General features: G+C 38.7%; 14 protein-coding genes and 1 long non-coding RNA gene across 29 annotated transcripts; 5 read left to right on the top strand and 10 right to left on the bottom strand.

The window, feature by feature from the left end:
* Positions 1–16,502: 16,502 nt before the first annotated feature.
* LOC143892102 (uncharacterized) lies at positions 16,503–19,689 on the bottom strand. Its single transcript, XM_077396568.1, has 2 exons — positions 16,636–19,689; positions 16,503–16,511 (listed from the first exon to the last, which is right to left on the bottom strand). The coding sequence occupies exons 1-2, from the start codon at positions 19,687–19,689 to the stop codon at positions 16,503–16,505; spliced, it is 3,063 nt and encodes a 1,020-aa protein (XP_077252683.1).
* Positions 19,690–45,776: 26,087 nt separating this feature from the next.
* LOC143892621 (putative E3 ubiquitin-protein ligase RING1a) lies at positions 45,777–65,389 on the top strand. The gene is made up of 11 exons (XM_077397357.1): positions 45,777–45,953; positions 46,048–46,087; positions 61,574–61,632; positions 62,728–62,809; positions 62,938–63,058; positions 63,166–63,207; positions 63,720–63,982; positions 64,278–64,524; positions 64,613–64,720; positions 64,808–65,044; positions 65,120–65,389. Exons 1-11 carry the CDS (start codon positions 45,860–45,862, stop codon positions 65,150–65,152), a joined length of 1,326 nt encoding a protein of 441 aa, XP_077253472.1. The 5' UTR covers positions 45,777–45,859; the 3' UTR covers positions 65,153–65,389.
* Positions 65,390–72,746: 7,357 nt separating this feature from the next.
* LOC143892619 (protein RICE SALT SENSITIVE 3-like) lies at positions 72,747–76,369 on the top strand. 3 transcript variants are annotated; one of them, XM_077397355.1, is made up of 8 exons: positions 72,747–72,762; positions 73,944–74,226; positions 74,345–74,395; positions 74,507–74,623; positions 74,764–74,869; positions 75,043–75,084; positions 75,184–75,240; positions 75,381–76,369. In XM_077397355.1, the coding sequence occupies exons 2-8, from the start codon at positions 74,096–74,098 to the stop codon at positions 76,137–76,139; spliced, it is 1,263 nt and encodes a 420-aa protein (XP_077253470.1). In that variant the 5' UTR covers positions 72,747–72,762; positions 73,944–74,095; the 3' UTR covers positions 76,140–76,369. The 3 variants fall into 3 exon arrangements, with proteins under 3 accessions (XP_077253470.1, XP_077253469.1, XP_077253471.1); XM_077397354.1 differs by lacking the exon at positions 72,747–72,762 and having other exon boundaries at positions 73,716–74,226; XM_077397356.1 differs by lacking the exon at positions 72,747–72,762 and having other exon boundaries at positions 73,845–74,170.
* A 2,172-nt stretch (positions 76,370–78,541) lies between these two features.
* On the bottom strand, positions 78,542–101,856 carry LOC143892618 (protein FRIGIDA-ESSENTIAL 1-like). Of its 3 annotated transcripts, none has more exons than XR_013255559.1 (6): positions 101,490–101,856; positions 95,597–96,173; positions 95,230–95,456; positions 93,627–95,140; positions 93,394–93,529; positions 78,542–78,741 (listed from the first exon to the last, which is right to left on the bottom strand). XR_013255559.1 is itself a non-coding variant. In XM_077397353.1 (5 exons), exons 1-5 carry the CDS (start codon positions 101,704–101,706, stop codon positions 93,500–93,502), a joined length of 2,565 nt encoding a protein of 854 aa, XP_077253468.1. In that variant the 5' UTR covers positions 101,707–101,856; the 3' UTR covers positions 93,091–93,499. The 3 variants fall into 3 exon arrangements, 1 of the variants encoding a protein (XP_077253468.1); XR_013255558.1 differs by lacking the exon at positions 78,542–78,741 and adding an exon at positions 93,091–93,304; XM_077397353.1 differs by lacking the exon at positions 78,542–78,741 and having other exon boundaries at positions 93,091–93,529.
* A 1,526-nt stretch (positions 101,857–103,382) lies between these two features.
* Positions 103,383–117,235, top strand: LOC143892617 (receptor-like protein 4). 2 transcript variants are annotated; one of them, XM_077397351.1, is made up of 10 exons: positions 103,386–103,586; positions 104,136–105,191; positions 106,779–106,926; positions 109,783–109,854; positions 110,164–110,235; positions 115,926–115,997; positions 116,088–116,165; positions 116,285–116,466; positions 116,768–116,926; positions 116,967–117,235. In XM_077397351.1, the coding sequence occupies exons 1-9, from the start codon at positions 103,511–103,513 to the stop codon at positions 116,887–116,889; spliced, it is 1,878 nt and encodes a 625-aa protein (XP_077253466.1). In that variant the 5' UTR covers positions 103,386–103,510; the 3' UTR covers positions 116,890–116,926; positions 116,967–117,235. The 2 variants fall into 2 exon arrangements, with proteins under 2 accessions (XP_077253467.1, XP_077253466.1); XM_077397352.1 differs by lacking the exon at positions 109,783–109,854 and having other exon boundaries at positions 103,383–103,586.
* Positions 117,236–119,056: 1,821 nt separating this feature from the next.
* Positions 119,057–122,661, top strand: LOC143846204 (large ribosomal subunit protein eL43z-like). Of its 2 annotated transcripts, XM_077354626.1 has the most exons (5): positions 119,057–119,216; positions 121,329–121,368; positions 121,502–121,590; positions 122,246–122,328; positions 122,429–122,661. In XM_077354626.1, the coding sequence occupies exons 1-5, from the start codon at positions 119,214–119,216 to the stop codon at positions 122,490–122,492; spliced, it is 279 nt and encodes a 92-aa protein (XP_077210741.1). In that variant the 5' UTR covers positions 119,057–119,213; the 3' UTR covers positions 122,493–122,661. The 2 variants fall into 2 exon arrangements, with proteins under 2 accessions (XP_077210741.1, XP_077210740.1); XM_077354625.1 differs by lacking the exon at positions 119,057–119,216 and having other exon boundaries at positions 121,323–121,368.
* Positions 122,662–125,897: 3,236 nt separating this feature from the next.
* LOC143892616 (uncharacterized) lies at positions 125,898–130,437 on the bottom strand. The gene is made up of 5 exons (XM_077397350.1): positions 129,529–130,437; positions 129,331–129,388; positions 129,161–129,244; positions 128,917–129,052; positions 125,898–126,840 (listed from the first exon to the last, which is right to left on the bottom strand). The coding sequence occupies exons 1-5, from the start codon at positions 130,154–130,156 to the stop codon at positions 126,529–126,531; spliced, it is 1,218 nt and encodes a 405-aa protein (XP_077253465.1). The 5' UTR covers positions 130,157–130,437; the 3' UTR covers positions 125,898–126,528.
* A 4,680-nt stretch (positions 130,438–135,117) lies between these two features.
* LOC143892613 (uncharacterized) lies at positions 135,118–143,764 on the bottom strand. 2 transcript variants are annotated; one of them, XM_077397344.1, is made up of 7 exons: positions 142,244–143,764; positions 141,243–141,361; positions 139,249–139,821; positions 138,228–138,501; positions 137,477–137,630; positions 136,077–136,179; positions 135,118–135,476 (listed from the first exon to the last, which is right to left on the bottom strand). In XM_077397344.1, the coding sequence occupies exons 1-7, from the start codon at positions 143,276–143,278 to the stop codon at positions 135,359–135,361; spliced, it is 2,376 nt and encodes a 791-aa protein (XP_077253459.1). In that variant the 5' UTR covers positions 143,279–143,764; the 3' UTR covers positions 135,118–135,358. The 2 variants fall into 2 exon arrangements, with proteins under 2 accessions (XP_077253459.1, XP_077253460.1); XM_077397345.1 differs by having other exon boundaries at positions 136,077–136,176; positions 142,244–143,763.
* Positions 143,765–145,298: 1,534 nt separating this feature from the next.
* Positions 145,299–164,969, bottom strand: LOC143892612 (25.3 kDa vesicle transport protein SEC22-1-like). Its single transcript, XM_077397343.1, has 6 exons — positions 164,847–164,969; positions 160,196–160,444; positions 158,515–158,675; positions 158,255–158,401; positions 153,224–153,300; positions 145,299–145,794 (listed from the first exon to the last, which is right to left on the bottom strand). Exons 2-6 carry the CDS (start codon positions 160,381–160,383, stop codon positions 145,711–145,713), a joined length of 657 nt encoding a protein of 218 aa, XP_077253458.1. The 5' UTR covers positions 160,384–160,444; positions 164,847–164,969; the 3' UTR covers positions 145,299–145,710.
* Positions 164,970–169,272: 4,303 nt separating this feature from the next.
* Positions 169,273–173,632, bottom strand: LOC143846202 (uncharacterized). Of its 3 annotated transcripts, none has more exons than XR_013234696.1 (4): positions 173,514–173,632; positions 170,813–171,051; positions 169,728–169,854; positions 169,273–169,652 (listed from the first exon to the last, which is right to left on the bottom strand). It is a non-coding gene; the product is annotated as an uncharacterized LOC143846202 (long non-coding RNA). The 3 variants fall into 3 exon arrangements; XR_013234697.1 differs by lacking the exon at positions 173,514–173,632 and adding an exon at positions 173,353–173,480; XR_013234695.1 differs by lacking the exon at positions 173,514–173,632 and adding an exon at positions 173,325–173,471.
* A 1,778-nt stretch (positions 173,633–175,410) lies between these two features.
* Positions 175,411–187,344, top strand: LOC143892611 (alpha-amylase-like). 3 transcript variants are annotated; one of them, XM_077397342.1, is made up of 5 exons: positions 175,411–175,735; positions 183,487–183,619; positions 185,425–185,817; positions 186,239–186,633; positions 186,920–187,344. In XM_077397342.1, the coding sequence occupies exons 1-5, from the start codon at positions 175,640–175,642 to the stop codon at positions 187,175–187,177; spliced, it is 1,275 nt and encodes a 424-aa protein (XP_077253457.1). In that variant the 5' UTR covers positions 175,411–175,639; the 3' UTR covers positions 187,178–187,344. The 3 variants fall into 3 exon arrangements, with proteins under 3 accessions (XP_077253457.1, XP_077253455.1, XP_077253456.1); XM_077397341.1 differs by lacking the exon at positions 175,411–175,735 and adding an exon at positions 183,051–183,212; XM_077397340.1 differs by lacking the exons at positions 183,487–183,619; positions 185,425–185,817; positions 186,239–186,633; positions 186,920–187,344 and adding exons at positions 177,117–177,252; positions 178,736–179,544; positions 181,104–181,641 and having other exon boundaries at positions 175,424–175,735.
* A 7,117-nt stretch (positions 187,345–194,461) lies between these two features.
* On the bottom strand, positions 194,462–203,036 carry RGLG4 (Ca(2)-dependent phospholipid-binding protein (Copine) family). 4 transcript variants are annotated; one of them, XM_077397348.1, is made up of 12 exons: positions 202,926–203,036; positions 202,679–202,803; positions 199,188–199,272; positions 198,931–199,067; positions 198,638–198,751; positions 197,144–197,241; positions 196,980–197,059; positions 195,411–195,516; positions 195,214–195,341; positions 194,980–195,106; positions 194,842–194,898; positions 194,462–194,757 (listed from the first exon to the last, which is right to left on the bottom strand). In XM_077397348.1, the coding sequence occupies exons 3-12, from the start codon at positions 199,193–199,195 to the stop codon at positions 194,671–194,673; spliced, it is 942 nt and encodes a 313-aa protein (XP_077253463.1). In that variant the 5' UTR covers positions 199,196–199,272; positions 202,679–202,803; positions 202,926–203,036; the 3' UTR covers positions 194,462–194,670. The 4 variants fall into 4 exon arrangements, with proteins under 4 accessions (XP_077253463.1, XP_077253462.1, XP_077253461.1 ...); XM_077397347.1 differs by lacking the exon at positions 202,926–203,036 and having other exon boundaries at positions 195,214–195,290; positions 198,931–199,071; positions 202,679–202,905; XM_077397346.1 differs by lacking the exon at positions 202,926–203,036 and having other exon boundaries at positions 198,931–199,071; positions 202,679–202,903.
* Positions 203,037–205,194: 2,158 nt separating this feature from the next.
* Positions 205,195–208,747, bottom strand: FKBP13 (FK506-binding protein 13). The gene is made up of 5 exons (XM_077397338.1): positions 208,306–208,747; positions 208,117–208,209; positions 206,143–206,203; positions 205,991–206,059; positions 205,195–205,613 (listed from the first exon to the last, which is right to left on the bottom strand). Exons 1-5 carry the CDS (start codon positions 208,696–208,698, stop codon positions 205,555–205,557), a joined length of 675 nt encoding a protein of 224 aa, XP_077253453.1. The 5' UTR covers positions 208,699–208,747; the 3' UTR covers positions 205,195–205,554.
* A 695-nt stretch (positions 208,748–209,442) lies between these two features.
* On the bottom strand, positions 209,443–214,422 carry LOC143892610 (uncharacterized). The gene is made up of 2 exons (XM_077397339.1): positions 214,121–214,422; positions 209,443–209,760 (listed from the first exon to the last, which is right to left on the bottom strand). Exons 1-2 carry the CDS (start codon positions 214,329–214,331, stop codon positions 209,615–209,617), a joined length of 357 nt encoding a protein of 118 aa, XP_077253454.1. The 5' UTR covers positions 214,332–214,422; the 3' UTR covers positions 209,443–209,614.
* A 1,341-nt stretch (positions 214,423–215,763) lies between these two features.
* On the bottom strand, positions 215,764–228,418 carry LOC143892608 (coproporphyrinogen-III oxidase 1, chloroplastic-like). The gene is made up of 8 exons (XM_077397336.1): positions 227,691–228,418; positions 220,291–220,366; positions 219,173–219,267; positions 218,603–218,686; positions 217,217–217,304; positions 216,309–216,433; positions 216,120–216,218; positions 215,764–216,042 (listed from the first exon to the last, which is right to left on the bottom strand). The coding sequence occupies exons 1-8, from the start codon at positions 228,237–228,239 to the stop codon at positions 215,974–215,976; spliced, it is 1,185 nt and encodes a 394-aa protein (XP_077253451.1). The 5' UTR covers positions 228,240–228,418; the 3' UTR covers positions 215,764–215,973.
* Positions 228,419–229,370: the final 952 nt, after the last annotated feature.

Here is a 229,370-nt window from a genome sequence, read left to right as displayed (position 1 = left end):
CTTTGAGTCGGCATTTGTGAAGACTGAAGAGAGGGTGAGAAGTGACTAAAAAAGGGTGATAATAAATTCTCACCCCTGTAGGATAATTCGCACCCCTTTAAACGTGATTTGACGTCAAAAAAGCATTACATGCAGTGTGCCACACAATTCACGTTATAAGGGGTGCAACTCATCCAACGGGGGGTGAGAATTTATCATCTCCCCTAAAAATTAAGGAAAAATAAATCATATTTTGACCGAAGTTTTTTCTTCTTGTTTATAGCCCTTTACTTACCCTCTCCTTACTCAGCCCCTCTTAGGTCGACTCTCCTTCTCCCGCAAGGCTCCTGACTCAGCCCCTCTCAGGTCTCTCCCTCTCCTGTCCTCTCCTTACTGTTTGGGATGTAGACTGCAGTGGATGGCTTATTTCTTGTACACAACAATTAATTCACTTGAAAATCTTATTTTTTCTCCACCATGACCCATCTTTAATACCTATCTTTTGTGGTGGGAATTTCAGTCCCACGTGGGAGAGTAGAAAAAGTGGAGAGGGGTTAATAAACTCCCTTCCACTTCTTTTTTTGCTTTGTAGCACTACTGGGTTTTGGAAATGATGGACTCACGGGACAATGCGTTACACGCACACACGCATGGCGTGGGTTGCAGGGCGCTAGTGATGCTTCTTGGCGCACTTTGCATTATCACCAGAATACCACGATTTGAACAACGCACACGCGTGTGGCGTGGATTGTAGGGCACTAGTGACGCTTTTGGTGCACTTTGCATGACGCATCGTCACCGGAATCCTATGATTTGACCAAAGAAATGAAAATACATAAGTTTATTGCTATTCTTAGATTTCCAAACAACTTCTACAAGATTAATTTCAAAGTCTCCTGAAGTTTTTTTCTACTTCCATTTTTATCAGATTTCTCTCTCGTTACTGTTATTTTACAGAAAGAGTAACTAGATATTTCTCAAAGGCTTGATTGACACACCCCGATCCTTAATTAACAATGCCCCCCCCCCCCCCCCCCCCCCACACACACACACACACACACACTCCTCCAACACACACACATACCACCACCACCACACATACACACACAAAAGCTTCCATAGGACCATACGACATAAACAAAGCTTCTCGTATGGAAAAACAGATCCCAATTGAGAAGTTGCGACATGAGGTTTATCACGTAAGCTATTGCTGCCATACACTCTGCCCCATGGCATGCATCATTTCCATTCTTCCATTTAGATAGCCTATTTTACTCGGGTTCCCCAGAGGCCAGAGCTAGTTTTTTCTAATTCTATGCTTTCTTGATCCTATTTGAATTCCTCTGACGTATAATTTCTTTTATTTTTATACAACAACCTATCATGCATCCAACCAATGCCAATGCTAGACATTAGAGAATAAAACTCAAGCTTCTCGAGGATATCTAACGGCTCTTTCGAGAGGTATCTATAGTCACACTTACTCCAAAACGTCAGCAATAAAAATCAGCATATAACACATGTCGTTTACTGATGGACATTTGTTTGGTCTCTTTATGGCCCAAAAATCATGCCATGCAATCTTAACGACATTTAACAATGCATTTTTTTTTTTTATAGTTGAACATGGACAATGTGAAACTGCATATAATCAAAGGTACTAACATTTAATGTGAAACTGCATATAATCAAAGGTACTCACATTAATGACAAAAGTAGAAATTAATGGACATTTGATCAGCCCTATTTTTTGTTATGGTAGAAAATCATTTTAAGAAAATGATAAAAATACCCCTCTATTTCAAAGGTTAATTTTCAAGATAATAGAAAATCCACCACCATGCCCAGGCAACACCAACGTCGACTGTAGTTGGTGCTACTTTTTTTGAAAACGAACCCCCAAAGATAGTATGCTTGAGGAAGATCGAGCTAGAGAATTAGGAAGTTGAGTCTGGATTCTTTCCAAAAATAATTCGATGAGTTTGAAATATGTTTCTTCACCATCGGTTTGCTCAAAGAGTACTAATAATTTTGGATCATTTGAGTATTTTGTCTCCCCTATCTTGCGTTATCTCTCGGATAGGGAAGTTAATTGGTTTTCATTCTTAAATGTATCATCTTTCTTTTCCTTTAATAAACCAAGAGGGGTCCCCTCCAAACCCTAGCTTACCTACCAGAAGGAAAATGTTTGCCTTTTTTGCCGTTGGTCTTTAGAAAAAAAGTAATTATATCATTTTCCTTTTTTTTAAACGGGAAAATCTAGTTGCAGACAGAAGTTCTGAAGCCGTATCATAAAAGCACGGCCGCGCATGCGAATATTATGAATGCGCATGCGAATATTATGCATGCGCATGCATATATTGTAACGCATGTCGCTACGCGAGAACTTCGAGGTTGCGGACCCCCATGTTGCATCCCTTCTAATAAACATGCAATTGAAATTTTCTTAATAAGAAAAAAGGGATTTGCTAGGGTCCATCGCAAAAGGCATTTACAGCTGGTCTGTCGCATGTCAGACCAGCCACCTCGTGACTGGAGACAACAGCTCTTGTCTCCATTCATTTCACAGCTGGTCTGACATGCGACAGACCAACCATTGAATGCCTTTTGCGATGGACGCTAGCAATTCCCAAGAAATGGAATGAAAACAAAATTAAAACACAAACTCAATTAAGAAAATTCTAAAAAAATTTCATTCCGACTAGGGAGTCAAAATACTCCCTCCTGAAGGACGGAAACAAATTCTGGCATTTCCCCCCTTTAAGTCCGCTTCGATGTCAATTCCACCCGCCTTATGCCATTCATTTTTTTGAACCAATAGTCGGAATTTGACGGTTTCAGAATAGGATGCTGATTCCAGCTATCCAAACGCACCCTAAAGAGCAAGGTATATTATACAAATATAGTAGCCAAGTAGGATAAACAGACCTAAGAACAACATATCCAAGGATTTCAACAGTAGAACCTAATAGAAGAATGATTTGGATCATCAAACCATTTTATTCAATGGGTCAAAGCTTTCTTCTTCAACCTTGAGCATAGCGATGCCCTTATGAGGCTGATGAGATACCTTTCGTGTACTCAAGAGTATGTTCAAAACTATGGTGGCCATCCACTTATCGTGGAAGAATATTCTGATGAATCATGGGGATCAGAATCAGGGGACAACAAATCTACTGTTGTTGTATGGAAGTTGAATTGGAACTTTATGCTCTAGCTTCAGTTGCCAATGAAAGCAGATGAGATAACGATTTTGATTATGGTTATGGACATTCCACTGACCCAGTTAAGGATTAATTCCTTAATTGTGTTTTGTGATAATCAAGCTACAATTACGATTGTGAAGAATTCACTCTTTAATGGTAAGAGGAGATATCTTAGGCTAAAAATACCATGCTGAATTATCTCCAGAACACAAGATTATCACTTTGATTAATACGAAATCAAAGGATAATATGGTCGATACTCTCATATAGGGGCTGACCAAAGATCGAATATTCAAAACTGTGGGGGAGATGTGGTTAAAGTCTATATAGACAGGACTTAACCTATATCCATGTTATTTTGAATCTTCGAATCTCCCTTTTGGCCAAGATAAGCACTTTATATGTTTCGACGATGTTTACAGTTGTTGTGTCATTCTACATTTGATGACATGTCATTTTTGGGAAAGGTTGTACATTCCAAACTTGATAATACAGCTTAACTCAAATATGGATAAGATGACTGTAACATTCCAAAAAGAAACATGAAATGGTTCTTTGCAAAAGAAACTATTTGGTCTTGTTCTTTAATGAAACTTGACAATTAGGAATGGTTATTTGCAAAAGAAGTTGTTTAGGTCTTGTTCTTTATTGAAACTTGACAATGATGCTTATGGTGAGAGTGATACAGATACTTTTTCAGCCATTTTGAATTGTACTAAGTTCTTCTTCAGGTGGAACTAGATACTTTCGTGAATTATGGAATTGTACTAAGTTCTTCTTCAGGTAGAACTAGATACTTTAGTGTTTTACACAAATGATTGGATTCATTTTTATGAAATCCATATTTGGTAATTCACAGGGATTGGCGAAAAGGAGGAGCTTGTCTTGATCTGGACTTTGATGAAGATGACTTACTTGATGAGTAAATCTTCTAAAGTCATAAAGACTATGCTTACATTTCAGTATGCATAGAGTTCACTTTTTTGTGGAACTTTATTTTGGATCTCGATGAGAATCATATCTCATGAATGAATTCATCTAAGATCAGTGGGGTTCACTTATATGTGAAACTATCTTTTGGTTGAATTTAGCTTGTTGTATATCTAAAACTCTTGGTTTGTCATAAAATGATTTATGTTTTCATTTGGATTACAGGTCTTTTATGATATAGACCATATGGTGATGTGGATGATTCAATATTTTGTTTTGAACATTACACTATCTATCTATTGGATTGTGCTATATGTAGAATATAGGAGGAGATTGTTGGGTGTATAATATAACCCATGTATGTTCTAATATAAGCCCAATAAGATAACGGACCGGTGTAGTGGGCCTATTTGGGCTAGAGCCCACTAACCTATTAAAACCTTAGTGTATCTAATATATATAGGAGCTGGAGGCAACAAAATTGGTATTCCAAATTAGATACCTTGGGTGTAATGCTTCAAGCAATCTCTTGCTTAACCTAATTACTCTAACATCTTTATGGCCCAAAAATCATGCCATGCAATCTTAACGACATTTAACAATGCACATTTTTTTTATAGTTGAACATGGACAATGTGAAACTGCGTATAATCAAAGGTACTCACATTAATGACAAAAGTAGAAATTAATGGACATTTGATCAGCCCTATTTTTTGTTATGGTAGAAAATCATTTTAAGAAAATGATAAAAATACCCCTCTATTTCAAAGGTTAATTTTCAAGAGAATAGAAAATCCACCACCATGCCCAGGCAACACCAACATCGACTGTAGTTGATGCTACTTTTTTTGAAAACGAACCCCCAAAGACAGTATGCTTGAGGAAGATCGAGCTAGAGAATTAGGAAGTTGAGTCTGGATTCTTTCCAAAAACAATTAGATGAGTTTGAAATCTGTTTCTTCACCATCGGTTTGCTCATAGAGTACTGATAATTTTGGATCATTTGAGTATTTTGTCTCCCCTATCTTGCGTTATCTCTCAGATAGGGATGTGTGGACCCCGATCCGAGAGAGTCGGCGGTGGAGGACGTGCCCCTACGCGAAGTCTCAGGATCATCCACGTGAATGGAGAGCTCTACCAAGGAACTCTCGAAAGAAATGCCTCTCACAGCATGAGTGGCGATATGAAAGGTGAGATACCTCTCGATTCGGGGACTAGCCCAGATTCGAAGCGTACCTTAAACAAAGAAGAGTCGCCATCCAAGGAAAAGGCAAATGGGCCCTGGATCCCATACTATGCTCTGTTGCAACGGATAACCAGAGATATAAAATAAGGTTCGTGCCTGGTTACGAATTCGGAAGGTCTAAAGAGCACCTCATCCGCCCAAGTGCAAACACCTGGTCTCTTATGCCATTTACTTGATAATTTTGAAGAGCTTTGGGCGAAAATCATATGGAATGGGAATGAATATCTCCGAGAAGACGTCTATCTAATCATGCATGTCTCGGAGATGAAATCAAAGGCACACAAGATAAAATAAAAAGAAACATGTGTCACCTAAGCATAGCTAGGTTATAAGTGACATGCCTAATGGGTGTCTAAGTTCTGATGAACAAACACATGCACGACACACCAAAAAGTATAAGGTCTGCGCAATAAAGTAAGAAAACACTGCAAAACATAGAAAAATGACTCGATACTATACAACCCTAAGACTCTAATCTATACCTAGGCCCGAGTCTTTAGATGATCTGATGTTCATCCAAAGAAGCCTACGTATCCCCGCCTCCACGAGAATCAAGGCAACGTAGTTCTTCGCACCTATTCTAAGCTATGATGCCTAAGACATCTAGACTTCTATCCTAGACTCGATCTAAAAGACCGGACTAGTTCTTAAAGCTTCTTATGTGATTGTTTAAATTCCAATGGATTGTAGATTTTAGGACACCCTATATGCCTTAACTAAATGCAGGTTAGCCCTAAGCTAATGCAGGTGGTTCCTATAATCTATGTGTAGCTAGGCTGTACGCCCTAAGGGAAACAATGGGATCACTAACGTATCCAAGACTTAATCATCAGTCGGCGATACGAATCGCCAACTGACTAGACGGAGGCGCTCCTATAACTCTAGGACAAACTCCTAACTCTAACACAAACACAAACAAACCACACAACACATCAAAGACAAACTCAAAACTCTAAAACTCTTCATCTGGGACAAACTCTTAACTCTAGAGGAAGATCTTGTTGAAAACAAAGTTTTGAAGATTTTTGGTATTTTTTCTTAAAATGAGTAAATGATTTATTTACAAAGGTTTGGCTGGACCTGAGATAAGAATCTCAAGCTGCACTACGTACCTCGTGGAAGAGGATCAAGCCAACGTAGTTCGAAAACGATTTTCCTAACTACTTCTAAATGACTCAAGATTTTTGAGATTTTTAGCTTTTCAGATGTTTTTGATATTTTGGTTGTTTTATAGTATTTTTTTGAGTTTTTGATGCAAGAGGACTGAATCCTATCATCATAAGGGGAGGACAGACTCCTGAAATCCCGCAAAGGTTGGACAGCATCCTATGCTTTGCGGGAGAAAGAACAGAAACACGACTCTGCAAGGGTTGGACAGCATCCTATACCTTACAAGAGCGGATAGAAAAACACAAGATTTGATGAGAGGTTGGATAAAATCCTAACCCCTATGATGATAGGACTGAAACCTGAAAGAAAGATAGACTCTCTAGCTAAGGACAGACTCCTAGGCAAAGGACTGACTCTGAAAAAAAAGATTCTAAGAAGGAGGTGCTAATGAGACAAAGCCTGTCTCCTAAAAGAAAATGAGATAAAGAAGGGTGCTAGTGAGACTATCAAGCCTAGATAAAGCTCACAAGTAATGAGGAAAGACCTTGTGCATATTTAGCAAAGGTAAAACATCCAGCCGGGCCGGACAGCTACCTAGCCCTAGGGTGCAACAAATGTGCAACCAGATACCCATATAGGATAGGGGTATGAAGCCAAGCCGAGTAGGGTGTTCTCCCAAAACCAAATGATACACAAAGAGGAGGTTTAGCAAGAAAATGAGACTAGGTAAGTCTCTTAGACACAGAGGTAGGATAGAGAAAATACTAACAAGGAAAAAGAGACCTTGTGCATATTTGGCAAAGGTAAAACACCCAGCCGGGCCGGACAGCTACCTAGCCCTAGGGTGCAACAAATGTGCAACCAGATACCCATATAGGATAGGGGTATGAAGCCAAGCCGAGTAGGGTGTTCTCCCAAAACCAAATGATACACAAAGAGGAGGTTTAGCAAGAAAATGAGACTAGGTAAGTCTCTTAGACACAGAGGTAGGATAGAGAGAAATGTTAACAAGGAAAAAGAGACCTTGTGCATATTTGGCAAAGGTAAAACACCCAGCCGGGCCGGACAGCTACCTAGCCCTAGGGTGCAACAAATGTGCAACCAGATACCCATATAGGATAGGGGTATGAAGCCAAGCCGAGTAGGGTGTTCTCCCAAAACCAAACGACGCACAAAGAGGAGGGTTAGTAAGAGAATGAGACTAGGCAAGTCTCCTATATACAAAGGAGAGGTATGCAACTTGGACTGAGCAAGTCCCCTAAGGATGGGCTTGGGCTAGCGCCTTCATCGCCCTATAAGAAAAGGGGATTCTAATATCTAAAGAGAATTAACAGCAATCTATAAGACTGTATTAGTCTATTAAAGAGAGAAGAAAAGGCTATCAGATAATCGCAAATTTTATTCTAAAAGTAAATCAATTGCCAAGCAAAGAAAAATATACAATCTAATAGCAATCATGAAATGATAAATAACATTAATTAGTCCAGACCAGCCGCTGGATAGCCTAATAAAGTAAAAACAACATCGAACACTTCAAAACCATCCACAAACCCCAATACGGGGACTCCAATGAAATCAGATGATGGCAAAGTAATCATCTGATATCATATACACATGATAATATTTCTAATCCCGCCTTGAGATCAGACAGTACTCATGTCGATAATATCGAATAGAGTAGTCATCTGATCTCCTTCTTTCCTAAAACAGTTCATTTAAATATGAATGAAATAAGCTTTGAGATAATCTTACCTGAACAATCCATTTATTACCGTCTTCGAATACTAACTCAAAGTTTAGTATGAAAGAGAAGTACTAAATTTATAATATAAACTTCTTGTGCTAACCTTTAAAAACTTGAGATATATGATATAGTAAAATCAATAAAGCATACATTAACCAGCATATGCAGATGAAACCAATGAAGAAACCACCAGATTTCAGGGAAAATATGAGATGAAAAAATGCATGTCAAGATGAATCATAGAAAACATGAGACCTGCGTAGTACAAGGATCATGTATTCATGTAATGTGTCATAGAAATCAACCCCTGAGTTCATTTGCCCCTCACGAAATGGAACGGATTCAGTTAAAAAGAGATAGAAGATCAATGCCTCAATAAAATTGTCTCCTTCATGATATTTGAAGAGATCTTTAATAGGCACACCACTCACAAACACTATGGTCATCGCACAAAAGAAAAAAAAAATTTCTAACATAGTCACCACTCTACCCTCACAAATGTACCAAACCGATTTAAACTCATGCTATCAAGCAATCACAAAGCCATGTACCGAGTACAAGCATGAAATTAGATTTCCAAGACCACCTCTCTAAGTAACAATTACCTCAAATCCTAACAATTATGTATCAAAACCTATCATGTACATTGATTCAAAATAAAGAAGAGCATGTACAGAGCTTCAACACTTGGGAAGTTGAATGAATAGTGAGAAATGGATAGAACCTGTATTATACTCGAATTTATAACAACATAACATGTGTTAAATGGATCAAAATCACTCCCCACTGTGATGCTTCCTAAGATGAATCTCATAAGACTTAGTAAGCAAGGTTTTAAATTACAAACAGATTACACTGAAGAGGAAATGGAATAAAAGATGTAAAAGTTAAAAAATTTTTTTTTTTTTAAAAAAGAGCAGAATTTTTACTGGTCACAGACAATCGCTGCAAACTCTGAAAATAATATTATAAAAGGATAGATCAACTTGTACAGGAAAAATACATATAAATCGTATGCCCTAAACTATTTCAGGTGAAAAGAATTGCATATAATAAGAAAAAAAACTTCCAGATCTTTTATATTCTACTAGAGATCTTGGCTTCTTGATCTCATATGAAATTCTTCATTCAAACCTCCAAATTTACAACTAATTTCTCTAATAATGAAAGTCACGAAGAATTTTATAGCATTGAACCTCAGATTAGTGGAAAAGAAAGAGAAAGAAAAAAAATAAATGAGTTCACCGAAATTCGAACAGATCATGAGGTTTATTGAGGCTTGAGTAAAGAATAAACAATGAGCTAGAATTCTGTCGGATTTTATTTTATTTTATTTTTATTATTAATATATATATATATATATATATATATATATATATTTTTAGAACAAGATCTTGATCAGAAAATGAAAATAGCAAAGGGTTTGGGAATAACAGAAACAGAGTAGATCTATAATTCAAAGGAAAAAACAAATTAAGATGAACAAAAAATCTAGAAGAGGATGCACTTACCGGAGAAGATGAGCTCGCCGGAGCTCAGATCCGCCGGAAAATGGAGATTAGAGAAGAAAATCGAAGGCTGGAGCTTAGATTCACCGGAAAATGGAGAACGGAGAAGAAGATTGAAGGAGAAGAGTCAGACCAGATCTGAATCAAATGCTAACAAGTGTGATTTGGAACGAGATTTTTGGATTGTAAGATCGGAGCTATGGTGTTGCCGGAGAAGAAAGATCGGACAGAGATAGGATTTCTAATTCTTGAGATCATGAGGAGAAGAAACAGAGAAATCAAGACAAGCAATGGAAGAAAAAAAAGGGTCATGGCTGAAGGTTTAGCAGAAATCCAATCGGATCTTCGCCGGAGAAAGAAATTTCTAATCGGAGAATACAGGTTTCGGGGTTTTCTCTCGCTAATCTCTCCCTCTGCGAAGTTTTCAGAAAAAAAAAAACCTAGATCCCGAAAACGAGAGCTTAAGCTCTTATTTAAAGAAAAAAAAGGGATCTGTTATTGGCACTACAATTGATAAGCGCACACATGCGCGATCCTAATAGGATAATGCACCCCCCGCTTCCTGATAACCGCACTAACTCCACTTGTCTTTTTCGAAATTTTTTGTCGAATTTTTCTGGGATTTTGCAAGGGTTTTTCTGAGGTCTCAAGGCTTCCAAATATGTATACATGGGTATTTGAGGTCTTGATTTGACTTGGATTTTCCTTGAAATACATGGATTTTGGGGAAATCAAAGAAACAGTGTGGGCCACCCTCTCTTTGCACTGCACACACCATTTCAGCCCGCTTGCCAAGCAAACGAACTCCGATCTCGATGAAATTTTGCAGAGATTAAAATAAAGCCTTAATCAAGCTTAGAGTGAAGTTTAGAACCCTAATGCTGAGATTCGGATGGATTTGGCACGAGCCGGGAAGGTTTAGGGCTTAGTCAAAATGGGGTGTCTACAGATGCCCCTCTTTGGCAGAGCGTGCTTGTCGCGCGAATGTCAAAGCTGAACAGACGTCACATTTTGACTAGCCCCAAAATTGATTTAGAGAAAAGGATAGAGAAAATGACTTGGTGAAGGTTGGATTATTAAAGGGTTGGTTTGTTAGGAATGTTGGTTTTCTGCTCAGAGGCGGATGGTTTTATGCTCAGAGGCAAAATGGTTTATGCACGGAGGTTGAAAGGTTTTAGCTTAAATGCTAGGGAATTTTAGCTCGGAGGCTTGAGTTTTTGCACAGAGGCTTGTTTCTGTGTTCAAAATCAATGGTTTTATGCTCAGAGGCGAGGATTTATGCTCGGAGGCAAGGGATTTATGCTCGGAGGCAGGGAAATATGCTCGGAGGCAAGATTTAAGCTTGGAAACAAGGAATTTATGCTCGGAGGCAATGATTTATGCTCGGAGGCAAGGATTTTATGCTCGGAGGCAGGGTTTTATGCTCGGAGGCAAGGATTTATGCTCGGAGGCAGGTTTTTATGCTCGGAGGCAAAAGGGTTTAGCTTAGAAGCTAGGGAATTTTAGCTCGGAGGCCTGAGTTTTTATGCTCGGAGGCTTGATGGTTTATGCACAGATGCAGATGATTTAATTTGAATGCTTGGTTTATTTATATTTTATGGATAGAAACTCCACTGGGGATTATGAGATAGATTTTCAATAAGAGGATAAGAAAGACTCTCAGAGGAATTTGACTAAAACTCTACTGAATCTCTTCTTATCTTTATTTAATGAAAGTATTTATCTCAATTATCAGAGTTCACTTGATATCTTTTATAACCTGAACAGGTTATAAAAGATGCCCCTAGTACGAATTTACTTCCATGACAAATTCATAGGAGAACAAACATAGGGAACATTGTAGAAAAGGTTTTCATTTCCTGAATTTTTTTGAAGTTACAAATCTTTTTCAAATACAAAAGACTGAATCTGATAATTTTCTTCTATTTCTGTCCGCTGCCGATACTTCGAATGGTCTGAGTACTATCCTTCTGAACTCTGCTCTGCTCTGTACAATTTTCAAGGATCCACAACTTCATCATTTTTCCATCACTCCAACCTTGGAGAGACATTGACCACACAGGACTCCCCACACAAGACTTTGGAGTTTAACCTTGACTTTGACAAGGACTGAACTGTGGCTAACAACAAAGGAGGACTTCAACCATGACTTGAATTCTAAGAGAAACTGAATCTGCTTTTCAGCCTGATAAGTATTTTAAAATGGTATAGTCTACCACTTCTTAGAATCTTTCAAAAACCGTATTTAAAGGTGTTTCATTCCTCTTTTCAGGTTTTCCGTCATGGTTATTATCCCTTTGGTTTGCTTAGTCTTAACTCCTTAGCTTATAGAGTGTCAGAAGAATCTCTACTGGCGCTTACTCAGACTTCAGAGTAATGCCTTAGAAGAAATAAAAGTCTTGCTGGCATTCAGAGGTTTTATCCTTTTGAAGTCACTGCCATGACCAAATCACCTTTTCGGGTTTTTGATTTGACGGACCGCCTGCCTTATATTTTGCCTAAGCCGCCCTTTCAGGTTTTCAACTTAGCAGGTGAATGACCCTAATTTTTGCCTAGACCGCCCTTTCGGGTTTTCAGTCTAGCGGGTCTAAGACTCCATCATTTTTTCTTTCTTTCTGTTTCTCTATAAACCTTGACCTAAAATACACCAGAAGGACTTTTAGGTAGGCTGGGTTCAAACAGGTTACATATTTTTGGTTCGTTTTATGTATTTAACCGAATCTGGCCCTCCAGACTGCCTACGTATCCCCAAAGAAAATGGGAATCAGGTCCGCGTAGTTCGCCCATTTTTGGGGTTTCAAGGATTTTTTGTTTTGTTCTTTCTTTCATATTTTCAAGGATTTGAAAGATTCGAAGGATTTGAAGAATTTAACCGAACCCGAATTAATCAGGTGGCCTACGTATCCTGTAAAAAGGAATCAGGTCAGAACGTAGTTCAAGCTTACTATCTTTTATGACGCAAGTCATAAAAGATGCCCCTGGTTTGTGTTTGTCAAGAAAAAGGATTTATTTTTTTTATAGGCCCAAAGGGTTTGCAAACGGTATTTTGACTTTTGGGTTGTTAGCTTTTGGCTCTGATCGATCAAGGATGGCCTCCTGGTGTATTTAAGCATAGTACTTCTTTAGTTGGTCCAGGTTTGTAGGTTCTGTTAATTTTTCTCCATCTTCATTGAGGAGTCTTACGGCTTTTCCAGGCAGGACTTCATCAACAATGTAAGGACCAGACCAGTTTGGCCTGAATTTTCCTCTGGGATCGAACACCGGTGCTCGATAAGATTTTAAGACGAGATCTCCTGGTTTCAGGTCTCGAACCTTGACTTTCTTATTGAATGCCCTTTCGATTCTTCTCTGATACCCTTGGATGTGGTATAAGGCTCTGAGCCTCTTTTCATCAATCATCTGCAATTCATCATGTCTGGCTTTGGCCCACTCAGACTCTGGCAGATTCGCTTCCATCATAACTCTTAAAGACGGGATTCTCACTTCAACAGGGAGGACTGCTTCCATTCCGTAAACTAGAGAGTACGGAGTTACACCTGTAGAGGATCTGATCGACGTCCTGTAAGCCCACAAAGCATACGGGAGTTTATTTGACCAATCCTTATAAGTCTCGGTCATTTTACTGATTATGACCTTGATATTCTTATTCGCTGCTTCTACAGCCCCGTTTGTCTGCGGTCTGTAAGGAGATGATTTATGATGCTTGATTTTAAATTCTTCGCACAGGTGCACTACCTCTTTCTTGAAGTGAGATCCATTGTCAGAAATCAACTCATGAGGTACTCCATATCTGCAAATGATGTTTGCACGGATGAACTTCGCAACTGTATTGGAAGTTATGGAAGCATATGAAGCAGCTTCTATCCACTTCGTGAAATAGTCAATGGCCACCAAGATGTACTCGTGCCCACTTGACGACTTAGGATAGACTTTGCCAATGATATCAATCCCCCATACTGAAAACGGCCATGGCGAGGTCATAGAATGCAGCTCTGACGGAGGCACATGAATAAGATTCGCATAGACTTGGCATTTATGACATTTCTTCACAAATGCGAAACAATCTGTTTCCATTGAGGGCCAATAGAAACCGAGTCTAAGGATCTTCCTTGATAGCATTTTACCATTCATGTGAGGACCACAAACACCTTCATGTGTTTGTTCAATGAGCTCCGCAGCCTGATCTTCATCAACACACAGAAGCTGAATCCCATCAAAGGATCTTCTGTACAATTCTTCACCACAAATGATGAAGTTAGCGGCGAATCTCTGAAGAGTTTTTCTCTCTTTGCTGGAAGCTTCAGGGGGATGCCCCTTGCCTGAAATGAGATTTCGGATATCAGTATACCACGGTTTTCCATCTGGACATCGCGCTGATATCTCAATGGCATTTACATGCGCTGGAGCCCATTGCGACCTCACAGCTAAAGGCTGAACCTCCATTGTCTCAGAAATATCCAACATCGAGGCTAAAGTAGCCAAGGCGTCTGCAAAATGATTCTTGGTTCTCGACAGATGGGTAAATGTGATGCTCTTGAATTTCTTGGCCAGAGATTCGAGATAGAAATTATACGGGATCAATTTCGATTCTCTTGTCTTCCAATTACCATTGGTTTGACAAATTATCAGAATTGAATCTCCAAATACATCAATCTCTTGGACTTTCAAAATTAAAGCTGCCTCAAGTCCTGCGATACAAGCTTCGTACTCTGCCATGTTATTTGTACATTCGAATTGTAACTTGATGGATATTGGGATGTATTCTTTCTTGGGAGATACAAGCACTGCTCCTATTCCTTGTCCTCGATTGTTAACGGCTCCATCAAAGTACATTGTCCATCTGGTACTTGGAATTTCTTCTTCAAGTTCCATGATCTCTTCATCAGGAAATTCAGCCTTCAGAAAAGCATTCTCCTCAACAGGAGCATCAGCTAGCTGCTCAGCAATAACCCGTCCTTTGACGGATTTCTGAGTGACGTATGTGATGTCAAACTCAGATAACAATAGCAACCACCTTGCAGTTCTTCCTGTAAGGGCGGGCTTCTCGAATAAGTACTTTAACGGATCCATCCGTGAAAGCAGGAATACCTTATTCGATAAGAGATAATGTCTAAGCCTTTGAGTCGCCCAGACTAATGCTAGACAAGTCTTTTCCAAGATAGTGTACTTTATCTCGTACTCTAGCATTTTCTTACTGATGTAGTAGATAGGCTTCTCCTTCTTAGATCCTACATCTTGCTGAGCAAGCATACAACCCATTGCTGTATCTGTGATGGACAAATACATCAACAATGGTTGACCAGGAATGACTGGGGATAAGACGGGAGGCAAAGACAAACACTGCTTGACCTTTTCAAATGCTTCCTGACATTCTTCATTCCATTTCTTGGAGGAATTCTTTTTCAATAATTTGAAGATGGGTTCACATGTCATAGTTAAATGAGATATGAATCTCCTCAAGTATTGCACTTTGCCAAGGAATCCACGAATTTGCTTTTCCGTCTTTGGTGGTTGCATTTCTTGGATAGCCTTGATTTTCTGAGGGTCCACTTCGATTCCTCTTTCACTGACCATGAATCCCAGCAACTTCCCTGACGTGACCCCAAATACACATTTATTTGGGTTTAAGCGAAGTTGAAACTTTCGGATTCGCTCAAAGAACTTTCTCAAAGCGACTGTATGCTCTGGCCGAGTCTTGCCTTTGACAATCATGTCATCGACATAGACCTCGACCTCCTTATGAATCATGTCATGGAGAAGAGTAGTCGCAGCCCTCTGATAGGTGGCACCAGCATTCTTGAGACCAAACGGCATCACTCGGTAACAGTATGTACCCCATTGAGTAATAAATGCCGTCTTCATCATATCCTCAGGCGCCATCTTGATCTGATTGTAGCCTGAAAACCCATCCATGAAAGATAACAGAGCATGTCCAGCAGTGTTGTCTACCAGGATATCGATGTTTGGAAGAGGAAAGTCATCTTTTGGGCTCGCCTTATTCAGATCTCTGAAATCAACGCACATCCTGACTTTTCCATCTTTCTTGGGCACAGGAACTATATTTGCAAGCCATTCGGGATATTCCACTACTTCAATGAATTTTACTTCAAGTAGCTTCTTAACCTCATCATGAACTTTCAACTCCCATTCTGTTTTAAGTTTTCGGAGTTTTTGCTTCTTAGGCTTGATGCCAGGGATTAGAGGTAATCTGTGTTGCACAATGTCCTCACTCAATCCCGGCATGTCATCGTAAGACCAAGCAAAAACCTCCTTAAACTCTTTTAGCAAGGTGATTAATTCTTCGCGCTCCTCAGGAGATAAAGTTTTGCCAATCCGAATCTCCCGAATTAAAGTTTCATCACCTATATTTACGGTTTCAATTTCTTCTTCGAGTGGTTTTGCTCGGCGAATCTCCTCTTGTTGAATCATGTATTTGATTTCAAAAGGAGTTTCGTCGGCTTCCTCGTTTGAGGGGGAGTCTTGATTATTATTATTATTAGTTATTTGATCAGGCTTTGAAGCAGAATCAGAAACAGAATTAGAAATAAAGACAGGATCGTACACAAATGAATCTTTTATTTCTTTTGCAGAATTGATGATTACATCGAATGATTCACCCACATCGGGCGTTACAGACTCTGAATTCAAATGAAATGACATGTTAACATCAGTATCAACATAGACAGGACTATGTACAAATGAAGAATCAGCAAAAACATCCTCTGACTGAGACTCGACAGGGACCGACTCTTCACCACCTCCGAGAACTACTCCGACCTCTATGGTACCTGCATCAAAAGAAAAGTTAGAAATGACAGACTTTGGGTTGAACTCAGAAACTGACACATTTTTTGAAATGACTGACTCTTTTGAAAGGACTGGACTATACTGGAGGACTACTTGGGGTATAACCTGTGCGGTCCAATTGTCTAAAGGTCCAGTGGCTGGAGTAATGTAATCCCTTGGGCTCGTGAAGGGCACATCTCCTCCAATCATAGCGACGATTGGGGCCTCAACCTGATATAGGGAGTCTAGGAGATGCGGCTCAATATTTTCTGCCCAATCTGCGGCTGGTTTTTCTGCTATCGATGGCAAGGCAAACTGCTCACTGTAGAAATCTTCTGACAACTCATCTGTGAAGAAGATCTCTAACCCTGGAAGCCTCTTCCCAGTCTTATCGCACCAGGTCTCAGGAAAACCATAGAACGGACAGTCTGCCCCTTCTCTTCTGAATCGGCCGTTCATAATCATGCTGTACGGTCCTGTCAGAAATTCTATACCTCGACGACGGCATTCAGCCCACTTCATCATATAACGCTTCATTTCTTGAACCTCTTTCGGAGTTGGCTCGTACCCTAACCCGAATAATCCGCCGACTGCTTTCAACTCTGGCCACTCAGTAGGGCCCTGTAGATTTCTTCCCAGACCAGCTCCCGGGACATAACCATATTTTCTCATTATCTTTACTACTTGGGTGTTTGTGCTTGAGAGAAACATTATTTCTTCATTCATTGCTTCCCCAAAGGAAATAGTAGAGACTTCTAAAGAAAAGCCGGTTAAACTAACATCTCTTGATTTTTCAGTGATCAATTCAGATGTTATTTGACCAATTTCCGGCTCAGGGTCGCCTCGCACTGTGATCACCCGATTGTTTCGGACAAATTTCAATTTCTGGTGAAGTGTGGAAGGAACGACTCCAACTTTATGAAGCCACGGCCGGCCAAGCAGGAGAAAGAAAGATGTTTTGATGTCAAGAACCTGAAACTCTATCTCGAAAGTTTCACCTCCTATTTCGACTTCTGTGGCGAGTGTCCCGATGACATCTCTTCTGGTTCCGTCATATGCCAATATCCCCTGTTCCGACGGGATAAAATCGGCTGGCCCGAATCCCAGGGTAGTGGCGGTGCTTAAAGGACATACATTTAAAGCTGACCCATTATCCACTAATACCTCGGGGACCCTCTTCTTGTTGCACAGTATGGTGATACGGAGAGGTCTTGTGTGATCTCTTCCTTCTTGAGGCAGATCCTCATCAGAAAATGACAATGTTCTAGAAACCCTGGCCATTGCCACGAGATTGACCAACTCATCGGGGGTAATTTCAACTGATACTTGAGAGGCATTTAATTCTCGAAGCACAACCTGTCTGTGTTTCGGTGATGCCATTAGTAAACCCCAGATGGACACGTTAGCTTGTGTCTTCTTCAGTTGTTTCAACAAATTTTCTTCCTCTTCATCCACAGTCTGCTTCTGTTTCAGATTCTCTGCAGCTCTTACAACTTCGGCAGGATTTTCTGCTCTGAGTTCTGCAGGTTTGAAGACACGACCACCTCGTGTGACATGGCGGAGCTCGTCACACTGATCTTCCAGAAGCAACAAGTCTTCTTCTTCCAATCTTAAAACATAAGGGATCTTTTCTTTCATCTCTTCCTCCTCCTCACTCTTGAGGACATAAGAACAAGAACACTCAGAGGATCCTGTTAATCCTTCATCTAGAGGGGATAGTATGTAAGGTTTCTTGTTTTCAATCGCTTCGTCTTCATCATCCCATCTTAGAACATACGGTCTATCAGAAATAACCGCACAAATACGGGAGTGATCTAAGAGGATTTCTTCAGTGAAAATGGCATACACGTTCGGGGGAGGCATTGCATGTGTAGGCAATGGGTTTCGAGTGACATTCGGTGCTTCAACGGCAAGATCCTTTGCTTCTATCATGTCTTGGATCTTGTGTCTTAAAGCCATGCATTTGTCAGTCAAATGCCCTGAATTCTGATGATAATCGCAGTATTGGTCCTTCCTCCAATACTTGGGCAAAGGGTTAGGAAGCTCTCTAGGTTCCAACAAAGTAATCTTTTTATCTCTCAGCAACTTCTTCAAAGCCACTGATAAGGAGTAAGGGAGGGGGTCAAACTGACGAAAAACCTTCTTTTCAATAGGCCTCCTGACTTCAGTCACCGTTCTGGATGGTGGTCGGTCATAACCTGGTGGTCTGGCATAACTGGGAGGCCCGGTATAGTTAACATTGTGTACCTCCTTCGGTGCCACAATAGGTCTTTTTCCTTCTCTCACATCAGACGAAGGTCTTGATCTCAGCCCCTTGGACAAAGCATCTTCGATTTGAGTTCCGGTTTTGATTAGAAAATCAAAATCAATGAAGTACTGGATTGCCATGTGGTGATAGTACTGAGATGATAAGTTTTTCACAACAATCTTAATCTGCTCTGAGTCAGGCAAACGGTGAGTCATCTGCGCTGCCTTTCGCCTCCATCGGCGAATGAAAGAAGTGAAGGTTTCATTGTGCCCTTGTTTCAGCGCCTTCAGATCTCTTTTTGTCACATCTATTCCCTCCTCCATGGAGAATTGCTCAACAAATCTATTGGCAATATCCTCCAGAGTTCTGATCTCTTCGGTTTTCAAGCTTAAAAACCATTTCTTTGCTGTTCCAGTAAGAGATCTAGGGAAAAGAAGAGCAATCTGCTCTGGAGTAAGCCCATGCTGCTGTAAGAGAGGAATAAGGGCTTTCAGATGACTCTTGGGACATCCTGTCCCATCATACTTATCATGATCCGGCATCTTGAAATTAGGAGGTAGCACAACTCCCGGTATTATCATATACTCGGCCATGTTTAATTTTTTCGGACCCTGCATTTTCATGCTCTCCATCTCCTGGGCCATCTTATCCAACCTATCGACTATCCCCTTGCCTTTATCCAGATGGGGGAGACAGTTCTCTTCTTCATACTGCTCGTCATCAGAATGGTCAAAGACTGGCAACACAGGAGGCTGAGCCATCATAGGAGGTGGGCGAGGCATGATTGGGGTTTGCTGAGGTGCAGGATTCTTGGTAGTAGATTCTCTGTCATTCTTTAATCGGGCTATTTCTTCATTAATGGTACTCAATTGTAACATTATAGCTTTCATCATCTCATTGGTGTCCATACTATTTTGCCCATTCTCTGCCATCATTTCAGGGGTTGGTTGGACTGGCGAAAGTATTTCTTGAAAATTCAAGGAAGGCGATAAAGGAGAAGTAAAAGAAAAAGGTGACAAGGATTGCCGGCTCAGCCTGGAATCAGATGTCTGACGGGACCAGGTTGGTTTTGAAACGAGGATTTTCTTAGGAGCAATGGCTGCTCAATCAAGAATCCTGAAATGGAAGTATAATCACTAGATTAAAATTTTGATAATCGAGATAAACTATCTTGATCAAACAATGACAAAAGAAACAAAAACACACTTTCATTAATAAAATCCAAATTGTGATTACAACGGATGAAAAAATAATCTCTGATCACAGCTGGATAAACAGACTGACAAGAATGGAAAATGCAGAAATCGGAATAACAAAACATGATATGGATCTTCAAGGTTCCTCAATCCGAGCTCTCCGGCTTGCGGGCTCTTCCGATATTTCTCCACGTCGGAATTTGCGAGATAGACCTAACCTCCTTTCTATATTTTTGTTTCCCCAAGCAGCCACAATGGATCGGACGAGATCAGGAGTAAGATCTTCACAAAGAGGAGGGACTATGATTCCGGGAGGACATGGAATTCCCGTAATCTGATGGAGAATTCGAATGGGTGCATAAAAGGAAGACTTCTCGGTACCCATGAGGTAAACAAATGAATGTGGGTAAGTGCTAGTAAAAACATGAAAACATGAATGACTCACCCAGCGAAATTGGCTCTCCTCTACATGTTGTAACCAATTGTGCCATTCATCAACGGACTGAGGTTGGTTGGCTATTGGTTTCCATGTATGGAAATTCTTCAGGGTATACGGATTTTGTTTTTGTCGCTGAAGAATTTGAAATTTTTCACCAAGCCAGACATACAACAACTTCACACACCCACAGAAATTGTCTTTGATATTTTGGGAAGCAATAAGATCTAGTCCCAAAAAGGTCTCTGCTAACATGGTAGGAATGGGATTCCTCCCTTTGTTAATTTGGTCTACCACAGTTAACAAGGTTAACGGAGCAACACGAGGGTTTTTCCGAATGACATATCGCGCAAAGACACTAAAAATCAAAGCATTGCGTCGACAACTCTGAAAACGAGAGTTAGTAGGATCGACGTTTTCAGAAAAAAGGGTGATGAGGTTTTGAACTTGCACACACGTATCCGTTAAGCATGGAAGTGCATCAACGGTTTGATTTTTGAATAGGTTGCAAAAAATGGAATGAGAGGAATCTATGTTCGAAGATTGTATCCAAAGTCCATCTGTTGGGAGCTCTAATAAAGCACACCAATCTTCGAATATAGGACAAAGCTCGAATGATCCAAATCGAAAAACATGAAGATTAGGATCCCAGGATCTAACGGCTGCTTGGAGAAACTTCCAATTTATATCGGAAACACTCAAATGACTGAAGGCACAGATGAACCGATCAGCCATACTCCTATCCGAGGATTCTAGCGGAAGAGCCCCAATAGTCTCGCTTATCCAGCCTTTCAACAAATTATTCGCCATGATTTAACCTAAACACAAAGAATAGGATGGGATAATTAGGGAATGGAGAATAACTTGGAATAAACAAGGAATAAAGATGGACTTAACCAATAATCACAAGAAGGATATAATTGGCGACATCAAATGTTCCATTGATGATCAAAGATGATCAGAAACTCAGGGAAGAGACCACGGTCATAAAATGACAAAAGTAGATCATAGACCGGATCTAAATCTGAAAGGTGGACGACAAAAATGTACGATCAAGAAGATCAAAAATGATAGACTATGGTCATAGAGACAGCAGACAGGCTATCGACCATATCTAAGACAGGACGAACAATAATCTGAGTAATACAACAAAAGAATGGATAAATGAGGTTTGCATTTGAAGGATGAAAACAGGTAATATTTATCATTACTGGGTCGAGGAATAAACCATAGCTATGAGTGTGACAGGTAGAAGCCACTAGCTAGGTTTAGATCTGAAAAATGAATATACACGATTGATTGATTAAAGCCCAGGAATCTCTACTAGAAAGTAGGTCCTGATCTTATAATCAAAAGATATATGGACAAAAATCTCAATGAATAGAGCAAAAGATAGGCCACGACCATGAGAGGGCAAGTAAAAGCCACTGGTCTGGTCTAGATCAGAAGAACGGACTGATATGACTAATTTGATTAGATAAGGAAGCCTCACTAATGAGTAGGCTCTAATCTGATAATCAAAATATAGATATATACATATATATCCTAACCAGGGGCACCAGCCCTAAATATGATTCCATAAAGTCAAGAAGCTTGACTCAAGACAGACATGTGAGTGTATTAGGACTGCGATGTAGTCACATAAGGTGAGCTACAATAATCTAAGAAATAGGACATGGCTCCTAAATCTAAGCTCCAACATGTGTGAGCAACACATGTTCGTCCTTATATGAATGCAATATATATATAAGCACATGCAGATCCTAATTGGGTTTTACTAAATCAACATATATATCCATGTACATAATATATGTAAAATGAAAGTAGAGCTCCGGACTCAATATCAGGTACTATGCATATGATCCATACTTTAAGTATATAACACAAGTACACCGAGTGTTATATACAGTATGCTTCATTGCTCACCGGCTGCTGTAAACACAAGTACACCGAGTGTTTACGACTGCAGCACTGGCGCATAGCTTGGTAATAGATACAACAGCACCATCTGGATAGTGATATCCCATGAGGCACGCATTATATCTATCCCGTGGAGCCAATAAATAAGAAAATCAATAAAAGAAAATAAAGAACAAAATGATGTATGCTGTGCAATGTGTGAATCCCTTGTTTTAAACACCTATTTGGTGCCCCTGGATTCTAAGCGATTAAATTCCCATTTATAATGATTTTAGCCCAAAATTTTTCAAAGTTAGTAACAAATGGCATTTTAACAGAGTTAGGCAATGTTCCAAGAACTCCCCAGCAGAGTCGCCAGCCTGTGGACCCCGATCCGAGAGAGTCGGCGGTGGAGGACGTGCCCCTACGCGAAGTCTCAGGATCATCCACGTGAATGGAGAGCTCTACCAAGGAACTCTCGAAAGAAATGCCTCTCACAGCATGAGTGGCGATATGAAAGGTGAGATACCTCTCGATTCGGGGACTAGCCCAGATTCGAAGCGTACCTTAAACAAAGAAGAGTCGCCATCCAAGGAAAAGGCAAATGGGCCCTGGATCCCATACTATGCTCTGTTGCAACGGATAACCAGAGATATAAAATAAGGTTCGTGCCTGGTTACGAATTCGGAAGGTCTAAAGAGCACCTCATCCGCCCAAGTGCAAACACCTGGTCTCTTATGCCATTTACTTGATAATTTTGAAGAGCTTTGGGCGAAAATCATATGGAATGGGAATGAATATCTCCGAGAAGACGTCTATCTAATCATGCATGTCTCGGAGATGAAATCAAAGGCACACAAGATAAAATAAAAAGAAACATGTGTCACCTAAGCATAGCTAGGTTATAAGTGACATGCCTAATGGGTGTCTAAGTTCTGATGAACAAACACATGCACGACACACCAAAAAGTATAAGGTCTGCGCAATAAAGTAAGAAAACACTGCAAAACATAGAAAAATGACTCGATACTATACAACCCTAAGACTCTAATCTATACCTAGGCCCGAGTCTTTAGATGATCTGATGTTCATCCAAAGAAGCCTACGTATCCCCGCCTCCACGAGAATCAAGGCAACGTAGTTCTTCGCACCTATTCTAAGCTATGATGCCTAAGACATCTAGACTTCTATCCTAGACTCGATCTAAAAGACCGGACTAGTTCTTAAAGCTTCTTATGTGATTGTTTAAATTCCAATGGATTGTAGATTTTAGGACACCCTATATGCCTTAACTAAATGCAGGTTAGCCCTAAGCTAATGCAGGTGGTTCCTATAATCTATGTGTAGCTAGGCTGTACGCCCTAAGGGAAACAATGGGATCACTAACGTATCCAAGACTTAATCATCAGTCGGCGATACGAATCGCCAACTGACTAGACGGAGGCGCTCCTATAACTCTAGGACAAACTCCTAACTCTAACACAAACACAAACAAACCACACAACACATCAAAGACAAACTCAAAACTCTAAAACTCTTCATCTGGGACAAACTCTTAACTCTAGAGGAAGATCTTGTTGAAAACAAAGTTTTGAAGATTTTTGGTATTTTTTCTTAAAATGAGTAAATGATTTATTTACAAAGGTTTGGCTGGACCTGAGATAAGAATCTCAAGCTGCACTACGTACCTCGTGGAAGAGGATCAAGCCAACGTAGTTCGAAAACGATTTTCCTAACTACTTCTAAATGACTCAAGATTTTTGAGATTTTTAGCTTTTCAGATGTTTTTGATATTTTGGTTGTTTTATAGTATTTTTTTGAGTTTTTGATGCAAGAGGACTGAATCCTATCATCATAAGGGGAGGACAGACTCCTGAAATCCCGCAAAGGTTGGACAGCATCCTATGCTTTGCGGGAGAAAGAACAGAAACACGACTCTGCAAGGGTTGGACAGCATCCTATACCTTACAAGAGCGGATAGAAAAACACAAGATTTGATGAGAGGTTGGATAAAATCCTAACCCCTATGATGATAGGACTGAAACCTGAAAGAAAGATAGACTCTCTAGCTAAGGACAGACTCCTAGGCAAAGGACTGACTCTGAAAAAAAAGATTCTAAGAAGGAGGTGCTAATGAGACAAAGCCTGTCTCCTAAAAGAAAATGAGATAAAGAAGGGTGCTAGTGAGACTATCAAGCCTAGATAAAGCTCACAAGTAATGAGGAAAGACCTTGTGCATATTTAGCAAAGGTAAAACATCCAGCCGGGCCGGACAACTACCTAGCCCTAGGGTGCAACAAATGTGCAACCAGATACCCATATAGGATAGGGGTATGAAGCCAAGCCGAGTAGGGTGTTCTCCCAAAACCAAATGATACACAAAGAGGAGGTTTAGCAAGAAAATGAGACTAGGTAAGTCTCTTAGACACAGAGGTAGGATAGAGAAAATACTAACAAGGAAAAAGAGACCTTGTGCATATTTGGCAAAGGTAAAACACCCAGCCGGGCCGGACAGCTACCTAGCCCTAGGGTGCAACAAATGTGCAACCAGATACCCATATAGGATAGGGGTATGAAGCCAAGCCGAGTAGGGTGTTCTCCCAAAACCAAATGATACACAAAGAGGAGGTTTAGCAAGAAAATGAGACTAGGTAAGTCTCTTAGACACAGAGGTAGGATAGAGAGAAATGTTAACAAGGAAAAAGAGACCTTGTGCATATTTGGCAAAGGTAAAACACCCAGCCGGGCCGGACAGCTACCTAGCCCTAGGGTGCAACAAATGTGCAACCAGATACCCATATAGGATAGGGGTATGAAGCCAAGCCGAGTAGGGTGTTCTCCCAAAACCAAACGACGCACAAAGAGGAGGGTTAGTAAGAGAATGAGACTAGGCAAGTCTCCTATATACAAAGGAGAGGTATGCAACTTGGACTGAGCAAGTCCCCTAAGGATGGGCTTGGGCTAGCGCCTTCATCGCCCTATAAGAAAAGGGGATTCTAATATCTAAAGAGAATTAACAGCAATCTATAAGACTGTATTAGTCTATTAAAGAGAGAAGAAAAGGCTATCAGATAATCGCAAATTTTATTCTAAAAGTAAATCAATTGCCAAGCAAAGAAAAATATACAATCTAATAGCAATCATGAAATGATAAATAACATTAATTAGTCCAGACCAGCCGCTGGATAGCCTAATAAAGTAAAAACAACATCGAACACTTCAAAACCATCCACAAACCCCAATACGGGGACTCCAATGAAATCAGATGATGGCAAAGTAATCATCTGATATCATATACACATGATAATATTTCTAATCCCGCCTTGAGATCAGACAGTACTCATGTCGATAATATCGAATAGAGTAGTCATCTGATCTCCTTCTTTCCTAAAACAGTTCATTTAAATATGAATGAAATAAGCTTTGAGATAATCTTACCTGAACAATCCATTTATTACCGTCTTCGAATACTAACTCAAAGTTTAGTATGAAAGAGAAGTACTAAATTTATAATATAAACTTCTTGTGCTAACCTTTAAAAACTTGAGATATATGATATAGTAAAATCAATAAAGCATACATTAACCAGCATATGCAGATGAAACCAATGAAGAAACCACCAGATTTCAGGGAAAATATGAGATGAAAAAATGCATGTCAAGATGAATCATAGAAAACATGAGACCTGCGTAGTACAAGGATCATGTATTCATGTAATGTGTCATAGAAATCAACCCCTGAGTTCATTTGCCCCTCACGAAATGGAACGGATTCAGTTAAAAAGAGATAGAAGATCAATGCCTCAATAAAATTGTCTCCTTCATGATATTTGAAGAGATCTTTAATAGGCACACCACTCACAAACACTATGGTCATCGCACAAAAGAAAAAAAAAATTTCTAACATAGTCACCACTCTACCCTCACAAATGTACCAAACCGATTTAAACTCATGCTATCAAGCAATCACAAAGCCATGTACCGAGTACAAGCATGAAATTAGATTTCCAAGACCACCTCTCTAAGTAACAATTACCTCAAATCCTAACAATTATGTATCAAAACCTATCATGTACATTGATTCAAAATAAAGAAGAGCATGTACAGAGCTTCAACACTTGGGAAGTTGAATGAATAGTGAGAAATGGATAGAACCTGTATTATACTCGAATTTATAACAACATAACATGTGTTAAATGGATCAAAATCACTCCCCACTGTGATGCTTCCTAAGATGAATCTCATAAGACTTAGTAAGCAAGGTTTTAAATTACAAACAGATTACACTGAAGAGGAAATGGAATAAAAGATGTAAAAGTTAAAAAAAAATTTTTTTTTTAAAAAAGAGCAGAATTTTTACTGGTCACAGACAATCGCTGCAAACTCTGAAAATAATATTATAAAAGGATAGATCAACTTGTACAGGAAAAATACATATAAATCGTATGCCCTAAACTATTTCAGGTGAAAAGAATTGCATATAATAAGAAAAAAAAACTTCCAGATCTTTTATATTCTACTAGAGATCTTGGCTTCTTGATCTCATATGAAATTCTTCATTCAAACCTCCAAATTTACAACTAATTTCTCTAATAATGAAAGTCACGAAGAATTTTATAGCATTGAACCTCAGATTAGTGGAAAAGAAAGAGAAAGAAAAAAAATAAATGAGTTCACCGAAATTCGAACAGATCATGAGGTTTATTGAGGCTTGAGTAAAGAATAAACAATGAGCTAGAATTCTGTCGGATTTTATTTTATTTTATTTTTATTATTAATATATATATATATATATATATATATATATATTTTTAGAACAAGATCTTGATCAGAAAATGAAAATAGCAAAGGGTTTGGGAATAACAGAAACAGAGTAGATCTATAATTCAAAGGAAAAAACAAATTAAGATGAACAAAAAATCTAGAAGAGGATGCACTTACCGGAGAAGATGAGCTCGCCGGAGCTCAGATCCGCCGGAAAATGGAGATTAGAGAAGAAAATCGAAGGCTGGAGCTTAGATTCACCGGAAAATGGAGAACGGAGAAGAAGATTGAAGGAGAAGAGTCAGACCAGATCTGAATCAAATGCTAACAAGTGTGATTTGGAACGAGATTTTTGGATTGTAAGATCGGAGCTATGGTGTTGCCGGAGAAGAAAGATCGGACAGAGATAGGATTTCTAATTCTTGAGATCATGAGGAGAAGAAACAGAGAAATCAAGACAAGCAATGGAAGAAAAAAAAGGGTCATGGCTGAAGGTTTAGCAGAAATCCAATCGGATCTTCGCCGGAGAAAGAAATTTCTAATCGGAGAATACAGGTTTCGGGGTTTTCTCTCGCTAATCTCTCCCTCTGCGAAGTTTTCAGAAAAAAAAAAACCTAGATCCCGAAAACGAGAGCTTAAGCTCTTATTTAAAGAAAAAAAAGGGATCTGTTATTGGCACTACAATTGATAAGCGCACACATGCGCGATCCTAATAGGATAATGCACCCCCCGCTTCCTGATAACCGCACTAACTCCACTTGTCTTTTTCGAAATTTTTTGTCGAATTTTTCTGGGATTTTGCAAGGGTTTTTCTGAGGTCTCAAGGCTTCCAAATATGTATACATGGGTATTTGAGGTCTTGATTTGACTTGGATTTTCCTTGAAATACATGGATTTTGGGGAAATCAAAGAAACAGTGTGGGCCACCCTCTCTTTGCACTGCACACACCATTTCAGCCCGCTTGCCAAGCAAACGAACTCCGATCTCGATGAAATTTTGCAGAGATTAAAATAAAGCCTTAATCAAGCTTAGAGTGAAGTTTAGAACCCTAATGCTGAGATTCGGATGGATTTGGCACGAGCCGGGAAGGTTTAGGGCTTAGTCAAAATGGGGTGTCTACAGGATGTTAATTGGTTTTCATTCTTAAATGTATCATCTTTCTTTTCCTTTAATAAACCAAGAGGGGTCCCCTCCAAACCCTAGCTTACCTACCAGAAGGAAAATGTTTGCCTTTTTTGCCGTTGGTCTTTAGAAAAAATGTAATTATATCATTTTCCTTTTTTTAAACGGGAAAATCTAGTTGCAGACAGAAGTTCTGAAGCCGTATCATAAAAGCATGGCCACGCATGCGAATATTATGCATGCGCATGCATATATTGTAACGCATGTCGTTACGCAAGAACTTCGAGGTCGCGGACTGTAGACACCTCATTTTGACCGGACCCAAGTTCGCTATGCTTGGGAGAAACCCCATCCGATCATTTCCGCCATGTTTCGCATTTTTCCGTGAGAGGTTGAGAGAGATTATTCATAAGAATCCAAGCGAGGGAGAATTTGGACCCGTTTGGTGGGCCCGCATTGAACATTTGTTTAAAATTCGAATCAACCGAGGGCCCACGTTGTGGGGCCCGCGTTGTGGGGCCCACATTGTGGGGCCTCAGTAGGGCCTCTTGTGAGGCCTCTTATGAAGAACAATAATGATGGATTCTCCACTAAAGAAACATGATGGGCCCTCCACTAAGAACAATAATGATGGATTCTCCACTAAGAAACATGATGGGCCCTCCACTAAGAAGAATGATGATGGATTCTCCACTAAGAAACATGATGGGCCCTCCACTAAGAAGAATGATGATGGATTCTCCACTAAGAAACATGATGGGCCCTCCACTAAGAAGAATGATGATGGATTCTCCACTAAGAGGGACAACATGATGAGCTCTCCACCAACACATCTCTCTCTCTCTCTTTCTCTCCCTATATATATCTTCCTTCCCATCCATAAAAAAAAAGAGGAGAAAAGGAGAGATTTATCTTCCATTATCTTTTTCTCTTCCATTATCTCTTCCAATCACTCCCTCCAATCCCTTTCCCTATATTCTTCTTCCATTATCTCTCCCAATCACCTCCCAATCCTTCCCTCTAAGAGAAAGTGAAGACGGCGGAACGGATCGGCGGCAACATTTTTTTTGGGGGTTTTCTTTGCTAATTGAAAGGGTAAGACAAAGCGTATATCCGAGGATTACTTACCCTAGAGACAAGGAGAGCTAGCAAGGTTGGTATTCCAAAACCCTCTTTCATATATCTTAAACTAGAAGCATGCTAGGATTGAATTTGTGATTTATTTTTATTTTTTCTTATTGTTATTCAAAATATGTTTTTTTCAATCTCTGAGTGTTTTGAACATTAAGAAGTGTAGAAATCTGGAATTTTGAAGAATTTTGACTTCGTTTTGACCGTAATTTGACCTTTTGAACTTTACCCTCAAAGGGGTAAAATTCTAAAGATTGAATTTAAGAAGATGTCAACATAGATCCAAAATCAATGAAAATTTAAACATAACATAATTGTAAGATTTTGAATTAGTACGAATTTCTTTATGAATTCTTGATTTGATTTAAAGGGTTTAAAAATTCATTTAACTCTAGGGGTATTTTTGGAAAAAACCAATTTTCAAAAACTCTATAATGTTTTCAAAAGTGAAATTTGGATGAGATGCAAATTAAATCTAATCTAATCTCCCGTGAATTTTTCAAGATTTTTGGTTGCTGTTGGATATTTGTTTATGATTTTTTACGTAAAATCATGCATGCTGTATTAAATCTGATAAAAATAGTAAATTGCAATGAAAACTTCTGAAAATATTTGTTTGATAATTACTACTGGAATTACATGTTTTCATAAAGTTTAAACTGATTTGGATTTGATTTACTATGTGTTTCTTTGTTAATTCATAATCTGGATGGATATTTGTAAAATCGTAAATTAATAGTAAATCATTTTTAAAATTTATGAAACTTTTACAGTAATCCTTTCTTATTGTAATAAACATACTATAGAAATTTCATATTGTTTTGAATTGATTTGCTATACGTTACTGTGTTAATTCACAATCTGGACAGAAACTTTCAACATTGAAAAACTAATAGCAAACCACATTTAAAATCTATGAAATTTTTATTATAATCTTATATAATTAAGGAGAAGTTACTGTAAAAATTTCATCTTGTTCTGAAAAGATTTGTTATATGTTGATGTGTAAATCTACAATCTGAATTGAAACCTTTTAAAATCCTTGAGTAAATTGAATTAAAATCAAATTGTTTTAAAAATTTCCAGATCATAATATTCCATCACATATTCAATCATTAAATTATCAAAATAGAAACCTTAGGAATCACTGATTTCCTTTGTAAAATCCTGATGCTGTGATTAGTTTGTATGTTTTATTTTCTCATCACATTTACTCAAACTTAATCTAACAAAACCTGAAGGCATCATAGATTGCGCGAACTTATTGCACACACTTACATCACTTGCATCTAAACCCCTGCATCTCACATGCACACACGTCCTATTTTAGGAACCCGGAGTGTTATCTAGCATGGTTGACTGGGATTTCATCACCTGGTGCCTCTGTGCTAGAGAAGCATTCCACCCTTAGCCTAGTACCTTTATGGTACGTAAACGGATCTCTTGTTCACGTACTGATACGCCGGACACTGGTACAGTATATCGAACATGGATTCGCGCTAAGGGAACTCTTGGCCTTACCCCTAGATTAACCCACACATGCATGTAGTATACGAACACATGTGCATCACGTGTGTGAGCCTAGTTTAGGATATCCTACCCATTTGTGTCTAGATTAGGCCGTAGTCCATCTTCCAATGGCTACGATCGGTCCTAGGTACACAAACAAAGTCATGAGTCGAGATCCTCTCTCCACTCCACTAGATTATGGTTAGGGTTGATGCCTTCAGGTAACACTGATAAAATGTGCGAAGATTAAAAAAAACTTTTCCTTTGGGGTTAGGATGTAAATCCCATTCATTTCCAAAGATCTCATAGGATTAGTCATTCATGATCCATCCGTTGAAAGCAATCTTATGCTATCTCATTTCATCTTGATCACAGATTTTCAATCTTATATTATCTGATTTGACTCGTGTTTTCATCTCTTTTAGAGAGTCTTTGACTCATTTATCCTTTAGTTGGTGTTAGTGGAGTCTTTGACTCGTGTTTCTTTTCCTTTAGAGAGTCTTTGACTCATATATCCTTTAGTTGGTGTTAGTAGAGTCTTTGACTCGTGTTTTCATCTCTTTTAGAGAGTCTTTGACTCATTTATCCTTTAGTTGGTGTTAGTAGAGTCTTTGACTCATGTTTCTTTTCCTTTAGAGAGTCTTTGACTCATTTAGCCTTTAGTTGGTGTTAGTAGAGTCTTTGACTCGTGTTTCTTTTCCTTTAGAGAGTCTTTGACTCATATATCCTTTAGTTGGTGTTAGTGGAGTCTTTGACTTGTATTTTCATCTCTTTTAGAGAGTCTTTGACTCATTTATCCTTTAGTTGGTGTTAGTGGAGTCTTTGACTCGTATTTCTTTTCCTTTAGAGAGTCTTTGACTCATATATCATTTAGTTGGTGTTAGTGGAGTCTTTGACTCGTGTTTTTCATCTCTTTTAGAGAGTCTTTACTCATTAATCCTTTAGTTAATGTTAGTGGAGTCTTTGACTCGTATTTCTTTTCCTTTAGAGAGTCTTTGACTCATTTATCTTTTAGTCGGTGTCATTGGAGTCTTTGACTCGTGTTTCCGTTTTTAGAGAGTCTTTGACTCATCTGTTTTATTTGCAGTATTATTAGAGAGTCTTTGACTTCGTTATCTCATTTCAGTGTTATCAGTTGCTCTTATTAGAGAGTCTTTGACTCGTTTATCCTTTAGTCGCTTTTATTAGAGAGTCTTTGACTCATTTATTCTCCAGTTACTGTCATTAGAGAGTCTTTGACTCATTTGCTCTTATAATAGTATTATTAGAGCATAGTTGATTTGCCGTAAGTGTTTGATAGGTAGAGAGTTCGTTTCGAACTACGTTGGCTTGATCCTCTTCCACGAGGTACGTAGTGCAGCTTGGGATCCACATCCCAAGTCCAGCCAAACCTTTAAAAATAAAAATTTTAAATCTTTCAAAGTTACAAAAATATTCAAACCATTTTCAAAAAGATCTTCCTCTAGAGTTAGGAGTATGTCCTAGCTGTTTAGGTTGTGTTCTAGAGTTAGGAGTTTGTCTTGATTTGTATTGATATGGTATGTCCTGTCGTGTGAGTGTCCCTAGAGTTAGGAGGCCTCGAGTCGATCGGTTAGACATTTAGTCGAACCGATGGCTAGACTAGGCATATAGTCATCCCGTGGTTTTCATTAGGTTGCACGGCCTAGTTACACATAGGATTGTAGGAACCACCTGCATTAGCTTAAGGCTAATCAATCTGCATTTAGTTAGGGCATATAGGATGTCCTAAAATCCACCATTCATTGGAATTTAAATAATAGTTCAAGAAGCTTTAATAACTAGTCCGGTCTTTTAGATCGAGTCTAGGATAGAGGTCTAGGTGTCTTAGGCATCATAATTTTGAATAGGGCATCGAACTACGTGGGCTCCGATTCTTCCCGAGGCCGGGATACGTAGTGCAGCTAGGATGGATGGCCATTCTGGTCCGAGTCCAGTCTTGCATTAGAGTTGGGCATGTCACCCATAACCTAGCTCTGCTTAGGTGACACATTTTCATTTTATGTGTTTATTTCTTCATTCTCAGGAAATGCATGCTTAGGTAGACGATTCCTGAGGATTGTTCCCATTTCATATGATTTTTACCCAAACTTCTTTGGAGTTAATGAAAATGGCATAAGAGACCAAGTGCTTGCACTCGGGCGAATTGGGGGTGCTCTCAGACCTTCCCCATTCGTAACCAGGCACGAACCCATATATATTTCTGGTTATCCATTGCACAGAGGATTTGATTTTAGGGTTCCATGGCCTATCCATGGATGGCGACTCTGAGTTCTTTTTAGGTACATCTCGGTTTCGAGCCCTGGCTCCTGATCAGGATGTATCTCATTCGTTTTGTATCGCCACTCGTGCTATGCTGTGAGGGTGGCATCCGTTTCGAGAGTTCCTTGGCAGAGCTCTCCTTCACATTGTGGAGATCTTAGAGGATTGCTGTGGGGACCTCGCGTCCCTCGCCGCACTCGTCCTCTCCGGATCGGGGTCCACAGGCTGGCGACTCTGCTGGGGAGTTCTTGAAACATTGCCTAACTCTTTAAAAATGCCATTTTTATTAACTTTGGAGAAATTTGAGCTAAAATCATTTTAAATGGGAACTCTATCGTTAGAATCCAGGGGCACCAGGTAGGTGCGTAATTAAAACAAAGGATTCACACACTGCACATCATGCATTGTCATATTTTTTATTTTTTTTATTATTTTTCATTGTTTTTCATTATTGGCTCCATGGGATAGATTCAATGCGTGCCTGACTGGGATGTTATTACATCCTGATGGTACTGTTGAATCTATTTCCAAGCTATGCGCCAGCGCTGCAGCATATTAAGTATGTTTCATACGCATAGTACCCATTAGATTGAGTCCGGAGCCCTACTTTGTTTTATATATATTATATATATACTTACTGACCTAGTGAAGCCCAACTAGGGAGTACCCGTGTGTATATTGCATTCATATAGGGTCGAACATCTGTTGCTTACACATGTGGAGCCTAGAGGAGCTTTGCCCCATTTGTAGACTAGGGTAGCTCATTTTATATGGCTACAACATGGTCCTAGCACACTCATTAGTCTGTCTTGAGTCGAGATTTTCTCGACTCCGGTAGATTAGAATTAGGGCTGGTGCCCCTGGTTAGGATTTGTGTGTATGTGTATTTACTTATATATACTGATTATGTATATTATGGTTCTCCTCTTAGTCAGAGATTCCTTATTCCTTTCAGTCGGTTATATCCATTCCGAATTTAGATCTAGATCTAGTCAGTGGATTTTGACCGTCATTACCTTGGCCGGGTTTAGCCCTTGATCTGTTGATTATAGGGTTTGACCCATTGTTGTATATTCTCACCTTTGGTTAGTCCATCTGTTGATCACCCTTCTCTAGTAACCGTTATTCATACCTTTCGATTGAGCTAGGGTGATCCCTTGTATAGTCGTTATGCTGCCGGATTTTATCCAGAACATTTTGAGCATGACGGCTACTCTTTAGAGTCAGTTTACTTAGTCTGGACCTTGACCTCCTCGTATAGCCGTTATGCTGCTGGATTTTATCCAAAAGCATGTTAAGCATGATTGCTATCCTTTGGAGTCAGTCTGCCTTATCTTGATTCTCATATATACATCACTCAGTGGGATTAGATCCTTGTCTTTGTCTACCTGTTTTATCTTGAGACCTGGCCGATGGCTCTTTTGCTGTCCTTATGACCATGGTCTATCATTTCTGATCATATTGATCGTACAGTTGTTGATATCCATCATTCAGATTTTAGATCTGGTCTTTGACCCTACTTTTGTCATTCTTATGGCCATGGTCTATTATCTGAACCATTGATTTTCCATTTGATCCATGTTCATCTATCATGTATCCTTTTACCCTTGGATCATATCGAAAGCATTAATGGGAAAGTTTGATCTTACCTGTATTCTTTGAGTGCATGATCATTGCTGAGATCGAAATTTATTTTGATTAGGGATGTTTATCGTTCCTGACTCTTTCATTCCCAAAAAGAAGAGCAGTTATACTCAAATGAGACTTCAAGGTGTGGATTGAGAATTCATTGAAACCCTGTTGATGTAGGTCATATTATCACTGTCTATTTTTCCTTGACCTTCATAGACAATATTTCTTTGATTTTCAGAATAAAATACCCTTTGGTGTATTTCAAGATTACTCTTTTCTCTATTTGTTCAGAATCTTTATCCCATGACTATTGATCTAGTGTGTGTGCTTCCAAGTCAAGAGTCTGTGTTTAGCGAAAGGCCATTCTTTCTAAAGACTGACAATTTCCAATCATACTTGATCCAGGCAGTCTATTGTTTTACCCACATTGTCAACATAAGCCTTTTGTTGCCCCATTTAACCTAGACCTTGTGGAGTTGCTTTTTCTGGGATTTCTACTCCGGGATTGAACTTTATAGTTATCATTATCATGAGGAAAGGTGTATCACCTATAAGCTTTCAGTGTCAGTTCACTACCTTTGAAGAAGTGTCCTGTATCTTTAGATTTGTCTTTTATTGAGCGTACATCAACTTTCTTCTCTCTAAGTTGAAAAAGTTCAGTTACGTAGATGTTCAAAGAAAAAAAAAATGAAGTCATGTCTGTCAATCTTTCTTATACAGAGTCAGTATTCTGTTTTCTGTCAGAACTGATGAAGAGCCCATCGAGGCGCGTCAAAAATCATCAATGTACTTACAGTCTTCAATTCCATAAAATGGTTGATTTCGTATCTTTGATACTCTATGATTCACTCTTAGATCTAATGTTTAAATAACTAAAGACCCCCTTCTCGGATGAGAATGCAGACGAAATTCACCTCGAGATCTGAAAGATGGTCAAACGAGAGGAAGAGCGTCGAGCATAGCCACTTAAAGAAGAAATCGAAGCCATTGATAGAGGTATCGAAATCCGAAACTCGGGATGGATGTATTGGAAAAACTTTATCTCCTAAGGAGCGCAAAGAATTGATAAACCTGTTTAGAGGGGTTTGAGGTAGTTTTGCTTGATCCTATAAGGATAAACCAGGGGAATGCCCTGTCGTTGATCAAAGCAAGACTTCATCTGCTTTAGACATCCAGTTGAGGAATAAAATTTTAAAGAGATAAGCGTCAGGCATCCTGTGGAGCTGATGAGATATTGAGAGAAGATTTTCAGACAGAGTTGTGGAATCTTGAGCATAAATTCAAGATCTTTGAGACGGGAGTGGAGCACAGTGGTTGAAGTTTTGCCAGAAAACCACCAGACTCCTCAAAAAAAAATAAAAATTCAAAGGCTTTGAACCTTAAACAAAAGGGCTTGTACATCAAATACATCAGGAGGCCATCCTTGATCGTTTGAGCTTTTATAGCCAAAATCCTAATGTTTTAAAATCCATTTGTAAACCCTTTGGGCCAAAAGCAAAATTAAAACAACTTCTTTTCAAACACATTATAAACCCGGGGCATTTATGCACCCGAACTACGTCGGACCTGATCCCCACCTCTTCAGGGGTACGTAGGCAACTTGATTAATTCAAGTTCGGTCAAACCTTGGGATAAAATCCCCTTTGAAAATTTTGAAGCTAAATGCTAAACCATTCTTTGAAAAATCCCAAAGCGAACTACGCGGATCTGATCCTCCATCTTTGGGGTACGTAGGTAGTCTGGCTAGACCAGATTCGGTTCAAATCTTTAGAACCTTAGGTATTCAACCCTTTCGAACCCAAGCCCACCTAGAAAGTCCTTCTGGTGAAACAAGCAAAGGTTCGAGGCGAATGAAAAGAAAAACAGAAAGAAAAGAATGAGAGTCTGAAGACCCACTAGGTTGAAAACCCGAAAGGGCGGCCTAGAGATATACATTTGCTAAGTTAACAGCCAAAAGAGTTAGCTTATGCAAAAAGTCAGGGTAGTGGTCTGCTGGATTGAAAACTTGAAGAGGTAATCCAGTCAAGGGCAAAGACTTCCCATGAACAGTTGAGTTGAATAGAAGCAGAAGGAGTTCCTCAGTTACGTAGAATTCCCAAGTTTGAGTACAAGCAAAAGTTGAGATAAGTGGTCTTTCAGACTGAAAGCTTGGAAAGCAAAAGTTATGACTTCTTTTGAAGAGAGAAATCAGGGAGACGGAGAAGCCACCTCTGCACAGGGCAGAATCCTGGAATCCGAGTAGTGTCAGCGAGACTTATTTTGACACCTTTTTAAACTAGGGGCATTAAGACCGAGCAATCCGAAAGGGGTAACAACCATGACGGAGATCCCGATGGAGGAAATTAGGTCATCTTGACATAGTTTTTGAGAGTACTCTAAGAGTGGCTGACCTTACCATTTAAAAAAATAACACATTTTATCTAAGGATGAATCAGAATTTAGTCAAGTCCCTTTAATATTGTAAGTCTTCTTTGAAAGAGTCCTCAGGAGTCTGTTCCTTGTTTATCATTATTTTCTTTTAGAATCAAAAGTGTTTGGCACTGAAGAGAATGGGTGTACACCTTCCAAAATGTAAAGAAAAATCTAGAGTAGATCCTGGTTTAAGAATCAAAGAAGGGCAAGAGATTTTTTATTCTGACCTGCCTGAAACATCAAAGCCTCAAACACTGAGCAAAATGAAGAATTCTTACGTTCAGCCTTTGTAGAGTTGGTTTTACCACTATACCAAAGAAAGAACCCATGCAAACTCAAATTTTTTCTACTTACCTTGGTTCTGCCTTCTTAAGACTTTGTCATGGAAGCACATCATACTAGGGGCATCTTTTATGACTTGCGTCATAAAAGATATTACACAATGATAACTGGGATATCTATTCTTAGCAAATAGAAACCAGAGAAGCTTGAACATACTCTTTGAGTTGAATTCCTTGATCCAATTGTTTCTTTTGGAGTCAGTTTCAGAAACTTTAATTCCCAGCGGAGTATAAAATCTACTCCTGCATCCTTCAAACCTCATCAGAATGCTTCTCACCTGTTAAAGAGAGTCAGCACCTGAAAATCTCATCAATCTATTTGAGTTTTGCTTTCAGCAAAGATCATGCGCTCCTAGTTATTCTTGGTAAGAGATGACTGGCCCATTAGTGAAATCGATCAAAGATGGTAAATTCTTCATTCCTTTTGAAAGATTTTAACAGAGTTTGAAATTACCGAACTTGCGTTACGCGGTTTGGTCTTTTTGAAAGATTTTAACAGAGTTTGAAATTACCGAACCTGTGTTACACAGTTTGGTCGTTTTGAAAGTTTTTAACAGAGATAAAAATTACCGAACCTGTGTTACACGGTTTGGTCTTTTTGAAAGATTTTAACAGAGATAAAAATTACCGAACCTGTGTTACACGGTTTGGTCTTTTTGAAAGATTTTAATAGAGATGGAAATTACCGAACCTGTGTTACACGGTTTGGTCTTTTTGAAATGTTTTAATAGGGAAAAAATTTTCGATCCTGTGTTACACGGATTGGTCTTTTCTTCCTTCTCCCGGGTATTTAGTACCCTGATGATTAGTAATGTAATGTCAAGTAGTGACTTACCTAATCATCGTTCCGCAATGTGCAGCTTCCTAACGTGTTAGGAGTCATGTGTATCTGCAAAGAGGTTTGTAGGGGACTGTTTAGCAGGACCTACGAATTTGGATTTACGTGGAACTGTTTAGCAGAACCGCGTGATCCGGAGTGATTCGCTACCTTGAAAGAGAGGAGTCAGAGTTACTCGGATAGTTAAACAGATTTATTTTCAGTAATGATCTGTATAACTATCGCTAGGCTTGAGACTTAGTCTCGCCTCTGGTACTTAGTACCCAGATGATTAGTAGTGTAATGTCAAGTGGTGACTTACCTAATCATCGTCCCGCAATGTGCAGCTTCCTAACGTGTTAGGAGTCATGTGTATCTGCGAAGAGGTTTGTAGGGGACTGTTTAGCAGGACCTACGAATTTGGATTTACGTGAAACTGTTTAGCAGAACCGCGTGATCCGGAGTGATTCGCTACCTTGAAAGAGAGGAGTCAGAGTTACCCGGTAGTTACACAGATTTATTTTCAGCAATGATCTGTATAACTATCGCTGGGCTTGAGATTTAGTCTCGCCTCGGGTATTAGAAGTTTGAGTTTAGCTCGAATATTCGATTACCCTAGTAATTGGTCGAGTCTTTGACTGATCGGCATGATTTTAAAAAAAAAATTTAACTCTTTGAGTGTTTGATTTTGAACTTGTTTTGGACGAGTTTTGATACATTGGTCTTTGGCCTATTTTTGCAGGTTTCTAAAAAGGAAAAACTCTTTGAGTGTTTGGTTTTGAACTTGTTTTGGACGAGTTTCAATACATTGGTCTTTGGCCTATTTTTGCAGGTTTCTAAAAAGGAAAAACTCTTTGAGTGTTTGGTTTTGAACTTGTTTTGGACGAGTTTCAATACATTGGTCTTTGGCCTATTTTTGCAGGTTTCTAAAAAGGAAAAACTCTTTAAGTGTTTGAGTTTGTGCTTGTCTTAGACAAATTGCAACGTGGTTTCTAAGAAAAAAAAAATGAAAGCTCTTTGAGTAATTGAAGTGATTGGTTTGTTTGTTTGGTTTGTGCTCTTTGAGCAATTGTTATGTGTACTTTGGCTTAGCCTGATATATAAAAAAAAAGAAAAAGAAAAAAATGTTTGTGTTTTTGTAATCGTTCGTTCGTTTTTTATTAATTAGTCGAGTCATGAGTATTAGGGAGAGACTATCTCTTTGAGATGTCTTAGTTGCCGAGTTAAGAGTCGGTGAGAGACTATCTCCCTATTGTTAGTAGAGTTTTATCTTTGTGAATATCGTTTTAAAACTGAAAACCCAAAAATTTGCTTTGTTTTGGTTTCGGGTCAGTCAAAATGTGTCGTCTGTTCAGCTTTGCCATTCGCGTGTTACACACGCTCTGCCAAAGAGGGGCATCTGTAGACACCTCATTTTGACCGGACCCAAGTTCGCTATGCTTGGGAGAAACCCCATCCGATCATTTCCGCCATGTTTCGCATTTTTCCGTGAGAGGTTGAGAGAGATTATTCATAAGAATCCAAGCGAGGGAGAATTTGGACCCGTTTGGTGGGCCCGCATTGAACATTTGTTTAAAATTCGAATCAACCGAGGGCCCACGTTGTGGGGCCCGCGTTGTGGGGCCTCAGTAGGGCCTCTTGTGAGGCCTCTTATGAAGAACAATAATGATGGATTCTCCACTAAAGAAACATGATGGGCCCTCCACTAAGAACAATAATGATGGATTCTCCACTAAGAAACATGATGGGCCCTCCACTAAGAAGAATGATGATGGATTCTCCACTAAGAAACATGATGGGCCCTCCACTAAGAAGAATGATGATGGATTCTCCACTAAGAAACATGATGGGCCCTCCACTAAGAAGAATGATGATGGATTCTCCACTAAGAGGGACAACATGATGAGCTCTCCACCAACACATCTCTCTCTCTCTCTTTCTCTCCCTATATATATCTTCCTTCCCATCCATAAAAAAAAAGAGGAGAAAAGGAGAGATTTATCTTCCATTATCTTTTTCTCTTCCATTATCTCTTCCAATCACTCCCTCCAATCCCTTTCCCTATATTCTTCTTCCATTATCTCTCCCAATCACCTCCCAATCCTTCCCTCTAAGAGAAAGTGAAGACGGCGGAACGGATCGGCGGCAACATTTTTTTTGGGGGTTTTCTTTGCTAATTGAAAGGGTAAGACAAAGCGTATATCCGAGGATTACTTACCCTAGAGACAAGGAGAGCTAGCAAGGTTGGTATTCCAAAACCCTCTTTCATATATCTTAAACTAGAAGCATGCTAGGATTGAATTTGTGATTTATTTTTATTTTTTCTTATTGTTATTCAAAATATGTTTTTTTCAATCTCTGAGTGTTTTGAACATTAAGAAGTGTAGAAATCTGGAATTTTGAAGAATTTTGACTTCGTTTTGACCGTAATTTGACCTTTTGAACTTTACCCTCAAAGGGGTAAAATTCTAAAGATTGAATTTAAGAAGATGTCAACATAGATCCAAAATCAATGAAAATTTAAACATAACATAATTGTAAGATTTTGAATTAGTACGAATTTCTTTATGAATTCTTGATTTGATTTAAAGGGTTTAAAAATTCATTTAACTCTAGGGGTATTTTTGGAAAAAACCAATTTTCAAAAACTCTATAATGTTTTCAAAAGTGAAATTTGGATGAGATGCAAATTAAATCTAATCTAATCTCCCGTGAATTTTTCAAGATTTTTGGTTGCTGTTGGATATTTGTTTATGATTTTTTACGTAAAATCATGCATGCTGTATTAAATCTGATAAAAATAGTAAATTGCAATGAAAACTTCTGAAAATATTTGTTTGATAATTACTACTGGAATTACATGTTTTCATAAAGTTTAAACTGATTTGGATTTGATTTACTATGTGTTTCTTTGTTAATTCATAATCTGGATGGATATTTGTAAAATCGTAAATTAATAGTAAATCATTTTTAAAATTTATGAAACTTTTACAGTAATCCTTTCTTATTGTAATAAACATACTATAGAAATTTCATATTGTTTTGAATTGATTTGCTATACGTTACTGTGTTAATTCACAATCTGGACAGAAACTTTCAACATTGAAAAACTAATAGCAAACCACATTTAAAATCTATGAAATTTTTATTATAATCTTATATAATTAAGGAGAAGTTACTGTAAAAATTTCATCTTGTTCTGAAAAGATTTGTTATATGTTGATGTGTAAATCTACAATCTGAATTGAAACCTTTTAAAATCCTTGAGTAAATTGAATTAAAATCAAATTGTTTTAAAAATTTCCAGATCATAATATTCCATCACATATTCAATCATTAAATTATCAAAATAGAAACCTTAGGAATCACTGATTTCCTTTGTAAAATCCTGATGCTGTGATTAGTTTGTATGTTTTATTTTCTCATCACATTTACTCAAACTTAATCTAACAAAACCTGAAGGCATCATAGATTGCGCGAACTTATTGCACACACTTACATCACTTGCATCTAAACCCCTGCATCTCACATGCACACACGTCCTATTTTAGGAACCCGGAGTGTTATCTAGCATGGTTGACTGGGATTTCATCACCTGGTGCCTCTGTGCTAGAGAAGCATTCCACCCTTAGCCTAGTACCTTTATGGTACGTAAACGGATCTCTTGTTCACGTACTGATACGCCGGACACTGGTACAGTATATCGAACATGGATTCGCGCTAAGGGAACTCTTGGCCTTACCCCTAGATTAACCCACACATGCATGTAGTATACGAACACATGTGCATCACGTGTGTGAGCCTAGTTTAGGATATCCTACCCATTTGTGTCTAGATTAGGCCGTAGTCCATCTTCCAATGGCTACGATCGGTCCTAGGTACACAAACAAAGTCATGAGTCGAGATCCTCTCTCCACTCCACTAGATTATGGTTAGGGTTGATGCCTTCAGGTAACACTGATAAAATGTGCGAAGATTAAAAAAAACTTTTCCTTTGGGGTTAGGATGTAAATCCCATTCATTTCCAAAGATCTCATAGGATTAGTCATTCATGATCCATCCGTTGAAAGCAATCTTATGCTATCTCATTTCATCTTGATCACAGATTTTCAATCTTATATTATCTGATTTGACTCGTGTTTTCATCTCTTTTAGAGAGTCTTTGACTCATTTATCCTTTAGTTGGTGTTAGTGGAGTCTTTGACTCGTGTTTCTTTTCCTTTAGAGAGTCTTTGACTCATATATCCTTTAGTTGGTGTTAGTAGAGTCTTTGACTCGTGTTTTCATCTCTTTTAGAGAGTCTTTGACTCATTTATCCTTTAGTTGGTGTTAGTAGAGTCTTTGACTCATGTTTCTTTTCCTTTAGAGAGTCTTTGACTCATTTAGCCTTTAGTTGGTGTTAGTAGAGTCTTTGACTCGTGTTTCTTTTCCTTTAGAGAGTCTTTGACTCATATATCCTTTAGTTGGTGTTAGTGGAGTCTTTGACTCGTATTTTCATCTCTTTTAGAGAGTCTTTGACTCATTTATCCTTTAGTTGGTGTTAGTGGAGTCTTTGACTCGTATTTCTTTTCCTTTAGAGAGTCTTTGACTCATATATCATTTAGTTGGTGTTAGTGGAGTCTTTGACTCGTGTTTTTCATCTCTTTTAGAGAGTCTTTACTCATTAATCCTTTAGTTAATGTTAGTGGAGTCTTTGACTCGTATTTCTTTTCCTTTAGAGAGTCTTTGACTCATTTATCTTTTAGTCGGTGTCATTGGAGTCTTTGACTCGTGTTTCCGTTTTTAGAGAGTCTTTGACTCATCTGTTTTATTTGCAGTATTATTAGAGAGTCTTTGACTTCGTTATCTCATTTCAGTGTTATCAGTTGCTCTTATTAGAGAGTCTTTGACTCGTTTATCCTTTAGTCGCTTTTATTAGAGAGTCTTTGACTCATTTATTCTCCAGTTACTGTCATTAGAGAGTCTTTGACTCATTTGCTCTTATAATAGTATTATTAGAGCATAGTTGATTTGCCGTAAGTGTTTGATAGGTAGAGAGTTCGTTTCGAACTACGTTGGCTTGATCCTCTTCCACGAGGTACGTAGTGCAGCTTGGGATCCACATCCCAAGTCCAGCCAAACCTTTAAAAATAAAAATTTTAAATCTTTCAAAGTTACAAAAATATTCAAACCATTTTCAAAAAGATCTTCCTCTAGAGTTAGGAGTATGTCCTAGCTGTTTAGGTTGTGTTCTAGAGTTAGGAGTTTGTCTTGATTTGTATTGATATGGTATGTCCTGTCGTGTGAGTGTCCCTAGAGTTAGGAGGCCTCGAGTCGATCGGTTAGACATTTAGTCGAACCGATGGCTAGACTAGGCATATAGTCATCCCGTGGTTTTCATTAGGTTGCACGGCCTAGTTACACATAGGATTGTAGGAACCACCTGCATTAGCTTAAGGCTAATCAATCTGCATTTAGTTAGGGCATATAGGATGTCCTAAAATCCACCATTCATTGGAATTTAAATAATAGTTCAAGAAGCTTTAATAACTAGTCCGGTCTTTTAGATCGAGTCTAGGATAGAGGTCTAGGTGTCTTAGGCATCATAATTTTGAATAGGGCATCGAACTACGTGGGCTCCGATTCTTCCCGAGGCCGGGATACGTAGTGCAGCTAGGATGGATGGCCATTCTGGTCCGAGTCCAGTCTTGCATTAGAGTTAGGCATGTCACCCATAACCTAGCTCTGCTTAGGTGACACATTTTCATTTTATGTGTTTATTTCTTCATTCTCAGGAAATGCATGCTTAGGTAGACGATTCCTGAGGATTGTTCCCATTTCATATGATTTTTACCCAAACTTCTTTGGAGTTAATGAAAATGGCATAAGAGACCAAGTGCTTGCACTCGGGCGAATTGGGGGTGCTCTCAGACCTTCCCCATTCGTAACCAGGCACGAACCCATATATATTTCTGGTTATCCATTGCACAGAGGATTTGATTTTAGGGTTCCATGGCCTATCCATGGATGGCGACTCTGAGTTCTTTTTAGGTACATCTCGGTTTCGAGCCATGGCTCCTGATCAGGATGTATCTCATTCGTTTTGTATCGCCACTCGTGCTATGCTGTGAGGGTGGCATCCGTTTCGAGAGTTCCTTGGCAGAGCTCTCCTTCACATTGTGGAGATCTTAGAGGATTGCTGTGGGGACCTCGCGTCCCTCGCCGCACTCGTCCTCTCCGGATCGGGGTCCACACGGACCCACATGTTGCATCCCTTCTAATAAACATGCAATTGAAATTTCCTTAATAAGAAAAAAGGGATTTGCTAGGGTCCATCGCAAAAGGCATTTATAGCTGGTCTGTCGCATGTCAGACCAGCCACCTCGTGAATGGAGACAACAGCTCCTGTCTCCATTCATTTCACAGCTGGTCTGACATGCGACAGACCAACCATTGAATGCCTTTTGCGATGGACGCTAGCAATTCCCAAGAAAAAATCCATTGGGACTATTCTCCATGGGAATAGTAAGTTGGGGTTTATTTTATCCTTAGAATGCTTGTTATCCTGTGTTCACATTGAGAAACCCTAGGGGTGCATTTGGATTGCCAGAATCAGGAGTAAAAATTGGCATCCGATAACAATTTCCTAGAAACGGAATGAAAACAAAATTAAAATACAAATTCAATTAAGAAAATTCTAAAAAAAATTCATTCCGACTAGGCAGTCAAAATACTCCCTCCTGAAGGACGGAAACAAATTCTGGCATTTCCCCCCTTTAAGTCCGCTTCGATGTCAATTCCACCTGCCTTATGCCATTCATTTTTTTGAACCAATAGTCGGAATTTGACGGTTTCAGAATAGGATGCTGATTCCAGCTATCCAAACGCACCCTAAAGAGCAAGGTATATTATACAAATATAGTAGCCAAGTAGAATAAACAGACCTAAGAAGAACATATCCAAGGATTTCAAAAGTAGAACCTAATAGATGAATGATTTGGATCATCAAACCATTTTATTCAATGGGTCAAAGCTTTCTTCTTCAACCTTGAGTTAGGTCCAAACCATGTTTAAAGTTTCCTTTCACGTTAGCACGAGAGAGTAATCGACCACGAGAACAATTCCACACGCCTTTTTTGGTGCCGAAATGACATATATGTCCTCAGACAAAAAAACCGCGGAGGGTATGCCGAAAGTAAATAAATGCATGTTTCACTTTTCCTCCTCTCTCATTTGCCGGAAAATAATCCCTCTCACTCCTTTTCTTAAAAAATTAAAAAAATCTACGCACACACTCGATATACGGATCCAGATCCGGGCCGGTCCGGGCCGAATGCATGTTGTAATCTTTCCCGTTGATCTAATGGGTTACGCCCTCGATCAAGGCCCGATACCGAATGGAGATTCCCGAGGGCGAAGCTAGATCTCACACTCGAGAGTTACCGTAGCATTCTTTCAATTTTTTTTTTTTTTTACCAAAACCACTATATAAGTACAGGAGAGAGAGAGAGAGAGAGAGAGGTGCTGGTAGTATTTCGATTCTCTGGATTTCCAAATTCCAAAATTCTTCACGAGAAGAAGCAAATGCCCGTACAGAAGCGGTTTTCCGGCAATCTGGAGGACGATGAAGTTTCGCCGCCGGTAATACAACGGCAGCAACAAAAGCAAGAACCAGATGGTATATATTATATATATAGAGAGAGATGATCTTTCTCATTCTCGTTGAAATGAAATGAAACGAAATTCCTTACTTCCTCTTTTATTTTTCTCAGATTCCGATGAAGATCCTTCTTCTTGCGAAGACAAAGACGAGTACGTTCCCTCATCCTCTCATCTCTTTTTTTTTAAAGAAAAATAAAATCATTATTACTATCTCTTGATCTCTCAGCTCTGATTCTTTCTTACAGTCTGCATTTTCCGATGAGATTTAAGCATGCACATCGGCTCTTTGCTTTCATCTGCTTTTGTTTTGCAAACTTTTTTTTTTTTTTTTTGACGTTTCCGATGCGGATGGATTTAACGAGTGACTCTTTTTTTTTTCGGATCGGTTGTCTGATTCGATCCGTGTACGATTTGGAACGCGCGGTTCGGATTTCTTTATTTTCATGTATTGGAGTGATTTCATGGGAGCGACGATGAGCAGGGAGAGTGCATTTGTTCTAGTTCGATAGGCTGTATCCCCTGTTTTCCCCTAGCTTTAGCTATTCGAGGATTAGTTGATGTGGTTGGAAGAACTTCTTTGATGCTGTTTTAGGAAGAATGGTAAAGGTGCATGCCACTATTGGTTCTCGCTATTGCTTGAATCCAAGTGCTCGTTGGAAGAGGGTGATGTATTTGTTTTGATTAGCGAGTTTATGTTTTGAGAGCTATTTCTTTGGAAATATTTTACTGAGATGGGGGATTTTCTGATAATTCTACTAGTAACAGGTGGAAGAGAGGAATATGGTAGGGAGATCATGCATGGTGCTCACCGGAGCTTTGTAAAATTATAGCAAGTCGAGGTCTTATGTTGGTTATATAGAAAACTAGTTAATAGGAAATTGGGTCTTGGTGGAATGCTACCTCAAGTTTCCTGTATGTTCTATAGAGCCAAATATTCAGCCCCCTCCACTGATTGGAGTACACTGATTACACTGGGCCTGTTTGGATTGCGTGAAAAACATTTTTGATGGAAAAAAAATTTCTTGATTTTTTGTTCTTTACACAATTTAGATGGATACCATGATTAATAGAAGGTCCCTCTAAAAAAAAATGAATATGCTTGGTTCCAAATATTTTTTCGTTTGTAAAAAAAAGAGGAAATTTTAGAAATATTTTCCTTCCCGAACTTTTCCACAAAATTCTTGCAATCCAAATAGGGCTTAAACTTCAGAAGATAGTAGATATATACAGCTTTCTAACTCTATTTTTCTGTTAGTTCTCCTTTGTCAGATCAATGGTGGTTAAGAGATCTGTAATGCCATGACATTTTTGATAGACTGGTTCCTGTTACCTACCCATATTTGGCATGCCTACTATCCATATTTATCATGTATCTCCACTGGTCATAGACTTGTAGTGTACTCCCATCTCAAAGTTATCTTCCTTATCAATGAACATAGCACATAAGTACTAAACACTGGCATGGGATTTCAGTACTTCCACTTCCAAGTTGACTTATTCTTTTAAGTTTTTATTATGTATCTCAATTTTATGGTTTCAACTTTTGACACTCATTTCTAGGATGAAGCACGAATTGCTGAACCTGATTAACATCAAATGTTATATCGGGCCCAGTGAACATAAAAATAGTAAAGAGTTCCCTATATGCTGTTATATTCTTCTACAAGGTTTCTAAGGAGTTCCCCAGCCTTGGCTATAAGTTTTTGTTCATTTCTGCAGCATACTAGTGTGTAGTGATAATATGAAACATAAAGCAAAAAAGCAGAATAAAAACTCTTACTAAAGTTTTTTTTTCTAATGTTCTTCCCCTGCACTTTGTTGTCTAGTTTTTTTTCATATGTTCTTCCCTTGCACTTTATGTCTCTTCTTCATTGAAGTCTCTCACTCCAAACATAGGAAAATATTAAAGTAAAATGCAAGCAGCCTCGAGTTTTCAGTTTTCATGATGATGTCATTGTCACCTGGAGTACAAGTGAACGATCTTCCATTAGGAGTTTAGAACTTGCTAGGAGTTATCACTGCAAGTTGTAAGGGCTTACTTCTATCTATGGATTGCTTTGTTCTATTCTGTTTATGATTGATAATCTTTGTCCAGATATCAAAGGGGGTTGTCCAGAATGACTTCATTTTTATACATGTGGTGCAAGAATGCATTTTTAAACATTGGACAAGTTTCCATCCTTTGACTCTATCAAAAATATAACAGCCCTTATAAATGTTTGTCATAATCTACTTCTTTGATTGGATTTCCTTTCGTTGAATCATTATTTTTATCTAACATAGGAACTTTTGCCATGTCTTGATCCAATTTTTCCGGTCCTTTCCCTTTTATTAGTTTTTAGATCATGCATTTTTTGTTACTCGAGTTAAGAATTACTAATCTAATATGAAATTTCCTTTTTGATCTGATGGTTCCCCTCAGGCTGCTTGGTTGTGTCAAAATGTCTCAATTGTTTCCCATGATTATCTTGGTTTAGATCTAGGAAAAACTGTTCCATGACTGTCTTTTCCTACCCTATGTTGATTTTTGTTAGAAATAAGTTTAGGGAAATGATATGTGCACCCCATTCTTTTGATAATGGCACTTATTCACTTTTTTAAACACTTCCATGATTGTCTATTGATAGCTTTTGGAACTATACTAATGACTTATAATTAAAAAAGTGTAAATGAAGACAGTTCCATTATTAAAACAAGGGAGCCCATATACAATTTTCCTAATTTGTTGAGCATATTAAGAAATTGTCTTTATAGATATTATGAAAATGATCTTTGCAAAACTGATTTGAACATGAAGTAATCAGATAAGCACACATATAGATTCCTAAGTATCGGATTCTCAGAATTTTTTCTAAGTGATTAATGTATCACATTAGATATTCTAGATTGAGAATAATGTTTCCAACATTATGAAATCTAGCAATACAAAGCTTTTCTGTCTTCAAGACCAATGTAAATCAGCCTAAGAAGTGGATGATCAACCTGAAAGAGAGAAAGGGTTACTGTAGATGATCACACTGAAAAGTGAGCTCTGTATTATCACTAAAATGGCCTAAGATGGGCTAGATTTGTTGGTGGCATCTTACGATCACCGTTTGTTGCTACACAAAATTTCCTTGGTTGGACTGGTTCAAGTTTGCTTCAATTGATACAGGCAAGGTTTCTATTGTTGGTCTTAGTGGCCTTTCTTTTGGCATTTCTGGTCTTTTAGCTTGTAAGATGCTTGGTGCGACTAGGAGTAGCTAGCCCTTATGAAGTGTCAATCTTTTGTGAACCTCTGGAAAACTTTTGTTTTGAATGGCACCTCTGAAAAACTGTTTTGGTCAATATGACCAACTTTTCAATGAACTGGTAAGTGATGTAATACAGTTTACCTAGAAAGATTGTCATTGATACTCCTAGACAACTTACAAATTCAATGTGTATATTACAATTAAAGACGTCAAACAATATATTTTAGAACTCTTCTGAATCTAGATAATGTAAATTGATGTTCCGAGCTTGCTAATAAAACTGAAATTTGTCATGGCCCAGAACATTTGATAATCCACCTACTAGCTGGTCCTTGTTTCTTATCAAATGAGTCTTCATAGTTCTTTTGTTTAGTTTCTCAGTCCCTTATGAAGTGGTATCCGATCTCCACATGTTTGGTTATTTTATGAAACACCAGATTTGCAGCACTCCGGGTGGTACCGTGCTTGCCATGTTACAAGTTCATCAGAGCAATTTATCCATGCCTGACTTCTTTACTTAGTCTTTTCACTCAAATGAGTCTTCTAGCTTTTGCTTTTCTAGCAATTCCGATTTTTCATCATACCGATACAATACGTAATTGATATTTTTTATCATCCTGGACACTATTCTAGCCTCAATCACTGTATTATAGGCTGCAGCAACTTCCATAGAGTATGGATCTTGCAATAATCTTTTTGAGGAACTGTAATGCATCCAAGTGTATGAGTGATGTTTTATTAGTTGTTACATGAATTTGCTAAACAGAAGTGAAGCATGAATCTGTCTTGGTGACAATTAAGAATAAAAGATTTCCAATAATATCTGTCAATAATGGGATGGTCATTACGGATCTCCCCTTCATATTTTTGAGAGTTGATTTCCTCTCTACTTGAAACACTCATGTTTTGTAATTAGGCGTTACGTATTTAACAGATGTAGGGCACACACTTGTTACTCTAGTCTAAAAGATGTAGCCGTACTTTCATTAAGAGATCTTCGATATATTTATTTGAACCACACTTTCATTAGGATAGAAGGAGACAGGTGTTGAAATATACATTAGTTACATTCTTTTATATCATTATCACTTAAATTATATGGTTTTACTCTTTTAATTGTCACTCCAGTCATGAGGGTATTGCAATAATTTTGTATCTTTCACTTAACTTAATAAATAGGGTATGTCTCATGAAGGGAAACACATCCTCAATAGTCAGTTCCACGAATTGTTTCTCCTCTCCATTCTCTAGTTCGTCTGGCCTCATCAGCCATACGAACCATCTTTAACCCGATTTTTATTGTGAGATTTTGGTTGCTGTAGATCATCTATGAGGTATTTATGAAAAGATTTTGCCCCAATTTCTGGACCATTTTGAAGAGAAATGACGAAGATCTAAAAATCTCAGATTTCTGAAATTAAAGAGGACAGATCTAGACCATTTTGATATGATCTCTCTCTAAAGTGGATTTTTTGGAGGAGCTGGAGCGATCTAGTAGCTGGGAAGGGGCCTAGAAGTGCCTACTACTCACTGTGGAGAGGAAGATCCTTGGCCCCTCTTCATTCTCTACAGGGGTCTATGCCCACATGGAAGCAGGACAGAGATGGAAGAGATCGAACACGGGAATAAGAAGCATGCTTGCCTTCCTTTTTGATCATTTTGATGGAGAAAGTGGACAAAACAGACTCACGTTTCCCAGTCCATGTCAATTCAACATTTTTAAAAGGCTATTCAGACTAGCATCGAATGTGCAAGAGTTCTCCTTAATAGGACATTTTCGTCTTGAAATATGACCCGTCTTCATGATATTTTCATTGGGAATTATTTTTTGTGTTTTGAATCATTAACAAATTACAAAGTGGCATTCAAAAAAAAAAAAGGTGTTATTTTATGAATTAAATAAAAAGAAGAAGAAAACCTTGATCGCTCCTCTCACCTATGATGCAAAACTCTACATTCCAAAATTCAAGAATCATTGACAGTTCCACCCACCTGGCCACTATGGTGAGCGTAAAGCTTACTTGAAATGAGGTGATTTAGGGGAAAAGTTCCCTGTTGAGGCAGATGGATCTTACTCTATTTGTGCATGTGAGTATTGCTTTGGAGTTGTGCTTCGCTGCTTTTCCTTGCTCTTGCTGGACAAACCTTGGGTTTTGGGTAAATTGATTTCTACTTCACTAAATCTCTGAAACTAAGCATGTGGAGACTGTAGCACGCCATACCTTATCTAAACCCCCCTGAGTAAGATACACATTTTTAACATCTAAATGAATAGTGGCCAATTAAGATTAGCAACAAGAGAAATAATAATACGAATACAGAATTGGAGATAAGCTTGGAAACAAGTGAAAAATTCTTTGTGTAGTCAATACCATATGTTTCAGAGTAACCTTTAGCCAAAAGTCGAGCCTTAAGATGGCCCAACTGTACCATCTGGAAGATAATTTACTGTGTACACCATCTACAACTAAAAACCCAGTTGCATGCAGGTAAATCTGGCAACTCCCACATATCATTCTCATAAACTGTAGACATTTATGCTTCCATTGCCTTTCGCTAACGAGGATGGTGAATGGCCTGAATATGCAAATTAGAACAAAAATAGAAGAAATGGATATGGAAAACCTATGAATTTTAGGAGATGGGAGACTAAATGATAGAAATTGAGAAATAGGTTGAGGAATGCAAGAATGTGTACCTTCAACAATTGGAAGCTCTAAGGAAGGATCGGCAATAGTAGATAGATCACCAGAGTTGGAAGCACATACCTCAATGCAAGGTGCTTGTGCAACTGGAATTGAAAGAGTGAACTTAATAGCCTGCTACCTCAATACTAATCCAGGTAGCTACCCCCAAGTTCACTTAACAACCAAGTAATGAATTTTAGAAATCAAGTATGCAATGGGCTGTGATTGCTCAGACTTCAACAAGTTTGTGTGCACAGATGATTCATTCTGCCGGAATTTCCTGCAACTAGAGAATTTCTGCTGCATGCAGGAAATTTTTTAGAGTTGTTTGGGCAACAGGGTAGTAATATTTCTGGGTGATCATTAACAACAGGTTAGTGTCTGTAAATCTATAACCCCTTGTTTGCATTACTTGGGGAGTAATAATTGAGGTAGAAATTTCAGATCAGCATCTAATCAATATTCTAGGCGGCCCATTCTTCCAAATTCTGTGTCAATCAAATTAGAAGGGTGCTATTAAGTGTTTCAAGTGCATCGGTTTTGTGCATCTTTGAGTTGAGTGTTCAGTCCGAAAAAGTGGCGAGTGAGGAAGATAGATCAGGAAATCAAAAGGGATCATGGATATGATGAAATACAATAAGCAGAAGATGAGAAGATTGGTTGTAGTAATGCTAGAGAGGCTCTAATTACCCGTAGGAGCTTGACACTCTAAAGGCAGAGGAGGAAAAGGACTGGTTGAATATCCATATTTTCTACGCAGCGTTGAGAGTGGTAGCTACTAGAACTGTCTCAGAACAGATGGTGGACAGGAGCTTACTAGAATTGCCTCAGAACAGATGGTGGAGAAGCTGCCATTGAAGACAAAAAACCAACCAAAGCCTTACAAGGTTGCATGGTTCAGAAAGGCCGACAAGGTACAATTGCTAAACACTGTTTGGTTTCATTTCCGTTGGATATCCATATAAGGTCATCGTATGGTGTGATGTAGTACCCAAGGATGCCTATCATCTTTTTTGTGTAGGCTGTGGAAATGTGATAGTCATGCCATAAATAATGGACGTAAGAACACCTAGATGTTCTACAAAGATAGCATGAAGATTGCCTTAGTCCAATCAATAAGAGAGAGTTCCCTTCAAGGCTGGTGATGGAGAAAGTAAAACTTCCATTTTAATGGTTGAGTTTATAGAAGCGATGCACTGTAATATCCCTGAACTGAAATTATAAAACTGTTGCATGCAAAAAGTGATCTCATCCAATGAAAGATTCCAAGAACTAAGCAAAAAATGATCAAATGTTGAAATAGCTCAAGAAATAACTTCAAATTATTACCATAAACAGTAAAAGGAGGTAATTATAGATATGAAATCTGATAAAGATAGTCACCAAATCAGCAATTTCCTTCTCAAGATCTGTTATACTTTGTTGAAAATCGAGAGATCTCTAATCTCTCAAAACAAGATTAAACTTGATGTGCATCCAACGGCACGATGAGATGCAAGAAAACAAATCATAAAGCAAGAAAACACAAGATTTACGTGGTTCGAAAATGGCCTACGTCTACGGGAGAAAAGAATTCTATTTCAATTAGGATTGCAAACTTTCTGTTCTTCCTTTCCTCTTAGCCAAGAATTGCCCAAATACTCACACCTGAAACCTTAATGTGTGGCTTATGTATTGATACCACTACTTCAAGAATTACCAAAATACCCTTATAATGTAAATTTGAAAATTAAAATTTTCTTTCAGTGTGTTGAATTACTGTCATAATACAAGACATCTACACAACAATCTCCACCTCGGCTTGAATTTTGCAAATACCTGAAGAACAATAATACCGTGTGCTATAAAAAAAAAAACACATATTTACACCCCTCCTAATCATGAGGTGTCCACCCCACTCCATAGGGTGCCCATTCAATCATCAATATCTATTGATATATCCATTAGATTGTCATCTATATATATTTTCTTCAAGTGAATACCCCCATCTTCCACCCACTTTCTTATCTTGTGATGTCTTACATGAATATGTGTAGTCCTGGCATGATATACTTGATTCTTCACTAAATTTATGGCACTTTGACATGCGTCAAAATGCAATAGGACTCCTCCCTACTTCAGCCTCATATAATGAGCCAATCCATCAACCAAATAGCCTCCTTGACAGCCTTACCTGCCACCATGTACTCTACCTCTATAATAGTCTAGGCAATCGTAGACTGAAGCGAAGTTTTACAAAAAAAAAAAAAAACCCCACCTATTAATGTGAACACAGCCTCGTCTTGTCTGTGTCTCATGCATAATCTGAATCTATATACTTTGTCATCTCATCTTCAATTTTGTCAATGCCATGCCTCGAGCCAAAATTTTTAGTGCTCCATAAGTATCTGAAAATCCAATTCACTGCACTCTAATGCTCCTTTTTTGGATTCACCATGTATCTACTTACAACTCACTTCATGTGTCATATCTAGCCTCCTACAGACCATAAAATATATTAGACAACCAATAACACTAATATAAGGAATGTCAGACTTGTCTTGCCCGCCCATTCTTCGTTATTAGATGGAAAAATGTAGTTTATATACTATGGAACTCCAGCATGGTACACCCAAAACTACAATAACCATACAAACAACTATAAAACCAATACAACAAAAAAGATAATCGTCTCATACATACAACCAACTTGGTACAACACTCTCCCTCTAGCTAGTGTGGTGAATACATAACAAAAAAGAGTAACGGCTATAATGAGTGTAATGGCGAGAGCAACGACCACAAAAAAATAACAACTCCCCCTGAAGCAGCTCTACGTGGCGATCACAACAAAGCTTCCTTTGAATGAGAGCACGGCAAACAAATTCTCATACCAACGAGCAATGGAGGTGCCACCAGCGACCTAACGAGCAAAAAATAGGCACACCAAAGGCGCGCACAACTAACAACGGCGAAGCAACACGAGTAGACATCAGCATAACATCACATCACCAATAGAAGAACTCCAACACTAGAAATGTGGGAAAAGCCAACAACCGACCAAGAAACAAGTAGAAAATCAGCCCATCACAATAATGATCAACAAACGGCGCTCAACAAAGGGGGGCACAACAACCAACCAACCAACGACGTCCAAATAACACATCGACTGTACAACAACGAGGTTGAAAGCAATGCTAACTAACAACAAGGCCGAATGCAACACAAACAACTGAGCATATAGCAACAAACAACAACAAGGCCGAAAAGCAACGCTAACAACTTGGCATATAGCTACCAACAATGCGGTTTGCAACGCCAACAACTACAACAACATTCTGACTATCATTAGCATTAAAAAAAAAAACCACTACAACAACAACAAAGGCGTAAAACTGCGCCAAGCAACTGCACTCACAATGTAGAAGCATCAACAAACATGACTCGCAAAGTGAGTCCACCAACAACCAACCACTATCAACCAACCCAACCAATGATGATCATAAGCCAGCAACGTACCACAACCAACCAAGCCAACCACAACCAACCAACCAAACGACACATCATCAAGAAATCACCAACAACGTCCACCGACACAACACCAACCATCCACCAATGATACAACCAACAGAATGGCACCATCAACAACCAACAACAACGAGGCAACCAAAAACGCAACGAATCATCCACCAACAACGTATCACCACCAATACCAACTACAAACCCACTATAAACGCCACCACCAACAACAAACCACCATCAACGTACAACTAAGATACCAACGAACTACCAACAAAAGAATGGTGAACAACATGAGAAGGCAACAAGGCAGAAGAGGAATCACACCAAGAAACACCAAACGTGTAACAAAGAACACGAAGAAGAAACCAACCAATGAACTACCAACAACGAAGACGAAACTACATCATGCGGAAATGACAACAGGACAACAACAAGACAACACTAAGACAACAACAAACACCAACAACACATCACTCCATCCAAGGAACTCCATGAGGCCTACAACACTCCCTCTCAAGTTAAGGTTGAAGGCCTTCAACTTGCAACGAAAAGAACACAATCAGGGCACAACACCACTCTTAGACATGTGATCAAACACTTGGTGTGCATCTTGAAGAACTACACAAAGGCCATGAAACACAATGAATAGAGAGAAGGAAAATAAAGAGTAGGATGGAGTGGATGGGCGGATGGGACTCAACGAAGAAAGAAAGAAAGGATTTAGACTATAAAGAAGGAGATCAAAGAACTAGAAAGAACTCTCAAAAGGGAAAAAGATTTAAAAAAGAAGGAGATCTATGGATTTGAAAACAAAAAAGAAGGGATTTATGGATTTAGAACAAAGAAAGAACAATAAAGAAAGGAAAATCATGGATTTAGGAGAAGGAGCAAGATGTATGGAGAAAGAACGAAAAAGAACAAACAAAGATTTACGGAGAAGAATGTACAAGAAGGGATCTTTGTGGGTTTTCTTGTTTTTATTTTTTTTATTTTTTGTGTTTTTGTATTTTGGCAGAGGGATGGATCTACAAGTGGTATTTACAAGAAAAGATTTGGGGTTTAGGGACCCAAAAGAAAGGGTTTAGGGTTTGGATGGATGGATTTTGGGTTTTTGGATGGAGATTTAGGATTTTGAGGATGCCAAAAGGGATTTGGGAAGAAGATTTCTTCCCAAATGGGAATTCAAAGAGAAAGAAAGGAAAGATTTGGGGCTTAGGATTAAGATATGGGGAGATGGAGGGTTTATGGCATGGAAGGATGGGTTTTGGGGTTACGGCAAAGTTGATGGGAGGGAAAAGCGTTGGTAGGGGAGGCAAATACAAAGAGAGAAAAAAACAACGCTATGGGTGGGGTATGGATTCACATATAGTGTGAGTGAGAGAGAGAGAGAGAGTGTGTGTGATAGAGACGAGAGAGATGGAGAGGATGGACTCTTCTTTATTTCTTCTATCATATCCCAAGGATCTTTGCTCTGATACCATGTTAGAAGATAAAGAGGATAAGGTAAGAGAGGAGGAGAAGAGGAATGGAGGGATGGAGAATCTCCACTAAGGAGACCTCCTATGTAAATGATGTATATAAAAAAAAAGGGCGGCCTGGTGCACATGGCTCCCACCATTGCGGGGGTCTGGGGAGGGCTAGATGTACACAGCCTTACCCCTGCTTTGCAGAGAGGCTGTTTCCGTGACTCAAACTCGTGACTACCAGGTCACAATGGAGCAACCTTACCGTTGCGCCAAGGCTCGCCAGGTCACAATGTAAATGATGTATATATAGGCCCAAAATAAGGCAACATAGTACAAAGACTACAATACCCTCAACATATAAGTAATGCCTAAACTACCCTCTAACACACTCTTCAACAGCTACAACTATCATACCATGAACATATAGTACAAATATGTGTATGAATTAGAATTATCATCAATAGCAGAGCCATAGGACAGAGCGGTTTGGATTTGTTAAAAAAAAACTGTAATCAATAGCATGATAATAACCACAACAATTGAAGCTACTACCTGTGTACTCATTCCTTGTTATGAATGTATCAAACCAAACAGATACTATTACCTAGGCGACTGCTACCCATAGAGAGACTGCTTCAATAGACACGCATGATCTTCTCTTCCTTATTCAGAAAATCCCTCTCGCTGCTCAATATAAATTTGCTCCTCCAAGTTGCCATGAAGGAACGATGTTTTAACATCCATCTAGTTTAGCTCTAGAGTATGACCTGCAGCTAGACTAAACAATAGTTGGATTGATTTGTATTATATAATAAGTAAGAATATCTCATTGCAATCAACACCCTTTTTCAAGGCATACCCCTTGTGACTCGATGTGAATAGATGCTCAAATACTCAAACCCGTAACTCTAATATATGGCTTATATATTGATGACACTGTATCAAGAATTACTGAAATACCCTTATAACGCAAATCCAAAAATTAATTTTTGCTTCGGAAACCTCGGCAGGGCACGCTGCCCTGCCCCTTGCTCGACCCGCGTATGTGTATGCAGATTAGTCCTCGAGGGTGATGAATCACTGCCAGAATTCAACACAGTTGCACCTCATTGATAAAGCTTGAAGAACTGAAAACACTAGATGAATTTAAAAGTAGATCCACACAAGAATGTAGACCTAAGGGATCAACCCTTACAAAAAATCCAAGAGCGAGCAAATGAGTGAGCAATGAGATATTTTATCTCTGGTGCTTGGGAATGGATGAAGAAGGGAACAACCCTCTCTCTCTCTCTCTCATGTGCAAATCCAAAAGAAAACCCAATTTTTCATGCTTGGCCTTCACCCCTTTTAATCCTTTATAATAATCTCAAGTGGGACAACACCATTCACTTAAATTCCCCTTATTTAATCTTAAACACAAAAATACTCCTAAAAGAAAGGATGGGGATGCCACATTACCCTGGACCACATTTGATCATTCTTCAAAAAGGGGACATTACAAGTACTCCCCTCCCAAGATTTCTTGTCCCCAAGCAATTCAGTGTCGGATGTGAATGAATTTATTTTCCGTGCCAAGTGACATCGCCCGTAGGATTTCACTAAGTATGCCATGATGACCCTGGTCTTTAATCTCTTCCCTTGTCTCCAGAATGATTTTGGGTTCCAAAATCTGTTTTCCTTCATCAACAAGAGGGGCAGCTCGATGGTAGGTATGTACTCTATAAGAGCCTTTTTAAGTATGAAACGAAATACACTGTGCATCCTCTATTGTTAGTCAACATGAGCTCATATACAACCTTTTCAGTTCTGAGTGTGACCTTATAAGGCCATAAAATCACTGCTTAATCTTCTCTGCACCGCTTCTCTTTAGTGCGGATTGCTTGTAAGGTTGCAACCTCAAGTAAACCATGCCTCCTACTTCAAAATGGTGTTCAACCCTATGCTAGTACTTGTGTTGAGCAAGTTGAATGTTGCCCTTCAATGCCTTTAGTATATTTTGATTTTCATGCACAGAACCCCTGGCCTCTGGTACTCTATTGTCCTCAAGCAACTAGTTGGTAAAGTTAGTTGCGTCATATCCATACAAGGCCACAAAAAGAGACATTTTTATATACGTGGCAGGAAGAGGTATAATAGAACTCTCCCAAATGCATCAATTTGATCCATGCACTCACTAAACATAGTTTCTCAAATAGCCTTCCAACGGCTTGTTCACTATTTATGTCTGGTCATCGATTTGGTGGTAGTAATTTGTACTTGTTGTCAGATTTGTACTCTAAAGCTTGAAGAATTCTTGCCAAAACATGCTCATAAACTTGTTGTCTTGTCACTAACAGTGTTTCTGGGAATGCGATGCAATCTAAACATTTCTCTGAAAAGTAAATGGTAATTTGCACAGCTTCTTATGAGACTGAGACAACATGAAAGTGTGCAAATTTTGTCAACCTATCAACCACAACATAGATGTAGTCTTTACCGTGCACCTTTGGTAACCCCGTGATGAAGTCCGTTGAGATGCTTTCCCATTGCCGATTAGGGATGAACAGAGGTTGTAGAAGATCAGCCAGAAATGTGTTACCACCCTTGTTTCTCCCGACAAGTGGTACACTCCCTCACATGTTTGAGCACATCACCTTTATGATAACCTTTCATGCAACTGTCTGTACTCTGTAGGCATTGAAAAACCTCGAATGGCCCGCCATTGGTGCATCATGTATTGCGGTAAGTAGAAGAAAGTAGAGCACGATAAAGTTGTCTTCCAACAGATTAGGTCTTCCAAATTGATGATCAAGTTGTCTTCCAAATTGATCAACAGACCTGGCCAACAGCCTTCAAGTTGTCTTAATCACCTGGATCAGCATGTCTCGAAATGGGAGAAGGAAGTAGAACACAGTAGAATACAAGAACACAACCAAGAGAAGAAGAAAATGGGAGCAAGGCTCTACCAAATTGATATATTATTAATAATATTAGTTTGTCAAAAATCCCCCAACTCCATCTCATAAACCTCATTTTATAGGATTCTTCTATGGGAATTTCCCCACAACATTAACTACTACAATTTTCAACACACAACTTGCTAGACTCACTTAAAGAAACACAACTTACAAGACTTAGGTAATAAAATACAAATTACTAGATGTTCTTAATAAAACACAACTTACTAGGACTAATAAATAGTGCAGTTGTAGAAAATGTCTTTCAAGCATTTATTTCAAAACAACCTTGGGTACTCCACCCAAGCTACCTAGGCATGACAAGGCCACCAAGTTGGCCTGCATCATATGCCTTAAACTGGAGGAGTAATGAGGCTTACAATTCATTTGCTTTGAGGCGTTGAGGATACACCTCAACTTGAGGTGTACACCTTAAGCACGTGGGAACACTGATTATATCATTGTACTATAATATTTGTGTAGGCATATTAGTCACCATTCTCTTGGTAATTACATATAACCCAAATTTTGGTTCCTCTTGAGGGATTCATTTGGCTATTCCCACATTTTTTGTGTTATTAATTTTTAAGTTCAAATAAAAGAAAGTGAAATCTTCCTCTATAGTCACCCTTGTATAAAATGACAATGTCATAAGATCTAGATCGTGTAACCGTTGCTTCCATTGCCTGAAGTTCCCTATGTTCCCCAACCAAAGTGTGACCAAAAGTTTCATTGTTCTCATTAAAGGTTTACCTTTCTGTCATGTATATGTGAAAGAATATACATGGGAAGATGATTTATATACTTCTCTTGTTTCCAAACCACTTGGTCCCTAGTGAGTGTATGAGCCATACTAATACGATATGAACACTAGCGTGAGACAAAATCATGGAGGCTTACTTCCCTTATGAATCCCAACTCCGCTCTCCTAGTTGTTTTTTCAAGTCATAATCTATTCCTACAAGCCGATGCACTACAAAGTGTAAAACAAAGAGTTCTTAGTTTGTACATGTGTCTTGAAGTCAGTTTAGATAATTTACATCTTTATTCAGTAGCAAAGCAGGTGTAATATAGTTAATGGTAGAGGTCTTGTTCACTATATAATATGAACACATGTCCGTCAACCTTCAGATCATATTGAGTGTAACTTTTTTTTGCCCTCATCTGTATTCATATAAGGCTCCTTCACTCATGCGTACCCATGAAGGCTCCAATATGCAGCACCCTCACATGCATGTGTGTACTTGGAGAACAAGGTAATTGCAGCAAATTGAGATTTATTTTTATTAAAGTATAAAAGATTAAATAACACCAACTCCAACAGCATAAGCTTTTGGAGTAATAGGTTGTTTCACTTGGTATCAGAGCAAAGGTCATGGGTTCAAAACTCCCTGATATTAAAAATCCACATCTAATGGCCAACCCAAAAAAGGGGCCACATGTTCCACGTGTAGGCCAACCCTAAAAAGAGGGGCCACACGTGAGGGGGATTGTTAAAGTATAAACGATTAAATCACATCAACTCCAACGGCTTAATCTTTTGGAGTAATTGGTTTTTTCACAATTTTATAGGTCGAGAATATGGGATGTTGCTTATTTTCTTTATTCTTTTATTATTGTAACTCAGCAATATAATGATATTTCCTCCTGTAATTTGTCTTTTTAAATGTTATAGCATACGTAATTGTATTACGAGTGGTTTTTTTTTTTTTTTGAAAATGCTGCTTTGCAGGTTGTATAATGAGTGCTTATACACCAATGTTTATGTATAGATATATACCAATGCTGTTGATTCTTTGGTGTTCATTTGCAGATTTGTCCTAGTAAAATTATCAGACATACGGAAAGAAGTACAATGTCCTATATGCTTAGGTACGCATATTTAGGGAAACTTCATTTGAATTTTCTAAGATTTTGATATGAATGCAAACTGTTGTTGCTAGTAGGCATAATTTTCATTGCTTTTTAATATAAGAATAAAAATTTTTGTTCACAGATGTGATTATAGAATTATATGTAAGGTACAGTTGACTTAATCATCCTTATAAAGTAACAAAAAATGCCAGTGTAAAATACCGTTATGGTATATGAAAATAATATAATACAAAAAATAGATTGTTTAGAATTCTCCTCCTTAAGTTGAGTTAGGTGTATGATGCATCAAAAGATTGCTATGGAAATCCTCATGTCTATTGGAAAGCCCATGGTTAAGATATCAGCTACTTACTCTTTGGTGGAAACATGTATTCTCTTCATCTCTTCAGTTAGAACTTTTTTCTATGCTGAAATGGTAGTCAATATCCATATGTTAGTTTGTTCATGACATATTGAGTTTGTGGTCATGGAAGATTAATTTTTTGTTGCAATACAATTTTTCTATCGGAGTCTTATTATGGAACTTTCTTAGAATCTATTTTTCTTCAGGTAATCCAGTAGAAACCTCTTCTATTGAATCCATTATCTTCAATAAAATGACGAGTATTGTTGAGATAAGCTCATTATATTGCTGCCTACTCCACCCGCCCCTCTTCTTTTATATGTTCTCTTTTTTCTTTTCTTTTTTTCATTTTCTTGTTTTTTTGGGGAAATGATACCCCCCCCCCCCCCCCTAAACGGATAAAATCCCCCCCCTTCAACGGTTTCTGTGAGAATGGTTCACTGCTTGAGGATAAATTCACCCACTTTAACGTTTTTCTTTGCCTTCAAAACTAAACGAATAACGTTTGGGGGTGGGGGGAGGGGGAGGTTATCATTCCCCTTTTTTTGTTTTTCACTATATCTGATTCAGATGAGCAAACAAGCTGAGGGGCCACCCTACTTTTGTTGGCAGTGTCTTTTACATATATGATGGTTTGCAAGTTGTTTGTGTACCGACCAACCTAGGAACCGACATCTGCTGCCCATTTGGAGCTACTGATTTTTTAGAGAAAAGTTCCATGATTGATTGCTTCCGACTTTTCTGTGTAGGCATCATTCGGAAGACAAGAACTGTAATGGAGTGCCTGCACCGCTTTTGCAGGGAATGCATTGATAAATCAATGCGACTTGGGTATGTTATCAATCCATACACTCATTTTCATATGACTGGTGTAGCCCAATATCCCACTTTCCATTCATGCGAAGAACTTATGAGCTATCTATCCTCGTATTTAAGCTGATAACTGCACTTTTCTGTAGGAATAATGAGTGCCCTGCATGCCGCACTCATTGCGCAAGTCGCCGTTCTTTGAGAGATGATCCAAAATATGATGCCCTGATTTCCGCTTTGTACCCAGATATAGATAAGTATGAAGAGGAGGTAATGTCAATGCAGTGATCTATGTTTTATGAGTGTGATTGTCATTTGGATTTGGTTTTGGTCATTCTTAATATGGAACTTACACTTTGCAAAGTACCTGATTTCAGGAATTGGCTTTTCATGAAGAGGAAAAGACTCGCTATAAGCAGGTGAGAATAGCTATCACAGTATTACTAAATATATACTGTTTTGTAAATCTACATACGTACCTTGGTTGCCTGTGAAGCTTGTGTGCTTCAGATCATGTTACATGGGCCGTGTCGGACTTGTCTCGGATTCCAGTACTTTAGGATTCTTTGAGACACTCCTAGATCTCTTTTATTTGTTTTTTTTTTTTTTTTTCTGAATACTACAACCACAACTTTACAATTCCACATGTTTTGAGTTTTACTCATCCTAATAGCAAGTTTCTTAAGTGGAAATAAAACATTATATCTACTTTGCCTATTAAAAATTTTCATTTTAATACTTATTATAGTCATATTATTATGTAAAATAATTAAAATCTGAGAATTGATTAAAATATTTTAGCGAATCCACGAATCACTCTTTTTGTGGCTTGCTTAATCGAACCCTTGATACCCATGTCGGATTCCGATGCTCGTATCTGTATTGATGCAACATAGGCTTCAGATCATTATTTTGGTTTTTGGTTGGACAGATTCAAGCATCTATAGCTCAGACTCTTCGAAGACAATCAGAAGCACTTGGTAGGAAACGTACGACGGCTAAAGCTACAGCCCAAGCTTTTGTCAGAAAAACACAAGGGAATTATCGAAACAATCACGGTCAAAGAGGGAGAGGTAGAAATGGTCGAGACCCTGGGATAGCCGGATCTGATGAGGAGGATGCTAACGGTAATGAGGGAGGAGGGAAAGATTCCTCTTCATCTGATGAACCCTCTCCAGAAGTCAGACGAAAGAGGTATGTGAAACAACCAATTGCTCCGAAAGCTTAACCTGTTGGACATGGTTTTATTTAATCTTTCATACTTTTTTAACACTCCCCCTCACATGTGGCCCCTCTTTTTAGGGCTGACCTACACATGGCACATGTGGCCCCACTTTTGGGTTGACCATTTCATGTGGATTTTTAATATCAAGGAGTTTTGAACTCAAGACCTTTTGCTTTGATACCATGTGAAACAACCAATTGCTCCCAAAGCTTAAGCTGCTGGAGATACCGTTATTTAATCTCTTAATACTTCTTTTTAAACAAGGTACAAGAGATGGGGAACACCACGGTATTCGTCCGGTGCAACCAATGCAGATGGTGATGAAAATGATGATATAGAAGCGAGCAGAGAAACCAAAGGAAATCCTGAAGTGCTCTCTTGGGGCAAGGGAGGTGCGCGGAGTCACACTCGATACGGTAGTTTAAGCGGCACAAATGGTAGACATGCCCGGAGCAGCCGCGTAGCCAAGTTAGTTGATTACCTTCGTAACCTTGAGGAAAATGATGGAGAGGTAGGTAGAAAAAGAGCCCGTCTTAATTCTAATACAGACCCATGCTGTCATATTGTCGTGATTCGGTGACTTGTGATTTTGTATCCAGTTTGATGTACATCTTATGCTTCTTCCTTTGAGCGAACAAAGTACCCCAAGTTTACAGAGGCCATACCTTTGCTGCCGACCCACCTTGACTGTTGGACAATTATGTCAGGTGAGAATTCTCTCATTTTTGAGTCTTTTTTAATTCTCGCAGGCTCTATTTTGTGCTCAAAGATGATGTCTTTATACATGGGTACAGTTCATCGCTAACCAGATTCCTGCGCAAGCCGAAGAACTTGAAATATTAGTAAAAGATCCCCGATGTGCGACAGTGAGTCAATGTGGACATGGACTCAAGCCCTCTACTTCTACAGATGGTTCAATTGCCAAGTCACAGTTCAACCACTCGAAAGAAGACGAGGAACTGCGAATATTGGGTGCACAAGAAACTCTAGCTGGGCTACAAGCCTATTGTGCTTCCAATCAGGGCAATCTGGTGAGGTCCTTTGTCCAATATTCAGATCAAAGTACAGTTATAAAATTGTGCTCATGTACGTATATTTTTTTTCAGGTTTTGGTTTATCGGTCAAGGTCGCACAGTTAGGGGAGCTGTATTGGCTTTCCTCAAATATAGCAAGTCCCCTGTTCTGAACGGGGATGCATATATGCAGATGCGTGAAGGTAATGATGTTTTCATGTTGATCCAATCCCTAATGTAGCATCATTATGGACACTTCCTGATAATTAAGAGGAAAATTAGATCAAGATAACAACAGTTCTCATATGGAGAGATGTTTACTTGGACTCAATTTTAATGTAGCATCCCACCAATTTCATGACATATCTTTCTTTTTTTCTCTTGATGTGGAAAAGGCAACTTATCCTGTGGAGAACCATGCATTTTCTCATCAAATGCTTAGTAACAAACTAAGGGGAAATGCAGGGGGATAAGCTGTCTACGACATCCTGAATTTTACTTTCCCTAGTTTCATGGCACTACAAACCAACTCAAGGAATACCTACTACTTCCTGAATTTTTTATATGGATGCAACACCAGACCTTCTAGCAAAAGGTCAATGAACGTCTCATAAACTATAAAGGGCATCTATATAAAATCAAGAACGTTGATTTTGTAAAATATCATGACTCAACGCATGTGGTTGTGGTCCCATCCTGGATGGACATCTCATGAATAAAGGATTTTAAACGGGGTAGAAGTGGGGCCCAATAGTAAGTGTCTTTTAGGAGAAGCGCAAAATGACTTTATTATAATTAGCATTTTCCTTGGCCTTTTGCCTTGGCCGGCTCATTGGTCTCTCCCACACAATCACTTCCACCACCCATTTTGCCTAAATTTTTCAAGGGGAACCTAATCCACAAAGAAACCTATGATAGGGCACCCCTTTCCTTCCTCGTCTCTGTGAAAAGGAGAAAAGAAGGTAGGGAGCTACAAATCAGCCTGGTGACTTTATTGAAAGTGGGCTTCTTTCTAGCTGTATAGCCCGGTATGGTTCTTCATTTACAGTGATGAAACCACTATGCATTCCTTACCATTTAATGCTGGTGGAACCCACTAGACGGACAGCTTACACTCATGGAATTTTTTTAGTCAGTCTAGATTATTGCTTAAATCCCATCGGCAAGAAGCTATGGGGCCACTCCCTGACCACGAGCGGGTCCCTTCTTGTGTCGCTAATGGGAGGCGGAGTTGAGATCAGCAACTTGGCAAACTCTCTCTCTCTCTCTCTCGACTATAGATATGAAGCCCCTTCCTACTGTTAGAATATATCATATCAAATCTAGACGGCCTGATCATGGGATCATTAGAGTGGTAGGTTAAGCAACTTTAGCAATTTCTTTTTAGCTATTTTTAATCATGTATTTTGAATTTCAAATATAGGTAGTTTTAGGTGGTGATTCACATATATTTCATGTGACACTAATAAAAGCCTCTATAAATATAATGCAAAGGCACCCACGATTGTATGGGGTTCTCTTCATGTTTTCACTTTAGGATCTATTACTAATGAGGGACAAAAATTAGGTGGAATTATCAACAAGACCCATGCTTTTCACAAATTATCAACGAGGGACAAATGAGGTCTTGTCATTAAAAGCTGGACAAAAATGACATTTTCTTAAGCAACACGTTTTGCTTTCCACTTTTCCCTCTTCTCTCATCTTTCCCTCTTTTTTTTTTACTTTTTCATTTTCAACTTTGTTTTTTTTACCTTACTAGTCATCTTTTTCATCATTTAGCCACCATTGGAGGTTGGAAAACTCAAAAATTTGAAATGTGAGTTCATTCCCATCTATCTCTCAATATATAGGTTTTGTTTTTCATTTGTTTTAGGGTTTTGCATTTCTCCTTCTCCCTTTCAATGGAGGATGAGGAAGATGAATCGTACGGTAGAAAGAAAAAAACGTGAAAATGAAAGAGTGAAAAAAAAACATGAAGTAAAAACGTGTTCATAAGGGACTTGATAAGCCCATTCGGAATTTGGTAACCCCATTTTGATACTGGAAAACTCCAACTCCAGAAACTTGAAAACCCCCTTCCAAAACTCCAAATACCCTTGAGCAATTTTAAGGGACTTGATAAGCCCATTCGGAATTTGGTAACCCCATTTTGATACTGGAAAACCCCCTTTCAAAACTCCAGTACCCTTGGGCAATTTTAAGGGACTTGATAAGCCAATTCGTAAATTGGTAACCTCATTTTGATACTAGATAACCCCAATAAAAAATACTTGAAAACCCCTTTCCAAAACTCTAGTGCCCTCGGCCAATTTTCAGGGACTTGATGGGCCCATTCGGATATTATTAACCTCATTTTGATAATTGATAACCCCAATCCTAGAGACTTGAAAACCTCCTTCCAAAACTCCAGTACCCTCGGCCAATTTTCAAGGACTTGATAAGCCCATTCAAAAATTGGTAACCCCATTTTTTATACTAGATAACCCTAATCCCAGAGACTTAAAAACCCCCTTCCAAAACTCTAGTACCCTTGGCCAATTTTCAGGAACTTGATCACCCCATTTGGAAATTAGTAACCCCATTCTTTATACTAGATAACCCCATTCTTAGAGACTTGAAAACCCTCTTCCAAAACTCCAGTACTCTCTGCCAATTTTCAAGCACTTGATAAGCCCATTCGGAAATTGGTAACCCTACTTTTGAGAGTTACTAACCCCCTTCCGAGAGTTGATAAACCCCTTCTGCTACAAAACCCTCTGCTTATAGCAACTCTTCTAATGACATCACAATTCTGCTCATGATAGAAAAAACAAAAGAAATGGATGTTGTTTTCATTAAATGTGCTTCAAGTATTACATCCCAATTTGTGTATTACAAAAAAAAAAGATAAATAAAAAAATGTGTAGCCATCCATTCATGTATTACATCAACTTTTTCTTATACAACCACTTGTCTTCCAAAAAAGTGAGTGAAGCCATCCATGCATTATCTCCAGAACTCACCCTAAAAAAAATAGCTTAAACCCTAAGCAAGATAAATCAGAAACAGAGGAATGAAAAATAGTGCAAAACCCTAAAAAAAAAAAAAACAAAAAAAAACCTAAATAAAAAGAGATAGATGGTAAGACAAGTTTTCAAGATTTGCCAACAACAATGGTGGCTGAACAAGGAGGAAGATGACTCGTAGGGTAAAAAATAAAAAAAGGTGATAATGGAAAAGTAAAAGAAGAGGGAAGAAGGAAAAACCAAGGTCAAAACGTATTGTAAATGCCAAAGGGCATTTTCGTCCAGCTTTTACTGACAAGACCTCTTTTGTCCCCCATTGATAATTTTTGAAAAGCATGGGTCCTGTTGATAATTCTGCCTAATGTTTGTCCCCCATTGGTAATTGGTCCTTCACTTTAACATGGTATATATCAAGATCTTGCCCTCATCACAACACGAGCGTCGGCCCTTTTTTGCTACTCCAAAGTCCAAACCAACACCGTTCAACCCAGAGTGCAGGTCTTCTCAAACCCGGCATTCACTACTGCAACCGCCAATCTCGCCACCTTCGCCTAGCCTCCGTTGATACCTACTGCTGCTGCAAACCGTTAGAAATTTTGAACCAAATGTTAGAATTTGAACTTAAAATTCTGGAGGGAAGATAAAGAATATTCCTTCACTTTTCAAATCTTTTGTCTTTTATGTTGCATTGATACTTGAACACAAAACCTAGTGTGGTGTGTGAGTGGATTTGAACTCCATGTTCTTTAGTTCCACATTGTAAAGTAAAAGGAATTTTCACCTCTTATAAGAGGTAATTAAAGCAAAACTGGAGGAGGAAAAATGGCTGAATTGCGCCCCATGTCACACATGAACCGCAACTAATACCCTGGTTGTCTTGGGTTCTCTTCATATTTTCGCTTTCACATCTACTCTCTCTCTCTATTCTATACCCTATTCTTTCATCTCTAGTCTCTACTCTTTCTCTCTCTAGGACCTTTGCATGGGGAAAACGATGACACACAGGGTTCTAACATGCAAGACATCATTGAAGAATTGGGTATCTTCATCAGTGTACTACAGTTCCACATCTCTTTTCTCTTTATCCTTCCCTATAATATTCTTTCTTACTATTGGGAAGAGTAAAACAGGACTTGCAACTCCCATTCAAAGATTCCAAACCCCATGACAAAAACAACACCCTCTTTGTCACGTGCACCCCACACGTGATTTTGTCTAAAAGACCCAAATAAATAAAGAAGAAGAAGCAGAGAATTTAATATAAAGAAAACAAAACATGATTACTGATTTTGTGGCCAGCTCCCATTGGTTGGATAGAAGTGGGTCCCCTATCATACTTTATAGATTTTTCAAAGAGAAACTTTTGGAAGAAAAGTGTGGTTCACAATTGTATGATTATCTTCGTAATCATCCATTAGATGTTGACAATTTCCATTTTTAGGCCATGATTGGACGGACGAGATCATCCTATCACTGTCATTTTGGTCGGTTTAGGCGGTGAATGCGGTCGCCTACTAGATCAACGGTCACGAGCGTGATATACTTGCTTGTAAAAGCCAAGGGGTTATGACTTCACACTATACTGAGGGTCCTTAAGACAGAAAAAAAATCAAAGGGATAGTTGTGACACTTGTATGGTGATCGAGGTTAGTAATCGAGCGGGCCATCATGTAATGTTATTGACACTTCAAAATGGTGGCAACCTGATCGAGGGTGGCTAAAGCTCCTCCGCGTTAACCCTACCATATCAAGAGGACTACAGGTGTAAGAAGGAATAGGTGGGCCTTTGTTCCTCAGAGAGTCTGTTGAATTATAAATGATTAAATAACAAAAACTCTTAACAGCTTAACCTTTTAGAGTAATTTGTTGTTTCACACGAGGGATTTGCTAGCGTCCATCGCAGAAGGCATTTTGAGGAGCGTCTGCTGCACGAGGGAGCAGGCGAGCAGCCACAAAGGCTAATAAAATGAATAAGACATAGGCTTGGATTTTGTCTTATTCATTTAATTCATCTGACCCTATGTGGCTGCTCTCTCAATGCCACAGACGCTCTGCGAAATGCCTTCTGCGATGATGCTAGAAAATCCCTTCACATGATATCAGAGCTATTGCCTCACCCAAATTATAGATTCAAAACACAGTGATTCCTTAATATTAAGGGCATGTTTGGCTACAGTGAATTTTTATCCTCGAATATTAGCTTTCCCAATGGTGAGGGCAGTGGGAGGAGAGGAATAAGATACTGGAGGGATGGAGAGAAGAGAGGGCAAGAAAAGCCTGAAAAATCAGGAAAAAAAAAACTCCACTGAAAACATGACTGACTTTTTATTATTATTTCTAGCCACTTCTCACCCTCAACTCATTTGTGCCCTCTAAAATCTCTCTTTCTCCCACCTATCCTGCCCGTTTCTCACCACTTGGAGACAGAAATTTATCTTGGAAAAAATAAAAATTCCTAGCTGTCATACATGGCCTAAAAATCCATTTTGTGTATGGGCAACTAAAAAAAGTGGGGCCACACATGAGGGGGACTGTTGAAGCATAAATGAACTGAACCCTCGGACGGCAGCCAAACATGAGGTCAATGGAATTTTGATAGGAAACAACCACTTTTCCCCAATCTTTTTCGCAGCAAGTGTGGCAACCGAACATGGCCTATATATGCGAAGTGGATTTTAACAAGGTAAAAGCACAAGTGTGGCCCATGTAATTGGATGGCCTTAAATCATTCATTTGCAGGTTCCACTGTAGATAAGCCATGCCTCAAAAATCATCACCCCAAGATGATGCTTACCCTTCAATTTGTGGGGCCGGGTTTCTATATTGTCATTTTGTGAACTTTATGAGCCGTTCATTTACAACAAAGATATCATAGGATTAAGATCATCTATGGAGATAATTTTTGAACTACAATCCATTTAGAGGGCGAGCCTTGGCGCAACCGTAAGGTTGCTCCATTGTAACCTGGTGGTACGGATTCGAGTCACGGCAACATCCTCTCTACAAAGGAGGGGTAAGGCTGCGTAAATCTAGCCCTCCCCAGACCATGTAATGGCAGAAGCCTCGTGCATTGGGCTGGCCTTTTTAAACCTATTTAGGGTATAATTAACAAACGAATGGATGTTTGGATTTGTTGCCGTTCAAATGTGGTTTGAGTGCATGAGCGGGTCATTCCTCGTTGTGCTCTAATGGACGGAGGGTCAACAAGATGATCTGGGGCGATCTGCGCTCACAAACAAAGGGTTAAAACCACCCGGAGTTTGGAACTCCGGGGGAACTCAGTTTTGGAGGTAACATATGGAATGGAGCACAAAATAAAGGTTTCCTACGCATACCTTGGTTGATCCTCTGCGGGTTTCCCTTTTTATAGATGGAGTTTCCATGGAAGATGAGGATGTCGTGTAGTCACGGCAAGGGCCGGTATTGGCGCCCTTGTCGGTGCTGCCTAATCCTCTCAGTCAAGCTTTTGTAGGGATGGCTCTGACTGTTGACGGGACATTGCAGGGAGATGCCATGATTGACACTGGTGTTGCTTTGTCCCAAGAATTCTCCAGAGGGCTTTGATTGCTGAACTGGGTGGCGCGTGATCTGTGGAGGTGTCATGCTGGAAGACGTTGTTGCACTTGTGGAGGGGTTCGTCATAGCTAAGGCATGACGTGCCCTTCCAGGTGGCAACATTTACTTGAAGACTCCCGGTGGGTCCAGATGGCACATGTCATTATGTGGTTGGTAGTAGGGGTGCAACTCGGGTCAGGTTCAACCTCAAAAAAAAAGTCGGGTCTGGTTGGGTTGAGTTTTGGTCTTGCTTGGGCTCTGGCTGAGGTTAAGGTTTAATTTTCCAACCCGACCCAAGTGAAACCCAGCCATTTTTAGTCAGCTTAAAAACTCGAGTTGGGTCGGGTTGGGTTCAGGTTGACTTCAATACGACCCAACTGTACCCGAGTTGCACCCCTACTTGTTGGTGTCATGGGGAAATTTTTGAATATTGAATTTTTTTTAAAGTTTTCCGGCATTGTGTAATCTCATTTTCCATGGATATTTTCTACGATAAAAATTTCTCCAATGTTTTTTTATTAAAAATTGCAAACTAGTAAACCCTAGAATTTTATTTTTATGTTTTTCCAAAATTGTTTTCCTTGGATGATCCAATTATCCAAACACAGCTGTGTAATTCTTCAGGAAAAGAACAGAAGATAGGAGAAAACCATAGAACAAGGGTTGGGACTTTGGCCAATAGTTTTGATTTTTGAAGAAAGAAAGAACATTTTGGAGAGGGATGTGTGGGACCGAGTGTGAGGTGGTGGCAGGGAAAAGAGGCGGTCAATGCGGAAGGGAGATTTGTTTAGGTGAGGATGTCGTGCGGAGAGGAAGCAAAACCCAGGAATTCGTGAAAAAAATATACCCCCTCTCTTTATCCCTGCCACCCCATTTTCCTTTCTTTATGCCTAACAATGCCCCGCCCCCACTCTCACGTCACGTGCGCACGTGATCCCCCTTTTCTTCTTCCATCTCAAACTTACTAAATACCCTTACACTCAAAGATGCAATCTCTATCCTCTTATGTTGATAAGTGCACCCATTTACCTTCAATAAGGCCATGTTTGGCTCCCAGGAAATTTTTTTCCCTGATAAATCGGTGTCTCGAGAGAAGCGTAGTGCAGTGGAAGAAGAGAGAGATTTGAGAGGGCACGGTAGAGATGATAAGCCTGAGAAGTGGCTAAAAAATAAGTAAAATTTCGTTCTGATTTTGAGTAGAGTTTTTTTGTTTCCTCATATTTTGTCACTTCTCCATGGTATAATTAGTCTAATTTTTTTCAGATAACTTTTTTCACGCGCTGTTATAACTTCTTTTTTTTTTTTTTTTGAAGAAAAGATCACTATATTCATTGAATAAATAAGAAAGGGGAATGATTTCACCACAAACATGTTTTGATATAGGACGCTCATGTTTCTTGTCTTTTATATTTAAAGAGCTATAAAAGGGTTTCTCAGTCCCCAAAAAGTACTTACATGACAGGTAAATGCTATACACAAGCGTCATGTATCAAAACATAGTTGTGCTGAAATCATTTCCCATAAGAAATTACAGATTCATATCAATGGGGAGAGTAGCCCCCATAGTAAAAAAAAAAGTCTCTCAAAACCCCTGATTTAGTAATTCTATCAAAACATAGTTGTGCTGAAATCATTTCCCATAAGAAATTACAGATTCATATCAATGGGGAGAGTAGCCCCCATAGTAAAAAAAAAAGTCTCTCAAAACCCCTGATTTAGTAATTCTATCCGCTAAATCATTTGCACTTCTAGGAACATGAGCAAAAGAGAGAAAGCTATAGTTAAGCATAGAACTAATTGCATCCAAAAACTTAGCTAGTCTCCATGGACCAATGCTCGTGCCTTGAACCCAAGAAATAACATTTGATGAATCCCTTTCTACTTCCATCTTGCCTTTCATTTGATTTTTAAATAAGCTCATGCCGACATGAAGCGCACGAACCTCTGCTTTAGTAGAGTCTGTTGTTCCAACTGGTCCAAAGAAAACGTAGATGATAGAACCATTGCTATCTCCAAAAATCTCGCCCGTTGAAATTAATGAAAGAATTTTAAAAATAAATAGCAAAGGGAGGGTGTTAAATCATTCTTTCCTACATCCCTTGTCTATATATGCTGCTTTATAATAAAGTTACATTTCTGCTTAGTACAATGGCTATTCTGTAAATCGACTAGTAAAAAACAAAAAAACACAGGAGGATGTAACTTTGTCTTTTCCCTTTCACTCTGCTGTCCCCACAGTTTTTCTTACGTATTTATTTCACCAACACAAATATAAACATACTCTCTCCCCCTGTCGTTATTACCTTTCATCTTCTGATTACCAAGACCTCATTCTGAGGTAAGTGTTGTTGCAGAGAGAAAAAGAAAGTAGCTTTTCTTGGTAATGAGAGTGGTGTCTTTTTACAAGTTCTGGCAAAAAAGAATAGAAAAGGCTCGAGATATACATATAAATTGAGAGAAAGATAGAGAGAAAGGGAAAGGAAGAAAAGGGAAGAGAGATAGAGAGATGGTGGGCTCAGGAGCATCAGATAGGAGCAAAGAAGCAGTTGGGATGATGGCCCTTCACGAGGCCCTCATGAACGTATGTCTCAATTCAGATTGGACTTACTCTGTATTCTGGACTATTAGACCTCGCATGTAATTCCTTTTCTTCCATGTTCATCTTTTTCTTTTTTTTCTTCTTTCTTTTCTGTAGATAAAGGTAAAAAATTGCATTCACTTGTCTACCTTTCTGTTTTTGTGTTTGCTTTTTTAGGAGGTCTAGAGGTGGAAATGGCTGCAAAGTTGGTGATGAAAATGGAAGCTTGTGAGTGTGATTTAGAAAATTTGAAGTAAAAAGTAAAGAAAAGGGTTGTTGGAATTAAACAAAGAGATTTTTTTATTTTTTATTTTAATGAGGGAATTTTGGGTTTTGTAGGATGCTGATGTGGGAAGATGGGTTTTGCCAGCCAAGGGAGGAAGAGATTGATGGTGAGGATCCAATCAGAAAAGCCTTTAGCAAGATGTCCATTCAGCTTTATAATTATGGAGAAGGGTGGGTAATGGGTAGGTGTTTTTTTTTTTTTATTCAAGCAGTTTTTTTTTTTTGTTTGTTTTTTAAATGAAAAGGGTGAAGAAATTAATGAAGGGGGAATGGTTTTACCTTTGTTTATCTTTGATTGCTTGATTGAACAGGCTGATGGGCAAGGTTGCTTCAGATAAGTGTCACAAATGGGTTTTTAAGGAACCTTCTGAATGTGAACCCAACATCTCTAACTACTGGCAGAGCTCTTTTGATGCTGTATGTAATGGAACCAACATCAATTTACCTTTAGGAAAATCAAAAGGAGTTTGTATAACTCTTTCAGTAGAAGAAACCATGGATGAAAAATAGAATAAGTTATTGATACTCTGTCTATATCCTATTTTCCTTGATGAGATAAATGAGTCATTTTTTCTCCTTGTCATTTGTAGCTTCCATCTGAATGGACTGATCAGTTTGCCTCTGGTATTCAGGTCAAAACCATGGCCCTTTTGTTCTTTTCTACTTTCTTCTTCTTCTATATTTGGGTATTTGACAATTGTAGTTTTTCTTCTTTATGTATCTTTGAATAGACTGTAGCTGTGATTCAAGCAGGCCATGGGCTGCTGCAACTGGGTTCTTGCAAGATTGTAAGTTTTTCTTTTCTAATTATTGCCTTTGAGTGGAGACTGGACCTTTTGGGATTTATTTGCTTGGATTTCCTACAAACTTATTTGGGTTTTTCATGATTCAATTAGACTGAATTTTTGTATCTCAATTACATCCTCAGATACCTGAAGACCTGCATTTTGTGTTAAGAATGAGACATACCTTTGAATCTCTTGGTTACCAATCTGGCTTTTACCTCTCCCAGCTCTTTGCCTCAAACAGGAGCACTTCCACTCCTTCCTCTAATCCTTCGAAACAAATCGCCTCAAACCGCCCCCCTCTACCCATCTTTAATTGGAGCCAAAGGCCTCTCACATCTGTAACCTCCACCAATTTTCACAACTCTACACAGATCACATTGCCTGCCAAAGATGATACTCAACTCTTTGTCCTTCCCTCCTCATCTGATACCCAAATCCATGACATGATCACCGATCATGACTCTGAATTGAAATGGCCAAACGGCTTATCCTTCTTCACGGCACTCACAGGCCGGACAGAGGACGCCAAGCTTCTATTTGGTGAAGAGGGCTTGGGGAACAAGCCACCCCAAAACCCATATTCAATTGGGGGGAACCTTTTTGGCAATGCAGAAAATTCTAAGCTTGCGTTGGACCCTTCAAATTTGCATAGCCATGGAAATGGAATTGATAGCAGAGCTACTACTGCGAATGCTAGCAAGTATTTGAGCTTGGAAAGCCATTCAAACAATGTAAGCAAGATGGAGCACAAGTTCAAGAGGAGCTTCACATTGCCTGCAAGGATGGCTTCCTCTTCTTCCTCATCTTCCATGGATCACCATCAACATGACACTGAGGAGGATTATAGGAGCTCAGAGGCTGGAATTTACTCTGATATCATGGAGACCTTCTTAGACTAATTTTAAGAGTGGAGAGGAGTTTGATTGTATATAGTAACGAACATGTTCTCCTTGTTTTCTTCTTCATTTAGTGTTTGAGATGCCCCTTTATATATGTTCTTCTTTCAGTCTATCTACCTTGTGAAATTTGCCACCATTTGGCTTTCTAATCATGTTTTACAATGCATTGTGCAGTTTGTCATTGGATTCCCAATGGAATTATCTCAGTTTAGATCTTGGTATATTTGTCAGATCATCTTTCTCCATGTGACTACCTTGCTGTGGTTTTCCACGTTTAAAATTTTCATAATCTGCTCACTATTGCATAGATATGTGAGTCAATTTATTTTGTGGCTCACTATGGCATATCTATTGAAGTCACTTTATTTTATGGCTTTTGTTATCTATTGAAGTCACTTTATTTTATGGCTTTTGTTCTTTAACTTTTTCTTTTTATTTAAAGGAAAAAGTACTTAGTTGACAAGCTACTTTGGCAAAACTAAGTTGCCAAGCTTTTAAAAGCAGCTCTTGGCACTTGAAGTTTTGAGGGTAAGAAGATTGCCGTAACCTTTCTCCATATGTTTACTTTTGGGAAAATTACATATAGACCCCGTGGTTTGGCCATATTCCGCTTTAAACCCTGTGGTTTGAAAGTCGTCAAACACACCCCCTCAACTTCCCGTGGGTTTTTTTAACGTAACGGAGTGGACAGAGAGAGGGAAATGACTATTATACCATTGCGTTATAGACCGAAAAAGAACTTGATTTCGACTATTTTTTCCCAATCTCATTCCTCTCCGACCAAGCTAGGGTTTTCCTACGAAACTAGGGTTTACGATTTTCGACGGTATGGGTTTTCGAAGCTAGGTTCATCTTCAACCTTGGTCCATCTTAAACAGCCGTTAGCGTTGCAGAGAGGGGGATGATTTGGAGTTTGGAGCAAAAGGGGAAATAAATGGTTCAGACCATAGGATGATCCGAGCCGTCCATTTGATGGGCCATAACATAAATGGGTTGTGCCCCCAAAATCATCTGCATAGGATGATCACAACCCTCCAATCTATAATGGTTTCCATAATAAGAAATTTCTGCTAGGATCATCATATGGAAATGGTTTTTTTGGAACACGACCTATTTACTATGTGGCCTATCAAATGGACGGCTTGGATCATCCTATGGTCTGAGCGGTACACTGTCATAGTGGGTTGGATTTGGGCACCAAGGACTCAAGGAGGAGAATTTTGGGGGCCCATCAACGATTTCTGTTGGGAGAGAGAGATGGGCGAGAGTATTTCTGTCATAAAAACATTAACCATGGTAACTTTTAATCATTCCGTTGGGTTTAACTAACGGACCGTTAACGGAGGGGGTCTACTTAAAAATGTCAGGAAGTTTAGGGGATGTGTTTGATGACTTTCAAACCATAGGGTTTAAAGCGGAAAATGGCTAAACCACAGGGGGTCTATATGTAATTTTCCCTTTACTTTTAGAGTAGCATCGTTACTTAAGGTACTTTGAAAGTAAGCATGTGCCTCTCAACGACGTGGCACTTCTTCAATTCAACTCTCTGCCCTGGTACAACTTATGTTTTTGCACCAAGTTTTATACATGTCTATTTGACAAGAAAAAATTTCAAAGACTTCTTATTGTCAATGCTAGGCTAGAGTCTCCGTAGTTGTATCTACCAATGATACTGTTGCGACTACCATACTAGAGTTCATGGCTGTTGTGACCACCACAACCGGTTACACTGATTGAAGAACGTTTCCTATATAGCTACACATAGCATAGTATGTTCGTATATCATTGGATTTTTTTTGTATTAAGCACTAGCAATAATAGAGTATAAATTATGAAGAAACAGGTAGGTTCTAGGTAGGTTCTTGGTCCTGGCAGTAAGATATAAGAGATTATAAATTTATGAAGCATTAATTATTATTAGACCCTAACCTGAATAGTTCATATAAAAATAGTCAAAGGCGTTGATGATGAAAAATACAAAAAGGACGCTGGCTCTTAAACCACCTTTTGAGCCAATGTGTCCGGCGTGGACATTATTGGATCCATTGATCTGAACTACTATTACAGTTGGGCCAATGCCGCGAAGAATACCTTGATTGGATGATCCATGTTTGTCTGTCAATTATAAGACAAACCATAGATTTTTGTCGTCATTGATGTTGGCTCTGTATTGGGAACAAGAACATGTGGTGTGCATCAGCATCATCATGTTATACAAGATCAACGGTCTCGATTGCACATGCATATATCCTTGCGTCCTGCTAACCTATTCAAGGATATGGGTCCTAACTATCACTAAACCTTTTCACAAGGGACGAATTTGCAAAATAATTTTACTAATAATATTCAATAAATTCTTGAATAACTGTTTTAACGCGGAACTTATCAGGGAAACCGGGAGAGAAAATAATTGAATAAATTACAATGAAATAGAAAACAAAACTTCCAACAGATTTACAAATAGAACTGTAATGAAAATGATTAAGCTAATGCAAGGATTAGCTGTATAAAAATAAAAATTTATGAGAGGACCCACACTTGACGTTAAGATGGTGGGGGCCATATGTCCATGGTCAACGACAGGATCCTCATATGAATCTATCTGCAAAAAAAAAAATTTGATAAAAATAAGAAATGACTTTGCTAAGTAAAGGATATGATAAGTTGGAAAGAAATGAGTGTGCATGGACAAAAATAAGAAGAAAGAAAATCAATTTCTCGTAATAACTCCACCATGATGGAGCACAGAAGCTTTGAAATGTCCTACGACTAGTCCTAGAAAAAAATGAGTAGAAAATTCAATTTCTTACTTTTAAAATCGACTTTAGGTGATTCCTTGGTGGTTAAATCAAACTTGTACACATATTTTTCTTCATTAAATGTTTTCAATTCAAGAAACCTTGTATCAGTGAAAAGTTAAGTTTCCCCTAAAATAGGTTTCAGTGTTTGGGGGACATCTTAAATTTTACAAGGATATAATCTTTACACTGTTTGGATAATTTGTATTTTCTTTAAAAAGTTATTTGTTTTGTTTGGACGAGGAGAAGCAGACATTGTCTGAAAATTAAGAGAAAATAGATATGGGAGAGGGTGAGACAGCACCGCTCTAAGCCAATTATAGAGCAAAAAGACGAAAAAAAGAGGGTGAAAATATCATTTCCAATTAGAAAAGTTTGAAAATTTATTTTCATTTTTATCCTGCTCAAGAGTTAGGAAGAGATGCCGAGTTGTGGGTGCAATATTTTATTTTTAGGTCGAGCAAAGTTGAGCCTTACTGTGATTTTCCTTTCATTAGCATCACTCTTTCACAGGAAGAAAAAAGTTTGTCCACAAACGACCCCCAGTTAATACCACGAGAACTATGAAGACTCATTGAAATATTTGGTTCTTAGTTCACCTCTGTCATCATGCCTTCTACTCTTGTTAAGACTATTATTCTTCTAGTTTTAATTGAATTTCTAAATTCTATATACTATAATTTAATTTAAAACCTATTTACTTTTAATCTCTGTTAGGATTTCCAACATATTCACATGTTACAATGGGCTGACAAAGGCCAAAAAAAACATTAACATGAAAATCCTTAGGATTGATCACAACAGAGAAAGGACAGCTAGAGGCGTATCAAACACAGACAAAAGACCTGTGTTTTACAGTTGAAGACCATTCAAAACAGTTGAATGATTTTATTAATAACTGTAAGCATATTACAAGGGGACAAGGCGAAGGAAGAAAGGAAGGAAGCATATATGTGATTTATCATAGTTCATCTGACAATATTTTCGGAGCATGCCTCAATCCACCTGATTTAAATCTGCTGAAGATTTTGAGACGTCTGTTACCGGCATATGTTCGAGTCGAAGCATCCGAACATATAGAACATGTTGTTGATTGTAGGCCTGCTCAAGAGGGGCTGCACCTGCTTTACCGGGTGGGTGCCGCTTGACAACAAATTCTCACCCCAGTTTCTTCACCCCCCCATAAAATGCTCCCCAAGTTCATTCATTCTAGATTTTGTGATGATTCTTGGGTCAAAGAACTTCATAGTTGAAATGAGGATAACAAAGGGGAACCCCGCGAAGTCAAGAAGGCGATTTACAGCCGTCCATAGCCTACAAGATGTGGATGCCATCTTCACAAATATCTCTTTCGCTGGTATTATCTTTCTAAGGGAAGCCATGCTAAAGCAACTGCTCTTAGCAGAGTAATAGAGTGAGGCAAGATGATTCTGTAACAGATTTCGAAGGATAGGCTCAAAAACTAGATCCTCTGATTGCTGTTAATTATGCATGAAGGAGCTCGGATATGTTTGAAATTTGTTCAGGGATCTTCAGACGGAGTACTTGGACAGGGAGGCATGTGATCTATTAGGGCTGGCAGAAGCCTGGTGGCCAGGCACGAAATGGCAAGGAGATTGCCAGATAGTTGATCATTTCCATTCAGAGGACGCTCGGGGGACGACTCCAGTTCGAGAGCGGAAAGGATTAAAGGTGAAGCTGGTAAGATTCGAGGCTCAATACTGATGCCCAATGGAGGCCGAGCACCTGGGAAGGATCATGATCGAGCTGCCAACAGCCTTTTCTTTCGATCTTCGGGTCAAGCTCAGAAAAGATCATCTTCAGGAAGTGGAACTAGAGGCAAAGGACGAGAGCGGTATAGAATCCATAAGACTGCTTAGTAGCGTGGGTCTCGATGTACTATTCCAAGGGCGGATGTGGAAGATGCTTGGGGAGTAGTTCACAGCCGCGCCCTAAAGAGAATTGTGAAAGCTGTGGAAGGTCGTAAAGACCCACTCCTAGGGGACTGGATATGCTGGAGATGCAGATTTATCAACATCAAGAATCAGATAGCCTGCCGGTGATGTGGGAAGTACTGGAGCTCATCAGACGACGAGGCTAACTGAGTGTCAGATTAGGGAGAAGAGTGTTGATCAGAGGCTGGCTTGTTCAAAGGATATCTCTAAGGGTTTGGGTGACAGTCCTCCATCCCTGGGTAGGGGGACCCTCCAAAAGAAATGTTGGTTGGAGAGGTGCCAAATTGCTCGAGCTCCTTCGTTCGCCGTGGGGGTAAACAGCCATAAACTTGGTATGGTTTGATCCGTGCCCTTGAGCGCGCCCCTAAGCGACTGGAAGCCTAGCTAAGGAAGGCAGCTGTCCCCGGGAGAGGCTTGCATTTGGTAGTACAATCAAGACTCTTATTCTGGCAGAGGATATAAAGGACCCGGATCTGCTTGCCGGTCAGTTGCTGAAAACTTTGGGGTGCCCTTTCCTCGGCCTCTGTAGATGGAGTCGGTTCTGTGGCACCTTTGCCTCCCCACGCAAGTGGGTTGTTTCTGCATCCCGGCCCATGTATAGTCAGTTTAGACCTTCAATCGAGTGGATGGCCGACTTGGAGTTGTGGTATCCTTCGATCAACTGTCTTATGGTAATGGAGCGGCCCATTTTTGCACAATTGTTTCAAAGTTCTACCCGGGTGCCTTTGCTTAGATCTGGTCATAGATAGTATCACGTCCTGGCTGGAGGTTCTGGTTGAATACGATAGAGATGTGGCGATGCTGGCAAATCCTATCGCGAGTGGAGAGGTGATAGATACATCAAAGTAATTGAACAACCAGCCGTTGTGCTTGCATCTCTCCGTTGAGATGTTGTAGGAGTTGCAGCAGTGTCAGTGTATAAGAGAGCCGGTAAAGGACTGTGCCTGAAGGTTCGCGAAGGCTGGTCTGCATCCGGCGCCTTGCGTGAATTGCTGCCAGGTTCCTCAAGCTGGTTCAGTGTGGCAATCTGAGATGGCGACAGGCGGTGGGAGGGCAGAATGCCTCCCCTCCTTTCTTTGTGTAATCGGCTCTTGGTGGGGCCCGAAGCGATGGTTAGATTGGGACGTGGCCAGCACGCCAACTGACCATGGTCTCAAAGGCCAGTCTTCCCTTTCTGCTGGGAAACAGAAGAATCTCCAAGATTTTTCTCAGTCAACGATCTTAGACCAGTTTGGAGCCCCAAGGGCAAGACTCGCTGGCCATTATACCGATTATTAAAGACTTGGACAGACCACTAAATTGAGAGGAGAATGGTAATTCTCTTGATGACCTAAGTGATGTTGAGGAGCATTTGATTTAGAATCTGGTAGGCAATCACATCATGGTAATGAGCAGAGTGCTGGGTCTCTCTTTTGATGGTCTAGACTCTAGAGGGGGAGGCCAGGGCCCTATTCTACAAGGTCGAGGTTCAGGATAGGAAAATTAAAGACCTTCATGATCTAGCCAGAAACTATAGAGCTAGAAGGCTTCTTACAGAGATTGTCCATCTGCAATCCATCTTTAATTACGAGAACGGGTCTGCTAGCAAAATAAGCACTACAAACCTCGAAGTGGTGACAGTGGACGGATCGAGGATGGATCCCAGCTAAATGTTTGCCAATGAAGATTCTGAACTAGAATATTAGTGGTCTGGGATCCCTGAAAAGATTGCCCACCTCAAAGAAATGCTCACAATAAATAAATAAACCTACCATTTTCTGTCTCCAAGTGACCAAAATGTCCAGATGTGGTAGATCGTTGCTCATACAGCTTGGTTGTCACTATAACTTCAGGGTCCCTAGCCTAAACTCTATTGGGGCTGCCTTCGAGGTTGCAAGCCCGGACTCTATTGGAGCTACCTGAGGCATTCTTGTTGCCAGGGATGAGACACAACTTGTCTTGGAAAATCTTACTAATTTGCACTTTCTATCGGTATATCTCGAGATGATGTCAGAGACATCTTTATAGATATTTTTCAGAGTTTATAGCCCTCTCTCCGATTCGGATTGGAACAATATCTGGTCAGAGCTTAACGCAGTTAGAGGCAGATGGCCTCGTGATGGGGCACCATCCAAGATGCCAGGAAGAATTAAGGAATTAAGAAGATGTGGCCCATCATTAATGTTAAAAGTGTTTTATTTAGTTTTTTTTTTTATATTATTTAAGCCTTTTTAAGTCATATGGTGTATTAGAGTCTTTTCCCACCAAGATCACTTAAGTTTTTTGAGTTATGGCCGTTTTAAATAGGGGATTTAAGCGGGAGTAAGTCTTTAAGTCCTTATAAATGGGTAGTTAAGTCCTTAGGGTTTTTAGTTGTTTGATATAAATACTTTATGTTGGGTTTGTGAGAAAAAAAACACATATTCATTTGCTAGTTGATATTGAGAGCTTCTTCTTGGAGAAGAGGCTTTTCATCATCTTCTTCTTCTTTGGTGAGATGTCAATGATTCTTTGTTAGATGCCAAAGAAACTCATGGTGTGAAGCTTTGAGATATGTATAATTCTTATTTATTGTTTCTACTATTCTTCTCTCTACTTTTTTTATTGGTTTTTTTTTTCCATCAGCCCCCTTCCCAAGAACCCAAGTCTCCATTAACCTCGCCCAAAACCTCTTGCATTATTTTTCACCTATATTCTACCCATAACCCCTAAAATACATATTAAAAAAAATTCCAACCTAAGAAACATCATTCAAACACATCCGTGCCCCGAGACCCTTTCGTTTTTTCCTAAAACTAATTTTACATCCTCCCAAGATCCTTCAACAACTTCCCAGTATAAGTCTACATCACTCTAAAGTTACAAACCTATCACCCTGTAGAAAATTTCGCCAATCTAATCATCTATTTTAGGACCTAACCCTTAATTTTCACTCATTCTCTACCACCACACTCTACACCATCCCACCATAAATCTGCAACTCACTGCTTGTGTCTTCACACCTCGACACCTACCTAAAAGCCATCTTTGAGGTCAAGAATCTCCTTCATAAGCATATTGTTATTGTTTTGAGATCATAGTGAATTCCACTTTCGGTCGTCCTGCATCACCTCACCCTTAGTGCATTGGAAGAGATTTCAACGTCACCAGATTTCTGAAAGATCTAGTTGGTTGTACCGGGATTTCTTAAGAAATGGTCATGCTCTTGAACTTTGTTAACAGAAACGCGTTGGACTTTTCGTTGGCTGAGGCTAAATACACATGGTCAAGGAATCTCAGCAAAAGCAGATAAGGTCGCTTCCTAGTGGGTCAACTCTAGCGTGATTGGTTCCAAAATACTTACAATATTACCTTGCCTAAACCAATATGATCATTGTCGTATCTTTTTAGATCCTAGGATGGACTCTCGGCATCCGACTTCTTTCCTTTTCGAGATTGCCTGGCTCCTAGCACCAAAAGCCCAAGATGCTTGATAAGCTTGCTGATTGGTGGTCGAAGTTCAAGTGTTTGGTCCTGCTGATCGAGCAAAAGTTGAGATACGGCAAGGACAAACTTAGAAGATGGTCAAGTTGCCTAAACCAATGTGAAACATTTTTATCGCTCTCCTCTTCGGTCCGCCTGATTCTCCTCCAGCTGGGATAGCTTGAATACAAGTAATTGAGCCCAGAGAGTGGCAGATGGCTTGATAAGCTTGCTGATTGGTGGTCGGAGTTCAAGTGTTTGGTCCTGCTGATGTCAGGATCGGGCAAAAGCTAAGATACGACAAGGACAAACTTAGAAGATGGCCGAGTTGGCCCCGTTATCTAGCGACAAGGAGTCATATAAGATGTGCCTAAAAGAGGATTATAACTGCCTCATACTCTTAGAAGAAGTGAAATGGAGACAAAATATCTAGGGTGAAGTGGCTAAGGAGGGAGACAAGAACATGACTTATTTTCACAGTATTGCCAATGCAAGACGTAGATCCAACAGAATCCACTCGCTATTGATTAATGATGTCAGAAGTAAAGGCGACCATCATTGAGGAAGTTGTGAAGCATTTTTATCGCTCTCCTCTTATGTCCACCCAATTCTCTTCCAGCTAGGATGATTTGAATTCAGGCAATTGAGCCCACAGAGTGGCAGATGGTTAGAAGAAGACTTCAGCCAGAAGGAATTCACCAAAGTCTATTTTCCACGGTTGGGGATAGAGCTCCAGGTCCGTATGGCTTTTGTATGACTCAGTGTTTCAAAATGCGGATGCGGGTCAAAACGCGGTGAAAGAATATCCTAGTCGACTAGGCATGAAGCGGTCGAGTACTCAGTTGACGTGGTCACAACTCGAGAGAGTCAAAAGGAGTTTTTATATGGCAAAATGTGGATCGCGGGAACAAAACGCGGAACGTGGCGAAGAGAAAATGGAGACAACTCGAGGCAGGCCACAATGATGCAGGAGAATTTTAAAACTATGGTATGACTTTCTTCTAGTAGTGTTGGGACACAGTCAAGCCCGATGTTATGGTCTTTTTCAAGAAGCATGGGAGCCACTTTGATAGCTATCATTCACAGGAAAGACGACAGTGATAGGCTCTCGAACTACATATCTATTAGCTCGGTTGGCAGTGTATACAAAATTTTGGCTAAGGTTCTTGCGGACAGAATAAAGTTTGTTATGAGGGAGGTCATGTCACAGAATCAGAGTGCTTTCATACATGGCGCACAAAATTAAGATGGCATCCTCATTGCTAAGAAGATGGTGGATCATCACTCTCATAGCCAGCTCAAAGTGTCTTCTGCAAACTTGACATGGAGGTGTGTGATGGAGTGGAGTGGGGCTGCATTGACTTCTTCATGGACGAGATGAGCTTTGGGGCCAAATGGAGATCTTGGATCGTAATGGTATATCTTGCCAGTGATTTTCTATTTTGATCAACGACTCACCACATGGTTAATTTAAGGGATATAGGGGCTTTCTACAAGGTGATCCCTCTCCCCGATCTTGTTTTCCATCATTTCAGAAGTTCTAAGCAAGATATTCGATAAGGTTAGGGCATCAAAATTAGTCCTTCCAATCTTGAGATTTCCCACTTCATTATGCGGATGACACTTTTCAACCGCGCCGATCAAAATTAGTCCTTCCAATCTCGAGATTTCCCATCTTCAGTATACAGATGACACTTTACTTTTCAACTGCGCTGACGTAGAAAAGATGAAGAATATCAGGGCAGTAATTCGATGCTATAAATCCACGATGCAGCGACCAAAATTAAGTCCTAGATGATGAGCATTCATTTAAATGAGGCTAAAGATGAACTTCTCGCTTGGGCTGTGGAGTGGGTTCCATCCATAATATTTACATGGGTCTTCCAATACATGGGAGGAGTCACCGCAAAGCTCTTTGGCACCTCATTAGTGAGAAATTTGAGAAACGTTTATCCATGTGGAAAAAAATTACGCTCTCTGGGAGGTAGAATTCCTTGATCAAAGTGGTGCTAGCAAACCTCCCTCGTTATTGCATGCCAGTGCTCAAGCGTCTGATAGCATGGTGAATCACATTGAACAAATCCCAAAGGAAATTCTTTGGGATGATTCGAAATCTAAGAGAAGATTTCATCTGGCAGAGGGGAAAGAGATCTGCAAGCCTACAAGTGATGGGGGTCTAGGATGCAAAAGCTTGAAAATTTTGAAAAGGGCCCTCTAGGTAAATGGCTTTGAACATTTGGGGAGGATAGAAGGTACCTTCGGAGATCTGCTATAGTTGAAAAGTACGGCAAAGATGTCCATGGATGGTTTACCTTGGAAAAGTATAGGCTGAGGGGACTACCATTGGGAGAGGCATCACGTCAGCTTTTCAATCTTTTCAGAGAGATTCGCTTCTAAGTATGGAATGGAAACAAGGTTAGATTTTGGATTGATTAGTGGTCCAGCAATGCGTCCCTTAAGGTCAAATTTCCAAATCTCCTCCAGTGGCAATGGATATAGATTGCATGGTAAGAGACGTGATTATTAGATGCCCGGTGAAATTAATTGGAATGTTTAGTTTCACAAAAAAAAATTATTTGACTAGAGTTTGATAGGGTGTTCATCTTCATGGAATTGCCCAACTCTAACTACGTTAAGAAGAATGGGAAAGAGAGAAGGGTTAGAATCTACCATTAAAAAAAAAGAGGGTTAGAATCTGGGATTCAAGAGGTATGTTTTCGGTTCGCTCTTTCTACCAGTGTCGGATGCCTACTTCGATCTTCTTGACAACGTGCAGATAATGGATTTCTCCCACCCCTATTAGAGTTTGCGCATTCGCTTGGTTGCGTGCCTCAATAAAATCCTCACATTAAACCACCTTATAAATCAAAGAACGGTCATTGTCGGCCATTGTACTCTGTGTCTCGAGGTAGGAAAAACTGTAGATCACTTGTTCATCCATTGCAGGTATGCTCGAGCGATTTGCTATTTTGTGTTTCAAAAGTTTGGTATGTATTGGACTCTGTTGGCTCATCTCAACAACCTAGCTGGCCTTTTGTCCATTGGCCCAAAGGGGCCAAATCCTCTGAAATTTGATGTTGCTAGCAGTTTTGTGGTTCCTATGTTAATATAAAAAAAATCACGTTTCCAAAGGTATTTCTAAAGAGGTCTGCAGCTGTCAGCAACGCATCCTCTCGCTGACGATCCAATGGGCTTGTCTTATAGGAGTTCAAGGCCATTGCATGTAGCGACATTAGAAGAATGTGGGATGAGATCCTATCAAGCTACATCCCTAAGACTTTGGTGACTCCCAGATGAGTGCCCCTCCGGGTTTTCTTAAGCAGGCAGACATATGTAAGCTTTGCGAAGGCTGACAATCCAATGGGCTTGTGTCTTATCAGAGTTCAAGGTCATTGCATGTAGCGACATTAGAAGAATGTGGGATGAGATCAGATCAAGCTACATCCCTAAGACTTTGGTGACTCCCAGATGAGTGCCCCCTCCGGGTTTTCTTAAGCAGGCAGACATATGTAAGTTTTGCAAAGGTTCAAGCTCTTTTAGATAATATCCGTTTTCTGGGGACTAATATCTTGATCATGTCATGGTAGAAGGAGAGTCTAGAACACTATGAATTTGATAAATAAGAGAGCGGAGTATCCTTGGAGATGTATAGATAACATTGAAGAAATCCTTGACAGAATTGAGAGACACTCAATCTTGTTCCTTCAAATTTGGAGATCTGCTAACCATGATGCTGACCAGCTTGCCCGCCAAAGGGTCAATCAACATTCCTCGGAGTTTTTTTATTTTTATCCCCTTTGATTTGTTTTTCAATTGTTTTGGGTCTTGCTTAACCTTGCTTTGTACAAACCATCTCGGTCCTCGGCCTTTGGCCTCTTTGCTTTTTGTTTAATATATCCTTACCATTGAAACAAAACATGTCATGAGCTGATAGGGATATGCCCAAGAAGAAAGATCTATACTTCAAATTGGACCATCATCATCTACCTCCAGCCAAGGAATATAAATACAACGCAGCAAACAAAGGAATCTAGAGATTTTCCAAGCTGGTCTTTAATCAAGGTTCTCTACATGAAATAATCCACCAAATTTAAAGAACCAGTTGACGGTTGTCTTCATATTGGCCTTGACTTTAGTTTCTGAAGGAACTAAGGGTTGTTTGGATCTGGGAAAAAAATTATGGAAAAAATCCATGGAAAAATACCCGGGGACTGGTAGATTTGCAATTTTGCTTGAAAATAGGGGAAATTTATTGGAAAAATCCATGGAAACTGAGTTGGCCAAACACTGGAAAATTCATTTTCTAGCAACAAAAAATCCAATAAAGACAAAAGATTCAATTTCTGTTACTGATTACGGTAATTATTATAATCAATGATCTTTACAAAATGATTGAGCCCCCACCAGGATAAGAGAAAAAGGAATGAAGCCCAAAAATACAAGAGGGTGACATAATGTTTCCAACTAGATGATTGACGTACATATTATATACTTGAACCCCGGCCCTCAAACTCAAGATGCACAAAGGGAGCATAGAAAACTTGATAGGTGGATTCTGACCTATAGTGTCTTTCTAAATTAGTCGGCAAGCTCTAGAAGAAGAATGTGAGTAATGAAATGGTACAACCAAGCAAATTTCTGCAAACATAGTGGCAATCATCCTTGTTATGTTTGTTCCATTCACAAAAAGCCAGATCCAATGCAATTGAAAAGGCACTTCTAGTGGAAACCAAGATTATAAGGTACAATAACAAAATTTTTGCAATGGTGTGTACTTGGCTTCGGTACAAGTAAGAACTGTTGAATAACATGTAAGGGTAGTATAGGCATTACATGTAGTGTAGGGGGTATTGTAGTCTTTGTACACTGTTGCGCTATTTAGGGCCTATATACACCGTATACACGTGGAGCTCCCTAGTGGAGACTCTCCATATCTACATTCCTCTTCTTCCTCCTCTCTTCTAACCCTAGCCTTCATTTCTAACATGGTATCAGAAAAAAGATCCTAGGAGGAGGAAAAATAGAAGTGTCTCTCTCTCTCTCTCTCTCTCTCTCTCTCTCTCTCTCTCTCTCATTTTTTGAGTGTTATGGCAAGGGATTTGCGCAAACCCTATTTTCTCTCTCCTAAAATTCCTAAAATCTCTCTTCTTATATTCTCTCCATTTTCTTTGTTTTTTGGAAAATCCCTAAAATCTCTCTCTCTCTCTCTCTCTCTCTCTCTCTCTCTCTCTCTCTGCGCAAACCCATATTGGGTTTGCCGTAAATCCTCAAACACAAAAAAAAAAAACCATTTTCTATCAGATCTCTCGCTCGTAATGTCTCTCTCTTGTTCATTTGAGCATTTGCGCAAAACCCTCCATCTATCTTTATGCCTTTTACTGAAAAACCCTTCTCCATTTGCCGTAAACCCTCTTGAGTTTTCCTTATTCCAATCCTAGATCCCCACGTCTCAACTCCAAATCCCCCTTATTTTCTATTTCGAAATTTCTTTGGCCTTCCACCCAAAACCCCAAATCTCAAATCCAATCCCTTATTTTCTCTTTTCTATATTTTTTTACCTTTATGGCCTTTTTGCTTGTGTAGATCTACTCCCCAACATCCATTTCCAATCCCAAATCTCGACTCCAAATCTCTTTATTTTCTCTTTTCTATATTTTTTTTTGGCTTGTATGGCCTTTCTTCTCTTCTCCAAAGTGCACCCCAAGTGTTTGATGAAATATCTAAGAAGGATTTGGTGCCTTGGAAGTCTTCTTTTCTTTGCAAATTGAAGGTATTTGGACTTCAACTTGAAGAAGAATGTTGTCATATAGCTCGGGTTGTCTCTCCTTTTTTTTCCCTTCTTCTAGGTGTTGTCCTCTTTGTATTATTGTCCGTCTTCATCTTGTCTTCTCTTTGATGTATTTCACCATTCCTCAGTTGTTTGGTTTCTTCCTCTTCGCATTGTTCGTTGTTTCCTCTTCGTGTTCTTGGCGTAGTTTTACACATTATTGTCCGGCTATATGCCTGGTTGTTAGCATTACTTTTGGCCTTATCTGCCTGGACGACGTGCTTTTCTCCATCGTTGGTTGGTATTCTCTTCAGGCGACGATGCCCCGTCAACCTTGTCTCTAGACGATGGTTTTCTCATTGTTGGTTAGTTATCTTAAGGTCACAATGTTCATGCCATCAACCTTGTCTCCAGACGATGGTTTCCCCATTGTTGGTTGGTTGTCTTCTTCTCATCTTCAGGCGACGATGTCCTGCCGTTGACCTGATCTCTCCAGACGACGGTGTCCCCTATCGTTGGTTGGTTCCAATCAACCTTCTGGTGGTTCTTCTTCTTCTCTTGGTGTCGTGCTACTCAGCTGATATCTCTGCCAGCCAGTGCCACTTCGTCATTGTTCGCAGTGCACTTCTTTGGTGTGCCCTTTTTGCTCAATGGTCACTACTATTTCCCTACCGACATGCCTCCGTTCGATCATTCGTGGTTTGCAGATTTATTCGTTGGCTCTCATTCAAGGCCTGTTGTGATTGCTCTCGCCGTAGTACTGCTTCAGGGCGAGCTGTTCCTTTTTGGTGACTGTTGATCTCGACGATTGTACTCTCATGGTGGTTGTTGTCTTGTTTGTTATGTTTTTCATTATGTATTCACCACACCAGCTTGAGGAGTGTTACACCAAGCTGGATGTGTGTATAAGATTATTGTAATTTTTTGTTATTTTATTTGTTTGTTGTAGTTTCTTTGTAGCAAGCTGGAGTTCCATAGTATATACACTCCGGCTTGAGGGGAGTGTTGAATAACATGTAAGGGTAGTTTAGGCATTACATGTAGTGTAGGGGGTATTGTAGTCTTTGTACATTGTTGCCCTATTTAGGGCCTATATACACATTGTATACATGTGCAGCTCCCTAGTGGAGACTCTCCATATCTCCATTCCTCTTCTTCATCCTCTCTTCTAACCCTAGCCTTCATTTCTAACAAGAACAAAATCCTATAGTGTTTTGTATTTTCTAATATATAGAAGTCCTGGAGAAAGCCGACCCCAACTAGTTTGAGACAAAGGCTTAATTGAGTTGAGTAGAAGTCTTGGAGAAAAATAAACAGAACCCGAGAAACACAGTAAATCTTGAAGTGGAGCACAAATCTAAAGAATTGTCAGCCCCATTGACACTGACACAAGCATACAAGTCCTGAATGGAGGATGAATGGCAGAAGAGGACCACAAACATATCGCAATTCACAAGCCAATGACCTGCTGCTGAAAAGAGGGTTCTCAGAGAGGTGTGCATCGGTGCATGTACTGGCTCACATGAAATTTGCTACTGTTAAAAAATCAAAAAATTGCAAAATGTATACTAAAAGGAAAAAAATAAATTGCAAAATGGGAAAAGGTAAAAATACCTAATATAAAAATAAAGTAAAATGCATACTTAAATCATCTATGCATGCCTCTAATTTTAAATAAAAATAAATTAATTAATTAAAAATGCATGTATTTATAAGTAAAAGCTTGCAAAATTTTAAAACCAATAAATTCCAAATCTGCAAACACACAAAATTACATAGAAACATTTGGAAGTACAAACCAAAAATAAAAATAACTACGATAATATGATAAAAAATAACTAAAATAAAATATAAAAAAACTATCAAGTGTGTTTCTCACACATTTTTGAAGAATTTTCTATATGCATTAGAAGTGTTTCCCACATGCTTTAGGTATGTTTTCCACGTGTTTCATATGTGTTTACCGCGATGCTTCTCTGTTGTTTTCCAAACACTGCTAATGCATTTCCTAAGACGTTTATTGGCATGTCTTCTATGCCATTTCCCATCAATAACCCATTTCTCATCCTTCCTCAATTTCACTTGTGTTTCCTACTTATGTTTCATGTTTCGCTTCTCGAATTCGTTTTCCTACCTAGCAGCTATGGCCCAGCTGAAAAAAAGCCTAACCATGATAGATTCGGTGACAACAATGGTTAAGAACCTTAAACATTGGATCGTTAAAAAAAAAAAGAGAACCTCAAACATTGGTCTTCTTATCCACGAGAATGAAGTCATACCCCATGGGATGAAAATCCTGTGTGGAAGTTGCCTACAGAAATTGAAGGTACCGCTGGCGATGACAGGAGTGTAGTAATAGACAGTTCCGTTTAAATCTTCAATGGAATCCCTGCTCTCCTAGGAACAATAGTTTATATTCTAAAAAAGAGCATCTAGACATGAAAGTACTTGTAATGTATATTGGAGAAGTCCGAAACAGATTGAAAATCCACAACTTGATATTACACCAGAGTTGAAAGATATCCCGGCACTTGGAAGAGTAAGAAACAAGCAGTTCTAGCAAGGTCAAGTGCAAAATCTGAGTATAGAGCTATGGCTCATGCGGCATGTGAAATGATTTCACTGAATATTCTATTAACAGAACTCGGAATTTTAGTGAGACTTCCAATGAATTTAGCATTATGATAATCACGCAACCATGAACATTGAATTGAATTCAGTCTTTCATGAATTGAATTGAATACCTACATCTAAGCATTGCAAATAAATGTCTTCTATCAGAATAAGCGGGGAAATAACAGGTTTGAAAATCAAATGTCTTCTATCAGATTATGCGGGGAAATAGAAAATATAGGAATTCCACAGGTCTAGGAGTAGAGTGAGCTGTTAATTACAGTTTCACATTGACTCTAATCATTTAAAAGGACATGAAGGGTACACCAATACAAGCGTATAACACATGCATAATAGGATCCAATAACACCATAATATCAACTATGTAATGTGGTTAAACAGATATGCTATATGTATGGTGCTACAACTCAAATGATGGTTCCAAAAATTTTTAACAAGTTGCAAATAAAAAGTGGCAGATTTAGGAACAGATAAAAGATTGTCTAAAATCCCTATAGCATACTACCGAAACATTTACAGATATCTCAAGTGAAACAGGTAAGCTTGATCCCTCAGTTTCTGGTTCTAAACCTGAAGACAGGGCAATGGATCCGTTAGAAACTTTTATTGTAAAAGTATTCTTCCACTTGCATACTCCGCAAGAGAAGATTTTGATGTACCTATAACATCCTGGAGTTGACAAACTAAACGATGCCCCGGGATAAATGTTTCGGTAGTGTTACATGCAGATATCTGTACAAATTAAAAGGTTCATCCGTTGGAAGCTCAACCTTTGGCATACTTATCCACGTATCCCTACAAATAAAATGAGCGCATACATGTCAAATGCAGATAGATTACGTACAAATCCAAAGTATTCGAATAATATTATATACATAATCTGGATGCCTACCTCTACAAGCTTTGAGAGTTTAGAACGGGATGAGGAAAGATATTGGTTTATCAATTCTGTCGTGCTTGGAATCTGATGGGGTTGTAATGTGCTGAGGACCCTTTCAACTGCTTTTTTAACTATCATTTTATGAGCATCCTTACTCAGATGACCTCCGCGCCAAGAAGGCTTTACCAATTCTTTCACAAAATCCACAAGGGCAGAACGGAAAAGTTTTAGTTGTTTTGAGTCCTTGTGTCTACCCTTATCAGTTTCATGTTTAGGATTACCATTAAGGTCTGTCCCAGTGACATTTTCAATATCAGCTACAGGACCAGAGCTCTGAAGTGTCTCTTCTTTGGGCAGAAAACTTTTAGTTTCCCTATCACTCATACCACTTTCTGTAGTTGCAGCCCCAGTTATATACACACCTACTTGCTTTCTATAACTATCTGTCTCCAATGTGCTTTCATGGGGTTGGTGGAATGAAAGAGGAAACTTCTCAGCATTATTTCCGGCGGTGTGATTTCCAGTTAACACGGGGTCACCATTTGTTTGTTGATGCAATACATTCTGGATGTTTGTCCCTTGGATGAAGGTAGAAGGCTCAAAGCGTCGGTTTCCACTGTAAGAAGGCTCGATACTGTCAAGAAGTGGATCATATTGGCTTCCGGGAGATGATATACCTGCCGGTGCACAATAAAAGGATGATCGGAAAGGTACAGATGGCTCCCAATCATTTGAATTGGGTTGTGTTTTAAACACAGCAGAGATAGGATGATCCCTCTGTATATTATACAGAGGAGTGTTGTCTCGTTCAGATCCTGTGTAATATGGTGAAGAACTTCGAGGAAGAGAGCCAGATCTAGAGGTATAGTATCCTGTGTCACCATCTAAATATTTCTGGTTACTAAAATGCTCAGTACTCAAAGAAGTAGAGCCATGGGTTGATGTTCCTGGGAGAGAAAATCTGTCATAGGCAAAAGGACTGGTATTGCCATAAATGTTTGGTTCTATAGATGAGCCACTTGAAAAAAATCTATATTCAGAAATCAAGTTATTCCTAGATAAAGGAGATTGCATTGTAGAGTGTTCATCATTCAAATACTCTCCTTTCGGCTTCTCATGAAGGAAAGGAACCCCGAGAGGATGCTTATATTCTTGCGTTGATGATGGTGACCAACCTCTGCCAGGAGTATCAAGTTTGGGAAGATCTTCTCGAAAAATTGGTGAAGTGTGCATGTTAAATTTGGGTAGGGCAAAATCCTGTCTCGGGATATCTCTGAATACCTCCTTAGGGGACACAATCCTAGGATCATTTCTGGTCAAGGGCAATGGTTGGAAGTCACTGTGTGCCAATGCTTTTGGTACACTCTCATCCCTTTCGAATGATAAATCTTTCCTTTGGCTATCCCCATGCTCTCGCACTAGGGCCGCAAGGTATTGTGATCTAGATGAAGTATTATCAGCATATGATGAAACCAGTGGCTCGAGTGAAGCAGGTGAGCTTGGTCCCTCGGTTTCGGATTCTAAACCTGAATACAGAGCAATGGACGCATTAGAAACTTATACTGTAAAAGTATTTTTTGACATGCATACTCCACAAGAGAATATCTTGATGTACCTTTAACAAACTGGAGTTCTTGTTTCCCAGTTGCGCCAGCCAGGTCTCCGTTGCTCGACTGGCTAGTAATATCTACACCAACTTTCTGGTGAAGAAACCTACATGAATTCCCCTTGATGCACCAACCTCGAGCAAAAAAGTCACACACAATTGCCGGCCGTTTCGTTTTGCTCTCAAATTCAGCATCAGGGGAGAAACTTCTAGGCCTTTCTTGTGGAGTAAGCAAGCTGAAATATTAACAGTTACCAGTAACTGGTCAAAATATTAAAAATTGATAAAGACGACAAAATATAAAAAGGAAATTCAACTTATTTCCACAAGGTATATTAATAACGTTCAAGTCTATGGTGAATAAGTATCACCACACCTTGTTGTTTTTAGCTTGAAGTCCTCTCCTGCGTGCAAGTCAGTTGGCATGCATTCCTTTTCCATCTCTTTCTCAGATTGTGAAATGCCATTAGACGTGCTATCACCAGCGCCGGCTCTAGTCAGGATCTCAACCGCTACCACATTCTCATTAACGCATGACGATTTGGGCTTATCAACATCCATGGAGTCTTTGATATTTAAATGAGCCTTAGTACCATCATGACCTTCACTACTATCATTTTGGACATTTTCGGAAACTTCAATAGGTTTTCTCTTTTCGGGCAGGTCTCCCATATCTGGATTATCAACAAGAGATTCTGGAAACCCATTTACGTCAGAAGAAACCAGACTTTTGCCAGAAATTGCAGGCTTGAAATCCCCATCATTCACACATGAGACCTTTTTGTCAATTGTTGCTTGCAGCTTATTTGAATGATCAACAGCAATTAAGTTGCCGCCACTGCCTTCCGTGGCTTTAGTGCGAGAGGCTAGATTCACTTTAGGTTTCTCTGGAGTGGAAGAAACTGATCTAGGGTCCTCATCAATACCTTCAGACTCAAAATCTTGGCTAATATCTGCATTGAAGAGGAAAATCAAGAAAAAGGAAAATTGGTCGTCTTTACAAAAGCAAATGTCTGAGACCAAAAGAAGTACAGGTCCATAAAATGTGTTCTATTGACTAGAAAATGTTGAAACTGAAAAACATATATGGTGAATGAATCCTCTTCAGACTCTTAAACATAATTTCAGTGATTATTTATAAATGACAGTTGCCACTTGTGCCATTGTTGCCATTGGATCACCCTTGACAAGGAAAAGGAACGGATCACATATTGGAGAAACCAGCATAGACTTTCAGTTACACATGCAGAATCATGCAGAAGCGCTTGGAGTGAAGATCTCTGCAGATCTGCTCAGAAGGCTACTGCTAGTCGGGTTGATGAAGATAAAGGCTGGAATAAAGGAAGATAGGTGGGTTGAGGAAGATAACAGCTGGGACCAAAGCAAATCTAGGAAAAGATCTGCACCTAAGGCTCCTTCTAGTCGTTTACATTTTCTCCTGGGAGATTGGATTTGTAGCTCTTGTGGATATCACAACTTCAAGAGGAGCTCGGAGTGCAGATGGAGCCCACAAAAACCTGGATGTGCAAATAAAGATATAGGGAGGAACCCTAATCAGCCTCTTAATCAAAAGGTGTGGCCAGAAAATGGAACGATTTCTATTTCAGAGAAGGGAGATTATCATGTGGTGGTTGTTTCTAGTAAGGAAGTGGAAGCAAGAAAAAGAATATTGAAAGCTTGCCTATCAAGGAAGGTTAAGGATGAAGTATGGAGTGTTGAAGGCATTCGGAGATGAACTAGAAGGTTCTGGGAGCTAACCTTCCTTCCAAAACTGAGAAGACTCAACAATAAAGAAATCTTGTTTTGGTTTGTTTCCAAAATCCAGTCGAATGAAGTTCGTAGGTCGGGAGGTCAAGCTCTAGGAGGAAAAACTTCTGGTGCTGGAGGTAGGAGAAAAGCTTACAGAGCTGGAGCCATGGAATAAGAAATATCTTATCGGAGCTAAAACCATCAAGATTAGATTCTTCGGAATACCATTGCATGCCTGGGCTACATCCACGGTTGAAGCTTATGGAATCATGGTACCTTGTTTGAGATGGTCCTGAAGGTCCAGAGGTGGAGGATGGGGCTAGCCTTGAGTATGCATGTGCCTGCATCTTTATGATGGATTGGGCCTTTCTTTGATCGATTCGCTCGAAGGTGGGGAAATATGGTACCAATCAGGGTGAACAGGGATTTTGGAGAAGAAATCTGGCTGTTGACAGAGGAGCCGAGGTGCGACGGGCACTGCTATCCCTTTGACTCTCGGCCAACTATGACAGAAAAGATGGCAGCTTCCATTTTAAATTTTCTTGAAACGACCGAAATGTTTCGGTTTCCATCCCCACCGAAACAAAATCAACATGATTTCCTTTTATGTCATTATTTCCCTGAAATGTTGACCGAAATTCCTAAAATTCGACCAAAATGGTCAGAGCGGTAAAAAAATGGAAAGATGTTATTATTTGCATTTCATTTTATTAATGTAGAGAATGATATTTGCTGGGAAACATCATTGAACTGCACAACAAGGTAACTATATTTTATGCATGGGATGTCAGATCGGCATGGGACCAATAGTATCTCGCAACTCTGTGGCATTGACATAGAGTTGGGGTCCTTAGAGGAGAGATTGGTCATTATACTTTCTTCATTACATTGTACTTTTTTATTGTTCTAGACATGCGTGACAATACTAGGTGTAAGATGTGATTAAGCCATTATTGACGGTTTTGTTGTTGCTTATGTGATGGTTTCTAAGTATGTTTTTGTACTTATTCTAGCATTTCCCAAAGTTTCATCTTAAAATTTTATCGTTTGCATATGTTTTTTAAAAGATTAAAAAAATTCATCCTTTGCATATGTTTCCATACATTTTCATGACTTTACAAGATTCCACAGAAACCGAAATGTTTATGTTTCCATGTCGACCAAAACCGAAATCGAAATTTAAAACCTTGCAAGTCAGATCCCGCCGTCCATTAGGGTGAGCCAGCAATTATGACTGTGCTTGCATCTGTAAATGATCTACTGAGTCTCCTCCTTTCACACAAAGAGCACAATAGTCAGCAATCCATATTCTTTAATTTTGCAAATGGTCCACCATCAGGATTCTATCTTGGACAGCAGCCCAATCAAAAAAACATACTGTGGGAGGCGCTGGGATGCTCCAAACTCTAGCTAGTTGCGAAATCGGGGGGATAGAAGAGGTGTGCAAGTAGGACTTGACGTTGAATTCCCCAAATGAGGTGAGGATCCATACCCTTTTATCATTGTCGCTGCTCTCAATATATGTGGCATCTAGTATGCCTAAAAAGTGGGCCACTCTGTCCAACTCTCTATCAAAGAAGTTACGTCTGAAATCCATCTCTAAGACTAGGCAACCATCTTCCCTCCGAAAAAATCTTGGACCCATGCATCCTTATTGTCAATCACACCGAAGTAAGGGAAAACATCTTCTAGTGTTGATTCCAAGCACTACTTATCATGTCACAATCTTAATATGTAGCCTTTATGCACTATCAGATACCTTCTTAGAACAATGCATTTGCTTCATAATTTCCCTCCATATCGTCAAGTTGCTGCTTCTATAGTTGTCCTGAGAGTACCAGTTACCGGAATGGTTGGGCTTTCTTCCCTAAATTTGAGTCTACACACATCCTTACAGCTTACGAGATAAATTTTTCTCTTATCATCAGCTCCCTCCCAGAGGAAATTTCTTTAGATCTGCTTGATGCGCTTGATTTTCTCTGTTGTTTGATGTATTGCTTTGCTTTTTTCCTCTTTGTATTTGACCATCTCAGTCTGTTTTTAATAAAATTGGCTGCCATTCTAAAAAACCTCAATGGGCGTTTGAACAAGGATAGATGATAAATTGGAATATTGGAGAGGAAATCCTTAAACAGTGTTATTCTACCCCCCAAAGAGACTAAGCTTCGCTTCCACGTGAATAATCTTCATTCCACCCTTTCCATTCTCCAATCCCAAGCTTTCTTCTTTTCCAGCTCGCATAAGGGAACCCCGGGTAAAAGGATGGGAAAGATTCTACTATGCACCCAAGGAGCCCGGCCAATCTATCCCTTTCCAAGTTTTCTAGATAAATACCCATCTACTTAGATTTTTTAAAATTAGTCTTAGGCCTATCACTACTTCGTAGCATCTGATCACAGCTTTAAGCTTTAACATTTTATCCTCATCTGGTTCGCTAAACATTAGAGTGTCACCTGCGAACTGCATATGAGATACTTTTACCCCTTGCTCCCCAACTTTAAATCCTTCAATGAGCCCACACCTTCTACCTTTATCCAACATCCTACTAAAGCGCTCGGTGGTTTTCCGGAATGTTTGGCATTCAGCTATTTCTAAAGCTGATCAACTAGCCCGATAAGGGATGATGGGCGAGGGGTTTTTAACTTTTGATTATCTCCCCTATTGATGGCAGGGGAGGCTGTTGGTCTTTTTTCTTGTTCCTTTGTCCTTTTTGTTAGTAATTTTTGTTTTCACATTTTCATTACACATGGCCCAACCAAAAATAAAAGAAAAATACTATAAATCATCATAAACTAGGAAAATGATAAATGCGCCCCTAGTCATTACTTGGGACACCCAGCAGCAGTGTACGTGGCAATCAGCCCCTTTGAATCCTTCTGACGTGAAGTACATCAGCCCCCTTCAGTCATTGATACAATGCTACTGGGTGTCCCAAGTGATCAAAGGGGCGGATATATCAATTCCCATAAATTATTGTTTATGAATTATGAACATTACTTGCATCAAATTTTTTGGAGTTACATTTTAAGAAGTATCTTTCTCAGTATTATCACTTCCAACACATTTCCAATACACATTTGAGATCTTAATAACTACCATTTGAAGATTTACTTTCACATTCCTCCTAGAGAGTCAACATGTTCACAATTTTGAAGAAATAAGGCTTCCTCTTTCATGTCTTTAAGGTATCATGGGGCAGATGCATTGGCTAATTGATGAAAGAGATGACTTCAAACCTGAATTACAAGTAGTTTATGATGCTATCCTCCCTTTCCTACAAAGAATGTTATAGGCCGAGCATCTTAAGAGTAGCAGGCTTTTGTTTTTTTATCAATTAGGCCTCCTCAGGGCGAGCCTTGGCACAACGGTAAGGTTCTCCATTGATGCCTGGTGGTTACGGGTTCGAGTCAAGGAAACAGCCTCTCTGCAAAGCAGGGGTGGGCTGTGTACATCTAGCCCTCCCGAGACCCCGCAATGGCGGGAACCTCATGCACTGGGCCGCCCTTTTTAACTAGGCCTCCTCAAAACACAGAGGTCCAAAAAACAAAGATGGCTGATAACTGTTGAATTAAAAAAGAGGCTCAATTGATGCCTCCTCCAAAATCCAAAAGGCGGTACAGTTTACACTTTACACACAAAACACTTGTTTTAACACAGAGATGAGGACTTCTTTTTTTTATTGGACAGAGACAAGGACTTGTGCAGCTCTTTCCTCTATCTTTTCTGCTCCATACTATAATACAGACCATGGATTGAAAAGATCAGCCACATCTAAGGTCTTCTTCACAAGAGAACCAAAAAAAACACACAGTACAATTCCACATTGTTTCAAGTAAGACTCAAATGTCACGAAGAGAACAACGAGATGAGGATTGCATTTGTGGTGAAGGGAGAAGAATCTAGTTTCAACATGACGAATGCAAGAACCTCATAGAAGCACGGACGCAGAAAAGCCCTCATTGTCCTAACCGCCATCCCTTTTTTTTTCTTTCTGCAGCTCAATATTGACATGAACCAAAATGTGTGTGAGAGCCAAAAGGGAATGGATTTGGTTCAATCTGGATTCCACTGTGTAAAAATGTCTGGAAGGAGGGAGGTTAATGACAGACAAATCACTAGTAGGGAATTTCAGCCTTAAACTTCCCTCCGCCTACCTTACCTAACGCATGATAAAATTATAGAATACCAAAAAAAAAAACATATTATCAGCAATATAAAAGGAACATGATGAAGAATTTTTCAGAAAATCCTCTGCTTCTATGATTAACTTGACACAATCTATATAATCCTCTTGCTCTTATCAAACCCTATCCCTATTTTAGTATTTTACAATCAATAAACATATTACAAGATTCCTAACACAAATGCAACCTAAAAACATTCTCATGATTAAATTGAAAGCAAGAAAAAAATTAACCATTAGCATCCTTTTGCAATCAATAAACATATTAAAAGATTCCTAACAAATGCAAACTGAAAACCTTCTCGCGATTGAATTGAAATCAAGGAAAAAGACTAACCATTAGCATCCTCGTCGTTTGAGAAATCTTCGAATTCTTCATTTTCTTCTTCATCTTCCTCTTCTTCTTCTTCTTCTTCTTCCACTTCTTCTTCTTCCTCTTCTTCTTCTTCTTCTTCTTCCTCCTCTGAACCCTTGTCGGAGGAGAGAGATTCAGCAGCGGGGTTTGTCATTTCGTCATCATCGTCTTCAGGGGTTGAAACGGCGGAAAAGGGCATGGTCGACGGGAAAAGAAAGTGCCCACTACACCTTCTATTCTTTCTTCAGCTTGATTTTGATCTCTCTCCCCCTCAGCTTGATTTTAGATACTCTTAGATAGACCCAACGGTATGGATCGTGTATACGCGTACTTTGGTAGCTTATTGCACTCATTTTTTTGTCTGCGACCCAAATTTAGTAATTATATACAGCCTGCCCATTCAGAAGTACAGTGGGCCCATTTCAGAGGATGATCCAAACTGTTCATTTGTTAGAACCTGTACGAAGGTTAGGATCATCCGATGGAGTTGATTTTACGGGGTAGAGCCACGACAAATGAACGGTCTGGATCATCCTATGAAGTGTGCCCTCCTGTATTTCTGGACTTCACACCCTTACACCGTATGCACAAGACGAGTTTTTATAGGGCGATGATAAATTGGCACCCCTGTACGATAAATTTGCACCCCTTAAAGGAAGTTATGTGGCAGACTAAGGCTTTTTAACGTTATGAAGGGTACGAATTTATCATCGCCTTGGGAAATAATTCCCCCCCTCTGACGGATAAAATCCCACTCCCGTTGACGGTCTAGTTAAGTTTTAAAAGAGAGAATACTGTACGGCCCATATCATATACTATTTTATGGGCCACAAGCACAACATAAATAGGTTGTGCCCCAAAAATCATTTTCATAGGATGATTCCAACTAGGGCTGCAACTCGGGTCGGGTGGGTCGGGTTTTGGAGAACCCAACCCTACCCGAGAAATATCTCGCGTCGGGTCGGGTCGGGTTTTTTTTCGGAAAACCCACGATTCCCAAACCCGGCCCTACCCATGATAAATCTCGGGTCGGGCCGGGTTTTTTCACATTGACGCAATTTTTTAAGGAAAATTCTTGTTTGGCAAGGCAACTCAACTCATAGAAGCAGAAATTACACTCACATTACACTTGAATCAAACAATGTTGTAATTACAATCAAACAATGCTTAATCAAACACTTGAATCAACTCAACTCATTGAAGCAGAAATTACACTCACATACAATAACAGTGGGTGCGTGGGTTTTCACTTTTAACTTTTAACTAACAATAGAAAAAAATGTACATACTATAACTTATGTAACTCGGGTCGAGTCGGGCTCCTTCAAACCCGGCTTGACCCGAGATTCATGCAGGCTTTTGAATGCTGAACCCGGCTCGACCTGAAACCCATGAGACCTGAACCCAACCCAGGCTATTTTCGGGTCGGGTCGATGCGGGTCGGGTAAAACCCGGCTCGAGTTGCAGCCCTAATTCCAACTCTTTGATCTAAGAGGTTTCCATAATAATAATATGCAGTTCTTCTCTAGACTAGAGGGCTAGGATCATCTTAGGGAAATGATTTTTTTGGGGACAAACCTGTTTGGTTGTGGGCCATCAAATGGACGATTTGGATCTTCCTATGCTGCGGGCCTTACAGTACTTCTTTGAAAAATACAAGACATGTAGACAGTGGACCAACGATCTAGACGGTTGGATCTCACCATTGGTCATCGTGTGAAAATTACCCCCAGTCAAACAAATCCTAACCGTTGAAAGCTTATTTGGGGTTGTTTCCATTTCTATCCCCAACTTTGTTATCCTCCTTTGGAGTACTGGACAGCGAAGCAAAATGCCACCCACTCACCTGCTAAATTACTAAAACCTCTTCCGTCAGCTAGGCCCCTGTTTACTACAGACACTCCTTCAACACTAGAAAAGTCATACTCACTGGCCTCTACTTCTCCACTTGCTCTCAAATCTTAACAGTGAGAGGTTTCTTCGGGAAGAGAAAAAGCAGAGCAATGTTCAAACACTCTGTCTTCCTCTTACCTCTATTCCTCCAAGTTCTCCACTCTGCCGCTGTTGCTCAAAAGAAAGGTGAGCAATACACTCAAACCCTCTTTCTCTTCATAGAATGTTTCTCTAATGCAATTTCAGTTGTGACAATTTGAATGAAGAACACGTAAACCCTCTTTCCATTTGCATTCTCTTCTCATTCTCCTGCTTGGTTTCCTCTTTGGTCTGAATATTACTTGACTGTGATTTTGGTAGTATGTGGGTTGGTTTGGATGTATACCCAAATTGCAAAATTGGGTCTTTCTTAGATTGTAGTTTCATGTGTAAATTGCTACCTGGCAAGGCCCATATGGCAACTAAGTTTTAAATTTGATGTACATCTAAGCTCACCAAAAACTATTGATTTTTCCTTGTTTTTGGATTCATGTATGCTCTCCTTTTTTCATCATGCTTTGATTTTAGCTTCCCTCTATCTACAAAATGCTGAGCCCTAATTCCACAAGAGCATTTGAAGAAGCATAGAAGAGAATGATTATTCCATAGTTTGGAGGAATGGGTTTACTGTTTTTCATGAGTTGAACTCACCTTCCTGGTTTGAAGGTGATTTGAATGATTTTGCCTTTTCTGCAGAACCATTTGCCCTTCGGATAAGCTGTGGAGCTCGCGAGGATGTCCGAACCGACCCCACCAATACTCTCTGGTTCAAGGATTTCGCTTACACAGGAGGGAGGCCTGGAAATGCTTCACTCACAAATCGCATCGTTCCTCCGCTTAAAACACTTAGGTTTTTTCCTCTCTCTGATGGCCCAGAGAATTGTTATACCATTAATCGTGTACCCAGTGGGCATTATTGGGTGAGAGTCTTCTTTGCTTTAGTCGAAGGATCCAATCTTGAAAATGAGCCTCTATTTGATATTTCTGTTGAAGGAACTCAAGTTTATTCCTTAAAATCGGGCTGGACCAGTAGTGATGAGTTACCATTTGCTGAAGCCTTGGTATTTGTCACGGATCATTCTGTCTTGGTTTGTTTCCATAGCACTGGTCATGGGGACCCATCCATTCTTTCGATTGAAATTCTTCAAGTTGATGAGAATGCATACAAGTCTGGTCCCCAATGGGGTAAAGGAACAATCCTTAGAACAGCTAAAAGATTGACTTGTGGTTCTGGGAAACCAGCATTCGATGAAGACTACAGTGGCAATCACTGGGGTGGGGATAGATTCTGGTCTGGAATTCAAACGTTGGGCCAAGGTTATGATAAGCATAAATCCGTTGAAAACACCATCAAGCGGGTTTCAATTCCACCTAACTTTTATCCAGAAAAGCTTTACCAGTCAGCAATTTTTAGTACTGATAGTCAGCCGGATTTATCATTTAGTATGGAGGTGGACCCCAACAAAAACTACTCAATCTGGCTGCACTTTGCAGAGATTGAATCTGGAATTACCAGTGTAGGGCAAAGGGTGTTTGATATACTAATAAATGGTGATATTGCATTCAAAAATGTTGACATTATCCATAACACTGGGGATCGTTATTCAGCTCTTGTGCTAAACAAGACTGTCGTTGTGAGTGGGAGAACTCTAACAGTAACCATGAAGCCTATGAAAGGAAGTCGCGCCATCGTTAATGCCATTGAGGTCTTTGAGGTCATTGTCACGGAGTCCATAACTTCACCAGAAGAAGGTATACTTCACTTTATATGGTAACTGTCTTGTTTTAGCATTCACTCTAATCGCCTTACCGTAAGATATGATTATGTTCTTATTTGTAACGTAAAATACTTAAACTGCTTATGCTGAACTGCCAATCTTGCTTTGACTTATAATAATCTTATACTGTGGCTTTGCATCTTTCAATGTGGAGATATGTAACCATTCAAAAAAATGTGGAGTTATGTTTTCCATGTGCAATTTAATAAAGTTATAGATTGGATGGAACTTTGTGGTGTCCTGTTGGTTAGCTGTTCATTATTGTCTAAAATATATTTATCTCTAAATTGAGGTTGTGATTCTGAATCCAGATTTGAGTCAGAATGAACCAAGTTTTCAGTCAACTAAGAATGAATAAACTCAGATATACAAATTTATAGTTTGAATATGATAAAAGCACGCTTCCACAACTAAAAAAGTCTAGATAATAAAAAAAATCGATAAAGGATGAATAAATTACCATTAGAATGTGTTGACCAACACAACTCAACTCAACTCAACTAAGCCTTTGCCCCAAACTAGTTGGGGTCGGCTAATGAATCCTTTAGAAAATTTTCATGAAGAAGGTGAAAGGATCTACCCGGCTCAAATTGACCAAGTCTAATCCTGACACTAGTTGGGTTCGTCTACATGTATCATTTTCTTCCATTCTATCCTATCCAAGGTTATGTTCTCTGTTATGTTCCTAGCCCTCAAGTCTTTCCTCACTGTTTCTACCCAAGTTGTTTTTGGTCTGCCCCTACCCCTTTTTACTCCATCAACTTGGCACGAGTTACTTCTTCTCACTGGAGCATCCAAAGGCCTACGTTGGATGTGCCCAAATCATCCTAAACGGTGCTCTCTCATCTTCTCCTCAATTGGTGCCACCCCCACCTTTTTACGGATGCCGTCATTTTTAATTCGATCTAACCTTATGTGGCGGCACATCCCTCTAAGCATTCGCATCTCTGCGACACTCATCTTATGCACATGCTGCTTCTTGGTGGCCTAACAGTCTGAGCCGTACAACATGGCTGGTCTCACAGCTGTCTTATAAAACTTTCCCTTCAACTTGGTAGGTATTTTACGATCGCACAGAACTCATGAAGCATGCCTCCACTTCAACCAACCTGCTCTTATTCTATGGTTAACATCCTCTTCAATCTCTCCTTCCTTATGTTGGATTGAACCAAGATAGCGAAAGATATCTCTCTTAGGTACCTCCTGTCCAGTCATATTTACTACATCCTCGCCCCACCTCCTTACATTACTAAAGTTGCACTTCATATACTATGTCTTAGTCTTGCTCAGTCTAAAACCTTCAGATAAAAAGCACAAAAAAAAAGGGCTTTCTTAGATGATGGTCCCTCATTACCTTCATCAGAAGTAGGCCCTGAATTGGATTCATCAATCATACCTGACAAAGTCCTTACAAAAAGGAAATATCTAAAATGGTGGCTATATCTTTTGTGTTTCTTCTTGCTGTATCTTTTTAATTTTGGTTTATGATATGAGGTACTTGGCCTTTCAGTTAAAATGTTTATGAACGGTTGTTAACCTATCTGTTTGTTGTCCATTTTAGTTAGGGCTTTGCAAACTTTGAAGAATTCCTTGGGGCTTCCTGTTCGTTTTGGATGGAACGGTGATCCATGTGTCCCTCAGCAACATCCTTGGAGTGGAGTTGACTGCCAATTTAGCAGAAATAGCGGAAAATGGGTCATCGATGGACTGTACTCGCTTAATCCTCTATTTACTACCTCATGGAAATGTATTTTTATAATTTTGCTTCTGATATGGCATAAACATATTCTAGATGCTTCTATATCATTTTATCATTTTATGTTTATGCATGTACTGTTAGTGTAACCATCCTATTCTTTTTACTGGTGCAATTTTGTACTGATTACTTTACAACATGTTAGCCTCTTAATATCAAAATAAGAATTTGATAAAATTAATCATGTAGCTTGGTGGATACTTGACATTCTTAAATGATATTGCCATTCTCAATTGTGTTGTTTACTGTTTTTTATTTTAGAAAAGATGGCCCCACATAACTGGAGTCCAATCCTGTCGAGTTTATATTCTAATGAACACCACTTATGACTTGTGAAGCATTGTGTTGGAAAGAACACTTTGTAATCATAAAAAGTTAGTTTTATTCAACAACTCACCTAGCAAGGAGTTAGTTTCATTAATATACGTGGTGGAACCAGTTAAATTTATTGATTTGTTGAAATTCAGTGAAACAGAGAAATTATTAATCTGAAAATAATAAAAAAATGCTTGCATGCTTGAAAACCAAAGGATGCCTCTATGATTTTGAAAATGGATCTCCATGTGTTTCTCATGTGCTTATAAGAAAGTTTTATATACAAGTCCTCTTTAAACTTATTCGCATCACATGTTTCCCGTGTTCGTTTACAAATTAAACAAACAACGTCAATAATCCAAATAAGTTACTGATAAGAGTAACTACTTAAACAATGTAGTTAAACTTACAAGTGTGTAAATGAAACGAGTTTTCTTATGGTTCAAAGCGGTTGGTCACTATAAATAGAGATCCACGTATGTAGCATTTGATTCGATATCCATTGTGTGGAGTTTCTTTGGCGTCTCTTCTCTTTGACTTCTCTTCTGGCTTGTGGGTAGAGTTAGATAACCTTAGTCAAAAGGAAATGCTCTTCCCTCCTGCACTGATAGGCTTCTTCCTCAACCATTTGGTCCTGAGCACACACACACACACACAGATGCTTGTTTTACTTTTCTTAAGAGTTATCAGATCTCCCACTTTGATTCTCTTGGGCATTTCATGATGAATTTTGCATATTAGAATCATTTTCGCCAACTACCAGCATGAACCATGGATTTTGAATCATTGATTATTTAATTTCTGCCGACCCCGACTACTTTGGGACATAGGCTTAGTTGAGTTGAGTTAATTATTTAATTCCTGTCATCTTTAGCCTTAGCCAGTTGGATTTGCCATGCAATCATATCAATGACCAAATAATATAAATGAGCTTTTATTTATTTTTCTTAATACACCAAGTTGGAGATATAGACACCACAAAGTAGAATTCAATGACTAAAGTCACCTCTCTTCAAAACCCAGTAACTTTATCCTTCAAACTGACAACCAAAACCCATTAACATTATCCTTAGAACTCATAAGTCATAACCTTCAAGCGCCTCACTCTTTCCCAAAAGACCCATTTCAACCACAGCATGCACAAGTCCCTTAAACCCTGCCTATTATGGTACTGTGGTGAAGTAAAACCTTGACTATAAAATGCCCTTTCTTGGGACCTGTATCCTTCCACCAAATTTACTACTATAGTATTTGGTTTGACTCCACATACTCCTCCAAGATGTTCCTTCCTGTTCTGTGGCTAATGGGATAGCATTTGAATTTACTTCGCTCTTCCCTCTGCTGAACCATTTCAAGCCGTGATTGTACTGTTGAGAGGCCAACCAAGCAATTGATGTTTCCACAGCTAGTTGATAGGTACCACACCAACTGAATTTTGAAATTCTATATCCCACGTGATATGCACACCTTTTCAACATGGCATCGTCCTCTTCTTTTCCTACTTGCATCTTCTTACACTTGCTCTTTGTTCTTTCTATTATTCCCATGCATGCAATTTAGGCTGTTTATGGCAGGTTTGGAAAGAAGTTGTCTATTTATTTATTATCTTAAATAGAGAACCCTTTTTCCTAATTTTCTGCTGGGGCCATGGTTTTAAATTTCCACCGAAACCGACACGAAATGACCGAAATGTTTCCGTTTTCATCCCCACCGAAACCGAAACCGAAACCGAAACCGAAATGCATAAACCAAAATCGTAAGTGTAATAGTCGTATACTATATTAGTATGTATTATATAATTATATTTGTACGAAGTGAATGCAAAATGTGGTGCATGCATTATTTATAAATATTTTTATGAATTACAAGTGAAATTTGGCAAGTACTAAATTGTTTGACACGTGCGAGTGTACGACAGTGCATGTCATTAGGTGTTTGGCGTTTTTAAACCATTATGGATTGTTGTCTTGCTTTTATAATGATTTCTAAGTGCGTATTTGTGCCTATTCTAGCCTTTCCTAAAGTTTCATCTTTAAATTCTATCATCAGCGTATGTTTTCATACGTTTCCTTTATTTTATTGGATTTCCAGCGTAACCGAAACATTTCCATTTCTGTGACGTCTGAAACCGAAACCAAAATTTAAAACCTTGGCTGAAGCATTGCTGCTTATGGGAAAATATTGGCCTAAGGGCTTATTTTTCTAAGCCCGAAGTGGGAATTTCTAGAAAACCTCTATATTTTAATTGTGAACAACGTTTAGTACATTAGCTTACTAATTGATGTGTTATATAACGTGTTAGATTCTCCATCATTATTAACTCCAATATACAATGATGATAATTTTCTGGTTTCTTGTTGCCAGCCATTTTGTGAATGTTTTATCTTGCCCTTTATATTGCACCCTCAAAGGTTTACTTAATGGCAAATCCGTAATATTTATATCATTTTTCATGTTTGTAAATTTGAGTAACTATAATTTCACCACCGTGCAGAGGTCTAGATAATCAAGGTCTGAAGGGTTTCTTGCCAGATGACATATCCAGGTTGCGTCATTTGCAGAACATGTATGTTTGTCTGAACATTCCCTTTTGACTTCTCTCTTTTTTTTAATGGTTCCCCTTTGACTTCTCTACTGAGGCCTTGAATAAGAATGCACTTTTTTATTTCTCGTAAAGTTTTGTAAGATTATGTGGTACATCAGTAGTTTCAGTTTGTTATGCATAATGACATAATGGCATCATTACATATCACAGTACCTTTTGACCTTGATATAATTCTTGTTATATATTGGGTAATCCTACCTGAATAATTCATCTCTATATAATATGTACCTTCATAGCTCAATGTTGCCATTTTGCTTGTGTTTTGTGTAGAAATTTGAGTGGAAACAGCATTTACGGGGCCATTCCATTCTCACTTGGAACAATTTCTGGGTTGGAAACATTGTAAGTACGGTGTTTATTTCCACCTACTTTAAATTACAATCATTTTGTTTTTTCATATGTAAATCGGCCTCCCTTGTTTTTGAAATTGTATGCATGACTGTTTCATTCATAATTTATTTAATAATTCACTTGACATCTTATAAGATTGCTATCACTCACTATAATTCCTTCTATTATTTTCATCTCATTTATTACATGGCAAGTTTATTTGGTAGAATAAATTGAATAATGACTACTTACCAAAATTATTTTGCTACATATATCAAAATACTGTGAATAAGAACTTAATCCTATGCATATTAGTTGCTAGTAATGGAAACCTAGATCCCAACATCCCATCTAATGTGAATTCTACTTGTCACACTAAAGTTCTGTTAATAATTTTTCTTGTAGCATTTATCTCTATTATTATGCTACTAAAAGTAATTCCAATTACCCTAGGTGATTTCTCATCTTTAGCTTGATACAATCTTTTATTTGTGGCATATATAATGCTAGATGCCAAGATCTGTTAGCAATTAATACCGGTTTTCTATTTTTTTAGAGCTAGCATTTGGGTTTGTTTCAAGCCTATTAGTGGGTGAAGTACATGTATTTGGAGAATGTTTTGAATGTTACGTTACCTCAATCACCATTTTATTTGGAATTTTTTTTGTGGAAGTTCTGTTGTTGTTTTTTTGTCCCTCTGATTACTTGTTTCTCAGCAATGAAATTGTTGACAAGCGATGTTTACCACTTCTGAAGGTGTCTTTGAGAGTGACTCTTTGAATGGGGTTGGGTCTTCGCGGTTCATGGCCAGTTTGGGTTCTGTGAAAGTTCCACTGAGATTGAATTACTTTCACGGGCTTCATTTAGTTGAATTATATTTGGTTGGTGATGCATATGGTCAATTATTCTACTTCTGATTGATCAAAAGGTCCAGATCTCCAAATCTTAATACAGGGGAGTGCATATAAATCACCTCATGATTTGATTAGGGGTTAATGGTATAAGAAAAACCATCTTTTGTCTCATAGCAAGGTGATTGATCTCTCTGACTCGATCCAATTCAAGAAAGTGGAGGAAGAATTTGCTCTCAGGCCAAACCCAACACCATATCTGGAGGTAAACTCCTCTATAGATTCTTGAGATGGAGCTCGAGCAGGGGGGTTATTACTTGTGCATCTGCGGATCTGCCCATGTGGGGACGCACTGTTTTTCCCCGGGGCCAAATTTATCTTTTGTAACTCTCGAGGCATGATGGAACTCAATGAGTGGTCAGGATCTTTCCATAAAGAAAGGATAAAATGGGAAGACATGCAAAAAACACATAACAAGCCTTATATGACTTAATCACGCTTAGGCTCCTGATGAACTTGCTTAGTTAAGGTAGATCCATAGCTCAAGACCCAGATCTAATCTGATTAATGGCATTTTTTTTTGCTACGAGATGCCTTACTAGCTGATAAAGACCGCTATCAAATTGTGTTCTCAGCGATCAGGCAAATCGTCACATACAGATTCATTCAATCCTAATCATCCACTCGATCTATTCTTGATCTTGCATATATCCCTAGAATCTCCCTAATTAGCCATGAATGATACATTCAATCCATAGTCTAAGAATGCATAGGCCCATTTCTTGAAATGGCCATGTTGGTGAGGAGGTCATCCATCTTTGGATTTTCTTTTTAAGACCGAGAGCATATGGGGATAAGTTGTCTTGAGAGCTTTTATTTGTGACTGGCTTGCTGATTTTGTAGTTCCTTGATTGCTTCCCTAGATACTAAACTAGTTTATGGAGATATGTGAGGTTGGCATGAATGACTCTCATCCTTGTGTCAAATTCCCCTTTCTAATAGGACCATTGGGTTGCATTTGTTGACGAGTTATGCATCACTGCCATAGTCAGGAAGAGGTAGTCTGCTGGTATAGGCCTTGGGTAATATGGGCAATAACTGTTGTGGTTGCTAATCACTCAAAACAAAAATGTCACTAACACATAAACTTTGTGGATATGCTTACTGTTCATCCCATCGATTGACTAGAGATCATGGTTATTGATACCGTTCTGTTTCGTTCGGTAAGGATGAAAATTTTCTTACCAGGGTTTTCCCGATATGGAAATGAGGAACAAAATGTTCTGGTTGGAATTCTATTCTGTACCGGTCCATTTCATTCTGTTTCATGTTTACTGGACGAAACATGACAAAATAAAGTTGGACCTGTGTAGCTGCTACAAAGTGTACAGTCCCAAACTAATGATCAATCACCAATAGAATACAAGACACTTGCACATCAACATATTACACTTTTGGTTTTATTGCCATTTTTTTTGGGTTTGAGAGATAAGATATGACCTATGAGAGATTTTAACAATTCGATCTTTATTTTATTTGTAATATTTATAGTTAGCATGCATTCTTTTTCTTCTTTTTTTATTAATTTTGTTTAGTTCCTTGATATGTTGTAATAAATTTAACGTTTTAATGTGTCTTTTTTGTTAAATTTGGCTGATATAATGGTTTCTTATATTTTTTTTAAGAATTTTAATTTTTAACTGTTTTAAAAATATTCTCTGGTTGTAGTGTCCTTTTCAAAACAGGACACAAGACAGTGAAACGAACAAAAACCCATACAACTCATCCCATTGACCAAAATGACCAAAATGAAACACCAAATGAAATGGTATTCATAACTGTGTGCTAGGGATAGACGGATTTTCAATGAAATCCTGATTCGTAGCTCTCTTGGTCTTATGAATGATCTATCCGTGATTCTCGTCACTTGAGCTTCTTTCTTCCAAATGCCATAATGACTCTGAGGTATCAGGATTTCTTCTTACTCCGCTTTCTATTCCTTGCTTTTCAAGGTGGCGTCTTTTTTGTCGACGGTTAGAATGAGATTCATAAACTGGTTGGTACCAAGATCCTTTTATTTTTCCCAGAGGTTGGTCCATTATTTTTTGTCGTTCCACCACTTTTTTCGCTGTCAAGCAGAGTTTTAGCTCCTTGGGAAGTTTCTTCTTTCAGTATTTTACTGGCTCTTGTCCTTATTCACCATGCTTACACCGTTGGCCATGTGGATCCAACCTTCAAAGACATACTCAAGTGAGACCTTGCTCCCTCTGGCATGCTTATGAAACCATCTTTCCCAGAGGTTTATCCATTTTTCTTTATCGAACCTTGCTTATTCTATGAGTTGTTTAGGATTCAGACTGATAGGCTTGTTCCTCCCCTTTTTTTGCTGTCGCAAGAGACCTTAGCTCCTTAGAAAGTTTTTCCTTTGCAGTCTTTTCCTGGATATTCACCATGCTTTGACCCTTCTATTGATTGTGTTGGTGTTTGGGATCTTACCCTAAGGGGCTGTTTGGATACGCAGATTTTTGAATCTTAGATTTCCGCAAAATCGTAGATGGGAGACGAGAGAAGAAGGAAACCAGCTGTCGTTTTCTGATTTCTCGCCCTTCTTTCCATCAGCAAGAGAGTACGAGATCATCCCATGTTTCCAGGTTTCAGAAATCTCAGGATGGGGGAGAGATTTCTAAAACCTGGATTTCTTACTTAAAATCCAAGATTCTTAAGAGAAGCGAAACGGACGGCCTCCTTCTTCTCTTGTCTCCCATCTAAGATTGAGGAAATCCAAGATTCTAAAATCCGCGTATCCAAATGGCCCCTAAATGTTCACTATTTCTCAATGGATGTTCTCAGTCAGCGAATTTCTTCCTTCATTCTCATCAAATAGAAAAGGTTTATTGTTATTATTTTATCTATATCATTATTATTACTATTATTGTTGGATGGGTTGCTTTTGATGTATCATCTGCTATTCATTGCGGAGGTAGTCCGGCACATCACCAAAGGAGCATGAATATGCTGCCAAGGACCGCACCCACGGATTGAGATCACGGACTTCCTTGGAAGGAGAGGTTGATGAGCCAGAGTTACTTGAATGGAGTGAAATTGATGCTTGAACGGTGATTTTGTGAGCAACATTCCAGTTCCTATGGGAAACTTGGTTTGTCTGTGACATATCTTTTCAGGTATGTTTTGTGGACCTTTTTAAAGGCAAAGGGCCGGCCATTTGAGTCCCATGGAGAGGAGTCGTTGTTGGCATGTGTGAATTGATTGCAGACACGCGAGATGAAGCATAGACAATTGATGGACAAAAGTCCGATCAAAACCCTCTATCTAAAGCAAGATAAAATAACTACGCAATAGAAAGCCACAAAGAACACACAATTTTTACATGGTTCGGCACAACCTACGTCCATGGGCGATACAAGAGAAATATTCTACTAATCAAGAAGCAAAGATTACAAAAGGTTCCTCAATTAATCCAACACTTGATCGAATCCCAAACCCCTCCCTTGCAACCCTTTACAAAACCCCTTCTTGACTTCCTCTTTTGTGCACACAAGAGAGAATCAGTTGCCGTCGTCCTTCTCCACAACCCAAGAGAATTCCTTCTTTCCTCTCTATTCCCAAGAGAGCCAAAACCAACGCCCTTCTTCTCTTGTTTACTTTGTATTCAAGAAGCTCAGAACCCTTGTTCTTCTTCTCCCAATTCCAAAAGGCACATAACAACAAAGTCTTTCTTCTCTTTTCTTGGCCAAGAGAAAACGTCACTTTTCTTCTCTCTTGTAAAGTCGTGTGTGTCTGAGAGAGAGACAGATTCCCAATTCAATTCGGTTTTTGCCAAAACTGTAATCCACTTTCTTTTATTGGCTTCCCGCCCAAATCGGCAACTAATACTGTGGATGGGAAACAAGCCACTTTCCTATTTCCACAAACCACTCCGTGGCTTGGGAAGTAAGGCAACTTTCCAACATGAAGGTTGTGGGAGCCACAACAGAGCATTTTGAAACCCCTTGTTTTCAATTGAAATTTTAGTATATTTTCTTGGTGTGGCTTGTAGAAGGAAACAGAGAAGTTGGGATAGACTGGAGGAGACTTGGCTGTGGCTGAGTGAGTGACTAGAGCATCATGGAAAATGTGGTGATGCCATTCTAAGACACAGGCGACACAGCTAGCATGTAACCCTTATCAGACTATGGGGTCAATCCTGACCTGGAGGGCTCCTGGGTGAAGAAATGTTGGAGCCATACCAAGTTACTTTGAGTCGCTTCTGAGGATTTAAGAATCGCAAGTAGAAGGTTTTGTCGCAATTCTGAATTACCTCAGATTCATTCAATGATGTCTGTGTGTGGAATGCGACAGAGACCGAAATTCGCGAGGTAAGGTTTAAGAGTGGAAAGATTCAATTGGCAGGATTAGGTCTCATGCAGAAGTAAAAGGGGGGGATAGAAGGGTCAAGATCAATAGAAGAGAAGTCATTGAATACTTACAATGCCCTTGATGTAGAGTTGAAAACCTACAGAAAAATCAAGAGGGATGATGAGATCGCATGCAGATCACATATTATTTTTTTCCGAATTGTGATCACAGATATCATTTTTTTTTTCCGAATTGCAGTAATTCAATTTCCACTTGTCTGAACCATACGTGCATTTAGACATGTGGTTATGTTGCTGCCTAGCTCATCTGCACAAGTAAATAAAATCAGAGGTCTATAGAGGCTATTTCCCATATGTTGGGGATTTGTCAGTATTATGAGTTAATATTTTGATTCATACTTGGTTGCTTTCATTTTTTTAAGCTATTGTTGCAATCTTAGTTCCAAGTGATTAATTGTACATTACTGGTTTTCAGAGATCTCTCGTACAACTTTCTCAATGGTTCAATTCCCGAAAGCCTTGGCCAATTAACATCATTACGGAGACTGTAAGCAGCATTTGTAAAACATCTGATTACTCTCAAATTGGCTGCTGGACTGGCAACTAAAACAGTTATTCTGATTAATTCATGGTGCAGAGATCTTAATGGGAACTTTCTATCCGGGAGAGTACCGGTGACTCTTGGAGGAAGGCCTCTCCACAGAGCTAGCTTCAAGTGAGCTGCCATTTTTTTCCAGTATTTACCTTTACAAGTGAAAGTACAAATATTTTACAGTATTATTCATATTTAGCAGTTTATGCTACGAAGTAAGACATTTACTGTGGTATGTATAGTTTTACTGGTAATGCAGGTCTTTGCGGTGTACCCGGACTACGTTCTTGTGGGCCCCACCTTTCTACAGGTTCTAAGATCGGCATTGCATTGGGAGCATTGGGAGCACTAATACTCATCGTCATTTGTTCAACGTGCTGGTGGAAAAGACGGCAGAACATTCTTCGAGCTCAGAACCCTACTGGTGTGATATATAAATGTTCATACAAACTTACTGTCATGCAAACTCATGCAAGTACAGTGTTTGGGCCTCTTTGGATACCTATAAAAATGTTTTTGAAGTTAAATATGATTATTTTTCAGATAATTGTTATAACAGTCGTAGAAATGATACGGTTAATGACTTCCCAAGAGGCCTTAATGTCTCAATTGCAAATAAGATCAAATTAAAATGATCTTATTTGTAAATAAAAACTAATTTTGGTGGCATCCAAAGAAGCCGGTAATTTCACAAAGATGATGGCGTGTGAATTGTCATTTTGCAGCGAGAGAAGCCCACTATGCAAAAGCGAGGACTCATTTCGTGCGCGACGTGCAAATGACTAGACCTCGCGTACATGATCAGTCTCGACCTCTGGCAGACGATGAGCCCCGGTTGCTTTCATAAGTGAACTGCCATCCTTGTTGATTTTGCCTCCATTCTTTGCCATGTATCTCGGTTTTTTGCTGAGCCATCCTGTTCTTGTAGTTCTGGACTTCTGGCATTGGCTGAGCCTTCCTAGAAGAAGAATGTTTGGGAGAGCCCCTTGCAGAATCTTGTACTGATTCTTGAGACAGATCTCAATGTTACCCCTTCTTTTCGGGCAGTTTTTACAGGTTGTAATTCACAGATGTAAATGAGGGGCTCATGTATATTCTGGTTTCTCTCTCATTCTGAACTTTGCCATGCTGGTTTTGTGTTTGACGAAGTTCTGATTTCAGAATTAATTAATAAATTGAAACTTTAATTCATTTATCTATACTATATATAAGAAAATGGCATGCACTATGTGTGAACACGTCTCAGGCAAAACAAATGCCAAGTTTCGTTACTGTTAATGGGCAGCTCCCAGATTTATTATGGGCACATGCATCTCAGGTAATGCAGTCTTATGGTTCTTCAATATTTTCCTAGGTGCTCATTTTGTCTCGGCTTTTAGTTTTATGTTTCTATTTAGTGATCCTAGTTATTGGCAAGAATTTATGGAATCCATCGTTTGGTGTCATAACAAATGAAAAGTTGCTCATGCTGTTAAAGTATAAAAGATAAATAACGCCTTTCTCCAACAGCTTAAGATTTTGGAGAAGTTGGTAAGATAACATGGCACCAAAGCCAAAGGTCTCGAGTTCAAACCTCCCGGATAGCAAAAATTCACATGCGATGGTCGGCCCAAAGAGGAACCACATGTGTCACGTGTTTGCCAAGTGGGCCACACGTGCGGGGGAGTGTTAAATTATAAAAGATAAATGACGCCTTTCTCCAACAGCAGGAAAAAAAAAAAGGTATTTGGATTGATATTGCAACAATACATTTCTTGATATTAGTGAGGAACTGGAAGAATTTAGCAGTAGAAGGATTATTTTGAATTGATCAGAATACAGAATAGGGTGATGATATTTTCACCCCAGCCCCCAATGTGATTTGACGTAAAAAGTGAGTGATAAAGCGTTATAGTTGCCCACTTCACATCAAATCACGGTACAGGAGGGCGCATGCGTAGGGGGTGAAAAAATATCATCTGTAGTTAAAAAGGAGAATCAGGGTGCTATTTACAGCTAGTATGCTACATATATATAATTTACATTTAACTCGCTCTCACACACATGTACTAGGGCTGCAACTCGGGTCGGGTCAGGTCGGGTTTTTTTTTCGGAAAACCCACGATTCCCAAACCCGGCCCTACCCATGATAAATCTCGGGTCAGGTTTTTTCACGTTGACGCAATTTTTTAAGGAAAAATCTTGTTTAGCAAGGCAACTCGACTCATAAAAGCAGAAATTATACTCACATTACACTTGAATCAAACAATGATGTAATTACACTCACAATACACTTGAATCAAACAATGATGTAATTACATTCACATTACACTTGAATCAAACAATGTTGTAATTACAATCAAACAATGCTGAATCAAACACTTGAATAAACTCAACTCATAGAAGCAGAAATTACACTACAAACAATAACAGTGGGTGCGTGGGTTTTAACTTTTAACTTTTAACTAACAATAGAAAAAAATGTACATACTATAACTTATGTAACTCGGGTCGGGTCAGGTCGGGCCCCTTCAAACCCGGCTCGACCCAAAACCCATGAAACCTAAACCTAACCTAGGCTATTTTCGGGTCGGGTCGAAACGGGTCGGGTAAAACCCGGCTCGAGTTGTAGCCCTACATGTACAGTTGGGGTTCTAATAAATGAGATTTTATATGGTGCCCGAGCATGAAGTCCAGTGTAGTACTTCACATCCTTGATATTTGATCCAAAAACAGCCCACTGTTTAAGAGGCTGCCCTTGGATCAAATATCAAGGGTGGTACTTTTGGCGTACCGCCTACACAGGACTTTCTATCAAACGATGTGTAAAATTTATTTTCCAAAGCACTTGACAAAACCCAAGCAAGGACGAGGTGAGAATCTACGGCCATCAAATATACGGTAGTGCCAATATCAGCGGCATATCAGAATTAGGATGGGAGGCTTGGAGTCTCTTGGTATTAAGCTCCATGGGCAGACATCCACAAGGTTATTTTCGTCAATTCACTTTCTATTTAATTACGGTGAATCGTAGCCGTCCATTTTGATCGATCCACACCTGCCATGAACTAGGGTTTTCCAAGCCAGAACTTGTAGAAACAGAAAAAGAAGGCCCTACAATCCTCCACTCGAAAGAGCGCTTCAAGGGTTGGATGTTTCCGAAGCCCAGATTCCTTCTCTCTTGCAGCAGCAATGGTAAGCCCCCAACTTTCTGATTTCATTTTTTAGCTGTTCTTTTCTTGTTTCATTCTATGCTAGGGTTTCTATTTATCCGTCCATTGATTCCTTTTTAATGATTGCTTTGGTACCATGCTATCACATGCATTGTTGTGAGCTTGAATTGTTTGAAACTGAAATGGGAGTAATTATGGTTGAAAGTTTAATGAAAGTGAAGAAAACCAAAGCATAGGCACTATTGCAATCACACCACAGTGGTGGAGCAAGGTGTTAGGCCCATGTTCTGGCCCACAATTTTCTGAAAGACGGTTTCTATTGAAATTTTAAGAAATGAGCCTAAGCACAGTTTCACCTTACAAAAGTGAAAGAATTTTATGTGGCGCCTATCAAAGTTTGGGTAGCAGCTTCTCTATGTTTGGATGAAAAAGACCTAAGAAAAAGAAAAATAATTTACATACAAATTCAAGATGCTTTTGTCCCAGTTTTCTCTTTTTGAGCTAGGATATTTTTGGGTTAGATTGGACATTGGAGAGTAATGAGGTTGAGGCTTCTGAGCACAGTTGAAGTGTGATCTTTTTGAGAGTTGGTGATCTAACTGTGTTCTCTAAGGACCTGGGTGTCTAACCTATGGATGGTGGTTATGTAAGTTAGAGTACATCTACATGACGCGATATTATACTTGGTCAATTTCCCATTTTTTATTATATTCCTTTGCCATTCAAAATAATAATTATATAGATGGCTAAGACGTCTGTTGAAATGTCAAAATCCACTGCAATTCAGCTTTTGCTTTTGTAGCACCGTTTAACGCATGATGAGCTCTTTGGAGACATAAATATTGCCTCTATCGCACATCCTGTTTCAGTTGGTGGTTCACCCACTTGCAGTGTTGGATTTTTGCAGCTAGGGTAGGGTCTCTAGTCTTATAATGTTTTTTACTTTTGATTTCCTAATAGAAGGGATAGCAAAGCAACATGGCACATTTGGGTTGAATAAGCCCTTATGGAATGAATTGAATGCTCATCTGCCTAATCATGGATATTTAAGCAATCCAATTATCAGGGGCTTATTGTATTTGACCCTTAATCTTTTATTTGATATGCATGAGCTATCTCCTTGCACAGCTGAAGCCTCGGCTAGCATTTTATTATGTTCCTATCTGTAACATAGGAATAGCATAGTACTTGGATGCTTCTCTTTTTAGAAATCTGATTGATTAGAGCCATTATCAGGTTTGATCGCCTCTGGTTTGGATTCTAGAACTACAAGAAAAGAAAAAAAGAAAAAAGCCATACTGATCCTGGGTCTGTTCTCAAGAGAAGTGAAATAGGGAGGATAAAAAAAAATGGATGGCTGAGCTAGAGATGCTTTACTGTCTTCATATGGTAATGGATGAAGAAGTAGCCGTTTCACTTGGAACCAAGTGTGGTTAGTTCAATTGCATAACAAAGCTCTTCAACTCTTTTGCATGAACCCCTAATCGTAACTACTTTCCTTTTTTATGGTTTAAATGCTTGTGGATATAAAGTCAAGCCCTACAGCTCTTACTCATGAAGAATATCAATAAGTTGAGTCTTAAGTTTATGTTGGTTTCTCCTTGCAAGTTCATGATTGTTGACTTCTAAAGTCGTTGATGATATCGGTGATTCAGTGGTATGGTTGTACAGTTTTAATGCCAGCTGCAAAGTTCCGATGATTCTTGTATCATGTATGTTCTTTGGTATTTCAATTCAAACTCCAAGTGATAGGTTTTGTTGACTGTTTTGTTGACTTTTGCTCTAGGGCTTGAAAAGACCTCTTATACTTCGTAGTAAAATAAGAAGAAAAAACAGGAAACTTGAGGATAAAAAGCCCCAACTATGTACTCAATATTCATATGATCGGATCTATAAAGAAATGACTAAACTAGCATAATGTACAATACACTTACACGAGGTATATCGTTTTGAGACTATTGTTTCTGCTCTGGTAGTAAATATTTATCCTTGGCGCTTTAATTAGATCTTCTTTCCTCACCATTTGCATTTTGTGAATACTTCTGCCTTTTACTATTATGTAACCAACTCTATTTGCATTTTGTAAATACTTCTGCTTTTTACTATTGTGTAACCAACTCTGACGACTATGCAGACGAAGCGCACCAAAAAGGCTGGAATTGTTGGCAAATATGGTAACCACTGATTTATACCTATCTTAAATTTGCTTGGTGCTGTTAGCATTCTCTCCCTCCCCCCCCCCCCCCCCCCCCCCCCCCCCCCCTTCCCCTTTTTGCTGCCATTTTGATGTCTTGAATGGTGATCCAGGTACTAGATATGGTGCCAGTTTGCGGAAACAGATTAAAAAGATGGAGATCTCACAACACTCAAAATATTTTTGTGAATTTTGTGGCAAGGTATTATCTCACATAATGATTATTTTCAATATTAATAGACATGCTAATTTTTTAGTGGCTTGGAAAGATGAAAGAATGCATATCTTCTAAAAGAAATTTGTAGTTTATTACCATTCAAAAAAAGTAAGTAATTTGTAGTTTATTGGCAAAAGATTTGGTTTCAAACATATTCCCCCACCCCTACATGTAATTGGTGCCTGACATGTATATGTTCTTGGCGACTCTTGTACGAGTTTCTGGTGGGCCTAAAAATGAATGGCCCCCAAAATAACGTGGATATGAACACAACAATTTGATCCGCGGGTTTAGGCTCATATATTGTCTTTGCTCGATGTTTATTTCTCTGTGTTTTTTTTTAAAAAAATTTATTTTATATTTTGACTCTCCCTTGCTGCTCCCATAGCGTTCAGTTATATGGTTAGGTTTGACAATTTGTGTAATTTTTGGATTGGTCCCATCATCATGGTGGGGACCTTGGATATACTGTTTGAAGCTCTTTCAATTTTAGGATTATTGATCGGCAGAAAAAGGCAACTGTCCTAAAACAAGATCCTTTCGGCAAAATATCTTCTTTTCTTGTTCAGAATCCTTGAGTGGGGTGTTCTTGTTCATGGCGGCTTGGTCAACACTGATGGTTCTTTTATGTTGCCTGCAGTACGCCGTGAAGAGAAAGGTGGTGGGCATCTGGGGATGCAAAGACTGTGGTAAGGTGAAGGCTGGAGGTGCCTATACCTTAAAGTAAGCGACACTACCTTCTGTATAATCTAGTTTGTATTTTTCCTGTGAATGCGGTGTCCTAATGCATTTTGTGTGTTTAATTTGGACTTTTTTTTTGCAGCACTGCTAGCGCTGTGACAGTAAGGAGCACCATCCGGAGGTTGCGCGAACAGACCGAAGGGTGAAAGGGGGGCAATCAGAAAAAACCAAACCACCTGCCCTTTAGTAATTTTCCTTGAGAGTTGCTTTTGCTTATAAAATTGATGCATTCTTTTCAAACTTAAGAAAATTTGTCTTGAATTGTACTTTTTTGAGATTTCTTACATGTTAGTTTATTTGCATCTCTTCTTCCAAGCTCTCTCTTATCATACTATGGTTCTCTTGTGACTGGAAAAACAGCACAGTACCAATGAAGCTGCCGCCTCTCTATCTAGTAGCTCCTTTATGGTAAAGAGTCGTTTCCGGGTAAAATGTTTTCTCCCCATGGGCAAAAATTTGCTGGTGGCGGACTTGAATATGGTTAAGAGCGGGCGAAACAGGCTGAGAAGAATAGCATGTCGCTTGGTTCTTATCCTTTTGTTTATCTGCTGGGAAGATTTTGCAGATATGGGCAGAGCTGGTCAGTTTGGCGAGCGCCATTCTCTGTTTTTCATCAATTTGGTTCTGATTTTACTGAAGTCCCTCTCTTAACTTGGATTTTGTTGATCTATTCGATACAGTTCCCAAAGTCTACCGAATTGTTGGTATGGTTTTAAATTTCTACCAAAGCTGACACTAAATGATCGAAATGTTTTCGTTTTCACACCCATCAAAACTGAAACCTAAACGACCGAAATCCATAAACCAAAATCGTAAGTGTAATAGGGGTATATTATATTATATATTACATAATTATATTGTAACCGAATTGGCATGTTGGGATTTGTTAGGTTACACTCAGTCTCCATAGGAGCACTCATATATTACATAATTATATTTATATTGCATTGCATAAAAAAATAGTACATGTATTATCTATAAATATTTAGATGAATTACCTGTAGAATTTGGTATGTACTAAATTATTAGATATGCGTGAAAGTCCATGTCAGTAGTTATTCGCATTATGGATGATTATCTCGCTTATGTAATGGTTTCTAAGTGTGTCTGTGCTTATTCTAGCATTTCTTAAAATGTTGCAGTAAATTCTATCATTTGTATTTTTTTCATATTTTCCACGGAAATTTTGAACTGAAACCGAAACATTTTGTGGCTACCGAAACTGAAACCGAAGAGCCTGTTGAATCAAGGGACCCAGATTAGACAATCTCTCATCTTGCGAGACGAAATATTCTTCTAAAGCAGTCAATAGGTTAATAATCAATATCGGGACCTCTGACCTAAGATTCCTATCATAAATTAAGCTACCACTACCCATTTCACCCATTTGTGTAACTCTCAAACACCTTGGTAGATTTGTTACTGGCAAATATTTGTTTGCCATCCAGAGAAGCCCCTTGGAATGGTGAAATAATCAAATCCATAGGAGTCGTCATTGTAAACACTATTAATGCCATCTCTCTCTCTCTCGTGAGACTCCACCGGTTCTAACCTAAATCATCAAGGAGTAAGATGCATGAGAGAGATTAACTTTCCCCACTGCCAATAGAAATCCGATTCCTCCATTGATAACCACAGGATCTCTATACCACAGGATAAATAATCCTACATAATTATACATTGGATATTTACAGAAGAACTTATATGATGTTTGGGACCAGAGCCAAACCGTATATATTTACCTAAAAAATTATTGGCGACTTGGGAATGGAACCTGACAAACTGTTTAGACCCACTTTCACCCAACAGGCTCAGTCTTACAATGATGACTGGTTGGACCCAATAATAAAGGAGCACTCTCTACATTCCTCATACCGTACGCTACTGGGTAGCTTGTTGTAGGGTTGTCCAAGTCACCCCCTATTTCTTTCATTATCTTTCTATAGTACTACTTTTCTATGGATAGTAGCAGGCCACAAATCAATAGCCAATAAAAAACTGTATCTTGAACAAGAGTTCCATGTAAAAATTCTTCTCCCCATGTTAGAAGCAATCCTCCATGTGCAAGATGCCTCTGCTTTTAAGACTCGTACAAGTCTTTTGCATATTCCTCCCATAAAACAAGAATTTGGGTCATCTCAATCTAGTTGGATCACCGTTCTAAGCTAAGATGATAAAAACAAGGAGATTGGATTGCATAGACATCTCATTTAAAACTTTATATATAACACATAAAATAAGCAAATTAGAACATAAGGGCCCGTTTGGATACCCCTTGGATTTGGATTTAAGGGTGAATTTGGATTTCCAAAATCCATGGATTTGAAATCAAGAATTTTAAAATTCACAAATTTATAAATAATGCCGTTTGGATGACCACGTATAGATTTGGATTTCAAATCTAAATTATTATTATTTTTGTTTGGATGCTCTTTGGATTTGAATTTGAAATCTAACAAAACCAAAAAAACCCTAAAATACTTGATATAGGGGCATTTCAACCATTTTCCATGAGCCAGGGGTATTCTAGTCATTTTACCCTATATGGGGGTATTTTGATCATTTTTTATGTCATAAGGGTGTTTTAGTCATTTTCCATGACTCAAGGTATTTGGTCATTTTCATCCGGTATAGGTGTGTTCCGGTCATTTTGCATGACCCGGGGGTATTCTAGTAATTTTACCTAATATGGCGTATTTTTATTATTTTTATCTTATGAAGGTATTTTTAGTCATTTTTCATGAGCCATAGGTCATATTTGCTTTATATAGGGGTATTTCGATAATTTTTCATGATCTTGAGGTATTTTAGTCATTTTACCCTATATGAGGTTATTTTGATCATTTTTAAGTCATAAGGGTATTTTAGTCATTTTGCACGACTCAGGGGTATTTTGTTATTTTTACCGGGTATAGGGGTATTTCTATTCATTTTACCTAATATGGCGTATTTTATCATTTTGATCTCATGATGGTATTTTTAGTTATTTTAGTCATTTTTTATGGGCCATGGGTCATTTTTACTTGATCAAGGGGTATTTTAGTAATTTTTCATGATATCGGGGTATTCTAGTCATTGTACCCTATATGAGATTATTTTGATCATTTTTATGTCATAAGGGTATTCTAGTCATTTTGCACGACTCGGAGGTATTTTGTCATTTTTACCTTGTATAGGGGTATTTCGGTCATTTTGCCTGGCTTTGGGGTTTTCTAGTCATTTTACCTAATACGATGATCAGTTTTTAATATCATGTGAGTACTTAAGTCATTTAAACACTTTTTCGTTATATTTTGGTCATTTTAACCCCTTACGGGTTAGATTTATAAATAACCTCTCGCAAAAAGGATTTATAAATCCAAAAAATTACAATAACATGAGGAATTTGTAAATCTTGTGGATTTCACTGAAATCCAAATCCAGATGTCATAAAGGCTTGCCAAATGCTGAATTTGGATTTAAAAATCCAAATTCACCTCCAAATCCAAATCCAAGGGGTATCCAAACGGGCCCCAAAGGTCATAATAAATATTGGTTGAAATATAAAGAACTGTTCCAAATCACCCTAGTTTGAAATAAAACTCAAACTCAAAGCTATCTTCCCTTTAGAGTTGATAGTAAAATAAGCAAATTTGCACATGATGAACTTACATAAATATTGATTGAAATCTAAAATAAGTCCCACATCACCCAAGTCTAAAACAAAACCTCTCTCTCAAGGAGAAAGGTATCTACAACCTACAAGATTTGAAAAAGTTAAAGGAAAAGAGGTGAGTCCCACAATTTCATTGCGACCTGCTGTCAATGGGAATGGAATAATGAGGGTGTGGGGATCGCATCATGAAATTACAGGCTCTGACACAAACACATGTCATTCCACATGTTGTTTCTCTCCTCCACAACACTTGCTGCCCTTCGATGCTTATCTATCTTGCTCACATCATCTCATCTGTCACTTTAATAGAGTAAAGGAAGAGAAAAAAAAAATATCTCACTAACTCATATCTTTCTACGATAATAATGTACACAAAGTCATCACAAACACATGTATTTTCTCACCAACCCACATCTCATCTGTCACTTTAGTTAGCATTAGAATTGTGTTCTAGGATTTTGGGCTTCAATTATCAGGCTTTTGGGCTCTTCTTTTCTTCTCCTTCTTCTCTCTTTTGTTCTCTTCCTTCAAATTTTGCCTCCCGTGTATTTTCTACACGGTAGGGGTGTGGGTTGGTGGGGGGAGGCGAATGCAACACATTGGAGGTGGCGTGGGCACGTTACAAGGTGATCATTGGTGAGGCCCACGGCTTGCATAAATGAGTGTATGATAGTGGGGCCCACGATTCGGAAGCCTCTCCTGACCATGTCCTTGCTCATGGCTTCGGACTTGGACGTTTTCACCGGGATCTTCCTGCATGATCTGTATTGAGTGGCAATTGGTTTTTGGTTCACAAACCCCCAAACATACTTGTCGAATGATCCGAATTCCCTTCTAATCTGCAATAATATAAGTAGCAATCTTCTTAGTTATTAAAAGAATTCTTTGGCGCACACACGTCACTATAGTGCAAATGAGGCATTAAAGATGCAAGAGAATAAATTCCACAAGCCTCGAGCCTCACGATGGTTTCTATCTTTTTATTTCAACCAGTATTTCAAAACTCAAACTCAGATGAGAAGTGTTCTTTAAGCCCGTTTGAATACCTCATGCATTTCTATTTTGATTTGAATTTGAGCTTTGGATACAAAAAACACATCAATCATCTTCATGATCATGTTTTAAGAGAGAGAGGGAGGGAGAGAGGGATGTCTCGCTGCTGCCGGAGCAATGTCGAGGAGCAGCGATGGTGAAGGAAGTTGCCACAGATATTGATTTCCAAATAATGTCTCGCATAACAGATTTTAAAATTGGAATTTTTTGCAATGTTGTAGCTGATTTGGAAATCTAAGGATCTGATCCAGTTCAAAATATCAACTAAATCTAAATCTAAATCTCGTTTGTATCCAAACGCGGCCTTAAGGTAAATGTAAGATGACTCAGATAATTCTATAATTGATGCAGTTATTTTTTTCATTTACTAGGGACATCAAAAGACTTAATTAACTTAGTAGGGCAAAACTCAGATTCAAACAAAACCTTTGCTAAGGTAAAACTGAGTCAACTCAGGCAAATCAATGATTCAATATAGAACTTTTTAAAGGGATTTGCTAGGGAACATCGCATAAGGCATTTCACGGGCCCGATGTTGCATGAGAGAGCAGCCGCATAGCCTCACTTTTCAACAGATTTTGTCATATTCATTTAAATCATCTGCGGTGGCTGCTCTCATGCAACAGCTGGTTTTTAAAATTGTGGTTTTTAACCACTTGCTTTTTTTGTTGTTGTTGAAATGATGAAAATTTATTAAAAAAGAAGGCCCGCACCCAAGATGGTTGAGGATATAGATAGAACATTAAGCTCAAAGAAGATAGAAACAACAAAAAGAAAGGCCCTGCGACTTAAGGGGGGAGGAAGTAAAAATCTCCAAATCCGCATGAGTCGCTCCCTCCCTAAGCAATCCTCTTCTCCATTAGCCGATCGCCTCACATGATGAAATAGCTATTTTAACCACTTGTTTTTTGCATTTTATGGTTGGAGTCGTTTAATTGAAGTATTTTTAGGGCATTGGCAAAGACACCTCATTTACACCCCAATTTGGAGTATATGAGGAGGACATGACCACTTTCCTCTACATTTTTATCATCATGCCTCTTGATTTGTCATCACAGCCTAAACATTTGGAACCAGTGGTTATTCTTTGCCCTGAAAATCACACACTTGAGGTCATCAACAGTGGGCTCAAGCCCAAAGTCTGTACACCCGATTGTGGTGTATTAGTGGATTTATGGAAATGACCCAGCAGTTGAATTCAGGGTTATATTCCCACTTTTCCTACCTATATAAACGAGAAAAAATACCAATCAGACATTGTGCTTGCCTTCATGATAAATTTTTTCACGGAAAAAGTGGTTTTATAGCTAAATTGTAGTTTTGGAAGGAATGGTGTTCTCAATCAATTCTTACCCTCTTTTATATGGAGAAAATTTGTAGGAACGCTGAAATCAAGAGGAGGAAATTATCTTTTCTAGGTTTTCATCTTATATTTAAAAAAAAAAAGACCGAAGGATCATGGAATTGAGATTTGGTTTTTTAGAAGAGAGGCATTTCACAAGTTTTTTTTTTTTAATGGTTAAGCTGGGGTAAGGCGGACCCCTACCAACGTATTAAACAAATACCAGCGTATTAAGCAAAGAAAGACGATACAATAGCAGGAACAAGACCACTCCCAATCCTTAGAACAATGTCCAAGAAAAAGGGCGGCACAACTAGGTTCATGATACTCTCGGAGACAAACTCAAAACAAGCAAGAGAAAAGGAATACACGAGCTGGATTTGTGCAATTGGTGAGGCTCGGGACACACGTGATCCCTAAAGTAAGCCCCATACTCAGGTGAAGCTTTTCATGAGGTTATTAATTATTATACTAAGAAAGAGATGAGAAAGTCTAGAGAAAGTGAGGGTGTGTTACTAACCTGGATGATTCGGTTAGCATTGTCGACAGCTCCACGAATCCTGCTCAAATCCATGTTATAATCCATGCTGATGGATGCTATTTGCCTTTCACTAAAGTTGGCAACGATTTCTACATCAAACCCAGCAAAAGCAGTCCTGAAAACAGCATTCTTAAACCGTCAAATTAATTCTCTTTATACAAAACAGTAACTCAAATGGAATTATGTGGGAAGCTTTTGTGAAAAAACCCATCTCCATTCCTACCTGAAATCTTGTCGTTTCTTCAAGATAGAAGTCCAATCCAACCCAGCTTGAGCACCCGTTAGAACCAGCAATTCAAACAACATCCTAGAACACACCCAAGAGCTAATCAGGAGAGAGAGAGAGAGAGAGAGAGAGAGAGAGAGAGAGAGAGAGAGAGAGAGAGCGCTCACTTGTCATCATGAACAGGAACTCCCCATTCCTCGTCATGGTAAGCAACAAAAAGAGGATCTAACCATCAAAACAAAAGCCAAGCACATTTAGCTAAATCTCTAAAAAATGACAGAATAATCTTCAAAGAAAAAATACCCACGTATATTCCATCTCTTAAATGTGCATAGGGGTACATAATACATTACTACATGACATACCTGAATTGGGTGTGATAAAACTACATCTTTTCTCCTCTAATGTAGTAGTAGTAGTACTACTACTACTAGTTGTCGAAGAATCCATCAATGCAGCCTTCCCTTCTACAGTCTTAGCCGTTCTCCCATAGTGTGCAATTCGCATCTTACGTTGTGCTTGAATGAGCATCATTTGCTCCCTCCTTGCCGCGGCTATGCTACCGGGTGTATCCAAAGAAGAAGGAACAGAGAAATTTGACAAAGGTTCATGAGTAGTACTAGTAACATTGGATTTCTTGGACTTTTTCCTTAGTAATAAGGTTGATTTTTGAGTGAACTTGGGCGTTAACGACTTTTCAATGCTCGAATTCAGCCCGTTGGGGTCGTTGCCTTGCTTAATGCCAGGTATGGGAGGCTTCAATTTGGGAGAAATGTGAGGAGAGAGCTTATTTGATGTCAATGAAGCCTTAAGAGTATTGCTAGTAGTAGGAAGAGGAGGAGGAGATTTTGGAAAGAGCTTCTTTTTTAGAGCTTGATGCGAATCAACGGTTGCGATGACACAGTTGCCGGCCGGCTGTAAGACCTGCCGGCCGTCGATCTGTGTGAAGGAGAGGTTGACTCCATGGCTTGTTCTAGCCTTAGTGTTGCACATTGTTATTGTGTGATACTAGTAAAATATTGTGATTGTTGTAGAAAGAGGGAGGAAGAGAGGAGGAGAAGGGAAGAGAGGAGGAATGGAGATGGATAGAAATGGAAATTGGAGGGAAGAAGGTGGAGGAGGAGTTGGGAAAGGAGCTGTGGTTTTTAAAAGGAGGTGAGAGCAGGTGGGGACAGGTAAGGGGAAGTTGGGTTAACATGGAGGGGTTGAGGTCTTCCATACAAAGCTTTTCTTTGTGGGGTGGGGGGCATTTCACTTAGAGAGAGAGAGAGAGAGAGAGAGAGAGAGAGAGAGGAATATATAAAAGAAAAGAAATGGGTACTCCCATTCCCTTTCCCTTTATTGCTGGTGGTCTCATGCCTTCTCTAGCTGGAGTGGTGGATAAGGAATGTAAGGGGGAATGGGCCTATCATTGCCCTCTTCTTCTTTTTCTAGCTGGCAGGAATCGACTCTCTCTCACACACACACACACAAAATGCATACCTACCCTTGTTTTTAGGGAAGAAAAGGGTGAAAACTGAGTATAAAAGGGAGCTTAGAAAGCTAATGGGATGGGTTACTTAATGAGTTTAGTCTTTTGATTTGCCTGATTCTCATGGGTTTTAGCGTCTTGAACAAATAAATTAGTTAAGGGCTCATAAAAGGTGTTACATAGTGTCCGACATGGCATGTGGGATCGAGAATAGGTGACAAGTGTACTAAACCAAGTTTTGATAGAAGTGAAACACTATTCACTGTTGCCTTGGTATGAAATGCTAAGAGAGAACATGTCTACATTGAATGGATTGCAGCTCAACATATGAGGGTTTTATTGCCTTTAAATCTGATAGCTGCCTAGCTAAGAGACTTTGTAATAGCCATTAGATACCTCTGAGTCAAATCACTTCAGTTTGAAGATATGTTCAAGGAACACCTGGTGGCATAAGAGGCCGTATGAGACTCTTTAAATACTCCCCAAGTAAATTGTTGACTCGCCTGAGTCAACTCGGTTTTACTATGGCCGAGTTCATGTTCGAGTCTGAGTATTGCCTTAGAAAGTCACTGTAAAACACATTTGAATTACTCGAGTTAGTGAAAAATTGACTGCTTGATCAAGCATTGACTCACTTGAATCGAGTTCTTTTTACATTGGCCGAATTCTTGTCCAAGCCCAAGTTTTTAAATGCCACAGTATGATACCTTGAAGCTAAAGTAATGAGGCACTTGTTTCTTGCCCTTCCATCTCACCATGTTGACTGACTCCTTCAAATATCACCTAGCCGAATTCCATTTCTTGCTTCACTTGAGGAACACTTCACAGTAGGCACCTCTAAGGGCAATCCTCCCCTTGACAAGGGTGTTCTTGACACAAGAAATCCAGGAACAACTATTTTCATATCCTTCACCACCTATCTTTTATGTGGTTTTATAGGGCAAACCTTCCCTTGATCAAAGAGACCTTTAGAACTTTATAACTACCACTATTTTTTTCTCTACAGTCTTTGGACTTTTTCTTTTTCTCCTTTCATCCTTCGAGAACTGGGCCACTAAACTTGGATTCTTGTGGTTAAAACATTGAAAAAGAGAGCTTTATGACCCTTAAGCTAGCTGAGGAGTCCACTTTCTTTGTTTGCCAAGTTGTCATGTTTCAATCCTCGAGGTCCCAACACTGGATTGTCACTGTTGCTGGGCTAGCTGTCAATCTGTCATGCACAAACGTAATATGTTTGATTTTATTACATTGCTATTGTCCTGATTGCAAGCAAAACAGTTAATAGTAGACTGATGTATGTACGCATATATGTATACAAACATAGATAGGGACTAGTATTTTGGTCCCATGCTACGCATGCGTGCAAGATGATGAGCCCCACACCATTAAAACATGAGGTGTAAATTGGTAGGGCCCACCCTAATGCATAGGTTTGGATAGAGATGGTGGACCTCACATCATCAATAAGGATAAAATGGTGGGCTCCACCCTATGAATAGGTTTGGATAGAGATAGTGGGCCCCACGCACCAAAACACTTAAGGTGTACATGAGATGTAAAATGGTAGCCCACCCCCTATGAATGAGTTTGTGTAGAGATGGTGGGCCCACCACATAAGAACGTGAGGTGTAGAATGGTTGGCCTTACCCATGGCATTGTTATAAAATGTTAGGCACCACCCCATCATGGCATGAGGTGTAAGATAGTGGCCCCAGATCAAGAGTAAATTGTTGGCCCATACCCATGCTATGCTTGGCTCTAAAGTGTTAGGCCCCATGCTATCACAATGAAATATGAGGTAAAAAGAAAATGTTTTCTAATAAAATTTTCTTGAAAAGAAAGCTAATGACAATGGAATATACATTCTTAGTATATATTATAGATTTGCTAGGCAATTTTGCAGAGAGCCACGAAATGGCTTCTGCAAAATTGCCTAGCAAATCCATGTATATGTCTATATGCTACTTAAATTTGCATACCATGTTTAAATAATGGGGCAAACACCCTTGTCTTTTCTTTTTAAATTGGCTACTGATAGCTTTTTAAGAATTGTAATAGCCTTTGACAGCTAGTTAAACAATAAAAGACAAGGTGAGATTGCCCCATTATCAAAACATGTTAGTGCGAATACCAGTGTCCTTTATAATCCTAGTTCCAAACACCCACTTAAAAGAATTGATTTCTATGGGAATTGAGTTTGCCTAACTTCATTTCCAGGGATTCAAATGGCCTCTTGACAGTGAGCATTAATGCCTTCATTTCAGTAATTGCCATTTTATCTCCCCCCTCCATCCCGTTTCTAGTGAAATATTGCTATTTGTAAACTCTCTTTGGACTCCATTCTTTAAAGAAATAGAAATCTTTTGCCACAAAATCTCCGTTCTAGTTACAAATTGTGGCTATTTTGCATCTCAGTTAAGACTTCCAGGAATAATTTGTTAGTCCCCAAAATCAAACGGGGACATGAAAATGGAGTGTGTTAATTATGTCACGCTCCGTCCCCACTATGTATATACTGTCGGGTTCAAGATCTTCCACCCGCCCTGGTTTTGTCTTCTAGCAATACTAACTGTGCCGGATCCACCTTGAAAACGCGTCTACACAGGGAGAAGGAGAGTTCACATACATAGCCAAGAAACTTTTTCGATGTGGGATCTTACAATCCCCCATAGGGCCTTGCATCCTCGCTGGCACACCGTAGTGCGGGAGGTACGGCTCTGATACCATTTTGTCATGCCCTGACTCCATTGTGTGAATATTGTCCGGTTCTGAGTCTTTCACCCACCTCGGTTTTGTTTTCATGCCCGCCCCACCTCGCATGAATGCTGAAAACAGTTCACATATATAGCCCAGGAACTTTCTCTCCCTTTCCAACGTGGGATCTTACAAATTATCTTGGGCCCTTTGGGTCTATGAAAATTGAGACAGGAGGTTGATTCATGTGCATTTCTTGCCTCAGTTTATGAATGGGTGAAAAATGTGAGTATTAAAGGCTGCATATATCAACCTTTATCGGCAGCATTTCTGCGCCTTTTTCATTGTGGAGAATAAAAAAAATAACGGAGAATCTCATTCTGAAAATATGACCTGTTCTGCCTGTCTCTCCCATTTCCGACTCTTGAGCGGTTTTGGAAGTAGATTTGAACTGATTTTTGAAAAAAAGGAGGAGTCGCTCCGCACGATTCTGTTCTACCCATTTCGTCTACGATGAAAATCCAAAAAACGAGAAGCATTGAAGAACATACATGTCTGGTTCAACAATATTAATGTCGCCGTGAAAAATAACTGTTTAGAACAAAATATATTATGCTATGAATTACAAAATAACAGACAGTTGTTTGTTGATTCAAATCCAAATAGATGTTGTTCAAATTTGATGTAGTTCATTTCCACAGATCAACTTCGAATGTGAGTTTAATCTCAACGAACTTATCGAAACATACCAGTCATTGCATCTGGGTAATGCGGAACCCATTACGATGCTCTGTATTTCCGGTACCGTTTGACATGCTTTCCATCGACTTAAAAGGAGATTTTTTCATCTATGATACTAGAGCTTTTCATATCTGCTTAGGGCAGAAGATGTGGAATGCTATTCCGTTAGCAATAATATGGTTTTCATGGGTAGAACGTAACCACAGAATTTTCAATGATTGGAGCAAGGCTCCTAGATTTTTATGCCTCTCCATTATTATCGCAATTCTCACATGGGCAAGCTGTAAAGGGGGCGTACCATATTCAATATCACATATATTGTGGAATGGATTCAAAGTCATGAAGGAAAAGCAGGGGTGTAAAGGCCATCAAGCCGATTTGGTTACCACCGCCGGAGGGCACTCTTAAACTCAATTTTAATGAAAGCTTGATGGGAAATCCAAGACCTGCGGGGTTTGGGGGAGCAATTTGTGACTTTAATGGAAACACCATTATGACATTTTATGGACCGGTGGGTGTATGTGATGCGAACGAGGCGGAAGCTAGAGCATTATTATTCGGGCTTCGTTGGTTTAGGAATCATAATTTGGGGCCCTTAATCGTGGAAGGTGATTCAACCAACGTCATTGCATGGGCGAGGAATCAAGGTCCTTGGCCCTTGGTGGCAGCTTGCAAACGAGATTGATGAGATACGAGATCTCATGGGTATCATACGTCCGTTGATAACGTATCGAAGGCGTATGGCTAACACTCTGGCCGATCGTTTAGCAAAGGAGGGAGTGGGATTATCGGTTCCGAATGTTGTATTTAATGCTCCGGGAGTGAATCTCTTGTAATTCACTGTATTACACAGGGACATCTTGTCCCTTCTTCGTGTAATTTCCTTCCGGGAATAAAATAAACTGTTATCTTTAAAAAAAAATAAAAAATACTAGAGCACAAAGGAATGCAATTTTTTATTGTGTAAACTGTCATCATCCAGGCAATATCTAAACTGAACTTGGTTAATGCAATGTTTCCATAATGAAAATTTTGGAGATAACAGACAGGAAAGAAATGAATTAGTTTACTTTTCATTTATTCTCTGCAAAGTATCATATAAAAAATAACCAATTCTCAAAGTAACACATCTCATTTAACGTAATCTCTCTTAATATACACAAAACTCCAGTATAATAAAGGTAAAACACGTATATGTCAACGTGGCTGAGTAAAAGAATTACTGTGCATTTCAAAGTCAAAAAATGTCGAGAAATATATCAGATGTCCCTTAGCAGGAACCGACTACTCTAGGAGTCGGCATATGCCCGCACGACATCTACAATTGGAGCCCGACAGATTGGACATCTCCCACTGCCCCACTGCAACTCATGGGCACACTTGAAACAGGTGCACATGTGCCCGCACCTGAATAAACATCGAGAATCTCTTGAGAAAAATATTTTGATAGCTTGAACAAGCAATGTCAAGGCCTAAAAAAGGGGATTTAATACATTAATGCATGTGTATTATAACAATTAATTGACATGAAATATATTCATTCTATAAGTCGAAAATGCTTCATGATATGAGTTATTTTCACAAACAGAAGTTGTGGAACCATTGAATATCACTAAAGCTTCTTTCCTGGAAGATAAGTAAACGAGGATTCAAAACGTGTAATGAAAACGACTAATTTTTCCAAATCGTATATAGTAGGGAGTCAACTAGGATTTCATAGCAGATAAAACAATTGCCTTTCTTGATTGGGATTTAATGTTTTAATGCATGTGCATGATAATAATCAAGTAACATGAAAATTGTTCATTGTTCAAGTAAAAATTGCTTCCTGGTATGGGTTTGTTTTGGTAATTGGTGTTTGTTGAACCACTTTGTTAACTTTAAATAAGATAAATTGGTTTTTTTCTTTTTTGAATGGTGAAATAAGATAAGTTGGTAACTAGGAAGATAAGTGAATGAGGCTTCAAAAGAGGCTATGAAAATAGTTACTGGTTTAAAATTGTGTACCTATATAGTAGGGAGTCAACTTGCATTTCATAGCAGATACAACAACTGCCTTTCCTCATTGGCACCCAATTGGAATAATGCAATGGCTCCCCTGCTCCACCTGCTAACACAAAAGCAAATCTGTTTTGTCATGGACAGACCTTTCATATACTTAGGTAACCATTCAAGTTATAAACCACAAATTATCAAAAAAAAAAAAAGAGGAGGCAAGGAACCAGGCTCAAAGAAGCATCTGTTCCGAACTTTAAGCTAATAAGTCCTACGTTAGACATAAACACAATAAAAAAGAAATTTAAAATAGGCTGGGGGCCATCTCATCAGCAAGTGAAAGGAAGTTCTTTGATTCTCTCTCTCTCTCTCTCTCTCTCTCTCTCTCTCTCTCTATATATATATATATATATATATATATATATATTAGATAGATTAGAATCTCTTTCCCTCCTCTCATGGGCTCACAAGGATCAATGGTTTCCACAATTGGATTTGTAATACTCCATCATCTTGCAAATAGGTTCTCTCTTTAGCCTGAAATATTATTATTTTTTATAACGACTTGTACGAAGATCCCTTGTTTTTGCATTGATGTGGATGAAATAAAGGAAGCATTGAAGGGATTTTCTAACAATCTTTTCTTGTACTGATGACAACAAGAGAGGCTCTGATAGGAAGTTATCTGAATCTGCCGAGAAATTCTCCAATGACAGACTGGTTGGCTTCCTGCTTAAAAATTGATGTTTCATAAGAAAAGGGAGTGAAATTAGGGAAGACCGCTAAAGGGGAACAAAGTTGGAGAATCCAGCTACAGGGATTGCCAGTTGATGGGGTATAATATGTCCTTGAAAATTGAAATGAAAAGTATCATAATTGTGACAAGAGAGTGTGGGCTATAATTTCCTTATATATATATATATATATATATATATATATATATATATATATGATTTCCCTATATTTGAAGTACATACCAACAGTTATGTAACAAATTCGACCTCCTAAATATGGGCAGTTTTCCGAACTCCAGTATGATGTTCTCTTGTGGAAAAGGATGAGCAAGAATAATCAGTGCCACCATCATGTAGGCACATGTCTGTATATAAGGTGTAGGTGTGCGTGAGTCGCGTGACTTACAATTGATATTAATAAAAGGCCAAGAAATTTTTATTTTTTTTTCGTTATGGGCATGCACACATGGAAGTGTCTGTATATATGCAGGTGTATGACTGTGTTGTCACTTATCCAGTTTATTGTCCCACTGAAAAACAGATGATTATAAGGCCACTTCCTCCTTGCATCAACTTCTTTGCTCAATAGTCAGTATGCGAAATTTCCCAAGTAGATATTTTTTTCTAGTCCTAAAGCTGGAAATTAGCAAAATCTTCCCCGCAGCACTTATCACTAACCTGAACGGTTGATGGCATCAGAAATCTCCTGCTTAATGGAACGCTGCAACTCCACCTGCATATCCATGCAAGCCTCTATTGATTTTCGCAAGTCAGACACTTCCTGGTGAATGCGTAGCACATCCTCTTTCAAATCATAGATGAGTTCCATTTCCTGTAACCATGGAAACATTATTAGTTATTACACAGATGAGCCAAACAAGTAAATTTTTTATTGATACAGTCCGTTAGTTATTAATATATAAGTTCTGTTTCCTATAATCATGGAAATATTATTACACAGATGAGGCAAAAGGTGAAAATTTTAGCGATATGGTTAGTTGCTTACAAATATACTATTATTTCAGGCCCGGCCCATGCTATGCATGGGTGTAAAATGATGGGCCCCATCTCATAAAAAACATGGTGGACCCATCTCAATAACATGATGTGTAAATTGGTGGACCCCAAACTAATGCATAGGTTTGAGGTGTAAAATGGTAGGCCCCCACCCAACATAGCATGAGGTGTAAAATAGTGGGCCCCACTACATGCATGAGTTTGGGTAGATATGGTGGCCCACCAGATTAAGTGTAAAATGTTGCACCCCACCCTTTCAAAACAAAACATGAGATACAAAGAAAAGGTTTTCCAATAAAAAAATTTCTTGGAAAAAAGTGAATGACAACGAAAAATACATGCTTACTATATATTATAGATAGATAATAGATGAGATATTAGAAAATTCCGGTTCGATAGATATCAAACTCACAAATGAATGATGAGGCATGTTATGTATAGATGAAGAGCGCTGGTGACTGTCTTGGTGATGAAGCCATTGAGATGGTAGGGGCAATTGTGAAGATGTAGATGCAACTGGAATAGCATTGCTGACTTCGTGATCTTGTTGCTGAACAAGATGCTCTTCCTCTTCCTCTTCCTCTTCATCAACAGGCTGAAGTGCTTGTCTTTGTAAGTAAGACAAGACCAACCGCTCCATTCTCTCTCGGAAGTTATTGCTTGCAAGGGTAGTTGACACAATGCTTCTGCATGTGAAATAAAAGGGAGAAATAGAAAAATGAAGCCCAAACTTTAGCGGCAATTCTTGACAAAAATTACGCACAAACCCAAGCTGAGTTGACTAAACAAATATGGGATTTCCTAGGCAATTCCGCTGGAAGCCATTTCACGGATGACTTTTGCATGAGAGAACACAGGGTCACATTTTAGCAGATTTTGTCTTATTCATTTAATTAATCTGAGGTGGCTGTTCTCAAATGCAAAAGTCAGCAGCGAAATTGCCTAGCAAATCCCTATGTGTGTGTGTAACCCTTCCAAAGTTTCACCTGATCCAAGCAAATTAGTATTTTCATTTCCGTCTTTACTTTTATTTTGTTTGTATAAAAAATGGAAAAATCACAAAAGTGGGAAATGGTACCGCAAATTCATATCTATGAAATGAGGAAGCTGACCAGCTCCGAAGACACACAACATAGGAGAAACAATATACAAAAAAGTACGACAATAAAGGGAAACAGAAAAAAGCAATTACATAATACAGACGGTATAATCTACTAAAAAAAGGCAAACTCAAGTTGAAGAGATTCTACAAAGGTAAACAAAAGTCTAAAATAATGGGGTGGGGAAATTAAATTTTTTGTGATCCGATAGGATTGCTTTTTCATATTTTTAGTGCCATAGATTTTAAATAACATTGCATCAAGTTAGGCATTTTAGTTAATAGATTGACAGGGCAAATGCAGATAATAGGTAAAAGCAATAATGGTATATACCTTTCCACAAGCTCGCGAAGTTCAACATTGTCTGAATTATTTTCAAGCCACTCATCATATGTAGATCGTCTGTGGTCACTCCATGCTCTCTGTGGATGAGAAACAACACTTACCCAGGTTCCATCACTATCTCCTAGATTGAACTGACTGTTGGGCTCTGGTTCTTCCATTAATACATCCCAATCATGCAAAGACTCATCAGCATTCTCAGCTCCTTGCCAGTCTAGATCTTCACTTGTAAATGGCAACAATGACTGGCGCTCCGGTGTTTCGCTTTCATGGTCACTTGGACATACCACTTGAGACTGATTGTTTTCATTTGTGAGCTGCTCTCCCAAACTAGAATGGTCTGACTGTGGGGAATTATTTAGGATCTGCATAGGGAAGTTGCTTGAGTTATCTGAAATTGTTGTTGCAGTACTATTCTGTTGGCCTCTAGGGAGCTGCTCCCCCAAACTAGAATGTTCTGAATGTAGAGAATTATTATTAAGGAATTGTATAGGGAAGCTTCTCGAGTTATCTGAAACTGTGGCTGCACTAATGCTCTGTTGGCCTCTAGAGCTAAACCTCTCCCTGATTTTGATCAAGAAGGACACCAGCTTAATGTTAGAATCCATGAAATCATTGTGACCACATGGATTGTGCTAGATTAGATTTCTGATAAAGTCATGTAATCACAATTACAAGTTATAACCCATTGAGTGATTAGATCCAAGTAATCATAACTGTAAAAATGGAAAGAAATGCATACACCTACAATGAAAATATTTACAATAAGAGAAGTAACAGCTTGAAAACATGACTTAATGATGCAGGAGTTCAATTTGAAAAGGAAAAGTGAAATAAAATAAGGAAAGGGAAGGAAGAATATACGAAGGATTTTTTATGGGGACTGATATCCGCACGACTGCTGATATCTCTAATTGGCTGCGGATTGTGTTATGGGAATTGTAATAACTTTCGACTGCTGGTTTAAAAGGTGTAAAATAAGGTGATACGTCTCATTATCAAAACATAGCAGTGCTGATATCCGTCCCTTTTTATATTGAATGACATTTATGCTTGTTTTAGTTGTGACACTCAAGATTTGGTTGTAGTGTGATGCTACCCTATCCTTGAGGAGTGGTTATAAAAGACCAAATAGTAATATAGTATGACACTCTTCTTTTTCCTCTGTCTGCTAAGCATTCCTGACTGCTATCCTAGTTTCTTCAGCTTGAATAGAGGATTTTTTTCCTGTGTTTGGGTATTGGTATTTATTGATGAAAAGTTTGCATTGACCTTTTATGTTGAAAACCCTCATAGTAAAGTGGTATTACCTATAACTTGTGATCTTTTATTGCTGTGGTTATTTTCCCTGCATCATTTATTGTATTCTATCACTTGACAATTAAATCACCATATAAAAAATAAATAAATAACAATGGAAAAATATTGTGAAAACTACAACGATTATTAAGGCAATAAACTTCATAAAAGGTCACCACAAAGTAGAGAAATTAAATTTTATATTTGTTTAGGAAAGTAATCTGCAGTAGAGGAAATATTTCAACCAAAATCCTGTTCCAAATTATCCTTTCATGAAATGTAATTAATTGATATAGCCAACTCTTAGACATACATCACTATTAGAAATGCTAGAAAAGACAGTATCATGTCAAGAATCTTCCAATTCTGTGCATTTTCAGTTTTTCAAAATTAGATAACTAATTCGACTATGGAAATTTCAAGAATATCTTGAATTAAGAATAAGTCAAAATGAGTTATATTTCCCACAGTTTTCCATAAATCAGTTACTTGTCAATAAATATACCAATATGATCTTTTTATCAAATGCTTCAAGATACTGAAATCAAATGGAAAACTAGGTAACCAACCAAACAACACAACAGACATGGAAACCTCTCTCGGGTCTTCAACTTATAAAATGGGCTACATGCTGAATGGGACAACACTAAACAGAACTATTGCATGAAAACCAAAGAGAGTGTTACCTTAAGAGCAAAATAGAGGTTCCACGCTGTAATTGGTCTAATTCAACTGTTGTTGAAGATGGACGCCCTTGATCTTGAACTGCCGCTTCCTGTTGTAGGAATCTGAACCTAAGCAATGACTGGGAAGTGGATAGCAAGTCAGTGCCTATTCAATATCCTATGTGTAGCCAACAGAAATATGTACCAGTAGTTCACAAGATAGTGGACAAAATCAGTTTGTAGATTTTAAACAATTTCCTTAATTGGTTGGATTGGTTCATATCGTTTTCTTCACAAGCGAGGCACAATTCAAGAAATGAACTGGGATTTCCATTTTCAAAAAAATGTGCAACAAAACGTTTCTAGAACTTACGCATACACAAACAATGTACAATAAAATGCTTCTAGAATTTAACCATACACACACAAAATGTGCAATAAAATGCTTCTAGAATTTAACCACAGACACACACACACATGGCATTTTCTTAACAAGTTTGGCACAATTCAAGAAATGAACTGGGATTTCCATTTTCAAAACAATGTTTCTAGAATTTAACCATACACATACAATGTGCAATAAAATGCTTCTAGAATTTAACCATACACACACAATGTGAAATAAAATGCTACTGGAATTTAACTACACACACACCATTCAAGAAATGAACTGGGATTTCCATTTTCAAAACAATGTTTCTAGAATTTAACCATACACATAAAATGTGCAATAAAATGCTTCTAGAATTTAACCATACAAACACAATGTGAAATAAAATGCTACTGGAATTTAACCACACACACACCATTCAAGAAATGAACTGGGATTTCCATTTTCAAAACAATGTTTCTAGAATTTAACCATACACATACAATGTGCAATAAAATGCTTCTAGAATTTAACCATACACACACAATGTGAAATAAAATGCTACTAGAATTTAAACACACACATTTGAAATTCATCTTAAGATTGTCTCCCTATAGAATGAAAATAAAGTGTATGCTAGAGAGCAACTCACCCGAATGCGGCTGCGATGAGAGAACCGCGAAACTGCACGACGCTCCGCCAGTCTAGCAAGCTCCCTTTGTCTCTCTTGCTCAAATTGCAAGAGCAAATTCCTTGTAGCTTGTTGTCCTCTGATCCTAAGAGGATTCCCATTTGAGGCAAACCCAACATTTTCTCCTCCTTGTAAAGGTTCCCTTACTGAAACTATGGGCTGCTCCCCACCAATCTCATCACTCCAACTAGTCATCGAACTCTGCGTTCGATTCCCTGAAGTCAGCATTTGAATCGTATCCGCAACTCTACCCCTCTCACTCTCACCCACATCCGAAACTCGCGTAGAAAAAATCGGCTCGCTAGGGGCTGTCTCAGACTCCCAATCTGTGAATGATTCATCACAAATTTCAGAGCTAACAGAGGGCGCATCAAGAGAAGACGCATTGTCATTAGTGCTCATTGCGTTCATCCTACTAACCGCTGAATTCACACTACTAGACAGGTTCCCTGACTGTCTCACCTCAGCCTCGAGTTCTTTCCACATTTGAACAAGCGATGACGCCCTCAGATTAGGAACATCTACAGAGCATTCTGATCTAGCCGGCGATGTCTCCCTTAAAAACGAAGAATTCATGGCTGAGACTGGTTGTGAATTACATAGAGCCTGTAATTCGGCCTCGTGGGCCTGTCTCTCAATAGTAGTAATCATCTCACGGGCCTGACGAGCGGCCCATCGATCTAATATCCTAGACTGTTGCCTCCTACTTATAGATCTAGACCAATTGGTTGTGTTATTCATCTCTTCATCGCTAGCCCAAAATTCCCCATTGCTCCCATGTTGGGAATTTGAATTTTCGCAGGTAGAATTTGAATTGGTATTGGAAATTTGGGAATTTGAAGAGAAGACAATGCAAGTGTGGAGGTGATCTCTTACCAAATCTTTGATGTTTTTTTGAAATGCAGCTTGAGACGAACAGCGCGGCAGAGGATCATCATTGGTTCGTTCTCGCCAGTGGCTTTGATCTCTTGGAATTGTATCATAAGAACAGGCCATCGATACCCTAAGAATTTAGTTTCTATTGTTTGTTTTTGATATCTTTGGCGATTCTAAATGAAACCCAGAAAGGGAAAAGGAGGAAAATCCGTTTTGAAGGAAGGAATTAGGGAGAGGATGAGAAAACCCAAACTCGGCCCAAAAATAGCGAGGAGAAACGGACAAAAATCAAGGCGTAATCCGCACATGTAGCTCGTACTACTTGGCCATCTTTAGGGTTTGCTAAAACTGCAATAGAGAGAGAGAGAGAGAGAGAGAGAGAGAGAGAGAGAGAGAGAGGAAAACGAAACGTTTTCTGAAAACCCAATTTCGGTTTTGAATAGGTTTCAGAGTAAAAGAGAAAGATTGAAACAGAAGCTGCTGCAATTAAGAGACTGAGAACTGCAAATTTGTTGCTGATTGATGGGAGATTTTTAATTGCATTTATATTGTTTTTAAGATGAGAAAAATCGTTAAAAGAAAGGCCGCGGAGTCTGGTGCGTAAACGTTGGTTTAGAGAGAGAGAGAGAGAGAGAGAGAGACGTTGGTTTTGAGCCGTTGGAGGAAAAGTGGGGCCCGAATAAGGAAAAAGTTAGCGGCGTGAAAGGAGGAACATATGGAACGGAAGGCAAAATTTTGGTTACAACTCTCTTTTGGTGGGGCCCACTTGAATGTAATCATCCAATTGTTTTTTTGGACCACGCATAACTCATGCCAGTGGGGCCAAAATCTCTAATTTTTGCACTTCCACAGTAAGTAAGTCTTCTTTACTTCTTGTATTGATTTCCTTTAAACCACAACGGCTATTTTAATTAATTATTTCCTCACCACCTACTTTACTTACTTCCTTTTTATTATAAACATTTCCCCTTCAAACATGGGAATATAAATTTATATTTGCCACCTACTTGACTGGGGGACAGTCACTTCGTTCATTGAGAAGCAGAGAAAATAGTTTTGATTAAGGACTTTCTATTGATATCTGTACTAATAAGTTTTGAGGATGGGGCAAACTCATCTTGTCTTTTATGATTTAACTTGGATTCTAATGACTATGTCCGAGACTGATCAGACAAGATTTCAGTCTTTATAATATGGATTTCAATAGTGGCAGATGGATTCAATTGTTGTGCCTAAGCCCTGACCATTTAAGTATCGGGTCCTTTGGATCCATCGGGCCATCTGGGTCAATTACCAACCTTAACTGTGCTAAGCATTCTTACGTTCGATAGCATTCCACATGAAGCGACTGGGGTCCATGCAACTCGATTTAGATGGGCCCCATGCATTAAAATATAGTCGATGGATGCAGACTATCTGAGCTGACTTCTGAAGATCACTCTAACAAATAATCTGGAACTAATTAATTAGGCGGCTAGGATTGTTAGATCAATGCGAGATGGGCTCGTCCATTGTGGGACCCACTTGGGTGTGTATAGTTTCATTTCATCTCAACCATCCACTGGTGCTCATATGTTGCTTTATACACCGGCAACCATAGAAATATAAAGGGACTGATATGGGCACTGACATATTTTGATAATGGCACTACTTACTCTGTCTTGCACGTATTCCATTGTATGCTGATAGCATTCTGATTCTTGTAACAGCCGTTACCAGTTAGAAGAATCTAAATGCTATCAACATACTACAATGAGAAAAGTGTACGACAAAGGTGAGAGCCATCATCAAAACATGGTAATGCGGATATCCGCTGCCAATATAAAAGGTCATAATATAAATTCTATTAGGCCTGAAGCAAAGATTTGAAGCTGGAAAAAGTAGAAGCAATGCAACATGAAAGAGATGGTGACAACTTGAGTGTGGAGCAGTTGAACACATCATGTTTGGATATTTGATGGGTGTTAACGATATTGACACTCAACCTCTCCCATATTGAGATGTGCGCTTGTTAGTTACACTAGCACTCTTGAGTTAGAGATTTTTGCCAATGCAATTCTCCATTTGTCATTAAAAACTATTAAGGTTGAGGTTTAATGACTTGGGAATTATGAAGGTTGAGATTTAACGCCTTGAGAAATCTCTTCAAAAGTCATTGTCTTTGATTATAATGATCGGTAAAACAATCCTCATCTAAATACATTTATGGCCGAGTAGACACAGTCCAATTATGTTGCCACTGCTCAATTCTCAAGACGGAGAGCTGAGTGATAATGTCTCAAAACCCAAACCTCGGAAGTAAAGCCATACCTTCAGATGTGTAGTTTTCTCTACATTCAAAAGAGTAGCCCAAATCTAGAGAATTCTATAGTTCATTCTATAAGTTGTACCACTTGGGTACATCATTGTCATGGCTGTTGCGGATGCAGTGCCACAGTACCAGTTTTGAGCGTCTGGCCCAAATCCAAATAGCTGAAGAAGCTCTACTGATAATCAGGAATGGAAAGAGGCCAGGAACAACAGAGACAAAGATGAAAGTGTCTTGAGGGACATCACCATATCTTCTTTCTGACCCAAAAGAGGAGGAGGACAACTCCAATCACAATGGCGACTGGAGCCCACTTCCGAATCAACGCCTGCAACCAGAGCCATATGACCAAATAAGAGGCTTCAATGTTAAAATAACATCATATATTCTTATTTTGGACATAAGATTTCACAAACCTGTGAGAGACTATTGTAAATTGCAGATTGAGGAACAGCGGAACGATGCAAACAGAAAGTCGCAAAATACCATTCGAAAAAAGAAACAAAAGTCAACAGAAAGTCACAAACATGGTTTTAAATTTCAGACCGAAATTTCGGATTTCGGCAGGGACTTAAATTTAAAACCGAAACCAAAATTTAAAAATTCCGTCCGAAATTATAAGATTTACACTAAAATTTCCACCGAAACTGAAATTGCTACCGAAATTTCATTTTCGGCTGAGGCCGAAACCGAAACCGAAATTTCAAACCTTAGTCACAAATACCATTTTCCAATAGTAACGGTATGTCAGAAGATTCAATTCATTCTTCTTTCGAACGAAAGCTGAGACTTTACTAAGTAAAGAAGAACAAAGGGTTAAACTGACCCTAAAGAAACAACAACAAAATGGACAGAAGAATTAGATAAATAATAAAGCCAAAAACCAACAGAAAAAAAAAACAAAAAAAAAAAACACAATGGCGGCAACTATGTGAATCCCAAAAGAGGATGATAGTAAAGAAACAAATCATACCCCACTAAGAGCATGAACTTCTCGACACCATTCCCATCTAGCAAGTGCACCGACCACCTGATCAACACTATGGACGACATGCTGAAAGATGGGACTACAGATAATACAAAGATCAACAATCTCCAAAATGATGGTTCCTACAGACTACTAGCCCCGGCCTTAAATTAGATTTTCCAAACGATAAGTTTAGATGAATCACCCTTGGCCCATGATGACTCTAATAGTCCCCCTACAGTATCTGAAGCCAGTCACTATTGCCATGGCTTCTTCCACTTCATTAGATCCCTTCTCACCAATTGGACTGGAAAAGACTTCGAATGATTTGGTCTCCATATATATAATTACTCCGTCAATCCTGGCCAAGCCCAAACTAGTAAAAAGTTCCAACAAACTTCAGGTAATTTAGCCGCAACTTTCTCCAGCTGGGAACAAGGCAAAGAAATCATTTTTTTAATTAGGGAGGATGTCCCCAACTGTAACCATTTAACTATTGGGAGCTAAAATCAAATGATTAATCTAACAATCATGGAATCAATCTCCAAAAAATCTTTTATTGCTATCGTTCCAGAAGCCCAAAAACACCAAATAAAGGGTCAGCCGCCAAATGATCCACTCCTGGTTGCGAACAGACCATTTGCTGAAAGATAGTTGATTTTATGGTTTATTTTCAGTTTTATCATGTAACTTAAGTCCGGCATTTCACCATTTTAAGGATTCATCCATCTTACCTTTTTCTACACCTAACGAAGACTCAGAGGGTCAAACGGCTCTTGGAGCTTTGATGAAGAGAAGATCTACCTTTTCTTAAGCCGTAAAGCTGACATCATCACCCAATTTGGGCAAGGCTCCAATGGTTTGATGGATATCACAATCAAGGTATTTGTGGATATTTTTAATCGATTTTTTGAACAATTTTGTGGAGCACATGTGGAGTTTTTCAGTTTTCAATTTTCCAAAAATTTAGGAGCCAGATCTAGACGTTTTTTTATTAGATCTACGCATAGAACACAAGTTTTGAAGGCACTTCAGTTTCCTTCCCTTTTTTTGGAGTTAAAAAGAATGAGAGTGGTTTGATTCAGGTCAGATGTGTATCTTCTGTTGAAGGTACATAAATGTTTTACGTACTTCTTGGCTGCAGTGGGGGTTATTTTTGGAAAATGTCTGACTGTGCACCATAGGGCAATTCAAATTGATCATCTCAAGTCCACATCCAACTCAGGGAAGGAGTCGGATGGACCATGCTGGAGTCCAAAATCAAATCACGACAGTTAAACTGGATGGATCGAATTATTTGGAATGGTCCCAATCATCCAAGATGTTTATTGGCATCTGGTCAAAATTGGGATACATTAATGGAAGAAATAGAGAGCCATATGGTCATGTCGTGTCTGCTACATTCCATGCATCCAAGAATCAATAGGGGACCTGTCCACACTGCCAAAGATGAATGAGACAAAATAGAGAAGATGTATACACATAAGTGTGATATTGCTAGTTTGTATCAGTTAAATCAGGAAATAGCAAATCTTGTTGATGGGGAGTTGTTTGTTGAGGAATATTATGGAATGCTCGGAGAAAATGAGTGGGATCCTTACCAATCAATTGCTCCAATTTTTGAAGATAGGTTAAGAAATAACAAAGGAAAATATTTGAGTTCCTAATAGGAATGTCTGATTGTGAGCTTTCAGAGGGTTGAAGTCTCAGGAATGGATTTTTTAGCACTACTTGAGACTGTATAATTGCATCAGTGGGGAAGCAAGCAAGAGAGCCAATGCAAAGACCCTCGAAGTAGAAGCATGTCAGCCCGAGCCATCTGCTCTGGTATCTAATTTGAGACAAGATGGCAACCCTAATAGGGAAAGTAAATAGAGGTGGTGTCACAGCATCTAAGAGAGACAAACTGAAATGTTCTCATCGTGGCAAAAAGAGACGCCAAAGATATGTGGTGGGATCTTCAATCTCATTCACAAAAGAGGTTCGAGGAGTCGTAGTGCTCAAACATTATCTACAGAGGGCGAGATCTCCATCCATGTAAGATAGATGGTTTCCATTTTGCATCATCGGCACACTTTGAGAACATTTTGCATCGCTAAAGACACCATCAGATTACATTACTAGTAAGATAGATGGTTTCCTTTCGTTCCATTCATACCCTAAGAGTGACAATGTGGAAATTGCAAATGGATATGTTATTTTTGTGTCTGAAAGGGAAGCCCAAAGTTTCTTCTTCCTTGGCCTTACCTATGGTCCTTCACGTTCCTTGTTTTTCGTCAAAGTTATCATTTGTTAGCCATCTTACCAAAGATTTAAACATTGTGACGTTTCCTCTGTGTTGTAACTTGAAATCGGGGAAGATGATCGGTGGCAGTTGTAAGAGTGGTGGCTTAGAAGCACGAAAGGGGGGGGGGAAGCGTGAGGTTCTAGAAGAGTCTAAGATTGGGAGGCCATGTGAGTATTTGGTCTTTTGTGCTTTCTTTTGCTGTTTTCTGGCCATTCTGTCTTTTGGTGAAGAATCCTCGATGGGATCTTGAAGAGTTTCTTGATGGTTTTTGGGATAGGAAGGTTCGGACTACTGGTTTTCTGAGGTGAAGGAGTACCTCTGGAATAGAGAGGGAGTTTTTAGAAGGTTTGCTGGCTTTTTGTGAAGTTTCAATGCGATAGAATTTAGCGGTTTATTTTTGTAGTTGGGGGGATGGATTTAGTTTTATTTAGAAGGTTTGATATTATCTGTAAGTTGTCCGGAAGACGTGCTTTAAAGTTCCCCAAGTGAAACCAATCGTTTTAGTCCATTGTTGGCTTGAGAGACTCCGGTCTTTCACTTGCGGAGGCACTTTTGCCTGGCGGCTTGTTTTCTTCTGATGGGCTGTGATGGAGGTCTGAAGTTTTCTATGATGGCTCGTTTTTATGTTTTGCTGTCTCATTGGTTCAGAAGGTGGATCTTAGTGCTTTCTAGGTGGGATGAATGATTGAGTCCCCTATAGGCTTGAGAGACCTCGGTCTTTCGCCTAGCGAGGTTTTTTTCTAGAAAGCTTTCTAGCTGCTGTTTAAGTGGGAGCCTTAGTTCTTTTGTGAAGGAATGTTTGGGTTGTTGTTAGAATTTTTGGTAGTGAGCTGTTAGCAAAGAAGGGGAGGTGGAGTTGGTTTGATGATGTATGACATTATCTTGATCTTTTATATTTGCTTTTCTTCATGGCTTAGAAGTATGTTTCTAGCCATGCTTTATTGATGCTTTGTAATACTGGTTGGGACTTCTGGTCCCCAATGTCACAGTATCAATGAAAATTTTCTGTCAAATTTCAAATTAAGTACATCAAAAAATAGTAATTTCTAAGCATCTTCATATATATCTTTCAAAATTGAAGTACATAAAAAAAGTAGTAATTTCTAACCATCTTCATTTACATGCCCTCTTTCCCCATGCCTTCTGAAGACACCTTTGTGCTTGCTCTGATGAAGTACTTTAAAGAGTTGTAGGAGTTTGATGCGACATACTAAGAAAAGCGTGCGTTTAGGGCATCCTCACAATCTATACTAATAAGTTAGTTGGTGATGGTAAGACTGATGGAGTAATAGAAATAGGTTGCGAGTGCCATGGGAGCGGTTCCCTTCCTAAGGAGCGTTGAATCGCAGTTCTAACTTGGAAGCGACACCCATGAGGAAGATTCTTGCTTCTAACGGTGGGGACCCAGTTTAAAGGGCCTAGCATAACTTAATCCATTAGTTCTAGCACTTCTATGGGACTAGGTGGGACCTAGCCAGGGATGGGACATGTTTAAAGGGCCTAGCCTAACGCGTTCCATTAGTCATGGGGCTTTCAGCATATTGGTTAGTTAACTAACATCTTGATATGGGACACATTTAAAGGGCTTAGCCTAACGGGTTCCAGTAGTCTTGGGGCTTTTGGCATATTGGTTAGGTACTAACAATTTGGTACCAGCCACCACATCACGTGTTCGAGTTACGAAAGGGGAGACCTGTTGAGAGGACTACCTCGAAAAGAATACCTGCAAAAAAAAAAGCCAATGTTAAAGCCGTCAGATTGAAGTTACCATATAGTGGGCAGCTTTGAAAGGGGCAACTTGTGGAAGGGGCTACCTGGAAAAAAAGGCCAGAGTAAAAGCCGTCACAGAGTGGGCCGCCGAGGATGGCGGGATGCCGAAGCATGGTGGGATGTTACGGTTTTATGTGGGGGACTATCTAGCTATGGGAGTAAGTAGGGCCCATCCTGGTGTGGGACACACTTAAAGGGCATCACCTAATGTGTTCAATCATTCATGGGGCTTTTGGTGTACTGGTTAGGTACCTAACAAAGATTGGGTGATGTTGTGGCATTCATGCCTTGGTCATTTTTCCTTCTCTAGTTTGTATAGTTTGTTCTCTCATTTCTTGAACTCAAAGAATGTAACGGATCTACCATGTGAGACGTGTCAATTGTCAAAATATTATTTTTTTAATAATATTGTCAAAATATTGTAGAACCACTTTTTCTTCTAGCGATAATAAAAGTTTGGTTCCATTTCATATCATTCATTCTAGATATATGCTATAACTCCAGAGATGAAGTTTCAAATCTTTAAGAAATTCTATTTGGTGATCCAAAATAAAATTGAAACAAATATCAAAATTCTTAGATCAGATAATGGAAGTGAGTACACTCCCACACTCTAATGGTATTGAGTATCAAAGTTCGTGTCCCTAATCCATATACTACATAGTGAAATTGAGTAGGGCAAAGGAAATATCATCAACTTCTGAAAGTCACTAATGTCTTGCTTCTTGGGATGAATGCCCAAAATCAATTGGGAAGAAGCAGTGTTGATTGCTTCTTATCTCATACATTGTCTGTCTTCCCATATTCTTCATGAAACATCTCCCACGGAGATCTTAAACCCCATATGCTCCTAGAGTTATCATTACCCATAAGGTTTTTGGATGCATTTGCTTTGTGCACATCATGGGCCAAGGAAAAGAGAAATTAGAGGCCCAAACGGCTGAATGTGTATTCTTAGGATATTCCAATAATCAAAAGGGTACAAGAGTTATTGCCTTGGACAAAAATGATATGTTTCCATGAGTGTTACTTTCCATGAGGTTTCGTATTATTCGAAACTTGTCAAATCCAATCAAGTACAGACGCCAGTAAAGCATCTAGTTCCTATACTCAGAGAAAAAGGGAGATGAACAATTCATGACTCCAATCGACCAGTATCACTCAAAGGCCTCCGATTCAATTATTAATCCTCCTTTGCATCACGTTTAGATTTACTAGGCATGTCAACTACTCCGTATCACACATGTCACCAACTCCGTACTAGAAGAATTAGTAGTTATGCCTTTCATAGAGAATACGAATTTAGAATAACGAACCAGAGCCACTATTATCATACAAAGCTGGTTTCGAAGATACTTAGTCCATACGTGTTACACGAGGATAAAGGTGGCGATGACCTTATTAAACATGCCAGGAAAAGAAGGCTCGCCCGACGGAGTTTGCGAGAGCTTTAGTTAGTGCCAAAGAACGGAGATGGATATTTAGGAGAAGGGGGATGTGCGGCAAGGATAGGAGAAACAACGGTGTACGGCTAAAGTGCGGGGGAAATGGGGTGTGCAACTAAAGTTTAGGGAAAATAGGGTGTGTGGCTAAAGATAAGGGAGAAGGGGTTGTGCTGCTATGATATAGGAGAGAGCTTGTGAAAGGCTTGCGGCCACTTTAGCCCTAGGATTGGGTTTGCAGCAAGGAGAAAAAAGAAAAGAAAAGCAAAAGAGAGGGATGGAGAGAGCATACCCTTCGGGGTTTTCTCATAGCTATTTAATCAAGATTGGGAGAAAAAATCTTCTTTCTCTAATGTGTTCTCAAAAGTGGTCAGTGGCCTTACATTTATAGAAAAAAAAACTTGGACTCCAAGATTTAATCCAATAATCCTAATAGAGACCAAAAACCAACTCAAAACAAATTAAATTTCCTAACATAACTCGAACTCCCCAAATGGGGCATCTCCTACCACTAGTGGACCAACATACATTTTTTAAGTTGCAAGGGTGGGCCCTTGCAGTCACTTAAACGTAAGTGATTAATTGCAAATGACTTAATTACCCTTATCAATTAAGATTTTCGTGATACACTAGAAGGGAAAAAAACTAGGTATCCCTACTATAATTTAAAGGTCCTAAAAAACACCTAAATGCTACTTAAAATTAAGATGTGTGCCAGTCCGCATATTTCAACATTGCATTCAACTCGATCTTAAAAAAACAACTTCATCTTCATGCCAAACGAGTACGGCAATCTTTAAACTCGATCTTCTAGCATCTTGGAACCTTCTCTGATAAATTTTAAGCTCCTTTTGCTACCTATAGATGTTTTTCGACAAGTCCAGTATATGACAGTAGCATTTTATGTTGCAGAAGCAAAAAAACATTTGCCTGGACCACATACATATTCTGACTGTCACATTCTAAAAGCACCATTTAGGATAAAAACAAAAGTACTAGTATACAGATAGTGCAGGCATCCCCAGATTACTCAACAGGGCATCAATAAAAGATTCAAGGCACGCTAAGATGGTTTGGATAATTGATATATCAAAACAGGAATTTAATCTTGAACTTGATTACAGAACTGTAATAAACCATCTTTCGTATACATTTGGATAAGCACTAAATTAGGCAAACCCCATAACACCAACAAAAGCACCATGTTCGATAACAGAAATTACAAAAAAATTATATTTAAACAATAACAAACATAAGATGCATGTGACAAAGCACATAAAACAAGGCTGACCTGCCGATTTAGATCTTTTGCTTTATCAGCATATATGCGAGACTCGGATGTTAACCGGCTTGACAGTTGACTGACCTCTACAAAATTGAAAACATGGAGAGATTTTACAAATGAACATAAGATAAATCTACATGAAGGACAAACATTTACCAGATGCAGATTAAGACAAACTTCCAATTTTCTATAATCAACAAAACAGAGGCCAGAGAGTATACTCTTTGAAACATAATGGGCTTTCCTTGGAAAAGAATAAATATGAAATTTATATCCTAATGTTTCTGGTAGGTCTTTTGTAAATCTAGAAAGATGTGATAAGTGGTATTATAATAAGATATTGGAATAATATTTCAGTATCTCAGATATGGTACTAGGAATCAGACTATTTATCATCCATAACGCAGAATCTAGATGCTACCTAGGCTTCACTCTCTCAATTCACACTGACAAAATTTTCTGAAGGGCATTCATGTCTTGACATAATCGAATACCCATCAATCAACATAAACATCGGTATGCCAAACTTACAAACCTTCTCTCACATACTACATACACCATACACTAGTTTATAATATTTTTTTGTTCTTAATGGTGAATCATTTTATTAAAGGCAACGGTGGCCGAGATGGTCAAATACAAGGAGGAAAACGTAGTAAAACAAAAGAACAAAAAAAGAAGGAAGCGCAAGGAAAATAATAGAACAATAGTCAAGGGGGTAAGATATCAAAGACGGTTAGGCTATCTCTTTCCACTCCTGCCTTAGCTAAGCGGTCAGCATCAGAGTTAGCCAATCTCCGACCATGCCGAAACGACACTGAAGCACCCTCCACTCCATTGAAGATCTCATCAAACATTTGTGTGAATCTCCATGGAGGCGGTTGACTCCTGCTTGTCCACCTCCTAACATTGTGAGAGTACCCCTCAACTATAAATCTACTAAGGTCGGGGCTCTTTAAAAATCCTTATCCCCTGTAATAATGCTCTGACCTCAGCTTCATTTGAATCCATTATTTGGATTGGGCCCGAAAAGTCCAAATGGTGTCACCCTTAGTTTCTAATATTAATCATCATCTTTGGATTTCTTTAACAATTTCTTGTAAAAAACTTGAAAAGCTTGCTTGACTTAATCAAATCCTTGACCAAGTTTCGAGTCAACTTGAATCAGGCACCGATAGAGTTTTGAGTTTTTAAAATTGTTCTAAATGTGTGCTTCCTTGGTTTCCTTTGGTGACAATCAGAAGATGCACTCATAGAGTACCAACAACACAATGAAATAACCAAGATGCCCAGCTTGAGCTAACATCCTCTAATGACTCATGGACATTATAGGGCTTTTCTAATGTAATAATAAAAAAAACTAGACATATAGACTTGACACCGATAATTGATGTACTTACATAAAATGAGAATACATAGCGTAGTCTACGTTTACGCCAGTTCTCATCTCAGCTAGTATAGTGCCTCAAGTCACCAATTCTCACATCAGCAAGAGTAGTGCTTGGAAATCTACACTTGGAGAGGTTTTTCAACCTTGTATTCAGGCCAAAACAAGTTTTGGGTTTTCTAACCTTTTTTCCTTTTTCTTTTTCTTTTCTTTTTTTTTTTTTTTTTTTTGAGAAAGAAGTTTAAGGTTTTCCTAACCTTGCTCTAAACATGTGCTTCCTGGTTACTTTTGGTTACACAGTCAAAAGACAAACAAATAAGAGTACCAAAAACAATGAGACAGAAGACAGATAGCTTGAGCCCAACATCCTCCAATGAGTCATGCACATATGAGGCCAACATCATTAGCCCAAAACTAGTGTAAGAACAACTAAATGAAAACAAGTACAAATATAGACTTGACACCACAAACCAATGTATCCATATAAAATGTCAATACCATAGTCTATGCTTGAGTCTCAAGTTCCCATGTCAGATAGTGTAATGCTTGGATATCAGCACTAGATGTATGGTTTTGGTTGACAAATAGAAATTCAAATTCCATGAGATCGTCATGCCTTTTTTTCTCAATGGCAATGATTTATTAGACAGGAAGAGTCAGAAGACCGAGGTGAATATCTTATATTTTTTTGTTCTTACTATGAGATTAAGGCATTATGTTTGTGATAAAAAAAATCAAAAGAACAAACAAAATAAGATGAATACCAAACAAAAATCAAGAAGAAAAACTAAGAGCCAGTTCTATTTTGCCAATTACTTTCATATTCCCATAGTAAATATAGATATTTTACTTTTTACATCTCTAATAAAATTCAACTAGTAAAATAAAATGAAAAAAAAAAAAAAAAGTTCAACTGGCAAATTGCATGAACATAGATAGCATCTGGTCCCAAAGATTTAGTATCAGACTTTCTGATGTTTATTAAACAACAAAGTCTACTAGAGCACGTTTGTCGTTGTATTAGATGAAGGGACGGTATTTCATCATTTAAAAACATGGGTGAGGTTTGGGCATCATACAACATGTTTGTGTTCATTTTCTTATAATAAACAAGGTATATTAGACATCTATATAGCATACAGTTTTAAGACATATATTACATAGATTATAGATAGGACATAACATTGAACTAATGTACCATTTGAAAAAAAAAAAAAAAAACATTAAACTTATGTAAATACAAAACAAAGACCATTTGTTTCTATGAAGAGAAGGTGGTCAACAAACACTATAGCTGGAAAAGTTGATGAAATTTTTGAGGAAGCTACATAACCATTTTTTTCCTTTTAAAATCATTAGAAATCAATATTCATGATTTACACATGCATTTTTTTACAAAATTGATTCCATTTAAAATATCCCATCCGAGAATTTTGCAGTGACACCTAGTTTCAACCATGGTTTTAAATTTCGGCCGAAACGTTTCGTTTCGGCCGAAATATTTCGGTTTCGGTGGAAAACGAAACGAAATTCACAGTGAGTCGGAAAAGTACCAAATTTCGCCGAAACGTTTCGGAAATTTCGGCCGAAACGTTTCGTTTCTTCGGAAATTTCGGAAATTTCGGTGAAACATTTCGGTTAAGTAAAAAATTTCACCCGAAATTTCACCGAAATTTCGTACCGAAACCGAAACATTTCGGTTTCGGTGATGACCGAAACCGAAACCGAGATTTAAAACCTTGGTTTCAACTATGCTCGATGACTAATTGGACTGATTACTGATATATTTTATATCAATATAAAATATGTAAATGCCCTGTACAATCTAAACTACTATGCTTTTTTTATTAAGATTGATTACTGATATATTTTATATTAATATAAAATATGTAAATGCCCTGTACAATCTAAACTACCATGCTTTTGATTACTGATATATTTTATATTAATATAAAATATGTAAATGCCCTATACAATCTAAACTACCATGCTTTTTTATTAAGACTAAAAAAGAATTTTCAATGTATTTTAGTCCATCAATGGCTGTAATTTTCAGGTCATAGATCATCCATGATAGTGACCCAATAGATGAATAGTTACAAACTTATAATCATTTTAGGTAAGCTATGTATGTTGAGTCCAAGTGGAGAACAATTTGAAATTATCAAGCAAGTAACACATGGGGCCCATCATAAATTAATCATACAACGTTCTTTTTAACTTTTGCATGCATAGTGTTTGGGCATTGTGCATACCTTTATCTTGTCTCCTATGTTCTCAAATGAACCTTTTATGTTATTGATGCCAAAATGTCTAAAACGGGCCTTTTAGCAAATTAGTATATATGCGGGCTTTTACTTTTCTCTATGATAAATAATTAATTTTCATTTGTATGAAACCGCATCGCATTAGATTATTACGATTAGCAGTGACATCGTACTAAATCTGAACCCCACTTAAAAGCCCACAAAATAGAGAAAATCCCCACAGAAATATTCTCCCAAACATTAACAGTTTCCTAAAAACGGAATAAGATCACACACTATTAGTTTTTTTCGACCAAAAAGTAGCCAAGTCACGAGACAAAAACCTAATTAGACTCGGCTGAGAAATTATATGATGAAGGGCCTTATGAACACGCACTCAACATCCCATCGTTGATATTTGATCCAACAGCAGCTCACTTTTTGAGGAGCTGCTGTTGGAACAAACATCAAGAGGGGTACCTTTTTCGTACCACCTCTACGTGTTCATAAGGCCCTCCATCATATAAAAACTCAGACTCAGCCAAACTGCATCCACATTACTCCATTGGAAATTATGAATTCTAGCCTCAACAATTTTTACCCTTTTCAAGAATGTCAGCATGTTTCCCTTAGACACAAAACTTGAGGTCCCCAAAAGTCTCAGTAGGCTTGTCTAACAAAAAAAAATCCAATTAAGTTTATCCTAATATAAAAAAAAGTCCTTAATTCAAATCTGAGAAACCACACTTGGTATTTTATTAAGTAGGAAATTTTTGAGAAGATGTTGCATGATTGAACTGCTGTAGGCACAATCAATTACCATTAAGCCCTAGGGGCAGCAAATTAAAAAAATAATTCTCCATACCATAGCAGGCCTAACATGGTCAAATTTCAGCAAGTTGCACACTACCAACAAACTCACTAGCAATTCATTATGCTGTAGGCACAATGAATTGCTTGAAGAACACCCAAAAACAAAAAATAAAAATAGCAACAAATACAAAGTACTAGAGGAACGTTACCATGATACACCATCATTATTAAAAGATTATCGGTGCCATTTTAAAATACACGACATAAAAATACGACCTGCTTATGGTCTAAAAAGATAGGAGCATTGTGACAAGAGGGCATCTGTTTGCATGGGAATCATATCGTTTCCAACACAACGATGTTGCAAAGAGAACCTAGCCGTAGTGTTAGTAATTAGATCAAAATTAATTGATGTCTATCAACAATATTTAGTTAATTCCACTCTTGCAATCCAAAGTTCCGATATCTGATTCCTTGTATCAGCATCCAACACTAGCACAATGGTCCACATCCATATAAATTCAGCAATTTTATTCGCAAAATAATTCATCGACTACATAAAGGAAAAGATAAGGATCAAGGAGAACTTACGATCCAGTTTTTCGCCCACACCAAGAACTTCTTGTACATTGCGAGTCATTATTTGATGAACTTCATAAAGTTCATCATTCAACTTTGCAAGGTTCCTTTGAGTACGGGTGTCCAAGTACAATTTCTTGGTCTTCTGTATGAATGTATCTTTTATGCAGGAAAAATAAACAGCAAAGTAAAATGATAAGAAACATGAAAACCAACACTACAATAATATCAATATAAAATGTGGGTTAGAAGAGTAGGTATGCAAGACATACCGAATTTGATAAAAGCATACGGCCTGGCAGCAGTTTCAATTTGACTTCCGTTAACTCTCTCAAATTCATTTTTGAGGTCTTCTAGATATTGAAAAGCAAGTTTCTTTGGATAAGAGCGATCACACATAGTTAAATAGCACACACGGCCTTCAATAATATAGCTGCCAAGTTGGGTTGTTGAGGCAACAATTAAATCTGAAATAAATGGACTGCAAGAAAAAGGCTAAATGGTATAACTAAACACTTGCTATATAATAATGAAATAAAGTAATAAAAAATGATGTTAGAAGAATAAGCAAAGAAGATAGAATCATCCATGTCATTGTTCCCCACATGGCTTGTGCTACCATCTAGTCCAAGAGAAAATGTTTCTTACCATTTAAAAAAAAAAAAAACAGAGAGAGAGAGAGAGAGAGAGAGAATGTTTCTTAACAGATGTCTATATTTAGGCTTGCCAAAATTATATTTTCTGGTGGTCACCTGGTAGTGTTCTATTATTTGGCGGAGCAAATTCAAAATAGATTAACCCAGCTGGTAATGTGGTAACAAAAACTTCCACTAAATATTGGACAATGTTATGTTTTAATTATTTCAGAATCTACTCATGGGAAACATGATCTAGGGACAGCCCATAAAAATAAGTCTATTTTCTATAGTTCTGAGGAGGTACAGTTCTCTAAAGTGGTGCGCTCAAACTGTATACACAGATTCAGATTAATTGGATAGGACCAATTAAGATACAGATGTCTAACCCCCTCCATACATCATGGCTTTAAATTTCCCCGAAATTCCTGAAACGACCGAAATGTTTCCATTTCCATCCCCACCGAAACGAAATCTGCACGATTTCCTTTTACGTCTTTATTTCCCCGGAATTTTGACCGAAATTCCTGAAATTTAACCGAAATGGTCGGAACTTCTCTCTCTCTCTCTCTCTCTCTCTCTCTCTCTCTCTCTCTCTCCACGGATTCTTCAACTACTCTTTCCACAAGCACTATGTTGTAAGGGAAACACCGGAATAAGCAAGATTCTCTGGGCTGAGAGCACCTCCCTTTACTAAAAAAACTAGAAAGATGTTATTATTCACATTTCATTTCATTTCAATACTGTAGAGAATGATATTTGGTAGTCAACATCATTGAACTGCACAATAAAGTAACCGTATCTTATGCATGAGATGTTAGATCGGCATAGGACCAATAATACCTCATAACTATGTCGTATTGACAGAGTTGGGGACCTTAGAGGGGAGACTGGTTATTATACTTACACATTTCATTGTTTTTCATTATTGACTTTACTGTTACAAACATGTGCAAAACACGTCACTAAGTGTTTGATGTGATTAAGCCATTATGGATTATTTTCTTGCTTATGAGATTGTTTCTTCATTTAAATATTTATTTGTGCTTTCTAGCATTTTCCAAAGTTTCATATTAAAATTTCATCATTTGCATATGCTTTTTTAAAAGATTAAAAAAAATTCACCATTTGCAAATATGTTTCCTTACATTTCCGTGATTTCACAAGACTTTCACCAAAATTTCCCCCGAAACCGAAATGTTTCCATTTCCGTGCCAACCAAAACCGAAACCGAAACCGAAATTTAAAACCTTGCCATACATGTAATCGGAAAAGTATGTCATTAGATAAAATGAAGACAAAACAAACCAAAGGATACTGGAAAACATAAGGACCAGTTTCAAGTGACATTCTTGAAGCTTCATTGTGCCCCTTTGACAGATTCTTGAACAAAGATTTAGCCTGCTGCTTGTAGAACTCAGCATCTTTCTCATCATGGCCATCATCCAGCCCTTCTGCTAATGGAAGACCATCAGTAACCCGAGCTATCATTGTCAGCTTCACCATTTTTACTCTGCACCCTTGGAATTATAGAAGAATGAACAAAAATATGGCTGCCAATCACCACCTGGATCCAGATAAGAAATCAACCAGTTTAGCACGCTCAGTATAAACCAAATAATTCATCCATTCCGTACTTGGTATGACAAGTGAAAATCAGATTCTCACTTGAAATATCTGCCTTTAGATCTGGTATACATAAATATGTAGATTGCTTAAATGTGATGATATGGTAATAGTCACAATCCACTTTAAATTATGACAGCATTATTGTCCTTGGCATAGCAAACAAATCAGACAGCTTTCCAATGTGGTCCGAGAGATATAGAAATCTATAGCTCTACAATGAGATCCAAATGTCTGTCAGTCTAGTACGCCCACTTTTTTCAAAACATTTAGATGGTACCCCCACCAAGTTTATTCAATAACAGCATATACAAATAAAATAGCGTCATAAAAAATGATTGAAGGTAAAAGCAAAAGTAAAGAACTGGTTTAGAGAACAACAAACACATCAACCAATGCGAACTCTATACATATTCTCAACACTAACGAAAAAAACAATATGATCAGGGTTGAGAAGGCCCCAAATTGGATAGAGTCATAACCTAAACCTAAAAATGGAGGACAGCAGACTGTTAAACCCAATCCAATCAGATATTCAAAACAACATGACGCACAGGTTATTGGAGGAGTTGAGCAGCCCAATCCTAATCCGAATTAAGAAAGAGTTGATAAAAAACATGATGATATGTCCCGAGGTCTGACTGGGGTACATGGTTGTGCAAACAAGATTTGATCGCCTTCCACATAGGGAAGACTGAAAGGAGCATCCAAATAATGTAGATCATGTGATGGGACAAATTGGAGAGTAAAGCTTGAGGTCCAATATTACTACTGTAAGATTAATCCTAGATACTTGAGAATTGGGGTAGTTTTTCACACTGGATGGAAATGGCAAAGGTAAAAAAAGTCGCAGTTCATAAAATTCAAATGAAGTGACCCACCCTAATTTGGTGGAACCAACAATAAGAGGTTACTGTGAGATATGAACTGAAAGCAATCAGGAACATGAGGGATGAAGATGAAGCTACATGAGAAGTTTGTAGCAGGAAATTATGAACAGAAGGATGAATTGATTAATGGTTACACCAATAAGACCTTCAACTTAGTATTCCATACTAGCACATACAGGGACACTCTAAAACTACAAATCCAAGGCAAGATACCAAACATTTGATTGTAGCTCATAGAAAAGGAACACCAACAACCCTACAGAATACAGATCAAGGAAAATTTAAATAAGGCTGTTGTTCAGAAGTTCCAATCACGTCTAGTGGCACATCCAATGGTTGAACACAAAACTTCTAGTGAGGCTAATCACAGCAAGGACTTAGCAGGCCCTCAATCTAAGAAGGAAACACTCCTCTTCAAATGTGGGGAAGCCAGACAAATGGCATATAAGTGCCCAGAAAGGGAATATAAATCTTTTTGAAATATTGGAGAAGAGGAGGATTGAAAGAAAGAGATCTGAAATCACAGTAGATGTAGAGGATGAAAAGTGGGGTTGGGATTGTTGGGCGGTAGGCTTCCCCATTGGGGACTTTGTTGAGTTCCTCAATGTACTACACCCGGAGGAGGTGCTGCAAGTTCCTCTAGCTCAAGACGTGTACCTCGATTGGACATCAATCTCAATGTCCCACTACATGAATAGAATGTTCCTGTGGGGAAGGCTCATCCCGATCCCGATTTGGATCCCCATCCCGCGGAAAGGGCCAATCCTCAAAATCACAGTATTGACCTGGAGCTGCCTCAGCAGCAACCAAATCTGGATTACAATAAAGAATTGCGGCCGGTCGGAACCAGACTCTTGCAGGTTGTTTGCCACATTTTAGGGCTTGTTCTTTCCACATAAGGCTCGGCTCGCTCCATCCTTCTTCCTACACTTGCTGGCTACACATGTCAGGAAAGCTACAAAGGAAGGTAATTCACCGGGAAGGAAGGATTCAATCCAGCCATTGGTTTCCCCCTATAGCTACCTTGGTACGATACGAAAACTCACTCGGCCAAAGGGAGAGGAAGCGAAGACGACTGCCAGCCCAAAGGCAGAAGGACGACTCGCAACTGAGTGTAAAGAGGACGAAGGATGAAAGCCGGAGGCGAGGAAAGAAGAAGACTAACTAGATATGTCTATAGTACCACAGCAGTCAGACCTAAGGCCGAAGCAAGGATAGCTGCTAAAGACAGCGAAAAGGAACCGGAGACACCAAGAATCGGACTGCTAATAAGGAAAGGAATACAGTAAGGAAGGGAAACTAAGGCAGCTAAACCACTAGTACGAAGCAGTAAGTGGAGGGCCGGCCGTAGCGCGTCATGTCGCAGCACATCAAAACCAAGCCCGAAGGGGAAGGACAGAAAGAACCAGCAACCACACTAAGCACAAACCTTAATGTGCCAAGGGAGCACTGAGGGCCAATAGTGCTCGTCATGTCATAAGTCCGAACGACGAAGGCAAGGAAGTCAACCCCAAAGAAAACAGGAACTAAAGGCAACAAGACATAAGGAATCAAATAGACAAATATACTAGTAATCGTGCTCCTCTTTTAAGAGTCACTTCCTTACACCTGCCTTAACCGACCGTATGTGGACTAAAGGTGGACATAGTGTTGTCTATCAGTGGGTAAGGGTTCTCTTTTCCAGAGGAGCAAAGGAACTATATGGCCCTTACTGTCAAATTGGAGGGAATCCACCGTGGCAAGCTATGTTACATCAAGAGGTTGTTGTTTAAACTCTTTGCAAAAAGAGAAAACCCGATATGATTTGCCTCAAGGAATGCAGACTAGAGGAGCGATGGGGATAGGTTTGCGAAAAGTGTCTTTCCCAATGGAAGATTACTGAGGCTAATCAAAGCAAGGATTTAGAAGGCACATTGTCTAAGAAGAAAATACACCTCTTCAAATGTGAGGAAGCCAGACAAATGGCATTTAAGTGCCCAGAAAAGGTGTATAAATCTTATTGAAATATTGGGGAAGAGGAGGGTTGAAAGAAAGAAGTGAAAATAATTCTAATATCACTCTAGATGTAGAGGATGTATTGTTTACTTACAAGGAGGGAAATGACAGCACAAGAGCATGTAAATTAATTGGGAAGGGAACATATTCCACACGAGTGAAGTACATTAGAAAAGGAAAGTACAAAATTTGTTGTATGTAGCCAAAAAAACTCCAATTGAAAATTGAGCAAGATCCTCATCCCCGCCAACTTTGTAGGGTCGTCTGATGAAGACAATGAATGTTAATATTTTAATTACTAACTCAGTTTTCGGATGAAAACAATTTCAATGATGAAGTGTGATGTGATGTGATGTCCTTCTAATGGATGTACCCCACATTCTTTTGAGAAGCACAAGGCTTCATGATGTGGATGGAACTACAAGGGTCAATACATGCACACTCCAATAAAGAAGCAAGATTGTATTGAAGTCACTGCAACCACAAGAGCAAAACAAAGGACATGGTAAGAAGGCAAGTAGAAGGCTTGAGGTTCAAAGGATGAGACTTAAACACAAATAGGTGACAGTACATGATTCGATGGACCAATTGATGTGATCCATCTTTGATCACCAATCTGCTCCTGTTATTTTGAATCAGGGCAATGGGTGGCCAGGCTTGGGCCCATTATTTTTCCAGTGACAACAATGTTCATTCTTTCTCTTATAAATGTGATCCTTAATTGAACATTCAAATCCTCCTTCCATAAAATAGTTCGATAAACCGACAAAAAAGAGTGAATGTGCGTGCATATGTGACTGTTAGAATCTCTGTTTAAGAAATGCATGTAAAAGGACCAGAAGAAAACGAATGTGGTTTTAATCAACCCTGACATGAAGAAAAGAAAACGAAACTAATAAGGAGACAAGAACAAGAAAGTAAAGAACATCAAGACTTGGGCAATTTCCACTGAAAAAATCCACAAGAAATCAGAAATGCTACAGAAAGAACTATGCTTTATAGTCAACATACACAGCTCAAAAAAAAAATATATATAAAATCAGAAACCTAGATATAAAGAAAAATCAAAGGGGTTCAGGTTCTATTTTACAAAGTCTACAATAAATCATGGATCACCACAAAATACAAACATGAACCTCCAAATCGAACCTATCTGGTAAAAAACAAGAATGAAAACCATTACAAAGAAACCTATCCTTCAGCGAATAACATATTCTGCTAAAAAAAAGCCCTAGAAAACATATACACCGATCAATTCACGAAATCGCATAAGGAATAATTGAATTCCCACAAAATTTAAAAATTAAGCTTCGGATCAAGACTGTCTCGAAAACAATTACAAGAAATATAACAGAAATTATCGGCCATCGCATTCTACACAGATTCTGATCAAACGTAAAGAAAAATCACAAACGACAAAAAAAGAAAGACAATTTGAAGGAAATTTCCCTTTAATACCTAATATAAGATGGAAAAATTCTCTGTTGAGCAAAAAATATAGAGAGCAAATGGAAGAAGATGAGGAGTTACGAGGCGAAGCAGAAGACTCTCTCTCTCTCTCTCTCTCTCTCTCTCTCTGTGAAAGAAAATGGGAAATAAAAGAAGCTGTACAATTTATATAAAAGCGGCCCCACATTTGAAAACTGAACGTGATCTGGTTCGTTGATCTGACTCCATCTTGATCTTATGATATTAGGCCCTAGATTCATCAAGACTTGTCTAACCAAGAATAAGTCAATGTGGGTCAGATCCTGATGGTCTAGAAGATCGACGGTTTCGATTAAACATACATGACTTCGTTTTAGACTTAAAAGGTTGATTTGCTGGTATTGATCTTATGGCACCACCCATTCATGTAGTTGGACTTCATCAAAATAATATCTTGGGACAATCATCAAAATAATATCTAGGGACAATTACCAGTGGGGGACAAAAATTAGGTGGAATTATCAACAGGACCCATGCTTTTCAGAAATTATCAGAGGGACAAAAGATGTCTTGTCATTAAAAGCTGGACAAAAATGTCATTTTCTTAAGCAACACGTTTTGCTTTTCCACTTTTCCCTCTTCTCTCTCATTTCCCTCTTTTTTTCTACTTTTTCATTTTCAACTTTGTTTTTTTACCTTACCAGTCATCTTCTCTATCATTTAGCCACCATTAGAGGTGAGAAAACTCAAAATTTTGAAACGTGAATTCATTCCCATCTATCTCTCAATATCTAGGTTTTGTTTTTCATTTGCTTTAAGGTTTTGCATTTCTCATTCTCCCTTTCAATGAAGGATGAGGAAGATGAATCGTACGGTAGAAAGAAAAAAAATGTGAAAATGAACGAGTGAAAAAAACGTGAAGTACAAACGTGTTCATAAGGGACTTGATAAGCCCATTCGGAATTTGGTAACCCCATTTTGATACTGGATAACCCCAACTCCAGAGACTTGAAAACCCTCTTTCAAAACTCCAGTATCCTCGGGCAATTTTAAGGGACTTGATAAGCCCATTCGTAAATTGGTAACCCCATTTTGATACTAGATAACCCCAATCCCAAATACTTGAAAACCCCTTTCCAAAACTCTAGTGCCCTCGGCCAATTTTCAGGGACTTGATAAGCCCATTCGGAAATTGGTAACCCCATTTTGATACTTGATAACCCAAATCCTAGAGACTTGAAAACCCCCTTCCAAAACTTCAGTACCCTCGGCCAATTTTCAAGGACTTGATAAGCCCATTCAGAAATTGGTAACCCCATTTTTTATACTAGATAACCCCAATTCCAAAGACTTGAAAACCCCCTTCCAAAACTCCAGTACCCTTGGCCAATTTTGAGGGACTTGATCACCCCATTCGGAAATTAGTAACCCAATTTTTTATACTAGATAACCTCATTCCTAGAGACTTGAAAATCCTCTTCGAAAATTCCAGTACTCTCGGCCAATTTTCAAGCACTTGCTAAGCCCATTCGAAAATTGGTAACCCCATTTTTTATACTAGATAACCCCATTCCTAGAGACTTGAAAACCCTCTTCGAAAACTCCAATACTCTCGGCCAATTTTCAGGCAGTTGATAAGCCCATTTGGAAATTGGTAACCCTACTTTTGAGAGTTGCTAACCCCCTTCCAGAGAGTTGATAAACCCCTTCTGCTACAAAACCCCCAGCCTATAGCAACTCTTCTAATGGCATTACAATTCTGCTCATGATAGAAATAACAAAGAAATGGATGTTGTTTCCATTAAATGTGCTTCGTGTATTACATCCCAATTTGTGTATTACAAAAAAAAATAAAAAAATAAAAGTAAATCAAAAAATGTGTAGCCATCCATTCATGTATTACACGAACTTTTTCTTATATAACCACTTGTCTTCCAAAAAAGTGAGTGAAGCCATCCATGCATTATCTCCAGAACTCACCCTTAAAAAAATAACTTAAACCCTAAACAAGATAAATCAGAAACAGATGAATGAAAATTAGTACAAAACCCTAAAAAAGAAAAGAAAAACAAAACATAAATACAAAGAGATAGATAGTAAGAACTCAACATTCAAGTTTTCAAGATTTGCCAACAACAATGGTGGCTGAACAAGGAGGAAGATGACTGGTAAGGTAAAAAAAAGAAAGAGGTGATAATGAAAAAGTAAAAGAAGAGGGAAGAAGGAAAAACCAAGGTCAAAACGTGTTGTAAATGCCAAAGGGCATTTTCGTCCAACTTTTACTGACAAGACCTCTTTTGTCCCCCATTGATAATTTTTGAAAAGCATGGGTCCTGTTGATAATTTTGCCTAATGTTTGTCCCCCATTGGTAATTGGTCCTAATATCTAATTAGTCAAATTAGTAGTATACGTTTAGCTTCATCAAAATAATATCTAATTAGTCAAATTAGTAGTATACGTTTAGCTTCATCAAAATAATATCTAATTAGTCAAATTTATAAAGGTAAGTGATATATCCACCCCCTTCTTCTTCTTTTAATTGGGGCGGGTTCACTCCATTCGCGGTTCTTTCATTTGGGACGGCTATCTTTACCTAACGTTCGTTCAACTCGGGTCGATTTTTGGGAATTTGGGTTGAACTTTTACCTTAAAATCGGGTCAGAGTCAGGTTGAATCTTATTAATTTTTTTAGCAAAGGCTCAACTAGGGCTGCAACTCGAGCCGGGTTTTACCCGACCCGCATCGACCCGACCCGAAAGTAGCCTGGGTTGGGTTCAAGTTTCATGGGTTTTGGGACGAGCCGGGTTGAGCATTCAAAAGCCCGCATGAATCTCGGGTCGAGCCAGGTTTGAAGGGGCCCGACCCGACCCGAGTTACATAAGTTATAGTATGTACATTTTTTTCTATTGTTAGTTAAAAGTTAAAAGTGAAAACCCACGCACCCACTGTTATTGTATGTGAGTGTAATTTCTGCTTCTATGAGTTGAGTTGATTCAAGTGTTTGAGTCAGCATTGTTTGATTGTAATTACAACATTGTTTGATTACAGCATTGTTTGATTCAAGTATAATATGAGTGTAATGACATCATTGTTTGATTCAAGTGTAATGTGAGTGTAATTTCTGCTTATATGAGTTGAGTTGCCTTGCCAAATAAGAATTTTCCTTCAAAAATTGCGTCAACGTGAAAAAACCCGACCCGGCCCGAACCGACCCGAGATTTATCATGGGTAGGGCCGGGTTTGGGAATCGTGGGTTTTCCGAAAAGAAACCCGACTCGAGATATTTCTCGGGTAGGGTTGGGTTCTCCAAAACCCGACCCGACCCGCCCGACCCGAGTTGCAGCCCTAGACTCAACCCGCCCTGCCCCAAGTTGCACCCCTTTTTTATTACTTTTTTTTTTTTTTTTTGGCTTTTTGTGGTTGAATGCTCTGAATTCTAATGAAATTAGTAGTATACGTTTAGCTTATGATGAGGCCGATCGTCTTGGTCGAGCCAGAGTAGATCGTCATTTGCTAGACTTCATATAGGATCTGAATATCTGATGTATCATCTATGTCTCTTTGTTCTCTCACTCCCCTCGGTTGGGAGTCTGTGTTTTCGCTTTAATAAAACTTCTTCATTTCAAAAAACATGAGGTCGAACCCTAGTAACAAAATGATTCGACATAATGGAAGGCTCTCTTAGGTACAAACATGCATTGAGGCTGCTACAATTTGCATGTAATTTCATTTAGGGAAATGATTTCAGCACAACTATGTTTTCTCATGTATCTTGTCTTATAGTATTTAACTGTCGCATAAGTGCTTTTTGGGGACCTTAAAAACCCTTTTACAGCTCTTTAAACATAAAGACAAGAAACATGAGCGCCCTGTATCAAAATATGTTTGTGTTGAAATCATTTCCCTTCACTTATTACCATGGATATTAGAATAACAACATAACACAGAGAACCTAGTAGTTTATATTTCAATAATGTACTAAGGCCGAGTTTGGATGGACTGCAGGAAAAATATTTCTTGAGTCGCTCTACAGATCAGAGGATTAAGATCATCCTATGGAGATGGTCTATGGGTTATAGCCTATTTTCCGCTGTGGCCCAACAAATAAGCGGTTTAGAATTAGATCATCTTGTGCAGTAGGTCCACTATACTTTCTAAAAAACTACTGGACATCACGTCACTTGCCATATCAAATCTCTATATGAGTGATTTTAACTTGTCCAGGCATATCTTTCAAACCTGTGCACACCTCATCACTTACTATATAATCATTTTGTTCATAGTTTATGATATTTTAGGTATCAATCTTACAAACACCTAAAATTCTGGTGCCCTAACTTTTGATTTTCAAGCCCTTTCACAATTTTTTTGTGGCCAACTATTACAAGTTACCACACTTGTAATGTGTCCATGGTCCTGGTAATGTGTCTAGATCACGTCCATTGACACCCCTAATGTCCATAGGTATTAGGCTATATTTATCAGACTGTTACTATGATCCCAAGTTGCTATGAACATTTACCAATATTTTTTACCCATCAAAAAAAAAAAAAAAGTTGCTATGAACATCGAACACTCACCGGTAAGACAAAAACTTTCATTTAATGCATTGTACAAGACATTGGATGGTTCCATGTGACTTTGACAAGATCAGAGAAAAAGTTGCTGTTGATCACTTGATCTCTTGTCCAGCAGTGACTGTACTTTTCGTCGACGGCAGTAGCTCATGCAATCTGACTTTTTGTGTAAAGGAAGGATGCATCCTTTTCATATCTTACCATATGCCCACACCCAAAGGCCAAATCTTTTGCATTTGTCAAGCAAATTGGGCACACCTATTTGAACAACAAAGACATCAGAAACAGAACCCAGAAACTGCAAGCTTTAACACTTGTTAAATGTTTTCTTACTTGGTTTTGTTCATCTGGGGTCAATTGTGGAAGGTTACTTGGTTGCCTTGATGGTTGTCTATGTTGCAGGGTTAAAGGAATTGGAGGAGGGAGAGGCTTTACTTTTTTAGCTTTCCCTGTCACATGTCTTTTAACCAATACATACATTATTAGCATACACAATCGATACAAGTTTCAAATGTAAAGAACATGAAATCTTAGCCAAGTTAAAGAAATGCATTTTATGCTTCCAACCTTGGTTGTAAATTCCGTTTCATGAGATAGGGTATTTTTTTTCATTTTATGAGAGAGGGGAGTTTGGTCGACTTTAGAATACGCTAGAATTGAACTATACTTGAAATGCGGTAGTTCAAAGTTCTCATTTTGAAGTAAAATAGCTTACCTCCTTTTGAAAAGGGTTGAAAAAGTCTATTTACTAATATTGGAACACCACCTAGGGATAAATGAATTTAACAAGAGTTTTACCACTTGTGGAATAAAACTTATATAGATTGCCCAAGGAGAGTCATTAGATCACTCAATTTTCTATGCAAGTTGAAATCAAAAGTCAAGTTTATAGTCTTGTATGTAGCAGTTTTGCTGACTCGTGTTTGTATTGTTTTGTGGATTTGAGAAAATCCACTCTTCAACAACGAGGAATTGCCAACAGAAGCCTTGTCACAATTGAGTGGCGTACATGTGCCACTTGCACAAGAGATATGCTACACGTGCATTAGTTGGCGGCATTCCATTTTGAGATTTGATTTATTTCCTCATGCACCTCTTTTGTGATTTGAATTTGTTTTCTTTATGTTTTAATCGAAGTTACATAGTTAATAGACTCTTATTTAGTAGACAACAATTATTAGATAGTTGCCATCTTTCACACAGTGGAGGGAGGAAAGTTTGTATTTATTCTCATAGTTGAAGGAATAAACGAATTCGGCATTTTGGATAAAATCCGGTTTATCAAGAGGACGCCCTCTTTCCCTTTCTCTTCTTCTCTGAGTAATTTGCCACCTGATGGGGCTAGAACCTATCAATATATTGCCAGATTCGAGGACAAATTAGCTTTTTAAAAGCACGATGATCGAAAAGGAACTGACCTGTTCAAGAGATGTGTAGTTTTCCGGGATGAATTCGTATTTCTTAGCCATGGTGGGCTTCAAATCCTTTGGATGCTGCTGTTGCTGGCCGTAGAGATTGCCCATGTTGATGCTGGCTTAGAGAATAACGAACACATCAACCGATGCGAACTCCAAACATATTTCCCAATACTAATGAAAAGAACAAGATGATGGTCAGGGTCGAGAAGGCCCCAAATTGGATAAAGTCATACCTAAACCTACAAATGGAGGACAGCAGTCTGTTAAACCCAATCCAATCAGATATTCAAAACAACATGAAACACAGGTTATTGGAGGAGTTGAGCAGCCCAATCCTAATCCAAATCAAGAAAGAGTTGATAAAAAACATGTTAACATGTCCCGACGCCTGACTGGGGTACATGGTTGTGCAAACAAGATTCTATCGCCTTCCACATAGGGAAGACTGAAAGGAGCATCCAAATAATGTAGATCATGTGATGGGACAAATTGGAGGGTAAAGCTTGAGGTCCAATATTACTACTGTAAGATTACTACTAGATACCTGACTGGGGTAGTTTTTCACACTAGATGGAGATGGCAAAGGTAAAAAAAAGTTGCAGTTTTTCACACTAGATGGAGATGACAAAGGTTAAAAAAAGTCGCAGTTCACAAAATTCAAATTGAAGTGACCCACTCTAATTTCGCGGAACCGACAATAAGAGGTTAATGTGAGATATGTACAGAAAGCAATTAGCACATGAGGGATGGAGATGAAGCTACATGAGAAATTTCTAGCAGGAAATAATGAACAAAAAGATGAATTGATTAACGGATACACCAATAAGACCTTCAACTTAGTATCCCATAGTAGCAATTTAAAAGGCTGATGAAGCAATAACAGTAAACATACAGGGGCAGTCTAAAACTAAAAATCCAAAACAAGCTACCTAGCATTTGATTATAGATCATAGATAAGGAACACGAACTACCCTACACAGATCAAGGAAAATTTAAAGAAGGTTGTTGTTCAGAAGTTCCAATCACATCTACTGGCACGTCCAATGGTTGTACACCAACTTCTAGTGAGGGTCGTAAAAGCAAGGATTTAGAAGGCACTCGGTCTAAGAAGGAAATACTCCTCTTCAAATGTGAGGAAGCCAGACAAATGGCATATAAGTGCCCAGTAAAGGTATATAAATCTTATTGAAACATTGGGAAAGAGGAGAGTTGAAAGAAAGAGATGAAAATAATTCTAATATCACTCTAGATGGGGAAGATTTATTGTTTACATAGAAGGAGGGAAATGACTGCTCAAGAGCATGAAAATTATTTGGTAAGGGAACATCTTCCACACGAGTTCAAAGCAAAGGAAAAGTATATTAGAAAAGGAAAGTACAAAATTTGTTGGATGTAGCCAAAAAAGCTCCAATTGAAAATTGAGCAACATCCTCATCCATGCCAACTTTGTGAGGTTATATGATGAAGACAAAGAAGGTTAATATTTTAATTACTAACTAAGTTTTTGGATGAAAATGATTTCAATGATGAAGCGTGATGTGATGTCCTTCTAATGGATGTACCCCACTATTTTTTGAGAAGGACAAGGCTTTGTGATATGGATGGAACTACAAGGGTCAACACAAGCACACTCCAATCAAGAAGCAAGATAATATTGAAATCACTGCAACCACAAGAACAAAACAAAGGACAATGGTAAGAAGGCAAGTTGAGGTTCAAAGATGAGACTTCAACACAAAAAGGTGTCATACATGATTCGGTGGACCAATTGATGTGATCCATCTTTGATCACCAATCTGCTCCTGTTATTTTGAGTCAGGGCAACGGGTGGCCAGGCTCGGTCCCATTATTTTTCCAGTGACAACAATGTTCATTCATTCTCTTATCAATGTGACCCTTAATTGAAAATTCAAATCCCCCTTCCATAAAATAGTTCAATAAACCCACAAAAAAGAGTGAATGTGTGTGCGTATGTGACTGTTAGAATCTCTGTTTAAGAAATCCATGTGAAAGGACCAAATGGAAGGTTTTAAATTTTTAATCAACCCTAACATGAAGAAAAGAAAACGAACCTTATAAGGAGACAAGAACAAGAAAGTAAAGAACATCAAGACTTGGACAATTTCCACTGAAAAAATCCACAAGAAATCAGAAATGCTACAGAAAGAACTATGCTTTACAATCAACATACACTGCTCAAAAAACAAAACCATATAAAATCAGAAACCTAAATATAAAGAAAAAATCAAAGGATGTTCAGGTTCTATTTTACAAAGTCTACAAGAAATCATGGATCACCACAAAATACAAACAAGAACCTCCAAATCAAACCTATCTGGTAAAAAAGAATGAAACCCATTACAGAGAAACATATCCTTCAGCGAATAACATATTATGCTCCAAAAAACAAGCCCTAGAAAACAAATAAGCCGAACAATTGCAATCCCACAGAAAGTAAAAATTAAGCTCTCGAAAGCAAATCCGTTATTTAATATAATCATTTTGTTCATACTTTATGTTATTTTCAGTATCAATCTTACAAACTCCTAAAATTCTGGTGCCCTGACTTTTGATTTTCAAGCCCTTCTCTTCTGTTTCACAATTTTGTGTGGCCTACTATTCCAAGGGAACCACCGTTGTCATAAATAAGTTTAAGAGGACATCTAGCAAAAGCAAAATCCACTTTGTAAAAAGAGACGACCTGTTGTTGTGACACATGCCCAAGAAGACGAGTGAGCTTGAATCCCCTCAAAAATGCAAAAAACGATGTGGAATTGGCCAAATCCTTGGTCAAATTCACTTTTTTATTTACTGAACGGAATCCCGTTTTGTAAGTGTTTTCCTAACCTCACGTTTAAAGTTGCTCCTACTAAGATGTCATGTTATCGAACCGCAAAAGAAAAAAAAAGAAAGTGTGGTCATTTATTTAGGGAAATGTCATCAGCACAACCTTATTTTGATATTTTGCATAAACCCAGCTGTCCTTTCTTCTTTAATTGCTTGTGAGAGCCTTTTGAGAAATGTAATAACCTTTTTGACAGCTCTATAAACGCTTTTAGAATCGGTTTTTAGTTTGAAAACAATATAAAAGAGGGTTCATGATCAAGCTGTTGTATGCTGTCATGACAGCAGTTCTTAGATTTTAAGTGAGAAATTCAGGTTTTAAAAATCTCTTATGCATCCTAGGATTTCTAAAACCTGGAAATATGGGAGGATCTGCTACTCTCTTGCTGACGGAAAGAAGGGCGAGAAGTAAAAAACGGCGGCTGGTCCTCATCTTCTCTTGTCTCTTAGCTACAATTTTGAAGAAATCTCAGATTCTAAAATCTGCGTTTCCGTTTGGATATGCGGATTTTAGAATCTTGAATTTCCTCAAAATCGTAGTTGGGAGACAAGAGAAGAAAGAGACCAGCTGTAGTTTTCCGTTTTCTCACCCTTCTTTTCGATAGGAAGAGAGCAGACGATCGTCCCATGTTTCCAAGTTTTAGAAATCTCATGATGGGGAGCGATTTCTAAAACCTGGATTTCTTGATTAAAATCTAAGAAATGCTGTCAGGACATCATACAACAGCTTGATCATGAACCTCTTGTACATTGTTTTCATGCTATACGGCTGGTGTCTTTCGTTGATTTTGAGCAAATCCAAGATTTAAAATCTGCGTACATTTCCAAACAGCCCCTAAAAGACGTTGTGTCAGCAAAAATATCAAAATATGTGATCTGCAAGCGTCCATCGCAGAAGGCATTTCACGGATGGGGTGTTGCATGTGAGAGCTAGCAGCCACATTAGCTCACTTTGCAGCATAGTATGTCTTCATTCATGATGTGGCTGCTCTCACGTGCAGCAGCCCATCCGCGAAATGCCTTCTGCATGCATGGATGCTAGCAAATCCCTCAAAATATTGTTTTTCCAATATAATGTCCCATAATTTATTATTGCGCTTTCCATCAAATTATAAAAAGTGATGGCAGGGGTAGGATGGGAACTTTTGAGGATGAATAAGGAGTGATGTCCGTCTACAAATGGATTCTACAATAAGGATGTCAATTGTGTTGGGGTTTTGCAATCGGTGCCACGATCCATAGGTGAACCATGAACACCATTCTTGGCCGTCGATCAGCAGTAAGTTTTTTAGACAATTTTTTTATTTGTCTTAGCTGACTTGATTAATAAGTGCGGACATTGCACCGACAGCAAATGAGTGAATGATAGTGTCCTTCCATGTTAGGGAAACGTAGACATCCTAATTCAATAACGTCGAGGGAAAGGATGGCTAGCCAAATAAGATAAAGGATGCAGAGAGAGTGAACATTTCGAAGTCTCTCTCTAGAGTTGATTTGACATTTCGAAGTCTCTCTTTAAAAGATAAAGGTTGATTTGCCGAACCAGGTAAAATCTTTGTGCCCTCTGTTGAGTGCATGAGGATTTTGCTGTAAAATCACAACAGCTACAACATAGCCAGTAAAGTGCCAAGAGAATCTAGTCTTCACTATTCAACAATTCTAACTTGAAACTTGGTCTAGAGATAGCTTACTCATCTATGCCCGTATTTAGTCACGTTGCTCTTGACTTCCAAGTCTTCATCTATCCTTATCATGTTACAGGTTGCCAACGCACATGGGAAGCTCTGTTGGGAGTCCAGAAAGGCAGCTGGAAATTTCACATCTTGTTCTTATCTGAGTAGAAATTTTTGATCCACATGCGTTCATCCTCATACTAATCTCCTTCACTCAGATCCATCTTGGAATATACAGCTTGCTATGTGACCGAGAGGTAGCTATAAATAGAGAAGGGTGAGTGACGCATAGGGATAGAAGCAAAGAGAGATGAAAGCTGAGATGAAGAGGTTTAAGCTCTTGCTTTGTGTTTGCATCCTTTCTACTCAAATGGTGCAATTCGGATTTGGACAGATTGTCTTACAGGTTTTCTTACCTTCCTTAATTTACAACTGAATTGCATAAACATAGCTCTCAATTTATGGATTCTTTTTTGTTGAGAATTTTCTCTCCGTCTGTTTAACGGTTACATATTAAAGGGTTAGAATCATCCAATGAATTTTGGTGCATGGCCCCATTCATTTGAACAAATGGTTCACACTAGTTCTTTTTGGCTGTTCATATTTTTCTTGAAAAAATATGCACATCTACCTATTTATTGAGGAATGATAGATGCAAAGGCGCCCTTGCATAAAGATCCGGAAAAGGGCCCTTGATTGGATCCACGTTGTTAAGTGCAACTGATTTTATTTTATCAACCGAATTTACAAGGTTTCTGAAAATGACGTGGATCCAATCAAGGGCCTTTTCCAACTCTATATGCAAGGGTGCCCTTGCATCTATCATTCCTCCTGTTTCTAATATAAAATATAAACTAACCATGTTTCTTTCCATTGTCATTCATTTTCTTTCCAATAAAATTTTCCTTGGAATTTTTTTTCTTCTTTATATCTCATGTTTTGTTTTGAAATGTTGGGGCTAACATTTTATACCCAACATACCCCAGGTGACGCCACCACTTTACACTTAATATGGTAGGCCCACCATCTCTACCCAAACCCATGCATGTGTTGAATTTAACACCTCATGCTATGACGGGTACGGCCCATCGTTTTACACCAATGTTGTTGGGCACACCCCCTCCACCCAAACCCATGCATTAGTATGTGGTCCACCTTTTCCAAGTGCTTTTTGGATCTTACGTTTTCAGTCGGATCACATCCATTTCTAATTGGACCGTCCATCGAACTGTCCTAGGTTCAAGTTGTATTGTACACGGTTAGGGCTTAAGGTTAGGTGAGGGTAGAGGGAGGAAAGTCCGAGAAAGAATTGAGAATCATCATTGAAATTAGAAATGAACAATAAAATGTTGTTTATTTTTGCTAAAGGTGCATTGGAAATGGTATTTTACAGTCATTTTACACACTGTTTGACAAAAATACTCATATTGTGTGAATTTATGATCAAAAGATGTGTAATATTTCATTTCAATGCACCTTAACGGGTACCCTTAGAGCACTCGTTAGCTATACCCGCTTTTTTTTTTCTCTCTTGAAAAAGACTTAATTTTCATGAAAATACAAACAAATTAGGAGAACAAATGCAGTCATTTTTAGGAAAGAGAAGACAGAGAAAAGGGTTGAAATAGTGTCCAATAAGCATGAATTTCTTGTGCATCTGAAACAACGTGGAATTTTTTAAATAATTCCTGGGATTTTTTGAAATATTCATGTCCAATAAGGAATGAATTTCTACTTGGAATTCCTTTTTGCACTGAAATAACATGGAGAATTTTGAATAATTTCAGGGATTTAACTGGACTTCTTGGAGTAAGCATCCTGGTGGATGGTATCGAGTTCTCAAAGATGAGGTAACTCAACTGGCCAGTGCAGGTGTCACTCATGTTTGGTTGCCTCCACCCTCCCATACTACCGACCCAGAAGGTACCCAGTAAAATTTTCTTATATTTTCCAACTCTTCATCATTTTATTGATGATATGTTAAGAACCTTAGTCTTTCTTGACATAATTAAGAAAACTTTCTTAATTATTAGTTTATGGGCATAGTATTAAATCGTGACAGAGAGTGATCAATGCTCAGCTGAGGGAACTCGAGTTGAGTCATGGAATTATATAAAAAAGTATACAATTTTATCAAATTCTTTTTTTCAATAGAAAATCTCCCTAGAATCTTTATCTAGAGTTCTCACATATTGGGTCCGATCATTCACAAATAAATGGAAAAGTAAAAATTAACACAAGCAACAAGATGCACACCAAGATTTTATGTGGTTCGGCCTAGATGCCTACGTCCACAGGTGAAAACACGATTATCATTATGAGAAAACAATATACAAGGATTACAATGAGATTAACTTGCAAATTTTTCCTTATTCTATAAACCAAGACTTTACACCGATAAATCCAAGAAGAAAATCTCTTCTTCTCTCTTTTTCTCTCCCTTCTCTTCTTTCTTTCTCTTGCATCCTTTTGCAGCCGCCACACAAAGAGTCTCCCGCCAAGAAAAAAAAACGCTTTTCTCTTGCTTATTCATAGGTTTTACACAATCTAAAATAACATCCTTTCACATTTTGTCTTCCTACCACAAATAGAAAACCAAATTATATTAGGTAACCAGTGGCGGTGGAAAACAAAGCAACTTTCCAAACAGGTGCAACTCGAGTCGATTTTTAGGAACTGGGGTTAACACTTTACCATAAAATTGGATCGGGTTCGGATTGATTCCAATTCATGGTTTTTTAGCAAAAGCTCAACTTGACCTGACTCAAGTTGCACCCCAACTATTATGACTATTCATTTCTCGCGGGTAATTCATCCACGAGCTAGAGAGGATACTCCAAATTCGAGAAAATGAGAGAAAAATCCCGTTGAATCAAATTTTGTCCATGAATCTAAGAAATTGTGAGAATTCTTGATCTCTGAGTATCTCTCAATTCGAAGACCCAAGTTGGGTATAGAAATCAGGGACTATCGTTCAATAGTCACCTGTAACTCTGGCTCTTAGTTGTGGCTCTAGAATATACCATATACCTAGAACAGAGTTTGTGCAAATCCAGATGCAATTTACCTAGTCGAAGTAACGGGTTGAGAAGGCACCATAAGTGCCATTATGAAAATAAGAGGGGTGCAAGTTTAACTACATGTGTGTCGTGTGGGCATGATCAGGACTGTTGATCTAATCTGCGACCATAATTCTTGCACATCACCATTGATCTAAACCTTGATTGTATGCTCCTAGATCATGTGGATTGCGTACTGAAGGTTTACAGGATCAACACTCACGATAACACATGCATTTCCTCACGTGGGATCCAAACAATGATCATTTGGATTGATCCTAACCGTTCACCCACTCACCTAGAAGGATTCCTTTTATATCTGTATCATAACTGAATGTATTCTATAGGTTATATGCCGGGAAGGCTTTACGACTTAGATGCCTCCAACTACGGCACCGAGGCCGACTTGAAAGATCTGATTCTGGCTTTGCACAATAGCGGTCTCAAAGCTATGGCCGATATTGTTATAAACCATCGGGTAGGAACTATCCTAACTAGTGATGGTGGGTGCACCTTCGAGGGTGGAACCACGGACGGGCGACTCGACTGGGGAACATGGGCCGTTTGTAAGAATGACCCCAACTTTCATTGCGGCACGGGGAATGACGACACTGGGCTCGACTTCTTCAAGGCCCCTGACATCGATCACACCAATCCGACCGTCCAAACCGATCTCATCAATTGGCTCAATTGGCTCAAGACCAACATTGGCTTTGATGGATGGCGATTGGATACTGCTAATGGATATGGTGGCCCATATATTAAGCTCTACATGGAGGGGACAAAGCCCGATTTGGCAATTGGTGAGGTTTACACTTTATTCGATGAGTCTGATGGGAAGCCTGAGCTTAACCCGGTGACTAACCCGGCGAATAACCGACAAGAACTAATAAATTGGCTTCAATCAGTTGGAGATGTCCCCACAACGTTTGATTTTACGACCAAGGGTCTTCTTAATGCGGCCGTAAATGGACAATTATCAAAGCTGAATGACACAAATGGGAAGCCGCCAGGTTTGATCGGTTACATTCCGGCGAAGGCGGTCACATTAGTCGACAACCACGACACCATCAGGAATACAAAATGGGCTTTTCCAGCAGACAAAGTCATGCTTGGTTATGCCTACATTCTCACCCATCCAGGAATCCCATCCATTGTAAGAATTTAATCTTCTTACTTTTCTTTCTACTGCTATTAACATGGTTAGTTGGACAACATATACCGAAGTCCTGTTTGATTGGGATTTTCAAAACCGATTGTGAGTCCAAAACTGATTATTCGACTTAAAAATTAAAATTATGTTTAATTTTGAGTCCAATAATCAGTTTGGATCACAATCAGTTATAAAAATCCAAAGGCCCTGTTCGTTCTAGATTGTGACAACAGATTGTGGACCCCAAACCTATTATTGGGCTCAAAATTAATGTTGGACTCACAATATGTTATCATAATCTTAAATGAACAGAGCCCTTGGATTTTGAGATTTTGAGAATCGATTGAGTCCAAAACTTATTATTAGACTCAAAATTACGTTCAATTTTGAGTCCAATAATCAGTTGTAGATTCAAAATCACTCTCCAAACCCAAAAAAAAGTCGGTCCAAAACTACCAATAATTGGTTGTGGTCTCACACTCGGTTGTCATAATCTTAAACGAACGGGGAGTTTGGATTTTGAGTCCAAAACTTATTATTAGACTCAAAATTACGTTCAATTTTGAGTCCAGTAATCAGTTTTGTACTCAAAATGGATTCTCAAAAACAAAAACGAAAAGGGTCTAAAACTATAAATAGCCAAAAATTGTCCTAAAAAATTCTTGAAAAGATCCCAAATTTTGATGCTTCATTTAAACTTTAAAAATCCATGAATACTTAAAAAATCACTCATTTTGAATTAAATGAAAATTTTCTGAATAAACCTGACTTTTCTGTATTAAACGAGAATTTTACCAATAATTTCATCAACTTCTCACATATACTTCCAAAAAAAAAAAAAAAAACTCCTAATTCTGAATTAAATGCAAAATTTCTGAATAAACCTGACATTTCTGAATTAATTAAATGAGAATCTGACGAATAATTTCGTCAACTTCACATGAATCATCTGTAGATCTTGAAAAGATTGAAAAAAATTTAATTGCGAATACTGAATTCACATCCTAATGTAAAAAACATCATCACTTAAGCATCATTAATTCATGCTTTCTATTATGAATTATTTAGAAAAAGGGATTGCTAGCGTCCATCGCAAAAGGCTTTTCGCGGCTGGTCTGTCCCACTTCAGATCAGCCACCTCGTGAATGGAGACAACAGCTTTTGTTTCCATTCACGGGGTGGCTGGTCTGAATTGCGACAGACTAGGCGTGAAAAGCCTTTTGCGATGGAGCTTAGCAAATCCCTTAGAAAAATAATTTTATATATAGTACATAATATATGTATTATAAATTAAAAAACACACGCAAATTTTCACAAATTACTCAATTTTCTCACCGAACTATTCCCAAATCCGAACTTTGTAACCATGATACAACTCCAAGCTCGCCCATATGGACTTGACTCAAAAGGAAAAACAACTAGTCGAAATACTTGGTGGGTAATTTTTTTTTAAGTACAAAAAACATATACGAGTTATGAAATTTATGCATTTCAATAAAATAAAATAAACCCCTCGAGGTTTAGTGAATCAAGATTGATGAATTGCTTTTGGAATTGTGCAGTTCTATGATCATTTCTTTGACTGGGGGTTCACGACAGAGATGAAGAATTTAATTGCAATTAGAGCGAGGAATGGGATTAATCCGACGAGCAGTTGCCGGATAGTTGCGGCTGAAGATGGCTTGTATATGGCAATCATCAATGAGAAAATAATGGTGAAGATTGGTCCTAATGGTGATCTTCATAACTTGCTTACCCCGGATTTTAATAACACACCTGCAACTGCGGGGATCAACTATGCTGTATGGGAAAAGGCTTAGTAGGAGAGCACTACATAATGATATTATTGTTGTAATATGTTTAGACTAATCAGATTTTGTGAGATCTCACCTTTGGATGGATTAAGTATTACATGAGGTAGGGTGCTAGATTAGCCAAATAATTTAGATTAGGATTATATTTTCCTAATCACATCCTTATCCCTTGCAATGTTTATCTCCAAGTGCTTTATATAAGCACCGATTTATGTTAATGAAAACCAAGCAAAAGTCCGCAAATATAATCTTCCTTTATCATAATAAGATGATTTCTCTTTTAATTTGTATTCGTCGCCATGAACTTGATTAGATGTCAACAACAAATAGAAATTATATTTACCGACAATAAATTATAAAACACACCATGATCAATAAAAATTCCAAGCAGCTCCAACTTTGAGTTAGAGACAGATTTCACTTTTAGAGACATATTTCACAATTTTAAATTGGCTCGTGATATTTCACACTTCAAAGTTTTGATAATTGGGCGGATATTATCAAAACCAATTTATGCAACAACCTCACAAGACACACATGGATACTGCCCTTAGATTACTAACTCTAAGCCAGTAAGACCCTACGCATGCTGCTATCTTCGCCAAGTTCAATCCATGTTACGACTTATTGTGGCTATGATTCGCAAGTTAACTTATTACTTGCAAGTTCACTACGGGCTACTGTACTTCCTTAATTAGTCAATCTCTAATGTCTTAAACAAAGTACAATTTCCCATTCATTTGCAGAAGCCAACTATAGGTCTATGGCACTTGTCACTTGTGAGCTTCAATGGCTCATATTCTAACTTCAAGACCTCAGTGTCCCTCATCATTGTTGGCCCACTTTGAACGGTTCGATAATGTCGTGTTGTGATCATAAGAGCAAGGCAATGGAACAATAATGTCATGTTGTGATCGATAAGTAGAAAGAAACAAGAAAATTCAAAACAAGAACATCCAGTCAAGGGGGAAGTAAGTCTCCAAGCTCCAAACTCTCACAGTCAAATCTCCACTAGATTAATAGATCAATGTCATTATTAGCCAATCTCCTAACATGCTAAAAAGTAATATGATACCCCTCCGTTCGGTTCTATAACTCCGTAAATCTTGCAACAACTTCAACGTATTAAATTGTGAAGCCAATCCAGTCTTTACCACTTTCAACAATTCTGGCTTAGAACTTGATCAAGAAATAGCTACCCAATCAAAGTTGGAGGGGAAAATGGACAGACACTGTTTCTGCCCATTGTTTCTCTCCACAAATGGCAGGACTAGGATGATCCTACATGGCTGATTTTAGGTACACACCCTATCCATGGAAGGGCTTTCCAAACGAATGCTTTAGATCCCTCCAAAAATGTGCCCCCACCCCACCCCACCCCACCCCACATGGTTTGTGGCAGCCATGCACAGATGAGCTATCTGTGCAGCTGCACACAAACTACAGTGCAAGATGACCAAGGGGTGGGTGGTTTTGCACTGTTGACTTTCGAAGTCTACTTTTGTGCTTATCATGTCATCTCCTTGCAGTTTTGCGAAGATTGATAAAAGCATTGATTAGGCAACGGGCTACCACGATCTTGTTCTTATCTGAGTAGACATTTTCTCCACCTGAGATCAGATCAGGACCGTTCATCCTCATACTAATTAATCTCTTTCGCTCAATTCCATCTTGGACACATGTAAAGCTCATTTAATTTGTAGACCGAGAGGTAGCTACTAGCTATAAATAGAAAAGGGCGATCTACAGAAGCATAGAGAGATGGGGGCTGAGATGCAGAGGTTGAAGCTCTTGCTTTGTGTTTACATCCTTTCAACTCAAATGGTGCAATTCGGATTTGGGCAGATCGTCTTTCAGCTTTGCTTTGTTTTTCGTTTTGAGTAGGATTTTGATGTCACTGAAAAATGTCTCTGTGGATAGCCAAATAAATAAAAATATGAAGAGGGCACTTTTGTACATCAGCTCTCTTCGTTTGGGTCTAGGACACTGTTGGATTTTGTAGCTCCTTCTATAGGTCACTATATGAAATAATTTTGGACCTTAGGATATGGATCCAACCGATGCAAATTTCTACTTGATATATGTTTGTACATGCTTGGGAGACAACATGGAAGATTTTGAATAATTGCAGGGATATAATTGGACGTCTTGGAAGCATCCTGGGGGATGGTATAGAGTTTTCAAGAATGAGGTTACTCAACTGGCCACTGCAGGTGTCACTCATGTTTGGCTGCCTCCACCCTCCCACACTACTGACCCTGAAGGTACTACTACTCATTATAAAATTTTCTTATATTTTCCTACTTTTTTACCATTTTATTTAGGGAATATCAGGAAGCTTGGGCCATGTTTGGAAACCATAAATTTTTTTTCATGAAATTACATTTCTCGTGAGAGAGAGAGAGAGAGAGAGAGAGAGAGAGAGAGAGAGAGAGAGTAGTAGGAAGGGTGGGAGGAGAGATTTTAGAGGGCAGAAATGAGTGGAGGATGAGAAGTAGTGGCTAAAAAACAAGGAAAAAGTCGATCATATTTTGGATAGAGTTTTTCGTTTCCTTTTTTAAACGCTTCTCTTTTCCTCTCATATCTGTCCCTCTCTCACCCTCCCTCTTAGTTGGGTAAGCTAATGCCCCTGGAATAAAATTCATGGGGCCGTTTGAATACAAGGATTTTATAATCGAAGATTGTAAAATTCTAGATTTTATGAGCTAAAATCTGGGTTGTTTATTTTCAGGATTGTAAACTCCAGGTTTTAGCTTGTTAAATTCAGGATTTGGATTATAAAATCCATGTATCCAAACAGCCCTTAGTCTTTTCTTCACATAATTAAGAGAACAGCCAAAGCGCTGTACGGCCCACACCATAGGATGATCCAAACCATCCATTTAATGGGCCACAACGTAAATAACTTTGAGCAACGATAGATACAAGGAAGCCCTTGCATAACTTGGTTGAAAACGTAAAATCAATTACATTTGATGACGTGGATCCCATCAAGAGCCCTTTTTTTTTGCTTTTTATGCACCCTTTTCTTCGTCATGACTTTTCTTGCTGTTCTCAAGAATTGAGGGTGCCATTATGAAAACAAGGGGATGCGAGTTTCAACTCCTCAAGGGTCTATGTACACGGAAAGTCGCATTCATTCCTAGTGGAAAATTGAAAGTCACATTGATACCTTGTGGAAAATTTTGGTAGTCTAAAGTGGAAGGCTTACACAAGTTTCAAACTCAAGGTGGAAAAGCACAGAGGTCAAAATGCATTATAAAACATTCTTACCGTTTGAGTAATTCCTTGGATATTTCTTTTAAAATTCTTTTTATTTATCCCATTTTGAGATTTGCTAGCATCCATCGCAAAAGGCATTTCACGGATGGTCTGTTGCATCTGACAGCAGCCACCTCGTGAATGAAGACAAAATCTGCTGAAAATTCAGCCTGCGCAACGGACCATCCGTGAAATGCCTTTTGCGATGGACGCTAGCAAATCCCTTTTTTTTTATTTATAAATTTGTGGATTTTAGCTTTGTTCCTTCATTCCACCTAGGTTGCATTTTTTAATCTTTCTCACGGCCCATGTGGGTGGTATGGGAATGATCGGGGACGTTGATCCAATCTAGATCCCAAATTTGATCCATTGGATCAACTGAGTTCACAATTTTGGTACATCTCCGGTGATTAACCTTGATTGTATGCCCGAACACCATCTGGATTGCCTCATGAAGGTCTACAAGATCAACCATTTCAATTACACATGCATGTACTTGCCTGGGATACAAAAATTGATCATTCGGATTGATCCTGACCGTTCGCCTATTCGGATTCCTTTTATATCTGTACCACAACTAAGGTTTTAAATTTCGACCGACACCGAAACCGAAACGTTACGAAACTGAAATTCCCGAAACTTACCAAATTTCGGAAATTTCGGCCCAAAAAATGACATTTCCTTCGCCCGTTACCGAATTTCGGCAGAAGTTTCGGGATTTCGCCTAAAGTTTCAGTTTCGGATAGATCCAAAATTACCTCCGAAACTGAAATTTAAAACCTTGACCATCACTGAATGTATTCTATAGGTTACATGCCGGGAAGACTTTACGACTTGAACGCCTCTAACTATGGCACAGAGGCCGACTTGAAAGAGCTGATTCAGGCATTACACGGTAGTGGAATCAAACCTATTGCCGATATTGTTATAAACCATCGGACCAGAACTAGTGAAGGCGGGTGCACCTTCGAGGGTGGTACTACAGACGGGCGACTCGACTGGGGTACATGGGCCGTTTGTAACAATGACCCCAACTTTCATTGTGGCACCGGCAATGCTGACTCCGGAAGAGACTTCTTCAAGGCCCCCGACATTGATCATACAAATCCGACTGTCCAAACAGATCTCATCAACTGGCTCAATTGGCTCAAGACCAACATCGGCTTTGATGGTTGGCGATTGGACTTTGCCAAGGGATACGGTAGTGTTAAATTTTGAAGATTTTCTATTAATCTTGGATGAACTTCATTAACAGTATATATATAAGCACTTATAGATAACATGAATAGTAAAATGATATGGAGACCGAGAGAAGGACCAAGCAGGGGATCTGCCATGAGAATGTGCCATGTCTGCAAAAAAAAAAAAAAAAAGGTTCTTGTTGATTTTCCTAAATCTAAGAGCTGGCTCACTTTACTTGTGATATTGTGGCGAGAACCCATTTGTCCGGTCCCCTTTTCGGTCGTACTCTCAGTGTCCCTGGCATTACTCATAATAATAATAATAAGATGAAGAAGATCATCGTACTCCTAATCCAACTGAATTACCTAATCTATCCAAAATCCTTGATCTACCACACAATCCAACGGTCAGATTTGAGTAGATCTAATTTTCTCTAACAGGTAGCCAATACATTAAGCTCTACATGGAGAGGACGAGCCCGGATTTAGCAATTGGCGAGGTCTATACTTTTTTCGATCCCTCCGATGGGAAGCCGGAGAGTGAGCCGGCGAGGAACCGACAAGAACTAATAGATTGGCTCCAATCGGTCGGAGATGTCCCGACGACATTTGATTTTACTACTAAGGGTGTGCTTAATGTGGCCGTTAATGGACAATTATGGAGGCTCAATGACACAAATGGGAAGCCCCCAGGTTTGATAGGTTACATGCCGGCTAGGGCCATCACATTTATAGACAACCACGACACCGAATCGCAAAAAATGTGGCCTTTTCCGTCCGATAAGGTCATGCTTGGTTATGTTTACATTCTCACCCATCCAGGGATCCCATCCATTGTAAGAATTTAGTCTTCTTAATTTTCTTTCTACTACTACTAACATGATTATTAGGACAACATTTAATTAGGCGCTGTTGGTTTTGGATTTTGAGTCCAAAACTGATTATTATTGGATTTTGAGAACCGATTCTGAGTCCAAAACTGATCAGTTTTTTATACAGTTTTGGAGTCACAATTAGTTTTCAAAATCAAAGCAAACAGGGCTCAATTTATGCATTTCAATAGAAAAATCCCCTCGAGTTTTAGTGAATCGAAATTGATGAATTGTTTTTGGAATTGTGCAGTTCTATGATCATTTCTTTGATTGGGGATTCATGACGGAGATAAAGAGTTTAACTGCAATCAGAGCGAGGAATGGGATTAATCCGACTAGCGGTTGCCGAATAGTTGCCGCTGAAAATGACTTGTATATGGCAGTCATCAATGAGAAAATAATGGTGAAGATTGGTCCTAAGAATGATCTTGGTAACTTGCTTACCCCAGATTTTAAGATCCCACCTGCAACTGCGGGGATCAACTATGCGGTGTGGGAAAAGGCTTAATTAGTGAGAGAGCACAACATAATTATATTATTGTTGTAATGTGATGGGTGCTTGAATCTTTTGTATTTGTTTCCAACATGAACTTGACTAGATGTAACCAACAAATAGAAATTATATTCATCAATAATAAATTATAAAGCAAATCATGAACAACAAATTTTCAACCAGCTCTAACTTTGAGTTAGAGACATTATGTCATAATTTTGAATTGGCTCGTGATATTCGTACTACCATGTTTTGATAATTGAGCGACTATTATCAATACCAATTTATGCGATAATCTCGCAAGCCCCACATAGATGCTGTGCTTAGGTTATTTTGCTATCTCAAAGGCAGTCCAGCCTAAACAAATGTCTTTTGAAAGAAGATACTTCTTCACATTTCATATCTTGAAAAATTTCCAACATTAGTGCCTATGAAAGGCCCTTCTTAGTGCATGGTCAAATCATTTGAAAGAGTAGGAAAATATTACCAAACAGTTCCCAACAATTTTCTAAAAAAGCTCATAGAGAATGATTAAACTGTAATTAGTGTCAATAATGCTAAAATTAGAAGGTATATTTTGAAGTAAATGTTCTGATAATACATGAATTCATGGACTGATGGACGTTAAGCTCCTTTCCAAATAATAACAAATCTTGATTAGCAAAATCAAAAGACGTTGAGGGGCTCGTGAGATTTGATAGCTAAAAACATTACAACAACAAACAACACCAAGAGGGGGACCAAAAGCTTCTGCATTTGCCAACTTTTTTTTCTTTTCTTTTTCTTTTTTCCTTTTTTCATCATTCAAGAAAGTTTCATTTTTTTTTTTTTTGTGAATCAAAAAAGTAAAACAAAACATGCCAGGCATTAAATGGGAGCTCTCAGCTCCAAGGACAAAAGCCTCTTTGCTTGTGTCCCAACTTTCAAGGAAAGTAGGGGCAGAATGGGTTAATTCCAAGTGAAACTAGGGGTATCATGGGAAATGAAAAGGGACCCTTCAGCTTGGCTTTGGATGCTCTGGTGCATCTACTTTTCTCGCAAAACTATGACCCAACACTCCTTTTATCATTGCATGAAAGTCTCATCTCAAACAGTAGTGCAAAATGGGAAATTTTACAATCATTATGCTACAATTTTTTTCTGCTTTCATTTTTCATCTATGATTCCCTTGCCATTACAACAACTTGAAAATGCAAAAAGCTTAAAGCTTCCACTCACTGTTCATACAAAAACGATAAGAAGAAGTCCAAACAACCACCCACAAAGAAAAAAACACAGGAAATATATGAAAGAAAAAGGTCCTAAATGACTTGTTATACACATCATTTACTTCAATCTCATATACAAACTCCAAGTTCTCTGCTTTGTATGTGAGAAAGAGTAACAGCAATAGTAATGATACAGTGTAGTGTGATTATATAGTAAATAGAAAATGGGCTTAATTGGTTACCTATTGGAAATGGGGTTTGGACCACTTGGGACTTCGTGAACACTAGCATTAAAAAGCCTCCCTCGCCGCCATGGCGACGAGCGTTGCACCACTTGGTGTGCATTGTGAGCCATTGGTTGTGTAGCACTATGCTTCTCTATGTTATGGGTTGCACCACCCTTGCCGGACCGGGTTTCATTGTGGTTCACAGTGAGATCGGCTTGTTGCTCAGAGGCTTTGGTCATGACTATGAGAAGAAGAAAGAAGAAGAAGATGGTGGGTCGAGGAACAAGGAGAGAGACCAAGGTCTTACTAGTACTTTCACCATCAGCCATATACATAAGCTAAAACCACTACCCAAGAGCTCTCAAACGATCAATATCCATGGAATGGCAAGGGGCTAGAGATAGAGAGGAAGCTTAGAACCTAAGAAAGAAATGGAATGAGAAAGAGAGATGTGGGCTAAGCCATCTATAGATAAGAGATGTAAAGTTTGAGATAATTATATGTAGAGAGAGAGAGAGAATCTTGAAAAGGTAAAGTTAACATGGTAAGGAAAGAAATAAGTTCTCTTTTGTAGCTTTTCTTTGTTGTGGAGGGAGACCAGTTGAAATGAGTCGACATTGGTTTATCCTTTGATGGCAGTAGGTTAGTCATGGTGTGGGCCCAGGAGGACCGAATGGACCCCACCTGTGAGACTCCCATGGTAAGAGACCCCCAAAAGGCAAAGGCCCCGAGCCCTCTTCCCAATGCACTCTCTTAACATTTCTAACACTTCTCATTCTCTTTACTCTTGTTTCATATTTGATACATGCGATAATGATAATAATAACTGAACTCCCTTGTTTTAATAATGCTTCACTTTTCTTCATTTTATACTTTCTTGATTAGCTTTTGAAGTCTGCCATAATTTCATTTCGGGATTTGCTAGCCTCCTTCGCAGAAGCACCTTCGCATTCTGTCCTTTTCAAGTGATAACAGCTGCATATGTTGACTTTTGCTTTATTCATTTAATTCATGTGACATGGCTGTCATCACATACAAAGGACGGAGCACAAAGGTGCTTCTGCGAAGGAGGATAGCAAATTCCATTTCAAAAAGCTAGCAGTAACTGTTCAAAAAGTATTTATGGGACTGAGGAGTGACATGACCAAAAGAAGGGAGAACGAATATCATTTCCATAATCATGATAGGGAAGAATCAAGAGATATAGTCGCCCCCTTTTCTTCCCTGGTCAGCCTTCTCTAGTGACCACCCTTTAACACTACAAGGGGATGGCCCAAGGAAGATAAAGAGGAGAAAATAACATTTCCCTAATTATTTTGCTAACAACAAAATAATAAGAATGTGGCCAACATACATAGTGATATATGGATGGTTGTTGGATGACTTGAAAGAGATTAATGAAAGAATAATAAAAATTGGAATCGTTCAAAAAAATATATATACATATGGCTTATTTTTAATAAAATACCACTGAAATAATACTTGAAGATATGAAAAAATTGAGGGTATTTTTATAAGATTGTATAATAAAATTGGATTTAGGACTGTCCCACAGGCTTTTGTTAGTTGAATGAATCCTGTCAGTTATAATTTCGGATCCTATGATAAGGCCCCGAATGTGTCAATGGATCCTATTTGTCTTCCTTTCTCGCTTAGGTGTTTGTCGTGTCTAACACTCCGTGTCCGTGTCCGTGTCCAATCATAGGAAAAACACAATTGAAAAACTAATTCACGCTGTCATTATTTTAGAAATCAAATTTAAAACAAATTTTGGAAAGCTTAGAACTATTAAAGGGCATTAAATAATGACTAAAACTGAAACTACATGTATGCTATAGCTATGCATGAAAAATAATATTCGATGGAACTTTAGAACATTAAAAATATATATATACATATGGCTTATTTTTAATAAAATACCACTGAAATTATACTTGAAGATATGAAAAAATTGAGGCTATTTTTATAAGATTGTACAATAAAATTGGATTTAGGACTGTCCCACGGGCTTTTGTTAGTTGTATGAATCCAGTCAGTTATAATTTCGGATCCTATGATAAGGCCCCGAATGTGTCCATGGATCCCGGTGATGCATTTAGAACCTGTCCGTTTAAGTTTGGATTCGGATGGTCCATTGGACCATTTGAGTTTATTGACACCCCTAATGTCTGTTATATATGTATTAGGCTATATATCCAAAACAGAAATGATTTTTGCACTCCCTTCTTTGATAATGACATTCCTCGCAATATTAAACAGTTTGGGATTGGCTGTTGATGTCTTTTTGGGAATTTTTACAGCCCTAAGCCCCAGGAAACTGATTAAGTGTAAAATAAAGTGAGGAATTGCATTATTAAAAATGTATGGAGATCTTCTGTTAGGTTGCAGTTTTTTACTATCTCGGTTGTTAAGCTTTGCTCTTTTTTAATGAAGGGGCTTTAATTTAAAATAGGGATAAAATTTTAATTACAAAAGGAACAACAAACAACACAACAAAAATTGAGGCATGTCTTAGAAATTATTCTCTACAATCATATCTTTTGGGATAATTAGTAATTTTCAATGGCTAATAAGACAGCAAAAATTGGATTTTGGAGTTACAAAAGCTCCTGGCCGAAGAGCAGTGGAAGTTAGTCGACGACCAGTATCGAATGGTAGTGATTGGATGTGCCTAAAATGCAGCTATAGAATGAAATTATATACCACATATTGAGCATGCACATTAATGGTATGAATGGTGTCAATGTTTTGCTATGTCAGTTGGTAACCTGTCATGGGGACATCGTTAGGTGGACTTCACTTATGGACGGGGGCAGTTGATACTAGGGCTGCAACTCGAGCCGGGCTTTACCCGACCCGCATCGACCCGACCCGAAAATAGCCTGGGTTGGGTTCAAGTTTCATGGGTTTCGGGTCGAGCCGGGTTGAGCATTCAAAAGCCCGCATGAATCTCGGGTCGAGCCAGGTTTGAAGGGGCCCAACCCGACCCGAGTTCCATAAGTTATAGTATGTACATTTTTTTCTATTGTTAGTTAAAAGTTAAAAGTGAAAATCCACTCACCCACTGTTATTGTATGTGAGTGTAATTTCTGCTTCTATGAGTTGAGTTGATTCAAGTGTTTGATTCAGCATTGTTTGATTGTAATTACAACATTGTTTGATTACAGCATTGTTTGATTCAAGTGTAATGTGAGTGTAATTACATCATTGTTTGATTCAAGTGTAATATGAGTGTAATTTCTACTTCTATGAGTTGAGTTGCCTTGCCAAACGAGAATTTTCCTTAAAAAATTGTGTCAATGTGAAAAAACCCGGCCCGATCCGACCCGACCCGACCCGAGATTTATCATGGGTAGGGCCGGGTTTGGGAATTGTAGGTTTTCCGAAAAAAAACCCGACCCGACCCAATCCGAGATATTTCTCGGGTAGAGTTGGGTTCTCCAAAACCCGACCCGCCCGACCCGAGTTGCAGCCCTAGTTGATACAATGGAAGGATGGGAGATGCAACACTTAAATCATTTTTATAATAAATGTGTAGAAAAAATTGAGAAATATCTTCTCAACACGGATCGAACACGGTGTGCAGCAAAAAATAACGTCAAGAAACTATGCAAAGGACACAAGAATTTACGTGGTTCGGCATTGCCTACGTCCACCAGGGGGTGGATTTTCTCCCTGTCGCTATGGTCCCAAGTTGCTATGAACATCGATCACTCACCCGAAAGACAAAAACTTTCATTCAATGCAATAAACAAGACATTGTATGGTTCCATGTGAATTTGACAAAAGATAAGAAAAGCAGTTTCTGTTGATCTCTTGTCCACCAGTAACAGTGTCCTTTTTGACAACGATACCATCTCAGTAGCCCATGCAATCTGAGCTTTTGTCCACGGTAATGGAAGGACACATCCTTTTCATAGAGGACACTGCAATAAGTCCTACATTTGTCATACTCAACACTATCTTGGTTTAATCCATCTTGGAGTTTTACAAGTTATTTGGATCACTTGTTTGTCTTTTCCTTGAACATTTGGATCTTCCTTTTTTCAATTTGTTTTTAGTGGGGATCTAAGTGGGTCTGTTCGCCATGGATGTATAGCTCACAGGTGCCTTGATCCCCAGTCACTAATAGGCTGGGTTCTTGATGCGGATCATCAAGGGGGGAGAAGAAGAAATTAATTAGAACACGAGAACATGACCAAAAGAAGAAAGAAACGGGAGCAATGCTTTATATTATCAAGAGGAAGACTGAAGGGTGCCCTTGTAAAAATGGGGTGAAGGGCATCCTCATATTTGCTGCACGTCCTCATCTTGCATTAATGATGGCTGAAAAGTCAAATACGATATTGATGTGCAGCCAATAAGGTCGCCCTTTCACCCCATTTTTACAAGGGTGCCCTTTAGTCTAGACTTCATCATATTATCAATAATATAAAGTTTGTCTAAAATCCACCACTCATTCTCATACGACACATTTTATAGAACTTTTAGGTAGAATCTCTACAAAACATTAACTACACATTGGAATCTCTACGCAACATTAACTAATACAATTCGCAACACAACTTACTAGACTTAAAAGAAACATAACTTACTAGACACAACTTATTGGACTTAGTTAACGAAATACAACTTACAAGGAAATACTTAATGAAGCACAACTTACTAAACCTCATAATGGAATACAACGTACTGTGACTAATAAATATGGTAGTTGTAGAAAAAGTTTTCCAAGTATTCACTACAAAACAACTTTGGATAGTCCACGCATACCACCCGGGTGTGAAATGGCTGCCAAGTTGGCATTGCATCAGTTCTTTAACTCTTCTCATTCTTCTTTCTCTGGAGTGGACGGAACGGATTCACATGGAGCAACCCTCTTCCTATCATAGATTTGCAGAAACTGGGGGTAACAAATCGGGTCTAGAAATGCCATTCTCCATGTATTTTTTTTATTTTTATTTTTCGTTCTCCACAGTAAAAAAACTGCAGAAGCGCTGCCGAGAATGGTTAAAAAACATAACCTAATTTTCTCATTGGTACACCTTTTGGCCTGATCCTAGGGATCAATTGACTGCTTGGGCTGCCTAGCCATCTTTTTTCTCTTGGATTTTTTCTGGCATTCCAGCTCAATGACCAAGCACAGCTCCCTCAAACTTTCTATGGTCTTTAACAACCAAATTGTACCTATAAACAAGAAGTAACATTCAAGGGATTGAGCCTCAGGCTCAATTGGTAAGAGGTTTGTTCCTCAACCAAGAGGTTATCCCAGCTTACCTACGCAAAAAAACATATAGGTTTTGTGGAGAAGTTATACTTTCTATTTATGAGTACCATTCATATCTAGAACCGTCTCATCAAACCCATTATGAGGTTCTGATTGTTCTGGATTTTAGTGCACTAAAATAAAAGATTACTTCACCAGAGACGTCAATTTCCAGGTTTTGACCAGTTGCAGTTGTTTTAGCCATAATTTCAAAACTACCCTGCGTCATGGAGGACTCCCTCGGGTCAACTCCCTTTTATATCTTGGCCGTGTTCTAGTCCGAGTCTGCATTTTGTCTACAAAATAAAAAATCCATTGACCCTACCGAGTTATGACTGCATCAACTGAGTACTTAGCTGCATCAATTGAGTGCTCATCCGCATCAACCAAGTACCAGATCGACTCGTGCAGAGTCGACTAGGATTTGCTTTGGCTGCGTTTTGACCCACATCCACATTTTGAAACAAGGGTTTTAAGCTACAAAGTGGAGAGCGGTTTGCCTATCCAACCAAGGAGAAATCAAATGGCAAATAAGGTTTATTTGAAACAATAAATAATTACGGGACAGAGTTCTTGATATAAACATGAGCTCAACGAATTAATAGTACATAGACAAACACTTGCTCTTATGAGAAATACTTTAATTGTTTAAAAATAAAAAAATACAATAGGAAAACCTTACTCATGATGGCAATATGATTCTTATTACAGAGGCTGATGTACAAAGCTATTATCAACACAACCATTGAAAGTATGAATAAAGGGACATGGAAAATATGAACAAGATTAAGGGAATGGTTGGACATGTCATCCTGAGTATACTCTCAAACGTGATCTAATGGTTGCACGGCATATGGGACAGTTGGATAAGCTTTGCCCACATTCTCTACAAGTCTGCGATTAGGCAAGTGTTAACAAAGACATCAAACTAATTACAACAATAAAAACAACATACTTAAAGATGAAACAATATCTTACCATATGCCCACACCCAAAAACCAAATCTTTTGCATTTGTAAAGCAAATTGGGCACACCTATTTTAACAACAGAGAGACATCAGAAACAGAACCCAGAAACTGAAAGCTATAACCATTGTTAAATGTTATCTTCCTTACATGGTTTTGTTCATCTTGACTCAATGGTGGAAGTTTGCTTTGTTGCCTTGATGGTTGTCTTTGTTGCTGGGTGAAAGGAATTGGAGGAGGGAGAGGATTTACCTTTTTAGCTTTCCCTGTCACACGTCTTTTAACCAATACATACATAATTAGCATACACAGTAAATACAAGTTTAAATTGTAAAGAACATGAAATCTTAGCCAACTCAAAGAAATGAATTTTATGCTTCCTACCCAAGAAGATTGAGTTCCATGGTTGCTTTGTACTGGATAGGGATCTCCATGAGTGCAGCAATAGCAAATGCTGTTTCCTTTTCGGAAGGGTTCGAATATTTAGACATGATTGCAGTGAAATTAACAAACTGCATAAGTAAATTTTGTCAGTATCACTAAACAAATAATCATCATCACATAAAGTGCTTATGTGTCACCTGAAAATTATCAAATGCACGAGTAGGGATCTTATCATCAAATTTTTGCATTTCTTCCCAAGGTCCATCACCAACTCCAATGAGTACAATTGATAGTGGATAAGAACTGTCAAGAAAAAAATAAAAATAAAACTAAGTTGTCAAGGTATTCCATGATTGGATCACACTAAGAGAGCTCTCACAAGGTGGAACCATAAAAAAGGACTATAAACTACCTTAGAAGCTCGAGCTATATGTGACAAGGACCTTCATTTTCAAAAAGTATTGTCATATCTAATACACATCTCAGACTTTAAGCTACCTCAGCCTTAGTGAAGAATTGAGCTAAACCAGGTAAGCATGATTATCTAAGTAATTATGGGGACGATATATGCCTACAATGCAGTTAAAGGATTTCATTGACCTCATACGAATCATCCGCCCTCAGCTGACTCATAGGTTGAGAACGGCAAATTCAACCGCTGATAAGTTGGCTAAAGAAGGCGTGCACAGAGTGGATACCTTGTGTGTTTATTCTAGAGCTTAACTATCAGCCGCTCTCTGAGTTTGGTATCTGTATAATCATTATCAATTTAACGTCTTATGAAACGTATCTGGGGACATCTTGTCCCTGCATGTATGTTTTTTTTTTTGGAATAAATTCTTGTTACCTTTCTCAAAAAAAATTGAGTAAGATTAGGAAGTTATGGCAGGCAAGGATTACAAGAATGAACATTCATGTGTCTATTTGTGTTTATAAGTGATTAATCAAGTTTGTGTTTATGTATACACTACCATCTCATATTAAGACTAATTTTGTACTTCCAGCCCTTCTAAAGTCTAAAATAGGGGAATTCTAAGCTTTGGTAAATTGAATTAATGTTGAGTGAGGCTGGGATCGCTGTTCGAAGAACTGTCATGCTTCATGTCCGTGTTCTTTTTCAAATATTCACTTGCGACTATATTACAAGTGCTGTTTAGATTTTTTTTTCCCCAAGCAGTTATTAAGGGATCAGTTGTTGAATTGGACAATTAAATAATGAAAAATTAATTGGCAGTAAGACCAAGTAGTCATAATTTTTATTAGAACACATTTTTTTTGTGAAATAACTATGCACCCATATTTATATTTCAAAAAAAAAAAAACAACAACAACAACATGTACCATTATTTCTGAATACAGAAGAAGGTACCCTCAATACCAGAGCTTGGAACTTGACCAAAAGATGGGTCTCATAGTTTTGCCATGAATAAGACAAATGCCGTAAAAGGTCATCTAATCAATAGCCACATCAATTGGCTGTCACTGACTTGATGATTTTATTTATAAATCATTCAATAAAATATGGGAGGTTCATTATTTCAACTAGTCCTTGTGTTTCTCGAATGGATCTCTTAGTTGTCGAGAGGGTTGCCTAAAAGCGGTATATGAGGCGTATTGAAACATTTCTCAAATCACTGTTTTGAAAGGGCATGAATCCTTTCTATCTATCTATCTATCTATCTATCTATCTAAATATAGGTTCTCTCCCAAAGTTCTATTGTCAGAGAAAATATGTTGTAACCGACTATGAAATATTTAGGTTATACCTTGCTTTGACTATAGAATTGATTGTTTGCTCTTCTTGGGGGCTTAGATCTGCAGTCTCTGTATCGATGCTTCTTGTAACCTACACAATGCAATAAAAGTTTGCAACCATTTCTTTGTTAAAGGGTAAAGAAATAGGGAAGGGATAAGTATACAGTCACACAACCTGCCCATCTGCAATGATGACTAACACATGATATTGTCCACCACTTCTCTCGACAATGTCTATTGCAGCCTCGACTATTGGTGCGAAAGAAGTTGGCCCTTCCAAACAATGAAATAAACTATCAAGCTGTGAATCCTTACAATCAAATACATAGTAAAGGATCTAATGACATCAATTTGGATATATGTGTGTGCGTGTGTGTGTAATTTGAAACTTGATACCAAGGGTTGAAAAAAGGTATAATCATGTCACAATATCATTGAAGACAACTTTGTATAGACTCAACTACATGAGAAAAGTTAGTTAGAAAAATATGGAGAACAAGCTAAAGCAAAAGAACAAAACAATGAACAACGCACAATGCATTCCCATCTCAGTCCCCTGGCTTTTCACTTTACACTTTACTGTAATCATTGCCATTCAAAAAACAGAATTGAGAACAAGAACACGCAATGCATTCCATCTAGGTAGAATGAACAACAGTTATGCTAAAAGAGAAGCCCAATTTGTTATAATTAAGAAAAATCTTTTATAAGCTGAATTGTAATTTGAAAGTTCGAATTTAATTATCTAAGAATCATCCATTAATAATAAAAAAAAGAAAATGCAAATTTAAAATCAAACTACTTATATCAGTCCCAAATAAACTTCAATATAATCTCAAGACTGGAAAATATCATTCCATATTTAAAGTTATCCCACCTAAAATAGAACTTCAACAAAAAGGATGTACCCACACATCGGACATGTTTATGAACAAGCATCTATTTGTGCAAGGTAGAAGTTGATCCAAGATATTGCCCTCCTCTTGCTTTTACTTAAGAAGTTACTCATCAGATGAAAAAAAAAGAAACCAACTCTATAGCTGCTTAGATAAAAATCTGTTCAATTTACACATAATTTAGGAACAACGGAAGTATCATAGCATTTTGAGCGTATAGAACAATTCCTATAGTTCATGTCAGCATTTAAAAATGCGGAAGCAGGTTTAAACGCGGCCAAAACAAATCCTAGTTGACTCGGCATGACATGGTGGAGTACTCAGTTGATGCGGCTGAGTACATGGTTGATGTGGTCATAAATCAGGAGAGTCAAAGGAGTTTCGTTTGACTTTGTATCACCAAACATAGATTAACATGACCAAAGTAAAAGGGGGATTGACTCGGGGGAGTTGACGATGACACGGGGGAGTTTTGAAACTATAGTTTATGCAAGGACCTTATACTGTCATTGAGATAATAATGCTCGAGCATCCATTGGAATCTCAATAGAATTTTAGAACTCTAGAATGTTATCATGAACAAAACATGGACCAAAACCAATTTTAGAAAATGTAACATAACTTGATGAATAGTTATAGAATCAACTTCTGGGAGAATGTCACTCATTTCACCATCAACATTTTACTCTTCTAAGCTAGAAAAAAAAAATCAGCTATATTCAGGGCAGCATGCGACGAAAAGAACTGGTAATGCAAAAAAACAGAGAACCAACCTGACAATCTCAACTTGGGAACAATTCTCTGATAGCAAGCCAGAACTTCTTCAAACCCATGACATGGTGTATGATCATTGTGGAAGCTGAACACTGCTTCATCATGGGTTGTTGCTGCCATGTGCAAACAAATTAAGCAAAACAAAATAAGGGTCCAATAACAAAATATAAATCATGTCTGTGGGTGTAATGCTTTATATTAAGAATTTGTTACTGATAAAATAAGAGAGAAGGAAACAAAAAACTTCATAGCAGAGGAACTAGTTAAATAATGAAAGAGGGCATAGACTGACCATCACCAAAGCCAAAACAAGGAATTAAATCATCTTCATCAAAAGGAGCTAAAGTCTTCCCAACAATAGTAATGGCTTTCTCATATGGATTAGGTGTGGCACCTATTGTATGTAGGCTCTGGTTGTTGAATGTACGTCTTCCTTCGAGAATAACAACAAAATTATTTTTCTCAAAGAGAAGTTAATCATGGAAAGAAAAAAAAAAAGAAATCCCAGTTTCCCATTAAATCAGAATATGGGTTTAGTTCAAAAAAAACCTGTCCATTCATTGCTTTTAGTGAAATCGATCCCAACTATAAGGTTTGATGACTCTAGACCTGCTTCCTTCAAGGCAGTTGTAATCTGTCAAAGGCAAAATGCTCAGTCAGGACTTTCTTCATTCGGCTTGGTTCCAAAACTAAAAAACTCAACTCGAATTGAAAGTGAGTTAGAGTTGAGTTGAGTTGGGTTTGGGTTGGGAAAACCAACCCGATTTAATTTCGGGATGGGCTAGGGTTGAGGCATTGGCAACCAAACCAGACCCAAACCCGACCTCCATTCTCTAATTTTATTGTGATTTTCTTAGGGTAATGCTCTTTTTCTTATTATATGTTTTTGTTTTGCCCTAGGTGAACCCAAACCCAACCCGATCTGATTTGGGAAAAATGAGTTAGATGGTTTGGGTTAGGGATTGAGAGATTTAGAGACGGGTTAGATTAGGGTGACCATCCTCGACCCGAGGCTCAAGTTGGGTTGGGTTTGGGTTGAGGGAATGTTAGCTCGAGTTGGGCTAGGGTTGGCCTCAACCCGATCCAACCAAACCAGGTGCACCCCTAGAAGTGGCTGAGAAAACTCTACTCAAAATACAAAGTAGAGTTATAGTTTTCCTTATTTTTCAGCCACTACATTGTCTCCTCACTCGTACCTTCTCAGTTCTCTCCGGCTCACACTCTCCTCTCCCGACCCCTCTCTCAACACTTGGTAAGCTAATATTCCATGAAAATAAAATTCAGGCTGCCAAACATGTAAGTTATGAGATAAATTTGTATGCCCGAATTAGATTTTTTTCATTATGGGCTCGTTCCACAACTCTTAAATTCAATCGGTGGGGTAATCTTTTCAACCGAGTTTGGTTTACCTTGAATTAATTTCAGTTGTTACAATGTGCACTCTAAATTAAAGCATAAAAGGATATTTATCTTTAGTGTTCCATTTTTTATTTTATTTTTGAATGATCTGTTGTTAGTCATTGACCACAAATTTTGCAGCCAAAAATTTAAATTTGTTTTCAACAGTCTATTTTATAGGAAAAATCCCCTATCTAATAAATAAAAAAAACTGATAAATACGAACATCTCATAGAAAATGATAAAAATGCCCGTATCTCATGGAAAATAAATAAAAAATCCCACATCTCATGAAAACTAGCCATAGTGCCCTATCTCAAAAGGAAAAATTGCCAATGGGGGACACCTAAATACTAGAATTGCCAATGGAGGACACCTAAATACTAGAATTGTCAGCGGGGGACACAATTTTGAAAATCTGTTAAAGAGGGTTGATAACCCCCTTTTGAAAGTTTGATAACCCCATTTAGAGGGTGTATAACCCCCTTTTAGAGACTTGATAACCCCCATTTCGTCCCTCTCTAACAATTTTTCAAAAGTGAGTCCCCCCTGGCGATTCTCGTATTTTGATGTCCCCCATTGGCAATTTTTCCATGTCAAAAACATAACCACAATACACAATAATACCCATATCTCGTAAAAATAACAAAAAACACCCTAATCCCCATGAAAATGATCAAAGCAACGCTATCTTATTATTAAAATGACCAAAGCAATGCTATCTTATTAAAATGACCAAAATACCCCTACCTCATGGAAAATGACAAAATACACTTGGTTCAATGAAAGTACCAAAGTAGTTAATAATTAAGATTCATCAAAAAAGGAATCGGTAATCTACTCTACTCACAGGAGAACCCTTTCCTGCATCATCAGGCACTAATATATCATAAGATAGAGATATTTTGGTCATTTTCCATGAAAAGAGATTTTTTTTTACCTTTGTATGATATATGGGTACTTTAGTTATTTTCTACGATATATGGGTATTTTTTTAGGTATTTTTTCATGGGTTAGGGGCATTTTCATCATTTTATGATAAAGGTTTCTTTGGCCATTTTTCATGGGATAGGATTATTTTGTCATTTTCAATGAGATAAGGTTTTTTGATTATTTTCTACGAGATTTGGGTACTTTAGTAATCTTACATGATAGAGGTATTTTTTTCATTTTCATGAGATATGGGTATTTTTGTATTTCATTTTCTATGAAATATGGGTATTTTTAACATTTTGCATAAGATGAGAGTATTTTTTCCATTTTATATGGTGGATGGCCTAGCTTGCATGGCCAGACCAAAAATACAGTGGAGCCCACATTGTTTGGGTAATCCAGACCATTCATGTATTGGGCCCTGACATAGATAGGACTTGCCCAGAAAATCTTCTCCATAGGATGAACCTAACCCTCCGATCCATGGCTTTTTTTAAACTATGTCATCCATTTTAAACCTCCACAAAACGGCGAATTAGGATCATCCTATGTAGAAGATTTTCTTGGCATCTTCTATCTATGTCAGGGCCCAACAAATGAATGGTTTGGATCACCCAAACAAAGTGGGCCCCATTGTATTTTTGAGCTGCATGTGCATGCAGGACCTTGCACCATATAATTTCTCTTCAATGGTATATGTGTATTTTTGTCATTTTTCATGAGATAAGCTTTGGTTATTTTCCAGAGATAGGGATATACTTTGTCCATTTTCTATGAGATATGGTATTTTTGTCCTTTTCATGAGATGGGTGCTTTTCTCATTTTTCATGGTGTTATTGTCATTTTTCACGAGAGATGAGAGATGGGTACTATGAGATAAGTCGTCGTCTTGAGGTGAAAGTTGGTTATTTGAGGAATTTGTTTACGCCTTGAAAAGGGTTCAAGTCTATTTGCTAACATTGGAACACTATCTAGGGATAAACGAATTTTACAAGAGTTTTACTCCTTGTCGGAATGAAACTTATATGGATTGCCCAAGGAGTCATTAGACAACTCAGTTTTCATTCTAAGTTAGAATCTAAGTCAAGTTTTATTACTATAGTCTGGTATGTAGCAGTTTTGCTGGCTTGAGTTTTTATTGCATGTTTTGTGGATTTGAGAAAATCAAGTCTTCAACAACGAAAAATTGCCAAGAATCAGTTTGGTTGCCCAGTTACCCCGTAGACTACTGGTGAATTAAGTTAAACTTAAATTATTCAACGGGAGGAAACAAGCCAAGTAGTCTCCTCATGGAGTAGTGAATAAAGTAGTATTTTTTTGTCAACTGAAGTAGGGGGTGTCATTACCAATGTAAAGAGAGAAGAGAGAGAGAGAGGAAAGAGAGAAGTGAGACGAGATAAAGAGAAGAAAATCATAAATCCCAAGACTCTACTAGCAAAAATCCGCCTTAATTTTTTGAGGTATTTTGCTAGTAGGACAACAAGTAGTCTACTAGTAGTTTAAATGACAAAATGCAACCAAATAATACTAGTATATGATGTGGCACCTCAAACTTGATCAAAACACTTGGTAAAGAAATTATGCAACCAAATAGAGCCCGAGAAAAGCCTTGTGACAATGAAGTGTCCTACATGTGCCACTTGTACAAGAGATATTGCCAGGTTCGAAGACAAACTAGCTTTACCAAAGCACGACGAGAAGGAACTGACCTGTTCGAGAGATGTGTAGTTGTCCGGGATGAATTCGTATTTCTTAGCCATGGTGGGCTTCAAATCCTTCGGTAAGCTACGTGGATGCTGCTGTTGCTGGCCGCAGAGATTGCCCATGTTGGTGCCTTGTGCGCAGCAATTTAAGATTAGTCCAGAAGAGAAAGATCAAGTTATATATAAGTTATATATAGGAGAGAGCATCTGTTGCGTGAGAGTGAACAAGAAGTGGGAGATGAGAATTAGATACCTCAAGCAAAACACATATCCAAAAGAGAGAAAATCATGTCATATTATATGAACTATACTGAGCTGCTGAACCTTCCTCCTCTTTTCACCACCCACTTTTCCTCCTGGTCACGGTTTTATATTGGTTCTTCACTTCTTTTCCTTATAAGTTGATTAAAGATATATGCCATATGCCTTTTTCTTTTATAAAGTTGATGTTATGGAGGGATCCAGGTTTGTATATCTATATCCACTCATCAGCAAAGGCGGTGCATCTTGGGTCGCACTCAACCTGAACCCGATGGGTTCAACCCAATTTCGGCGGTTTAGGTTAGCATTTTCTCAGGTTGGCAACTCGATTTAATTTCGGTCGAGTTGGGTTAGGACTGAGACCTTGGGTAACCCATCCCCACTCGAACCTGCATATTCTAGGGTGGTATGGAAAGAAGAGAAGAAGAGATTAAGAAACCTTAACCTAATATACAAGATAACAAATCTTTCTAATTTATCAGTTAGCTAAGCGTAGCTGGTTGTATAATATTCCCCTGCAAGCCTGACGGTCGAGAACCAAGATGATCAACACTTGCAATGAACTAAACAAGAGGAGTTTGCAATGGTTAATCTTATATCGGACAGTGATAATCAATCTCCACATGTTTTGTACAGGCATAAAAGATAGGATTTGTCATGAGATAGATGGCTCCAATGTTATCAGAACAAAACTTGGCTTCGCAATTTTGCGGAGAAGGTTCCTCCGCAATTTTACTACGCCCAAACAGATTCTGCCATGTGACAGCTGACTCTTAACCCAAAAGAAAGGCTAATTATTCTTGGAACACATAGTACCCTCTAGTGGACTTGTCGTCATCTGATTAACCCATCCAATCAGAGTCAGAAGAATAAGGAATGAAGGGCAAGACATAAGAGCATTGAAGGACCAAACCACGTGTGATTGTACCCTTTAAATCACAAATTTAAAGATGGCCCAATGATCCATACGCCATGCGATGATGAAGAGATTGACACACAGGTAGCATTGATCTCTATTCAAAAACCAGTTAGTTTTCCTTTGTAAGTATTGCTTTAAGTGAGATCTCATTTGGGTACATAAGTGGCGAACAAATGGGGGTAACTTTCTTTTGAACAAGACATTCTCTATCCTTTAAGATTACAACAGTCCTTTTTGGGGCATTAAACAGATAATCTGTGCTTCCTCGGAGGAAAATACAGGTGAACTGTTGACACCTTACATAATTTCATATGGAAACCATCTTCCATGGCTTGCGTTAAATATATGAAAAACCTTGCTTGTCTAACTCTCGAGAAGAAGCTAATAGATCCTCGGTAAATAGGAACTAGTTAACTAATGACATTACCGTGAGATTGATGCAATTGATTCCTTTTACCACAGTCACAAATATCTCAAATATTTTTTAACGGCTTCTGATATTCCCACTGCACATTTGTATAATGAGACAAACTCGCCTTATCAACTGAATGGTGAGAGCTTTTTGGGAATTGTAACATCGTTTGACAGCTGGTTATATAATAAAAAACAAGGCGAGTTTGTCTCATTCTCAAAACATGGCAGTGCATATATCAGTAGCCCTTTTTAAAAATATCGTAATATTTAGTATTTTTTGATAAAACGACAATTCACAAAATTTTCGCATTTAATTGAGAAATCTTCGTATTTAATTTTTTTATTGAGAAAATTTCATCAAAATATTGTAATAAATTCACGATATTATTTACTGACCTGATTTTGTTTTTAAATTTACATTTTTATATATTTTAAATATTTTATTTTTCTAATTTTTAAGGTATAAATAAGAAAATATAAAAAAAATAAGGGAAGTGATATATCCACCCTTTTAATTACTTGGGACACCCCCAGTAAATCCTTCTAACGTGAAGTACATTAGCCCCTCTGCAGTCATTGTATTGATACTCTGCTGCTGGGTGTCCCAAGTAATCCAAAGGGGCGGATATATCACTTCCCAAAATTAAACATCCCGTGATAAGCCATTCCTGATAAATTCCCTTGACACATATTTGTGACCAGGTCATTGGTATGCTCCACACAATCTGCAGTTCAGTACATGTAGAATTTAAGCACTTTGATTTAGTAATCTTACTCAGTTCCTCTTCCAAACCTGAAGTCCCATAAGTCTGATTTGCTCTAATTCATATATTCATAGTATAAGTTAGTAATTTGGCTCTAATTTTGTGACCATTTCTTACTTTATAGACACATTGTCCCATCCCATCCCCTGAAAACAGACTACCTGTTAGTACACAATGATGTGGCTATTTCAAACTGGAAACTGTTTCCTTCTACAGTTCTACATGAAAGAGAAGGGTGGAAATGACCAAATCCACTGGGAAAATATGCCATTTCCATTCTGAAAAAATATACATAAGAATTTAGTATGCCATGCCATCTCCGTGATCATCTCTAAAACCTCTGCAGCTTTTGAAGGATAGAATATAATCAACTGCAGGGTTGACTACTCATCTCAATACCCATCTCCAGACTGGTTTGACCCTGCCAAATCTTGAATTTGTCTGTCCTCTAAGTTCTCTTCAATACAATATGTCAGTGCCCAGAGTGATCATATTTGGAGAAAACATACGCTTAATTCTCATGCCTAGCCAATGAATTCCACATCAAACAGAAGAACTGAATCTGGAGGAATAATACAGGAACCTGCACCAAAAAATACAGTCTCTGAGAACCAATTACGTAAGAGCCCAGTATATTGACCTTTACCCCATGTACTCGTACATAATGAAGATGTACATATAGTCGCTATGTTTGTACGTACATTGCTCATCCTGATATACGTAAAAGGTTTTAACTTCTAACAAATTAACTACATTTTACAATTTTTACTAGCTAAAAACTGTTGAACTTTATAAGCAAATCAACAGAGCTATTACTCAAGTTTTATGTTTATCCTCAGAGAATCATTCCACATCATCATTATCAGATAAAGGACATCGAAAAAATGGCAAACAATTATAAGATCAATAGAGCAGAAAGAACATAGAAGAGAAACATGCCAAAAAGAGGAGTAACCTCACCTCCTTTGCACCCCGCACCTCTCATTCCATATCCAAGTTCTGGTGGAAGCTTCAATGTTCGTTTCCCACCTGAAAAAATATTCGGTGGTCGATCTTAAATGGTTCACTTAGAGATTATCTAACAGGGATAAAGCATCTTCACATTTTCATACCAGGAAGCATGGGTGGAATTCCATCACCGCCTAGAATACCCTGATCCCACCCCTTAATGACCTGCAAGTATATGTCACAAAAGGATTGAAACCAATAAATTCTGAGAAACATACGAAGAAAAATAAATACAGAAAACTACTATCACTATTTAGGAAATACGAATTACTTGGATCTGGAATAACTTTATTTATTTATTGGTTACATAATCAGTTTAGGAAGACTGAAACCTGACAATGGGACTACAACCAGCAACCTCCCCCCGCTAGAGAGATGTATGTTAGCATTTTCCCACAATAATCTTATTTGGACTTCCAAAGATGTCATTTGTATACATCAGATTAATGAGTAAATACATAATTCCATCAATTTTTCCTTAGGCTCCGTCTTTTTGGATGTAAAAATGGGCGTTACGTCCATTTTTACGTCAAAAGAAACGGAGCCTTACGTATATCTCTCTAGTGTGTATGGTAGAATCATGAGGGCAGGGAGAAAAAGCAAACAATAGTGTCATCTGCCTCCCATTCAATCAAGTTTTCTCTACAACTGGAGAACTGACTTCTACACATATATATGCATAAACTACACATGCATACATACATTGGTACACATACATGATCAGATAAAGATGCAAATCCATGGACTTGTATACATATGATAATGGCAGTTTAATGTATTCTAGTGGGTATTTTTTAGAATGGAAACAAAATTTCATTACAAGAATTGCGAATATGCATAGGCAGAAATCTACCTAAAACATCCCAAATGGGGCAAAGATTGCCCCTCAATGAGCATCATCTAGCAAACTCAAGATTTGGCCAACGAATCGGCGATCTCGTTCCTCTAACAGTAATAGTAAAAGAGCAATTGACATCCCTAACAATCTTAACAATCCCGTCAATAACCAAGCCTGACCAACATGGCCCACTGATCTTTTCAGATCCCCACCATACTGCATTTTGAGAGTCCCCTTCAATCAGGAGAGGACCCAAAACTCTATTTGAATATCCTTGGCTGGGTTAGCAGTGCCTTACCTTTCACTTTGTTGGAGTCCATGGCACCGATGGGGTAGGAATTCTTCCATAGCATGGCACCATTGCTTAGAATCTCTTGCCACTTTCAAAAGAGATTGAAAATAATGACTCCTCTAAAACTATAATTACCAAAGAGTCCAATTAATAAATCTCGTTTCCATATCAAACTCCTTGCGGATTTTTTAATACCTTCGAGCATGCCCTGATTTCTCTCAGACCAAATGATCCGAAATATATCACAAGGGATCACATTCCACATGAACACGGTCCAGGCTAAATGTTTCAGTCTTCAACAAAAAAAAACCAATAAGAGTTGGCGGAAAAGCCCAAACCACCTGAGGACCAACCCTCACAAACTGGTAGGAAGGAAGCAGTGGAGGAAAATGTGTTTTGCAGTCCCCTCTTTCCAATTGCATAGGATGCAACAATTGACTAGCCAGAAAACCTTCTCTAAAATATCAAGTGTTGATCTTCTCAAGCACCACTGTTCAAACAAAGCATGAATCCGGAACGAGGTTGCTGATTCCCACATTCATTTTCGGAACTACTAGAAGCATCCTTTCCCCCAAGAGGGAGGAAAAGAAAAACCTCACATAAGCATGGTAACAATAAGCTACTAAGTCCTACCCATTACATAATTTTAGTAAGCAATCTTAGACATTTCGTTTCTACTACACCAGGCATCACATATAGAGATTATAGCATAGAAATTACTAATAGATCACAAAGACTCCGAATCAAGCTCTTTTGTAGACTACAAATACAAAGAGGATATTGAAGACGACCAAAATCATCTATATTTGATTCATACAAAAATAAGTTGAATCATATTCAGCATAAAGATAGTGATTAAACAGATGAAATTAAAAAAAGAAAAACTAAATATTTCTGGGTCTGTCAATGATCAAGTGTGTCATTACCATAATCTAATATCAACATTACCTCACCGACGCCGACACGAAAAGTAAGAGGCTTTCCACGCCCATAGCTGCTATCAAATACCTTTCCATTCTCCAGCTTTCCAGTGTAATGAGCCTACATTTTACACTCATTAAAACATAAAAACAGTCTCAAAATGTACAAATAAACAAAGGGTTATTTTCCTTATTTCTCTTTATCTATAAAGAATACCTTAATGAGTTGGCCTTTGGTAGCCTCAATGCCAGTGCCAACTACTCTGTCACAGAACTCAAGACCAGAAGGAGCAACAGTGAGTGTTGCACATTGCGCATCTTCGGAGGCTAATGATGGATTAGGGTTTACAAAATCTGCGTGGAGAATTGCACCAAGATAGAATCCGAGACACCCAATTGTGTCTCTTCTCGTTAACGTGAAACCCTCTTCTAGTTTCTTCTGTGAGAGCTTCAATTGAGAAATTTTAAGTTTGTTAGGATCGTGGGTCGGGATGGGAAAATGGGTTTCTGTTGCTACTACTGTTTTAGTGTAATTTCTGGTTCGAATTGATCTGTTTTTGAAATAGGGTTTGGGATAGGAGTGGAGCAGGGTTGCTGATGAGGAACTCATCTCCTTCTCGTCCAACCAAATTCAAAAAAATATCAAAAAAGGTTTGTGTGAAAAATAGTGTTTTAGATTAGGAAGGCCTTGTTTCCTAGTCCCCGGGCTAGTATATGACGGTAGTCCACTTCCAAAGTGTGTGATGGTATTGAACCTCCAACCTCTAGGTTGAAGAGCAAAGGCTTAACCATTGAGCTAGAGGTTCAAACCCTCTTGATCATTCATTTAGGTGGGGCCATATTTGATTAATTAATCATGTCGATCATCTCCCTCCCTTTGATTGGTCTTGATCATTCAATTGTTTGGCCCCAATTCGATCTCCTTTTTCTTCTATTTACTTATGGAATTGAATTTGGCACATCTTCTAAATTTAATTTTCATCTTACAAGTGGATGAATCCCACCTCTAATTGATATTAAGCATTCCCAAAGGTCTGAAAAAAATACAAAATTTTATCAGGCTCCTCCATTGACATAAAAATCCCAATTTGCATTGAATTTGATCCAAAAACTTCCAATCCACTTGTTCATATGCTTTCTCCATGTTACTTGAAAACATTTTTCAACTTGCGCGCGCGTGTGTTTAAGTGGTATTCTGATTCCACCCGTGTCAATGATATTTTTATCAGAATTTTTTGAACTAAACAGCTGGAATCAGAATAGGATTCTGATTCCAGCACCTAATTCTGGCAATCCAAATGCACCTAAAGCTGCAAATGAAATTATTACCCAGCATAGTTTATAAGCTGCACAGTTGTTCAAAGTCATTTCTTTGCTCATATCATACTACTCTTCCCAACATACAAACTGACGGTTTTCAAAAATTTAAAGTGAAAAGTAATTAACAAAGATAATAGGTCTACTACATTGCCATATAATTAGAGAGAACAGACCCCGGTTGAAAATAGCAAAATCTCCATCAAACTTCAAATGTACTTCTTCCTGATCTTCCCCCTACAATGCCGCTTATGCTTATCTTTCTTCCCCTTAAATTTGTTTTTCTGCTTCTTTCCTACACCCCCAACAGGTTTCAATGACGATCCCGAACTCTGAGTAACAGTCATCTCCACATCTGTAAAAACAAGATAAAGATCTAACTTAGATGAAGGCATGCCCAAATGGTAAGTTTGGATGAAATCATTAAGAAGCTGAGTGTCAATACAACAAATATGGCAGTATATCGTTACATAACCACACTTGGGAAAAGTTCAAGGCAGCTTGAATCAATGGATTTTCATATTCTGTTCTTTATACAACAGTGTTTTTTTTTTAAATGTGGAGAGAACTTTATTTAAAAATAGAAAGAGCACAATACAAATAGAAGACAGAATCAGAAATAAGTGCTGATACTCCACCAATCTGTTTAGGATTGCTTTGGATACTTTGGCAGCTTCACCCAATCTGTAAGATTGTCTCAGCAATTAGATCCAAGATGGTGTTTGGATTTTGGAATATGGATCCCCAAGGAAAGAAATGTTTCAAGGGAATTGATACAAGTTAGTTTATTTTGATCTAAAAGGCTCTTCAATAGATTTATTTTCTAAGAATCTGCTGGATGACTTACAATTTGGTATGAACACCTGTTTTATCCTGTGTGGCCCCTTTCTTCATAGAACTTATCTTTCTAGAACTTATCTTCTAGGCCCTGCTCATATTACTGTGGATTTTTCTGCAAGCGCAAAATGAAAAAATATATGTACTCCCTTGTGTCAATAATGGCACTTCTCACTCCTTTGCACTTTTTAAGTAGCTTTTAATGTTGTTACAATTCCCAAGATGCTCTCAATAGCCAATCAGAGAAGTCGTTAATAAAGTGTGCAATGCCATTCTAAAAAAAAGTAAGATAGATATCACTCACCTAAAATGAATTCAGTTCAGAGTATATACTACAGATGTATAGGATTTTGACGGGCCTATTTTTGTGTTTTGTTTTTTGTGCTCGAGGAGTTATGCCGTAATAGGACCTTAGCGACAAGTAGTCACAGCTTAGGAGATAAATCTGATTCAAAGTCGGTGTTCAAATTAGGAATTGAGTTAAAGAGTATATAGTATACAACATATGTATGGCGTTTTGACATGAAGACCCTTCCCTTAACAAAAGTACATAGTTCTCTGTGTACTCTTAACGGTTTTCACTGAAATCCCTCCCTCCTTCCCAGAACCTCCTCCTACTCCAAAGTCCAAGCAACACAATCAAGTAATTGTTCAGCCACACATTGAAATAAAAGAAAATGAGCATCATGATAATGCCACTCATTTCAGTGACATTGATAAAAAAAAAGAAAAAAGAATCGCACGGGCATTCAAATGACTGAATTGCAGGAATAGAAACTGCACTAGCTGGTCAAGGGAGTCAATCACCACTAATGACCAAAACATACGTGGGGCATTATTTGGTAAACATTGGAAATGAACGTTGGTCACCACAAAGGCAAAAAATATTGGAAATGCAAGCAAGAATCACATAATATCAATAAAATTTTCAGCTGTAGAGAATGAAGAGATCACATTCACCCAAATTCCCAACTACTTTATTGTGGCCATTTCAATTCCAAGTTCTTCCACATTCCTTGCTCCTTCCTTGATCAAGCTGAGGTCAACAACATCGGCATGTTGATGCCATCACCATTACCTTTATTCCGAAGAGGTTGTAGGGTGAATATGATTCATTGACAGAAAGGGAACAACAACATTGGGGAGCCCATTGCTAGGCTAGAAATGAGTATAAGCTTACAGAACAATAAGGATAATATTCTCTAGATCATAGTAAAAAAACTGATATACAAGGTGTTTGGTGGAAGAGTGTCGTATGGAGTGGTATTTTGTGGAACACCTATCCTGCATGTCAAATAATAGGAAAAGACAATTTTAGACGGGTTGTATGATTGCCATGTTTAGGGAAGGTACAGCTCCAAAAGGACCATGAAAGAGTTGCATAGAGCAAAGAGAGTGGAGGTTGAACATCTGAATTCAAGATGTGAAGGGCATTTTCAAAACAGAATAACCTCATTGACTTGAGAAGGTGTGGGCTTGAGTGGGAATAATCACATAAAGCAAGGACGGTCATATAAGTCTGTTAAGTGGTGGGACTTCTTTAGAGTTTTGATGTTTTGTACCACTAAGGTGATAGAAATTGCCTTGGATGGTTCACTGCATAAAATTGTTATGATTGTGGTCCCAACTGTTTGTTCAAGATCTATTTAGAAACAATACATAACATAATCATTCGGCGATCCAAATTCAATGACCAAAAACAAAATGAATAAAATTGTTGATTTATGGGCTATGAGCAATCCATGGTGGAGCACACATATGAATGATTCATATCCATCAAGGTGAGCATATGTGTGCATGATAGCGCTAGGACGCATGGTAATACAATACACCCGATTGTATGGATGAATTTTAGCAATAATTATATGAAACGCAAGCCCGAGAGTTATTAGATTACTCTCAAATGCTCTTGTTGTACAAATAGATAGGTTTCGGTTCTTACCAATCTTTCTTCTTGTTTTCGATTTCAACTTTGCTACAAAGCTAAAAGCTCTTGGCTACTTCAGTTTGATATCATGGTATCCTAATCTACCAAATACCTACTGAAATTCGTGCTTTATACGACTTTCAAACTCCACAATTGCACGTTAACGTGATAGGGTGACAGTAAAAGAGTCATAGATCATGATGCTTAGTGAGATGACAAGATGTCAGAGTTGAAAGACAACATGTTCAAATTATACAGATTGGGGCTAGCAGGAATTCTAGATATAAATGATAATGGTGTGGATTGGGAAGCACCCGAAAACCCAATCAACAGCCATGTTCCGCATGATGTAGATTATAAATATATAGCCCAAATTCTTTAGCACCGGATTGTGGTGGAAAGATTGTCGGCATGCCAATTTTGGTTACAATGTTTTCAACACTGCAACAGCAATAAAGAGAAATCCAAATATGCAGATAGAGTTGAATTTTCCAGCCATGGATCATGGACATGATGCCCATGTCAGATGGGGATTCTTGATTTCTCCAGTCAACTATTAATAGAGGAACTTTTATATTTCAAAAGAAAATAAAACGAGAACAAGTAAACGGATGAATTTATTGATTGGTTATGGTGGAAAAGTCATAGCGGATGTTGAAGGGCTATGCCTCCTCTTGGTGGATTCAGCCAGCTTCAATGATGTGCGATCGCCTAGGAAAGGGAATATCACTACTTGGGAGAAGACGAAGAAACAACTTGAAGTTAAATTTCTTCTAATTGATTGTGTCCATACCTTATTTTCAAAAATATCAAAATATGAAGGAAATGAATTAGAAGAGTATGCCATAGAATTCCTCCAATCTACACATAAAAATTTACCTGAATCCAAATTGCTGTTGAATATCAATCGTTTACGGTGCAGAAAAACCCGTTGGACAAAAAAATCCAATCAAAGAACACAATCAAAGAAAAATATAAAAGAAACCACAAAATCACAAGGAAACAATACACAAAGAACACAAACGAATTTACATGTTTCGGAACAATGGCCTACATCCCAGGGTGAGATCACTTCCTTTACTGTTAGAGAAAAGATAACAAGATTAAAAAAGGGATTTAACAAAATCCCATCAACCCGTAACCCTTCTTTTGCTCTCCAATGGGTACACCTCTCTCAAATCCCTTTCTCTACACAAGAAAGAAAGCCCCCTTTTTTTACAAAAAGGAAAAGAAGACCCCTTTTTTCTACAAAAGGAAAACACAAGAGAGGAAATCAAGAACAGCTCACCTTCTTTTACATGCAAGAAAAAAAATCAAATTACCGCGTGTGCTTCTTCTTCACCTATTCCAAGAGATGAAAGTCGCCCTCTTAATTTCCTTCTCTCTATATTTCATAAGAGAAATAAATTTGCACTTTTTCCTTTTGTTTTTTTGTTTTTAATCTTGGCATACAACATTCTCTTCACACTACATGATTTTAAAACCGTTTCCCAACTGTTTTGGGTAACAACCCGTTACGGCGTTACGGCGTTACGTGCCTAATTGGCCATAACACAAATAAACAAAGAAAAAAAGAGAGAAAAAAATGGAAGAAGAGGTTGATTCGAGGCAACAAGACCTCCTACTGGTTCAATTCGAGACAAACCATTACTCTCCTAAACAAAGTTTCTGTAAGATTCTCTTCTTCTCCAATCCATTGTAATACAACTACTTAAATACAAACACAGAGTATTACCCATCAGCAATCCATTTTCCCACTTACAAGACACATCATCAACAATTAACACCTACTACCCAAAACAAACAACCCACAACTCTAAAACACATACCCACAACTACATATCATAAGCCAACCAATACCAACATTTGACATGGTGGGTCTTAGAGAAATCAACTGTTTTTAATGCAAAAACAATAGAAATGAATGGAGAAAATAAGAGAAAGAGCATACCTATGTCGGTATTAGGGTTTGTTATTGCTAGGGGGACTGAAGTTTCCACGGAGGTGGTGTTGGAAGAACGTACAGGAACCTTTGGTGCATTAAGAGCGGCTTCTTGAGCAGCTATCTTTGCAGTTTCCTTATTATCATAGAAAGGTTGGGCGATTTCCCTCCTCAGCGTCCTCAGTCTCTTCTTCCTCTTTGATCTCAAAGATTTCGCCATCTTAGTAGGAGATCAGAATAGCTTCTTGTTGGGGTTGAAAAGGGTTTTGGGAAATTAGGGTTTCAAGGGATTTTATAGATGCTTCACAGAATAGAAAATTAGAAATCCGTGACATGAATGAAGGATTAATGCCCAATCGACCGTTTATCTTGGGAGCCAAGACATTTTTGATCCGGGAAGTGATGTATTTAGATGTTTCGATGGATCCAAACCGTCCGCTGGACTGTCCAATCTGAAGTTAAATGGACGGGACCTAGTACTAGATCCATGGACACATTTTGGACCCCTATCATAGGATCCGAAATTATTACTGATCAGATCTAAAGAACTAATAAAAGCCCAGAGGACAATCCTAAATCCGAATTTATTATACTATTTTATAAAAATACCCTCATTTTTTGTACAAATAAGGCATTTTTATTGTTTTCAACATTTTGTCATTCGTCTCTAGCCACCCTCTTCTTTTACTTCTAGTAACCATTAAGTCCCTAACCCAATGGGTCGCGGCTGACCCATGGCTCTCACTTGGTCTCGATCTCTTCTAAGAGTTTCAATTGTGTCTATATAAATAGGACCTACCAGGACAGACAGATTTAAAATAGATCGTGATCGAGACACGGGAAATAGGATCTGAAGAACACTCCGAATCTGATCAGAACAATAAGAGATTATAATGGATCATGCGTCATGACTACCACTGAGTGGATCCAATCCAAAGTGTATACATTGGCATCCCTAGATGTATTCTCCTCCTTTTCTTTTGTGGGCACCCCACTACTGATTTATGACCAAGCTTTTAAATTTTGCTTTCGGTACGAAATTTCAGCCGAAATCCTGTAAAATCATGGAATTACCGACCAAAATTCACCACTAATTAATTTTATCGTTTTATAGAAATATCTTAAAGGACTAATGTTATTCTCTTTTCAACTAGCGGGGTTGATTTTTGCTAAAGGTGTATATTGAAATGCCGACCTTTTGACAAAAACTCATACCTTTTTAGCTGAAATGTTGCATGTTTCTTATATTTCGCCCTAAAACATAATGAAATTATGAAATTTCAGACAGATTTCTAAAATTTCGAGCGAGATCTAGTATTTTTTTTCCAAACCAAATGCATTTCGTTTTGATAGCAGCTGAAATCAAAATGTTTCGGCCGAAATTTTAAATAATGATTATGAGTTATGAGTACTTTGTACACTACAAGCGGGTGGCCCAATGAAGAAAAAGGGGGGGAAATGTCATTTCCCTTAGAATATCAAAAATCAAGAAAGCCTCTTCAAATTGGAGGGTTCGAATCTTCTAAAATGGGAGTGGGTTTTTCTCTATGGCCCATCGAAAGGCCTGAGAAATAAATGGTTTGGATCATTGAGCAAGTGGGCCTACCGGTACTTTTTCATGTTCATATTTTTCCCAAGGAAAAACTTAAGAATTCTTTAAATAGAAGGGCGCGAGGGCAAAAATTATGTACTCAGATCATAAAATATACAGAATTTGTCTATGACACAGAACTACATAAAGAGATTATTATTAATCAAGGGGACATCTTGCAGACAAACCAGGAGGGAGGCTTCCACTCTAGCTACAAAAAAGGAAAAGCACAACCCCAAAATATTACAAGGAACAGATCCTTTGATCAATGTCAAACCCATTCTTTTGGATTGATGCATGCATCTAAAAGCTTCCATTCTTCACTCCCTTCTTCTGGTTTCTGCGAAACAAAACTCCACCTTAGTTCCCAATCCAAGATCAACCAGAAAGTGAGTTACCAAATGAGCAGAAACTTACATGGTCATATTCCCATCGCGCTGATAGTGGAAGAGAAACAAGAATACTCTCAATTCGGCCACCTGTCTTTAGTCCAAATGTTGTACCACGATCGTAGACCTTCACGATTATGAAAATAAACTCAGCCCAATTAGTTTATGAAGTCACAAAGAATTCATGATCAGTTTGTATCATTAAAGATAACCATACCAAGTTGAATTCTACATAGCGTCCCCTTCGTAATTGCTGCCATGCCTTGTGGGCGTCTGTAAATGGCAAATCCTTACGTCGTTCTATCAAGGGTATGTATGCTGGAACCACGGACTTTGTACACTCTGCAGGATCAGCACATCAGGTAAAAAAATTCAGTGCAAATATGGGAAACTTAATAAGCAAGAGATTTGTTTAGATTAGATCATACAAACAAACCTTCGCGATATTGGTTTCGAGCAACTAGAGTTACTTCTAAAGAATGGTATGTGTATTGGTGATAGTTGATGAAATTTATTATTAATAAAACCAACATAACTTTTTATTGGGATATCTGGAGCTTGAGAAATATTTTTAATTCATTGGAACTGTAACTTTTTAATTCGTTACCTTTTTTAACACTTGTCTGGAGCCAAATGTTCGCTTTTGTTCCTTTTTTTATAAATTAAAAAGAGGAACAAAAGCGAACAATTAGCACCAGACATGTGTTCGCTTTTGTTCTTTCTTTTTTCTTTGTGACCAGCTAAGTCATCTGCATCTCTCTTTTTTTAGTAATTTCTCTGTTACTGTTCCAAAGAAAAAACACGCAATTTCTTACACCAGGATTAGTCTGTCCTGAATTTTGTTTTTTACTGAATTTTGCAGTTCGAATTCGTGCATTGCATCTGGTTCTAAATAAGTTGGATACTCTTGGTGCTCATTTGGTTGATTAGATGGAATCAGAAAAGTTACATTACGAACAATTTGTAACAGCCCAGTTGAAGTGTTCCCAGAAGTGCATACACAGAAGTGTTTGTTTTCCACTCATTGGTCAAACTATTCCCAGAAGTGCATACTTAGAAGTGTTTGTTTTCTACTCATTTGTCTAACTATTGATGCAAAAAAAAAAAATCAAGTATCGAAATTACCTGTTGAGAAGGCAAGAAGCATCTCTTGATCATAGTCATTCAGATCATCAAAAAATATTCCTCCAAGCCCACGTCTTTCGCCACGGTGCTGCAGACAGCATCAGCTGTAAGTAAAAGCAAGAATTTCTCTACCATTATCCCCAATCCTTTTTTCCTGCAATACTTTTCATCCCTCTCCCCCTCTGCCTCTTCTTCCTCCTCCAAGTTGCAGCAACGGTCACGCCGCGACGAATAAGGTGAAGATGAAAAGACAGAAAAATTAGGGAAGGACTCTGGAGGGGCAAACTGGTCTTTTGGACCGTATAAGGCCCCTCGAGGTCAATAGAGTTTAAACTACCAACCATCTGTAAATCCAAACTCCAAATGTAATTGCTTTGTCATTTTCATTACATTATTTAACAATAACATAATACAGTTATGGCACTTCTCAGTGTCCATATATCAAAGTATGGGGCGTCTTAGTGTCCCTACAACTAAGGCTAATTCTAGATATGATGTCTCTCAGTTAGATATTGCCCATATCTGCATTTTAATGTAGCTTTAATGCCAACAAAGATAATATAACCAGGAATTTTGAACAACTGAACTGCAACAACATCAATCCATGATGCACATAAATTTTGGATCATACCCTATCCAGTGTTTCTGCGGGGGAACAAAATGAAGATAAGGAATAAGAGTCCAACTCACTTATTTTCACATTCACGTCACTGTTACAACATCAAGAAAGGGCATGCAGTCCTCCAAAAAGTTGGCACTGCTTCTCTTCTTTGTACAAAATGCCATGTAATGCAAACAAGAGCTTTTATATGGTGGCCGAAGGTGTAACAACAAGGGCAGAAAGCCCACCCTTGATATTTGATCCAAAAGTAAAAAAACAAAGCTGCTCTTGGATCGAATATCAAGGATGGGCTTCCCGCCCTTGTTATTGCACGGTCGGCCACCATATAATTTCTCTGCAAACAAATGGTTTTCTTATTGGGAAGACCGAAGACATGATTTGAAGAGTGGAAAGCAATGTTATACATCCCAACTTCGGATAAAAGTCAACCATCACGAATTAATTTTCCATCCATTTGACAATCCTTGAGAGAATCAATCCTAACAGAGGTTAATCATTAAAAATCAAACTAAAGGATTAATTTAAATCTTCATCAATTTATTAATATCTTGAAAAGTTCAGGATAAAGAATAATCTTTTAAGTTGACAGTAGAGCAAATGACCTGAAAGATGTCACATTCTATGAATTCAGTTATACCATTATAAGCAGAGAGACTAGCACTAATTGATAAGAAAGATAGAAAGTAAATAAATAACTAAAGTTACAGTACACAACAGTCATGACGTAGAAGATATAATAATCAAACCATTAAATAGAAAGTTACCGTGATAAAAAAATAATCATCGCACCATTTCTTGAATCTGGGGTAGAAAGTAGGATCAAATTTGTCACAAGCATGCTTTTGAACCTACAAGGGAAAACATGATGTCATTCTCCTTCCATCTGAAAATCCCATGGTTATGCAGCTTCATCAAATTTGCTGATCAAAACCTTGGTTGAAAGATATTTTCATTTCTAACAGGTGCATATTGGATCGTTCAAGATTTTATCAGCATTTTCCTTAGATGGGGTAGGGCTTTCATTTGGTATCATATTTATTGGTCATGACTCATGAGATCTCAGAAACCTTTTTCTTTCCTTTTTTTGGACAAAAACAAAATGCTTTCTCTAATTGCATCAACGCTGCCATATAACTCAGTAATCACTTGAGAAGGGGTTCAAAGTCATCTAAACTCTACTGGTTTCCAAAATATGTTGGAAATGATATAAATTTTCATATAAAGATGAACAAGATCACTGAAAAAGCTTAGAAGACTCAGAAGGATTTTGATTAAAACTGAATTCAAATTAAACTTCAAACTTGAAATTAAGGACTAAGCATGATTGTACATACCATATGGAAATGCTTAACATCCTCCTCAAAGATATAGGCAGGAGTCAAATCAGTACCACCACCAAACCACCACTGCCTAGGTGCTCCAGGAGCCTCTGCTTCCATATATTATATTAATTGTTTTAGGAACAGCATAAAGAAGCCCAAACCACTATTGTAAAATAGTTATTGAAATAAAAACAAAAGAAATTTTAGTTTTGCTTGAATTTATGAATGCAAGCCACGAAAATCTAACTACATAAAAAGTGGCTTTTATGGAAGTAGCAAACTTGGAAATGTGAGCCTAGCATGGACAAAAAGAGAAACTTGGAAAGCCTAATAAAATAGATGGCTCAAGCTTAACTTTAATGGAAGTAGCAAACTGCTTCAAAAAATCATCATCTTTCCATGCACAAGAGGACTTTGAAGGGACAAAGCAACATCTTTTGAAAGAGTTAATCACCAAGGTACCAAACATTTCACCCTTAACCTCTTAACACGCACACCAACTCTTCCAAGTATTTTAAATCACATTGGTAAAATTTATAACAAAATGATTGCAAAGGGTTAACCTTTATTGGCTCTACCAATAGCTCGTGGTTTATATCTCAAACCAAAATTAAGTGTGAATGGAATGGATGAGATATTCAAGTGAAAAGCAAAGATGCATTTTTTTTCTTTGGGTAACTAGCATATGAGAAACCTTATGTAGAACTAGAACAACCTTATGAAGCCAAAACGCATGAATGTGTTTGGGAAACCTTTTTGTTGTCTATTCATCTTTATCTTGGAGTTCGTCATTTATTGCGGGAGTTGGATTCTTTTTTATCGAGTTGACAAAACATACGACAAGATCATGCTCGGCCTGGATCGATCGAATCTACTAGAGTCTTTCCGTCTGCGAGAATAGCCACGCACTTTGATTATCCAGACGAGGATTCAGTGCCGTCCTAAAACGCTCTCCTTCTCCGACGAAATACCCATTAAGCGTGGGGAGAAAAGAAGAATCAATGAAGGAAAAGGAGAGCTTGAAATGCAAGCTCAATGGAGTCTCTTGCCTTGGACGAAGAAAATAACCCGCAACTTAAAAACTATGCAACAATGTGTATAGAAAAGAAAATTAATCGCTATGAGAGTACCTTTCGGCGCATCAGTCTCAAAATACCGATAATTAAAATGCACGGTAGGAGCAAATGGGTTCTTCGGATGCAAAACCTGCAAAATAAAAAAGAGTAAACAAAAGCATCAATAATGTTACTTGAGAAAGTAATATGCACCGTTATTTGCTCCCAAAATAAAAAAGAAGAAGAATGGATAATTGCATACAAGAACAAGATGAAACGCTTGATGCACAAGTATTCCTTAATTGGCTAACTATCATGGAAGAATACTTTGAATGGCGCGACATGAGCGAGGAGCAAAGGATAAGATTCGTGAAAATGAAATTGGTGGGTCATGCTACGATTTGGTGGAGGAACGGCGACTTGGATATTAAGAGAGTCAGAACACCTCCACTTACCCAATGCGATGAACAAGTAGCTTCCTAGGGATTTCCAAGATGGACTCTTCGATCAATTGATAGACTAGGTTTATCATTCTTGTTCATCTTCTCATGGTACATCTTCAGCATTCTCTCCTCTCGTTCGAATTTTATCATCTTCGCGTACATGTGATTCATTAAGATTTAAAGATTGGATTGGGCTTCCTCTATTAATCCTACACGACTTGTGGATTTCCATCACTTCCAGTCGAACTACTTGGTTGATGCAGCAATAACTTGGGACAGTCCAAGGAGTTTTGATTGATTGATAGGAAAAAACACGGACTCGGCCAAGGTAAAAGGGAGTTTGGAAATAGTGCTCAAAACCACAACTTATAACCACACTGCATCCATCACCGACTCGCTCAAGACGACTCCCTTTTTCCCTTTTAGCATGGTGAAGTTCTCATCTGTGACGAAGCATTGGAGTTATAACACTCCTCAAAATGCTATTTTTGCAATAGTTGGCAGTTCCTTTGACACGAACTAGGAAGCTTATGGTAAGATTGTTTTTGTTTGGATCCTAGTTTGATGTTGATCCTCAAAATGTGGTTCATGGATCTATTTCACCTGAATGATGGTTCTCATGCCGAGGTAACAAGGTATTGCATGCAGAAAGAAATGAGGTCTGAAGTTAACCACTGAATATATCGATCCAATTATAAACAATTGAACCATGCCAAACCTGGAAGTGTCTCTCACCAGTCACCACCCCTTGGGATTTGAATATCTAATCTCCCTATGCAAATCATCCAATATATCCAACCCAATTTAAGCCATCCAAGACGAACCGCTAACGAAGCAGCGGATAAATTGCCAAAAGAGGGAGCTATGTTGGAGTCGACGAGATTTTGGGTCCGGGCGTTGGATGGCGGTATTGGGTGTGAATGACTGGATTATTGCTGTAAATGTATTAATTTTAATGTAAGGGCGTGGGGTGATCAACCTCGCTACATCATGGGGACGCCTTGTCCCATTGTATGTGTGCTTCGGCTTATTAATAAAAGTGAATTTTCAAAAAAAAAAATTAAGCCAAACATGGTTTTCCACTGGTGAAAGTTATATTCCCTCTGGCTCCTAAAGTAACCAGATGCCCCCTTTGCCACTATATCCTATCAAGTGCCATGCATACATCATGGGATTGGATCCTATTAAAACAGTCCCTACCAGCTGATCCATTCACTGCATAAAACTAAAATCGGCCAATAAAAAATCTTGCACCAAAAAAGCTGAAGTAGCTAAAATCTTTTCGTCTCCCCAAATAAGTCTAGGACTAAATTTACATCGTCTGGAGTACCTATGCGACTCAAAAGTTCTGAATAGCCCCAGTTGGGCCATAGTTAAGAAATAAAAAGTTTGTCTTTTTACCATTCGAAGAGAAGTAAATAAAATAATAGCACAGATGGTAGACACTCCAAACCAAAGAATCCAAAGCTAAATTTTGATCATATCTCAATCTCAAAAAAAACAAACCCACTTCCCTACTCAAGTTGCTTAATATAGATCTCAAAAATCTCAAAATGCAGGAATCAATACTCTTATATCAATAATTCAAATCATCTACCACTTCAAAGCTATATTTCAATTATATCTTGTTAGAAGGTGTATTGTATAGCCTAAGGGCATAGTGGTCTTTGTATGTTCTCTTTATATATAAATACTAAAGTAAGGGGGAGTAAACCCTAACTTCTTCCTTTTCTCTCTAAACTCTTCTCCTCTCAACATGGTATCAGAGCCCTAGGGGTTTTTGTGCCCTAGGGACCATTGGAGAAGCTCCCCTTCTCCTTCTTCTCTCCTCCCTCCCTCCATCACGCTCCTCCTTTTTCTCCTTCTTCTCGCCCACCCTTCCTACTCACCCCAGCCAATTTTTATTTATTTTCCGCCCCTGCTCCTCCTCCTCCTCCCTCGCTCTCTCTCTTTTCCACCCCAATCTCTTCATCTTTCTTCCCATTTTCACCCCTCCCTTCCTTTCCCTCATTAAAACCCTCATTTTTCCCTACTAATCCCATTTCCTATCCCTCGTGAAACCTTAAATCCCTAACCCTCCCACCCTAAGTTCTAACCCTCTTTCTCTCTATGGTCTAAATTTCTTCCGCCCCTCTTTTCTTCTTCGCTCCGCGACTCCGACCTTTCATCTTCTCCATTTATGCCCTAGAGGCCCTATTATGTCTTTTTTTTTCTCCTCTCCTTCGTCGGAGTCGCGCCATATTCTCTCACCACATATAGTGGTCTCTTTATGCCCTAGAGGCCTTCTCATTTCTCTTATCCCTTACTTTGACGTCGTGTGTTGTCTATTTTGCCTTCGTTCCTTCTATGGATCCTCCTATTGTAGACAATCCCTCTCTCGGGCAAACATCTTCTTCTTCTACCCCTATTTCCCATTCATCGGGTGATGCCTCCTTCCTCCCGATGACCACGGTCAAGCTTGATGGTTCCAATTACATGAATTGGAAAGTGGCGGTGGAAGTTTATCTCATTGCCAAAAGGAAGGTCTACACCATACGTCGTGACCCTCCTGCGGCTTTGGATCCCACTTATGAGCAGTGGGAAACGGATAATGCTCATATCCGTAGTTTACTCTGGCAGAGTATGATCCCACAGATTTCAGGGACTATGATGCAGCTTCCGACTGCAAAGAGGATTTTGGATAATACTGCGGTTATGGTTTCAGGCGTTAGTAACCTCTCCCCTATTAGTGCCACATATTCTGCGTGGATGCATCTTCGGCGTGGTGACACCTCTCTTTCTACATAATATGGTCAGTTCGTCTCTCACTGTCAGCAGCTTGACATTTTTCTGCCCTTGACGACAGACTTAGCCGTCGCCGCTCGGCAGCGGGATCAGCTTCGAGTTGTTCAGTTTCTCGAGACCTTGGGCCCCGAGTTTATGTTTTTTCGCCGGCAGATTTATGGTTCTGGCACTATGCCTTCCCTCGAGGAGGTCTATCAGCGGGCACAACAGTGTCTAGGTGGAGCCTCTCTTACTCCTGCTGTTTTTTATGGTCATGCTACCGCGGCATATGCAGTAGGAGATCGTCCTGCCCGTGGTGGTGGGATGTTTGGCCGAGGCCGTGGCCGTGACTCTAGCCGTGGCGGACGTACCATGGGTACGGATTTCTCTAATGGCAGGGGATATGGTGGCAGACCTCGTCCATATTGTACACATTGCCGGCGCGAGGGCCACCGTGATGAGACCTGTTATGTGCTACATCCTGAGCGTCGTCCCCCGCCGCCATCTCAGTTCGAGCGATCAGCGCACCTTTCTACTCTGGACGACTCTGATCCTCGAGCATCTTCCTCCGGCTCCAGCCCAGCTGTACCGTCTTTCACTCAGGTCGACTATGATGAGCTCCAGCGCCTACGCTTGGCCGCCCATCCTTCCAATGCTGGCTTTGCACAGCCAGGTAGCATTCCTGCCTCTCTTCTCAGTAGCTCGAGCTCCTGGATCATTGATTCGGGAGCCTCGAACCATGTGACAGGTACTCTATCATCACTCAGGTCTTTTCACCCTCTTTCCTCTCAGTCTATGACCCTCGCTGATGGCCGTACTACTCCCATTTCTGGTACAGGGAGTACCTCTCCCTACCCTGGTCTTACCCTCTCCTCTGTGCTTTGTGTTCCCCAGTCTCCCTTTAACTTACTTTCAGTCAGTCAGCTCACTAAATATCTTAACTGCTATGTCTCATTTTATCCATCTTATTGCTTATTACAGGATCTTGCGACTGGGAGGACGATTGGTAAAGGACGTGAGGTAGATGGGTTGTATCGTCTGGATGGAGGTCCCCCCCCCCCCCCCCCCCGTACCATTTTACACAGTTCTGTCGACGCCTACCAGTGGCGCTGCCGCCTTGGTCATCCATGCATTGAGCGCTTACGGCGCACCTCTATAGTTTCTGTTCCTATTCAGTCTTTTCAGTGCGAGGCCTGTGAAGTTGGAAAACACCACCGTGTGTCTTTTCCCTCTAGGCTTGTTAGTCGGGCCTCGCACCCTTTTGCTTTAGTGCACTCTGATGTATGGGGTCCCCTGAGAACTCCTTCTATTTTTGGATATAGATATTTTGTTGTTTTCATTGATGACTATTCTCACATGACTTGGCTGTATTTGCTTCACGATCGTTCTGAGGTTTTCTCTGTTTTTCGTACTTTTTATTCTGAGGTTACAAATCAGTTTGATTGTACCCTCAAATGCTTGCGCACAGATAATGCTAGAGAATATTTCTCCACTACCAATGGGTTCCAGGATTTTCTTTCCAGTCGGGGTATTCTCCACCAGTCTTCCTGTGCTCACACCTCTCAGCAGAATGGTGTGGCTGAAAGGAAGATGCGCTCTTTACTTGATGGGGCTCGCTCTCTTCTTATTCAAATGCGAGTTCCCAAGAGCTATTGGGGTGATGCTGTTCTTACTGCATGCCACCTTGCCAACCGGCTTCCATCCTCGGTTCTTGGTGGCTCTTCCCCCTTTGATGTGTTATACCCTGGTCATGACCCCTTTCCTATCACCCCTAAGGTCTTTGGGTGTGTGTGTTTTGTTCACCACCTTCGTCCTGGCTTTGATAAGTTGGACCCTCGGGCTGAACGATGCATCTTTCTTGGGTACTCCCGTACCCAGAAAGGTTATCACTGTTACAGTCCTCGCCTGCGTCGGTCCTTTGTGTCTGCCGATGTCACATTCTTCGAGTCTGAGTCCTACTTTGTATCTTCTCATGAGGCTCCTTCCACAGGTCCTGACTCGGACCTTCCTCTTCCCCTCCCCACCCTTCAGGCTCCTCTCCTCTCCCCTCCTGTATTAGTTCCTGAGACTATTCCTGTTTGTGATCCCTCCTCTTCACTACAGGCTCCTGAGGCTACTGAGGCTCCTCTCCTGCTCCTCCGCAGACATATCCTCGTCGGCCGAGATCTACAGCTCATCCTCGTCGACCGAGATCTACAGCTCATCCTCCTCCGCCTGCGCCATCGTCCTTGCAGCCGGAGATCACACCCCCCACATCTCAGGTGCCTATCTCTTCTACTCCTACTTCAGATTCTCCCATTGCTTCTCGTACTCGTTCTCACAGTACTGCTCACCCGATTTTCTCTGTTATTTCATATGATTCTCTCACCCCGATATTTCGGAGTTTTGTTTCCTCTTTGTCCTCTGTTTCTTTGCCACAGTCTTTACCAGCTGCACTTGATCATTCGGGATGGCGTGCAGCCATGGATCTTGAGATGGAGGCCCTCCAGGCCAATAAGACATGGGAGTTAGTTCCTCTTCCTCCTGGGGCTCGACCAGTTGGTTGTCGCTGGGTTTATGCCTTCAAACACTTACCTGACGGTACTATTGAGCGTCTTAAGGCGCGGTTGGTGGCAAAAGGCTATACTTAGACCTTTGGTGTTGATTATTTAGAGACTTTTTCGCCGGTCGCTAAGATTCCGTCTGTTCGTGTTCTTCTATCTCTTGCAGTTACACATGACTGGCCTCTGCATCAGTTAGATGTCAAGAATGCCTTTTTACATGGTGAGCTTACTGAGGAGGTGTATATGGAGCAACCTCCTGGGTATGTTGCTCAGGGGGCGATGTCCTCCTCAGTATGTCGGTTGCGGAAGTCTATATACGGTCTCAAGCAGTCTCCTAGAGCCTGGTTTGGACGATTCAGTGATGCAATCATGCACTATGGCATGAAGCAATGTGCAGTTGATCACTCCGTCTTCAGTTCTCATTCCACTACTGGTTGTGTGCTATTGATAGTATATGTCGATGACATCATCATTACAGGCAGTGATTCAGAGGGGATACGCAGGTTGAAAATTTTCTTGCAGAACGAGTTTTCAACCAAAGATTTGGGTCGTCTCAGATACTTTCTTAGCATTGAGGTTGCATATTCTACTAGAGGTCTCTCCCTCTCACAGAGGAAATATGTACTAGATCTTCTTGAGGAGATAGGTCACCTTGGAGTGAAACCTGCGTCTGCTCCCATGGACCTAAATGGGAAACTTCTTCCAGAAGAAGGAGATTTATTAGATGACCCTGGCAGATATAGGAGGCTGGTGGGTAAGCTAATATATCTTACAGTCACTCGTCCAGATATATCACTTGCTGTTGGCTCAGTCAGCCAACATATGAGCTCACCCCGTACTTCTCACTGGGCAGCAGTGATTCAGATTCTTCGCTACTTGGAAAGAAGCACCAGGGAAAGGACTCGTATTCAAGAAGCATGGTCATACCCGGGTAGAAGGCTTCTGTGATGCAGACTGGGCAAGATCTCTAGCAGATAGGAGATCTACCACTGGATATTACACCTTTGTTGGTGGCAATCTAGTGTCGTGGAAAAGTAAGAAGCAGGACATAGTCTCCAAGTCGAGTGCCGAATCAGAGTATCGTGCTATGTCTCATACCAGCGGGGAGCTTATTTGGTTACGTTCTCTCCTTTCAGAGATTGGTTTCTCTTCATCTGCTCCAGCTCAGCTATATTGTGACAATCAAGCTGCAATTCATATAGCTACCAATCCAGTCTTTCATGAGAGAACCAAGCTATATAGAGGTTGATTGCCACTTCATTCGCCAAAGGATACAAAGAGGCGAGATTCATGTTTCTTTCACGAGATCTGCTGATCAGTTAGCAGATGTGTTCACAGAGCCCTTAAGCTATACAAAATTGAGTGACATATGTAACAAGCTTGGAATGTACAATATATACATTCCAGCTTGAGGGGGAGTGTTAGAAGGTGTATTGCATAGCCTAAGGGCATAGTGGTCTTTGTATGTTCTCTTTATATATAAATACTAAAGTAAGGGGGAGTAAACCCTTACTTTTTCCTTTTCTCTCTAATCTCTTCTCCTCTCAACATATCTCAATCTCAAAATACAAGCCCATTTCCCTACTCAAGTTGCTTAACATGTACACATCAGAAAGATCTCAAAAACCTCAAAATTCAAAAACCAATACTCTTCTATCAATAATTAAAATTAATGCCCTAAACTAACTCAACAATAAATAAAAAAAGAACACGCATAATTTCTTACCGAGCTGATTCCGGCCGCGAAGAACGGAACAGGCCCTGGTTTGACATCAGAATTTCCAGAACTCTCCCCTTTCGCAGCTCTGTAAGCTTCAGGCGGCATTATCCCATAAACAACAGAAACATTAACCCCAGCCTTCTCAAATACGCCGCCGTCCTGCAAAACCCTACTGATGCCGCCACCTCCGCCAGGCCTCGACCAAACGTCCTCCTTGAATTCCCCTCCATCAACAGCCTCTATTGCCGCACAAACCCTATCCTGCGCCTCCCTTATCATTTTTTCGAATCGAGACCTAACAGTAGAACAAGATGATGAAGGAGATGAAGTGTCGTCGGATTCTCGGAGGAAGGTCTCCGGACGTTCGTTCTCCGGCATCTCTTTCTCGATTGCGACTGCTGATCGGACTCGGAGTGGGATTGTTCGGGGTGTTGAGAGGCGATTTAGGGTTAGGGATTTTAGGGTTAGGGTTTTTAGGGTTTGGGGTTTTAGGGTTAAAGGAGAATAAGAGAAGGTGAGATTAGGGGAGGGAGTAGAGAGAATTAAGGTCTGCATTTTGTTGTTATGTTACGGCGGTGCGTAGCATATGGAAGGGGGGTGGATCGAGTGAAATGGTGAGAAGATTTATAGAGAGAGAGAGAGAGAGAGAGAGAGAGAGAGAGAGAGAGAGGGGGGGGGAGGGAGACGATGAAAGAGAGCGTGCGGAATTTGAAAGTGTGGGATTTCTGGTGGGCTGATAAAATATGGCAACGGCCCCTGGTATTTGGATAAGGAGTGTTCGAATTGGAATTGATAGGGTAAGACGAGTCTGACAAAGATGTGTTTGAGTTCGTCAAGTGATTTGTTGGTTTTACTGGGTCCCATATTGTTGATCTCTCTCTCAGCTGTCTTGGTAACATAGGCGACCGATGAGCTCCGTCATCATCGATCTAGTGTTTCTAACTGGTCAGGTGCTCTTTTACCTCAGAAAATCATACAGTTACCTCATGCGGAGTTAGTTGCACCCACGAATGATATAAATACTACTCTTGCTTTAGCTTCACCCACGAATCCACCTATGTCTTAGTCATTAACCATTCAAATCTTCTATCGGTCAGATCGGATTCGGAGTGTTATTGAGATCCTGCTTATAGTGTCTCACTTTTCATTTCAAATTGGACCATCCATCGAAGTATCCCCATATGTCCTACTTGCATTGTAGAAGTCTCAATAGAGGGCAAGCGGCATAGGAAACTCTGAGCCACAGCCACTAGCAAAGTGGATTAGAGACATAGGGTAAGTGATTGGAGAAGGAAGAGAAGAGATTTACTCAAGATTTGAGAGAGACGAATGACAAAATACTGAGAATAGGAATCACTAGAAAAATTTGCATATGGTCATTCAAATATTACTTAAAATGACTTTCTTTCTGGCTATTTTCGTATAACGATACAGTAAAATCAGATTTAGGTCTATCCCACATATTTCAATTAGTTGTCCGATCGAAAATAATTTCAGATTCTATGATATTGATCCCAAATTTATCCTTGGGCCCTAGTAACGTGTAGATCCTATAAATTTTAAGTTCTAATTGGAACAGTCTGGGTCCATTGACACCCCTACTTATTTAGACTTCAGTTGGAGCTGACTTCAGTTTTTGGTGTTCTGTAGTGATGGTGTAGGGGTTGCGAGTACCCTTTTCCTTTT

This window comes from Tasmannia lanceolata, unplaced genomic scaffold, assembly GCF_043159265.1.
Source record: "Tasmannia lanceolata isolate RefF3 unplaced genomic scaffold, GAP_Taslan_0.1 ptg000015l, whole genome shotgun sequence".
Classification (NCBI taxonomy): domain Eukaryota; kingdom Viridiplantae; phylum Streptophyta; class Magnoliopsida; order Canellales; family Winteraceae; genus Tasmannia; species Tasmannia lanceolata.
Note: the sequence above shows the minus strand (reverse complement) of the source record. Positions and strands in the feature narration are given on the sequence as shown.

Excerpts from the sequence above, each read along its gene's own strand:
- LOC143892102 (XM_077396568.1), bottom strand. The coding sequence starts at position 19,689 with ATGGCAGAGAATGGGCAAAATAGTATGGACACCAATGAGATGATGAAA.
- LOC143892621 (XM_077397357.1), top strand. The coding sequence starts at position 45,860 with ATGCCCGTACAGAAGCGGTTTTCCGGCAATCTGGAGGACGATGAAGTT. Across the intron at positions 63,059-63,165 it reads TAGATAAGTATGAAGAGGAG|GAATTGGCTTTTCATGAAGA; the intron begins GTAATGTCAATG and ends ACCTGATTTCAG. Across the intron at positions 63,983-64,277 it reads CCAGAAGTCAGACGAAAGAG|GTACAAGAGATGGGGAACAC; the intron begins GTATGTGAAACA and ends TTTTTAAACAAG.
- LOC143892619 (XM_077397355.1), top strand. The coding sequence starts at position 74,096 with ATGGTGGGCTCAGGAGCATCAGATAGGAGCAAAGAAGCAGTTGGGATG. Across the intron at positions 74,624-74,763 it reads CTTTATAATTATGGAGAAGG|GCTGATGGGCAAGGTTGCTT; the intron begins GTGGGTAATGGG and ends TTGATTGAACAG. Across the intron at positions 75,085-75,183 it reads AGTTTGCCTCTGGTATTCAG|ACTGTAGCTGTGATTCAAGC; the intron begins GTCAAAACCATG and ends ATCTTTGAATAG.
- LOC143892618 (XM_077397353.1), bottom strand. The coding sequence starts at position 101,706 with ATGCCCTTTTCCGCCGTTTCAACCCCTGAAGACGATGATGACGAAATG. Across the intron at positions 95,457-95,596 it reads TTCAAGCTAAAAACAACAAG|CTTGCTTACTCCACAAGAAA; the intron begins GTGTGGTGATAC and ends TTAATATTTCAG. Across the intron at positions 93,530-93,626 it reads AACTCTCAAAGCTTGTAGAG|GGATACGTGGATAAGTATGC; the intron begins GTAGGCATCCAG and ends TTTTATTTGTAG.
- LOC143892617 (XM_077397351.1), top strand. The coding sequence starts at position 103,511 with ATGTTCAAACACTCTGTCTTCCTCTTACCTCTATTCCTCCAAGTTCTC. Across the intron at positions 106,927-109,782 it reads AAATGGGTCATCGATGGACT|AGGTCTAGATAATCAAGGTC; the intron begins GTACTCGCTTAA and ends ACCACCGTGCAG. Across the intron at positions 110,236-115,925 it reads ATTTCTGGGTTGGAAACATT|AGATCTCTCGTACAACTTTC; the intron begins GTAAGTACGGTG and ends ACTGGTTTTCAG.
- LOC143846204 (XM_077354625.1), top strand. The coding sequence starts at position 121,323 with ATGCAGACGAAGCGCACCAAAAAGGCTGGAATTGTTGGCAAATATG. Across the intron at positions 121,369-121,501 it reads TGGAATTGTTGGCAAATATG|GTACTAGATATGGTGCCAGT; the intron begins GTAACCACTGAT and ends ATGGTGATCCAG. Across the intron at positions 121,591-122,245 it reads TTTGTGAATTTTGTGGCAAG|TACGCCGTGAAGAGAAAGGT; the intron begins GTATTATCTCAC and ends TGTTGCCTGCAG.
- LOC143892616 (XM_077397350.1), bottom strand. The coding sequence starts at position 130,156 with ATGTGCAACACTAAGGCTAGAACAAGCCATGGAGTCAACCTCTCCTTC. Across the intron at positions 129,389-129,528 it reads TTTTATCACACCCAATTCAG|ATCCTCTTTTTGTTGCTTAC; the intron begins GTATGTCATGTA and ends TTTGATGGTTAG. Across the intron at positions 126,841-128,916 it reads ATGCTAACCGAATCATCCAG|ATTAGAAGGGAATTCGGATC; the intron begins GTTAGTAACACA and ends ATATTATTGCAG.
- LOC143892613 (XM_077397344.1), bottom strand. The coding sequence starts at position 143,278 with ATGGCCTGTTCTTATGATACAATTCCAAGAGATCAAAGCCACTGGCGA. Across the intron at positions 137,631-138,227 it reads ACATGCCTCATCATTCATTT|GAAATGGAACTCATCTATGA; the intron begins GTGAGTTTGATA and ends CCATGGTTACAG. Across the intron at positions 136,180-137,476 it reads TGATGCCATCAACCGTTCAG|CAGGTGGAGCAGGGGAGCCA; the intron begins GTTAGTGATAAG and ends CTTTTGTGTTAG.
- LOC143892612 (XM_077397343.1), bottom strand. The coding sequence starts at position 160,383 with ATGGTGAAGCTGACAATGATAGCTCGGGTTACTGATGGTCTTCCATTA. Across the intron at positions 153,301-158,254 it reads TGTGGGCGAAAAACTGGATC|AGGTCAGTCAACTGTCAAGC; the intron begins GTAAGTTCTCCT and ends TCAATTTTGTAG. Across the intron at positions 145,795-153,223 it reads CAAAAGATCTAAATCGGCAG|GCGTTGATTCGGAAGTGGGC; the intron begins GTCAGCCTTGTT and ends CTCTGGTTGCAG.
- LOC143892611 (XM_077397340.1), top strand. The coding sequence starts at position 175,640 with ATGAAAGCTGAGATGAAGAGGTTTAAGCTCTTGCTTTGTGTTTGCATC. Across the intron at positions 175,736-177,116 it reads TTGGACAGATTGTCTTACAG|GGATTTAACTGGACTTCTTG; the intron begins GTTTTCTTACCT and ends GAATAATTTCAG. Across the intron at positions 177,253-178,735 it reads CCATACTACCGACCCAGAAG|GTTATATGCCGGGAAGGCTT; the intron begins GTACCCAGTAAA and ends TGTATTCTATAG.
- RGLG4 (XM_077397346.1), bottom strand. The coding sequence starts at position 202,795 with ATGGGCAATCTCTGCGGCCAGCAACAGCAGCATCCACGTAGCTTACCG. Across the intron at positions 199,072-199,187 it reads TAAAAGCAATGAATGGACAG|GAAGACGTACATTCAACAAC; the intron begins GTTTTTTTTGAA and ends TTATTCTCGAAG. Across the intron at positions 195,342-195,410 it reads GTGCATTTGATAATTTTCAG|TTTGTTAATTTCACTGCAAT; the intron begins GTGACACATAAG and ends TTACTTATGCAG.
- FKBP13 (XM_077397338.1), bottom strand. The coding sequence starts at position 208,698 with ATGAGTTCCTCATCAGCAACCCTGCTCCACTCCTATCCCAAACCCTAT. Across the intron at positions 206,204-208,116 it reads TTCGTGTCGGCGTCGGTGAG|GTCATTAAGGGGTGGGATCA; the intron begins GTAATGTTGATA and ends ATATACTTGCAG. Across the intron at positions 206,060-206,142 it reads AATTCCACCCATGCTTCCTG|GTGGGAAACGAACATTGAAG; the intron begins GTATGAAAATGT and ends ATATTTTTTCAG.
- LOC143892610 (XM_077397339.1), bottom strand. The coding sequence starts at position 214,331 with ATGGCGAAATCTTTGAGATCAAAGAGGAAGAAGAGACTGAGGACGCTG. Across the intron at positions 209,761-214,120 it reads AAACCCTAATACCGACATAG|ATGTGGAGATGACTGTTACT; the intron begins GTATGCTCTTTC and ends TTGTTTTTACAG.
- LOC143892608 (XM_077397336.1), bottom strand. The coding sequence starts at position 228,239 with ATGCAGACCTTAATTCTCTCTACTCCCTCCCCTAATCTCACCTTCTCT. Across the intron at positions 220,367-227,690 it reads TCGCGGCCGGAATCAGCTCG|GTTTTGCATCCGAAGAACCC; the intron begins GTAAGAAATTAT and ends TTTATTTTGCAG. Across the intron at positions 216,434-217,216 it reads GCTTCTTGCCTTCTCAACAG|AGTGTACAAAGTCCGTGGTT; the intron begins GTAATTTCGATA and ends CTGATCCTGCAG.